The sequence below is a fragment of the Colias eurytheme genome, chromosome 8 (assembly GCF_061535395.1).
Source record: "Colias eurytheme isolate Ceu_HAF_F1 chromosome 8, ilColEury1 Martin Lab GWU primary, whole genome shotgun sequence".
In the NCBI taxonomy this organism is placed as follows: Eukaryota; Metazoa; Arthropoda; class Insecta; order Lepidoptera; family Pieridae; genus Colias; species Colias eurytheme.
The window spans coordinates 2,483,939-2,705,418 of NC_142987.1; the positions used below are offsets into that span (position 1 = coordinate 2,483,939).

The 221,480-nt window shown below is 34.3% G+C and overlaps 18 protein-coding genes, 1 long non-coding RNA gene and 1 pseudogene across 25 annotated transcripts; 9 read left to right on the forward strand and 11 right to left on the reverse strand.

The window, feature by feature from the left end:
- Positions 1-1,874: 1,874 nt before the first annotated feature.
- Positions 1,875-33,096, reverse strand: LOC149906327 (WASH complex subunit 1-like). 2 transcript variants are annotated; one of them, XM_090104359.1, is made up of 6 exons: positions 32,994-33,096; positions 28,224-28,624; positions 27,853-28,146; positions 25,880-26,244; positions 9,228-9,354; positions 1,875-2,168 (listed from the first exon to the last, which is right to left on the reverse strand). In XM_090104359.1, exons 2-6 carry the CDS (start codon positions 28,596-28,598, stop codon positions 1,980-1,982), a joined length of 1,350 nt encoding a protein of 449 aa, XP_089960485.1. In that variant the 5' UTR covers positions 28,599-28,624; positions 32,994-33,096; the 3' UTR covers positions 1,875-1,979. The 2 variants fall into 2 exon arrangements, with proteins under 2 accessions (XP_089960485.1, XP_089960486.1); XM_090104360.1 differs by lacking the exon at positions 32,994-33,096 and adding an exon at positions 28,728-28,867.
- LOC149906328 (cytokine receptor-like) lies at positions 28,908-32,969 on the reverse strand. Its single transcript, XM_090104358.1, has one exon. It carries the CDS (start codon positions 32,667-32,669, stop codon positions 28,908-28,910), a length of 3,762 nt encoding a protein of 1,253 aa, XP_089960484.1. The 5' UTR covers positions 32,670-32,969.
- A 429-nt stretch (positions 33,097-33,525) lies between the features above and the next one.
- Positions 33,526-53,211, forward strand: l(2)k05819 (transmembrane protein 94-like protein l(2)k05819). Of its 2 annotated transcripts, XM_090104361.1 has the most exons (27): positions 33,526-33,738; positions 34,182-34,438; positions 34,846-34,953; positions 35,406-35,554; positions 36,040-36,192; positions 36,584-36,792; positions 37,078-37,297; positions 37,525-37,728; positions 38,142-38,326; positions 39,163-39,286; positions 39,717-39,851; positions 40,080-40,225; positions 40,826-40,956; positions 41,549-41,625; positions 41,807-42,003; positions 43,135-43,236; positions 44,899-45,031; positions 45,333-45,494; positions 45,855-45,983; positions 46,192-46,271; positions 46,476-46,599; positions 49,623-49,745; positions 50,680-50,847; positions 51,873-52,149; positions 52,436-52,529; positions 52,728-52,898; positions 53,025-53,211. In XM_090104361.1, the coding sequence occupies exons 1-27, from the start codon at positions 33,626-33,628 to the stop codon at positions 53,095-53,097; spliced, it is 4,044 nt and encodes a 1,347-aa protein (XP_089960487.1). In that variant the 5' UTR covers positions 33,526-33,625; the 3' UTR covers positions 53,098-53,211. The 2 variants fall into 2 exon arrangements, with proteins under 2 accessions (XP_089960487.1, XP_089960488.1); XM_090104362.1 differs by lacking the exon at positions 43,135-43,236.
- Positions 53,212-53,304: 93 nt separating this feature from the next.
- lic (dual specificity mitogen-activated protein kinase kinase lic) lies at positions 53,305-56,042 on the reverse strand. The gene is made up of 3 exons (XM_090104363.1): positions 55,688-56,042; positions 55,351-55,516; positions 53,305-54,405 (listed from the first exon to the last, which is right to left on the reverse strand). The coding sequence occupies exons 1-3, from the start codon at positions 55,753-55,755 to the stop codon at positions 53,629-53,631; spliced, it is 1,011 nt and encodes a 336-aa protein (XP_089960489.1). The 5' UTR covers positions 55,756-56,042; the 3' UTR covers positions 53,305-53,628.
- Positions 56,043-56,611: 569 nt separating this feature from the next.
- On the reverse strand, positions 56,612-59,662 carry LOC149906331 (DNA excision repair protein ERCC-6-like). The gene has a single exon (XM_090104586.1). It carries the CDS (start codon positions 59,526-59,528, stop codon positions 56,739-56,741), a length of 2,790 nt encoding a protein of 929 aa, XP_089960712.1. The 5' UTR covers positions 59,529-59,662; the 3' UTR covers positions 56,612-56,738.
- Positions 59,663-60,184: 522 nt separating this feature from the next.
- On the forward strand, positions 60,185-66,894 carry peng (Pumilio and CPL domain-containing protein penguin). The gene is made up of 8 exons (XM_090104366.1): positions 60,185-60,929; positions 62,807-63,212; positions 63,466-63,593; positions 63,924-64,089; positions 64,436-64,612; positions 64,978-65,209; positions 65,545-65,744; positions 66,616-66,894. The coding sequence occupies exons 1-8, from the start codon at positions 60,391-60,393 to the stop codon at positions 66,790-66,792; spliced, it is 2,025 nt and encodes a 674-aa protein (XP_089960492.1). The 5' UTR covers positions 60,185-60,390; the 3' UTR covers positions 66,793-66,894.
- Positions 66,895-66,933: 39 nt separating this feature from the next.
- On the reverse strand, positions 66,934-69,951 carry LOC149906333 (thymidylate kinase). The gene is made up of 6 exons (XM_090104367.1): positions 69,787-69,951; positions 69,357-69,457; positions 68,823-68,970; positions 68,366-68,483; positions 68,000-68,086; positions 66,934-67,699 (listed from the first exon to the last, which is right to left on the reverse strand). Exons 1-6 carry the CDS (start codon positions 69,863-69,865, stop codon positions 67,603-67,605), a joined length of 630 nt encoding a protein of 209 aa, XP_089960493.1. The 5' UTR covers positions 69,866-69,951; the 3' UTR covers positions 66,934-67,602.
- Positions 69,952-70,416: 465 nt separating this feature from the next.
- Drep4 (DNA fragmentation factor-related protein 4) lies at positions 70,417-72,577 on the forward strand. Of its 2 annotated transcripts, XM_090104607.1 has the most exons (5): positions 70,417-70,622; positions 70,785-70,920; positions 71,380-71,568; positions 71,856-71,990; positions 72,073-72,240. In XM_090104607.1, the coding sequence occupies exons 1-5, from the start codon at positions 70,518-70,520 to the stop codon at positions 72,090-72,092; spliced, it is 585 nt and encodes a 194-aa protein (XP_089960733.1). In that variant the 5' UTR covers positions 70,417-70,517; the 3' UTR covers positions 72,093-72,240. The 2 variants fall into 2 exon arrangements, with proteins under 2 accessions (XP_089960733.1, XP_089960732.1); XM_090104606.1 differs by having other exon boundaries at positions 71,856-72,577.
- An 11,171-nt stretch (positions 72,578-83,748) lies between these two features.
- Positions 83,749-86,162, reverse strand: LOC149906335 (ribosome biogenesis regulatory protein homolog). Its single transcript, XM_090104351.1, has 5 exons — positions 85,951-86,162; positions 85,484-85,762; positions 84,968-85,187; positions 84,222-84,484; positions 83,749-83,944 (listed from the first exon to the last, which is right to left on the reverse strand). Exons 1-5 carry the CDS (start codon positions 86,097-86,099, stop codon positions 83,791-83,793), a joined length of 1,065 nt encoding a protein of 354 aa, XP_089960477.1. The 5' UTR covers positions 86,100-86,162; the 3' UTR covers positions 83,749-83,790.
- A 442-nt stretch (positions 86,163-86,604) lies between these two features.
- On the forward strand, positions 86,605-87,501 carry LOC149906336 (INO80 complex subunit C). Its single transcript, XM_090104782.1, has 2 exons — positions 86,605-86,932; positions 87,243-87,501. Exons 1-2 carry the CDS (start codon positions 86,785-86,787, stop codon positions 87,440-87,442), a joined length of 348 nt encoding a protein of 115 aa, XP_089960908.1. The 5' UTR covers positions 86,605-86,784; the 3' UTR covers positions 87,443-87,501.
- A 734-nt stretch (positions 87,502-88,235) lies between these two features.
- On the reverse strand, positions 88,236-89,697 carry U3-55K (U3 small nuclear riboprotein factor 55K). The gene has a single exon (XM_090104357.1). The coding sequence runs from the start codon at positions 89,609-89,611 to the stop codon at positions 88,256-88,258; it is 1,356 nt and encodes a 451-aa protein (XP_089960483.1). The 5' UTR covers positions 89,612-89,697; the 3' UTR covers positions 88,236-88,255.
- A 1,069-nt stretch (positions 89,698-90,766) lies between these two features.
- SC35 (SR family splicing factor SC35) lies at positions 90,767-93,640 on the reverse strand. 3 transcript variants are annotated; one of them, XR_016456985.1, is made up of 5 exons: positions 93,295-93,639; positions 93,060-93,200; positions 92,687-92,875; positions 92,142-92,202; positions 90,767-91,550 (listed from the first exon to the last, which is right to left on the reverse strand). XR_016456985.1 is itself a non-coding variant. In XM_090104401.1 (4 exons), exons 1-3 carry the CDS (start codon positions 93,474-93,476, stop codon positions 92,695-92,697), a joined length of 465 nt encoding a protein of 154 aa, XP_089960527.1. In that variant the 5' UTR covers positions 93,477-93,640; the 3' UTR covers positions 91,999-92,202; positions 92,687-92,694. The 3 variants fall into 3 exon arrangements, 2 of the variants coding, with proteins under 2 accessions (XP_089960527.1, XP_089960526.1); XM_090104401.1 differs by lacking the exon at positions 90,767-91,550 and having other exon boundaries at positions 91,999-92,202; positions 92,687-92,836; positions 93,295-93,640; XM_090104400.1 differs by lacking the exon at positions 90,767-91,550 and having other exon boundaries at positions 91,999-92,202; positions 93,295-93,638.
- Positions 93,641-93,900: 260 nt separating this feature from the next.
- LOC149906339 (protein CFAP276) lies at positions 93,901-95,391 on the forward strand. Its single transcript, XM_090104932.1, has 3 exons — positions 93,901-94,311; positions 94,642-94,810; positions 95,023-95,391. Exons 1-3 carry the CDS (start codon positions 94,118-94,120, stop codon positions 95,161-95,163), a joined length of 504 nt encoding a protein of 167 aa, XP_089961058.1. The 5' UTR covers positions 93,901-94,117; the 3' UTR covers positions 95,164-95,391.
- A 677-nt stretch (positions 95,392-96,068) lies between these two features.
- On the forward strand, positions 96,069-98,286 carry LOC149906340 (uncharacterized). The gene is made up of 5 exons (XM_090105002.1): positions 96,069-96,351; positions 96,445-97,182; positions 97,265-97,348; positions 97,721-97,863; positions 97,939-98,286. Exons 1-5 carry the CDS (start codon positions 96,330-96,332, stop codon positions 98,257-98,259), a joined length of 1,308 nt encoding a protein of 435 aa, XP_089961128.1. The 5' UTR covers positions 96,069-96,329; the 3' UTR covers positions 98,260-98,286.
- A 2,683-nt stretch (positions 98,287-100,969) lies between these two features.
- stc (nuclear transcription factor, X-box binding stc) lies at positions 100,970-111,626 on the reverse strand. The gene is made up of 17 exons (XM_090104372.1): positions 111,482-111,626; positions 110,014-111,378; positions 109,632-109,808; positions 109,135-109,354; positions 108,703-108,866; positions 108,008-108,209; positions 107,367-107,476; positions 107,122-107,249; positions 105,768-105,921; positions 105,253-105,449; positions 104,909-105,033; positions 104,151-104,336; positions 103,481-103,570; positions 102,904-103,102; positions 102,437-102,589; positions 101,798-101,943; positions 100,970-101,303 (listed from the first exon to the last, which is right to left on the reverse strand). The coding sequence occupies exons 2-17, from the start codon at positions 111,236-111,238 to the stop codon at positions 101,174-101,176; spliced, it is 3,606 nt and encodes a 1,201-aa protein (XP_089960498.1). The 5' UTR covers positions 111,239-111,378; positions 111,482-111,626; the 3' UTR covers positions 100,970-101,173.
- A 2,502-nt stretch (positions 111,627-114,128) lies between these two features.
- LOC149906342 (uncharacterized) lies at positions 114,129-120,287 on the forward strand. Its single transcript, XM_090104198.1, has 9 exons — positions 114,129-114,181; positions 114,719-114,865; positions 115,174-115,248; positions 115,329-115,409; positions 115,681-115,807; positions 116,014-116,200; positions 116,664-116,837; positions 117,086-117,158; positions 120,123-120,287. The coding sequence occupies exons 1-9, from the start codon at positions 114,134-114,136 to the stop codon at positions 120,285-120,287; spliced, it is 1,077 nt and encodes a 358-aa protein (XP_089960324.1). The 5' UTR covers positions 114,129-114,133.
- LOC149906343 (NADH-ubiquinone oxidoreductase 75 kDa subunit, mitochondrial pseudogene) lies at positions 117,535-119,664 on the forward strand (annotated as a pseudogene).
- Positions 120,288-121,562: 1,275 nt separating the features above from the next.
- LOC149906344 (thrombospondin type-1 domain-containing protein 7A-like) lies at positions 121,563-197,780 on the reverse strand. Its single transcript, XM_090104781.1, has 29 exons — positions 197,666-197,780; positions 159,707-159,804; positions 138,409-138,499; positions 137,792-137,899; positions 136,481-136,626; positions 136,013-136,141; positions 135,613-135,818; positions 135,281-135,386; positions 134,878-135,086; positions 134,324-134,519; positions 133,726-133,880; positions 133,385-133,497; positions 132,941-133,050; positions 132,297-132,482; positions 130,651-130,795; positions 129,047-129,145; positions 128,712-128,812; positions 128,268-128,448; positions 127,861-128,022; positions 127,219-127,369; positions 126,264-126,417; positions 125,901-125,989; positions 125,593-125,735; positions 125,119-125,242; positions 124,763-124,936; positions 123,947-124,101; positions 123,002-123,135; positions 122,305-122,395; positions 121,563-122,135 (listed from the first exon to the last, which is right to left on the reverse strand). Exons 2-29 carry the CDS (start codon positions 159,798-159,800, stop codon positions 122,093-122,095), a joined length of 3,795 nt encoding a protein of 1,264 aa, XP_089960907.1. The 5' UTR covers positions 159,801-159,804; positions 197,666-197,780; the 3' UTR covers positions 121,563-122,092.
- On the forward strand, positions 168,637-172,020 carry LOC149906345 (uncharacterized). Its single transcript, XM_090104418.1, has one exon. It carries the CDS (start codon positions 168,637-168,639, stop codon positions 172,018-172,020), a length of 3,384 nt encoding a protein of 1,127 aa, XP_089960544.1.
- A 19,354-nt stretch (positions 197,781-217,134) lies between the features above and the next one.
- Positions 217,135-218,444, reverse strand: LOC149906346 (uncharacterized). 2 transcript variants are annotated; one of them, XR_016456981.1, is made up of 5 exons: positions 218,320-218,444; positions 217,793-218,027; positions 217,594-217,665; positions 217,396-217,475; positions 217,135-217,291 (listed from the first exon to the last, which is right to left on the reverse strand). It is a non-coding gene; the product is annotated as an uncharacterized LOC149906346 (long non-coding RNA). The 2 variants fall into 2 exon arrangements; XR_016456982.1 differs by lacking the exon at positions 218,320-218,444 and adding an exon at positions 218,116-218,290.
- Between the last annotated feature and the right edge of the window lie 3,036 nt (positions 218,445-221,480).

The window sequence follows — 221,480 nt, forward strand, 5'->3', positions numbered from 1 at the left end:
GTTCCGCGCTATCTCGGCGAGATTACGCTTTTTATTCTCAATTCTGGAAATGCTAATCACCCGAACCAGTTGATAGTTTGCGTCGAAGGCTGTTTATGTTGCGGTGCACCTTCCACGAAACGAAAGCGAGACGCTAGTGGGAAACGCGATTATCGTAATAACCTCCAGGAACTTGGCCCTTTCCGATTCGAAGCGAAGAGATGTACAATGCGCGCCACTTTATTACTGATATCTAATTGTTGTTACGTTTGATATACTTTATGTGTAGGACGATAAGTATAATTTATTACATCCTGAGCCGGATTTAGTCTGAATTGAAAAAGTAATTTGTATAAGAGATTTTTATTAAGGTTTTCCGGGCTTATTTATAAAAATACATAATGGTAAAAACAATAACATAAGTGAGGAAAGTGGATACAAACGAGGGTTGCCAACCGTAATTTTTTTATTGAGTTTATCAAATCACTTCAAATAAATCGTAATCGCTATCCGCGAATTTGATTGACCTGTATTGCGTATTGCACAACAAAAACTGAATTCAACTATTGGCAACCCTATCTGTTTTAGAAGCCATACTTTACCATCACACTGCATAGTTATAACCGTTCGTATACACGCATATTCGTATCTGACATTTGACAGTCAAAGCCAGTCTATTCAAGCTAGTTACAATACAATCGATACAGAAACTCGACCCGCTTCCGAGAAGCCGCACCAAAAACCGCACAAAACCGAAACATTGTACAACATCCTAAGCCAAAGTTCCAAAGTTCTAAACATCGGGGTTTCCTCAAAAACATTTATGTTTTACGAAAATACGCATTATATTGTCCAGTGATAACGGTTCGGAGAATGCATTACGTAAGCCGCCGATAAAAAGAATAAAGTAATCCCTTTAGTAATCAAATTTCTTATTATGTATGTAAATAATTTGTAAGCGCGCTATTTTATGAAATTATTATCAAGTGTTCTTTCATATCTATATATAATTATATAGACTTCGTAGTATAGATTTTTAGAATTTGGTTCCGAAAATCTAAAATGACATATTTATATAAAATGAATATATTGATCAGATATTTCGAAACACAACCGCCGTTGCCGCTAACAAATATCCGATAAGAGTAACCGTTAAGAGAACTTAAAATTAAATTCTAATAACATGCTGTGACTACTGTTAAATAAACATGCGCTACCAGAACATGAAACCGTTCAATCAATCAATTTCAAAGGTTTCATGTTCAGATACATTCGTAAGCCTATGCTTGCGTCTCTCGAGGCTTTCGTCTAAATATGCTACGAAATTCCTCTTTCATCAAGGTACCTATTGCTGGTCTAATAATTCATGTACAGTTAGATTGAATGCAATACAAACTCAAAATTAACCCATGAAATTATACAATTTATAACGTAACGCAGTTGAAATAACTAGACACAGAACCCTAAAAATGTATCTAATATTAAGGTAAATAATAATAAATTTTCAGGTTAGGTATCTAGTTTATCAACTACGATCAATACAATTTCAAATAATTTACACAGAAAAACTTTAACGTTAAATTTAACCATCTCAAACAATACCTCACGAAAGTACAATTCATTATTTCATATTTTCGAGCAAAATTATTGTTCTCTTCACAAAGGAAATATTATATTTTCAACTACATTTTCTCAATAAACACGAAACATTTTTAATAAAAGATATTTAATAACATAGACTTCTCTATTCGTAGATTCTGTTTTACATATTGAGAACACTGATTGCACTATAAAGAACTAGACTTACAATCACCTTATCAAAAATATCCGAGTGGTGTTGTATAAATCAGTAATTGAAAGCATATAACGCTCATTAGAAAACTCTGCCTACACGCGAAAGCAGAGTTTTGATCGGACACTTTTTAGGCTTGATTGTAAGTCTAGTTCTTCATACATCAATTAAGACCAACACACATCAATACAACTTCCACCATACCGCATCACTCCCAATCCTCATCACTCGAGGACTGCTGCGGGGAGGACTGATCGCCTGGCTCTGGTATAACACTGGCCAGGGTGTGTAGGACGGTACCTCCGGCTCTCTCCGCGCCGGAGATTCCACGGCGACGCATGGACAGCTTCGCGTGAAGGTCTGCCATCAGATCACCCCCTATAGCTGGCTTGGTGTCCTGCTAAAGAAATATAACTTTGGAATCTTGGTAGTGTCATAGAGGTAAATGATAAATATTAAAAATATGTAAATGACGATTCAAAAGTGCTTCTAGAAGAAGTCTAATTGAATAAATAAAATATGTTTGTGTTTGAATTTGGGAGGATTAATTATATTTATGGGTATGCGATAAATCTTGACAAATTAATATGAAGAGAAAATTTTTTCTAGGGGTAATGGTTTCGATAAGTCGTGAATGATGACAGTGGTATCTATTATCTAATCTTATCTTATCTAGAGAAATAGTATAGATAATATGAATAATGAATATTATATTTCACTTTCTTTTTGGGATACCTTGCTCTAAAATAAAAACATGGATAGTCAGATTTTACATTTGTAAATCTTTCGATTGAATTTTGAAATATTCGGAGCCTAGATGGTAAAATTATTGCGTAAGAGATTCGATACTATGAAATATGAAAATATAATAAATAAAAAAGCGTTATGAGTATTGTGTACAATGTATTCTTATCGTTTAATTTTACATATATGTAGCATGATAATAAATAGTGGAAATAACTTAATTAATTATCAATATAAGTGTCCACTTATAAGAAATTTTCATGGCCAGGGTTAGTGCTGTTTTATTAATCGAGAGAAAATAAATCACTAAGTACTAAGAATTTATACAGGATCCATTTATCGTGGGATACAAGGTCAATGACATACTGATAAAACGTTATATGGAGATATCACAAAAATAACAATCAATTAGCGGAATAATAATAAACTAGTTATCTGTTATCCTGTGTTTGTTGCTTTTCTAATAATTCCACAATCAAACAATTAAAAAAGCGCTTCCAAGAATGACACTAAAAATATCAATGAGTTTTATTTAATGACGACTCGTGAGTAAGCGATGCATTTTTTTTGTTTCTCAATAACTACTGAGTAAAATTTGTTTGCGGTAAAACCCATAAGCGGCGATATTATAATGATGACGGTACACTTATCGATGCATCGAAAGATAAAGGTGCACAAAATGCATAACACTACAGTCATTGAGTTCACAGAAGGGTCAACAATGTCGTACAAAACGGACGGATACATATTCTGTTAGCTCAATCTTTCCACACTTAACAATAACGAGCGCTATCTCCTGGCAATTTGCCATAACAGGATAACGTTCAATTGAATAATTTTAGTACCTAATAAACATTTGGGCGTGGACCGCTTCGCCTCTTCCTTTTTAATACCAGGACATTTCACGAGCACCTACCGAGAAGCGACACAAAAAATACGAGAGTGAAGGCATTCTACGTAGTGCAAAATGTAAATTCTTAAGATGGTCATGATCATTACAAGGATTCATAAATGCGTACGCGTGCACTCGCGTTTCGGTAATGGTAATCGTAATTGCTGCCTTCCTGTAATACATACGAATTCGTCAAATAACACGGATGCTTGCGTATTGAACGCCGATATCGGAAAGCCGGTTCCACCGATCGCACCTTGCTGCGCCCTAGGTGTACAGTTTCAATACGGTTTTGTTTGACTAAACAATAATGGGAGTCAGTTTAATGCAATCTTTCGCCACGGAGGAGTTAAAAGCCAACGTTTTACCGCCATGACACGGTCATTTTTTATTTACCTGACTTCATAAAAGCCTGCACTAACCGAGCATGCGGTATTGTATGGAACAATGGCCATTTGACACGGCTCCGAGATGTCGCCCGCTAGAACGTACGCCGTACGGGCATTCTTTACAATTCCGAATAATCGATCCATTTTACGATTCTCTAGGACTCGTTTCATTTCCTTTGTGCTATGTTATTTGACGCTCATATGCTCCTATTTCCACGTACAAGGTAAAGAAATTAGTTTGTGAAATGATGACGTCAGTTTACTAGGTAAAGGTTAAACGTGGCTTGTTATTTGAGTTCCATATTGTAATGACACAATCTCCACTCGGGATTGTTTAAGGTCGCACAAATATTAAACACGAGTGAGGAAATGTTTCAAATTTATAGAAACCGCAATACAGCCTACGCGGCTTATATTTATTGTTGAATGTTAGTAAAAGCCTACGAGTTGAACTTCAATAAAGGATAGATGAGAATTCTATTAATTCATACAACCGACGTCCGTTGACGTATTCAGCGAAAAATCTATAAAAACAATGAAACGCACAACGTGTGTCCAAAAGAAGCACACATACACAGAGGATATCTTCATTTGCGATTGATGATTTGGAGTCGTAACACAAAGCGAGAGGGACTATAATTACTTACACGAATTCACCAGTATTCATACACGTATTCCCGGGAAGAGCACGACAAAAGCCGACTCATGAGAAATAATGCGTTCAGGCATTCATTGATTCTGTGTAAAAGTCCATTCGCTCGTAATTAGCGATGGTTTTAATAAATTCATTATGATCGTATGCGTGTTTTCGTTCATCATCTTATCTGATTCTAGGTAATATATCTCAATAAATGGCTAAGCAGTTCAATAAAATTCCTATGGTTCCGTTCGTCATAAGTCATAACAAGCAAAATTTGAAGCGCGTTATCGATGTCAAATCAACATCTTGATTCATGCGTAGCATTCGCGTGTGTTTTTATAAGCGGAGCTGGACAAGTTATGGAAGTGCGAGGACAAAATATAAATGCTTCAGCGAAGGAGGCTGCGGAATCCGCTGACATCGAACCGGTTAGCCGTGAATTGATACGGTCGAGACTTCATTACCTCGTCCGAAATATTCCATGTAAATCATAATCAAACTTTTCAACGAGTGTCAACTTATGTTTTTTGTGATGATCATATTATTTAAAAATAATTCAGGCTGCTGTTGTAGATAATGTAAAAAGTTTATTAAGGATTTGATTAAATTTCATGATAAACAAACAATGTAATATTAAAAAAAAATTATAAAGAAAAAAAAATATAATTTGACCTTTATTCCTTACACATATACATTCAACCTTTTTCTATAATTATAAATTTCTTTGTACATATATAATATTTTTTAACATTTCGTTTCTACAGCTAAAACCTACACGCTTTACATATTTTTCCTAAAATCGTTCATTAATTTTAAACAAAAGCGGCTATTGAGAAATATACTATAATAACAAAAACTAATAGTTCCACGGAGGGAAGTGTTATCTTACTGCGTGTTCCTGCTATTAGTTCCTGTGATAACATTCCTTTACTCGATTAAAAAAGTAGCTACGATGGAAACTTAATTGCATACAAACTACTATTTTAAGCAGCTGTATGTAAATATCCTATTAATATTATAAAGGCGAAAGTTTGTAAGGATGTATGGATGTATGGATGTTTGTTACTCTTTCACGTAAAAACTACTGAACCGATTACAATGAAATTTAGCACACATATAGAGGGTAACTTGGATTAACACATAGGATAGGTTTTATCCCGGAAATCCCACGGGAACGGGAACTATGCGGGTTTTCCTTTGGAAACGCGGGCGAAGCCGCGGGCGGAAATCTAGTATGAAATATTTATACAACAATTAGCTTGCATTATACTATCACATTTAATTTCATCATTCAAATGAGACCTACATCTCTAAACTTTATCACCCTATTTAGTATACTATTTAAGTTCCATTCGATCCCCTTTCCTGTGTACTTTTTATATTACACTAGGTTTCCGCCCGCGTTTTCAAAGAAAAACCCGTTCCCGTAGGATTTCCGGGATAAAACCTATCCTATGTCCTTTCTCGGGTATCAAAATATCTCCATACCAAATTTCATGCAAATTGGTTCAGTAGTTTAGGCGTGATTGAGTAACAGACAGACAGACAGAGTTACTTTCGCATTTATAATATTAGTAGGGATAATACCAACTACAACACTTAATACCAAAACAAAATATTATTGGCATGTCATCTGCCTCAAAAATATTTGCCGCATTAATCTTACAAACTTTGCCTCTGCATAATACGTATACTAGTGTGAATTTATAGGCCTTATTTCCCTTGCATGCATAAGCGGTTGTGCGTACACCGCCGGCGCCTGTTGCCTCACAATGAATATCTTTACGCAATTTGTTTATGCGTCTACACGTGGAATCACAAACAATGATATGATTATCATTATTACGTTATCGTCTTCACATGATACCGTTCCGAGAAGCGGAATAGCCTCTACAATTATCACTTCGCCGAAGCAGCCTCCGATCGTAATTATAATGTACGATCGTTTCGTTCTAACAGAAATAGATTAAACACTTTTTATTTCAATGAGTCACCGGCGCCGGATAGTGGGGACAAAAAATTGTAGCAACGCACTTCGTGTCTGTTATATTTAGAGGTTATTTCAGAGGAAAATATCGGTGGATGCATTCGGTGAAGATGAATAATTGTCAAACCATCCCAGACATAGTAAAATTAACGATCGTAACTACATGTTATTTAACCTGCTGCTAAGTAAATTTCTGCGGCCTTTAACTTGTCCTAAGATCGCAGTCTCTGACGTATTATACGCTATTGCGTTATACCGCAACGTCTAATGAAGTTTAAGATCTTTGCACTCAAAGTGCTTCAAGCAGCGTTGAAATTGAAATAAATTACACTCATTTCAAAGGACTGTTGAGTATAAAAGCATCAGTTAATGAATTGGTATCCGCGCAAGGCTCTATAGAGTGGCGCCAGGAGAATTCATTCCGAGAAGCGTAGGTTTCCATCACATTTCCACCACAAACAGGTCTCGGAAAATAAACACATTTAACTCAGTTTCTAGCTACCGTGTTGCGGATGGATGCTTTGGATGTCTCAATGGGATCGCGTCGTGAGCGGTCAATTAAACTTTAGATAGCTTTTTATCGATTTTGTTCACGTTTTTTTCCAGGCGCATCGCGTCAATTCGCGCGTTCAATGCATGAAAAAATATCTGATTATTTCAGAATAATTATTGATAACTGCTTTTCACTTTTAATTAGCTCCTAAAATAATTATTAAATTATAGATGGACAGATAATTTTCATAAACATGTATATTGGATAACCTATTTATTATCCAAATCCTTATTGCACGCCTCATAAGCGAAGCGTTGAGGTGGGTAGTTGGGTACTACTGTCACTTCGCGCAAAACATCTGATTTTTCAAACTTAAAATGTCTTTATGTATCATACATTGCACTTGTAAGATAAAACATACACACACATATTAAGAAAAAACACTATTTTTAACGTTCATGATATTTTTGATGTCATTTTTGTTATTTAAACTAGTTAAAAAACAGTTTAGAAAAGTTCTGTCTTGGACGTCCGTGTGTCTGTATGTGCGGATCCTTTTTCTTGTTAACACGATAGCGACCGAAATACTTTACTAATCGAGTCTTTTTTTTTCTCTTACGCTTGAGTATGCTCAGGAATAGAACCCTTTCATTTTTCAGGGTCTGATTCGATGTGGTTTAATTGTTATTAAATAAACAAAAATAATAATTAATAAATATTTATAAAAAAAAAATTATGAGGCGTGCACTTTTGGATTTTCCAAATTATTTAATGATATGCCAATAATAATAGGACATAGGCATAGTTATTTGTACAGAAATGAGGAAAACAACCAAACTTATATAATAGACGAATTGTTATTATTCTATTTGGTATACAATCAAATTAACCGTTGCCGTTAACAAGACAAGAATAATATACCGTAATATTAACGCAGTGAAGCTTTGAAAGAGAAATAGTTCATATTTGCATAAATCATTTAGCTTTGAAACAAATTTATGTACGTCAACATACCACTAAGCTAATTAACTATTTGTATTTGCAAGTTGTATTTGGTCTCTCACAGGATTCCTCTGCTTTGCTCTAATATAACTCGTGTTCCGACGTATTTGCAGACTATCGTACAAGCAAAGGGAATGTTTGAGTTTATTTGATTGAAACTACATCGGGAATTCTAGAGATGTGGATACCATATAGATACTTTATATGTAAATAGAATGAATCAAGGGAAAACTAATTTGACTAATGAACTACCTACATTCCGATTGAACCCAGACGAACTATTAAATTAAAATGAATTAAATTTAATATTGATGAATAAATCTGTCCCCTTGTATTTTCATTAATCGCCATAAATAATAATCCCGACCGTTCATTAGGATATGATAGAACCTTAATTTGGAACATACAAATAAGGATATTTGTATATTTTCCTTAAGATAATTTAACTGTTATTGTAGTAAATTGGTACCTGTTATTGGCAGCTGTCTGAATGTCGTATGAGTAACTATTATTTGTCTATGGTTTCAACTTACAAGTATTATTTCATTTGCAACAACACGAATATAAAGAATTTGAAATCCAGAACTAAATCCCCATAGTATATTATATAGAACATATACAAATTTCTGTTGGTATATTTTCTTGGTTACGATGTTTTTTAATAGATAGTGTATATCATAGTACATTTCGGGGCTCCTTTGAACCAATTGAGAACGATAAAACTGATGACATCTGAAAATGACTTGCATGAAATGACGGTCATTGCCTCTTATATGAATTAAGGTTAGTCTATTTGTTGTGCTACAAAGTAAATTGTGTACTAAATATATATTTCACAATAACCTGCTCAACTAGCATTCTAGAAGTATACAATTAAAGTTAAGGTTTCCTGTGGGTTTCCTACTTCATTTTTATCGGCATATTATTTTTATTAACCAGGTATTTATTAAATTAAACGTAAACAAAAAGGTACTTTTTTTCTTATCAGCGATTTCTTCCAAGCTACCTATAAGCTGTAGTCATTATGTCTCAAAGATTATTGTCACATAAACTTGTTCAACTGGACTACCAGCTTATCACCAATACCATCTAATTAATATTAAGCTTACTTCATTTTTAGCCCCATATTATTTTTATCAACTATTTATGTACCACAACATTTAATTACACGTAAAGTATAATTTTGACCTTATTTCCACAGCTGTTTCTTCCAAGCTACCAGAAGTGTAGTCGTTATATTATTTCAAAGATCCCTATCACAGGAACAGCTATGTAGTAGCAAACCAGTTCAACTAGAAGTGATAGTTACCTTATCAAGTGCAGTTTCGGCAGCTGGCTTCAGTTTAGCTCGACCCACGCCTCCCGCCTGGCGAATGGCTGCCATGAGGCTTGCGTGTGCGTCACCCCCCGATGTAGACTTGGCTACTGGTTCATCTCTATTGGACAAAAGGAGAATATATTTGTAGGGCTAAATGTTTCTGTTAATGAGTCTAAATGTGGATATAGTTTTAAAAATAAGTTAGTCTTTGAATTCTTGTATATCAATTTTACTAGGCAAAACTTTTGCTTCATATTGGTCTTACAGAAGTGTCACAATAAAACTAAGTTTTACGGTGTTCTATAGAGTCCAGAGATAGACACGGCAATTCGCCCTAGTGTTTAGTTGTTTAGACAATACATTTATATAAATTAACCATAACAATTTTCAGTTCAAATAAATAACTTATCACTATAAATACATTTGTTTTGATTGTACCTTATTATCAGTTGACTATTTCGTACAACTGTAGTACTTCCGCGAACATTTATGTTATGCATTATTTATTTTGTCTTATGTACGTCATGTATTGTTTCAATTTGTCCTTAACAAAAAACGATTATCATATTACTGATGTTCATGATCAACTAGCTATGCCCTGCGGTTTTACACGCATTACTCTGCTCCTATTAATCATAATAATAATAAATAACTTTATTGACATTAAAAATAGGTACAGCTTATTATATGAATCCATAGGCTCCTATTCCTATTGGTAATAGCATGATGATATATATGGACTTTCTAACAGTGAAATAGTTTTCCAAATCGGACCTTGTTCCTAAGATTAGTTCAAGCAAACAAACTTCAGCTTTATAATATTAGTGTAGATTAATTATTGTATAAGTATGGGTAGCGACAAACGTCAAGATAAGTAATGTGTGGTAGGTACATGCACACTTCGCGATCAATATTCAACGAAGGGAGTCAAGGCCGTACGGCACCATGCTAATATGTTCATTGTATGCTGGCTAAATAATTAGCTAATGACTATGCGGGCTCGATGCGATGCCGCGCTAAAAACAAATGCGATTTTGCTAGGGCTGACAACATCGAATCACAGACAAGACGAATTTAGATAATAAATGATTCAAACTTCCGAAGAAAAATGGCAATTACAATTATTAAACTTCGATTAGTACCTACCCTCGCGTCGGTTCATTCCTCCTTAGCCATCTGCATCGTAGACATTTATATGTATAGTAAGATTAATGGCTTAACAAGTTATTGACCGCGAAAATTACATTACTGAAAAGAATTGACGACCTCCGATACACTTTACCAATAGTACCTAACGTTAATGTACACAATTTTCAAGAATGTTAAACGAAACAAGTCTAAAGGTGAATGTACACGAATGAAAGCAAAGGTGCTAATTTCGATGTAAGCATTGTACGAACTACGAAAGGTGACATTGTAAATTGTAATGTAGTCGTGAGTATCATCCTTGCGATGTCGTTTACGAGTTAAAGGTTAACAGTGTAGTCTTGATGTATTTACACTGTTGCAGTTTAATTAACGTGTTCGTACATACAAAGATTAATACAGCTACATTGAAGAATTTTAATATCAGTGTTCATTATGTATATTTCTCCGCTTATGGACGCATAAGCACGCATAAGTAAAAGTTCAACTTTTTTAGAAATTGCGTTTTGATTTTCAAAGTGTCTTTATAAGATAGAGAAGACATAATTATCTCACTACTAAAGTAGTAATGAATGAATAAAGCTTAGTACACTATATTCAGTATTTATACTGCAGCAATAAAATCCTTTAACCTTTAACCTGCTTGCCCCAACACATTTCGTTCAATAAACAAATGAATAAGTTAATTAATACTGCATCGTTACTTTCAAATGCTCGCTGCCAATCGCAGGCACTTAAACAAACCAGCCCTACATTCTGGTGTATCGATTATGCCCCGGTATCAGCCAATTAGAAGCTCCCAGAGGCAATGTTTTATACAACACCGGTGACTTAGCCACGTAGGCGAATCAATTGAACCACCGTTACTTTCCTACTGACTTATTGCCAGGAACTGGTTGCGGGCCGATAGCTGGAAGTTATAACGTTTAAATAAACAGCTCTATTTTATTTAGAAAATTGCAAGATGCCTTTAACGCACAACAAATTGCTAAAGGCTTGCCTTCTTGATAAGACGAAACCTGTTTAGATATTCTCTAACGTTAAACCTAACTTGCCGTGAATACGCGCCGGGTGAAGCACAATCTTGTTATTGTATATTCTGAAAGAAAACAACGCTAGCATACGTTTGAGCGTAATGAGCTTTATGTTTTCTCCGTATACATAAATTACATTATCGTACGAAGAGACACATAATAAAAGACCTAATAAAGACGTCATCTCTATCAATTAAGATCAAACAAACTAATTCCGACAGCGAGAACCTAAACGCCACTACAAATCACTTGCGATCTAATATTGTCTCATATAAACCGTTGCACCAAACGTTAGCTCATAAACCATACTGATTACAATTCAGACATAACAGAGGACATGAATATTTTAATCAACATCGTCTGAAACGCGTCTAAGGATCTAAAATATCTCATGGCAAGCAGCCAATCGTGAGCATCGTTGAATAAATAGGCGCCTCAATTACTAGAAGCCGCCGTTTATTTGCCAAACTAAAACAATGCTATCTATTTTAATTGTGTTCTTCATTACTTAGAAAAGATTGTTGCATTTTTTCAATCAACATCAATCTATTAATTGTTTATTGCATTATTGCTTATTAATTACTAGGTTCGTTGAAAATTATAACAGATACATGAAAACGGTTGAAAAAAAACTAATTGTATATAGTGCCGTGATTATGATAATGGGAAATTCTGTTATAAAATATGTAACTATTTACGTGTAACTACGGACACATGATTATATTTTCTGAGAAGCTGATACGGAGGGATATGAGAAGAAAAACGGTGATTAAAACGTACCACTAGAAACTAGAGACAAATTAACAAAGATTAGGGTGTCCAAAAATACGCTACGCGCGCGTGTGTGTATGTGTAGAATTGAGATCAGGGAAAAAGGTGTTAAACTAGGGCTCCAAGAGACATTGACAGTGAAGTCGAAAATAGAAAATTTTCACGCGTACTACTCTCTCCGAGCGTTCCGGGAACGAGGCGGATCGTGACGGCATCGACACACACGAAACAGAAATAGAACTTCGTGGGAAAAACTACATGCTCTTACGTTTCCTTCCTTCATGTAAATTCATGATGGCGTTTATTAATCGCTGACTGCATGTATATTTGTTGTAATGCTTTAAGTAACAAGTTGAAATTTGAATTAAATAATCGTTCATCGTGTAATGAATATGTTTTATGAAATTTTAATCTTCTTATATATAAAAATGAATCGCAAAATGTGTTGGTAAGCGCATAACTCGAGAACGGCTGAACCGATTTCGATAATTCTTTTTTTATTATATTCCTTGAAGTACGAGGATGGTTTTTATGTAGAGAAAACGTAAATATGTACCACGGGCGAAGCCGGGGCGGACCGCTAGTGTATAATAATTATTATCTCATTTGTTAAATATATGTAATTGCTCAATTAAAGAAATGGTAATTGGACATGATACTTATTGACTTCATATATTTTTTTAAATTATCACCGACATTACCTACTCAGTAGGTACATAATTATATTAATCTCTAGTATTTTGTGTTTCGTCGTTAAAGCGAAATAGATGATAACCTTTGCTTTTTTATTTAAAACTAAACAATATCATTTCCTATTCGTTGAACTAGTTAGAACTATAATGGCAGCGAACTCATAATTCTTCGTGAAAATCGCAGTGCCATTTCAAAAAGTGGGCCGAGTGGATCCTTCACACGACCCTTTTGAAACGTAGAACTACTATCCTATTCACTTCAAACTTCAATTCACACATCCCTTACTAATTAACGTATTCCGAGTATCATTATCAATTTCATAATCACAGCAAACCAGATTAGGATTGTTCGTTTCACATCGCTCCCTTATTTAGATGCATTAGCTGTGCCGGCAAACGTTGTTCTGGCACTCTATCACTTAGGGGTATGAAAAAAAGATGTTGTTCGATTCTACCTACCCGATATGCACACAAAATTTCATGAGAATCGGCCAAGCCCCTTCGGAGGAGTTTTACTACCGCGTCACGAGATTTTTTATATTAGAAGATGTAAGATCGAAGTCATCAAAAGTTACAATACATTCTAATCATCTGAAATTCACAGATTACGGATCAGAATTCGATATTAAAACCCACGTACAGTATAAACCAAGTTATGGTGCGTTGTGACGTCACCGCGTATCACATCCTAGACACGTCACGGCTACGTATGCCCACTTCTTTGAAACGGTCCATTAATTATATCGCTGTAATTACACGCTCATTGTATGGTTTTATACACAACTTACGGCGCTAATATATTAAAAAGAGTGGGTATCTAAATTTTAATTGGCATACGGATTCACAGAAGCGAAAAATGAAATTTTGATTGTGGTTAATTGTAATTTCTGTCAATGTAACGTTATTAATTTATTATGAATGCAAAGTAACTATCTATATATGTCGGTCATATCAGGGGCTTAGTATATGGGATAGTCTGAATTTTTAAGAACCCAATAAAACACCTCCCTGACCACGTAGTAAATGGCGTGGGCGCAATTTACGATTATTGTTTTTATTTTTAAGACACTAATAATTTTGGATTTTTTTTATAACCTCTATCTTTGACAATTTAAAAATATGAGTATTTATTTAGCATTCCAAATCTACATCAAATTGACTTAGTAAATTAATTAGCATGAAAATGCACTTAAAACAATTATCTGAGTAAATCGATTACATACCTACATGAATCATATTCATGTGTCTAGATATTAGGTAACGAGGAACCACGCTTTATGTAAAGTGTCCAGAAAAACAAATTTTAATTCAATAGCACAACAATTAAATCCTATTCTAAATCCATAACAATGTTGTTTAAAGAATAATCTATTATATTGTCAATTATATTTAATGAGCTCACGAACGCAACAATAACACGAACTATACAAGAAGCAAGCTTTCCCTATCTTCTAACTACATTATATTTTATACAAGACTAGCGACCCGCCCCGGCTTCGCACGGGTGCAATGCTGATACTAAATACACTACAGAAAAATTGTGAACGTTGTATAGGTATAAAAATATAGCGGCCCGCTCCGGCCTCCGGCATCGCACGGGTATAAAATACATAGCCGGGCGGCCGCAAACGCTACGTCCTGCAATTTTTAAATCTGTAATATCTTCGAAAATATTCACTTAAATCATACGGTGTAAAGGGCCATATAGATCTATATTAAATGAACAATGTATCCATGGTATTTAATTGGTTAAGGATTAATGCTGTATTGGTTAAAATCGCTTCGAAAATTAGCCATTATTTGTCGTAAAAAGTAAATGACAAAAAAAAGTTATTGTGGGTTATCCATAAGAGATAGACATATACCATCGCGGACTTTTCTGTAGACCTTTTCAATGTGTATAATACTTAGTACATTATTTTGATAAAACTCGTAGGGTTCAGCCTGCGTTTGCAATGTAAGCGGAATAAATGTAATTTTTTACGACATCACATTAGAAACCTCAAAAATAACAGTACTTCTCCACTGCTTAATGGATCTTATTATACATATAAACCTTCCTCTTGAATCACTCTATCTATTAAAAAAAACCGCATCAAAATCCGTTGCGTAGTTTCAAAGATTTAAGCGTACAAAGGGACATAGGGACATAGGGACATAGGGACAGGGAAAGCGACTTTGTTTTATACTATGTAGTGATATCATTTTTAGTTCCGCCATTATTCTCGTTTAGCTGAATACATCTTTAATGTGCTTGCACTAACGAATGTCTTTCATAAAAGTCCTTTTAAACTTATTCTTGCTCTATATTTTCACTCGCTACATTTTTCATGAACCATGATTAGACGATGCAATTTTGTATATATACAGTTTTGTATTCACATTCCCAGTATCATGGCTTGTAGCGTCAGCTATTATACAAAAATGTTATTTTCGATAATCAAATTAGATCCTAAAAATAACCTTGCCTAGGTCGAAGTATTGTGTGCTATAAAAGAGAAGCAAACACACACATGCATACCAAATAGTAGACACTAATACAAATACCTTACCATGCATGTGTTAGTGGCACATCATACCAAAGTGACAACACACACACATGCACAGTCAACAGTGCAGTCGATGGTTCTGATTTATGTCTGTAGTATATCACATGCACCATAATACAGGAAACTAGCAGACGTGGGTGTATGCACATAAATAACGACATTTATCTAAATTATCGCGGTTACATAAATTGTTCCATTGTTCTGCGAATTATGCAAGTACAATTAAACATCGCTAGCGTTGGCACGATAATAGTATAAACTTCTTATAAATTCGTTTAAAAAATTCCCTAGGACATATTCCGTTGAATTATCTGTAACAGCTTTTGGTATAGAAATACCTCATACTGTTTACTTGAGAACAAATTGCCGAGGATTCCCTACTGCGAAACAATTTAACAAACAACAAGGCTTAATTTGAAATATCAAGTTGGATTACGACTATCGATTTCCTGGTAAACATATAAATTGGAAAGAAATCGTGCACATATCTAATCGCGTGGCATTTAGCAGTGTGAGATTGTTATTGAGAAATGCAACCATAATTTGTAAGTACCATTTATTATGTGTTAAACAAGGTTAATCCACAATTTCTCAAAACTCAAGTTATCCATATAAAGCTTTACGTATATAGTAAAATCGTAAAAACTTGGAGCATGATTTTCAATCGATATCCAAGCTAAAAAATATAGTTTTTAGAATTTTTGTTTTTACTTCAAGTTTTGCATGAATATTCCTAACAGGTCGAGTCAACATATAGATTATAGGTTACGTATAATATCATCAGTCATCACGCTAAAACAAATAGAAGCAGAGCAATGCGGGTAAAACTCCGGGGCACAGCTTGTAAGACATAAATATTTTAAATGGCACTATCCCGTCTTGTACGTATGAGAAAATAAAACAAACACATTTCTATGAAAGAGTCCCAATTACCACATAAAATGCGTGCGTCACAACTCCAAAGTGGATTTCTGAGTTTTCTTATCGTACATTTTTCTTTGCAGGATTATTACATAACGCGACAGACAGAAGTATTTTAATTTATTCCTATCTAATCTTGCCATAACCGTAATGAGTTCTGTGAAAACATCTTTCTCTATACAATTCTTGTACTGCCAATTTGTGAAGATACGTCATTTACCCTCTTGGTTTCCGAGTAAAGAATAACTCAGCATAATATTTTAGTTTGAGTCGTATCTTGGTTATATTAGAATTTCAAATACTCAGTTGAACTATATTTGCCATATTTTACGTATCGAGTGGCATATATTTTTTTTTCTTAATTGCCATCTTAAATCTTAGAATCAAAGTCGATTCGAGCAAAGGCGCGGCCATCTTCTGTTATTTTGGAACAATAACACCCACAAGATTATTGCCGTTTTTATTGATATTCGTATAATTTTACATACTCAATAAAAATATAAAATCATTCGCAATAAATATACCTTGAGCAAATTCTGAGAAACTTAAAGCCGTTCCTACATTTACATAAAATATTATCCAGTTTTGTCCAAATGTTCATTTGATTTTCGGAAACCATTTATTTGAAAAATGTTAAAGATTATAATGGTATTAATTTTTTGTAACATTTATAATATTTATCAAACAATCGATACCGGACGGAACCTGATATTAACGAGCCATTGCAGTAATTTTAACTTTACGTTTTGCTTATTAAGATCTAAATTAAGTTATAAAGATGTAAGGGAGCAATAAAGTGATTAAATTTCATGTTCGCAACATTTCGGAGAAAAATTTCATAGAAGCCAATTATAACTAGCTAACACGTTTTTTGCATCTTAATATTACTAGGAAATGTAATTTTAATTACATACTATATCCACTAGTATAAGGTTAGGGCTGTCACTTACTATGTTTGAAATTTTATATTATTTATTTTTGATAAAAATATAAAAATGAATCGCAAAATGTGTTGGTAAGCGCATAACTCAAGAACGGCTGAACCGATTTCGATAATTCTTTTTTTATTATATTCCTTGAAGTACGAGGATGGTTCTTACTTCTTATGTAGAGAAAACGTAAACATGTACCACGGGCGAAGCCGGGGCGGACCACTAGTTTTTGATAAAAATATGAATATTTAAATAAAAGTTAAGTAGAATTATGCTTAAGAAAATGTTTTAGAATTATATATATGAAACGTAAAATATAACGTGTGTATATGAATTTGAGAATACAAAGCTATTGTCTTTGAAGAAAAATAGAATATACCTACCACCGAAATTGATCGTATTTTCAATTTTGTAATACAAATAAAGTTAATGAGTCCACAGTGTGTAAGCAAATAAATTTACTGAAATCAATACTGCATCGTGTAAATACGTTCTCAATAGGAAATATATTATCTTTTAATGAGAACCGCATTTACATGCAACTTGAGTCTCGACCATTTAATTATTCATTGAAGCGATGAAAGCATAAACGCACAATAATGCGAATAAATAGTTTTCTATATTTCTTTGAAATACTAATTATAATCCTTCCGTTTATCTATTTTCCATCAAACAAAAAACCGACGTCACATACGTTGGGAGACATCACGTAATACATAACTAAGTACGTAGTCGAGTTCCGTAAAGATATTTACATATTACTAAAAAATATATTCATGTTTATACAAAGAATACATGTAGATTTTTTATATTATATTCGAAGTTATATAGTTATGCAGGGACATATCCAAAAAAAAGATTTTTTTATAAAAAGTACAGCTATGCCAACTCATTGATTCTAACCGCAAACTAAAACAATCCTCGTTTATTTTTTACATCGCAGCACTTTTATTACATAAAATTCCGCTCCATTCAAAAGCATGCAATTCCAAAATGAAAATAAGTTATAACAAAGGACAATTCCCGTTGCCTCGTCAAAGGGATTCGCCAAAAATGAAAATAATTTTCGTTTGTACACACAAAAATAACTCATATGCGCCGTTTTTATCACCGTGAACAAAAACGTGTGTTCCGCGAATTGATTAAAGGCCACCGGGATAAGCTTGAAAAGCTTTATATTTTCATTTATCGCTGCAAGTTTGTTTATTGAAACGAGCAAGTTCGCAGTACCACAACGGGTTCGGTTTCACTGTTTTCCCAACTCCTTTAAAATAACACCGTTCTCAATGGAAACTCCGACCGACTTCTGAGAAATATTGTTTGTTTTAATTTAAGAAATACTCGTTTCAAAAGTTTTAAATTCAAACGTTTTGTTTTGAAAACAATAAAAATATTGTGGTAGCCATTGACGGAAAATTCTCGACAAGTTTGCAACTGAAACACAATGTTAGTACCTACAGAGAAGCTATTAAAATAACACGGTAAAAGCAGAAATTTACATAAGGCTGCGAGGAATTTATATTCAGATTCCAGTTGAAACTGCTGTTATCATAATATTCGAAATACTCAAAATAAACAGTAGATATTTTCACGATTCAGACAATATTTGATTTGCCAAAATAAGGCTTGCCACAATCACATCAGCGAATTTAAGGTCCATATCCATACCTACGAGCGAACATTAATGGAATAATTAACGTCGATAATGCATAATGCTTTGTCACTCGAAGCCAATCATTAGCATCAAAGTCATGCCAAATTAAAATATCATGCATCCAAATACGAACTCTATTGAAGCTTAACCAGACATGTACATAAGCGGCCCCAAATCTGGCGCGCATTGTTAGAACAGCTTTGCTAATTATTTTCCTGTTATTTAAAACGTGTGTTTATTCCCATCAAGATATAGCCCATATTATTGGCAATATATCTCTATTAGCTAATATGTCCATTTAGTGTTGATAATGTGTGATAAGAGGCATTTTGAGAAACGATAAAATTTATTGCGCGTTTTCGGCATGTGACGTCAATGCTGATACGTTGTGCAGACCCCACACAGTGGGACAAGGGCGAGAAGATCAGAAATGATACTAAGTCATCGGTTATACAATATTTGTGTTGAAGTTTAAATTCTTATGGGCAATTGATTTAAATGTCTAGCACAGAATTTGCAATTTGTAAACCTTCTGGTAAAGTCTCTTTTCTAGAATCGGGCGAAAACAATTATAATAATTCCGACTTGCTTATTAATAAAGTACAAGTAATAAAGTAATAAAGTAATAAACAACTAATAAAGATACCTTTAACAAAAATTCCTTACACAGCTAAGAAATAAAACAAAACACCAAACGTTTCAAAATATTACATCAAGAAATCTAGCAATTATATAAAATTCTCTCCTTTTCACGAGCGCCCACTGGGTTCAGAAATAACTTATTATAGCAAATTAAGAGGCTTAAGCGCTATGAAGCATCTTAACAAGGTAAGCTTCTTACAATAAGCAAATATTGTTACACAGAGTATTACTAAAACCCACCCACTTTATAGCAGGAATCTTGTTGTACCTTTATTTGCAAGTCTTAAAATTTCAGGTTTACTTCGTCTTCAAAGGTTGAAATAGATATTAAAATTATAGAACATTTTACGAAACGTGTTCGCCTTAAAGTTAAATCATAAGAAAATAGTTTTGGAACTGCACATAATTTAAAGCTTTCATTCATAAGGTTTTACGTACTAATTGATATAAATTTAAATTTATAAAGAATAGAAAAAATTCGATTACGAGGCGGGACTCGAACCCGCTTCCTAACTAATTAATTCTATTTCGCATCAACAATATTTCAATTCACACATCCTTACATTTCGGGTATAAATTTCAAAGAATTCGCACTCAACATTACCGCAACCAGGCTCCACTAATTCGCATAATCAAGTACTGTCAAACAGGCAGTGTGAGGCGAATGTTCAATATCCAATCCAATCATGGCACCCCCGATAGCCGATTCAGTTAATACAATCTGTCGATCATCATCATTCGTCGATCCATCATATTTCGACGTCTAATCAATTTCTAATGACTCATGTTGTAATACTCGTAATCAATATCTCGGATATCTCGTGGGGGAAATGCACTTTTTTACTCGCGATATTGATGGCTGGGAAATATTTTTTGTTGGTATGTTTATGTTTCGCTTCCGAAGTAATAAAGAGGTATATTTAGACATTTCATTATAATTAATAATTTAATTCCTTTTAACAACAGGGTGTAACATTTATCTTATAATGAATACGATGAATAGCTCTTTACGGGCATTGTTCGTCACGTAAAACATCTTTGAAAATACTACTGTTGAAGAATTTTAAATACAGCTCTACAGCAGTTATCACGTTACACTATTATTTGAAAAAAAAAATTAGTAGAATCAAAAAAAACACATTACCATGTAACGGAAACTTTTGAAACGTACAATGTTCGTACATGAAAAATATCGAGCCTGATTTAAATACCGACAATACCTCGACCTTGGGCAGACATTAAAATGCATAATTACAATTGAATGAAACAATGTTATAAAAAATGGAACAATAGAATTGCTCAAAGGACACTTTCAATTGGTCTCAAATTGCTGACCGAGTCATAATTTTACTCAAAATCTATAAACTTGAATATGATTAATACATTGGATGTGTAATTTTACTTATATTGCAATCTATAGCTCCAATCAGCCCCGGAGCTGTATACAACCTTCGTATTTCTCTCGAATTTCAGATGAAAGCAAACACAGTCGAAATTAATACGTAGTGTATAGTTAACAACTCGTGTATCCCTTATTAATACACAAAACAACATTCCCAATCACAGGACTGCAGCAAAACAAATTGGAGCGTCATTGAAAATGACTAAATACCCGATAAGATAAAATTCGCTTCCGCTGTTCACCTCTGAAATGTTTAGAAATAGACATCCACAGGTGCGTATTAGGAATTCGCATTGTACTGTAGAGACAATAGGAAATAAAAAAAACAACGTGTAAGTCACGTCTATTTTATACTATTCCGAAGAATTTCGGGTGTAAACAACCATCACGTTCTGAGCTACATACAAATTAATGCTGAGTTGAAGCAACGTACGTTGGACTAAGCCTAGTGAGTGACCATTGTTCATTGTAAGATGAGCGTTGAGAATTACTTATGGAAAAGTTTTTATTAAACCACTTTTACTTTGCTTTCTAGAAGCAAAATAATATTTAAGAAGACGCAAATTATATTAGAACTCTTAATACTGGAAACTAAGACCTAATAATTAATAAACTTATCAATAACTGAGATATCTTCTTTAGTATTATCTTGATCTATCAGCGGATATAGAGCTTAAGAATTACGACATAGAGCAGTTAAAATATTTTACCTAGTATTCAATCTTATCTTTTTAATATCTCAATTCCTCTTTAATTTATCATCTTTATCTTGAATATATTTACCATGTTCTACGTATCTATTTCAGAAAATTCACATTCGAATGTTAATTTAAAACTTTCGTTTTATCCTGTACCTAATGTAAAATTTTCATTACTCATATTTTATATTGGTATATGACTAAAGTTGTGACAGTTGAGTTACAGAAATTTCTGGAATTTCCATAATATAGCTTCAAATCTGTAAACTGAATCGATTGCTTGTATAATAGTCCGGGATCCATCGCCCATTTTTGCAAGTGATTACTATCAAGCTAATTTTTCGTGAGTAGCTTTATTTTGATGAGATGCCCAATAATTTCATGTACGAAACTCTCGATTGTGGTAGCTTACAGAGGTAACAAGGATAAAAATTTTTGATTTGTCGGTTCTCAAATATTTATTACGCAATTTGTAGGACAATATGTCTGTTGAATTATATAAGTATTAAATAAGTGAAAATAAAAAAATCAGCTGGTTAGTAATCATTTATGATGACTTCGTTATCGATACACATTGGAAAGGGGGACTCTTTGATCAAACCATAGATTTTGTAGGACAAATATTTATTCGAATAATTTAGATAATTATCTTGAGATTGAACAAAAAAAAACATTCAGTTAGTAATTAATATTTAAGAACCATCAAATCAAAATATTTTATCCTTGTTTCCTCTGGTAGCTACCACAATCGAGAGTTTCGTACATGAAATTATTGGGCATCTCATCAAAATAAAGCTACTCACGAAAAATTAGCTTGATAGTAATCACTTGCAAAAATGGGCGATGGATCCCGGACTATAATTCACGTCTACCATCCCTTAAAAGGGAGTTTTAAGAAGCTATCTAAATATAGAATTCATACAGGACAGACAGGTAATCTATACAAATTTTATAAAGAGTTAAGATCCGAATGATTGTTTGTAGCGAACTTTCAAAACGTAATATTTTGCTTCATAGCATTAAATGTTTTTTGATATATTTTAAAAAGCGGAATAAATTAGATCACGAGGCGTGATTTGATCCCTCGTCTATTTGTCATACCGGGACAACATGGCGCTTTGGCCACCCATGAACGATTTCCCCACTTTCAAATTATTTTACCAGCTACTTGCTAATTATTTTACTTTATTCCTGCATTATATTTATGCACCCACAGCCGGGACAAGTATCTTCTATCTAGCATACAAAACATAACACAATATTCCGTTGATGACGTCACCAGCACACGCGCCGCGTATCTGCTCCTACAACTTGTCGTAAACACACGATAGCCCACGACGCGACGGGTCGGAGGTGAGAGGCGCTCGCGTTATCACTGATAACGGTTGGAGTTATTGAGCTTTGCATCGTAATTCAATTGAAACGATAAGACCGCACGCAATTAATCAATTTTCTTTAGGCTTAAAAACTATAGTTTATGTAAACAGATTAGGTTCTTGCTGTATCATTTTGCTGGTCATAAGTCAGACATTCCGCGTAGATAGTAAATTAAAAAAAAGACGGGTTGCACTCCGGGAGTGCCGGCAGAAGTGAAAACTTGATTATTAACGTTGAGCATGTTTGATATCCATCCGTCTTACGCTTTTTCGATCAGGTCACGTGTCCTGACGCGAGTTTAAGATTTTATACCCATTACAGAAAAAGTGCTCAACGCCGCTAAAGAAGTTTTCACTTCAAAAAATATTCAATTGTCTGTTAAGAAAAAAGATAATTATGAGAGAAAGCCATAAAATTGGTTCTACTCTCCGCGGGTCACTATCCCATTTCATACATTAGTTATTAGTAGAACCCACATTCCATGTAGACACGACTATAAACATAACAAATAGCATCTAGCATCAAAATAATTAATCAACGGCACCGGTTTGTCGTCGCACAAGCGGTGCCAAGTGAAGCCGCATTATTTATTACGGCTCTTAAGATTCACTTCTGCGAATCACACAAGGATAGCAGCCTTAGCCAACCCGATGGCTTATAATTTCCAACCGAACGACCTTTGCCAAAAAATATCGACCGTAGCTAATGAGCAGTTATCGCAGCTCGCTATGCGTCATCGAACGCAAACAAAATGGTTATTTGTACTTACGTTCTAAGTAAATCGCACTGTTTTCAAAACTACATCCACTCGAGTACTCGGAAACGATGTAGTTTGTAAATTTTCTGATATTCTTATTGATAGTGTTATTACGAGAACGGTAAGAATGTTAAATGGCAAGGACATGATGTCGACGCCTGATAAACAAACGATATATGTAGATTGACACGCGTTTGCCACGCGATTTACTTACGAATATCTACAGTATATCCAATGAATCTGATTATAACACACGTTTAAAAATAATTTCATCATTCACATTTCACACCCACACATGCTATCAAAAATAAACTATTACCATAATATACACACGTTAATTATTTTCATTCTCGCCCGTAAATAAACAGGTTGTATATAGTGGTGTTAAAAATAATCACAAACATATTCTAGTGAGTTGATAAAAAATTAATTATAATATTCCAAGAACTCCGACAAGCATAGAATATTGTCGATTATGTTTTATGTTCAACAGAAAGGATAATAGATCAAAATAATAGATGCACGATGTAATTGAATCGCTGGGTGGTAGATATACCGACACTGCAACTCATTGTTATTGGATTTTTTTAACGACTGACTTTGTTAAGAATTTCATTGTAAATCTGGTTATTTTCAATTACATACACATGATGCTTATTGCGCTTGTTAGTATGAAATCCGCGAAGGCAGTAAAACACGAGTAAAGGGAACTCAAAACTTCGGAAGCGGGCGCGGCGCACCGAGATCCATTACACCTGAATAAACGGTGCGACGTGCGTCGTTTTAAAACGCATTTGATGGCTTATTTATGCGACATTTACCCTATTTTATATTCCATCGACGGGCTAAGCAAGGGTCAAGTGACCCATAACTCTAATCCCGCTAGCGCTGTACATTCGATTTACATTTTTCTACGAAACGCCTTTCTAAAACGTCTCCTAACGATGCCACTTACGATTCACGCAATGCAACATCTGTAGAAGCCGGTTTACAAAATATATGAACGTTACGAGAATCCGAATATCTCGGAGAAGCTGAATCTAAATTCATCGCGAGTTCCCAGTTTACGGAAACAACGCTGCGCGCATTGAATTTACTGCTAGTTGGAAAAATGTCGTTACTGTTCGGTGTTCGCTTTACGCGTAAACCTCGTTCAATTACCGGTGTGCCTTTCTTGTATTCACTATTTTTATGTGGCCTCTTTCCCGTGGGGATAATATGACATTTTTAGTACATATACTAATTGACAGAACTGTTACACTTATAACTTTACAAAAAAACTTCAAAAGAAACTATAAACATTACTGTTTAAAGTATAACAAAAAATTATAATATTAGGCTAATTTAACAGCGACGAGATAAAACTGAGTGATGAATGATAATCGACTTTTTTGTAACGATCCATTTGGAACACATGGCAAGGGTTCCTGGGGCACAAAAAAACAGGTAACAAAGTGATTACAGACAGGAACTAAATGAAAAAATAATCAGTGCCGTTTACGTAGCATTTGGAAACCAAACTCCTATTTTAGCAGTATCTAGTGTCCAGTACACAACAAATATATGAATTATTAATGAAATTATAGGCCGCCTTTCTAATCCAGAAGTTGTAGTGATAAAGTAATGTTGTTTATAATTATACAGACATGGATTTTACTCCCGGTTGAACCAGAAGAACTGCCTTAGCCTGACCTTTTCGACTTTCCCCTACAGTGCCGCAGTAACAGGAATAAAATCGTATAAATACATAACTAATCTATACTTCTGATAAATAAGTACGATTAATTCCGATTCGTTCTGAATTTATCTGGTTTATATAAAAAGGGTCTAAAATTTTAAGACGTAAAATTTTGTTTTGGACAAAATAAAATCGGTACGTCGTAAAATAGTGATTTCGCAATTTATATTTTATATTGAGAATTGCCGATAACGTGAAACGAGTGTGATACACAGGGGGCGAAAAGCTAGTTTTACATTTATGTATTTGTTAAAAGATAAGTCCAAACACACATTTTGTAAGAATTTTGTTATTACAAACAGGAAGTGACATAGATATTTTGCGACTTACCTCGTCTTTACTGGTGTTACGATGTCCATCGGTGGAGGCGGCGGCGGCGGTGGCGGCGGGGCCGGCATCGAAGCGATCGGTATCGTTGCCACCGGTATCGCCGGTACCGGTGCCATCGGTGGCGGTACCGGCAACGAATCCGGTATATCCTCGACTGGGACTGTACCCACTGTGACTGCATTGTCATCTGGTTTCACATCAGGCAGTTGAGATATATCCGGCAATTCTGGTAACGTCACAGTGGGTACAACTGGTGACGTCACGGCTGATGGAGCTATCGTGCCGTCTTCTGTTATTGAGTATTGTATGTCACCAGCAATGCCCGGTAAGTGTGGCAGGTCGAGGGGCATGTCTAGTTCTGGTACCTGATGAGCAAAAACCTTTATGTTTACAGGAACTTAGAATTTACAGCTAAAGTATTATAAGTACTCTGAATTGACAAATAAAGGAACCATTCACTCTCATCAATGTCTAGCAGAATCAATTTATTACCTATAAACAATTTTGCCATATTAGGAATGCTATACATATACGCCTAACGAAATCATACTTCATTAAAATCAGAGTAAAGCGGAAATAAACAGTAATACGGGATGCAATTTAGCTTTCTATATCAAAAGGACATCAATTCAAGTTTCTCTGAAGCTAACAATCCGGCATTATACAAGCGATCCATCTCGTATAATGCAATTTAAATTGGTAAAGCGGTTGTCGTTTACAATCAAGTGACCCGCATACATAATAAAATTCGTACGCAAAACGTTGGCAGATGCATATCTTTCTGCCCACATAGGTAAGAACCCGAAACATTATGTCCAAATAAAGAAAATAACGGATTTACAATGCCGATAAAGCACAGGTTCCTACGAATTACAATATGACGTTTTTATTGCAAGGGATTAAGGTTCATTTATGTTTAACGAGTATTTAAACATATTTTCCCTTACACTTTATCGACCAACTAATAAGGAGCTATAGTGTTTCGTAGAAAGAAATCCCATTCGTACTATTATTCTCGACCAGTAAGAGGCTATAACTGGTAGCTTGATCTAAATACATAATCTAATAAATATTTTTTAAACATAAACTCCCTATATATCTATTTCTGGAATGGAACTGTTAACCTGGACCGCTCTTATAGTACCGTTAATCGAAGTAATAAGGCAAAACACGCGATTTTTAAAACGCTCTTTTTATATTCATCGCGAACAAAACAGTTTACGCCAAAATGACTATTATCTATGTAAACATGTATATTATACCTATCTATCTTCAGTTGCGGCAATTATGCGTTTATTTAATTATCATCGATTCGTGAAGAGGGAATACCCTCAAACGAAATTATAAGAAACATCGACTGATTATGAATTCATTTTATCCTTCTCCGGTGAAAGATATGGTAATAAGATATTAGAATTTTAATCAATGAATATCGTAGGCATCTACATCTAAACTGACTTGAATGAAATAATATATTCTTAACCATTTGTATACAACAAGACGACACAATAGGATTTATACATGTACATAATATAACCTTTCTATAGAATTGTACGTTATAGGAACAGATTTTTTTTTTTCTTTTTGTAAGATATAAATTATAAACTGATGTTAATTAAGTTTGAATATTCATTTACGAAATTTGTAAAAATTAATGTAATTTTTAAAACTATATCAATTAGATAATAATCACCACATTATCGTAAACATGCATTAGTGATGGTTATTTTATTTATGATTTTAATTATATAATTTAACCGTTAACGACCAACACATTAGATAAATATTAATATTTGCAATACTATTTCGCAAATTCAAAAACAATAACAATTTTGGCATAACTACGTACTACTATTTAAACTTGTTTATTTGAATTTAATCGTCATACCTAAATTCAGGCAGTTTTATAAACACATTCCAGACATCTCATTCATCCAAACAATATTATTGTCATGAAAACAAATAAAACTTACCACTCCCATGCCGGGTGCGTACATGTATTCATCGATTTCTCGCTTTAGCACATTTCTTTTCATGATAGAAGGCGGTGCTTCGTCCAACAGCGACTTCTGAACGTCAGTGTGTACCCTGGGCACGTAGGCTTGCTGCTTGCTGGGCAGCCCCACATACGGACTCTCCTCTGTATTGAAGATCAAAAGGTCTCCTACAGACGACACTTTGTCAATAACAGTTTTAATGTCGAAATCCTGTTTGGGTTTCGGACTTTTCGGTTCCGCAACTTTGACGTGGAAGAAGTGGAGCTTTTCCTAAAGAATAAGAATTGTTGTTACGAATTGAACGAAAAATAGAAATAATGAATCAAGCAACTTTCTAGAAATTTTACCTGTATTCCTTTTTCACTGGACGGCCTCTGCGATTTGCCGCTAAGAGTAACCTTTTTAGGCTCATAATGATAGGTGTTTGTGTCAAATATGGAATGATAATGGTCGTGTACAATAGACGAAGGATATTTAGCACTAGAGAACACCTTAATCGCCTTTTGCATTCCTGTTAATTTCTCGACTTTAGCTCTAGAAACGTCGATTTGCTCTCTGAGCTTTGTGGTCTTATCCATGTTTTGTTTGATCCTGCTCGATATACGTGAAAATACATCGTCGACTATTCCGTTGAGATTGTCTAACGTATCAGCGATTTGAAGAATTGTTTCCTCCACACTGAGATCGTTTGGTATCACATTAATTTTATAGATACCTTCCATTTCTATATTGAGTATGCAAATGATTTCTGAAACAATATATTTTCCAAATAAATATAATTGTTCAGTTTTACTTCAATGCCGTTCAACGAAAAGGCAAGCTTCTCTAATGTAGATAATGATAAATCTTACCTATAGATTCTATTTAATGACCTAAAATAAATTAATAAGGCACAAGAATTATCACTATACAACACATATATTTTCTTGTGTTAAATAATGTCCACTTTGTAAAGCTACATAAATGTATTTACAAATCACTACAAAATTTACATTTATCAGTACATTGTCACTTATGTCGACATAAATAATTTAATTCTTAGGGACGCTTCTCGAAGGTGAGTCCGCGAGTAACGAATGCAAGTTATCGTTCGCTGGATCCGTGCTCCATGAGAACCGGCAGTACGCGTCAGGGGACATCGTCGGATCGAGGATCGCAGACTCTTCAGATAGTTGTCCAGCAGACAGCATATTATTGAGATGCTTATTTATCACAACGTCGCCGGGGCTGACGTAACCATTGGAGGCAGGTGGTTTTAATGGCACAGTGTTTCGCACACTTGTTTTAAGACTAGGCAATGAATCCAATGATTGCAATTGTATATAGCTATTGTCTGCACTAGGTTTAACTGGCGGCGGCAAGGTAGGCAAGGTTGGCAAGCTTTCGGGACCCATAACTTTGGGTGCCGTCGGCGCTAGCTTCGGGAAGCCCATCATTGATTTGACTTGAGCTTCTTCGGGAAGAACATATCCCGACGATGGAGCAGGATTTAAGCCTTTTATTGGCGCTGCAGGCATCGTGAATAGCGGCGAAGGCAATCCGGCCATAACATAACTTGATGTAGTAGGTTGTGAATTTGGTATTTGAGGGGTGTTCTTATTAGCTGGGGCAGATTGTACATAGCCAGTAGCCGGATTTACTACTGGCTGTACATAGCCACTGGTAGGATTCTTTTTGAAATTCTTATCACTAAAGTATGGTGAGCTTTCACGAGAACTCTCTGTGTCCTCATTAGACGAGTCTTCTTCTTGCACTATTGTGCTGTCATCTCCTTTATCAGTTTCTGCTTCTAGATGAAGTGATGAGTTTGATCCATCATCTGATGTAGATACTTGTCTATCCACTGGACCGGCTGATGAATCTGACAGTGCTGTACTATCAGTATGATCACTTGCAGCACAGTTGTCATCTTTTTGTTTTATATCAGTTGATGATACAGTGCTTTTGCTGTTGGGTAATAACAACATTTCATCCGATGATGGCTTTTCATCTTTATTAGATGGATTCCAATCTGGATAGGTAAATTTAGTTCTATCTTTCTCTGGTTCTCCTAACCCATAAGGTAGAACTGGTTTAATGTCTTCCATCTTCCTGTATTTTCTATACAATTTTATGGCCCCATATACAAAACCTCCAACAGCAAATAAGCCCATTAATATCAATATCATAGCAAGACCATCCCTGCTTCTACAAGCTACCAGGCTAGGTTCGCTCCAGGGACCGGCATATATTTCAATATTACTGGAATTTCTCTCTGTTATATTAACATTTCCCATCACTCCATGATACAAATCTTCATCATAATTCAAAGCTCTTACTTGGTAAGTCTCTGATGAAAGAACTCCATCGCAGTGTGTAAGTGAATAAGACAAATTAGTTGTGTTTATGAATTCAGGTTCCTTATCATCTCGTATTCTCATTATTTGATACAAATCCACAGTACCACCTGGAATATCTGGCGGGTCCCATTTCAGTACATCTGGATTATTTGTAACGGTTGGAGCTCTTAGTCTACTTGGAGCACCAATTCTTGTTCTTACAAATATTCCATTCTTAGGACTTGGCTTGGAACATAACCCAATGGCAATATTGCATGCTTGGACTGACAAAGAATAGTTGTTAAAGCCTTGTAGCCCTAACAAAGTCACTTTTCTACTAGAAGTGTCAGTACCAGGGACACTATCAACATAGATTTCTTTATCATAATTGTAAATAACATATTTCCCTATATTACCATTCCGTTGCAATGGTGGATCCCATGAAATGACCAATGAATCATTCCTTACATTGGATATTACTACATTTGTAGGGCTAGTTGGTCTATCTTCTGAAGTAGTTAAAACTGCAGTAGCATTGCGAACAGTTTTCTGTCCATAAATTGTATCTATAGCAATTGTAAATTGATAAGTTCTGAACGGTAATAAATTTTCTATAGTAACATAAGTCTGTTTTGGATCTGGAATATACAAATCTTTGCTTGCAACAGATTTATCACACAAAGTACTAGTTTTAATAATAGGACAGTAACTTATATTAAATCCAGTAATGATCCCATCTTGCAGGATGCATTCCATTTGCCATCTTAAGGTAACAAAAGATTTTCCAGGTGCATCATAGTTTAGGTTGAGATTAAAGCGATACATAACAAAACCTTCCTTTGATATGTCACATTTTGCCCAAACCATTCCACTAGTTCTAGACCCATTGTTAGCAGATATAGCAAATTGATACCTATGTTCTCTTGGTAGGTCTATCACATGATGATTCTTGTGCGGCTCAAGCACAGCAAAGTCCATCTGACCAGCACAAATATTTGTACTGTTATGCTGACACCAGAATAAAGTGTAATTATCAATATTCTTTATCCCAATCCACGATAGTTCATATGTCCCATTTTCATAGGCTAGCTTTGTAAATGAAGTTAGACCGAGTGAGTGAATATCCCTTTCAGGTGGAATATACAAATGACTACTGTTCACTGAAGATCCATTTATATTGAAGGACCAAATATCCACATCCAATGAACTTAGAGAAGCGTTCAACATCACATAACTTAAACTTTTACTCTTATCTGGGAATAATGTCTGTGTTTTGTTATCTTGCGACACAAGAACTTTGTATGTGAAATTAGCACCTGCCTCTTCATAGTATTCTAGCTGTTTCCAGTATATATACAAAATCCTTCTGTCAACATAAAGGGATCTATCAAAGGCACCCGCTGCAGTATCAGGGGGCCTCTGTGGTCTTTCGCTAGCTGTATAGAATACAACATAACTAAAATCTGACCAGAAATCTGGTGAATCTGGAGCCATGACTGACTTGATGTATATTCTGACCTCATACTGCATATGTGCATATTCAAGATTTGTTAAATTAAACTTGTATGTTTTATTCTTTATAGGAAGCATTGAAGTATCGACTTCATGAAAAGAAGTTTTATTGTCTATTTTTGCAATCTGATACTGTATTTTATGCTGCACTCCACAAGGTACAAAATCATACATATTATTTGATATACTCCATTTGAGAACAACTTTATGGGTTCCTATTTTAATTGTTTTCAATTCTGATGGAGGCTGAGGCTTAACTATGGCATAGTGATTTATTGTAAAGTTTTGACTATTGCAGCCGAAAACATTGCATGCAGTTAAATTGAAGAATTGTACCTCTTCTTGTTGTCTATATCTAGGCTTACTTGTTGTATTCCATACACAGTACCTAGTCCTTGAGTTTTCTACCTTTTCTGCCACACATGGTTTCACAAAGTTACCATTTGCTGCAAATGTCAAATTATAAGTAGTGATACTTAAGGATTCTGGGCTTGTCCATGAGCAATTTAGAATCTCTAGATTTTTTGAAATACATTTAAAGTCTAAAATATCTTCAGGTGGTGAGTCAACAAGTACTCTGCTTACACATTTTTTGTTTGTCTTTGTATTTGCACAAAAGTATGGATAAACATTCTTTTCTAGTTTTTCTATATACAATCTCCGTGACGTGGAGTTGATTACTTCTGATTCCACTGGTTTTCCAGAAAGCGTAAACACGATATCACTCGAAGAGTAATTTTCAGCAACACAAATTAATTCTAATGGTTGTCCATAAGGTAGTGGAAAATCTCCTTCTGGGTATATTCGAACTGTTAAATCCACAGTCAAGCATTTTGAAAATATACACGGGAAGCTTATTAAACACTGCAATACTAAAATCCAAATCCATGTTCGTAACTGCGGAACTCTTCCAGTTCTTGAAATACACTTTGTTGTTATACGCGAATCTATACAGTCTGCCATAACTGATACAATCGTCCTAAATATCTTCCATTTGCCACATAACGAACTAGTACACTAGCCGTTGTTTTAACAAAATTACGAGAAACGATAAACACATTCCTTATTTTTTATCTCACGAGCTCAATGGCGCACTGCACTTGAAATGTAGACACAAGACCGACTGACTATGCTCAGTCACGAAACCGTACTTTTATTTATCTATCATCACTGTTCATTTCGCGAAATCAAAACTACAAAATCTACACATCGCAATAGCATGTTAAGACCCGGATCCCTGAAGAATACATGAAAAACTGAAAATTTCGTAGACTAACAATTACTTACATAAAATTAAAAGAAAAACTTTGAAATGTTTCCAAGTAAACGCCAACTTCACTGCGATGTCGACAAGTCGATATTGAAATGTTGCCTATATTCAAAATATTTTCTTAATAACAAAACAGTAATAACTCAATTAATAATTTTGAAGTAAAATTCGTGTGTGGTTTTTTATTAACTATACAATAATACTATAATAATTATAGTTAATATAATTCAATATAACTTTATACTGTGCTTCGCACCATCGCATTGGTAACACCAAAAAAACGTTCAACACTCGGCTATCAACACAGTTAATAGTTATCAATTATTTATTATCTGAACATTACCTGCATAAACGGCAAACTCTGATATTTTTTTAAACAAAATATACTGAAATTTATATCTACAGTTTATCTTATGATATATTATTAATTTTAAAAAATGTGATAAAAAAATAGAATATGGTCCAATTCTCTCTCATACATTTTTAAACTTAAAGGTATTTCAATCTTGAATCTACTGCTTTTGTCAATGTCCTGTGGTCAATGTCATTGTCATCATTCTCCTGTGTTTACTGTTTTTGAGGATTTACAATATTTTTGTATAAATAAATTTTAGAAATAGCAAATAATTATGTGATTTAATAGTTAAAAATGGGAGATCCTAATGAGCAGATACTTGGGTATTCTACAAAAAAAGCACTAACAAAATTGCGAGATGATATTCAAGCAGTAATAAAGGAACACAAACAAAAAAATCCAATCGGGTAAAATATTATATAATATAAAGTTTTTATTAAATGAAGTAGAAGTACGTTGTGAAGAACTTTTAGATCTTACGAATAATTTAGGCTGGAACATATACTATGGAATTAAAACATCTAAGTACCTACTGGTATTTACTATATCGAAAAATTTAAACAGGACCGCTCGTATAGGCCTTTCCGATCATATGCCAGCTCATTATCTCATATTTCCAACAGAACATTATAGATTTCGAGCATGTATATAATTGTAAAATATATTATAATATGATTAAAATGATAAATCTTAAAAACATACCTTTAAAAGTATCTTCTTGTATATATGTATTCTATTTATTCGATTGCAGACTGATAATTCTACAAGCACCATAATTATGCTATTATTTTTATTTTCATAATGCAGTGCTTTAAAATGGACATCAAATAACATTAATTAAATATTACAGGTTTGATATCATCCGTAACATCATATCATTTGCCTCAGAGAAAGTTTTATTGTCAGGAGTTGCATATACCGTCACAATAATTAATATAGTATGTTTAGTTCTAACTTATTTAATTGGAGGAACTATTTTGGCACAAGGAGACTTATTGTGGGAGGCATTGTTTTTGTTTTTTATACTTGTAATTAACTTTTTGGTGGCCTTGAATGAAGAATATTTACACAGGAACGAGATACCTCATAGAGTAGCTAAAGTACTTGGTAAGTTATTTTTTGAAGTGAAACTTCTTTATTTTCGTTATGTGTGACATTTTTCCGTTACATGCCATCTTTTTCTTATCCCTACCACGTATTTCTGTAAAGTTGCATATAGTAAATTATTTTTTGAAAAATAAGGTCATAAAGAAGTTTCACTTCTTATGTGTGTACACTAGTACACGCACACATTTTTTTAGTAATATAAATCACTATATCTCACAATCAATGTATCTCACTGATCAAAACTAAACATATGTATCTCTTAAAATATGTGTAGCTATAGTATTTATTGCTTATTTTCAAAAGAACTTATAAAAATACTTCTTATCCATTTAACATGTTATTTACATGGGTATTTAACAATATACTTGGTATTAAAGACTATGACAAGTATAATCATTCTATTCCAGATACATTAAATGAAGCAATAGAGTCATGTAAGTGGAAAGAAGAGTTTTACCCACATTTATGTGCACCTTTCTCACCTTGTGTCATTCTGCAGTGGACATACAGAGATGGTAAGCTTCTAACGTCTATTTGATTTTATACAAAAATAAAACTTGATCATAGAACTAGGATTTATACATATTTGTTATAAATTACATTTTTTACTGATTGAATTGTGAAGATATTTCACCAAAGGCAAATCTATACTAATACATATTATAAAGCTGAAGAGTTTGTTTGTTTGAACACGCTAATCTCGGGAACTACTGGTCCGATTTGAAAAATTCTTTCGGTGTTAGATAGCCCATTTATCGAGGAAGGTTATAGGCTATATATCATCACGCTACGACCAACAGGGGTGGAGCCACGGGGGTGAAACCGCGCGGAGCAGCTAGTCAAATATAAAAGACTATGTATGTAGCATTTAAAATATATGAAGATGACAAGTAGTGTATATATTTAATCATAAACTTTATTTATTGTACAAACAAGTACATATTCTCATCTTTATGACATATTCTAGGTACAATAGTGAATCTTCCATGGGCTTTACTAGTGGAAGGTGATATAATAGTTCTCCGACCAGGTCAAGAAGTGCCTGGTCACTGCCAGGGGCTGCAGGCTGATGATCCTGAGATGTTCTTTGGCCAAATATTTACGCCAGGGTCACAGGTGATTATAAATTATTAAATTACTATTGGCTTGCTGTGTTTTTTAACTTATCTATACTAATATTATAAAGAGGAAAAGTTTGTAATTATGTATGTATGTATTGTTTTCACGCATAAACTTCTTAACCGATTTTGATGAAATTTGGCACAGACAATCTTTAGACCCTGAGAAAGAACATAGGCTACCTTTTATTGCGAAATATGTACCACGGGCGAAGCCGGGGCGGACCGCTAGTAAATACTAATGCTTATGTAATTCCAGAATAATGAAGCTTCCTTGGTCTATAAACTACAAACATTAGTGTATCTATAAACAATATTTTTTAATATTAATTTAACATAATATGAATGCAGAAGCTGATTCTTAATTATATGACTTTTTGGCAGAAAAAAAAATAACAACATTAAATTTCTGTAAAAATCTAGTAATTTGATTTTTATCACATTAATTTCTTGTAAAATATAAACTTTCTCATATTCTTATAGGTAAAAGAAAACTCCAATGTGCCACGATCGCGAACGCCTCATCCAAACAGAGCGTACAAAATGTGTGAAACACCATACTTGAAGAATTTGAAACTTGTTCTAGAACATTCTACTACAAGACCTGTCACAGTGTTTGAGAAACAGAGGTACTTGGTGAGTTAGCTCATTGTTCAATATAATTAGTTAATGCAATATCTTTGTTGAATTAAAGCACAGAATATTGTTTACTTACCAATAAAATTAGTGAAATATTACGAGGTTATAGTTTATTTTTATTTGAGACTAAAAACTTATGATTAAAATAAAACAAATTTCTTGGCTATATTTACAGAAAATTGACAATATATGTACTTGCATATTTAAAAATCGAACACAATTACCTGGGATAGTAGATAAACACTGAGCACAAACTATAAATAACCTTACTGTGGTAACTTGTATTTTATTTGTTCAACTCAAATGTATCTTTCGTACATTAACTTTCTGTATAGTGTAAAGAATGCAATTCAATTAATTAATTGATATGTATGTATTATCATTTCAGTGCACAGTAAAAGTGATGGAAGGCATAGTATTACCGCTCGTGATTATCCTCATGGTAGTGGCAAGTTTCTTCCGCCATATATACCACTTGCCCGGCGTCGCTCATTGGACGGAGATATACTTCTTACAAACGATCGCTGCGTCTTTGCCCTTGTTACAAATTATATTTCCTATCGCATGGGTGTCGTTGAATTGCTATGGGCTTGCTAGGTAAGTTTATCTAGAACGGACATGAGTAAACTTGAATGGTGTGTCATGAAATCGAATTTATGACTACCTTTTTTACAAAAAATGCCTCCCAAAAAGATAAATTTTTCGTATAAAATTTCTACAAGAGCTTCTTTCTACAATTGATATTGTTGCTTTTTCAAATTAGACCTAGATTTCCTTATTCAAATATATTTTTTTTTCGTTTCGCTACCTTTTTTTTTCTTAAAATTGGCGTGTTTCTGGACAGATTGAACAATAAATCTAAATTCAAAATTCAAATTCTAGATTCAAATCATTGTCAGAAGTGCGCCAAAAGTACACCCGTCCGAAATCGTGCTCTATATCAGAAGACGCAAGCGATCCTCTCATTAAAGCGCTCAGTGAATCCAACCTTAAGCCACAGAGTATAAAAACGTTGAGTAAAACGTTCTTCAATATCCTGATTGGTAGAGAAGATATGGTCACTAGAACGGCGAATATTGTACATGTTCTGGGATCATTATCGGTAAGTTTAATAAAGAGACTCCAAATTGTTATAAAGCTAATAAGCTTGTTCTTGTATCTACAGAATAAATAAATATAACATAATGAAAAAAACTTTTTTTATTCGATTCTGATTTGATTGTTATTCTTTATGAAAAAGAAATACGAATAATAGGAAACACTTTAAATTTTATAGTTTCCCGAGTCACCTTAATTGTTGTTAGAAATTAAAAACTGCATAAATTTCAGGCATTATGTTGTGTGGACAAGAAAGGCATATTATCATGGCCGAATCCTACAGCAGAGAAAGTGTTCTTTCTTCGCAACTCAAGCCCAGCGTCGAATAACTCGAGCAAGACCAGTTTAGTTGGATCTATGGGCCACCAAAGCCAAACCACGCTCGATCAGGCGGCAGAGAGCAAGCCAAATACGGAGCCATCTACTATTGTTGAGGTATTACTTGCTTTTTATTATGTCGTTTTTATTTTAGGTCGAGTTGAAGGAAAATGGATTAAATTTGGAATTGAATAATTAATATATTTTAATAAACTAAAAAACATGCTTAAACTCAGGATATTATTGTATTGTCACCGATCCATAATAAGGGTCCAAAGTTTGAATTAAATCTGTCTGATTTTAATTCATCAGGCCCCGGAATCACAGACACAATAGAAAATCTATTGTGTCGCGGTCGGATCTGGCCGATCAGGGCTGAATGGGTTAAAGTGGGTCAAAATTATGTCTAAACGAGTCTGGAATCATACAAAACAAATTTACAGGTGAATCCTAAAAAAGCGTGTTTATGGTTGAAAATCCGTATAATTTTTTTTTTCAAAAATAGCTTTAAAAATCCCGTCTCATTGTAGGTGCTGGACCTAACGCACGACCAGAACGCGCCGTTCCGCGTGGAGTTCGACGAGCAGCGCTGGCGGCAGCACCTGGCGCGGCTCAAGCCGCTGGGGCTGGCCGCGCTGCTCAACACGTGCGCGCCCGCGCACACGCACACCTACGCGCACTTCTGCGCGCACCTCACGTGCGAGGCGCAGTACAGGTATGTGTGTACAGATATACTATACTAGCTTACCGCCCGCGGCTTCGCCCGCTTGGTCTAAAACCTAATAAATTATATACTAAAACCTTCCTCTTAAATCACTCTATCTATTTAAAAAAAAACCGCATCAAAATCCGTTGCGTAGTTTTAAAGATTTAAGCATACAAAGGGAAATAGGGACAGAGAAAGCGATTTTGTTTTATACTTATACTATATACTGTACATGCACACAAACGTACACAATCATACATACACAAGCCCATACGTACCCATTCCTGTGAGGAGCGGCATAGGTTCGCACACTTACGCAACTCGCACGCCAGGCGCAGTGCGTGTAGACACGCAACCTACAGACAGTTGTGTAAATACTTACACGCATATACAAATACTTTTGTTAAAATAATAAATTAATGAATGAAAATTGTTGTCCATAGAAACCAAATATTGTGAATATTATTGTAAGAGCTTTGTTAATAATATAAAAAAGCAGTACCATCTAATATTTAATTAAATAAATAAAAATATCATGTACACCGTCTCAAAAGCCAATTAAATTCCATCTTGGCTTGTGTATGTTTTATGAAACAAGTTCAATTTTCACATTTAAATGAAAAAAATTAGTTGTCTGTGAAGTCGGTTTACTGACGATAGTTGAACGTGACAACGTCCGATTATGCTTCTTTGTCGCTCTTTCCGCGCTCTCGCTTGCACTTCAAGTCTTACACGGAACGCCTCAGAGCGAGGTAACGCCGCATGAGTCATGTTTTTTCGTGCGTGCAGCCGGCTATATCGAATTATAAGACGTTGTCACGTCAAAAATATTATATTATTTTCAGTGAAGATTTGGTGCCCGTAACAAATCGCAGATGTCTCTGTGAGCTAGCGAAACAAATTGGCTTCACCGATGCTGTAGCAGACGCGTACCTTGTGCAAGAATGTTTAGCGGTTTTTAGGCACTTGGTAATTATACTTTTTAAGATTATCTAATGAACGTCATAATGTATTTTTTTAATATGTAATTTAATGTAATCATTTTACTCATTAGGTAAAGTACTTTCGATATCAGTTTATAGTTTTTACACGCTTTATATTAGCTTCACCTGTATGTTTGTTTGTAACCGACTTTTTGGGCGCGATTTTGACCCACTTTAAACGGCCAGATTTCGTTCAAACTTTGTAGATTTATTGAGGACCGATGACAATACACTAATTTGATAAAATTTTCTATTTTTTAGTTCGGTTTTCTATAAAAAGCGTGTTTTTTAGTTTTTTTAAACTATTATTATTATTTTGATATCTGTAATAGTTACGGAATAATCGCCTATGCAAACTTAACGATTAGATCCGATATATTCGATGCAGAAATTACATTTTTACTCCATTGTTATAGCAAGCAGACACGATAAGGCGCGAGACACGCTTCGTGCGTTCTTTGCACTTGAGCACGCGTGTGAAAGTGCCCTTACCGCACATGCTGGCTGTTATAGTGAAGGATCAGGCGAATCAGCTGCAAATGTTGACACAGGTTCGTGGGATTTTAATTTTTTTTTATAAAAAAATCTTTTTTTTTTGCAATTCAATTATTGAAATCACAAATAAAATGAGAATATTAAACCTTAATTTTCTAATTTTGAATACTTCTACCCTTTTTTCGTTAATCTTTTAGTGTTTTAGATGTTATTTTTGCTAGGGCAAAACCAATCTTATGGCGTTTTATTTACGACGCATTTTTTTTTGTATTTTTATTATACAGGGAACAGCAGATATAGTACTGGATTCGTGTGTAGACTACTGGAATGGGAAAGACCTAACCCCAATATCGCCATCGGATCGCAAGAAAATCATCGATTTCTACCAGAGAAATTCACTGACTGCTTATTGTACTGCATTTGCATACAAGTAAGTGAATAATTTTAAATATATTCGTTTGAAACATATTTTAAAATAAAGGAAATTTTGTTTTATTTATAACTCAAGAATGGCTGGACGAATTTTAATATTTAGTTTGATGTATCTGTTATATTGCCCCATTCCAAGCGGGAATAAGAGTAAACACACGCGAAATTTGAAAAATTTGCAAAAAAAAATGTCTACCAAACGAAATCCAGGCAAAAACTAGTGCTTGTTATGATCATGATGTAATAATGAAATTCCAAATTTCAATTTCGTAAATAATTATATTAAAACTAGCTTTCCGCCCGCGGCTTCACCCGCGTTTTCAAAGAAAAACCCGTTCCCGTAGGATTTCCGGGATAAAACCTATCCTATGTCCTTTGTCGGGTATCAAAATATCTCTATACCAAATTTCATGCAAATTGGTTCAGTAGTTAAGGCGTGATTGAGTAACAGACAGACAGACAGAGTTACTTTCGCATTTATAATATTAGTATGGATACATAATTGTTACATACATGCCGCTAATGGCGGTATAAAATCAACTACTATATCTATCGGTATCAAATAAAAAAAAAACATAATTTTGCTCCTTATTCCATACAGACCGCTAACCCGCGGTATAACATCAACACTAGCGCGCACATACCTCGAACTACCAGCTGACAGCCGCGCGCTATACGCTCCACGTGAACAGCGCTGGCATGATGCTCCCGCTCTACACTTTCACTCTACTGGTAATGTATACATACACACATAAAAATCACTTATAATGCACAAACACACACATATACGTAAATATGCACGCACATACCTCGAACTACCAGCTTATAGCCGCGCGCGAGAACAGCACTAGCATGATGCACCTTTACACTTCCATTCTACTGGTAATGTATGCACACACACACATGTATAAATACATACATAGACACACAGGCACATATACGTAAACGTGCACGCACAAATACGTAAAAAAAAGACGTATGGCACTCGGGGACTGCCGCGGTAAAGCTATTGCATAGCATGCCTTCAAGCCACACCTCCGTGCCCGTCGGAGTGGGGAGCGTGAGGTTTTTTCGTTACGGAATTTCTGGATTCGGTCCCCGCGCTCAAGGCCCGCGATAGAAGCTATGCAATAGCTTAACATGCACGCACCCACGGACACGTATACGCATACATGCGCATATGTACGTACCAAAAACAGAAATACAAAACACTCACTGTCATATGCACGTAGAATTCAAGCACACATAGTGCAATATGCAATAACAGAATATCATATATACCAATGTATTGAAATTTTCACGATATCGATCAATTCGTTTTCAGATTCTTTGCTCTTTAACGAGGTGACAGATGAAGATGTTAATGATGTTGATGGTTTTTTCGATCTACAATGTAATCAGGTATACAATAATTATTTTGTTATTAATTTCCATATGAAGCTTGAAAGCTGTCATTTATTTAGAAAAAATGCCTATATCTTTGAACCAAAAAATGTCTGGCTTTTATAAAGCCGCCCTTTTGTTTAACTGTTTTCTCTATCTTTCCTGCATATAATAAAATATAAGTAAATACAATTTCCAGGTGTTCATAGGAATGGTGACAATGCAGTACCAAGCGCAAAGTGACATGGTGGAACTTATAGAACGTTTGGAGCGTGCGTGTATCCGATTCGTTCACTTTAGCAAAGAAAATGAACTCAGATCGAGGGTTTTTAGTGAAAAAATGGGACTGGAGTCTGGCTGGAACTGCCATATATCGCTTATGAGCCAGCCGTTGAGGTAACCTAGTTGTATCCTGGAAAATTTGGAAGTCATTTATAGGGTTAGATTAATGTTTTGACTGAGTCGATTTTGGAAATTTAAAATTTTTAACTAAGACTTTGATATAACGCAAGTAAAATGTCTCGTAAAACGACGATGGACCTTAAAAACTTATCAATTTTTCTCTAGATTCTCCTCTATTCAATTTATGATTTGTACATATTTTGTGTGTAGCATTAACAAGTACTTTTCATCGGATCAAATGGGATTGAAAAAAAATAGGAATTCCTTCCTATTTTTTTCGACTAATGGTCGTAATAACACCACTGGAATCAAGCATGTTTTACTGACATGAAACGAAAAAATGTCAAAGATTTGTCATTGATTTTTAAGGGGAGCTCATAACATAATATAAAATGAAATAATTACATAATTTGTGGCAAGGATAAAACATCGTCCACGTTTGATACTAACAATTGGTTTGAATTCACGAACACAACACTTTACAAGTCTTCTGATTATATTTTTTTCTGAGCAACTGCGATTTTATTTAGGTCCTGAAAAATAGTTGATGTTGTGATCCTTTTACCAGTAAAACTACACTATTTTATTTCTAGTCATAGATAATGTTTTAGGAATCCATTTAATTTTAATACTGTTTTATTTTTTGTATTAGAAGATAGCTGGCTAATATGTCCCAGTTATGTTATTTGAATTTTGCATGTGTTTCGATGGTGTCTAATTTTTTTTTTAATTTGGTTTTTTGTAAAATCTTTAACAATGAGGACATGAATGCTTATACCCTTTAAATTTCAAGTTAAATCACTATAACAAACAGGATAATAAATTTGTACTCTGTGTATTTTGATAAATAATTAATACATTTTTAATAGTTAGAATATTTCAAAGATTCATTTTATTTTTTAGTATATAATGCTTTTCAGTTCCTTTTAATTTGTCTGAAATTTTCGTAAAATCCAAGAACTTACAGGATTTCTTCGATCAAAAATAATGCTTTGATAAACAGTTAAACTCAAAAGTTAAAGTCAATTTTATTACCGAATACTTAAATTTAAAAACAGAAAAATTATAACGCTATATATATCTAAGTGAATTCCCAATATAACCCAAGCGAGGTGTTGTTGACAGCAAGCCGAGCTCGCCGCTGTCGTCCCAAACGTTGTCCCGCGAGCGCCCTAACACCGCAACGCAACTCACTAGGCCCGATACGGGCGACGCCTTTGCGCATAGGTTCGTCTCGCTAGACAACTGCGATGTGTTACATCTCTATCGCGGACGAATTATTTAGAAATTTTATTTCGTTGACTCGTATTCGTAGTTAACATTTTTTTAGCACCAATGTAATTTTCACAAATCATCATCATCATCAGCCCAGTATGTTTCCAGTATGATCAGGCCGTAATCCACCACGCTGGCCAAGTGCAGGTTGGCGGGTTGCTCTAAAATGTTTTAAATCATGAATGCGAGACATGCGGCAAAAAATTGTCTCTTTTTTTCTTTATGTCTGTATTTAGTCTATATCTATCTGGCGCGTTTTTTTTTTTCAATAAATCATTTGCACGCGAAGACGAAGCTAAATTTTAATTTCTGTTTATGATGCCCTTTATTATTTACTTACTTTACTTTTTTATAAGACAAGCCTTGATGCTTTTACTCTTTAATTTAATTAGAGATGTGACATATCGCAGGTGCTTTTCTAATATTTTTCATTTATTTCACTCGTTTTGTAGATATCATCCGCTACATCGCTTTACGCCCACTGAGTTCTTTTTCTCTTTTTAATCTTATTTGCTACTTGCTTATGACTTATTTATAATACATCTTAATACTATTATAAAGGCGAAAGTTTGTAAGGATGTATGGATGTATGGATGTATGGATGTTTGTTACTCTTTCACGTAAAAACTGCTGAACCGATTACAATGAAATTTAGCACACATATAGAGGATAACTTGGATTGACACATAGGATAGGTTTTATCCCGGAAATCCCACGGGAACGGGAACTATGCGGGTTTTCCTTTGAAAACGCGGGCGAAGCCGCGGGCGGAAATCTAGTACTATTATAAAGGCGAAAGTTTGTAAGGATTTATGGATGTATGGATGTATGGATGTTTGTTACTCTTTCACGTAAAAACTACTGAACCGATTACAATGAAATTTAGCATACATATAGAGGGTAACTTGGATTAACACATAGGATAGGTTTTATCCCGGAAATCCCACGGGAACGGGAACTATGCGGGTTTTCCTTTGAAAACGCGGGCGAAGCCGCGGGCGGAAATCTAGTAATGTAATAAATTAATCATAAGCAATATAATTTCTAGCTGCTTGTTTTGTTAGCTTTCTCTAACACACAGCAAACACACACAAGATCACTTAAACACAAAACAATATAGCTAATCAAGTATCTATTTATCAATAGATACAAATGCATGGTTTTAAGCTTGTGTATTGGTACTTGGAACAATGTTGTCATAAATTAGGTCAGGTTATGGTTTGCTTCTACACGGGCTAATGCTAGTTATAATTCTTTGGACAAATAATGAAAAATAAATAGGTGATCCGTTCTACATGGTATAAACGGAAATTACTAACAATTTTTTCCCGGCAAACTTGATGACAAAGCTGAAGTTGGTGCTCATTTCTTTGTTCAATTGCTTTATTAAACTCCATCTCAAACCTAAGTAACGATATCACAGGCTTGAATTTCTGTATTTTTATTTTTTTTGAGTTAAGAAGGCTGTCGTAAGTTTGGCGGGAAATTACTTCAGCTCCCGGGTTTTGGAATCGCATGTCGCATGCACCATATTTTATCGCCTGAAGAAATATAACTTGAGTAGTTATGTATGAAAATCTAAAATATTTTTCTATAATATTATCTGTTGTGCAGCGGTAATATGGCGAATTCCAAAGTTTTGTCCATGTCGGCACCGGGAGCCATAAACTTGGAACAAGGCACGGTCAAATTTGACAATGAAATCAAGAAGAATAGAAATTCTATTACAGCACAAAACGCTTTTAAGGTAAGCATACAAAAATTGTTTAAAATTGAAAGATTTTTAATCCCCAAAGTAGCTTTGTAATAGACTATTCAAAAATTGTAAATATTTTACCATTGTATATACCCTATAGTAAAATATATTGACTGATTTAATTTATAACTTCACAGGCGTGTGTCTTATTTCTTGCACATAATTCCAACTTATAAAAAAATAAGTATATTAAAAAAAACATTTCTCCACAAAAATATCAATATACCCTCAAACATCGATGCCTACCCACACGGATCATAACCTAAACCGGTATGAACCCGGGTTGTTCTAGCACCTAGAACGCAACAGTATCCCCGGAGGGAGGATGTCTACGGACTCTGTACTAGACGGGGAAGAAGGCACCGAGTCGCCGGGAGACGCGTGCCGGTCACTATCCTGTCTTACCGACTCTACTGACCATTCTGCTCCACTGCATTTCGATATGAGCAACCGGGTGAGTGTTCCAGTAGGATTGTATTAGCTGTTCTTTAGGTTTGGGTCCGTTTCCTGATGGTCTGTGGTAAAATTCAATAGTATCCTGGGATGTTTTTAATGACATATAATAGCAAGTAATACAAGTTAGCAGAAATTAAAGTCGAGACTTTCTTTCTTTGAAAAACAAAAAAAATTTGAAAATGCTTTAAAACGACTTTGCTCTGGTCACAAAACCAGATAGTAAATGGTATTTTTTATTTTTTTCTAAGCTAGACAAAACATAATATTCCTTTTACAACTTCTCCGTTATTTCTGTAATATTATTATAAACACCAACATATTTCCTTTTGGTTACAATTATGTTTAATTCTACTTACAGGCCAAATTACCTCGCGGCATTGAGAACATTCGTCCTCACATAGAACAAGTTGACAATGTGCCTTTACTTGTCTCTCTGTTCACCGACTGCACTCCGCGATCTGTACAAACAATGATACAGATTATGCAGGTAAGTTATTAAGAAATAGAAAAAAGTATCCTAGTATTATTTTCAGTAGGTAATAATGTTTAAATATACTATATTGGACTGTATGTACTGGACGTTTTTAGGTGAATTTATGTCCAATAGATGTCCTGTGTTTTTTTTTTATTTTGAAGCAGTTAACTTTTAGTCACAAAATTACTCAATGTTACTTATACTTATGTAAAACTTCCAGGATTACGGTGAAGTGGTTTGCGTAATGGGATCAGCGGCCAATTGTCTGAATATGGAAATATTCATGCAGGCTGATGCAAGGTGAGATATTCTGTACGAAAATTTTACTTCTAGATCTAATTTCCGAATAAAAATATTGCTTCACTTATTCAATAAAGTTCGACGCAAATGTCTCCATCCATTTTTTAACTGTCAATCATATTAATAGTCTGATTAACGAACTATGAAACGTGGAATTATTCCTCGGGTATTTCTTTACTTAAAGCGTGAATATATTTCTTATAGCGTTGCAGTAGAGCCGCTATATCCAGTACTATGTCAAAAGTTGCCTCCATACAAAATACCGCAAGACTGCATCGGACCAATAGATTTGGCTCGAGCTTTGAATTCACTGCCGTGTTCTTTGTCGGTAAGGTTATCTTTATATTGACTTTAAGTAAGACAGTTTTGACGAATTAAGAGTATGAGATTTAGCTAATGTTTATATGGAGTCAAATTTCAAAAAGATAAAATGTTTGATAAACGTGTTAGACGGTAGACCCCAGTTACCAATTGAGGATTATGTGTCTTGAAAATCAATAATATAATATGCTTCTTCCTGTAGTTTATGGCACTTTTCAATTCCTAGGAGATATTGATATCGTTATATGTCACATTTATATTATGTATATCTGATTTAAAGAATAGGGAAATGAACCTAATCGTCTTTCTTTAAAATAACATTTTGGAGAAAGACGATTAAAAAAGTTGAATTATATTTAAATATTACTGTCTGATTTGACTCCTGGATGTCAATTGAGAAAGTAAATAAAAGTATCTTTAAAAAACATGTAATAATGGATTGGTTCACTGAAATATACTTGTAATAAATTGCTCTTGTCCTGCTTATTTCCAATGCCTAATGCTTTTTAATTTAACCTGATACTATAGCATTAGTATTGGCTATAATAACCATCACTACATAGTATAAAACAATACAATACAATACAAAGTCGCTTTCCCTGTCCCTATGTCCCTATGTCCCTTTGTACGCTTAAATCTTTGAAACTACGCAACGGATTTTGATGCGGTTTTTTTTTAATAGATAGAGTGATTCAAGAGGAAGGTTTATATGTATAATAACATCCATTAAATAGTGGACAAGTACTGTTATTTTTGAGGTTTCTAATGTGATGTCGTAAAAAATTACATTTTTTTGAAAACGCAGGCTGAACCCTACGAGTTTTATCAAAATAATGTACTAAGTATTATACACATTGAAAAGGTCTACAGAAAAGTCCGCGATGGTATATGTCTATCTCCTAAGGCTAACCCACAATAACTTTTTTTTGTCATTTACTTTTTACGACAAATAATGGCTAATTTTCGATGCGATTTTAACCAATACAGCATTAATCCTTAACCAATTAAATACCTTGAATACATTGTTCATTTAATATAGATCTATATGGCCCTTTACACCGTATGATTTAAGTGAATATTTTCGAAGATATTACAGATTTAAAAATTGCGGGACGTAGCGTTTGCGGCGGTACCGGCCGGCCACACCCGGCTATATCTATTTTATACCCGTGCGAAGCCGAAGCGGGCCGCTATGTTTTTATATACAACGTTTACAGTTTTTCTGTAGTGTATTTAGTATCAGCATTGCACCCGTGCAAAGCCGGGGCGGGTCGCTAGTATTCAATACTCCATATATGTATATGTAACTTTTGCTTACCAGTATACTTCGATTCGAAGAATATCTGCTCCATGTATGTTATCTATGCCTATCTTACCTTGTACATTTCCTCGCATGCCGCCTTTAAAGTTGAAAAATAAATGGCAACACAATTCTTTCACCAACTACTGCAGTTCTCAGGTATGGTATTTATTAAATCAACTGTAAATAGTATAGTTTTGGTATACTAAGGATATTTACATATAACCTATTGAAATATTTGTGTAAGGCATTATTTAAATTCATCTTCAATGCAATAACATATAGCTTATTTATTATAAATGAATTTCATTTTAAATGTGTCTCGACAATTATTTCGTCCTAAATTTTGTAAAACCTTAAATTATCTCTTATATATTGTACTTCCACATCTTTTTTCCAACCTTTTCCCCTAGCTAACAGATATTTAAACAACCATGTCATAACAATCTGTATATTTAAAATTGAGTTTCGACTATTCAGAGTTCAGACATATATTTGTTATTATAATAATAAAAAAAAGTTATTTTCAATCTGTTTTTTTTTCAAACTAAGCACTTAGTTCAAATAGCAAATGGCTGGTTCACACTTTGATTAGTGCGAGTGCAGGTGATTAGTGCGAGTGCAGGTGTGTAGTGCGAGTAGTGTCCAATTCAACTGCGAGTGCAGGTGATTAGTGCGAGTGCAGGACAATGGTGAAATTCGCGACGCTACACACTACGCTAAACACTAAACACTCCTGTCCAGACGTGTTTAGGCAGGCACACTGCGAGTGAGGGGGAAGGGAGGGCGCGCGGGACGTGGCTACTCGCAGTCCACTCGCAAAAAAATAGAACACGCTTCTATTCACTTTACTACACAGCCTACTAAACACTTGCACTAATGGCTGGTTCACACTTTGATTAGTGCGAGTGCAGGTGATGAGTAGTACTACGTGTGGACAGCGACTGTTTAGTGCGAGTGTTTAGTAGGCTGTGTAGTAAAGTGAATAGAAGCGTGTTCTATTTTTTTGCGAGTGGACTGCGAGTAGCCACGTCCCGCGCGCCCTCCCTTCCCCCTCACTCGCAGCGTGCCTGCACTCGCACTAATCACCTGCACTCGCAGTCAATTGGACACTACTCGCACTACACACCTGCACTCGCACTAATCACCTGCACTCGCAGTCAATTGGACACTACTCGCACTACACACCTGCACTCGCACTAATCACCTGCACTCACACTAATCAAAGTGTGAACCAGCCATTATGGCTGGTTCACACTTTGATTAGTGCGAGTGCAGGTGATGAGTAGTACTACGTGTGGACAGCGACTGTTTAGTGCGAGTGTTTAGTAGGCTGTGTAGTAAAGTGAATAGAAGCGTGTTCTATTTTTTTGCGAGTGGACTGCGAGTAGCCACGTCCCGCGCGCCCTCCCTTACCCCTCACTCGCAGCGTGCCTGCACTCGCACTAATCACCTGCACTCACAGTCAATTGGACACTACTCGCACTACACACCTGCACTCGCACTAATCACCTGCACTCGCAGTCAATTGGACACTACTCGCACTACACACCTGCACTCGCACTAATCACCTGCACTCACACTAATCAAAGTGTGAACCAGCCATAAACAGTCGCTGTCCACACGTAGTACTACTCATCACCTGCACTCGCACTAATCAAAGTGTGAACCAGCCAAAACTACCCTCGCATAGTATAGGAGAATATTCCATTCGATCATTCTCACACCAGATGGCGCGCGAGACGGACGTGTCTCTATTCGCGCTGATCACAATGTCGCGCCACTTCACCGCGTGCTTGTGGAATTGCACGCAGTTCTGGATCTGTAGCGCTTGTTTTATATCGCTGTTGCAGGTACGTGGATGAATATTTTTTAAGTTATTTTTTTAAGTTGAGTGATACGATAGTGATGAATACAAATTTTCTACAATATTTATTATTTTCAGACTTCTTATCTTGCTTGTTGGTTTTATAAATGTTCTTATACATAACTTGCAGTATTGAACATTTTTCCAGAAATTTCGTGGTATCCATTTTAATGAATTTCGTCTATTAATTATTATGTATTAAGATTTTATATTTCATGTCTCCAACTTCAATTCACCGGAATAATATCCAAATATTTATTTACTATTATAGACCGCATCATCGGTTTCCATCAGGTCGGACTGTAGTCAAATGTATCATTTCTATTTGACTACATCCCAACTTTTATAAAAAATTATAAAGATGAAGAGTTTGTTTGTTTGAACGCACTAATCTCAGGAACTACTGGTCCGATTTGAAAAATTCTTTTGTTGTTAGATTGCCCATTTATCGAGGAAGGTTATAGTCTATATATCATCTCATTAAGACCAATAGAAATGAAGCAATGCGGATAAAACCGCAGGGCGCAGCTAGTCTTGCATATAAAAAAATTGGTTGTTTGTAAAGTAGGTTTACGATCGAGATGTTTACGTGATAACGTCTTATTGGTGGCAGCGCTCGAGATGAGACGGGAGATCGGTCCGTCTCTCTCTCGTTAGGTATACCTGCGATCGCGCTCGTGAGGTTTTGGTGTGACACAAGTTTCTGAACATGTCACCCGACTAAAATAATAATAATAAAATCTTTATTAGCAAGCAGGCCAGGTACATTAAAAATTAACAATCTATGTACTTACAAACTAATTACTAAAACCTACTAGCTAAAAGGAATGCCGCTCAGCATTTTACAGAGAAAGCATAGACTTTCACTGCAGAGCTGACTAAACGATTTTAAAAACGTTATCACGTCAAAATGTGTTTAGGTGTCGTCGCTGTACGCGTTCCTGCCGCTCGCGCTGAGCACGGGCGGCGCGGTGTGGAGCAGCGCGGCGGGCGTGCCGCTGCTGGCCGCCGCGCTCGCGTTCGCGCCCGCGCACCGACACGTCATGCAGCGCGCCGCCACGCGCCCGCCGAGAGCCCTCAACGCCAAGGTGTTTGACAAGTGTTCATCTAAACGTGTTATCAAACAAGATCAACAAGAAACATCGAAGTAGCAGCAGATGACCTAGTTTTTTTTAAACCATTTATTGAACAGAAGAACAAAACATGAAAATATACAGTAAAGCATCACATAAATCAGTACGATTTGATCGTGATGCATATTCATTCAAACGTCAATTATATAATATGTATAAACACTGTTTCATTACTTTTATAATAATTAAATTAGTTACAAAACACATTAAGATGGCAAGTGAACTACATGACAGAAAATAAATATGACATACAAGAGGGTACTATCGGAAAAAATAATTTACTATCACCTACTGTAAAAGTAAGTTACAAGTGGCAGGCAGCTTTCAGCTCAGTGATCGGTAATGGAAATTGTAGCGACACCTCGCTCTGAATCGCGCAAGTGAAATGTTTTCGCTACAGAGCATATATACAACTTTCCGACATCATTCATCGGGGCCTTAACGGCCGGCAGTCGAGTTGACTTGTTGAGGAAGGCCAATGCCCTGAAAAGGCTGAAACGCCATCGAACCTACAATAATAATTATTACAGCTTAACTATTATCTTCATCGTCATCCTTATCAGCATCATCATTTAGGCTGAAACGACATCGAAAGAACTACTGTTACAGCATAATTCTTAGTAAAATCTTTGTCATCATCATCCTTATCAGCATCATCGAAATCAACAACGCTACCACCGATTTTGACACAATTATTATCTTTCTCATCAATAATAGTTTAAAAAAACTAAAAAACACGCTTTTTATAGAAAACCGAACTAAAAAATAAAAAAAAATTATCAAAGTGTATTGTCATCGGTCCTCAATACATCTACAAAGTTTGAACGAAATCTGGCCGTTTAAAGTGGGTCAAAATCGCGCCCAAAGAAGTCGGTTACAAACAAACATACAGGTGAAGCTAATATAAAGCATGTAAAATCGAACTTATTCCTTCCTTCAAAATTATTTAAAATAAAAAAATAACTCAAATCTCCCAACAGATGGCAGTATTCGTGTTCTGGTGTTACGCGTGCAAATTCCTACCGTCCGTGATCTCAATACTAGTGCTATACGGGTTCACGTTGCGCAGTTTCTGTCAGCAAATAGCGGAAGTGACGAATGCGACGGACTGTTGGCTTGTGTATCCGGTAAATGTCGGCAACTTCACGGCGGAACATGACTTGACGCTGCGAAGTTGGCACGGGTGGGGGGATATATTTTATGATGGGTTCTACCTGGCGCAGCATATCACGCTCGCGCTGGTTACTTTGCATTTAAGTAAGTGGTAATGTTTTTTTGTTATTCTTTTTGCAAGTGCACACAATTATAGATAGAAGTAGCTTTAAGCGAAATTAGGCATACTGGGTAAATGTATCATACATTATAAATTTATAGCGCTATTTTATTAGAAAATCAAATCTATCCATAGCATCCAGAATATTCCTTAATAACAATTATTGTGAGCACAAATCTACTTTGATTTTATAATTCAAGCATTTTAGGGAATTGTGATAATGCAATTTAAGAATTTAGATCTTTTTACTTACATATTAATTTATTTCAGTTATCATATCATTGTCGTTTATACACCGACATTCCTCTCTGTGGCAGAGAGGGTTCTGGTCAAACAGGGTTTGGTCCGTGGCTGTTATAGTTTTGTAAGTATTCGACTGTTTCAATTTTCTGTAGTTCTAAATCGATAAACTATTGATTATCTAATAGCTGGAAAGCCCTTCTGCACTATTTATATTTTGTGTTCGTCGTTAAACTATTAATTTAATTTAGTAATATTATGTAATTGTATAAATTTGATTTATATTATAACATGTTCACATCTTACATCCATTACTATACAGGGTGATACTCCAAACCGCGTTCAGTACCGCACTGCTGCGCAAGCGCTACGGTGCGTGCGATATATGGGCGTGTCCGCAATACTACGTGCCCGCACCACTATGGGCCGGTTATGCGATATCGCCTATACTCGTGCTGTTATTGAACGAACTTATCAAGTACCAGGAGATCAAGTGAGTATGGGGAAAGGTTGGAAGTTCTAGGAGGGAGGGTACTTTTAAAATTTTAAAATTTGGAAAATTGTTTTTTCAAAGCAGTGTCTGTCTTAACTTATTAATTAGAGAATGTTTGCATTTCAGAGTGGATGAACGCAATCAGCGTCGTGCTCGACTAGACTTCGGCACAAAATTAGGAATGAATTCGCCGTTCTAACGAGCGATTCTTCTTCTAGTCAATTACGCTTAAATTTTACTATTAAATATAATTTTAATGATAAAACGACGTAACTAATATTATTTAAGAAATAAACGAGACAGTAATTTTTTATTTTGTACTTAACTTATTCAAACAGTCCTATTAAGCTGCCAATTTTTTCAATAAAAGTGTGAAATGAACTGTTGTTTCAATAAAATACCTTAATTGTAAACAAATATTTTATTACGACTAATTTCCTTGTGATGTGTTAGAGTTAAATGCTATACGTATAGCAGTCGTCATCGTAACAATACGCAAGCCAATTTAAGAGGCCACAGTTTGAGGTTAGCGTTACATTTGTTTCAAGTATGTATATCTATTTTTACGTAATTATTATCGCCTGTTACGTCACTACACATCTACATGGCTAACCTTTTGCTTAACATAAATTAATGTGTTAATGACAAGAGTTATGTTCTCTCCATAATCTAAATTGTTAGTTGCTAAACACTTGTACTTATAGGTAGGTAAAATAAACAAATCGTAGTACTAGGAGTCGTCAGGTATATCAAGTATTTCTTGAACAAATGATGCTACGTCTGTCTCCTTCTGACTGTGTTCCAAACAGAATGGATGTGTCAGTAAAGCGTCATAGTTGGGTCGTTTCTTGTAATCTTTTTGCAGCGATTTCGTTATCAAGTCTTCGAATTCGGGAGAGAATTGTCCAGTCGGAAGTCTTGGGGGGTCATCTTTGACCACTTGCTTTAACTGTTCGAAAGGAGTTCCCCATGTGTTGTAGGGGAATTTCCCAGTGGCTAATTCAATCAAAGATATACCGAGAGACCAGACATCGCTGCGGATGTCATACTGTCCTGGATTTCCACTCGGATCAATTCGTTCTGGTGCCATATATGGTTTGCAGCCAGCATCAATAGTTTTTGCAACTGAGTCAACTAAATATCCAGATATACCAAAGTCGCACATTTTAACTTCACCCTTTCTATTTATAAGTATATTAGAGGGCTTCACATCTCTGTGTATTACTCTTAATTTGGAGTGTAAGTAATGCAAGGCACTGACAACGGAGAAGGCGATTTTTCCAAGAATATTCTCTGTTATTGTTTTGTTATTTTTGTAGACTTTTGTATAGAATTTGTCCAAGCTCATGTCCATGACCTCCATACAGATCCAAACATCACCCTCTCGGAACATAGCACCATAGAAGTGAACTGTGTAGGGGCAAGCACTGGCTCTCATTGACACGTCGAGATCCATAAGCAAGCGTTTTAATTCCAGTGATTGGCTGTTAAATGATGCGGAAATTCTCTGAAATAACAGTAAATTTTATAATGACTTTATGTAGAATTGTCATTGTAATGCAACTTTTATTAAATAAGGTCAATATTTTTGTTCAAACAAACTTATTTTAGGAATTAGTTGAATTAGAATAGGGTTGTATAACCTCTTGCTATGCACAAAGCATAAATGAAATAAGTCCTTTAGAGAACAAATCATTCTTTATGAAATTGCATAGGTCAGCAAGTAATATCATTGCTTTTCTTAAGGAGTATATAATTTATTGGGATAAAATTGAAAAACTGTTTACTTTACAAAGCATAAATATAAAATCAAAACTATTGCATCATTATACATTTTAAAGTGAAACTTTTATTACATCGTCTCAAACTTTTTGGTCTGTGTAGCGCATGTCGCGTGACGGTCGGCTGCCGAGTGGGTATACCTACTCGGCAGCCGACCGTCACGCGACATGCGCTACACAAAGCAGTGTTCGGAACCGTTCGAACAGTTTCACTTTTACCGTGGTTTCATAAAACCACACAACATTTTTTTTGAGTGCACACCTAAAGTACATTGATCATGGTTTAAACAAATTCATATTTATGTAAATGAACATGATTTAATATTTTGTGTATGTTTGTTATTTACATAGTGTTTTAATTAGTTAACAACATTTTTATAGTTTTTGGAAAACTGATGGCCCTGTTTGAAATTTGGTATTTAGATCAATAATAGACTGGATAGGTACATGCTTATCTAATTTCTATAGAGCTACCATTTCTGCAATCCAATTTGAAAAATAATGTATTGAAACTGATCAAGTTCTATTTTGTATAAAACTGTATACTATTTTGTTATTTTAGTGTTCAATTCCAGTTAAATTTGATAATAAAAATCAATAATAATAGATGAAATATGAGACAAAGTATTCAAGCCCTAAATTGTACATAACCTGAGTAAAAAAATATTTACCTTAACAGCCATTGTGGTGTTACTGGGTTTATGATGCATCTTCTCAACAATACCATAAGCCCCTCGACCAAGGTCACATATTTTTACCAGATCATCTGCATGTACAGTAAATGTCTTATCATCTACTGTGATAGTTGTCTGCTTATCCAGATTTCTTGGAGGCGTCCTAAAAGGAACAAAGGCTAGTTCAAACTTTAAAAAGCTCAGAATAATCAAATTGTTTTACTTTGACAACCCTAAAAGCAACAAGGAAAATCATAAACAGATTTGATAACTTGAATTTTAAATTTTCGTAATATACATGTATGAAATTTAAGATTAATATTGTTCAACTCACACATCCACTTGCTCCTCCTGAGGTTTGAAACTAAAACCAGGCGGCGGAGGTTTTCTTCTGCCTGACATATTCGGTGCTATTTACGAACAATATAACACCGATTATGTCTCAAGTATGTTTCCAATAGGACCCAAACCAAATCACTAACGCGATATGATTACATTCACAATTTTCCACGAATAAAGTCGACCATGTTAAATTATATTTTTAGAAAATTGACACAAATTATAAACGTCGTGCTTGTTTCTCACTGTAAACGATTTTCTTTAGGTTTTCAATGAAATCAAACCTCGATCTTGATTCTTGACTTTAGTCCTCACTCCTCTTCCTCTTGGAATGTGACGTTTATGAGATAATGTTGCCACGCATCCACGGCATATAGACGCATTATAAATTACCAGTACCATAAAAATCGTATAATTTCAAAATTTATGTTTAGCGATAAAAATCTATGTAGTCCATTGAGATCACTTGAGATATACATATGGAGACGACACCGCCTACATCACTTATGTTCCGCTCAACATACGCCATATGGCGTAACTGCACGCTCACTTTTTATTTGTTTTAAAGTGAAACGCATCAAATATGCCTTCGTGTGTTACGATATTGCACAAATAATACAAATAATAAGGAAAAGTGCAAAGGAATATAACTTTCATCGGTAAGTACCTAACTAGATAATAATTTTTAAAACTTAGTTAGAGCAAAAAAATGGCGCACAGATTTTGTTCGTGGTGTCTCCTCCATACGTAGTAATATTATCTCAATGATGTAGTCGCTTTATTAAGAAAACCTTGTGTGTTAATTATATAGGTACTCGCAGTTCAAAAACAAGCAAGTATTATGTAATTATGAAATTTTGTAGAAAATATTGTGTACCTATAAATACTTTTGGTTGATAATGATAACAAAGAAAACGGTTATAAATATTTATTTCGATGAAAATAAGTTTTGTATTTATTTCCCTGAATTAAAAAAATCACTTATATTTAAGTATCACAAAGTATTAAATAGTTTATGCTTAACATAATATTATTATATAAAAGGTTTATGACGAAAATTTCAACGCCTTTACTGCTTTTTTAGCTTTCAAAACAGCTTCTTCTTTCATTCTAAGCCGTTTTTCTTTTTCCGCCAATCCCACAACAACATCATGTTGTAATGCATTTTTAACCCCAGCCTTAGCAAATAATTTTGTTAAAACATAATCATCATCATTCATTTTCATTTCTGATTCTTTTTTGCTCTTTTTATGCTTTACTTTCTTAATAGCTATCAGATTTTCTATTTCTGTTTCGCCTTCGGAATGTTTTCTCTTTCTTGATGTATTGGCAGTGATAGTTCCATTATCTCCAACTTCAGGAGCAGTTTTGTCTTTATCTAATTCAGTGTCCATAGTCTCATTATTAGGTACTGATGCAGACTCAATCTTTTCACTGTTTAACACTTCATTAATTAAATTTTCTTCATAATCTCTTTTAACATGTTGGTTTACAATGTCTAATTCAGAAAGGACATTTTCAAAGGGAACATTAACTTCCTTATCATCTAGAGTATTTTTTGTTTCTGCTTCTTCAACTTCAGGTGGATTTAAAAGAATATCTCTTTTTTTCTTATAAGCTTCTCTAGGATCTTCTGGGGTAGTTACCTTAGTTTCACATGATTTTGATATTTTCTTACTAATTTCTTTTGCTAACTTTCTCATAGCTGCTAACTTATTTTTAGTGAATGAGTTCCCATTTTTTACTTTTGACTTCTTTTTTTCATTAATATTTACTTTTGTGTGTTTAAAAAGAGATGCTGTTTCTGTGTCTCCTTCACAATTGAGTTCTTCTAAAGTAAAAAGACCCTGTAAAGTACTGGTTGTAAGAACATTTTTTTGATTGGGATCCACAAGTATTCTATTGCTTAAAAAGTTTTTAAATATTTGTCTTTGATAAATTTTTTCCTCAATGGTACCAGCTGTTAACAGTCTGTACACAGTGACATCCCTTTGCTGTCCTATTCTCCATGCTCTCTCTTTGGCTTGATTATCAGTTGCTGGATTCCAATCTGGATCATATATTATAACTCTGTCAGCACCAGTCAAATTCACACCTAGACCACCAACCCTTGTTGTAGCAAGAAAAACTAAATATTCAGGATTTTCATTGAAAGTCTTAATTAAACTTTGTCTCTGCCCAACACTGACACTACCATCCATTCTTAAATATTTAAATTCAAAATTCTGTAAATGCTGTTCCAGAATGCACAACATAGCTCTTGATTGGGTAAAAATAAGTGTTCTGTGTCCTTGTTTTTGCCATATTTTAAGCAATGAATGAACAACAGACATCTTTCCAGACCTTTTCCAATGACCAAAAGATTGATGATCAATTTCTTCTGTCTCATCAAATGCTTCATACAAGTAAATATCTGGATGGTTACAAATTTTCCTCAAAGTAGATAGAGCAACCAAAATTCTTGCTCGCAGGGGTTCTCCAAACCTACTTTCTTTATCCAAAATACCACGGACTGTTGCACTCATAAGATAGCCCATGTACAAGTCTTTCTGCTCCTGACTAAGTGCACAAAACAGGACTTGTTCATTCTTCTCTGGCAAGTGAATGAAATCTTGAACTTCAGCTTTAGTTCTCCTCAGCATATATGGAGTTATTATTGCTTTAAGGGCCTTTGCAATTTCTAAAGCAGTGGCCTCCTGCATATCTGTAGCATTTGCATAACCACCTTGAGTGATTGGGACGGCAAAATGCTCCATGAAAGCAGTATGTGTTCCCAACAGACCAGGTCTCATAAAGTCAAATAAAGACCATAGTTCCTGCAAACTATTCTGCATAGGCGACCCTGTTATCAACAATTTATGTGGAGTATCAAATTTCCTGACAAGTTTACTGACTTGAGTGTCTGGATTTCTTATTTTATGTCCCTCATCCAAAATTATATAGTGCCACTTTCTAGTTTGAAGATCTTTAGCATATTTCACTACCCCTGCATATGTTATCATCAATATTCCATGTGATTCATGCAAGTCTCTAATGAGTTTATGATGAGTGCCGCCATGTGAGCCAGCTTGGTGTAGTACTGCAATCCTCAACGAAGGGTTCCAATAATGGAAATGGGATACCCACTGGAATATGACTGTAGCTGGTGCAACTATGATAGAAGGACCTAGTCCTCCCCAAGTCCCACTATCTGTATTTGCCAATCCAGACAAAAATGCAATTATTTGAACAGTTTTACCTAAGCCCATTTCATCGCCTAATAAACCACCACATTGAGTCTGATGTAGTTCCCATAACCATTTGACGCCAATTCTTTGATACTTATACAATTGCTTCCATATGTATACAGGTACACATAAACCATTTTGAAGTTCATGTTTTTCATCAGGGTTTTTGTTACCGTCTAATATATATTGAATGTCTGCTGACATATATGATGGGTTTGAATTTCCAGCTTCAATTTCACTTAAACTTTTTCTCCAATTTTCGACTCTCTCATTATAAAGTTTGATATCACCGTCATCTATTATTTTCTTTATATTTTGTTTAGAACGGGAAGATGTAGCTAAGTTTGGTAAGCGCACTTCAATTTCGTCGTCAGAAGACGGAGTATATTCCTCATCTTCTTCATGTTCTGTAGACTTCTGGCGTTGGTCTTTACATTTACTAGAACTTTGTGATATTTTTGAATGTTTATCTTGTTTCTTAGCTATACGACCAGCAGCAGATTTACTTTTATCGGAAACTTGTTCCTCATTGACAATTTTTGAAACTTGTTTTTGTTTAGCTAATTCTAATTGGGTTTCTAGATATTTATTTATTATAATATCAACCATTTTATTAAAATTATTCTTTCATCGGCAATAATAGGTAACAATTACTACAACAACAGTTTTCAATTCTAAAACTTTGTCTAACACTATTGTATTTTGTAAATTTAAAATAATATGCCAAAAGAAAACACTCGGTATTGTACAACCTGTGACATAGACTATAAAGATCACAGATTAGAATATACAAAACTGTACCATCTTTAGCTTTGGTACCATGTCACCAGCTAGTATGATCTAGTACTTTATTGTTATTTCGTATTTGATCAAATCTAGATGTGAAGTAGATGATAAGGTAGATGATGAGTATAAACACAAATCATGCTCAAGTCGATGACCTAATTAATAAGCATTACAACCAAATGCAAACATGTGGAAACTGGTGAGTTAGATATCACATGGGAAAGGTATTTAATATATTTATTTAGGTGAGGATAAAATTTCTAAAAACGCCAGGATTCGGAAAACCAGGTTGAGTTGATATATTTTTTGAATCAAAAAATCGTTGATGAGTGGATTACATACCATGGTCGTACCTGTGGTCGTACCACGCTGATTACAATTTTTCAAAGTTTTGGTTGGTATGCTTGACAGATAATTTTGACTTTTGAAGCTCTTTTGAAGTGACATGGATGAAATTGACAATTGACATTTCAGTAAAATCGATTTTGTTGCCTTTGCTCAACGCTCATGTGGGATTTTCGCACGTGGAAAAACTTAATGTAAAGTTATGAAATTAGAATAATTTATGAGAAAATCAATTACTATTACTCATTTATTATTTATTCTCTCTTTGCGCTTATAGTTCACCTTTGATATTAATTAATATCAAATCAAAATAAACCTGCAATAACCTCTTATAAAAATAATGCAGAAAGTTAAGAGAAAAGCTCCAGAAGATAGTGCATCGCCACCAAAGAAAAAGAAGGTACAATTCGATGAATCAAAACCTGACACAGTAACAGATTTTGACATCAAAAAGAATAACAAAGAAAAGTTTAATAAAAATGGAAAAAAGGACTTCACAAAAGGTAAAAAATTCAACAAACCGGCTTTTCAAAAGAATCAGAAAGATAAACCCAGTTTTGCAACGGGTAGACCTGCTTGGAAAAAAGATAATCAAGGTTATAAGGGCAAAAAAGCTCCAGGAGGAAAGGCAGGTGAACAAACAGACAAACCAAAATGGTCAGACACGAAGGGTAAACCTGGTTGGAAAAAAGACAACCAAGGTTTTAAAGGTAAGAAAGGTCCAGGTGCAAAAGAAGGTGAACAAACAGAAAAGCCAAAATGGTCAGAAATGAAAAAAGAAAAGAAGAATCTTAGACTGGAGAGGCGTAAAGCAAAGGCTACAGCGGAAATATTTGAAATATCACACAAAGCTAAACTACTATCAGCCCAAATACAAAGGTAAAAATCTAACTTCAATCTATAATATGCTTTATATTTATGATATTTCTATTATACAGGGTGTACCAAAAAGTAGTGATGAACGGAAGCTGAGAGGTAGAGGACCTAAAGGGCTATCCGAATCACCCCCATGTATGTTATGCGATTTTTCGTATTTTCGGAGTTATGACGTTTTTTTCAATTTTTCACCTATCGCCGAGTACGATGATATTTTCACTCATGCTGACGTCAATGATTGCGCAAGATGCTTGATTTTTTTTGTGTGCTAAGCTGAAAGATAGGCCAATTCAGTATGGTAACATTTACTATCGTTAGATCTTTGAATGGAATAAAAAAAAGAATTAAATGGCAAGAAAGATAAAATTACCCAGTATGTTCACCACTTCAAGGGCCCGTAAAAAAATAAAATCACATAAAAAAGTTTTCCGTTTGACTTTTAAAAACTTGCTCTATCTATCAGATAGCTACCCTGAAAATTTCATTTTATTATTCAGAAGGCTTCAATCGAAAAATTTAAATCTAAATGTGGTAAGTGCAAAAATTGAATTAACATTATGATCATTAAAACCAATAAATAGGTGTTTAATTACCAGAAATTTTTAAAATAACCCCGCTGTTGCTCAATGCAAGTGCGACATCACCGTAAAAAGTTGTCTTTTAAATGTCTGAATGCCCTTTTATCATTTTTAATGGTTTCTTCTGCTACTATGAATTTCCGGGTTATTTCGTCCAAATTGTGGCAGTCTCTCGCCTTGTAGTATACCCACGGAAAAAAATCAATAGGGTTTATGTCCGGAGACCGTGCAGGCCAGGCTAAAGGGCAAAGATACCCTGAAAGATGGATTGATCGTTGCAGCCTGCGCATGCGCCGGTGACGCCTGCCTTAAAGCCTGGCCTCTACGGTCCCTCGACCTAAACCCCATTGATTTGTTTCAATGGGAATACTAAAAAGACCTCGGCTACTTGAGAGAATGCCACAATTTGGACGAAATAACCCGGAAATTCATAGTAGCAGAAGAAACCATTAAAAATGATAAAAGGGCATTCAGACATTTAAAAGACAACTTTTTACGGTGATGTCGCACTTGCATTGAGCAACAGCGGGGTTATTTTAAAAATTTCTGGTAATTAAACACCTATTTATTGGTTTTAATGATCATAATGTTAATTCAATTTTTGCACTTACCACATTTAGATTTAAATTTTTCGATTGAAGCCTTCTGAATAATAAAATGAAATTTTCAGGGTAGCTATCTGATGGTCGCGGAAGAATTCCAACAAATACCCGCGGCCCCATCATTAAAGCGGCTCGACGGAACACAGTGGGGTTTTAGTCGGTAAGAATCCGACATAACCCACGGCTCCTTCCCCGGGGGCCGTGGGTATCTTTGGAAGATTTCCCCACTATAAAAAAAAAAAAAAAAAAAAAAGGGTAGCTATCTGATAGATAGAGCAAGTTTTTAAAAGTCAAACGGAAAACTTTTTTATGTGATTTTATTTTTTTACGGGCCCTTGAAGTGGTGAACATACTGGGTAATTTTATCTTTCTTGCCATTTAATTCTTTTTTTTATTCCATTCAAAGATCTAACGATAGTAAATGTTACCATACTGAATTGGCCTATCTTTCAGCTTAGCACACAAAAAAAAATCAAGCATCTTCCGCAATCATTGACGTCAGCATGAGTGAAAATATCATCGTACTCGGCGATAGGTGAAAAATTGAAAAAAACGTCATAACTCCGAAAATACGAAAAATCGCATAACATACATGGGGGTGATTCGGATAGCCCTCTAGGTCCTCTACCTCTCAGCTTCCGTTCATCACTACTTTTTGGTACACCCTGTATTTAATTTCAATGGTAATACATTTTTTTAGGAAAGTAGTGAAGCAAGATTTCCGTGAAAACTCATGTAAAGAACTGCATGGTCTTTTGAAAAACCAATACAAATCAATAGCACTTACTCACGATTTGAGTAGAGTTATACAGGTCTTGTTAAAATATGGTTCGGATGAAATCAAGAGTGATATTACCAAAGAGATCATGGATATCATGGTACCAATGATGCAGTCCAAATATGCTCATCATTCTGTTAAACGCATATTGAAGTATGGGTCAGATGCTATTCGTCATCAGGTTATAAGCAAGTTGTTTGGTCATGTAGTTGTTCTGGCAGCCCACACTATCAGTGCTCCAGTTTTAGATTATGCATATGGCGAGTTTGCGAATAAGAAAGAGAAGTTGTATATGCAGCAAGAGTTCTATGGAGATATGTATAAGAATGTAAGTTATAGATCATAATACTATTTGAGAATATTATAACCTGTATAGCACTTTCTTTAAATGTTTTTTTAAGAAGCTGAAGTGAGTGGATCCTATGTACATAGTTATTAGTAATTTATTGCTACATTTTTAAGTTGAAACCTCTATTGCTTTAATTTTAAAAGTGATAAATTTGCATATTTGTGTTGTTTGTTATTATCTTCTTTTATTCAATTATATATTATATCTTATATTAAATTTAACTGTTTTCTAGACAAAAGATGACAAAGTAAAAACTCTAAGTGACACATACAAGGACAGTCCCGAAATGAAGTCGGCTATATTGCAGTCTTGTAAGGCCAATGTGCAGAGGATTCTTGACAAAAACCTCCATGATAGTGAGTAAGTACAGGCAGTGAGATAATAAGACACAACTTATGTTTATTAATGTGTGAATTGTTTATTTATTCATGTTTTTCAATCTCCACAAAATTGAATTATGAATAGCTTAGTTCTGAATAGTATCCCTTTCCCATTTATAGTGTAAGCCAGTATATTAAAAGTTACTTCATTCATTGTTAAGACTGAAAATATTTCTCGAAAATATTAATTGTAACAAAGGAAAATTTTATACTTGAAATACCCACAAAAAATCTTGTAACAGCCATACTTTACTTTCATACATTTTTTATTTATGAAAAAAAAAATCTACAATTGTAAATGTTATTACAGGCTCTTACATTCAGTCCTGTATGACTACATAAGGGAATGTTCGGCAGAAGACAAGGCAGAAATGATATCCACACTCAGTCCTCTAATTGTACCACTCAGTAATTCACTACCAGGTGTTAACGCTGCTTGCATATGTGTGTGGCAAGGCACTAATAAGGATAAGAAGGTGAGAATTAGGATATGACTGTATTATATATTGGGGAAAAATAAATAATTTTTACATAAATTATGAGTAACTTGAATCATTAAACATTTTATTGAAAAAAAATTGTATGTTTGTTTTGTGGTAAATACATGAAAAAAAAGCAGCTAAAAGCTGCATTGTCTAAAACCTAATAAATTATGTACTAAAACCTTCCTCTTGAATCACTCTAATTAAAATATTAAATAAACCGCATCAAAATCTGTTGCATAGTTTTAAATATTTAAGCATACATAGGGCAAGGAAAGCGACTTTGTTTTATAATATGTAGTGAAGCATCCAATTATAGATAAATAAATTTATTTTTTAGACTATACTAAAAGTGGTAAAAGAGCATGTAGTACCCTTAAGTAAACACAAGACTGGATACAGGCTGTTAATTGCTATATTTGACTCAGTTGATGACACAGTACTTGTGAAGAAAACTATTGTATCAACAATAGCAAGCAATTTGAAGGATATCGCGAAAGATCATTGGGGCAACATGGTAAGATATTTTTATTTATTTCTTTTCGCCTGCGGCTTCGCTCGCGTAGTCAAAGAAAAACCAGCATAGTCCCCGTTCCCGTGCGATTTCCGGGAAAAAACCTATTGTATGTCCTTTCTCAAGTCTCAAGCTATATCTGTACCAAATTTGAAGTAAATCCATACAGTTCTTTTTGAGTTTAGCTCGGAAATACATATATAAAGAAACAGAAATACAGATAAACAAATAATAATTCTAAAACCTTTATTTTTGGCTTTGGAAACTATTGTAGATCACGCCCCAAGTATTCTTTAAAAAAAATATTCAATGTCTATTTTTTACTTTCCAACAAAAACAAGCATTTTATCTTTCAATTAAATTTGCAGACACTCCACTGGCTCATCAAACCGAAAGACTCTGCGGCATTCCACCCGACGTTCATCAAGTTCCTCGAGGAGGGTTTCAAAAGCGGCACATCCAAGAAGGACGCGGATATTCGTATCAACGAGTTGCGTGAGGCGATATTGCCTGCGCTGAAGGAGGATATGGGAAGTGACCCGCAGTTCTGGCTGAGCAGCAAAGCGGCCATGTTGCTAGCGATCGCCGTGTTGTCTATCGGTAAGTGCTAATTTTTTATGGAAGAATAGATACATTAATATCTTTTATGATAGAATTATATATTATAGAGTATAGAGTAAGTCTATCGTGATTTCTCATACATTAATTATTTATTTAAAATTAACAACAATCTTGTGAAAATATTGCACACAAAATTTATGATAAATTTACCAAAACTACAATGATTTATTATTCGTGACATAATGTTTGTTTAACATTTTATACATTCTCTCTTTAGAGACATATTATTTTGAATTATTAGTTCCCATATATGCTTGAAATGTTTCAATTCTAAAATGTAACTATTAATCTTTAACACAAAATATAACTTACAGAATCATCAAAAGAAATATTAGAAGCTCTAGCTGGCGTCATTTGTAAGGAGGATTGGAAAATAAGCGTAAATGAAAAGGAAGTACTCGCCGTAGAAGACGCCGGCATTCACATGTGTTTGAAGAAACTTGCGGCGTTGGATCAAACTGCAGCCGACTTTACACTGGGCAATGCTGTTTGCGAATGTTTGTCAGCAGAAACGGTAAATGAAAAAATATATTAGTATCTAGTATTCATGTTATATAAACCTTTTTAGTTCGATTTAAAAGCATTTTGACTTCTTTAGGCGTGTTGAGAGTAAAATTCATCGCGTCATGACAATACCGTCACGTCGTGAAGTATGGAGACGATTTTAGTATCTGAATCTTGCCAAAAGAGTTTCACTTCTGACACGTGTGCTTGGCACACTCGCTCCTTTTTGTTTTGGTCTGTCTAATTATTAAAAATATTGTTTTCAAAATTAATTAACATAAAGTATGATTTATGCTACACCTGCCCCATGTTGCGACCAAGCCTTGCCTCTCCGTGGCTCAATCAAACACTATTGTATGACATTGAGGTATTATTACTAGAGAGGGCACCACAAACGCCGCGCTTGTCGCAAAATCTATGCGACAAGCGCGGCGGCGCGGGACGGCTAGTGAGTCATACACTTTGTAGATATTCGGCCTCTTATTACTTATAAATTAAAACCAATCAATGTATTATGTAACAAATAAATATTGTTTATCTTATTGAAAAATATGAATAAACTTATCTTAAAACCAATCAATGTAACAAAAAAAAAATGATTTTGAGACGATTGACTCTAACTCGTGTTATAAATAGTGTAGTAGCGATGTCCTCACTAGTACGTAGTACATGTTACTCAATGTTGTATGAAGTGATTCATGCCTGAACGTGGCTCGAACGGGGCACCGCGTTGAAATGTGAATGAATATTGTTTCCGCCACCATGTAACATGAAATGCTTAAATGTTGAGGGGCCGTTCATAAAATACATCACACAAAATTCAGTAATCAACACTTTTTGATTTTACAATTTAAATTAAACAATTTTTTTTATATTTACAGCTGAATGCATGGCTCCCAACAAATAGAGGATGTTTCTTCCTACTGAAATTAATTGAGAACAATGCAGAGGCCATCTCCAAGAAGTTGAAGAAAAAGATATCTTCACACGCAAAAATATTAAAGCAGCAGTCGTCAGAAGGGGCAAAACTACTTCTTAAATCTATTGAAAATAAATAGACCACTTATTAAAATAAGAATTTTATTTATTTTTATCAACATTTATGATTATTACAATTAAACAGTAATTACAGTTGGAAAACGTAAAGAAATGTAAAATTAATCATAACATTGTCTTGTTATATTTAACTTATTAATTATTATGTTATTACATATCAATGAATATTTTGAGGTACAATTATTAGAAATGTTACTAGTAACACTGCATCATTTAATGTTTAAGAGTCATATAAAATAATAAATATACATAATTAAAATTTAAATATGTAGTCATTCCAAAAAGTCTAATTATTTCTTATGATTCAAAATATTTTCAATTTTGTATGCAGTAGTGATTTATCAAGTATTTAAGAACACGTATTTGTGTAATCATATTAGTACAATAGTAATTGTACATAATAATTACTTTGAATAAAAAAAAATCAAGCACAGACAATGGAAATTAAAATTTGAAACAATTGAACCACTGTACTACAAATAGTAAATAAGACGGATTCATTTATAACTTACAATAATGATAAATCAGTAGAAGCTTATACATAATGAATGTCAAATTTTCTATACAATTTAAAAAACAGTTTTTTAGTCACTAATGAATATTACACAATAAAATGGGCTATCGACACATTTATAAAGAAAATAGGAAAACAAATGCTAAAAGTTGGTATTCACATTTATTATCTAGATTTATTAGTCTTATAATAAACTTATTCAATATCTTCTGTATATTATTCTAAAAGTTTAATTTACTGACAACCTCAGCACAGCTATTTATTTCAAAATACTTATAAAAAAGTTGGTTTTCACGAATTATTTCTTAGTCCAAATCTTTCCAATTGGATTTTCGATTGTATTCAGAATGTTTAATGTCCTTTTTAGTAAGTCCTCTTGAATTTCTTCCGGCGTCCTGGAAGACGAAAAATTTACATAGGCGCAAAAATAAAAATTTTAAACCCATAACAGACATGGCTACACAATATATCATGTACATATATACTAAAACCTTTTGAATTACTATTAAAAAAACCGAATCAAAATCGGTTGCGTAGTTTTAAAGATTTAAACATAAATAGGAACAGAGAAAGCGACTTTGTTGTATGTCATGTAGTGAGTTTATATATTTAATGAATATGAGTGACCATAGATTTAATTAAATGTGTATATATTTTTAATTGTATATGTTTAAACAAGCAGGCTTACGGCTTACCTATCAGCGTCCAATACATCCCAATCGTCTTCTTTTAATTCCTGGTAAGTTTTGATAACTTTCTTCTGAAATTCTGGCACTTCATACCTAAAATTTGTAAAATAATGTATGTTAAAAGTACCAATAAAAGGTCATCAACACATTGAAATTAAAAAACATATATTCTGAGTGTGTTTGTATGAACTTCAGAAATAATGTATATTCTTCCTAAATAAAATTAGTTTAATATATTTCTTTAATGTAATAAGAAAACGAGTTGCCACAAATCAACTTCAAACAAAAACAAAACTTCTAAGGAACCGCATCAAATTTGATATATCTTTTTTGGGATAAAGCAAATAAATTAAAGATAAAATTAATTCTTACCTTTCATTTCCAAAACCTTTTCTTTTTTGCATCACTTCTAGTGGGATTGTTAGGTAAAATACTTTATCAGGTTTTGGTAGTCCAACATCTGATGACTTACACCAATTTAAATCCAGTCCTGTCAAATTTAAAATAAGTAATTATAATATGTAATACAAGAACACACAAAAATGTGCAGGTGTAATAAAAAAATCCTAACTTAATTCTCATAATTAAAAAAAAACATAAATAGTACAAAACTCTATCATCTTATATATAAAATTCCCCTGTCACAATGTTAGTTACTATACTCCTCCAAAACGGCTGGACCGATTCTCATGAAATTTTGTGTGCATATCAGGTAGGTCTGAGAATCGGCTAATATCTATTTTTACCCCTAAATGATGAAGAGTAAGGCAGAACAATGTTTGCCAGGACATTTAGTATAACTATGATAAAGTTTTGTACTAATATTTACCTTTTGCAGCTGAAAATGCCACTCCAGAATAACAGTACCTATCTACAATGATGGTGGTGCCTGCCTCCAATGTTTTAATAATATCTCGTAACCTTTCCCAGCGATTGGCTGAGAACAATAGGTGAATGGCTTCATCTGGAAGGTCATTCTATAACATGTCTTGATATTATTAAATTTAGGGATTGATAGTTAAATGATAATTGATGTATTTTATGGAAATCATAAATAAAATATAAATTTGTCAAGTTGCAAAACATTTCATTATATTTGAGTAATTATAAAAATGAAGAAATAAGTAGAAATTTACAATATTTTGATGAATGATATCTGATGTACTTTTACATTTACATCTTGTTATTATCTTAATCACCAGTTTGACTTTGGTACTCAAACTCAAAAATATGCAGAATTATTTGGTGAGATACAAAAAAAACACCTCACATAATTTATGGACGCCCCCTAATCCTTTGATGAAAAAACTTACTGGCCTAAATCAATTCAGGTATTGATTGCAAATATTAATCAGACATTTACCTTGGATGTTAAATAACTGTTGATCACTTTGCCTATTTCTGTATTGCGGTTTGGGAAATTTGTGTATTCAGCCAAAATGTTCCTTTTTCTTAAACTATCAACTGAAATACATATATTTATGTTGGAATCAATCAGATTTATTGAACTTACTATCTATGTTATTACAGAAGAGACTTGATCATCAAGCCATTTCAATTATAGATTCATCATATGATATTAATAACATCAGATTGGACCCACACATGTACAATAATTCATTTATCATGTTATGAAGAACTGTATCAAACATTTTTAAATTCATTACACAGATTACACTACTAAATACATAAATGATAAATAGTTAAATAAAAAAAGCATTAAATTCTATTTTTAATTGTATAAAATACAATTTGTTTGCATTGAAAGAATATTTAAAATATTAAAAAATTACCTAGTTGCTTCGCTTGTGTTGTTTTTCCGGTTCTGTCCACTCCTTCAATAACTATGAAGGCTCCTCGTTTCACTATCATTTTGTTAAATATTTACTTATAACAGCTGATTGAATTTACTACCACCGTCACTTTGTTGTTATGAAAAAGGAATTAATATTTAAACCTGAAACTGAACTGAACATATTATATCACAGGAACTTGCAATTTTACAAAAAAGAAAATGTAGTTATTCTGTGAAAATGTATCGATGAAGATTTTGTAGTTTACTTACTTTATTAAACTTTGTGAAACTTACAATATCTTGTGTGTACAATAGAAATAACTAGAGTTAAACTGAATACAATTATAGTTATTAATTTGATTATTGATAGCAGCCAGCTGATGTGAATCTTCAATTTTGGAGGGAAAAATGACAGATTACCTACAATTTACAAAATATGTCACTACTGTCAATAGGTTTCACGTACTTGCCAATAGCAAAAAAAAGTATTTTATAACGTTCAAAGCAGAAGCAATGACATATTGTGTTGTGACACATTACTGTGTTTGACTTTGACACTTGACATTATGACTCAGGTTTGAAATGTCCATGGAAATGTCCAATCCAATGTCCAGTTTAGAATGGAATTTCATAGTGATCGTTTGTTTGGTTAAAAATTTAGTCATAACATTTCGTTTATAATAATTTCTTTGTTTATAGTGATAATTTAGTAAATCGTTGTAATCGAAAATGAAGAAGGGATATAAGGTGACAGACGTTAAAAGAGAGAAAAAAATCGGCGTTGCCGCGGAAAACTTACAAGAGCTTATTGAGAAATCATGCAGAAAGTTAGGCGTAAGTAATATTATAATGTATATTTTGAGTTCAAAGTAAAGGCTTTGAATCAATGCCCTTTTACACCTTTATGTGCTTGGTACCTGTTGGTTAATCGGGTCAAGGGTAGCAGCCTTGACATATATTCGTAGCCCTGACCTAATTCAGTATGTCGGTTTTCAGTTCAATGTCAGCTGCGCGGAGTGCCGGCTTCACGTCGCGGAGGACGGCACTCTGGTGGATGACGACGAATACCTGAAGACCTTGCCGCCGCAGACGCTGTTTATTTTGTTGCAGAAAAAAGAAAAAATGGTAACTGGTATGTTTAGTTATGAGGCAATGTTCGTAAACCCTTCATTTGCTTGGAGGTCTTAGGAATCAATAATTATTATATAATTTTTATTAAAATATAATGTGATTTAAAAATTATTAAGTAAAATATCTGGACAGGATATGCAAAATTTCAAAATCAATTAAACATCAATAGAAAGCCTCACAGGGAATGTAGTTACAATTAAGAAATTAAGTGGTCATTGATTTCTCATCTTTAGTTCCCAATGAGACAAAAATTGTCTTCAACATTTATAGATAATATTATAACACATCAGTGTATTTACTCTTTGTTTATTTTAATTTACAAGTTCATATGAAATATTTATCACAGGTTTATCAGAAATAAATACATGAATAAAGTTTTGTTTGTCAATCAAGACTTGCCTATTGACTAAAAAAATAATTTTTAAATTATTATTATACTTATTCAAAATTATTATTTCAGACTTTGATTACTACTACAATTTGATTAGATCATCAAAGAAGGATTTCATTAATACTGGACGGGCTGCAAAAGAGTTCCTTGATACAAACTTGCGGGAAAAATTCAAGGTGTTCCAGAGATATATTACAGCAGCTGACGATGCTAAGACTATGGTTAGTGAGAGAAATCTACATCCAGAATGGTTTCAAGGTAAGAAAATTTCTTTAATTTCATTCATGATTTTAATTTCGTTCCATAAATTGGAAGTTTTTAATAATGATTTTTGTTATGAATCTTTAGTCTATAATATAAAAATGAATCCCAAAATGTGTTGGTAAGCGCATAACTTGAGAACGGCTGAACCGATTTCGATAATTCTTTTTTTATTATATTCCTTGTACGAGGATGGTTCTTATGTAGAGAAAACGTAAATATGTACCACGGGCGAAGCCGGGGCGGACCGCTAGTGTTAATATAAGCTAAAATTCGTTTTTCAGGTCTTGAGCCTTCAGAGAAAACAAAAGAGCAATCCATGTCAAAGCGAGTCAAAGAAAGAATGAGGGGTTATTATTACAAAACAAAAACAGCTTTACAATCTTCCGAACTGTATACACATTCCAAAAACGGGCACGGTAAGAAACTCATAGATCAGTTCCTTTTAGATCTACGTAAATTGTTGGAGAGTAGCAAATATAATGAAGGATATTTTAACAGAAAGTTTGAGAAAAAGATGAGACTGTGTGATGAAACTGGTCTTTTTGAATGCGGAGGGCTGTGGAATAACGAAAAGTGTGCTTACGAAAACGAACATATCATAAACCCGTACAGAAGTCGCGAAGAACGCATCATATTCCAAACATGGAATTTGGATCACAGAATCGAATTATCAAGAGCTATTATACCAAAGATAATCCAAGCCATAGACAAAATATGCAATGGTGTCGCCACCTGCGTAACTTGTAACAAAGATTCTCTATGTTATAATATTGAAACTGATAGATATTATCTACAAATATTTACGCGGGAAAATTTGAAACTCGTTCACATTGTTTGCCATTATAAAGGCAAACATGAAGCAGAGACTGGTGTTTACACGATCTGCAATATGTGTCTTGTGAAAAAAGCTTGTATCTAAAAACGGATTATTTATGAGAATAATTTATGTTTATGGTCAGGATAATTAATAGAAAATTTAAGTCATATTATAATAAGTTTTAAAGATTAGAAATTAAAACAAAATTTATTATTAAATAATATGATTTATGGTCTACATACTTATTAAAATTTTATGAATTACATTAATAATTACAATCATTAAGAGCATTTATTCTATCTATTTAAGTATATAAAAAGCTTAAAACTTTTCTTGTCTTATTACAGTACATAATAAAATGTTACAGTGATTGTTTATATGTATTGGGATTTAATCTGAATACATTTAGAAGATATAAAAAAAATCAATTAAATACACACTATGATTCTTATAGTATATTTTTTATAATGTATGTCTATATTTATTATTTTTGCATACACATATTGATTAATTTTTTATATTTGAACGAATAGTTCAGAATCGATTTAAATCAGAGTTTCGTGTCATGTATAACTAAGGTAATGGAACAATAATAAAATTATTGCCCAAATTAAGGGCAATATCCTTAATATATCAAGTAGCCTTTCTATGTAGTGATTATTTACATTATATTATTGTTGTAATTATTGTCATTACTTAGATAAGTTTTCTATTCCTTAATTGATCTCCTGTCCCTTGAGTTAGAATTAAGAATTTTGTTACTGGCTTTAGATAGTTTAATTTAATAAGATAAAAAAAAATTCGTAAATGTATACTTAAGTAACTACATTACGATAAGTATGTATCTTTTTTTTCTTTTGTATGGTAAGATAAAGCATCGTTTCGTGTTTGGATAAAATGAAGACAGCATTAGCATAATAATTTATAAGTCATATACTTTTGTCAATTCCATTAAAATATTTTCTCAATTGCACGCCTCATAAGCGAAGCGTTGAGGTGGGTACTACTGTCACTTTGCGCAAAACATCTGATTTTTCAAACTTAAAATGTCTTTATGTATCATACATTGCACTTGTAAGATAATACATACGCACACATATTAAGAAAAAACACTATTTTTAACGTTCATGATATTTTTGATGTCATTTTTGTTATTTAAATTAGTTAAAAAACAGTTTAAAAAAGTTCTGTCTTGGACGTCCGTGTGTCTGTATGTGCGGATTCTTTTTCTTGTTAACACGATAGCGACCGAAATACTTTACTAATCGAGTCTTTTTTTTTCTCTTACGCTTGAGTATGCTCAGGAATAGAACCCTTTCATTTTTCAGGGTCTGATTCGATGTGGTTTAATTGTTATTAAATAAACAAAAATAATAATTAATAAATATTTATTAAAAAAAAATTATGAGGCGTGCACTTTTGGATTTTCCAAATTATTTATATTTTCTTAGCGTTATGTTTTATAGCAGATTTTACTAACTATCTAAAGCCAGTGTCAAATAAAATATAGATATTATTTAAGTGTTAGAAATCACTTTTTAACATGTTAAACATGTATTCTGTAAACGATATGCAAACATGAAATTTAGTTTTTACACTATTTTATACCTAAGCGAATAATTTTATTATGACGTTTATGTAAATTTTTTACTAAACACAGGGTTGTAGATAGCAACAAAATTGGTTTGAAGTTGAGTTTTTAGGAGTTTAATTTTTTCTTGATCTCAATAAATGTAATATTTACATAAATAAACACGGATTTTATTCGAAAAATTAATTAAAAATAAGTATATTTGTATACATCTCAAGTACAATTTTAGACATCCAGAAGCTCTATTAGTATTTATATATAAAAAAATTAAGAAGATTGTCTTAAAATTATACCTCAACTCAGCTATTCCGTCATTAGATAGAAATTTCTCTGCCTCCAGATATAGAACAATAATAATATTTAGATGCAAAGTGATTTGAACTTTTTCAATTTATTCTTTTGAACCAGTTTATTTTTTCTTCATACTTGCGTTCTCTTAAACTTTTTAGTACTCATAGTAAGGAGTATTTATTTCTTAGTACACATGTATAATTGAGTAGCTTTATTTTTAAGCTATTGCATAGCTTCTATGGGACCGAATCCAGAAATTCCGTAACGAAAAAACCTCACGCTCCCCACTCCGACGGGCGCGGAGGTGTGGCTTGAAGGCATAGCATGCAATAGCTTTACCGCGGCAGTCCCACACGTCTTTTTTTATAATTGCCAAATATATAAATACATAATTCTAGAAATATAATATATTCTGTGCCAATTTTTCATATTTTCATTCATTATAAAGAAAGGGTTGTAATTTGTCGTGGAATAATAAGGAATTATTAAGAATATAATATTTAATTTTAATTAATAAATTTAAATATTTATTAGACTTTAGAGTATAATTATTAATGTTTATAGATGAAGAGATATTTTTATTACCATAAATGTTATTAGAGCAATATTATTGTGTAAGTATAGAAGATGTAGTGATGTTTAATGCAATCTCCCAATTGAGAAAATAAAAGTCTCGGCCATTTTATGGCGATAAACTATAAAAAGGAGTCGTAAACCCACAAACTACATGAATTGTTCATAAAATATTGCATAAACATCACGACATCTTTGGGCTTAATAAAATGTACACGTAGACGCTTCCAAAATAGCTTTATAGAATTATTAGCTGTAGAATCTGTATCGACGTGATAATAAATAATTATTTACGACGGTTTTACGGCTTATTAGACCAACTTCGTGTTCATTAAACTATCGATTGTTAACGTCGTAAAACCCTATTGAGAATAAAATTAAATAAGGTAAAAAACAAATATTTTAAAAGTATGTTCGTTAATCATAAATGTTGAGAAACTTGGCGCATAAAGGTGCTTTTCCACCAATAATATGCGAGGATGTGAAGCGAGGAATCTGGAATGTGTTTGTAATTATAATCAAAAGTACTAATACGCTTCAGAGTTCAAACTAAATGAAGCGATATGATTGGTTCTTTACAAACACATCCTTCGCTATGCATTTTCGCACGTCTGGTTGAAAAGCACCATAAGACGCATAAAGTATTGTTTTGGGAGGTAGTTAAATATATGTATCACATACACATGCATTATTATATGTGTAACTTAAATTATAATATAGTCGTAAATTATCACGTCGTAATAGTAATTGTTTTGTTGATGTAGATATTAGGCGTTTTAGAAATTTTCGGTATACAGTATTAATATTACCTTCTCCGATGTTATAGAGCTTATATTTTCGTGATGTTAGTAGGTAAATATTTAAAAACATGTTCATTGCAATTGGTGTAATTAGAATTTTAGTGTCATCCGACGTAGAGTAGAGTAATCTCAAAATAAATTTTCGATTAAGCATTATGTGATCTTATATTACTTAAGTAACTATGTTGGTTTTTATCTTTAATTTTTTTTAAACCAGCTAAGGATTAGAATGTACAGTGCACTGTGCAGCCAGTGCAGCTATAGGCTATCTTGGGGAGTTAAGTACATAATGGATGTATGAATATCTATGCCGTTACTAGAAGTGGTGGGTTTCAAATTTCAATAAAATATTATTGTATGGAGAGGAAGATGATTTGCTTATCAATAAAAACGTATATTATGTAATTATTGTAGTCAAATTAAGTCAATGGTCTTTTTACTAGAACTCTGCTTCTTACTTTTATAAACTGTGTTTTATTAAATGGGATATCAAGAGAACTTCACAGCGAATTTACATAATGATGGTATAGGGTCATTGCGCCTGTTCGCGTCCACATGCCTATTCGCGTCCATTTTGCGGATATCTTTTAGAAAATTCACGAAAATAAGTATAATTTAAGTAAAATTGTAATAAGAAAAATTTCCGATAATACCTCAATGTATAAGAGACATGCACACATATTCAAAATATGCCTGCACACCGCCTATCCTATTTAAAAAAAATATTGAATTTTGGCTATTAAACGAGAAAGCTAAAACGCGCGGGATTTTGAGAAAAAAATAGTGCGCAGCGTCGCGTTTGACGGTAAGTATCTTATTGTTAAATGTGGATTTTTGAATATGTAACTGTTTCTTTACTTTGCTAACAAAACATGGAATAGTATGGATTATAAATCAGCTAATTTATTTTACAATTAATAGCTAAAATAAGTTGGACGCGAATTACTACACCGAATTTGTACAACTTCCATTTTGCGTCCATGGTGGGCGCAAACTATACCTATAGTGCATAACAATAGAACATATTGCGTCCACATTGTTTTTCATTATGTAGCAATGAATTGTTTGTTAAAATATGTAATTTAAAATAGACTGTAAATTTTTGACTAAGACTACAAGTTGATAATTAAAATTTTCATTAAAATTAGCTAATTTTTATGCTATTTTTTCATTTTAAAATGGGTAAGGGTTCTAAGAATGAGACTAGTATCTTTGAGAAGGAGAGTCAATAAGTCTGTGGTTAAGAAAATAATATAAACAAAAAAGAAATTTAATTCATTACAAACTAAAAAATAGGGTAGGTAGGTAATCTTAATAGAACTGATTATTATTTATTTGCATAACGTAACTTTGTTTTTTGTTAATTTTTAGTTCTATTATTGATGAGAAGATAAATATAAAAATAAGTTTTTCCAGTTTCCTTACAGTGAATTATATTAATAATATGTTGATTTTAGGGTTCCGAACCTCAAAAGGAAAAACCGGAATCCTTGTAGATCACATATCATACATCACTACATCAGTATCACTTTGATATCCGTCCGTCTGTATGTCCGTCTGCCGGTATGTCTTTCTGTCAAGACCCTTTTTCTCAGTAACGCGTGGAGGTATAAAGCTGAAATTTATATTGAATACTCAAGTCTACGGTCCCTTGAAGCAGTGAAAAAATCAAACTTATAAGCCAAAGCAATCAAAAGATACAGCCGTTTATGCTGCAAATTTTCGCAAATTTCTACATTCGCAAGGGAATCAAAACCTACAGGGTACTTTACGTGAACACAAACACTTGAAGTTTGGTACGAAGCAACGTCTTATAGCACAAATAAGGGAAACATTGAAAAAATAATCATTTACAGTTAAAACATATGAAAAAAAACAGGTTAATACGGAACCCTCGGTGTGCGAGTCCCATTCGCATTTGGCCAGTTTTTATTAAATAACTATATTCGTAAATAAATAATTTATTAAAATCTAATTTTTATTTGCATTTATCTGATAAAATATCACGCAATACACTCTTAATTCCTTTTCTAAGCTGGTGGACGCGAACCGGTCCACGGGTGGACGCAAACTGGAATTTTTGGACGCGAACTGGGTAAAACGCCTAATTCTGCTATTTGTCTAGATAAATAAAAACCACATGATATTTCCAACACAATTGAAAGTAAATCTTAAAATAGACTATGTAATGGACACGTTACATAAATTTTGAGTTGAAATTTGTTCTGGAACATTTTTATTTTCTCCTTCAAACTTTCCAACTGCACTAAGTGGACGCGAACAGGCGCAATTACCCTATATGTATTACATTCTAATGTGTCAATCATTTCAACTGTTACAAATTGTAATGAATTATATTATATAAATATAACTTATGTATAAATTCTATGGATGTTATATTTTAAAACTACTATGTACCTAACATGTAACAATTACTGAATAAAATTATTTATCGAATATATGTGTGTTTTATTTCAAGTAGGTACCTACCTTTTAAAATAAACCATGAATAAACCACAAATATTACATCAATGCACATGCACATCGAACTGAGTACCTAATCGTTTAAACAATAATAGATATGATTTTTTGTCAATTTCATGTCAGTAAATTATTCTGACCTAACTTTTATGAGCTGCGGCTACAGCCATGGTAGGTAGGAGGTGAAAGCCGCGTGTTAATTGAATCCCGTGTAATATTATAAATTATATATATAAATTTCATCGCTATGTCCCATCGGCCATCAAAATAATATTTTAAGTACAAGTATGTAATCATAATCTTAATATATATAAATCTCGTGTCACAATGTTTGTCCTCAATGGACTCCTAAACCACTTAAACCGATTATAATAAAATTCGCACACCATGTGCAGTTCGATCCAACTTGAGAGATAGGATAGTTTAAACATGTAGGTACCACGGGTGAAGACGGGGCGGACCACTAGTAATATTATAATAGACAGTGTTTCATATAATTATTAGATTCTTTAGATGGCGTGGGTGTTCCTCAGAGTAAAATAAATTCAGGCAGGCGAAAGACGCGGATTCGATCCGCTAGGAGTATTCTGTGGGTTCGATCCAAGTAATTTTTTGTCCTACAACCCGAGATTTTTTTTAATAATTAATGAATAAAATGTTTGGGGTAAACACGTTTGTTTAAAATATCAGCCATAATTACACAGGCATTCGCTAGGGCTAGATCATAACAAAATACGAATTTCACTCAAAGCTGTCGGTCGTATTATGGACTTTGTAAACTAATATTCAGAACGCGTCAGGGCCTTTTATAAAAAATACCCTATGGTCAGGGCTTTTCTTCATTGCTACAACGTGTCGTGGTTGTTTACGGTTACGGCACGAATTTCGCTGTTTTTATTTCTCTATGACCACGATGCGTCGCGACGCATCGTGGTCAGAGTTAACTTTTCGCTCAACGAAATTGTCAACGAACGGTTTCGTTATAATATATTGTTACGATATATACCTATTTTTGTTTGTATATTCTTTAGTATTTTATGAGACACAACTCACACAGTAATTCATGTGGTTGTAATCTATACTGTTTGTTTATGTGAATGCGCTAATCTCGGGAACTACTGGTCCGATTTGAAAAATTCTTTCGGTGTTAGATAGCGCATTTATCGAGGAAGGCTATAGGCTATCATCTATACATCTACGCTAACGCTAAGACCAACAGAGCGGAGCCACGCGGGTAAAACCGCGAGGCACAGCTAGTTTAAAGATATTCCTCAATGGGATATAAATATTATTTGTTTCAAATGTTCTGTGTTCAATACATTTTTGTCTGGTTTCTTTGCGATAAAGGTGTTATGATAAGTAGAGAAATAATAATAATAATAATAAAGCCTTTATTTCCGAAAAAGTTGACATATATAAACATACAATTTAGAGATTACTTAATACTTAAAAACGAATTTCACTATAAAATATCCCTAATTTCGGTATGCCTTACGGCAAAGGCCTCCTCCAACTCTTTCCATTGTACCCTGTCTGCTGCCACCCTTGTCCAAAAGGGCCCTGCGGTCGTTTTTAATTCGTCCTCCCATCTCCTAGCTTTGCGACCCCGGCTCCTTACTCCATCCCTAGGGTACCAGACAGTAACCTGTTTGCTCCATTTTTCTTTTTTGCAGCGGAGCATATGTCCAGTCCATCTCCATTTTAGTTGGTCGATGTTTTTAAGGATGTCTGTTAATTTTGTTTTATGTCTGATGTCTGTACTCCTAACTTTGTCTTTTAGTTTCAGACCCAGCATGCTCCTTTCCATACCTCTTTGACAACTTGCTAGTTTATCCCTATGGCGTTTAGTTAGAGCCCAGGTTTCGCAGCCGTATGTTATACAGGGTAGGATGCAGGTATCAAACGTTTTCTTCTTGATCTTAATTCCCAGAGTCTTGCTTTTCATGATTTCTTTCATGGCCCAGTATTTCTTCCATCCTGTTGCAATTCTTTTATCTATTTCTTTGGACATTTGATCATAAGGTGATATAATCTGGCCGAGATACACATATTCCTCTACATATTCAAGTTTTTGTCCATTGATGGTTATGTCTATGGGTGATGAATTCGTCATTACTTTAGTTTTACTAGAGTTCATTTCTAGACCCACTTCCCTGCTTCTGTCTGCTAAAGTTTGTATCATGGATTCCAGTAGTAGCGGGTCTTCTTCTAATAACACCAAGTCATCAGCAAATCTGAGATTATTCAATCTTGATCCATTTATGTTAAGTCCCACATGCTCCCATTCTAGTTTCCTGAACATTTGTTCTAGCACTGCTGTAAACAGCTTTGGTGAGAGTGGATCACCCTGTCTGACACCCCTTTCAATTGGAAAAACATCTCCCATTGATTCCAGTCGGACACTAGCTTTACTTTCCTTATATATGTTTTTGATAATGTCTATGTATAAATTTGGAATTCCCTGCTCTTTTAAGCTTTGCCATACGAATTCGTGTTTGAGACTATCGAAAGCTTTAGAGTAATCTATAAATGCCAGATAAATAGTTTTATTGTACTCATTGTATTTTTGGATAAGCTGTTTAATTGTATGTATTTGATCAATCGTACTGAATCCTTTTCTGAAACCAGCCTGTTCTATCGGTTGGTTTTCGTCTAGTTGGTTTGATACTCTGTCCAGGATAACTTTTGCGAAAACTTTATATACGTTCGAAATGAGAGATATGGGCCTGTAATTCCCTATATCGTCCTTTGCACCTTTCTTGTACAAAAGTATTATGTGCGATTCTGCCCAATTGCTTGGAATACTGCTTGTATATAAAATCTCATTAAAGATCCTGGTAAGTATTGGGACTAGTTCTGTGATTGTCCCTTTCATCAGTTCATTTGTAATTTTGTCAGGACCAGGCGATTTTTCCATCTTTTGACTTTTAATAGCTTTCTCTACTTCCGATTGTAATATTTCTGGTATATCTTCATTAGCTTCCGTCGTGTATTGTTGTATTTGAACATGTCTTCTTTCAGTTGTCTGTGTGTTAGCCTGATTTGAATATAATGAACGATAATAGTTTGTCGCTATACTCTTGATTTTATTACGAGTTGTAACTTGCAGTTCTTTGTCTCTTAGCTTTGGTATCCATTCTTTTCCTTTTTCTCTAAGTTCTTTAAGTGCTTTCTTTGTGCCTCCCGTTTTGATAATATAATTTTCCAGGGTTTTGTGTCGTCTATTTATTCTATCTTTCCTCATATTTTCGCGGATCTGTTTGCTAAGATTGGAGATTTCTTTTTGGTTTTCTTTCTTATTAAGTATCAGTCTCTTTCTGTCTTGAATAAGTTTTAAAGTTGTTTCACTTAAATAGGGTTCTTTCTTCTTGGTTGTTGTTGTACTTGCCTGTTCTTGGAGCTTGTTTTCTACTTTTTTGTATTTCTCATCTAGTGACATATTTGAGTTAACAACTTTCATTAAGTCTTCTGTAGTTTCGAATTTCTCCCCCTTTTTGCGCGTTAAGTAAATATTTTGAACGGCTCTTGGTCTAGGCTTCTTTAAACCACTTGCTTTGAGACAGCTACGTACCATACGGTGGTTGGTATTAAAGTTTAGGTTTTTCACTATTCCCGTATCACTAAATAACTTCGCTTTGTTGGTTATTATGTAATCAATTTCATTTCTGACCTTTCCGTCTGGAGATATCCATGTCCATTTGTTGTTGAGCCTTTTGCGAAAAATGGAATTAAGAAGTGTTAAATTTTGCTCAAGCAAGAATTCTACTAACTTTTCTCCATTTCTACTTCTTTTACCTTTCCCATATTTCCCTATTATATGTTCTTCTCCAGTTATTTGGGTACCTACTTGTGCATTGAAATCCCCCATGAGTACTAGATTGTTTTGAGAGTATTTTTCTGAAAATTCCCTTAGTTTATCATAGAATGTATCTATTTCTGCTTTTGATGCTTGCTCTGTTGGCGAGTAGACTTGAATTAATGTCCAGTTTTTCTTATGTTTGGGTAAGTTAATGTGTATTGCCGCTATTCTATCTGATATTCCTTCAAACGCGGTGATGTAGTTCTTGAGTTTTAACTTCACCAAAAAACCTACTCCTCTATGTCCAGAGACTTCGCCTTTATAGTACATAATATAATTACTTCTCTCTTCTATTCCTTCTCCTAGTCTCCGCATTTCACTTATGCCCAAGATGTCCCACTTGATGGTTTCTATAGCTAACTCTAGTTCTTTCAAACTTTCTTCTGTTCTCAAGGTTCGCGTATTAAGTGTACATATATATAAATTACTTTGTTTTTGTATATCTTTTTTTGTGTTGAATTTAGTTGGCAGATTTGTTGGAGGGTGGTGGTCGTCTTCCCCCACGGTGACCAGCCGGCTTGGGGGGCATTTTCTTGATGTTTGTCTTATATCTATATTTGTTTTATTATTTCTTTGTTTGTTCCGGTCGGAGGGGGCCTTTACTTGTTTTTTGAAATCTCTGAAACAGAGGCGGATCGTTCGCGCGATACATATGTAAGGATGCTTGGCTTGATTACTCCTCTTTGGGTCTTAGCATTTTCATCATACTTTGTGTTCAGTTTTTTCTGAGATGAATCGGTTGGAGAACCTGATTGTTCTCTTTTCCTTTTTTCACGATGGCTGTTGTTGGGTTTCTTTACAATTAGCTTATCGTATTTTATATATGCTACATTCCCATTTTTTCTTTCTATTTCCACTTGTTGCTGTAATTTTTTACGTGTCTCTAGTACTTCTTTAGAGTAATCCTCTTTTACATATACGCCTGGAGGAAGGTTTCGCTTGTTTTTCAAAATTATATGTTTCTTCCATATAGTTGTTAGTGATATTATAACTGGACGGTTCTTATCTGATTGTTTTCCGATTCTTTTAATATTACTTATTTCTTGACTATCTAGATGTATTCCTGATTCCACAACAGTTTCTTTCACTAAATCCACTAGTTCTATTTCTGTCTTCCCCTTTTCTTCAATGCCGAAAAGAATTAAATTTTTTCCTCGTTTTTCCTTTTCTAAAAATGATATTTTTTGTTCCAAATTACTGACTTTAGTTTTAAGGTTGTTATTTTCTTCTATCAATAATTTCATCTTTTCGTCTAAGGCCTCCATTACATTTTTCGTTATTGCTGTTGTTAATGTATTTGTTTGTTCGTTAAATTTTTCGTTAATTTTTGAAAACAAAATTTCCATTTGTTTTTCCATATTATTTTTGGGTAATTCGGCTTTGAATGCTGGTAACACTATCACTACTATTTATGGTTGAAATGTCAAAGTCAATGTTTGTTGTCACTTGTCACTGACAGTTTGTTTGATATTTGACAGTTATTGTTCAGTGGAATGTTAACGTTTTTTTTAGGTTATACTAATCAAATAAAAACAGTGATTTGTTTTGGGAAGCACTGTATCAAACACTTTAACACTATTTTGGGATGTTTTTAAGCTCTAGGTAAGATTTAAGCCTAATATGAGTTTAAATTGTCACTTTTGCACTATTATTTCAATAATATTCACAGAGATCACTTTCGTACGTCTTTACACTTTCGTCACCGGAACCGGAACCAACCAACCGGAAGTAGAGAAATACAATGTTAGAAATAAAACCAAACTTTTAAAGTATAATTTTATTATGTTTTAGGCTTATAACTACTTCACCGCCTCTTTCTACCAGGGTTCTTTTTGTTAGGATTCCGTTGTCCCTTGCCACCTTTGGGTTTCTTTGCAGAGAAGTTTGTGGCATTCCCTTTACCCTTAGCTTTGCGTGGCCCTTTCATTGGTTTAGTGTTCTTTTTCTCTTCCGATCTCCTGGAAAATAGATAGAAACATAAGTTTAAAACAATCAAGTACATTGTAGTATAAAATACAGTTGTAGATTGAAAGGAAGTCAATATCTCTATTGCATGTAAATAAAAAAAGTTTTGATAACACCATATAGAGATGGAAATATTCTTTGCCGAAAACTATCTAGTTCTACCCTATACGGAAAATGCCCAAAGGATAAAACATGGACAGTAAGCAAAAACTTTAAGATATTATTAATTTTCTCAGATACGAAATGTACAAGTCTCAATATTTTACTCACTGCACTTGCTCCTGGTGTATATGTTTTGACACAGCCTTTTCCATATCAATTTTGGGCCGTTTCCTCAAGATCCTGTCAATCATGTTCAGATTGTTTTCTTTCTCTGCTTGAGGAGTAGGCACTGGCAGTCTCCGTTTCCTTTCCTTTCCTGGGATCAGCTCATGTACTCCCTTGCCTCTCGCTTCTTTCTCTTTGGGAAGTTTGTCTTGGAACTTCCCTAAGGATGCTGTTGAAGCTTTCGCTACTGTTGTTGCTGTGGCTAACTGTAAAAATATAAAAATATGTTAGAATGGCTTGTTTGTGTTTGTGATGGTGTAGCAAAGGATCATATAGGTCTACTAGATTTCCGCCCGCCGCTTCGCCCGCGTTTTCCGTGGGATTTCCGGGATAAAACCTATCCTATGTGTTAATCCAAGTTACCCTCTATATGTGTGCTAAATTTCATTGTAATCCGTTCAGTAGTTTTTACGTGAAAGAGTAACAAACATCCATACAAACTTTCACATTTATAATATTAGTAGGATTGCATGTGAACTGGCGGTTGAGGGATAATGATAGCTGTGACATATTATATACAACATAACAACTGTGGCTTTTTTTTAATTAAATTAAATTTTTGTCCAACAACTTGTTCATAATAATGATTAAGTTGTTTTTTTAGATTTTGTGTAAAAGTTGAACAACAAGCTTTTAAGTTATAGTATTAGTATGTAGTAGTAGTAGTAAGAAATTGGCATGCTTGTTACCTGAGAAGATGTGGCTTTATCTGAAGTGATTGGAATTCCCACTCTTGGTATTTTGACTTTCCTAGCTCTGGCAATATTCTTCAACCTCTGCAGCTCATTCTTGGCAACTTTCTCAGATTTCTCAGAGGCTTTCTTCTCATACATATCTGTCATAGGATCTAAGTTTTGTGGCACTTCTATTAACCAATTCTTCTCTTTTTCCGCAGCTGACTTTTTGAATCTGTAAGTTAATATAAATTTACAGATTTCGTAAATGGTACATTATTTGATATTGTTTTATGGCATTCACATGCTTATTAAAAATATTTTTTTTTTGTATTCTTAAAAATTTATAAATTGTACACTATTGAAATACCTATGATTATCTGATGATATAAAATACCAATTTTGTTCTAAAGCTACCGGTTTACTTATGCTTAAAAAAAGTTATGGAAGATAATCTTTGTTGAGCAAATAATTAGTATAAGGCATGCGTAATTTTCTGGCAATACACCATTCTATTATTACAGTCCTTACCCATATAAAGGCACCCATTTTTGCAACTGTTCATCCCACTCCAGCTTGGATTTCTTCTGCTTAGTGATACCCTTAGCTTTAGCAAACTCCTGCCACTTGGTCAGCGGCTTAGGTTTGGGAACAGGTTTAGCTCGCGGCAACACAGTTGTGGGCTGCGGAAGACGGACTACGATAGCTTCGTCTATCCTCTCCGTTGGAAGCTCCCATATTTTGTTTAGCAATAATTGTGTGTTATCGCGCGTTAACGCTTGCAAATATGCGTCTCTGTCCTTTTCTGATCTGCAAAATTTTAATTGTTAATGTGACTACACATATAATATGTATATTACTAAACTATTTAAATATTTAATAAATATTTTTTATTAATTATAAATACAAGACATGATTTAAGATTTTTATTATTATAAAATGGTCTCCAAAAATTCAAAATAATATATAATATACAGTAAAATGTAAAAGCTTCTTACTTTATTGGTTTGCTTTCTAAATCATTTGTGTCGCACGCTACAAGTGTGCCGATATCAAATTCCACATCCAAATGCTTTTCAACAGTGATAGGTTTATATTTCTCCGCCTTCTTCTGTTCCCGTTCTAAGATTTCATTGACTATATCCATTTTAGTTTATTTAAAATAACTATTTTAACCTATCATAATTTTCAACGTTTACAACAAGAACATGTGGTACACATGTGGTATTAACGAATGTCAAGTTGAAGTTTTCTCATTTCTGAAGTACGACTGACAGTTGAGATTCGTTCTGAAGAAATCTACATTTTTTTACAAACAAATATATTTTTTTTTAATATGCCCAGATTGTAATCACGAAAGAATCAGATGATGCATTATTATTTAATATTTAATTATCTATATATATAAAAATGAAACCCGTTTTCCGTGGTCACGGTTCCGTGGTCATCACGCGTGAACGGTTGGACCGATTTCGATAATTCTTTGTTTATTATATTCCTTGAAGTACGAGGATGGTTCTTATGTAGAAAAAAACGTAAATATGTACCACGGGCGAAGCCGGGGCGGAGCGCTAGTTATATCTCGTTCATGGACGATGAAAATTAAAAAATTTAATCACGTCATAACTCATAACTCATAATGACGTCTGACGTCTCTGACTACTGAAGACGTTGACTTATTTGTATTTTGTTGTTGTTGATCAAATTGATTTGCAAATGTGTTTTTTATTCAGGCTTCAATAGTTCCTAATTCCTTAACAATTCATAACAAAAATTATAAATAGACAAGAATAAAATAATATACTTCAAGTAATAATTGTACAGAAACAACCATGACCGGGGAAACCGAAAAATCCTACAGCTTCAAAACCGAAAACAAATTTATAGTGAAAAGTGGTTGCAAGAAACGAATGTGGAGGTCTTTAAAACAAATTTTAGCTGCTGACAGAACTTTACCTTGGCCTGATGATGCCGTTCTATGTTAGTTAACCTTTTTTGACCTAAATCTTAATCAAAATACAATCTTTAAATAAAATACAATAACACCATTGTGTTTTCAATTTGTAGTGATTTTTTATGAGATAAATAATTACTTGAATATTTTGATTTCATCCAGCACCAAACAAATGTGTATGCTCTCTCCATCCTGATTTGAACAACCATTGCATTGTGTTACTATTTCTCACTGGCCTGTTAGGGTTTCAAAATATAAGTCACAAATATTTCATTTTTTAAATTCGTAGATAAATTCATGTGAAAAGCAACAACAATAAGTCTTATTACATTTCAGATTATTCAATAAACGCACCACCAACATTCAAACCCACCAAGAAATATTCAGATATATCAGGCTTACCTGCGCCCTATGTGGATAGGCATTCAAAGCTCTACTACAGTAATGCTGAAGAATTTGCTACGGTGAGAAATCTGCCGATGGATATTACAGCTGGATACCTTCAATTAAGAGGAGCTAGTACTATAGTAGGATGATTGGGTAACAACTGCTGGAAGGCCTCTTAACATAAATATCAGTATGTAACTATCATGAAGTTACTTATAATGTTATTATTACTGGCCTGTATTAAGATGCTCCCTACCATTGGACTGTGTTATGTCAAGGTATTATTTAATAAATAGTTTTATATTCATTGTTTCTTTTTTATTGAACCCTTTATTAATAAAAACCAACTGAAAATAATTGAGATATATGTAAGCGAATTTAAGTAAATAGTCAATTTAGTTTGAGGTAAGAAATAACTCCTTAGCATAGCATTATCACAGAGTAAATAAAAGTAATAAATCAAATGCTAGTAAGGCGATCCTCATACTGCCCCGCATCACGCTGCATGTTGCATGTCGAAGCACCTACGCGCGTTCCTGCGGGAGTGCAGATCTGCATCATCGTGCGGGTTTTTTGCGCCCTCACGCGCGTGTGTGCGTTTGTAGATTCACGCACGGCGGCTGTCATTTATTCGCCGTTCTCTGTGGTGGTCATACAATACTGAGCATCACGACGCGCGGCACTGCGGGATTCGGTGTGCCATACCTTGCGTCTCGGCCCGCACCTACGCGCGGGGATGCATGTTTCTCCGCGTGTATGCGCGTGATCCGCATGTACGCGCGTGGTTGCATTTTCAGTGTGTTGGACTGTGCATGTTTTCTATACTAACGGAGATACTTACAAGTAACGTTAAACACGCAGTCACACAACATGCAGCGTGGTGCGTGGCAGTGTGATAATCGCCTAAGTGTTCTCAGTAAGAAGTAAAGAAAAAATAACAAAATGAAAAATAATATATTTTATTACGCTTGTAAATTAATATTAAAATTGATAACTAGAAAACCATTCTTGGCACTGTTTTCTTTGAACCATCTCCCTGACTTGTGTTCCTGCCCCACTGCTGCATACAACTGTTTACTATCACTGCTAAATTGCATACAGTTAACAAAACCATTTGCTTCTATACTAAACATTGGTTCAAACTTTCTGTATGAATCAAAAACTTTCCATAGCCTAATGTGATTGTCATACGATCCTGAAGCAAATAGATCTGAATTTAATAAAGTAGCAAGACTAGTTATCCATCTTGGTATACCATTATCAGAACCATGAGCTTCTAGTACTGTATAAAGAGGTTTCTTTTTAAGTACACTCCATAAACACAAAGTACCATTGTCACTTCCTGATATAAAGTGTTCTTCATCAAGCAGTTTAACTTCATCTAAGCTGCCTTGTGGACCATTGAATATGAGCTGTGACTCTTCTACTATTTTCCATATTCTTATTGTTGTATCTCTACCTCCAGCTGTGATTGCTCTCTCCCTTGTTAAAGCATCTATTGCAGTGATTGGTGACTGGTGACCAAACAGTGTTTCAACATATGCCATTTCATCCAATGACCAAATTTTCACTGATCTATCTTTAGATGCTGAATATAAATCATGTGTGTTTTTCCTAAATACTAGACCAATAACAATGTCCTTGTGTCCTTTAAATGTATGTAGGTGTTTTAATGTGTGTGGATCCCAAATTTGAATATCATTAGAGCTATCAGATGAGGCAAAGAATTTAGAATCAGTTGATATAGCTATAGACGTTATACCTCCTTTTAGGAACTTGGAATGTGTTTTATATGTTAGAGTGCCGAGCTTTTTCTTTTCTTTTATGCCCCATTTAATGATGGTTCCTGTTTTGCAGCCACTAAATATATATAATCCATCATTACTGACACAAATGCACGTTAGTGGAAGCCGGTGTTCCTTGGCGCGAATTAATCTGACGTCATCTTTTGCTGGCGCACTATAATTGCTCGCAACTTCAACACGTAATTTACCTTTTTGTTCCAAGTAGTCTCTTTGTAAACGTTTTTCAACTGCATCGTCTAGTTCCTTAAATTCAGCTCTCTTCGCCTCTTCCTTCTCTATTTCTTCTAAATATTTCTTAGCTAATCTTAACTTCTTTTGTTCGGCGGTTTCGTGGTCGCTTTCAGACTGTTCGCCATCGGAGAACTTTTTAATATCCAAATCACTGTCCGACGATTCGTGACCATTTTCGAGGTTAGGGGCATTTGCCTTTTTTGGCTTCTTTTTATTTATTTTCTCACCCTTTCTTTTATGAACTTGTCTTGATTTACCTTTTAGGAAAAATGAAGAAGACATTTCATAAGGCTTAATTTATAAGAATAATTATTTAACGATATTTTGAAGTGAACATTGAAGACAGGCACCACGTTTATTTGAAGTTGACTTGTACTATTTTGACAGTTGACAATTATTATGAATATGGCATTGACACTTTCAATTTTTTAATTAGAACAGGCGGACGCGAGGGCGGACGGCAATAGCACGCAATTAGTGTTTTGGTTCGACATCAATTTCCTTATTTATTGGTCAATAATAAACGAAAACGATTTGAGATTAAATGGCGCTAAATATTATTTACTAACCATGTTTTACTATTATGTACTAATTACTCTACATACTAGATGTTCGCCCGCCGCTCTTAAACCTAATAAATTATATACAGGTACTAAAAACTTCCTCTTGCATACAAGCTATAGATGATCGATATGAATGTAACTATTAAAAATATTATACATGCAGATGATGCAGACATTAAGACATGTGGGAAGCATTACATGCTCTGTGCGAGAAGCGACTTTGCTTCTAAGGCCGCGTTTCCATCTGCAAGAAATGTCCGACAATCTGTCTGACAGCAGCTTGCAAGTCTACTTGCAGGTGGAAACGCGGAATAATTAGACTTGCAAGCTGCTGTCAGACAGACTGTCGGACATTTCTTGCAGATGGAAACGCGGCCTACTGCTATGCAGTGATTCCATTAAAGCCTCTAGATGTAAATTTAGCTTTTTGATAATAAAATGACTTAAAATACTTTACTTTTATTTAACGACAGGTAAATTTTTCTTTGCTTAAGTCAAGTCTGTTTGTTCTTTTGATCTAAGAGCTAGCGCGCACGAGCAACTTTGTCTCCGCAACTATTTTGTCTCTCCACCCATGGGCTAGTATGAAAGTGCGCGCACGTAGCGACGCAACTCCCCATACAATTGATGGGAGAGACAAAATAGTTGCGGAGACAAAGTTGCTCGTGCGCGCTAGCTCTAAGTTCAGTTTTTCGCTCAGCTCATGCTCATTGAGCGGCCACTACGCGTTGCAAGCGTTCTCATCAGAGCTACAGCACGAATCCGCATTGTGCCTCTTTTAGTGTAATAACGACGCCTTGTTTTTTTTTTGCTCAATGAGCGTTTCCTGTCTTTGAGTGTTAAGGAGGCATAAAGGTGGAATAAAAAACACACATTCTAAGAATACTTTATTTAAGACAACTCGTAAACCTAGGTACAATATGTGTCACATAATATCCATGTCTGTAGACTCTTCATTCTTGATGATAATTTTAAAGAAAGGCCAGTGGCATAGACGAAAAATAAATCATAAAATTGTGCTTTACCCTTTCTTTAAAACCTAAAAAAATTGTTTCCCTAGACAATATGTACTATGTTAGTTTTAAAGCAGGGAGGGAGTATCCGTCATTTTACCGAGAAACCTAGACGCGATCTGCAAATCACAGGAAACAGCACAGCAAACTGCCACAGCATACAGGCCAGCGGCAGCACCGGCCTGCCAAACAAATCCATATGTTAGTTTCCACTAAACTGCTGAATTCCAAACTTTAATGAAACTGGCAAGATGATTATGTAAATACCACAGACAGAAATCGTAAAGCTATCACTAAATGTTGGGATTAGAACATCGAGCATTTAGAGGACAAACAATTGAATTGTTTACCCACAAATTTCTTCAAAATTCAAACCCCAAATTAAGTCATACCTTTACGAAATCGTGAAGTAATCGCGGTGGTATTAACAAAATACATCTTACACCTTTGTGAATTAATATTGAAAATGAAATGGATAAATGGCCCCACCATAGAGCCGATGCGTGTCTCGGTTTGTCAATAAATAGTAAAATATTACTCATAACTTATGCACTGCAACAACAGCAATTCAGCAGTTGTCAGCAATCAGCAAGAACCACCCCCCCTCCCCGCAAACCGCCTCGCTCCCCGCGATCTCCTCGCGTCCTGAGCATACCAACATGTTAATTAATTATTCTTTTAATTACATTAACAATACTAAGATACTTAACTAATGCAGACAATTAAAACAATCGAGTGATTACAATTTATTGGAAAAAAAACTTATTCAAGGTTTGTTCAAGATTAAAACATAAATAGCAGTAATAAAGAGGTTTTTATGTAGTTACCGAATGAAAAATTGTCGTTTTAAACATCCAATTAAGACAAGATGCCCAAAATTAAGGTTTCCCTGGAAGAATAATTGTCTCTAGGGTTGATATTAAATGCAAATTTATAATCTGATACTTATACTTATGCATACATTTATTTAATTTTGAAAACAGATGTTTTGTATTTAGTGAAAGAACATAAAATAAAAATATATTTTTATATCTGACATGAATTGACTTTGGATTACAATTTTACAGCCAAAGCATATTTTGAGTATGTATTGCTTGAAAAAAAAAAGAGTGTGTTTTACAATACAAGTTTGAAGTAACTTAAAACTAAAAGGATTTTTGTAACATAATATTTATGCCACTATGTTGATCATAGTTATGTCTGTGGTTCTTAAAATAAATTGAAGTTGGATAGTACCTTAGCCCAAGCTGCTTGAGTCAGGACAATGCAGCTTTTCAGCTATTAATCGGCACTCAACCTGTACACATACAATTATAATTAAAATAAACAATCACATAAATAGGTACTGAAGTTATTTACTTGTAGAAAAATCTTAATTGCAATGTTTTAATTATTTGGTCTAATTGATTCTATTTGCACATCATTTTAAACAATTTTGACTGTGTGAAAATATGTGAACATTTTAGCTTTGTTATGCATTTAAATCCAAGACAATGCAATTTATTGTTAGTTCCATTTAATCCCTCAGCCCCCGGAATCACAGACACAATAGAAAATATATTGTGTTGCAGTCTCATTGGGCCGCTCGGTGGTCAAGGGGTTAAACTAAAAGTAGTTTCTTAATTCTTTTGAATTATTATTAATATTCTTCCAAAAAGTACCTATTCTTAAAGTCTGAATGCTTTGTTCTAAAATATACACATTTTTAAGAAAACTGTTCATTTTAAATAACACAATGATGAAGCTATTATAAAAAGTAACAAACAAATGCTAATGCTTACCCAACACATCAATGCCTGGAGCGCGAACGGGATCTGGAGTGGCTGCGAGAGCGTCCCCTGGAGCTCTTGGAGTCCGAGCGGGACCGAGACCGGGAGCGCGAGCGCGAGCGGCTGCGGGAGTACGACCGGCGGCGCGAGCGGGATTTAGACCTGGATCGACGACGTGAACGAGACCGTGAACGGGAATTGCTAAAAAAATACCATCACACACAAATATAAACACGCGCAAAAACTACATTCGGGACCTTCGTAGCGCTGGAAATTTAATGCAATCAAAGCTCGTTAATTATATTTCAACGCTGTACTACAATGTGTAGCAGCACTTCAAGTTAACGCAATTAAAAGGCCATGTACATCAATAGCGCGTAAGTACCTGCGGCGGCGATCGTATCTGCTGCGGTAGGGTGACGATGGTCGACCGTAACGCGCCATTTGAACGCGGAGCTCCCTGCCATCCAACATCCGTCCATCCAAAGAATCTAGCGCCTCCTCAGCATCGCGCCGATCGTAAAATCTGCAATAATTAGTTAAATACAATCAACATAACTAACCTCTGAATCATATTACGTCATGGCTTGTTCTAACTGATAATATTCAAATCATTATACCTGACGAATGCAAATCCTCTGCTTTCTCTAGTATACCGGTCTCTGGGGATATATATGTCTCCAACATCACCGCATCTTTCGAAAACGCGGCGTAAATCATCAGGTGTCGTGCGATACGTTAAATTGTCCACTTTTAATGACACCATCCCGTCAATACGGGGTGGTGGTCGTCCGTAACTCATTTTTAATAACTTTTATTACCGTTTTAGTTAAAAACACAAACTATAAAGTTCACTTTCAAACTTTGATCCACACAAAACAAAATGGCGTCACAAGTAAGTAGGATTATTCCACGCGGTGAAAATAGCGTCTGTCTCTCGTTCTTTTTGCAATGAAAATGACAGGGCTTGAACGATTAACGAACGACAGCTCACAACTCGCAAGTCACTGTTCCGGCTGCACAGAGTATAAAGTAAAAGACTCATTCACTCTTTATGGTAGTATAATCCCGATTTATCTTTCAGTAACCCAAGCAGTATCACAATATATTTAGGTATTTATTAATGAATAAAACTGACTCATCTGCTGAATTTTGAATTTATATAAACTACAATGTGTACCTATACTAATATTAAGGTTAAATACATTATATTTTTATTAATACAAGATCAATATTGAAATTTGATGACTGCATTACGTTATATTACAGTCCTTAGATTACAAAATAAATACAGTCATTCAAACTTGTTTTATCACTTCATAATTTGTTTACAGAAGAAAACATCTTAGTTACCATGACAATATTGGTAAAATACATTGCTGACGACTTGTAGGTTAATAATTTTTTATCTAATTAATCAAAATTCCAAAAGTAAAACCATTCATGGCTGACAGAATGAAAGGAATAAAGCAAGTTAGGAATAAAAAACTTTTACCCGATTTACGAAAAGAGGGAGAACTGAGCAAGGACATTGTGTTGTCTACTAAAGAAAAGCATGGAGTTTCCGCAGGATCCCGTCTTTACTCTCATCATACTTTAGCCAGCGTCAGAAAACTAAGTTTCTTTCATCCGTTTTTGTAAGTTTTATATAGGTTTCATGTCAATTCAATTTCGTAACAATAATAAAGTTGATGGACATGAGTAGAGGTAGCATATACTTACCCGTATACTGTATAGGTATGGTAGGTGATGACTGATGACGCTGATGACCAAGGTTTTTCGAGATCTCTATTCTTTCTTTCCAATCCTTTATCCCAAATCGTCTACACTCCTATAAATCTGGCTTAGGAACTTAGTCACAAACAATATTTCTAGAAATATGTATAACATTATGATGGTTAAGTGTAGATACCCGTAAAAGTATATAATTATCTTAATACGTTAAAGCTTCCTTATGACTTTATCAGCTTGCCAGAAGACAGTCTCGATATAGTCCTTGCTGCTGTATACAATCACTCAACTGAACGCTTCGCTGACAAGGAGGATCTTTACTTACAACCCGAAACAATCGGCTGCGATACGTGGAGACGTTTAAGAAATACTTATGATAAGCTACCGCCAGTTGTTATTCCTCTGGTATTGTATTTCCTACTCAAATATTTAAATAGGTACATCCTATAGCAGTTCTATATTAGGGCATTTCATACCCAATCAAGAGCAATATATAGAGCCTTTATATCTATATGCCAGCTGTATTATATTTTTTGTAGTATCAGCAATATTGTTTGTTTTAAGTTTATTAATATTAATCCTCATCGTTTTAAGTAAATATTGTCCATGCTTTTCAGGGTCATCCTATGAAACGTGGAGGTATCACGGAAAAACGGTCACCCTTTAGCGTAAAGTTGATGAATTCTGGAGTGCATTCTTCACAGACCAATCCAGGATACAGTAGACAGCCAGCTGGAGGCGCTATATTCTTCTATTAAATTATTTGAAACATAATAAAATCAACCCTCAGAACTTTAGGGCAAAAAGTTGGTTTTTATAAAGTATAGGAAGAAAATTAATTTGCTCAATATTGTTGTAGTATACTCATTTTTTTATAAGTATTCGGAATTATAATTTTCATAAGTTGAATTGTTTTAGTTCATGTCTTTTTTTCAGCTAATCCGCCGTAACGTAATTTGCATTAGTAGGTAGGTAAGGTACAAGGTAGACACAGCTATATGTACTTACCAGGGAGTAAATCATAGTAAAGGACACGTACTATCAATGTACTTTGTTCAAAATAAAATATTAAATGTGAAAATTAACATCTTTGATTTTATCTTACACAATTTTAACTAGAAAGGATGTATGCACACTGCATAGGTACATGTATATGTTTGATGGTTTTTATCGATATTTCTTCGAAATTTTGATTTTTGATGTATTTAGGAATTAAGGTCAATATGGCTTCTAATTATATAATAAAAAACGATTTAATTATTTTACTTTCACTCTCACTCAACAATTCAACCAATTTGGAATGAAAATAGGTGATGACCCAGACCCAGACCCAGACTCATTCTAGAGAAGTCGTTCCGTAAGAAGTCCTACCGGGTAGTTAGTAGGAATTATAAGTGGTGACTATTTCTTTTTTAAAAGAAACAACCGCCAAAGGATTGAACCGTCAACTTTTTGTGAAACTGCGGGTAACTAAATATTTTGATTAGCAGCTCACAACGTATATCTTTTTATTACTTAGGCAAGTGTAACTCGAAAATGTAGTTACGCCTATTACGCGTAGACTTTATAAAACCACATGTAAATATATCAATCAATCTATATATAAATGGTATAGTTCATGTATAGTTGAACAGCACAGACTAATAATAATATTCTACGATCATATAAGCTTCTTGACTACGATACAATTAAAAGTTAAAACATTGAGAAAATACTTTTTGCAAACATTTCTAATTTTCTACTTACTTTGACAGGATATGATGGAAGAGAAAGATATATTTTGTCATTTATTTATTTTTTTTCACTTTTCTCCATTATCGGTGATTGCAAATAATTCATATTAGAGAAGAATTTTTTTCAAAATTTTTTTTTATCGTTATAAAATTATAATTAACTATCAATTAATGTAATTATATAACATTGGATGGAGTATTCAAAATCTTTAGGTATGTTAAGTTTTACAATAATTATTATTGTATCTAACAATTAAAATCAACCTGTTGTAATTATTCAATATTCATATTCAACAATCTCGATAGATAATTCACGGAAGAAGGCTCGAAGAGTGCGGTCATGGTATCTCTACGAACAATTTAAATCTCTTGAAAAGAGCCAATCAGATGCAGCTCAGAGACTGAAAGACAAATCATACCAAGAGAGGATTTTGCACCAAGAATTAAGTGAGAGAAGGGCACGAAGAAGATTGTGCGATCAATTTGGTCTTTGTCAAAGCGAATCGAGGATTGATAAAGGTGTTGATAGTATACCATCTACTACCTTATTTAGTTCAAGTACAGATGACCTGTATCAGAGTTTCTGTAAACTGCACGGGGATCATGAAAATATAGACAATACAAGCAGTTGCGATGACTCTCAGTCGAGCAAATTTTATAATGATTGCAAAACAGCCCGTTGCTCTGACGAAGCCAGCAAAGAGAACAGTGTCACAAGCGTCGTCCAGAATCTAAAATTCGAAGATAATCTCACAGATAACGTAAAAGAAGATTTACAAACTGTACAGAGGAATATAGCAGAAAATATAAATATTCAACTCGAAACTGTTAAAGAAAATATTGAGTGTCTTGAGAAGTATACAAAGTTATGTGAAGAAGGGAAAATATCCGAAGATGAGAGCTTTGATTCCGTCTTCGCCTGTGAATGTGAAAGGAAAAAAGAAGATGCATTGAAACTAAAGCATAAGAATACTGAATGCAATTTGTTTCTACTTTGGTCAAAATTGGTTACATTTTCGTACAATCTGATGCAAATGAGCTCAGGTTTGCCATATATTTAATGATTTATGTTTATTATTATTAAGGACATCTATTGTCTACGAAATAACCGGTTTTATTCTTCCAGGAAATTGTTACAATGATTACAGCACACAACTTCTTACTGCAGTTTTAGCGTGTGATATTCTTCGGCGAGCTTTGAACAAAATGTGTAAATAATAATTATAAGTATCTACTATGTTTGTTATCCAATTTTGTGCCTTGATAATTGGGGACCTTATTCACTGTTAATAATTCTTAACTACTCACGTAGCGTAAATTGTTAAACCCATAACAACCCGTAGTTTACTTGGCCGTTAATGCCGTTATATTTCGCATTTTCTTAATTTTTTGGCGCAGGTTTCTTGAGGGTTCTCTTTCACTAGATCCTTCTCCTGACGATAACGAACACATCTAAATAAGAATTAATGAAATCGGTCCAGCCGCACACGCGTGCTACCGTGGCCAATAGAAATAGGGATATAGATATATAGATAGATGTATATAATCTACCCATGCTTCAATTATCAAATTTTAATTTTAGGTTATATTTTGCAGCCTTACGTTTCTCCAATAAAATTTGCTCCTAGTGAACTAGATGTTTCAATAGATACAATATCATATAAAAATGCAAAAGCGACGTTTGAACACAGTAAAAAACAAAAAAATAAGCAACCGAAACTTGAGGTAGCTTTAATTTTAGTTAGTGTTTTCATAAAAGTAGGCATTTATGATTTAATAAAATTATTACTGTATTTTTAGATTCGATCCAGTCAAAATTCATATGAAAAAAGATATAATGCGTCTGAGAGAAAATGGCATTCACTTGAAAACAGAATAAATGAAAAGAAATGCCAAATGAATGAACCAAAGAGTGAATCAATGCGCAGTATTGCCAGGTTTCTTGACTCGTGGAAATCGACCGAAAAATCTGGGAGCACCATTTGGCCTGATGATTTAAAAACTTACAATCGCAAACCAAATTGTAGATGTTATAATATAAAAGGAGTTGTTAATTCAATGTTGCAATTGTCTAGATGTTTGGATAATGCATTGCGTGATATACAAAGCTCAGCTTTGTGATTCATTTTGATATATTTACGTTTATAGCGGGACGGTATTTGTTTTGATACTTTTTGTTTTGAATTTTAATAAAATAGCTTCAACAAGTAGAATTTGTGTTCTAATGTATCTTTTAATTTTTTAAATGCCTCATTGAATATATCGCAAGGGTTTATGACAAATGAAACGAAAACTACAAAACAAATAGGTAACACTTTAATACAATGTGTCGACTGTACAACAGCGAAATTTACATAACAGAGTTTTATATTATCAGTATGTATCGTAAAATCATAAGAATATTCCCCTGCACATTTGCAATTCGTATTATTGTTAGAATAATAATTCAGTGGTGACACAAATCACGGAGTTTCCTAAAAATGGTGCGTTAAAAATAACTTTGTATTAAGTAATGTAGCTTGAAACCGTATTTCCCATGAAACGAACTATACCCACTCGAATGTTAAATAAAACTGTTCATATCTTGCGAAATAGCCAATAGGTACACTTGAAAATCTTATTCTTCACTTTACCTATCTATAACCCTCATTAGACATCCCGTGTTTACACTGAAACTATTTGAGGAAAACAATTTTTATTAAAAAAAATTTTTATCTCTGAAGGCTGATTATAGCACTTCCATCAGTATAAGGTAATCGGAATATTTATTTTTCTGTAGGCTTATTTGGTATTATTTTAATTTCATTTCTTATATAGAATGGTGCATTATAATATGAATATAGAAAATATACTCGTTTTTAGTGTGTCATTATTAAGTCTATGATACACGTATGTAGCCCGTACAAAGCTAATTATAATATATTCGTTGCACTATATAATAAACAAACTGTTTAAGGCAAGTAACTACTTAAATATATTATTAGTAATAATATTCATTATTCAAATACGGTAATAAGTACGGTACAAAAGATTTAATAACAGGCACGTTTCTAATTTATAATTAGATCGATATGGGATGCGTGGGTGTATCACATCTTAGTATACCTAAAATCTACAGGCACGTGTATCATTGGCTTTTCGCTACAATAAAAACAGAGCACAGATTCAATAACTAGTAAACATAAACTCATAAATAAACTGCAAAAATATTATATACTTGATACTGGCAATGCCTTATAGAAAGAAAAAAAAGAAGCTAAAAATTAATTAAATTCCATTTTTGAAAAGGGCGCCGAATTAGTAAGAATGAAATTTTTATTTTCAATTTTCATACCATGCTGAGTCTATATTGTAAAATCATACAATATTTTTGACTATTAAAATAATCATTTTACAGTACCTACAGAGTATTGCTTGGTTGTCTAATATTTCTAAGTCTACAAGCAAAGTCTAACGGCCGCTATAGCCAATATAATATCATTGATGTGGTGATGTATAATTTTATATTTAAATGTATATGTTTATAAAATTGACGCTACATATTTTCAGCGATCTTAATATTATTATTATATTCAAAAAGATATAAGAAGTAGATAAAGAAATGAGAGAAAGATCTCAATTGGTGTTTATTTTTCCATTTAACAATGTCAAGTTAAATAATTATACAACGTGTTTTATTAGGTATATTTTATGAAGTTATTTACCTCTTACATTAAAAGACACAGACGAGTGCAATAATTAAATTCTAATATAAAATATTATGTAGGATACCGAGTATAATAATGTGTTGATTATATCCCTTAGTAAATTATGCATTGCGTTATTAAAATACAAAATTTACTGGGAATTATATAAAATTGAAAAACTTAACAGAAACGGAGTAAATTTTATAGGACCTATCTTATATGAAAACCCATTTTTGTTTATTTAGTGGTCTGGTGTATTTTATTGTCTTGCAATTGATGAACATAAATACATATAATTATGTTTTGAATAATAATTAACGATAAAACGAACATTTGAAATGTAATATGACAAGATTGAGCTACTAGCGGATATTATAATCGCTCGATGTAGGTGTTTGGCATCACCGAGTTATACAACAGGGTAGGGTGAAAAACAACTACTACGGGCTATCCGAAAAAACGTCAAAGCCAAGAAGTTAGTTGGGAAATATGAGACCAAATTGTATAGGTACATGTAACTATTTAAGATATCCTTGCATATTATGATAACACGAAAGTATATATGAGTATTATAAACGAAATTCATTTAGTATCAAAATAATATAAAAAAATATATAGTGTGCGTAGATCGTTCAAAAGGAGACGTGATCCCTTGCTGTAAAGTATTCTATTGATTTCTAATTTTTTTACGACTTAATATATTTTGTAAGGACTGTTCAAGGTGTCGAGTATAAATTGGTCAGTATTCAATGGGTTGTATCATGGACAAAATATACAATTTATATTTGTCTATGGTTGTATTGCTTTTAGCACCAGACCACGTAATAATATAGGTTTTTACTATAAAGTGCTATACCTATCTAAATATATTAGCTAATATAATAATAAACAACTACGTGTCAATATGAAATTGCAGTAAATGGCAGTGAACAATGTCTTAATTGGTATTTGTCCTTTGGACAGTTGCTTCATTTTTTTTTGTATTTTTTTCAGTGATTACAAAACCTAACAATATAATGGTTATTTAGTATAGTCTTTTAATTTTTCGTTTATTCAAAGTAAGTTCATTAAATAAAAATAATTTCAACTAATAAAAACAAAAAGTAATTATGAAAGTAAAGACAATAGAAATGAGGGTTTTAATAAATAAATAATAATTATAATTACCATAACCAAAGACAAATAAGCATACAATGTTTTACAAAAACAAAAACAGAACGCGCATAACGAACTTTTTTTAATTTTTATATTTTTCAATGTTTTTTATTGTTTTTCTTTAGCGATTTTTCATTTGTATTATCTTGCTACGTTTCTCCGAGCACTCGCCTGGTCTATATTGAACTAATAGCCTAGTTTTCTGGTGGATTGTCGAAATAATCGATTTTCGCTTCTTTTGGTTCAGGTTTAGTCGATGTTGAGGGTTGGCTGCGGCTCGCCCATGCGTTCGTTGATGTAAGAGTCGCCCATCCACTGAATGATCTGAAAAAAATATTATAAGCATGTGTGATCTCATTTTTCGTAATAAGCTTCTGTGATAATGATGACTAGTATATATACATGTTTTCATCATAAAATTTTAGCTTGGTTTTCGTGATAAAAAGACGTCTACATATCCAATTATCTATCTATAATTTGATCTATAGTTAATCTACATCTCCTGATATAAATGAATAGAATATATACCCATCACCCATCCAAACACATTTACCATATCAACCTCACTATACAAAATTTATTACAGGGACTAAAATTCGACATGATCACACAAAAAAATTGATTGTCTGTAAAGTCAGTTTACTGACGATCGTTGAACGTGACAACGATTGTGCTTCTTTGTTCCGTGCTCTCGCTTGCACTTCAAGCCTAACATGGAACGCCTCAGAGCGAGGTAACGCCGCATGAGTCATGTTTTTTCGTGCGTACAGCCGGCTCTATCGAATTATAAGACGTTGTCACGTCAAAAAAACACTAACTTGCTAGTAGATGGCGCAGTGTTAGTGGCCGTCGTGGTAGCACTAGTTGTGTGCGGCGGCGGCGCTCGCAGCACTGGGCCGGGGACGCGCCGCTTGCCAGCTTCTCGGGCTAGCACTTCGAGCACACTCATCGCTGGTAGCCATGACTAGGGATGAGAATAATAAATTATAGTGTAATCCCTCGATATACATACTATTAATTACTTTTAACCGAATTTCAATTCGGTATCTGTGTATTGTTTTATTCGAACTATGAATTTGTGATCAACAATGTATTTGTAATAGGTTATGTAATTTCATCAGTGTACACTTTTTTAAATAAATAACAAATTTCAGCATCAGCCGAGAGCGATTGACACGTGCATCCGTCTTAACAAATATGTGGTGTGGTGTGTGTACTCCGTTGTATAACTTTTATTTTTAATGTGTTTTTATTTTTTAAAGGAAATCTCATAAACATGTTATCTAATTAAGTGTTCTTGCCTGAATAGATATTTTCAACCAGGTACGATATAACCTACATCATGGTCTACTCAATATTATAGTTGATCTATGATTAAAATACCCCTGCATTACTAGATAATGAAAACAATACAATATTTAACGGTTAAAAGCGCTTTTTTATAGTTAAATAAATACCTTTTCCTTATCAGCCGTAGCGACGACGTTCCTATTAGGTTCAGCGTCATACGCCACGCTCTCGCAGCCAAAGTGCTCGCACATTTCGTGAATGAACTGACGCTTCTGGCGGTTCATCGATGGGAACGAATGAGCTCGGGTCTTTTGCTTTGACTGTAAAAAAATAATTGATAAGAGATATTAGAGGTAATAATGTATTTAACAACTTTATTTACTTGCAAATAAACGATTATATTTGATTTCAATATTTCATAAATCAATTAATTTGTCACTAATATTTCATGTTTATTTTACTTGAAATAACTTCATTTTAAGTTGGCCCGTCAAGAAGGTCGCGTGTTACGTGTAAAAGTGAGACGCACAGCGTGCGCATCGCACCAAACATGTGCCATATACGGAGCGCATCGCCATAGCGTGCCAAAACAAGCGAGTCGCACAGCATGTCAAAACTAACGAGTTGCACGCACCTTCTTGGCGAGTTGCACCAGGTCGGTGAGCCTGTCGTGCACGTGGTGCGCGAAGGCGGGCTCGCGCGCGGCCATGGCGCGCAGCGTGTCGCTGTAGCGCGGCGCCAGCTTGGCGGACACGTCGGGGTTGCGGATCTGCAGCGCCAGCGCCAGCTGCCGGCTGCGCGCCTCTTGCCGGCACGAGTCGTCGCACTCCAGCCTGCAAATGACGACGGTAATAATAAATAATTATTAAAAAATGGCCTTAAAGATAGAGAGATCATAAAATTAAAGAAAATATGAAATACTTACGAATAATTAAAAAAAAATTGGTTGTCTGTAAAGTCGGTTACTGTTACTGACGATAGTTGAACGTGACAACGTCCGATTGTGCTTCTTTGTCGCTCGTTCCGCGCTCTCGCTCGCACTTCAAGCCTTACATGGAACCCCCTCAGATGAGTCAGAGCGAGGTAACGCCGCATGAGTCATGTTTTTTCGTGCGTGCAGCCGGCTTTATCGAATTATAAGACGTTGTCACGTCAAAAATGGGCTTAAAGATATAGAGATCATAAAAATAAAGAAAATATCAGATACTTACGTTTTCAACATAGCGCTAGGACGTTGCGCATCCGATAGATCAACGGAACCACCCTCTTGAATTTTCGTCGCTGCGAGGGCGTTTAATATTCTGTTGACAAAATATGATAAAAATATTTATTTGTTCATGATTCAAAGCGTTTTTAGTTTAACACAATAAAAGCTACAACACGTTTAATAGATCGTGTGTATTACGAGTAAGTCAAAATTAAACGAACGTTATCTTACGTTTAATGTCACTCACTATGAGTGACATTAAACGTAAGCTGAGTGCGTGCATTTCAGAGAAGTTACTGAGGCATGTTGCACGCTACTCGCGCTTGCATAAACACATAACTTTAAATTAAAAAAAAAAGACGTGTGGCACTCGGGGACTGCCGCGGTAAAGCTATTGCATAGCATGCCTTCAAGTGTCCGTCGGAGTGGAGAGCGTGAGGTTTTTTCGTTACGGAATAGCATAAAAATGAAAAAATAAAAGACGGGTTGCACTCCGGGAGTGCCGGCAGATGTGAAAACTTGATTATTAACGTTGAGCATGTTTGATATCCATCCGTCTTACGCTTTTTCGATCAGGTCACGTGTCCTGACGCGAGTTTAAGATTTCATACCCATTACAGAAAAAGTGCTCAACGCCGCTTAAGAAGTTTTTACGTCAAAAACTGCGCACTCACTTGGCATAGTCCCTCGCGTTGTCGCAGCACGCGCGCTCTGCCCGGCGGCGGCCGCACGGGCACGTGGCGCACACGGGCCGCCTGCAGGGCCCGCCGCTGGGGCAGTGCCCGCCGTTGCTCGCGTGGCACGGCGCCGCGCACGGGTGCCCGCACGTGGCACGCTTCTCGTTGCACGGTTGGTTGCACCTGGAATAATACTCGTTGTACTAGCAGGCCGCGGCTGTACGATCCCTGAGCCAACAAAGGATTTTATGGCAAACTAGCATTCCACCCGCGGCTTCGCCCGCGTTTTCAAAGAAAAACCCGCATAGTTCCCGTTCCCGTGGGATTTCCGGGATAAAACCTATCCTATGTATCCTATTCAGATGTATAAGCTATATTGTGGTAAAGTTTCATTCAAATCCATTCAGTAGTTTTTACGTGAAAGAGTAACAAACATCCATACTTACAAACTTTCGCCTTTATAATTATAATAGTAGTAGGTAAAAATGTACGAAATTGAAATTAGGTCAGATGATAAATAATGCTTATACGCGAAGCGACTATGCACTATATCAAATCTTCTAGGGTATCTATCAAATATCAAATCTACAGCTCGCGCATAATTGTCGTCAGCTGAAGCTCCGAATAGTGTAGATAATTTCGGAATATAATATATCCGAATAGTGTATTATTAAATAAAATTTTCAATGTGAAATATTGCAAAAATAATTTAAAATTTAGATTAGTCAATCTCAAAAAAAAAGATCAATACTTACTTGTCAGTATCACAGGGTCCTTTATGACAGGTCTTGATGCATGTGTGTTTGCCGCAAGGTAAGGGCTTGCCGCACGGCAGACCGCATGAGAACTCTTCTTGCGAACACGGAATCGTTTTTCGCTCCTATTGGATAAATATAACAGTAAAGGAAAAACCTTAATAATAATATGCCAATGGAACATTCACACGTAGAAGCTTTTTTTTCATTATTTATATAATAAATGTTAATGATGAATCAAAATAAATATGAAAGTGACATAATTTTATAATGAAATAAGTTCATATTTCAAAATTATTGCTTGATTAAAACTTTATTTACTTTAATCTTTATCCAAAACCTACCTCATGTCTTCCATGACACATCTTGGTAGTAAGCACGACACAGGGGGGGCAGTCCCCCGAGTGGCACGTGTGGTGTGGGGCGTGTCCGCACGGCCGCTCGCGCCGGCACGGGGCGCTGCAGGGCGGGGGCTTCGCCCCGCACCGTACGGGCGGCAGGATCACCTCGAGCCCACACTCGCAGCGGAGTTCTTCGAAATCTGGTAGATAATTTTGTCTTTATATATTGTTTTCGATAGCGCGTGGTGATGTGACGATGTGTAACTATAGAGAATTGATATAATTTAAAATAAATTATAGGACATTTCATGTTTCAACTTACATAAAAATGATCAATGAAGTAATTCACCGATCATTTTTATGTTAGTTAGATTTATATACACAGGTTATTTATATTTATAAAATCATTATTATTTTAGAACCATTCATCACAGCATAATATTATAAGATGTTACCTATGGAAGGCGAATTTAAAACATCAATCAAGTAATAAAAATAATCTATAAACGTAAACCCACCGAGCCTGGGGCACGGCGCGCAGTGTCCCGTGTGACAGAAGTCCTCGCAGCGGTGCAGCTGGCACGACAGCGTGCGGCCGCACACCACGGCGCAACGGTGCGACTGCGCCGCGCAGCACGCCGTGCGGCAGCGGTGCCGCCCGCAGGACAGCTTCTGGGGTTTTCGAAAAATAATACGTGAATTTATCTTAATAATATATACAGGGTTACTTGTAAAACACCGGCAACCTCGCAGGACAAGATAGCTAACATCATAAGTAACAACATTTCGACTTTTGATAATTTGTTAGATTTTATTTTCATACAAAAATAAATATTCATTTAATTTTCCGTCTGAATATTATAAACTCTACGCCTCCCAAAAATTACGTAAACAAAAAGCGAACGAGAGGGGGAAGGGGGCGTCGCGTCGTCCATCTGATAATTAATAGAACATAGACTTACAAATGTAAGGAGAGTACAATAAAAGTTTAAAAAATCATTTAAAAATAATTTATTGCGTTATGCCAAAAGTCGTAGAACAAATGTTGTTACTTATGATGTTAGCTATCTTGTCCTGCGAGGTTGCTGGTGTTTTACAAGTAACCCTGTATAAATCTCGTGTCACAATATTTGTCCTCAATGGACTCCTAAACCACTTAACCAATTATAATAAAATTCGCACACCGCAGTGCAGTTCGATCCAACTTGACAGATAGGATAGTTTAAACATGTAGGTACCACGGGCGAAGCCGGGGCGGAAAGCTAGTATGTATAATTATATAATTGATCTCGTGGGATAGGTTATAAACTAACGGTCGGAGATGGTAACTTAAACATTAACATTAACATGGGTTGATAGATAGCTTCTGTAATCTGTAGTCATCGGATACATTAGCATCAATGACCTATTATACTAGTAGACGCGGCATACGCCAACATCATTGCACTAAAAAACAGCGTAATTAATACATACCTACTTACTAACGCATTATCACCAATACAGTTGTTCTCTCTTTCACTCTCACGCACGAGACATAATACATGTCTCACTCATGTACTTTGTAATAACAACTGCCGATTAAAATATAAAAAGAACGTCCAGCCACGACGCTGAACGGTGCGTGACTAAGTGAAACTCGGGCACTTAGCTGAGTTTTTTCTTGCCAAAATAGAGAGCGGGTAACGTATCTAGCTTTTTTATATATCATAGATTAGCATGGAATTTTTTTTTCTGCTATCTATTCACCAGAAGGATAAAGGTAACAAGTTTGCAAATAGCGTGGTATTTTATTTTATTATTATAAAAAATTTGCTACAAATTTCTATAACATGGGAGTTCAATTAAATCATTAAACATTAAAATACAACTTACTTTATTACATTTCCTTGTACACAACACATTATTATACATATCGGGAAGCTCAGAGCACGGCACATCGCGCGTGGAGTGACCGCAGCGGCATTGCAGGGTTGTTGTGTCTGGGCACACTCGGCATGCATCTAGTAAAAATATATATTTTATAAACTAAACATGTACTTACATGAGTAAAAATAAAAACATGTGCATTATCACATTGGATTAAACTTTAAAAAATGTTTTTGATCAATAAAAGTTACCTTCATGACACTTTTCTTTGCAGAAGTGTCCACAGGGCAAAGGTTTGTTACAAGTATTGCCACACAATGGGATTGGATCTGTGCATGTTTTACGCTGGCCATCTTTTAACCTAAAAAAAGAACAAAATTCTAATTATCACACATCACTGCTGAATTATTCATAAGTTACCCATCTATTATATTATATATTCGTTGTAAGAACAACATAGAAATGATTTTTTTTAATTATATTGTAATCAATTAATTTGTCTAAACTTTTCGGTACATCTGTAGCATGTCCACTTATATAGTCAGAATGGTTAGTATGGGTTATTTAAAGAGCCTGTGTCTGTGAGTCTGAGTAATATCGGAGCGAACAGTGCACACCGCCAGTGATATTCCTTGTAACATTATCTATTCCAACTCTACCTAGTGTTGCCGCAAGGGTACGTGGGCACTCAATCCGTTCACAGCGGGCCCGCGCGTATATCCCGCGTTGCAGAATCAGTACACATCACCAATGACATTCCTTGTAACATTATGTATAGCAACTATCACCTAGTGTTAGTAGTAGTAGTATGGCCACACGGGCACGTGGGCACACAAGCACATCCCGCGTCTTATCAGCAGTGCGCATCGCCTGTGATATTTAGCAACTCTACCTGGTGTTGCCACACGGGCACGTGGGCACGTTGTCCGGCCGCAGCGGGCACGCGGCGCACGGCGGCGGGTGGCACGCGCCGCGGCACACGTGCGCGCCGCACGCGAGCACGCGCGCGCACTCCGCGCCGCACGACCAGTGCTCGCCGCCCGTGTCCGCTGTGCACGGGACTGAGCGGGACTTCGCGGCGGGGCAGTAGCAGACTGGAAAGAAGTAGGGAAAGTTTTTAGAGCTAGCGCGCACGAGCAACTTTCTCTCTGTCTCTCCACCCATGGGCTAGTATGAAAGTGCGCGCACGTAGCGACGCAACTGCCCATACAATTGATGGGAGAGACAAAATAGTTGCGGAGACAAAGTTGCTCGTGCATGCTAGCTCTTAAAAACACTTTTTGTTGCTGTTTAATTGTCTCAAGAAATATTAAAATGATAAGCTGAAGAATAATAGAAATTTATCATTTATTACAGGGATAAAACTCATCATTTACAACATGACAAAACAAACTCTTAACATCTAGTATCCATAGCAAAACTTAAAAAAGGAATGCTGAGATTGGATTGTGGGTAGACTCATTCTTGTTGATGATTTTATCATAGGTTTTTTTGAGGGTACCAGGTACCCTCACCTACTATAATAAAAAGCATCAATTCATATTGTGATATTAAATGTATCAATGTGTTAATATATATATGACTTACTCTGTTCAACAATTTCCGCGCATGGTTCACAGGGTCCTTCATGACAATCCTTAGTGCATACATGGGTTTGACAGTTTAACAATCTGTTACACTGTCTTCCACATTCCTGCGCAAGCTTGCTGCTGCACAGCACTGATCGAGTTTCCGCTCCACAGCCACATTTTCTAAACATTAATTTAGACTATTAAGTACAAAAATGAAATGAAGTGTTTCTAAACAAGTATTTTTATATGTTGATAGCAGTATTTTGATAAGAGCTAAAAATTTTAAACATTTGATAATGTAAGTAGAATAAATTTACTGCATTTAAGAAAAATATAATATAAATCTATGATACATGTCACTTAAGTTAGTAATTCAATTACATACTTAATTTTTCGATTGGGTATAAAATTACAACTTGATTTTTATGATAAAATAAATGTCACTCACTTAGAAACAGTAGCTTGACAAGGTGGACAGGGACCAGGGTGACAAAGCAATGTGCAAGGGTGCGGACAGTTCCTGGGACGTTTGCACGCCTTGCCACAAGTGTGGGCACCGTTCGATCCCCTCTGGTACTCCGGATTACGAATCGCACCGCACATGCAGCGGTACTCGGTTGGTATATCCTGGCTCGTGTTTTGACACGCGGGGCAACGCCATTTACCCTCTGAAATAAGAAATTGGAATAATACAGTGTATGTGGTATAAAAAAATAAGATAGTTAGTTGATATTTTGCTGGTTTGTGCTCGTTATATAGGAATACAGGAATTCATATTTTAAATATGTTTGATGCAAATGTTAAGGTTGGTAGCTAAAAAACAGAGTTCATACATGGAGAATTTGTTAGAATATTAACTTGCGTCGAGAAGAAAATTAAACATAGGCACCTGGATCTAACGAACATGTATTTCACATATTTCATTAACATTTATTTCTAACTTACCAACCATACTGCTCACAGCCCACTTTCGAATACATCTCAAATGTAGCACATGGTAGCAATTGCTGCAATACCACACCGGGTCTATTTGCTTCACTCTCTCGCAGCAAACCAAGCACTCTAATGTTCCTTTATCAAGTTGCTCAACAAGCCGTTCACGCTGCGTCATTTCTTTATTACCTGTAAAAGATAAAATGGTTAGTTAAATAATTATTGTAGTTTTTAATTAATTCAATACACTATAATCATCTCATCTCTTGTCTCTTTTACCTGAAATATAGCAATTATATTTTACAGATCCTTTTTATCAAACTTAAACAATGTCAATTTGATAATAAAATGAGAAAGGTTTATGAATATTTATCGTAAATGTGCATTAGCTTACCTCCACTATTATTATTGTTATTACTTTGCACAGCTTTTTTATTTCGTGATGGGCTAGGCATGTGATTATCTCTCTGGACTCTAGACCTTTCCTCCCTGTAATGAAGGTATGAACTGGCATATTGTTCATCTTCAATACTATTGCGCTCTGCAGCTCTCAATCTTTGGGATCCTGCCCAATGTCTTTGCCTTCCGGAACCTTCTCCTCTACCATTTCTAACATCTTGACTATCCTTAGGTTGTTTACTATTATAAAATGTACGACTAGGGTCCAATTCCTTGTTTCTTCCTTTCGATGTAGATTTACCTTGGCCCCCTTCTCTATAATGATCATTGCGATTATGTGAATCACTATTACTATTCGTTTCATGTTTATTTCTCTTATATGTACTTGAATCACTGTTTCTAGAAGATTCTGGAAGATTGTTGATAGATTCAGATTTGTTATAATAAGAGTTTTGGCTACTATTACTTTCATATTTTCGGTTTTTATTTTCATAACGATTAGATGGCCCCCCATTGGCTTCATGGTGGCTAGAGGGTCTATTGTAAGTCTTTTGTTCTCCTCTATAACTGGTATCTGGATTATCATAACCATTAGCGGTATTATGAGATGAGGTACTTTGGCTATTGCTTTGGGGTCTTTCTCTCCAATTCTTAGATTCTGATGGTTTTGTTGGAATGCTGCTTGCCTCACTTACACCATTTCTGACTTCTTGTTGTTCTGTTGTTGGTTCATTCTTACTACTTATTGGCTTTTGAGAATTCTTGGGCACAAATTCTGTAGCTGTTGGTGTCAATTTGGATTTTGATACCATATCACTTGTATAACTTTGAGGCTCTAAAGCTGGGTTATACTGGGCTTGAGAAGAGGTCTGATAAGATTCTACATTATTAGGATAGTTTGAAGAATTAGCACCATATCCATAATTTACTTGGGCATTTTGATTAGCTGGTATATTTTGATAATTACCTACATTACTATATTGGCTAGGTGGATAATTCTGATATTGTACATTATTGTATTGGGCAGTGTTAACAGCAGGAACTCCAGACACTTGCATTTGTGAAATAAATTCGTTAAAACTAACATATTGGTTTCCACTGGGATCTAGTTGTCTGTTGTAATATGCTTGATTAACATACTGACCATTTGGATCAGAATTCCAATTGTTTGAGGCTTGATATTGGTTGTTATAAGTATAAGTATTATTCCACTGAGACATGGTGAAGTAGGAAATTACTGGGTTAAATTCGGGTGTTGTAAATGGTTTTAAGGAAGTGTTGAGATCTTTTTGTGAATGTTTTCCCTAATAGGTGGTCACAGGCCGAAGCCTGAGGCCCCGTTGTGTGTTGTCTAGGCTATCTGTAAAGCAAAATAGAATGTTTCATAATAAAATTGATACAATTGAAATACGTCTTACCGACATGTGGCACTTTTGGTTTTTTAGACTATTTCTTGCACTTACCACTGATAGGACTTTTTTAACACACGTATTAATGAAATATAAACCTACAAAAATAAAAATTAAACAAAAAATAATTTAGCAAATCAAAAAATATAACTTTAAAACGATGTGACAAGATGAATCGGTTTCTGACGAATGGGTTGGGGAGGGGAGTTCAACGTTGACAAATCTATTGAGTTTGACAGATTATCTTTTATAATCTTATCGTTCTAGATACACGGCTTTTTGTTTTTCTCGCAAATATATTTTTTTAGAATGAAAATCTCAACGAAAATTTTAATAAATCATTCAGAAATCAGAATGAATGTATAATGCAGCAGTTCTAAATTAATGACATTATAATTCAGAAGATATAATTTTATGTTTTACACATGAAATGGAAATTAGCTCTTAACAAATATTTACAAAATAAACAGTATTGTGATTCATTCTATTAATAGCATACATTTCAGTAAGGCTCTTGAATTGTTCGTGAAAATGATTTTATTCAGATCAAAAACTCAAACCAACAAAATTATATTTTTTTATTAGAATATTTTATGCTTCATTATTATCACAGATTATTAAGATATAAACATATCCATACTTAGGTAATATTATAAATGCGAAAGTAACTCTGTCTGTCTGTTACTCAATCACGCCTAAACTACTGAACCAATTTGCATGGAATTTGGTATGGAGATATTTTGATACCCGAGAAAGGACATAGGCTACCTTTTATTGCGAAATATGTACCACGGGCGAAGCCGGGGCGGACCTCTAGTAATATTATAAATGCGAAAGTGTGTTTATTCGTTTTAATGTGACATGGCCATGGGTAACTTTTGACAGCGGTGAAACGACTCATACTAATGCGAATTTAACATCAGGGGAATCCGCGGGCAAAGAAAAATATATGAATATTGTTTTCAATAAAAATGATGATGTTGTTCATGAAATTAATAATAATTCCATAATTCCAGGGCCCTGGTGAAAGCGCCCAACGACCGGGCGAGTTTATACGTTCGCTAGCTATGCAGATACTGAGCCATTCTGCGCACGCGCGGCCTGTGGATAGGGAGCATAGCGTACGGGATGTGGGTAAGAATAGGTGGGTGGTTGGTAGTCCTTTAATCAGTCGTCAAAATTTCCAATTTTAAGAAGGTTAGAAAAATGATTTTAACAATACACAATTTTAACAAGACAGAAAAATTTCTATCCGTCAGGAAAAATTATTGTATAAACAAGGAATTCCATAAGAAAGGAAAATTTCTATAAAGAAGGAAAATTTCTATTCGTGAAGAAAATGTCTATAAGCCAGGAAAATTTCTATCCGTCGGGAAAAATTGTATAAGCCACGAAAATTTCTATACGTCAGGAAAATTTCTATCCGTCGGTAAAATATATATAAGCCAGCAAAATTTCTATAAGTCCGGAAAATTTCTATACGTCAGTAAAATTTCTATACGCCAGGAAAAATTCTATAATTCCAGAAAATTTTTATACGTCAGGAAAATTTCTATACGCCAGGAAAAATTCTATTAGCCAGGAAAATTTCTATACGTGAGGAAAATTTCTATACGCCAGTAAAAATACATAAGTCGGGAAAATTACGATAAGTCGGGTAAATTTCTATAAGAAAGGAAAATTTCTATAAGTCAAGAACATTTGTATAAGTCAGGAAAAATTATATACGCCAGGAAAATTTCTTTACGTCAGGAAAAATTCTATAAGCCAGGAAAATTTCTATACGTGAGGAAAATTTCTCTTTGCCGCAAAAATTTAAATACTACTGAACCGATTACCATGAAATTTAGCACACATATAGAAGGTAACTTGGATTAACACATAGGGTAGGTTTTATCCCGGAAAACCGGGAACTATGCGGGTTTTCCTTTGAAAACGCGGGCGAAGCCGCGGGCGGAAATCTAGTTATTTATACATTTTTAAATAATACAAAAAGACTCGGGGTCGAATCTCGCCCCGTGCGTCGTTGTCGAGATTTTTTAATTTGTTGAAAATTTAACATTTATCTATCTATAGGTACATATTTTATGCACATGCATTGCAAAAAAGCGTAGGGGTTTCAAAAGTACATTATAATCATTTACAGTGAATATTTTTTTTAAAGAATACTTGGGGCGTGAATATCGAAGCCATTAGAATTTTTGTCTGTTTTGTCTGCATACACCAAGGCATACACAATATGACCAATAGACCGTAAAACCACGGGGCACAGCTGCATTAATAATACCTAAATTAGGAATTTAGAAATATTTCAGACGAACAATGTCACGAACTTGTGAAATAAAATGTTTATTCATATATTATGTACCTACCTACCTTCATATACGTACACCTTCCCACTTTAATTCAAAATGTGTTTGAACAGTAATCGGGCCAAGGTTCCGTGAAAAAAGTGTATTCAATACATGTAGGTATGCAAGTGTAAGTATAGCACGGATATCATTTATAAGAAAAAATAAAAAAATTACTCAGCCTTATCACCCGAACCCCGTGCCAGTCATTGCTTAGTGATTAGTTCTAGTTTTCTAACAAAAGCGAGCAGCTTGAATCATCGTACACAAGTCCTTGACACGAACTATTTAGTTAAAGAAACGAAAATATTGTCAGTTACTATTAAATATTGGCGTGGTACAGAGGTGGGATGGTATGGGCTCCGTTCCGAGTTCTCAAGTAAAGGATTCTTCAGTGGTTTATGTGAGCTTTTGCCTTTTAGCAATTCTTACAATTATTTAATCTGCTTCTAATTATTTAATGGCTGCATGAAGGCTGCATGCTAGCTGTTATAATTTCTTCTAAAAAATTCTCTTCTCTTCTTAAACATTATATAACACTAATTGAAATAAGATGTGTAAGTGTAGGTACCGTAATGTAATGTAATTACACCAAAACAGCTGGACTGATTGCGATTTGCGATATACATATTTTAGCGCGAAAATAAAAAGCTTAAAAAATAAAGAGGGTAAGTAGAGAATTCGGTGGAGTTGCTGTCGTTAGAGCAAAATAAGCATACCTACAGAGAAAAAATAAAGTAGGTAAAGGAATATTTTTGTGTATACCTAATGCTAAGACCTAATGATAAATGATGACGTATACATGTATAACCGCGAAATTTATTTTTGGTTGAAGTTGAAAATAATACTACATTTCTTCTTGTAAAGATCAGACCGTTGTCCTTTCCATACAGATTTAAGCTGCTGATATTAACAATATTTAAAACCAAACTTTATTCAGTCTAACAGCTCCTGGATGCAATCACACAGCAAAGAAACTGTACTTGCAGCGTTAAATAGACTTGAAGAAGAAATTGCCAATAGCGAGAAGCAATACCCAATGCAAAGGCATGCCGTGGTAATGGCTGAATTGAAGAGCATTGAAATAGTAAGTTTGGAATTCAAACATTAGTCCAGCCCCCCTAGTTAAGTGGCTTTCTGTTAGCGTAGCGTTCAATAGAATAGACTACGAATGTATGAGATTGACGTAAGCTGTAGATACGTTTATCTACAGCTGCCTACGTCAATCTCATACATTCGTAGTCTATTCTATTGAACGCTACGCTAACAGAAAGCCACTTGACTAGAGGGGCAGTACTTTTTTTCAGGGTAAAGTTAATCTTCTCCATTATTTTATAATCGATTATATGGTTACGTAGACTCACTTTGGAGTCAATAACTTTTTGTGAATTTCAGGAACTTAAGGAATACGATATAGATATGGCTGTTATAACACCCGATAAAGAATTCTACGCAAAAACTATGCACCAGGTAATGAATATGCAAATAATTTTTTGGTAAGTATCAAAAACTAAATAATTTGTGAGTCTATGTGAGTATATTCTTTTTAGGTGATCGTAGGTTTGGACTTGTATAGACGTCCCTTGTTAGCAGCTGAAAATGAAGATTTCATCGCCAATGTTAACAGAAAGGTAACAAATAGGCACCTAAATATTTCGTAGACTTGTAAAACATAGTTCATAGAAATAAGCCTATTTATCGTCTATGGAAAATGTGATTCGTGTTTCATATTTAAATCGTCCACTTTTAGAAGCAAATTACTTGGATAATTTTTGTTTTAATTCCTATTAAAATAAATATAAATAGCTAGAAATTGTTAGATACGCATAAAATTTAGTTATTAGTACAAATTGTATGCAGCCTACAGTGAAATATGACACGTTGTTCTTATTCTCACTTTAGGAGATGCGTCGTTTCGAATTAAAGTGGCTGAAAGTCAGACAGAAAGAGTTAGAACGGGAGAGTCAGCTGCTACAGACTCGGATGGAGCACTTGAAAACTTTACACACGAAATATCATCAGCTTTTAGGTAATTTTTATTTTAAACTGAATTGCATATATTTTTAGGTAAGTATTTCGATACGGTGTATTAATATTTGGTTATAATTACATTAGTTATAACTTATAAATGTGGTTATGAAAAATATATTTTCACATTTCAACAAATGCCTAAAACTACCTTCCACAATCTTCCACCAATCTTAAAACATATAATGTAAATCTATATTCTCGTAGATTCAATTTGGTTCAACAAAACTCGACCTGGCTCATCCCTAGAGAGAGCAGTAGCCCGATGTAAGGAATTACGCGACGCGCTCGCTTCAGTGAGCGTGAGATTACGCGCGGCCGCTGATTACGTACAAAACGCGCTACGGTTGTTGGATGACGCGCTACCAGCTTGGAAAATGGCGTCTATTGGAAAGTAAGTTGGAAATACTTATGAAAATTTGAGCGATTTTCCTAATGCACTTAAATATAAGCTAACTTCAAGGATAAGGTCACAAGGGTTTCAGGTATTAGATTAATACACGTTGTCATAAATATTATGCATTCAGTGTATTTAGTAAAAAAGCTTACAAATACATATTTCGACTTTACAAACAGACTCTTATATATTTCTTTGTATTATTACATGACTAAATGTTTTAATCCCGGTTACATAAGTGGTTGGGAGCGCACCTACTCATGCGCGGTTGCTTGCAGCGAGCTTGTAGCGCGTGGCTTACAACGGAGTCCTCAGGTTACACAGACATTCCAATTGACTTTTTATTACGCGTTAACTTATACATTTAACTTACAAATATACACATTTATAATGTTGGACATTACAATTTTGTAATAAAAACTAAGAATTCAAGAACTTATTCACATAATTTGGGGTATAGAAGTGGTTGGGAGCGCACCCAATCGTGCGCACACGCGTGTAGCGAGCTCGTACACGCGCGGTGTCTAGAGCGAAGTGCCCGTCGCGTGCTCGTCGCTCGAGCTGCGCCAAGGGCTGCAAGGACTTTCCGATTGGCTCTGGATTACGCGTTCACTGATACTTTTCATGACCATAGGTTAGTGGTTGTTGATGTGAGTTTTGTGTATGTTTTAAAGTAGTTGTTGTTTATTATTTTTCTTACTTTGTTAATTTAATTATATGTTAATGAGTTTGTGTACATAGCACAGTACATAGAGATTCGTATACTGAAAATAATTTTATACATATATTACCGGTAGATTGCCAAATTTAGAACTGATCAAATTTTTTATTTTAAATCTGTGAACTCTCTTAGTCTGATCACAAATACAATTTTTTTAACAGGTACCAAAGAGCAACTGAAACCTTCGTTCAATTCAAGAAAGCTTTAATTCAACTGGTTTCTTCAATTCACAAGGTACATTATATATTCCGGGTACATTATGTATGTACATATTCCGGGTTGTAGATGTATTGCAATCTGAATGTACTAAAGTTACCTTGAAGTTACTTTAGAAGTTTAGATGATCTATTTGTAATGTAAATAAAATGCAAATACAATTGTACCTACGGTCTACCCCATTAAATGAGTCATGTTCTCAGGAAATGTGGGAATTTACGTTTATTGTTGCAAAGCTTTGCAAAGTATTTTGGATTTCTTTTACTGCGTCTTTTAAAAGTTAATTTAAACCTTTTCAATGCAAACTCATTTTAGCGTTTAGGTCAACTCAGGTCATCCAATATTTCACCTGTCAAACTTATTTCGTTAAAATTAATATTTTAATATCATCAAAATGTTACGAATTTTAAACAAACTCTTGAATCGTAACGTTATGAATAAAATACAAAAAAGGACGAAATCTGATGACGTCCCAATATTTATAAATGGAAAAACTGTTTCAGTTCCAAAACATTTTACGATATTGCAAGCGCTCCGCAGAGAAGGAGTAGCTGTACCGACCTTTTGCTATCACGACAGGTTATCAATAGCAGGGAATTGTAGAATGTGTTTAGTAGAAGTGGAAGGTATGTTTAAACCACAAATAGCATGTGCTATGCCTATAATGAAAAATATGAAGGTGTGGACGAATACAGACATCACACAGAGAGCTCAAGAGAGCGTTTTGGAATTCCTTTTAATTAATCATCCACTTGATTGTCCGATATGCGATCAAGGAGGTGAATGTGATTTACAGGATTTGTCCATGAAGTTTGGCAATGATCGTAGTAGATTTACTGATATTCATTTCGAAGGTAAAAGAGCCGTTGAGGACAAATATTTAGGACCTCTCATACGTACTGAAATGACGCGCTGCATTCAATGCACAAGATGCATCAGATTTGCTTCTCAAGTATGCGGTATGGATGTCCTAGGCACAACTGGACGAGGCACTGATATGCTAGTTGGAACATATGTAGATAAAATGTTTCTTTCTGAAATGTCAGGAAATATTATAGATCTTTGTCCCGTTGGAGCTCTGACAGCTATCCCTTATATGTTTAAAGCAAGACCGTGGGAGGTAAAAAAAGCAAACTCGATAGATGTAACTGACGCAACAGGTACTAATATAGTATTGAATTATCGGTTTAATAGAGTTCTGAGAGTTTTACCTCGGGAACATGAAGAAATCAATCAAGAATGGGTTTCTGATAAGGGCAGGTGGTCTATCGATTCTTTGGAAATGCAAAGATTAGTATCACCCATGACACGTAGTGATAATTGTTTAATTCCTATTGAATGGAAATGCGCCCTCAAGTTAGTCGCTTCTGCGATAAAATCTGTAAGTCCTGGTAAAATAATGGCAATTGCAGGGCCATACTGTAACGCGGAAACTTTAGTAGTCGCAAAGGATTATTTGAATATACTTGGTTGTGAAAACACGTATATAGAAAGGGATTTAATGCATTTAAATGGAAATATTGATTTGAGAGCAAGTTATTCGTTAAATGTTAAAATGAATGATGTAGCAAAAGCTGATAAAATCCTATTAGTGGGGACAAATCCTCGATTCGAAGCCCCAATATTGAATACTTGGATAAGATTAGCCTACACACACAATGAGTGTGATATATACGTAATTGGACCACAATGTGAATATAATTATTATGTTAATTATATCGGCCAAGATGTAAATTCAATATCAAAAGCAAAGGATATTTTTAAAAGTGCTAAAATGCCTTTAATATTTGTTGGAGTAGATCAGTTGGAATCGCAGAATGCTGGTATGATTATGAGTAGTTTATATAACTTGGCGTCAGGTTTTAAAGGTGACAAAGAATGGGGAGTGTTGAATGTTGTAACAAGAGAAGCTAGTTTTGCTGCTGCGCTTGAATGTGGATGGAAACCAGGCGCATTGAAAGCAATGCAAACGATTTGCCCGAGTGTAATAATATCATTAGGAGCGGATGACATATTTTACAAATCGAAGCCACCAAAAGATTCAACAACTATATATATTGGCTTTCAAGGAGATGTGGGATCAGAGATTGCAAATATAATTTTGCCAGGCTGTGCCTTCACAGAATCAGGTGGTACGTTTTTGAATATGGAGTGTCGCAGTCAATTCGCGATGCCTGCTGTTACATCGCCTGGCAAAGCTCGTTACGATTGGAAAATAATTAGAGCTTTAGCAGAGTATAGCGGAATTTGTTTATTCTACAGTGACGCAATTACTCTATGTTGTAGAATGGCACAAATAAGTCCAAATTTTGTTAATTTTGGACCATATCAACATAAGTTATTCGCGGAATTGGTGCCGTCCATAATTGAGCAAGGCAAAGCAGCAGATGGCCCTGTAAATGTAGCAATGAAGGAGTTACAAGATTATTATTGTTCAAATATCTATACTTGTAACTCTCTCACGATGCTTAAGGCTATGAAAGCCGTTGCAGAATATAAGTGTTCAGATTATGCTGCCAATTAGTGATATCGTGTTTCATCATATTTATTATTATGTTAAATATATTTTTATATTTGTATAAATAGCGTTTTAACTATTGAAAAAAAAATCGCAGACTTTTATGAAGAAAATAGAAATTATAAATTATTTTTCTTCCACTTTCTTTCACACTTTCTGAAGATAATCACGATGACTGTCTTATTATAATATACCTACATTTTCTTATTCTTAAAAATTAATGTTGTGTATTATCTGGGCCGATCTTTATTTAATATGGCAGGTGTTATGTTAATTGTACTTTACCTAGGCATATCACGAAATTGTCAAGTTACAAAAATTTATATTTATTACCTACCCACAGTACCTACCCAATGAATGGAACACGACAAAACCATGAGCATGATAGTTTTTAATTTTTCTTTTGTCATTATCTTGCAGTCACAAACGCAATATGTGTAATTCCTTTTTATTCCATTCATTAGGTACTGTTAAATAACGTGGACAATTTGGTTGCTGCTGAAAAGGATCTGGTCGAGAAGAGGCGGGAACTTCGAGCGTTACGAGTGAACACTATCATACGACAGGGCTTGGCTGAAATGCAGTATATGAATGTAGACAATAAAACGCAGCTAAATAAATGTTTTTAAATTAGTTCAATATTTATTTATTAAAAATATTTGTTCATCTCATTGTTTTTGATCAGGTTATAGAGCTCCTACGAAGAATGGACTCGAAATAAGTATCATTTGGAAAATTTGTTTACCAACAACTAGCGTTAGTTAAGTTAGGTTAAGTTATTAAGTATTCTGTGCTACAACTGAGAAAATCTTTCTTTTATTTTCTCTGAGTCTTACTTACATCCCTAATTAATTAAAATTATTTTGTCGATTATAGTTGTCAATCGACTGGTGGATGGTCAAACATTTTATATTAATTTTGATCGTTAACAAAAAAGGAGTCAGTGCCGAAAATGAAAAACCGTGAATAGTCAAGCCCAATAAACAACGGCTACGGCAACGGCAGCTTATTCATCAGGATGTGTGTAAAGGATGTAATAAATAAAACACATTTTTACAAAAACACAATCAAATTTTATTAAATATCAAATATTGTATTGTCTAACACGATCCCTTAACTAACATGTTTCACATCAATATCTTATAATGTTATGGTTATATATAGATTGTAGGGCGAAATTCAGATGGAAGAGAAGTGTGAAAGGACAGACAAACTTGAAACTGTGATAACAATAAAGTAAATGTACTTATCATAATAGAAATATTCAATTAATTCTATATTGTCATGAAGGAACAAGAAGTAGGTGATAGTCATACCCGTACTCAAATAAACAAAGTGTTTTATCTTTAAGCATATGAAAATAAATAAGCAATAGAAAGGAAAGAAGAGAGACGCAAAGATTTAGAAAGAGTAGAAAAGTAGACAGTTAAAGTAATTAAGAACACATTCACGATATAAATACTCGTACACAATACATGGCCTTAAATGCAAAATCTACAAAAATTGTTATATGATGAGTATGATCTTCAATAGTACGATTAATAATAGGGCTTAAAACTATCAAGTACAATATTTTTGTGCGACAAAGCTCGGGTTGAAACTTTGTAAGCATCGGAAATCTCCGCAATGGACTAGAATACGTTGCAGATGAACTACAAGATTTAAGACGAATATTAAAATGTTGATATGTGGTATGATGTGTCACGTCTTACTTGGTCGCTACTTGCCCTATGTATATGGAATAAGAAATTATACGGTAGATACAACAATAAAATGCAACTCAGACTATGACTATATTGTCAATAATTATACATTTTCAAATCTATTTGAGATTAAATCATTTATACATGACTTATACGTGTCTTTTAAAATCATTTTCACAGAACAGAAAATCTGTGTTGAAAACGCTCTTTCTATATTGTTTTAAAATTTCAATATCGATTTCGACCAAATCTAAGCTACAATGGTAGCTACAGCTAGTAATATTGTCAATCCAAAAAGCCCGAACAATGCGGCGAATTTTGCTTGTTAGCAAAATTTGTCTAAAGCATTTTCAAATACATTTTAAAAACATGGAAGCACTCTCGCGGACAGACTGATTGCTGATGTTAAAATTGTAAATTTACGAATTATTTATTATAAGATAGTGCGTTGGCTACTTTGTAATTTAGTGATACACATTTTGATATGATTTGGTAATTGGGATGCCTCAAGGAACCGCTCTCGGACCACTTTCATTTAACAAACACAGTTATAGCAAATAAATAACAAACACTATACTAGACTTTAATAACTATCAAAAAACAATTTTTGGTGCGTACACAACAACAAAAGGGAAACTTTGGTATCATTGTTAACAGTAAAATTACTGTGAAATCAGCAATTGTGTCGTAGTTGTTTAACATAAAGCTGCCAACATAGCATTCCTGCCCGTTTACACTTTGGTGATGGTCTTCATCCGACGGCTTCGTAGACACCTGTTAATTCATCAATATTAATTTGATTCTTTCTTAACACTTTATTTCAAAATAAAGATAGCAAAACCATAATAAATAAAACTAGCAAGAATGGATCTTTGAAAAAAAATCATTTACAAATTAATAATAAAACAAAATATATAAAATAGGTTATTGTTGAAACTCTTACCTAAGAAGTCCGCGGTAAAGCATGAACGCCCCGTACAAGCTGAGTATAATAGTGGCAGTCCACACCACAGCCAGCAGCGATGTGCTTCCCTCTATGAAAAAAAAGGATAGTAAATATCACATAAAAATACTTATTGTAGAGTATATATCCGGCCAGTAACCTTAAAATTATTTATAGTAAGTAGGTAAATTAATCGATGATGAATGTAGTCCAAAGTGCAAAAGTCTATGGCCAAAAGTTTATGACCATGAAATGAAAAAAAATCATTCATTAAATCGTAGAACATCGACTATTTATTCCATTTTGAAGTGAAACTTCTTTAGGCGCATTGAGAGTAAAATTTCAAGATCACGTCATGGAGTAAGGCGATTTTGGTATCCTTGAATCTTACCAGAGAAGTTTCACTTCTTACACGTGCGCTCGGCACACGCTCTTATAAACATGTCACTTGCGCGATTTATAGTTGCTACACATATCATCTCATGTCATTTATACAACAATATACAGATACAACCAGTAGGGAAACTTTATACAACATTTTTGAAATGGCTCACATACACAAGAAAGCGTGCTTACGAAAATCGTAAAAGTATTATGACAATTGACAGATATAATTGTTTGTGTGCGTGAGCCATTACGAACGTTTTGTATGAAGTTTCCCTACTGTATGTATATTGAGTTTATACTGTGATCTTACCGATATATCCGTCATGGTACACTTCCCGCTCGTGCGCGGCGCGGCGCGGCTTGTCCTCGCGCGGCTCCACCGCGAGCAGGTCGGGGATCTCGTCCGCGTCGCCGCTGCAGTTGGCCCACTCGATCGTCACGTATCTATGCATTTACAAAATGTTAATTAATTTTCAAAACGAATAATATTAATAAGCTTTTCACAACGCCATCTAATTTCAAATCAAGGGATGTTCTACAGTAATAAAGTAAGCGAAAACTTTTTGATTTTCAAATTTCGATTGAGAATAAGAATAAGAATAAAATAATTTTTATTAGGCACACCAAATTACCACCACCAACACAAACAAAAAAAAAAGAAACAATATAAAAATACACTCTTAAATAAATCTAACATAAAAATTAAAACTAAGAATATGATTTGTGTGGCGACTGGCGACCTAAAGGGTAAAGGCCGCTCAGCTTATGCTATGCCGATATGGTCAGCATAGCGCTGGTTTTCAGGGCCCCACCAGACAACAAAATGCTTAAGTCTAAAGTGTCTCTCTCTGCTGTTAGATAATAAAACAATTAATTAAGAAATAAAATAATTATATATGTTTGCATGTATAGATAATAGAATATAATATATTGCGGTTATTTTACCCATATTGTGAAATACATATACTTATATACATACACTTATATATATATATATATATATATATATATATATATATATATATATTATATCTACATAAAAATAAATAACCACAGTTTATAAATACATATATAAGGAATTAAAAGAATACAACTATATTGCATACTATATAATACGTATATATTTGATTATGATTGCAAATCATACACGTAAAATACATAATGAGAAGACATTGAAATATGTTCGCATAAAAATATATTTTTCAATTTTTCTTTTCTTTTAAATTGTAAAGCCCTAAACATTCTTAATACATACCTGGAAGAAGTCCGGCAAGCACGTTGCGGCGGTACCAACAGTTGTCGTGTGCGTGATCGAGCCCCGCCACGGCACGGGCCCCACGAGCCCCACGGGCCCGGTTGTCCTAGCTCCGACTCGTTGCACCCACATTCCACTTCGCATAGTTCATCCTCCTGGAATATTTGTTAAAAATATTATATCGAAATGTATAATTTTTAGTAAATGGGCAGTTGCGGTTTGCTTTATTAGTGAACAGTTTTGTAGCTAGGTTGTGAGATGTTTTCATAAGCCTAAAACTTATACCTAGGTATAGATGAAATGAAATAATACTCGGATAAGTAATAAAAGGTAGGTAACGAAAAAATGGATTCCTACAGCTTACTGCAGTGTTGGTTACATGATTGAAATGTCAAGTCAGGTATATTATATACCAGCCATATATATACCGTATATATGGCGTAGGTAGTAAATGCGTAAAAATTGCTTGACTTTATTTTTTCTTATAGCTGCCCTTCAATAATAGGTATTTTTGCTATCTCGGTTATCATTAACAATGAGTTGATAAACCTAAATTGCCTGTGGTTAAATGCTTACGATTCTGGACGTAATCTTAATATATATAAATCTCGTGTCACAATGTTTGTCCTCAATGGACTCCTAAACCACTTAACCGATTATAATAAAATTCGCACACCATGTGCAGTTCGATCAAACTTGAGAGATAGGATAGTTTAAACATGTAGGTACCACGGGCGAAGCCGGGGCGGACCACTAGTATAAAATATAGAGATGATTTGTGCGAAATCCGCTCTGCCTTATGTTGCCAACAATCACCTGGTGTTGCAGCGGCGGTGCCACAATGCGTCCGGGCAGCGCGGTGGAGCAGCGCCACGGCTCCAGGAACGCGTCCGCGAGCGGCTCGTCCGACACGCTGGCGAGCTCGCAGCGCGCGTGAGATACTCGCACCCCCCAACCACAGGCTCCTTCCGCTTCTTCACCGGATGACGTCTGTACAAACATGAGAACAAAATTTAAATTAAATAATACTTATAATGCTATTCGAAATGCAATTTAGAACATGTTTTAAATAGGAATTTGTTCGAACAAAATTTAATAAAACCTGAACATTTTTGAAAGAACAGAAATAGACATTTAAGTTTTATTAAAGCTTCCATTAATTAATAATTTACCTGCACATGGCAACCCAGCATAGGTCTAGCGACAAGTCGCAAGCACGGCTCCCTGGGGCACGGCGCGCGCTGCTCAGTGGGCGGGCACGCGCGTCCCGGCCACACCGCTGAGCTTAGGTGTTGTCTGCGATTAAAACACGTACTCAAATATTTATTTATTCGACTAGATTTCGTTAAGAAGCATATGAAAAGTTTGACCAAGTATGTCCGAAAAGCGTTCATACCTTAAAAAAAATTGAAATTAACACCTTATTTCGCAGTAGTAATGTCTGTCGTATCGCTCATTAGAAAGTTCTACCTAGTACACGCGTAGGCAGTTTTGCTACATCTATTTGCGTGCTTGTGAGTCTTGTACGTCATAGAGTCTTGTATGTTTGAATCGTAAAGCACAGAAACATTATTTACCAAACAAAAGCCGGGAAGACACCTAATCCATTATGATTTTATCGTTCTGTAATCATTATGTGTAATTACCTGGTCCGACGCATGTGCCTCGCGGTGGAGGCGTCCCCGCAGGAGCAGGCGCTTGTGTCCCACGCGGCCCACTCGCCCACCTCGCAGTCCACGCCGCACGGCACGTAGCACCACGACTCGCGCGCCTCGCTCGCGGTCGCATTCTGATATATTATTTTTATTATTAAAAACAAAGACGCTGTAACTTTACAATGACTGTGGTTAAGTTGCAAGAAAAATTAGGGTTACAGAGTGACAAATACTACACGAGAAAAGCGGCGGGTGGAAAGTATATTTGTATATTTGTAGATCTATAAACAATGTCTTACAGGGCAGAAGGTATCATTCACAAAAACTCCATCACTGCGTAGACATCGCACGGCTCTTCTCTTGGTCCCTTCCCCACATGGAGATCCACCTGAAATTTAAGTTTAAGTAAATTATTACATAACTTCGTGACTTTTTTTGACACCTAAATTTATACGATAGCACGGTAGCAGCTAGCTTTCGATTCTGAAGCCGCTAGGCGAGATTTGCGCACTAGAATAATATAGTTTCTGCCACACACCATGCGATTGTCCATCACGCTAGTGAAGTTTTATTGAATTTCAATCATACAAAAATAAATGACTGATTAATTAAGAGTCGATCACCGATATATGTATTAGTTATTATTATAAATAGTAAGTCACCTAGCGGCTGGCAGTCGTCCCACGGCGCGGTGTGCCACGCGTACGCGAGCGGCTCGCACGGCTCCGCGGCGACGAGCGGCGAGCAACGCATGCCGCCAGCCTCCGCGGGACGCAGGACCACGCGCGTGCGGTCGCGACGCCCGCCCCATTTCGTCTGTGAATGAGTTGGGTTGTGATATGGAGGAAAATTAAATGTTTGTGGTGATGTGCGATTATGCAAAATGAGTAACGTGGGAAAATGATATCAAAAATAGATTGCATACCGGCATTATGATTGCATACCGGCATTGATAACCTCCTCCTTTTTTTTGAAGTTATTTAAAAATTGTAACTCAAATTGTAAAAAAACGCTTTAGAAACATGGACGTATAAAAAAAGACGGACGCCGTATTACGAACAAACAACGTGAAGCCACCTTAGTAAGCTAGCGATCGTGTAAAGACAATAAACACGCACACACTCTCACCATAGTAAGCTAGTCGGCCGCCATTACGTCATGAACTACCGACTGATTAACTGCGTCACTGTTTCACAAAAAATATTTAAAATGCCATCTTGCGTGGTTAAATGGTGTCGCAACAGTACAATTTTAAATAACAAAACACAAGGGATTACATTCCACAGGGAAGCAAGTTATTTCTTTTATGTTTTAATGACAAAATTATTACGGCAAAATTTATAGAAAAAAATACAGCCGCCATTGTCATCAGGACAGCTGTTGCCATGGCAACATGGCACACACACATGGATGTTTCGCCGCCATTACTAGGCTTCACTCAATGTTTAGGCGATATACCGTCCGTCTTTTTTTATACGTCCATGTTTAGAAAGATTGTTTTATCTGAAAAATGTAATTTAATAAAGTTAACATTTGCAATTGCAAATCTACTGCCTAATAACATTAAGATAATCCAATCAAAAGTGTCTTTAAGTTAATATAAAAAAAAACCATTACCATTTCACAAGGGCTCCACTCAGACCACGGACTAAGCACGCAGTCCGCAGGGCACGGCATGTGGCACGTGGACACGCGGTCCGGTGTCACGCCGGCACCAGACGCTTCGCACACAGAGTCGTCGAGTTTGGTGCCTTGTCCGTCCACGCACCTGTTTTGTTAGCATGTTAGTTGCTAAGCGGTTTTGTAGACTTGATTAATATTAGGAAGGAAGGACTTTATTAATAGTAAGTGATCTTTATGCAGGCAGAGGTCCATCATTAACTGCCGAATGTTAATAATGGCAAAATTTCATTAGGTAAGTGGAGATTGCAGGCTCTGCAGGCTAATTAAATTAACACATGCTATAGAAAAGTATTGTTTGGCAATTGGCATATTATGCATGATGCGTTATCGTTTAAGCGTACTTTTACAGTTTCACAAATAAAAGCACATGAAATGGGGGATTTTAATGAAGAAAATTTCAATCGATCATAATGATAGTGATTGCAATCCCGTAGACACATAAGATTTTCTCTGAATCGCACCGCATGTTCAGCTACAAATACTGTTACATTTACACTTGCGGCGCCGCAGTGTGCAGCCGATCCTTCCTCGATAATTTTTCTGTTAACCGTAACCATAGCAACCAGTATCACTCACGCCACGTCCCGCTTGATGTACGAGGGCCCGCAGAGCGTGCGGTCGGGCGCGCACACGTCCCAGCTGCCCACGCGCCAGCGCGGCTCCAGCTCGGTGCACGTGGCGCGCTGCAGTGTCGCACCACACTCGCGCCCACCAGCTGAACCTTCCTCTATCACTTCTCTGTATAAAATAGAACGTACAGGGGTTATCAATCATGTAAAAATAAATAAAAAATTCCGTGTGTGCCAAGCACACGTGTGAGAATTGAAACTTCTTTGGCGTGACGGTATTGTCATGATGCGCCCTGTGAATTTTACTCTCAACACAAAGAAATTTCACTTTTATAAAAATAACAATAACCATAATATTTTATTATTTACGATTCAAAACATTTTTACAAATATTCACAAGTTAAACATAAGTACCTAGTACGGAACCGGAATGCCGCTTTGGATCCCGGCTCTGACGCGCAGGGGCCCCACGAGGCCCAGGGCCCCGCGGTACAGTCGCGCGCGCACCGCACACTGCACGTGCCGCGGAGGAGCGAGCCGAATTCAGTGTCGTATGTGAAACCGTCGGTGGACGCTTCTCGGACACGGCGAGGCCCTAGTTAATTGAAAAATAATTATTTGCATCAAGTTTGGTGATTCAGCCGCAATAAAAACAATATTGGACGGAAAAAACCTTAAATAATAAGTCGTAATATTTAGTAAATATAGATACTTATAAATAAAAAATCAAAAATGATCGAGCTACATATTATTGATATATTAAATGATTGTAAAAATACAAAAAAAAAATGTTAACATTTATTATTATACAATTATACATGAATCGTATGAAATAGATACTTATTCCGAAATGTGTACCTGTAAGCGGATGGAACTTCTTGCAAACATCCATTGGCACATCTCTACCGGCGACCATACAGCGTGCAGCTCGAAGTGACCTTCCCTCTCCACATTCCATCCTATTACAATAATGATTTAATATATTTTTGACGAAAATAATCGTCATTATTTATAGAGCATAGTTGTAGAATCTACAATGTAGAGCAATGGTGTAAAAATACTGTGAGTTTTAAGAATATAATACTAAATTAAATTCGTAGGTTATGCGTATGTTGCGAATAATAAGAGAACAACATTATAAAATGTACAATTATAATTAGAATTATTATACAAATAAATAAAATATATCTTACCCAGATGGAAGAATGCAATCGGAATCAGCAGGTAACAGTTCCAAGCTAACGTTTTTGCAAACGCAAGCCGGAATGTCGGGGTCCGATGCATCTAAATACCTGTTATTAATATTACCTATTTAATATTGAATTAAATTACTCATATATTTAAATGGTGACATAATTTCATACTAAATTGGCAGTAAACTAATAATTAATTATAGCTAACATTTGCACGTAGAGTTTATAAAGGTTCAGTGATTTTTTTTTCGAAAATAAAAATTCACTGTAATTCACTGAAAATCTTACTCTAATGTATTTTTTGTTAATATGAAAGTATGGTGAAATTTTTATAAAGATTAAAATCGTGATTATCGAATACGTGAATGATATCCAACTTATTAATTTTGAAATTAATCTGGAAAGCTATTCATCACTTTACTATGCGTAGACATTGACCTCAATAATGGTGAAATTGTATACCGAATAATGAAGGTCAGTGACCCGTATTCATACCGTGTTACTGGTATGAGAAAGCAGCTTAACTTAAAACCTTAGATTTTTATTATTTTCCATAGGTCTATTCCGTAGAATAGCAGTGTATTATTAAAAAGGCCTTATTTGAATTTTGAAAGGGTTTTCAAATTAACTGATAACGACAAAATTATTCAGCTCTATGTTACTGTTGATAAGTAAAAAGCATACTTATTCTACCGTAAAGTATGAAGAATTTATTTTATAAATAACATTTACTTATTAATAAATCTCATTTTATAATAAAGGGACAATTTACTTATTAATAAATCTCATTGTATAATAAATCAATCGTCGACAATGGCTTTATATCATGACCCTATACAATAGAAACCGTTGTAGAGTTAAAATTGGGGTAGCAAAAATGTTGAAGAATAGTTAACTCATATTCCTAAAAGATGGCGCTAGTATGTTCCTACATCGCGCTAGAGATATTTTTTACAAAACCCATATATATAACTCCTTCAAGAAAATTTTATCTTATCGATCAGTGAAACAAAAAATAATTTTTCTTGACGAAACGTGTAGAGGTTAACTCCTACGCGCTTCGTCCATAATCCATATAAACAAAAAACATTTTAAGTGATCGTTACAAAGTCCGGAGGATTAGTTAGAACAAGTACATTACATATGAGGAAAACAGCTTTTCAGGAGAGTATGCTGAAAAGTTACCTGCTAGTCTAAACAAAATATGAAAAATTAAACAGAAGGCAAATTAAAGTACAGTTCATATTACAAGAATTGTTGTTGAGCTATAATTCATTATTGGATTTTTAACATTCCAATAATATTACAAATAGGCTTTCATTATAACATATTAATTTATAGGGGTCAAATAATTACCGTACATAATCTTAAATAAAAATATTATGACCCATGACTGCACGCGAGTTAAATAATTCTCAAGTATCTGTCTATTATCTGAATATTGGAAAATTCCTCCAACTTAAGAATCTTTCATTGAAATTTCTCAATGAAATATAATTCTATGTAGTGTCAGTCCAATGAAAATCGGTTCAGCAGTATTTACGTGGACGAGTTACAAACAAAGATATAAACTTTCGCATTTATAATATTAGTAGGATACGTACTTGAGCGGGTCCGCACACACGGTGGAGCAGTCGAGCGGCGCAGATGCGTCACAGCTGACGCGGCACGGCGCGACGCTGGCCGGCACGCTCTCGCCCGCGCACGAGCCAGCTTCCACGCGGTGCGACTCCGAGCCGCACCAGATGCCTGCGAAAGTTTAATATAATTCACGGAAATCATATAATTAATGTGTGTGCATTTTCAAGTTCTAGTTAAATAAAAGCTAGGTTCAAACATTTTATATAATTCACGTAAATTATAAAGCATATTTTTATGCTATGAATGGGAGAGCTGCTGGCCCGTTTGCTTTTCTTCATATTTCGCAGTCGATTTCCGTCATCAATACTTTTATTTTCTTTTTCGATTCAAAAAATACTTACGTCTATATACCTGATGCTTGGCAGCGCGGCGACTCTTGTAAGCAGTGGGGGCCCCCGTGCATGCGACATATACAGTGGTGGACGTTTAATTAGAAACAGGTAACACGATGAAGTAGTCATCAAGTTTATTTAACATTTGTGTATTAAAGTATTAGAGATTAAGCATTATTTCATATGTAATAGAACACCCGTTTATCTAGTTTTATAATAAATTGCTTAATTTTAATCAAACGTTAGCTTAAATTAATAAAATCAAACAACTTTAGGTGAAGTCTGATTTCCGCGTATTTTCAGTCTGGACAACAAATTAGAAACAGCATGTTTCGAGTGTTCTAAAGTCAAAACCTATTAAAATGCCGTCAATATTTTTTTCATCTATAAATATTTGCACCGTTTTTTAAACATTCTATCTAAAAGTTTCTGAAAATTAATTTACTTTGCAGCAAAAATGGGTAAAAGTAAGATTCGTGACCCATCAACAAGAAAAATAATTTTAAGTTTACATTTTGACAAAAACTGGAGTTACAGGAAAATTGCAAATCATTTAGAGTGTTCGATAAAAAGATATTCAATGCTATAGTTTATTTCAAAGAGCATGGTACTTCTGATTAAGTGCCTAGAAAAGCTTGACCATGAAAAACTACTGCTCGCGAGGATAGGCAAATGATTCTTTTGGCAAAAATGGATCCATTTAAAAGCTCAAATTCTATTATAAAATTAGTTATCTTTGAATATCTTTTTATCGAACACTCTAAATGATTTGCAATTTTCCTGTAACTCCAGCTTTTGTCAAATTGTAAACTTAAAATTATTTTTCTTGTTGATGGGTCACGAATCTTACTTTTACCCATTTTTGCTGCAAAGTAAATTAATTTTCAGAAACTTTTAGATAGAATGTTTAAAAAACGGTGCAAATATTTATAGATGAAAAAAATATTGACGGCATTTTAATAGGTTTTGACTTTAGAACACTCGAAACATGCTGTTTCTAATTTGTTGTCCAGACTGAAAATACGCGGAAATCAGACTTCACCTAAAGTTGTTTGATTTTATTAATTTAAGCTAACGTTTGATTAAAATTAAGTAATTTATTATAAAACTAGATAAACGGGTGTTCTATTACATATGAAATAATGCTTAATCTCTAATACTTTAATACACAAACGTTAAATAAACTTGATGACTACTTCATCGTGTTACCTGTTTCTAATTAATCGTCCACCACTGTATATGCACTTGTGTGACTGAAACTGGTAGAATATACTCACTTCTAACTCGATAACCGATGCCGCAGCGTTGTGCAGGCGGCAACCTACACGTGCTCCACTCGCCAGTGACCCAGCCGGGGCTTCGCGCACCGCAGGAACGCGGTACGGGGCAGTCGCGTGACTCTTGTAGCGGCCCGCAGTTGGGGCCCCCGTGCACACGGCGGATTCGCACTTGCTTGCCGGGATCTGTGGAATATGCATTATTAAAATGAATTTGCTACATTAAAATTGAAATTTATCATGATCTATATTACTTTAACTTCGTAAATATTATAAATGCGAAAGTAACTCTGTCTGTCTGTCTGTTACTCAATCATGCCTTAACTACTGAACCAATTTGCATGAAATTTGGTATAGAGATATTTTGATACCCGAGAAAGGACATAGGATAGGTTTTATCCCGGAAATCCTAAGGGAACGGGTTTTTCTTTGAAAACGCGGGCGAAGCCGCGGGCGGAAAGCTAGTTCAAAATAACGAACATAACAAGTTATGTTATGCATTTTTAGAAGCGGTGATACAAGATAGTTTGAATAGCTTATGGTTAGTTAGAAACGAATATTTTTTTAAGCTAAAAATTTAAAGTAACTATATGTTGTATTGCGTAAGTATAAAAAATGCATAAGGAAATATGAAATTAAATTACCACAAGTGTTAGGGCAAGTAGACCAAGGCATCCAGGCTTCGACGCGGCAACCTCGCTTACAGCGGATTGTGCACGCACGACGGGAGGCAGGCCGTTTCAGGGGTGCACATCTATTGAAAAGTTGTACTTAGTGTTTGCTCTATGATGCTATGGTAGAGATCTCTAGGGAGAGCGAATTTTAGATAGGTCGAGATTGACTCTAGTGGAGAGTAAGATAGCCGCTCTACACATATTATTAATACATAATATTTTTTTAGACTCTAGTGAGTCAAATGAGTCAAGAGAGAACAAAAACCAAATCTTGATTATTAAAAATATTGTTTCTTTATAGTCTACCAGTTATATGAGTGCAATTATCTATAAGAATTTTAATCTAAGTCAATAAGATTGCTAATACTGTGTAACTTATACTTAGAACAATATAATGGAGATTTTATCACTTACAGAGCTTCCCTTACAACATCAGCGTTGTTCTGCACGCACATCACATCTCTCGTCATTTCTCCCTCTTCGATACAAGGTTCCTCGTCGTCACTTTGGTTGAAAACATCAGTATCCTAAGAGCATTTTAAAATATTAATTATTAATGTATATGGGCTGTACGTTTAATCTTTAGTCTTAATTCAAATTCAAGTTGAGACTATTAATTTTCTTGCAAACTGTTTAATAAATGTATTTTTTTTATTTGCCACAAATTTCTAATAAATGAGAATGCCATTTTGCAAAATTATAATTTTCATTTCAGTACGTTTATTTTATGTCGATCACATGTAACATCAATTTACCAGTAAATCAGTGTAATTATTAGCAGGGACGTAATCTTGATTGCGTCGCTCACAGGGGCCCCACGGCGTTGCGAGCCACGAGTAAGTGCCACACGCGTGAGTGTTGCATGTTTCGTTTTGTATTAGCAGCTCTTGGGCGGGACATGGCCAGCCATCTAGCAAAATCAACGATGAATAAGAAGATTAGCGATATTATACACTGGCTTTGAATATCAGCAACAATAGGTATAACAGAATATTGTTAACCGTATAGTGTAATGATATTTGTTAAATGAGTTGTATATTTTAGATTTTTACCCATTAATAGTATACGGAACGAGAGTTCGATGAAACTAGATGTTCGATATAATTGAATTTAAAATTAGACGATGTTTAAATTAGGAATTACTATGCGAGAGGCGCATTGAATTTGAAATCAAATACAGAACTTTAATATCGTGTTGTTTAGAAAATTTCTCTACATATGAGATAAAAACAATTATAATATAAATTGTTGATAAGATGCTAGAACATGTAGAGTTGAAAGAAGTTAAACAAAGAACCGTCTTATCAGAGAGTATCGTAAAGTAAAATATTTAATGGATCACAAGTTACTCACTAGGCGACGCATGTGCCACAATGAATCTCTTCCTAGTGCGCGTAGGTCTCGCATGTCCGGGCGCGAGGCAGGCCGCAGAGCACGCCGACCAGGGGCCCCATGAAGTAACCACACAGTCGCCGGGACACGCGATGCGGCACCGTTCAGTACGAGCGGGAGCTCCGCTGCCGCTGCACCAAGCACGCTGTGCTTCTTTCTGTGTATAATGGTTATGTGAGTTGTTGCATGGACATTGATTGGATTTATGATATTATATAACAACATTAAAATTTTAGATTTGTGATTGTACAGTATACGTACGTTATTGTAATCGGAAAAATATAATATGTAAGTTTTAATTTAATAAGACAGCAAAAAGAAAAAGAAACGTAATTCCAAAACTATCGAATAGAGCTACTATCGACATAGAATATATTATAATATCTATTATAATCTCTTTATGTTTTTTTATTTAATAAAATATAGTCTTCATATTTACTCTACATTTGAACTGTCAGCATGCTATGCAATGGATCATAAAAACTTATACGACACCCATAGAAAAAAGGACTTACTCCATCATGTCCCACACATCTCAACTCGCGACTCCGCCGTCCCGGTCCACAAGTGTTATGTTGTTGGTTGAGCACGCAGGGGCCCCAAGGTAACGCTTTCCACGACGCGCATCGTGGTGTGCTACACGTTCGCTTTTCTTCTAGCGGAGGACACGGGGCCCCACCGCCGGATGCTGCTGCGATGATGCGACGACGACGTACGCTATAGCCTGTGGAAAAAATGTTTTTGAAGCTGTATTATTATTATTTTTTAATATAAAAGCTTGTTTTTTTTTTAATAGCGTCCTCTTAAATTGTAATTAAGCAGTTCGTTTTACGCGCTCTTTCATTTGAATACTTTTTGATTTGATTCGTCATTCTTTAAATAAATTGAGTTTGACTGCCTCATATAGAAATAAATTACCTGTAGTAGTGAGTTGCTGTACGGGGAACAGTGGACAGCCATCGGTTGGTTGACACGCTCCCCAATCACTCCATTCACCTACCTCACAGTCACGGGGACATGGTACCTGTTAATCATATTCAAATATTATAGAATACGATCTTTGCAATAAAAAATCAAATTGAATGATTCGTGATATATTTAAAAACCATGAATAATTTCGTCTACACCATAATATATATTATGCTTGCAAAACATAATATATTGCTCGCTCTTTTATATCGTTTTTAGCAGCTCTATCGCAAATCGCATAAGTGAACTTGCGGTGTCTATAGCGAAGTGTTGTCACTGACCTCGCACGGCTGCACCAGGGTTGGCATGGGTGCATGAGCACACTGTGCTGGGTGCAGCGCTCTCCCGTCCGCACGCACGCACGTGGCCTCGCGCCGCTGCACGCCGCCGCCGCAGCTCGAGTTACTGTCCTTGTCTGCTTCGTCCGATTCGTCGTCCTCGTCATAGATCGCGTCGTCGTCGTCTGCGTCGTCTTCTTCGTCATTGGCTAATGCATAAGTGGGTTAGGGAATTAATGAAACTGTAAAAATGGGTTCTATACAAAAATTTAAATTGCGAAAAATAGGAAAGAAAAATTTACATGAAGTGTTATTGTAATGCAACAAGTTTGATTATAAACAAAAGAGTAAATAAAAAAAGTTGTTCAATATTTGTGACATTGCCTTTAAAACTACGACTTACGTGGTGCGGGCGTGGCGGATTGTTCAACAGCGACCCTACAGGAGCCCCAAGGGCCCGGCGTCCAGTGAGCACTCGCTTCCATCGCAGCGGGCCTCACCTCCTCTACCACGTCGCATTCCTTTCCACCGCCTGACGGAAATGTAATTAAAAACGAAGTTAGAGATTAGAATAATAATGTAGAGAAATAAAATGGACTGAAAATTAATGTATTTACTTAGTACAATAGACAGTGCGTAGACCTGTGTCGAAGACATAACAGTAACATTAGAGAGAAAACAAATGAATATAGATTTTTAATCAAAACACGAAGTTTATCTTAATTTTAGTAGTAACCTTAAAAATATATATAATTGAGCTCACAAATATGTTCACAATGTTTATCCTAATTTATGAATTAGCAAAATTACTATAAACTATCTAAATTTTCCAGAACAAACAAAAATACATTTAAAATAAATAACATATCACCTTGCGGCAGCCGGCGCAGCCTCCTGGTGCGTACGAGCGAGCCGTCCGGCCGCGGTCTCCATGGCAACCATTCGCCTAACGAACAGTTTTCACGCATCACGCACACACGCGTCGCACCTATGTTTGATACTGCAGCACCGCAATACCTTTGAAAATCAAAGCTCATCGTTATACTTACATAAATAAAACACCACTACATAGTATAAAGCAAAGTCGCTTCTCGCGTCTATCATAATGTATGTATGCTAATAACTTTAAAACTACTCAACTGATTTTGATTTTTTAAATAGATAGAGTCGTTCTCGAGGAAAGTTTTAGCACAGAATACAATATTATATAATTTGTTAGGTTTTAGGCCCTGCGGGTGAAGCTGCGGACAGAAACCTAGTTTGATAGATATCTACTATCATTAAATTTTAAAAACTTTTCTTAGACCAACTTATGTACTTAAGTCTAAGATAAACTAAGTTAAAGCAGGTAAGCGATAAAATCAGTGCTTAGTTTGCTAAAGTAAAGTACTCTTTTTCACAACTTAGCTTAGCTTAGTTTCCGTTAAGTTCAAGTGTTACTTAAAAGTTAAAACGATTATTATAAGCGTTTAAAATTAATTTATTAAATGTACTGTTTAAGAAACCTAATGACATAAATTATAACTTTCATACTTTCGCGATAATTTTTGCGCATAATTCTCGTACACAATGACCCAATTCAAGGTTCTCCATCAGTAATAAAATACCGAATTCAGTTGACTCATTTGTCACCTTTAGGCTTTATATAATTCATCAATTCACAAGTCATGCTTTTGCGTTAGCATCAGCCATCAACAAAATGGCGCTCGATTGACGCGCTAACGATAATATGACCCAGTTGGATCTTGTCAATATTCTCGACGCGAATCCGGTTCATCTTCAACGCTCTTATTTTAAGGGAAATATATTTTTTCCGAACAAATACTGAAGTTTTGGGGCATGATAAATGCTAGGCTTAGGAATTATTCATGAAAGCTTCGAACGTGAGCTTAAAATTATATAAAAAATCTCGTTTAGAAGATGTTCTAAATTTCTAAATTTAAAGTAACCTTGGATCGTTATGCTAAAGTTACCTTGGACAAAAGAATGCAGAATTTCGTTTTCTGACAACGACTATGGCAATTTGTCCACAAACGAAAAATAAAGCAGTCGAAGGCGATAATTAGATACAATAGGTACATAGAGCATTACGTTTTGCAAACTTATCTCTGTTCTGAATAATTAAGAGCTGTGTTTTTTAAGGTTTTATATTATTCTTAAGGAAATTATTAATTTTACTCACATATTTTCGACAAATTGTCCATCCTTCCGCCGACATTGCACCTGCCTGCGCTGGAGACCAAGCCGTGGTGTGTGTACTAGCGAATCGGTCTCTATTCGTATGTTATACCTTAAAAAATAACATAAACCTTGATGAGATATTTTAAGGAATTCTTGTCTAAAAATATGTTGACCTTTGGAAAATTCATTTACAAGACGATATTGTGGCGTACGTAGCTTGCTACGCAGCGTAGAGGCAACATTATTCTTAGGTTTAGTTATATATTATTATATTATGTATGTTAGTCTGTAAGGTATTTATTCTATGGGTCTGTACAATTTATTATCTGTCACCTGAAATAAATGTAATAAATAAATAAATAATGTTATTTTAATGATGAGTTTTACTTCAATTACTAATTATTATATATTAATTTACACAGAAAATATTAGTTTTACTAACATTTATGACCAATTTTAATGATTTGTTCTATAAGTATGTATAAAGAAATTAAGTCAAGTATTATATTAAATGTTCTTTGGAAAATTCCTGTACAAAAAACTTAGAAGTAAAGTTTGTCACATATTATGTTAAATTATTAAACTATTATTATTGCTTTAAGATAAGATCACCTTTACCTTTCGATAGTTTTAATATTCTCTACGTCAGTTACGGAGCATTCTGTCCAGCGACCGACGTACACCGTAAATTCCTCAGGCGATGCCGTTTCTGAAATAAAAGAACATAAATAAGTCTTGTGCAAAATGTGTTTCAAATTGTATGTAATTATAAAACATATTCGTATCTTAGTATATGAAACGTTTGAAAGGAACTTCATCCTTTTATAATACGGAACGTTTTAAACTTTATCCCATTTTTTTATTAAGCTACACTTTGAAAAATATTCAAACAACTAATTATAATCAAAATGTTGTACACAAAATTGTTGTGAATAACATTGTTTTAAAAAGAATCTCGAACAATCTCGAAGTATAAAAGCGATATAAGAATCCAATTAGTGTCTGTTTTTGTTTTTGTTATGTTCACGTAGTAATAAATATGATTGGCATTTCCGAACAAAGATAATAATTCCATACAAATGGAAGTATCACTAATAATTGTAATATTCAATTGTATTCTATTAAAACAATCGTTAATAAACCAAATTAATAAAATACAGTTCGACATTTGTTATTAACACATATGTCAATAGTTTATGGCCCAAAGAAGAATTTTGATTTAAAAAGTTGATTAGGTTTTTTTTTAAATACTCTTTTATACACAATTTTTCTAGTTTACTGTAAAAAGACTTCACATAATCAAGTTTAGGAAGTCAAATGGTCATCTGAATTTTTTTATTATATTCATTGCTTTCGTATACAATTATATTTTATCAACTTACATCAAAATATACAATCAACGTAAACAAACGCAATTTTGCACATTAAATCTTAAAAGCAATAAGTGAAAGTGTGCAAACATAATTTTCCATCAAGGAAAACGCCGCCAAAGCCGTTAAAGCCAACGTAGCGCCTGGAGCGAATTAACGAGACGCCTCTACAGTTTTCTTTAGATATTTCATTTAATTACGGCGTTTGCGCCATCGATAAACTCGATTTAAGTACTAATATTTAAAAGCGAATATTTACGTATAATCGATTAAGCCAAGAGCCGTTTCAATTGAGGTTAACGACTTGTTAAAACAAACTTATAGTTAAATGTTAAAAATGGAGAGGCGTATTTTTCGTTTGATATTTTATTATGGTAATTTATAATAGATGTTCCCATTAATAAGATTCTTCATGAGTTTTTCACACAATTACTTTAATTGAAGTATTTGAAAGTTAAACACTTACAAACAAGAACATAACTTAAACTTGTAAAAATTTATTCTGGTTATTCTGTTAAACAGGATATTGGTGTGATACTTTTTTTATAACATTGCCTATATGAAAAACCTATATATTTATAAAATTTATATAAAATTATGCGAATATATAACATTATATAATTATATGAAGTAAATATTTCAATTTCGTAAAAGGAAGAAGGTAACACATTCTAAGTTTACAGTGAAAAGGCGCTGTGGAGTACTGCCGGGACGCAATTATGTCTCTCCTTGAATAGTTTCGCACGTCGTGAGCGTAAACAAACTCTCGCAGCACTTTAATTTAAATATTTAACAAAGCTTTTGTTATAAATTTCCAACATACATTGTGAAAATCTCGTTAATTTATCGTAATTATGAATCATAATAGATGTAGAGCCGAAATAACGAAAAATATTGAAATACAGCGAGAATACATTAATCTCAGAAAATGTCGTTATAATCCCGCAGATTATTACAGCCTCTCAGAAAGGGTTAAGCTGATAAACATGTAAATAGGCGTCTGCGCCACGATCACAAAATCTTTCTTACGCCCGCCTCCAGATTTATCTCGAAAACACTATTTGCATGTTATTAAGGAACATTCTACATTATGGTCTGAAAGCAACGTTTCACCAAATTAAAACTGTATTTTAAATAGGACTTAATATAAGGACAATCTTTAAAATATTTAAAAATATGTTACAATTGTGAGTCAAAAGATAAGAAGAATATAGAGCACATTATGTAGAATAATGGAGCACCGGGAGTAGAAGTCGCCAAATATTCTAGGATTAAAAGTACGTGCCTTCCAACATAAGTCGTGACATAAAAATACTTTACATTTTCCAGTGAAAAATTCGTTTCCAGCAGGCATTAGTTCGTGTTTTGTATCAAGAGCTTGTAACATGCAAGAGGCATGATAAAGAGCGACCTTCTTTGTTCTGACATAAAGAAATCTTTCCTACTTTACAGTATTATCTATTTCCATCAAGATAATATATCTCAATCCTTTACTCGGCGTTATGTGGAGTTTCTTTGTTCCTTCCTTTTTATTCATTAGCGGTTTTTTTTCTACAAATTTGCATTAATTATACCTATTTTTGCGTTTCGATCTAGGTTATCCATCAGTTTTGTTTATAAAAAGTATAATATATAAATAACTCATCCTACACAATAAACGTTTTAAGTAACTTAAATTTGAAGGATGGGGTAAATATCTTCTATTACAACAAAAGCATTAAATAGCGGATATGTTGCCAACCCCATTAGGAAATGGGATGTGCATGGGATTATTAAATAGGAAGAGATTTATTGAGCGGAAGGAAATACTGTTTTCCTGCCCCTACTCCACGGAGTAGGCGTGACCTATATCATGCTGAAACTAGATCGATTAATATTTGTAGTTTGTGTATTAATTTATAGATATTAACAGAAGTGTAAAATGATTATGATATTACCAGTGTTCCTTTGAAGCGTCTTATTGATTTTACTGGTTAGGTTATCTATCCAAATATACAGGCGATGAGAAGAAAGGTAAATATAATTGAAATCATTCCATAACAATCTTTTAGAATGTAGTTTTAAGTATCTCGACAACTTTATTCTTATTAAGATAAATCGTCTGTTAAAAATGGTATGTTAGAGAAAAATCTCATAGCAAACCACAACATTATAGGAAAATTACAGAAAAAGTTTCGGAACAGTTTTCTGCATTTGCAAACGGTTCAACAACTTTTACTATGTGGTTCCTTCTAAAGCAGGCAAAGTTTTCCACAGTTTCTGCTGTTAATGTAAATCCCATCACGTTGAACTTCTTAACTGAATACCTAATGTTATTCTTACTCAGTAAATGGGTGTGCGTAGATGTCTTTCTCTGTAGGCGTGTGAATGGGATCGATGGGAAACCTAATTTGTACGAAAAGAAAAGATTGTGAGTTCCTTTATATACTTTATACAATATTTTCTCTTTTGTTACGTTTAATTAAGTGTTATTAATGTTAATTAAATAAAACAACTGCCTTATGTTTATGCAGAAGGTTGACGCATTTTTGCAAACACGATATACATATCTCAAGCTAAGATCTCAAGTAAAATTTATATCCAAATATACTTACTGCTTACATACATGTCTCAGTATTAATAAATTTGTAAATTACAAGAATAAATAAAGAAATCATATATAATACAGTCGCCCATTACATAAAAAACAACTGACCGAATTTGATAAATTTGGCTTGGATAGGCAAACGGTCTCGGAGAATTGGAATGAAACGTGTTTAAATTTAATTTTATTCACAGCATAGATTAACACATATACATATAATGAAATATAACAGCACAAAAACTGTCTTACTTTGTAAATATTCACGTAAACATGAAGAAGTATAAATTCTACACTATATTAAATACTGTATACTATAAAGGGTCAATTCAACACTGACCCGATTTAAGTTCGTGGCATTCTTACAATGTAACATTCGATTGTTAACACGTTCGCTGCGGCACAGATATATCTGTACTTTCCATTACTGCGTTACGGGTCGTTTTAAACCTTGTCCTATACCAGAGATTGTGGCGGCACGAGGCATATTAAACCCCACCGCCCGTAGGAGACCAAAATCCTTTTTTTGGCGCCAAATAAGACAAAGTGTGCGGCTTTTGTCGTGATTATTATTAACAATGAGTTCATTAACCTAAATCTATCGCCGCCCGTGGTTAGATTAGTTAGTTTAGTTTCTATGGGTAAAATAAAATGTGGGGTCTGATGTACCCCATACCGCACTGAACAATAGCAGTTTTTCATATAATTTAGTGATGGGAAAAGAAATATCGATTTTATTTAATTGTATTTATTTATCAAACTTATGGATGTTTTTTTATTAAAACAGGCCAAACCAGAATATTGTTTGCAACCAGTGCATTCTGTGAGAATTTCCTTTACTTTTTTTGTCGGCCTCACGACTTGTTAAGAAGATGCGGAGTTTTTCGTAACATCCTACACATCTCCTCTTCTTTGATCCCTTTAAGAGATGATGTGCCTTGTTTGTTGGCTTGTTGACTTGGGCAAGAGTTAAATTTTGATTAGTTGATTCAATGAACAAACACACTAATAGTAATCATGATTATCAACCTATTTGAAGAAAGTTACTCAACATGTCACATTCACGTTTCTATTAACGATATTTATTATAACGAGTAGTTTGAAAATTAGGTACCTGTATCCACATTCAAGTCCTTCTTTGTAAAAGCTTCAATAAGTTGTTCCACAAATAGTCTCGAATGCGTTGCACAACACTAACCGCGTGAAGCTAGCTTAGGGTGCGGTACGAGGTGCGCGGTGGTACGAGGTGTTCGCAACCTCGTTCCGCACTATGTTAGAATTTTTATTTGTTCAGTGCGGCACGAGGTCTAAGAAACCCGGTATTAAGGTCGGTATACCATTGAACTAGGAATCAATAGCACATCTCAGATATATAGATATCACTTTCCTACACTGAACCAGATGGAAGTTATGCCTCCCGCACGGCAGAGAAGTTTAAGTTTTTTCCTACCGCTATAACGACGAGACACGGACAGGGTGTTTCAAGCCCTGTTTCGCAGCGAACGTGTTAAGGATGAAAATGTGAACATTTGAAGAAACTACCATACTCTAATGAATACATTGAATTATCACTATTTGCAGTATATTAAATATTTGTGTAAAGTATTCCGTTGCAGCTGCGGCGGACCGTAACTCAATTTGCGCGTGCAATAGACAGAATTGCATTGAATGCAGTTATTAGATTACCTTCAGTGACTTTCCACAAGCTTTCGATGTGGGTTTGTTATCCCCTAATATAATTTAAACGACGTGTTTTATTGTGGTATAACTTATATGGATTAAATTATGTTTTGTTCATTGTAGAATATTGTTTTTGTTTTCTTTTTTAGTGTATCGTACTTATTTATTTTTAAAATTTTGTTTCAATTAGTCGTAAGTCACTACAAAGTCTAAAATATAATATTATTATTGTATTTAATAGTTGTAGTCCAATTCGTGATAAATTATTCGCTATTTAGTTGTAAAAGCTGCTATTCTGGCCTAAACTAAAAAGTTTAGAATGCAATTTTAACCAAAATTCAAGCTGAAAGCTCTATTGAAAATTACAATTCGGTTGTGGTTGTGACGCGGTTGACCCGAGACCGCGATTCAATCAGCGCCTATACAAGGTATAATGCATTTCAAATTGATATTAGATTTGTATGGTTGGCTTCATCATTGAAAATTGTGACTGAATTCTGAGTGAGACTACATTATTTTCAAATAATGAAATACTTAAAAATTTTATGTGGAAATATGTTCATTCGTCAATTTGGTTTGTTTTATTTTCATTCTTACTTGTTGAAAAATTTGTTACCTTCAATTATAACTAAGAATACTTTATTTACGATAATAATGATTAATATTTAAGACAGAAGGATCAATATGCACCTAAAATAATAAAATTAAAACTTTACAGCGTTTGACTTTTGTTTTCTAACATAAGTGTACCTAATATTATCATTAATTTATATTCCTTGTTCAGATTCCAATATGCATGGAAAGCTTTTATTTAAATGTACTAAATACCAACGGAAAAGCTAATCTCTAATTGTGTAAACAAATGAAGCTTGTTATGCCAGTTGTTCATGTTTAGTGACAGCCCTTAAGTTCGTACCGCGAGTGTCAAATCAGGCCAAGGGTGGAATGATGAGCACGATTCGTGGTTGGAAGGTCGAGTGCTTGGAACTAGAGCGTAGCCCTTGGGTGCTGGGAAGATTTAGAAATAAAAGGTTTTACTAGGTTTTATTTGGTTGAATTGTTACTGTTGATTGCTCTACGTTTTTAACGTCGATCTTGTTACAAATAACTTGGGTAGCAGGAATAAAGTAAGAGTGACACGTAAATTCTTAAAATTATAATGATTCACGTTTTATATAATATAGAGCTGCGTAATAGCGATATGAATACATATTATGATTTTTTTATAAGATATGAATTTTATTTAAGTGAATTTAATTCAGTTGTAGGAAGTATTCACATTCATAATTTGTTATCGTGCGTGATTGAAATACTCTTTTTGTACCTATATAATAACATCACTCTAACCGTTTCATTAAGTTTAATGTTTATCGAATAAAGGAAATCCATAATATATTATCTCCTGACAAAAAAGACAATCTTTCAAAAGCCATTGTTATGTATCTTTTATAATTATATTTCCCGGAATGCTGTAACAAAAACATCTTTACTGGAATAGTGAATAAATGACGGAGAATAAGGTAGAAAGATATATTCCCGACATTATTGATAGCATACGTAAATAACTTTCAAAGAGCTGTCTTCTAAGAATTCTGACGCGAAACTTTTCCAATTCTCGCGAAGTTAATACCCGCGAACTTTCTAGGCTTCAACGATATTAGCTATATACATATCAAACTGGAATTATATTCCAGGGAACTTTTCACCGCATTTACCTTAAATATATACGGAAAAGAAATGCGATATTACACGTTTTTTGTAACCTCAATTTATTTAGATTAATGAGATATGAATGATTACATGATACGTCTTCTGATTGAAATATCTTCTAAATTATGTTCAAATATTGCGAAAGTCAAATATGTAACCTTGCTGATACATCATAATAATTGGGCATGATGTTTGTGTGAGAAGATGTGTTTTACAAACATTTGAATGGTCTAATTAATAAAATTTTATCAAACCTATAGAAACTTTCAATTAAATAATACATTAAGTAATACATAATAGCAAACGTGTAATATCTAGTAGAGACAAGTATGGTATACATATCTAAGAATACAAAAGGCTTCGATAATAATCTAGATTGAAGAGTGAATAAAAAAATATAAAGAGTCGTTTCAAACGATAGGAAACCCTTCAAAGATAGTATGAAATATTGATTGTAAGAACGGGAAACTTGAATAGTTTTTGTGAAAAACGAGATTTATCTTCCATTGTTAGTCTCACGTTTCGACCTTTACGACTCCTTCGAGATTTCTTGTATGGTTTTTCTTTTTCGGAATTTAAGTGTTCTTGGGGCTTAAAGTAATAATTACGAACCTTTCAACTGTTTAATAAAAACGTGTTTGTTGGTTTAGTATCTATGTTTAAATAGATATTTTTTATCACCTAAAGATTTTAGGATTGTTAACGGAAAGACGTGTTATTAGTGGAAAATAGTAACGTTTTTACGTAAGTATTTAATAAGCCTAATATTGGTTTGAAATTATAAAATAAAGGCTTATGTATATGAGTTGGTTTACATATATTTTAGCTAATTCCTTTAAAATGAAGGTAAACTTGTTTCTGTCTATAAATTTTGTTCCAGTTAAAGCTCTGAATGAAAGCCAAGATGGATGTTGGCAAATTTTGTGTTTATCCAGTAACGTATAAAAAGCAAACAAACCGTAGACAATGTCAGCAACTAAATATATATCAGAGAGCTAGAGCATATAAGAAAGCGCTTATAAAATGAGTTAAAATAAATCTCCCTTTTATAAAGACAAATGTTGTTTTTTCTCATCATCTAAAACGATTCAAATTGAAAATAATAGCATGTAAATTGTCACAGCGATTAAATTAACTTAACCTACATTCTCGTATTTTATTGTTGCTATTTTTCCGAGTGACCCGGAGAGGAGACGGAGGAAAAATGTCACTGAATGCATTAACTATTCAAAGAATAACGAATATAAATCTTTTTTTGCAGAAATACCGTAATCTGCTGCTACGAAAGATAAGAGACTAGTGTGTGTGAATAGCCAGTTATAGAACATATTTATATTCCGCCCGCGGCTTCGCCCGCTTTGTCTAAAACCTAATAAATTATATACTAAAACCTTCCTCTATAATCACTCTTTCTTGAAAAAAAAACACATCAAAATCCGTTGCGTAGTTTTAAGGATTTAAACATACATAGGGACATAGGGAAGAGAAAGCGACTATGATTTATACTTAGTGATGAAATCTTCATAATGTTCTATACTTATACTGTGATACCAAGTTCGTGCGTACATAAATGTAGATATATTTGTATTTATTTGCTTTAAGAACAATAGTATTTGCTTGGCAACAATTGTATGCACTTCTGGCATAGAAACAAAAGAATAGCTGATGTAATAACGGCTGCGAGGTTTCAATTGATAAATTATTCAAGCTTAGAGTTCTCTCTGCTTCAGTAATTAATGAAATTTTCCTAATGATTGTCCGCGGATGGACCATTATCTTTAATGAGCAATTACGTTTGCCCTCCGTAACACTGGATATTGAGGTCTGTTGCTGCTGTCTGCACCTTTTCATAATTTATTTCATTTTTCAGTTGAGTGCCGTTATTAGATATCGAATTCCAATTTTATAGAGGAGTTTCTAATTTTAAATTAAAATATGTACCACGTATAAGTGTTTTATTTTGTAGATTATGTTCATAAAGATTGTTTAAATAGAAACGAATACTAACATCATAAATAAAACAGTTTTCTTTTTGAATAAAATAAAACATGATGCTATTTCATAAAACTGTGAAGACTATAATATCTCAACCTCGACTCACGTCAACATTATGAATTCTCCCAAACTGGTGTTCGTAAAAGTTAAAGTGACTTCAGCAGTAACGTGTAATATTAAATATTGCCTTTTACACAGAAGTAACTAGGTAGAATCATTGTTCTACTTCACAAAGGGGCTTATGTTCATAAATCTCGAAAGACATGATAAAGTTCTACGCTCACACAATAGATGGTAAGCAATTGTGCTACGTGCTTCGTTTTATAAAGTAATCAGACCAGAGTAGGCTTATAGCAATATTCTTGTATGTGACTAGCCGCTTGCCCTGGATTTTCCGGGGATTGGAACTAAAAGTCTATGTATGTACCTACTTAATAGATACTTATTTATATTTTGTACTTTGTAATGTATGCATGAGCAGGCGAGGAAGTCACACAACATTTTTTAAATTAATGTTTATATTTTTCTTTTGTTTTGACCTCTCTTTGTCTGGACGTCTTATAAAAAACAGTAATGGAAACTTAAGCTCACTGTTTAGACTTTAAGATCTCTTATAGATTGTATCATTAAAAATCTAAAACACGTCTTTGTCGTCTGGTCTCCTCTCGAAACAAAGACGTTTAAATAACGATAATATTTTCAATACAAAGGTTTCACCGTCTAGACATACTACATTTAATGTTATTGGAATGGAAAAATACCTGATTGAATTTGAGTTAGAATTAAAAACTTTATCTATTAAGTATAAGAAATAAATATTATAAATGTGAAGCACTTCCAGGCTGCGGTTTTGTGCGTGTTATTTTCAATTATTTCTTACATTCTATTCATTACTCCTTATTATCAAAGTCCTAATAGGCAATGGCAGATTCCCCAAAAGAATTCATAGCGCAACTCTTGAAATCAAACCTGAATAATACATTTCCTTACTTTATTTTTACTACCATTGGAATATTAGACCTCATTATGCCTTGACTAAGTTCATGTCTCGCAAGTAAGAACTTCTGGGCAATTCCCGACGTGTTCCTGAAACTTTGCCTGTTGAAGTTCGAACGTTGTTAAAAATTCACAACGAGTGAACGCCATGACGCCGTATCATTTTTTACAAACGTGGAGGAAATGAGGGATTACGGACTTTCAAAGAGAAACTGTAGTTATAGCATACATGAAAAGCGTCTGGCAAACTAATGATTTGATGTAAAGAGAGACTTGTAATTTTGTTGTGGCTGGAGGAAAGCAAGAAACGTTGAATGCTATTTGGTTTTTAACATTTAGGTCTTTTACTTTCAAGTTTGGACACAAATGGGTTTCGTATGAATATTTTTAGTTGATAATATTAAGCTGAAAGGTAATTTTGTTAACGCTAATGTCATCCCAGTACAAGCAGGATAAACTAAACTATGTGTAGGAAAAAAATGTTATCATAAGAAAAATATTCCATTTGCAAAGGTACATAATGATGATGATAAAATATTTGAGCACATAAAAACCTCTGTATTACAAATCCAGATCAGACTAGGTCGAAAGAGACCGACATCGTAATAAGTCGTCTGTGGAGATATTTCTAGTAAAAAGCTTTTAGTATCCTTTGACACATTGATGCTTTTGTAGGCGACGAACATTTTCTGCTAGTTTATCTAAAAATATTTATCGTTTGAAAGAATTTTTCGCTCATTATTACATACAGCTTACTTTACCTATTACTGTAAAACGACTGGCTTGATATTATTTTATCTTTGATTTATTGAAATAGTTACTATAATAAGCCTGAATAGATATTACTTTCACACGAAGTTCGTCGAAACCGTTAAATAGACATTATGTAGCTTATTAATCTTTCATTTATAATAAGATTTATCAGTATAATGAAATGAACTATTATACAATAATTATATACATACATAGATTTTCATGAACCATAATTTGTAAAGGCGATTACTTATAAGGGCTTTCGAGATTTGCTTTGAAGTTCGCGCTTGTAAACTCTACTTCATTGAATACAAGTGGGGTTCAGAATCAACTAATTAAGGGCACACTGTAATAATATTATGTAATATATTATCAACACTCTTAGTCCATAATTAGCCTTGCCTTTAGGGAATTATTGTAAAAATAAATGGGATTTTTTACTATTGTGTTTGTTTATTTCTGTGATCTATATGCACAAATTTTTTGGTTGTAATATAAGAATAAAATATAAAGTAGAATATTGTGTAATTTATTTATAAATCCATAAAAGTTTCATGACAATATTTTTTTAACCTTATCTGTACATACGTCTATACAGTGTGAGGAAGAAAGAAAATTATTATTAAACAAGTTTACCCGTATAGGTACTTAAACTTGTTTTAGAACCACATCGAACCAACTTCACAGATTTTTTAAATATTGTACACAAGGAAATTGTACCTTTTATCTTCATATTCACGTTAAAATACGGTCGGTGTCACGGTCATGAGCTAGTATGTATTTGAAAACCGTTAGACCGAAGATGGAATGATTTGTTGCGTAAACTCCCTCGGGGCTATAAAAGCCGACGATCGATTATTATGCAAGGCGCTAGGGAGAAGCCTGCCTTGTACATCAGAATATGTTGTTGACTTTCAATCATAGGAAAACGCTTGGAAAACGTGTGTTTTAGAAAGGCAATAAACAGATGATTTGGTGAATGTGTAGGAGTCAAAGAAAACGCGAAAATGAGTATAATTTTCACATCTGGTGAAGGTGTGTGTACTTATATTTAGAAAATCTAAAATCAGTGAACATATGTAATATATGTTCACTGATATTTCACTATTTGTTATATATTATTCCAGAATCGGGTAATTGCCCAAATTTGACAAAAATGGGAGATAAAACTGCGAAGCTCTTTATTTCTTAGCTGAGGGCAATAGCAAAGCTAAAGGGTTCCATTGTCTGTAATATTGATTGATGTCCTGTTTAGTGGGCAGATTGGTGGAAAGTCTTCTCTAACCAGTCAGAGTCCATGTAAACTCCATCTTAATATTTAGCTAGCTACAATATTGATGAAGATCCTGGTTCCTGGTACAATTTTAATTTATTTACCTACTAGCTTTCCGCCCGCGGCTTCGCCCGCGTTTTCAAAGAAAAACCCGTTCCCGTGGGATTTCCGGGATAAAACCTATCCTATGTGTTAATCCAAGTTACCCTCTATATGTGTGCTAAAATTCATTGTAATCGGTTCAGTAGTTTTTGCGTGAAAGAGTAACAAACATCCATACAAACTTTCACATTTATAATATTAATAGGATATTCGTTTTTGATTCAAGCATATACTATGTTACAAAGATAAATTATCATAAGCTTCGGTTGTTATAGACCGGACTCTCAGTGGAGTTTCGTTTGCAAAAATAGCGGACCTAAATCTGACTTCTGATATATATTGTATAGATCCCAGACATCCTATAGACAGATGTTGCCAACCAGTTTTGTGGTCCCCCTCTCCCCACCCCGGTAATTAAATATGGCATACAACGAAAAAAATAAAAATTTCCAAAACATGCCGTTTGGGGTATCAAATGAAAGAACTTATTGAGTAGATCACGAATATATAGCATACTATAACATTTCTTACACTTTCTCTAAGATTTTTTAGAAAATTTACGAAAATGCTCCATTTTTGAGTTTACTTTAAACCACTATAGATTGAAAACTCATGAATATATTTTTTAAATTATTATTTTAAATAATTAACAATAGTCCATTGTTTACGATTCAATAGTTCGTACAGTGAAATAGTTGCATGGGGGAGTGGGGGGAGCATTCAAAGATGGCGAGTATATTTTCAAGTTTATGCCAGATATAAAGGCCTAATACAAAAATATCGGTGTCAGGGCTTAGAAAAATTATCTCTGCAATATGGCAGAACATTCTTGAATCAGCCTCTGTGTGATTAGATTTCAAATAAGTAACTTCAGTGAAAGTTGCGCCTTGCAATTTAAAACATTTTGTGGGGTCATCAAATCCACCACATACATATAGCTGACTTATTACGAACTATTGAATCGTAAACAATGGACTATTGTTAATTATTTAAAATAATAATTTAAAAAATATATTCATGAGTTTTCAATCTATAGTGGTTTAAAGTTAACTCAAAAATGGAGCATTTTCGTAAATTTTCTAAAAAATCTTAGAGAAAGTGTAAGAAATGTTATAGTATGCTATATATTCGTGATCTACTCAATAAGTTCTTTCATTTGATACCCCACACGGCATGTTTTGGAAATTTTTATTTTTTTCTTTGTATGCCATATTTAATTACCGGGGTGGGAGAAGAGGGACCACAAAACTGGTTGGCAACATCTGTCTATAGGATGTCTGGGATCTATACAATATATATCAGAAGTCAGATTTAGGTCCGCTATTTTTGCAAACGAACATCTCCTTGGAGCCTGCTCTATTAAACAACACTCGGAATTACGCGCAAAAACGTCAAAAACATCAAATAAAATTTTACTCACCACGTAAAAATAAAATAAAATGTTTTCAGCCTACACTCTTATTCAATGAATAATATTTTTCATGGGAAGCCGATTTATGTCTTGTAATACGCATTTACAAGAAATTTCCTTGAAATTTCATTGTTCATATAGATACGATCACCGTCCCAATCTCGAGCTTATTTTTTATCGTAATAAATGGGATCGGAGGGACGGGCGACTATTGCCAGTATAATAAAGTGATACTGATCCTTCGCCTCTATAGAGAACAAAAAAAAGTATCGCTAGTTTATTTTTAATCTGTATTTTCGATGGGCTGTTTTGAATTGGAGGGAAAATATTGATGTAAATAGAAAAACATTTATTAACTATGTACTATCAAAATGAATAATAAAATTATTCTTGCATCTGAACTCTACAGTCTACACTCTTGCTACATTAAAAGTTTTCATCATTTTTCACACATAATAAAACGCACCTGAAATTCATTTAAAAGCTCGATCATTCAAACGATTCGGTTTATTTAACAAAAGCATAAAGCGAATTTAACATCGCTACAATAATTCCTATATCGAATGAACGGATAACAGGAATTCTGTCGGGCAATCCATTTATGTATCTACATAAACCTTTTATATTGGCTGTCAGCGGCAGATCGTCTGCGATATGTTTGCAGTTTTGTAGTAAATACGTGTTTATTTCCTTGACTATTTATTCAGAATATGTTGGGTAAACAATTGTGTGTAATATTTTTGCATAATATATATACATACCTATATCTTAATATATATAAATCTCGTGTCACAATGTTTGTCCTCAATGGACTCCTAAACCACTTAACCGATTATAATAAAATTCGCACACCATGTGCAGTTCGATCCAACTTGACGTGCTGGCCACGGACAATTCGCTATAGCGAAAATTCGCGCGGCGCGACTGGCGGCGCGTCTTGCGAATGAATCAAATGTATGGAAATGTACTGGGCATGCCACGCGCAGCGGCGACCAGCGAGACGACCGGCGAATTTCCCCGAGCGAATCGCGCGGCACGACTAGCGATCGAAACAAATGTATGAGTTATTACGGTGCAGGCCACGGAGTCGAGCGGCAGACGCGGCGACTACTCCCGGAGCGAACTTAATTTAAAATAGTTTGTTTTTTTTTTCGCGAAAATGGAGACGGAAGCTTTTATTGCAGAAATTCTAGCTAGACCAGCTATTTGGAAGTCTAGCCACCCGCAACATAATTTTTCATCATGCCTATATTTTTCATATTTTTGGTGGAATTCTCCGTCTGTAACACGATTTCTATTTAATTCGTGTACTCCACTATATCTTCCAAACATTAAATCTTGAGCAAAAAAGCTGCTACTCTCCAAACAACGTCGAGCTAACTTTGACAAAGCTATCTCGTCTCCTCGTCTACACTGGTCGCGGCGGCGAACGCCACTGCCCGTGGCATGCTTACCGCGCCGCGCGACTTGCCGCGCCGCCGGTCGCGCCGTCGGTCGCGCCGCCGGTGTCCGTGGCCAAGGTGTGTGAGATAGGATAGTTTAAACATGTAGGTACCACGGGCGAAGCCGGGGCGGACCGCTAGTACTCTAATAAGGTATGATCAATATATGTACATTTGCATGCTATGTAGCATAGCGTTGCATTCCATCTCAGATTCTTTAGCACTTATCTATGAGTAAAAAGTTATCATACTAGTCGATCATACTAAAAGCTTTTGTTATAATAAAATTTAATTATTAAGTAGGTATCCATAATTAGAATAATAATAAAGGCAATCAACGTCCACCTAAACGATTTACGATTTCCTGACATCTTATGTTTACAACGCGAAAGTCTGAATAGGTAATTAAAGTAGGTTCTTCAAGAAGCTCCTTTGATATAAGATACCTTTCACAATCGTGCAAACATACACCAAGACGTGAACTAATTTATTTTAACGTTCACAGAGCTATAATGTATAAAACTAAACATGTACCTAACCACTTCCACTAAGTACTAAACAGCAAATGTGTCTCACAAACAGCCCTCCAAGCTAGCTCCAAACTCGTTACAGCGACAATTATCCTCATAATGTTTTAGCACTTATCACATCGTGATAGAAGCTAATTTCGCTAGCATCATTTTGCTCCCTGTTATGTATCTCTGTTGCCAGGCTGTTAGAAGCGCCCCTAATGCACACTAATGGAATCAATTTTCCGTGTTTTGTAAACGGGACCGGGATTTTCTATATATTCGGTAGCTAATTTGCTTTATCGGAAATCGTTTAGTCTCGAATAATGTTCGTTAACTGTTTAAAGGTTTTAGTAATAATGTACGGTTAACATAAACTCTAGGAAGGCTAATTAAGAGTATAGCAGAAAAATAAGGAGTATTTTTGTTGAGGCAAAAACATAAACCTAGCCAGAAATATTGATTTCCTTTTATCTACCTATTTTATCTTTACCACTATTGACGAGTTTGTTAAATGTTAATGTTACGACGAATGATGTGATATCACTCAAATAAATACATTCTTACTTCTTTAAATAAGCTTCGGTTGAACTAAATGACAGAATAACAAAAAAATGTAGAGAAAGGTTTTGAAAAAGCGGTATGTGAAGAATGATTCGACACAAAAGGCAAAATATTTCGAAGTTATGCATGTGTCTAACATAAACATACGCATGCATGGATTCCAGATTTTTTGGAGTGGAATGGAGTTGAAAAATATATCCAAATTTTTTGTACAGTTCAGTTCTCAATTATATGATGTTTTTACTCACAGATTTTTCTTATAGTGTTATTTTTTTCAACAAAACACGTGGATTTAAAATTGGAATACCTATATGATAGAGGCGATCATTTTGACAAATATTAATAAACTGTATTTATGGTCGTGTATCACATGTATTTTTAATACGAAATTTTGTCTTTGTAACCAAGAGCATTGTGATTATCCAACTTACATTTAAAGTCACAAACTATTCAAGAAAATGTGCTTACAATACTTGAAGTATTTTGCGAACAGCGGTTACCGTTTCATTACCTCGGCTCCTATAAAGCCTCAAGCGGACAGCGCTGTAACCTCAAAACTTGTTATAAAAATACAACCTATTTGGCACAGTTTCAAACCGAAATTTGTAAAGGTCGTCAAAAATGATGGTCCAATTCAAAAGTAGGTATGTAAAAGCATAGAATAGCATTGTTAGGTTTTGGAGTACAGTTAAAATTAGATTATTTCGCTTTTTAGTAATTGTAATCGTGAATTACTGTATTTAACTATTTAACTTTGAATAAATTGACAATACAGTGAATTCTAGAACAGATTTATTATTTTTTTATTATTAAAAATATGCACATAACTATGACTGCGAATTAAAATTACACAAAAATAAATAAGTGAATTGATTAATTAAACATCAATACCAATTCATATTATTTCATTGCTCTACATTTTAAATTTGATATAGAACCACATAAATATGGTGCGATATAACAGTTTTTGCACAGGATATTTTTGTACAATTTGCTACAAGTGGGTAGTGTTGTTTTCACAAATAAACTGATCCTTTTAACCTCATATAGGTACACTTCGACCGCGCTGTTCACATAATCCGATCCGTGTAAGCTGATTATTCCCTCCTCACCTTCGATGTTCTTGGACACCTTTCCATTAAAAATGTATGAAAATCTGCTGAAGTTGGAACCAAGAAGAAGTAGTAGGTTTGTACAATGTGCTTTTATTATGTTCTTTAAAGTCTAGACTCTAGACTCTAGCCTTTTGAATATTGAATAAATCTTAATACTTAATAATAAACTGAATTGTAAATCGAGATCTTGTATTGGATTGTGTATTTCATATTGTTGTATTTTAGTAGAAACAAAGAGAATACAACAGTTAATTGCGTGTGGTTTTGCGAACCTTATGTAATTGGCAGGATTGTACATTGCAGTGAATGAAGATTCCTGTGGCATATTACATAATACTATTGTGGGTATATTGTTGTACAGATTATACCAATATAGTTATGTGGATTATACAATGTATGTAATAGAAATAATATGGTGATTGTGTCAAAAAGTTAACGTTTCTAATACTGCAGAAACCGTAAGCGTTGCAAGCTTAGAGTTGCAAGTTACAAACCGAAAGACTGCAATTTCTATATTACCAATAAGATTTCACAATACTAAATATCCATTAAAAATGACAATAAATATAAATCCAATATAAAATAACCACGTATTTATATATTATTGTTATCGTCTCTAACATGCTAATGTATGACGAGATTTTCTTCGTAGCAAATAAAATATTAACTCCCTTCGTAGCGCTTATCGCAACACACAGGCGTGCATTTTGTACACAACGCGTACTTTATTACCCGACTGTATAAAAAGGGGCGTAGTGTTTTTTTTATGTTTATATGAGTTGCTTATTTTCAATTTTGTTTAGTTTTAGTTTAATATAAAAGATTTTGACAAAATGCAGAAGAGCTTAACCAATAAACGTAGCGTGCTTAGTGTGCCTACTGATTATTTAAAAATAATAAATAAGAATTAAAAATATTATGTTTTGTATTTTTTTTTTATTCAGAAGTCCATATCTGTTACCGTGTGTATCCATCATGATCGAAAATAAATAGGAAAAGTACCCAGGCTCGTTCGGGTATTGTTGGTGTCATAAATACTCATTCTATTTAAAAATTGTTACTATGTAGTAGTAGATAGGGTCATTTTTAAATGTTTCTGAATTAACATGATTTCAGTTCAAGATCATGAAAATAATACTTATTCATGGAATTTTAGGCAAAAGCGCGTGCACCTAGTGCAGGCGTTTACACGCTCACAGCGTGTCTAGCCATGTGTCTAGCACTATTATTAGTGTGTGTGTCACACATGTGTGTCAAATATCCACATATAAGATCTTCATGTACATGTATATGCAAACAGCCTGTGACATCGTATATGTTAAACATGGTAATATAACCGATACCGGTAATGTTATTTAAATTCCCGTATATAATCTGAACGGTAATATAATATCGCGATGACAAACACGAGACAGGGTGAAACTTGAGAGGAATTCATTAAAGGGGGTTGGTAACGCATCCACCCTCGTATCAAGGGTTTCTGACGTGAATCGTTTCAAATTCACGCTTCATAATTTGGATGTCATTTTGTGTGAACTGTATGTAATACCACTGATTCTATAATGCTGTCTGTCTGTCTAAATTACTGGCAAATGCGGGGGGGGGGGGGTTAACATGTTATGATTAAAGTAGAGGTACTTAAAATAAACTCATGCTACGGTTGTTTTGTTTGAATTAGTATTGGTATTTATGTAAACGAAATGTATGTACAATTCTATAAATTTAAATTTAAAAGGTGCATTAAAATTGCCAAGTTTTCTGGAAATATAACCGTTTGGGCTTTTATATTTATAAAATAACATTCGCATAATATCTTTCAAATTTCAACACTTTTTGTGCTTTTATCAGTTAACGAAGACAATTGCCCTAGATGCATACTGGAATTATAATTGCCTTTTTAGCAAAAACCTACAATAAATTAGGTCACTATTAATATGCAAAGGGTGGCAAGCTCATTTATTATTCCAACCACATATTTCTGTTACTTTCTTGACGTTTTAAGTGATATACGTAATTTTATACAGAGTGCTTTATTTTGATAAGAATTTTTCATGTCACGTAGAAATAAATTGTATTATGATTATACGTAAATATATGTCAGAAGTAATAATAGACCTTTTAAGAGCAAAAGATGGAAAAAATATTAGATAGTGATTTGAACCCGTGTCTCCGATAAATTGGAGTGACGCGCTTTGACCGATTTTGTCTCGCAATCTCTATAATACATTGAATTTCCTCAGTCCTTCCTTGTTTGCTATAGAAACATTTCTCCTATGACTCTTCACACTGCCTTTAATAGAGGTCGTATTTTTAGGTAAAATATCACAAATTTCACATTGTAATTATTTGTATTATACAATAATTATTTTCATTTAATTAATTATGTCCTACTTCAGTATTAAATAATTAAATATAATTTTGTAACGCTTTTTAATCAAAAACAATAATTAAGTAATTCACACAAATATGTCAATCACCATAATCTATTAGAGAATCAATTATTTCAATCATGTCAATTTACTACACTAGTTAGTAACGCTATTAGAATGGCTAGATCCTGGTTTTAGATCTAATCCCATTGAGTTTCGACCTAACAGAGCGAACATATAGCACAGATTACTAGATAGTTATTAACCTATAGGTGGAATATCTATACACTTTAAATGGTTGCTTCAAACAAACAAAGGTTTAAATACACAGAATATAACAATAACATTTAGACATTAGTCTGCCCGTGATCAAGCTCGCTGCAATGTGTGCGAAATGTCGGGATTATCTATACTAATATTATAAAGCTGAAGAGTTTGTTTGTTTGTTTGTTTGTTTGAACGCGCTAATCTCGGGAACTACTGGTCCGATTTGAAAAATTCTTTCGGTGGTAGATAGCCCATTTATCGAGGAAGGCTATAGGCTATATATAATCACGCTAAGACCAACAGGAGCGGAGCCACACGGGTGAAACCTCGCGGCACAGCTAGTAATATAATATAACGAAAACGAAACGTCGGCATATAATGAATAAATCGCGTTTAAAATCCGTTAAAATCTTTAATTTCGAAACGTAGAGTCAGAGTAAAGTATTTCTACTTACACTCATCTATGCATTTTAATAACTACACTGAAAATGTTTATACTATGATAAATATTTAATATAAAGTAAAAATCGTTAACCAACAAATAAGCCTTCAATAATTCATTCCTTATTACTTTTCCAGTAAACAATAACTGAAAATAGCTTCAGACTAATAAAGTGTAAGAAGCAATAAGCTCAGTGAGTAATTAAAATCTTAATTAAAGAACGAAGCGATGCAGCCAAGCTCGGATAGATATTTTATACTCAAAGAATTTTTCATCATTTTAATATCGAAGTCGTATCATACCTTCTATAATATAGAGGCACAGATAATATAATACTGTACTATAGACTATAGATATACTGTATACTTTACTATAAATGAAAAGAAGCATTTTATTCAAATATAAGTGCATATTAATTGGCATTAAGTTTAGATTTTTTTTTCAATATAAGTATAATAAATATTCACTAATGATATAAAGATCAATCGAATATACATATATAATTTTAATATTATTTTGACAATAGAGTAAATAAAATAGCATCCAAAGCATCTATTTCTTTACCAATTTTTTTGCCTTTTGAAGAGATTATTTCTGTAACAAGCTGACGAATTTTCCTGCTCTCAAAGTTTGTTTTGATTCCACACAGCTCAAGTTATTAGGTTTTATCGCTCCAAAATATGAAGATTACGTTTCTCGTCAAACGATTTTTAATTATCTCAAAAATGAAGCGGCTCAATAATAATTGAGAGCGGATAAATTCAAATCTCATTATTTTAACATAAATCCAGCTTATGATGGATGGACTTTTATTAAAATTTTTGTGTTAAATAAATTTACGTGTTTACGTACGCTTTTATTTGTTAGGTGGGTAGTTTTTTTAACTTTTTTAAATACTTAAATGTGTTTTTGTTGTTTGTTCAAAGTTTGGGAAGTGATATTTATAAAACTAGTGCAAATTATGGGAAAATTCCAACTCTACCATAGAGTTCATATGTTATTTCTTCTTCTTCTTCTCAGCCCGTTTTAACCCAAAGTTGGGTATAGGCCGTATAGGCCTCTTCATGTGCACGCCATTCCTTTCTGTATGTTATTTACTTCATGACTATTATTTTTACTTTTTACTCAAAGAAAAAAGCTAAGAATCTTTATTAAATAAAGCTTTAACATTATTCAGTTGAAAAAAAAAATTATAAACTGAGATAAAAATAAATGTTAGAACCTAGTTAACTCTTACATTTTAATCTCACTGGCCTTAACCAACAAATTTTAGTTCCCTAAAAGTTAATGGCTTTAAATTTATAGATAACACTTAGATGTTTGCGTAACCTACTTACCAGAAGCTGCTTCGAGTAGTCCTTGAGGATCGGAGGCTTCATCGGCAGCAACCGTTGCTATAACAACGAGGACCACCCACAGCCGACCCGCCATCCTGCTGTGAACAAATTTTTGGTCTTTGAATGTTTTCTTTGATTTTATGAGTCGTAAAGGAGTTTGTTTGTAGCTTTACAAAACGGAATTCTTACTATGGCTTTAAACCCAATCGTTCTCGTATTGTGCTCACAAATATGTATAACAATTATATTACCAACATAAGAAAAAAGACAGTTAAACTGAATGCGGTTTTTTTAAGTTACATGTACGAGTTATAAAAGTAAAAAGCATTTTAAAGATTATTTTGCATCCCAATTTGGAAGTCAGATATATATTGAAATGTACAATTACATATACCATCACCAGCTTTCAGGCAAAATGAAATTGGTTCTACGAAGCGTTTCCAATATAAGCGGCTTAAAAACTTTCCATAAACCCACTCAGTTCATTAATAATTTTATACACACTCACACACACATACATATTATGTACACACACTCCGGACAAAGCGTACCTATCGTTCTTTGCATTATTTTAGAATGGTAATACGGATAAATAAAAAAGCAGTCTTTTGTATCTAGGTCTTGTATGTAATATTAAAAATCCAATCTCAAGCTCAGTGCACGGAGAAGAATAGAAGGCAATTATTCTATTCTTTGTGGAGGCAGAGTGCATGCGACGTATTAAACATTTAACCGTCACAACGAGATTTACAGTGCCAGTTGCAGTTGTTACGTAACGTAATACTAACCGAATTGTATAGATATGTTTAAGTAGTTGATAATAATAATATAAAGCCACGTTTAGGTACATTAAACCTGTAAAGTTTTAATTCAACGCTAGCTCAAAAATCTATTCTGAATACTTATCTGAAAACTTAATTTTTGTGTCTTATTTTTTGTAAATATATGTGGTAACGCCAATATAATTAAAATAGTAAATGTAGAAATTAAACGTTTATTGTTTGTGGTGTGTTCCTTCATCCTTCCCTACATACGAGCACAACCAATCATCGCGTGGTCTCTAACCACGTGACACGTCCAATAAGACGTGAACGCGACGTTCGTGTCGCTGGAGTCAGTCGGGTTCGCTCCGTTCCTTCGCGAGGTTCGGGACTCGGCCACCGCCGGAGAGCTTCCACGAGGCTCTCTAGATCATCAGGCATTGTGCCCTTGTAACATCACCGGGGTATCCCGTGCCCCGGCCCTTGGTCGCGCTCACCGCCGCGTGTGTGTTTGTGTGGAGTGTGGGACTGGACGCCGTTCTTGCCCGCCGCGAGCTGGAGGACCCTGACCGCGTGGCGGCGCGTGTGTTCTGGACGCTACTCCCTCCGACGAGGTATGTGCCGTATGATCCTGTCTATCCCTCTTTGCTAACACCACGTAGATCAAAATACAGTCCACTTTCATATCGAGAATATATTTACGTATATTTTTATATTGGCGCGACCATTGAGTGGTACCTTCGACCCGGATAGTAACCATTACCTGATGATTCCACCGCCCTTGTTAGGATACTCATTGTGTAGGACCTAATAAGCGATTAGTAGTATCTTCAATGCGAAATACTATTTAATATACCGCATATAATAGAACGACAATGCGTCTTCTACTATTCATATAAAATATATTTTAAACCCGCCCTTATTAGGATACTCATTGTAGGCCCTAATAAGCGATTTAATAGTACATTCATTGTGAAATAACTATAATATACCGCATAGATCGACATTGCGTCATCTATTATTTTTTGCTTAAAATATATTTTATTCCGCCCGTAACATTAAGTTACGCGTATATTATTATTAAAATAGTTAATTAAAACTATATTCATATCGTTTATCCGCAGTTATAACGCTAAAATCATTATAAATCGAACATATTTCATCATATTTATTTACCCGCTACCCGCGCTCGAAATTTATAACGTTATCTAGGTCATTCCGCGATCCGCTGTTATAATCCGACCATATTGAAAATTCATACTCGGTTCATATTACGCTTGCGTCGCTGACCTACTTTATTTAGTCGTATTACTTGTTATTGTAACTTGTATTGTAACATTCTCTGTTTGAATATATACTTTTGTTATTAAAAATGCCGCCTAAGAAAATGACTAAGTTACCTGATAGTGACGCTTCGGATGTTAATGATTCGGAAGATATAAATGATTCGCAATTATCCATGTTATTAGCTAAACGCGAAATTATATTCGAAACTAGCTGTTGCCCGCGACTTCGTCCGCGATTCGGTCGTTTTTCGTCATTCGTCGTTTAAAAAAAATACGTGACACTTTATTTTTGAATGTTCTTAATTGTCTCTTATAAAATTTAACTACATTAAAATTGAATACTCTGATAAGAAAATCTTAAAATCATCGAAAATCATAGACATCGAATATCTGAGGAAAACATGAATGAATGTGATTTAAATTCTACATTTCTTAGTAATTAAAATAATAATCTAAATTAAATGTAGATTAACAGTTTGAGCGCACCATTATAGAATATGTACCTAAGTAATAAATTACGTTAGTTTACATAGTAACTTTACTAAAAACACGATGACTTTCTTTCGCGCTCGGTACCACAAACTAAACATGTTTGTGGTACGTGGCCCGCGTCACTTTACCCCCCACGAGTTCCCCTCCGTTGCTATGCGAAAATACATTCGTCGCCCTACTGTAGGGAAAATTGTAATACTGCGGCCTGGGCGTTATAACACGCTCAGGGAATTCCTGAGTGCTGATAGACTTCCGTCTATCGGCATTTATACCAATTTTATATTAATATCACCATCTTGAGGAAAAGCTTCTAATGTCGATTTAAAACGCATATATACGGATTAACCTGATGAATTAACATGTTCTAAAATTGTGAAATGAGTTCAGTTTTAAATTCGAGAAATATTGATTTCTTGTATTCGATTATTCGTCGTAGTCGAATACAAAATATATTTAAAGAAACTTAGGTTGGCCTTCAGGCAAAAGGGATCCTATCAAATGATAAACTTGACCTTGTATCTTAAAAGTAAGAATGAAAGGAGCATCTGATAATTGTTGAGCACCAAAGGATCATTTAAAACGCAATACTATAAGAGCTAATATTGTCTAAGAACTGTTTAGATTGCACATGTTCCTCTAAACCTTAAAAGTAGTGATTTCAAAGGTTCCGGCGTATCTTCAAACGAAAGCCGACTCCTTACTCCACTTTAAAGCATTACAAAAAGAACATACTACGTTAATATCGCCTATACAGAAGATGATCTGTAATCAATTGTGAGGTTATAAGCAAACCCACTTTTATATTATTTTGTCGGACCACACCACCGAATTTGTAGATTGATCTTCTATGTTTACCTCTAAGTCATTAAGACTATGTCGAAATCTGTCTGCAATAAGACGGGCCTCTCGCTATTCGTCCGTTTAAAGAGACCAATAGTTTCAATTCTTAATCTTTCATTAAACAAACTTATTAATCGTTCTTGTCTCAAATAATGGTAATATTCGCGTCCCTACTCTAGTCATTGCTTATGCTCATGTTCATCTTCGAGAGATCGAATAATATTATGGTGCACCCTATTATTTGTCAAACGGTCTTCATATTGAGTAAAAGTTTCAGAATTCTCGAGATAAAATATGACGATCGTGATCAGCTGTGAGACGTAATTCCCTCTCAGTGAGGGTTTCGGTCTCACGGGATAGTACAATATGCCATTTGCGATCAGCTGTGAGACGTTATATATACCCTCAGTGAAGGTTTCGGTCTCACAGGATAGTACATGCCGTTCGCGGTCAGCTGTGAGCCGCAATTCTCGTTGTGAAGCGGTTTCAGGTTCGGCATAACACATGTTGTTTTCGGTCAATAGTAAGCCTCTTATCTCTAACGATCCTTGAGAACTCTTATTTCTCATTTTCTTAACTTTGCTCGAATTTCGATATATAAAGATTTTTTAGGTGGCACTGATGCGGGTGAATAAAAATTAAAACGGACTAAGAGTGTTATAATCTCAATCATCATCATCAATACATATAATAAAATTGTGGAAAAGTGATGTCTGTACAATTAAAATATGTAGAAAAAAATTAGCAGGTGTTATATTATTATCGAGAAATCGAGAGAAACCATTTATTTCTCTTAAAAGCTCCCCCCCTCCCACTTCCCGAACTCCGATTGACCGTAATTTATTTTTCCTTACATTTTTATCATATCCTTTTCTAATGGGTTTCATCCTACTGCGATTTTTTTTTGTTTCAAAAATTATCTACCCTGGTGTATAGGTAAATTTTCCACATAAAATGTCCTTTAAATTATGTCGTATTATATTTTTAACCCCCGACGCAAAAAGACTGGTGTTATGTGTTTGACCGCTATGTATTTCTGTGTGTGTGTGTGTGTCTGTCTATGGCACCGTAGCTGGCTAACAGGTAAACCTAATTAGATGCGTTTTTTTTTGTTAGGCAGAATATTTTCCGACGCTGGTTCTTAGATAAAGTGTATCAAAATTGGTTCATCCACTTATTATACCTACATAGGGGTAAAAGTGGGAATGAAAAAAATGAAAGTTATAATTTATTTTTAAAGATCGTCAGGAAGTTTATGAAATTATTTATTCCTTTTTCTATACACTTTTCTTCGTCTAAACGGTTTAGTTACGTGCTCTCTCTCTCTTCAGCCTTTAGTTACGTGCGTGAGACAGGAAAGATCTAATTTGGATTTGTTTCTGGATTTGATAAAAACTGAGTATCGATTAAGCTGATCAGTGGCTACTGGCTACACCATAGATTATTAAAAACATCCGTTTAAGAATGGAAGGAAATAGAATTTGCTCCTCTCCCCCCCCCCCCCTGGTTCCTAAAAAATAATATGACATAATTTAAAAGAAATTTTACGTAGAATTAGTTAGGCATTTCTTTTTTGATTTTCGATATTATATACTAATCATAATTTTTAATTACAATATGTAGTAACTATTTGGTATAGGTTAGGCATTTCATTTCTTGATTTTCTTTAATAATTTGGTACGTAAGTTTTTTAGCTCAGTTTAGTAAGAAATTTTAATAACAATTCTTTTAATTATTTATGGTAGTACAACAGTACAGTATGGTTGTACGTATTTACTCAATAATTGTATGTTAAGTAGTAATTCAGCATGGGCGTAGCCACGGTGGGGCTGGGTGGGGCGCTTACCCTGGCTTTGATCTGGTAGGTACTAATTGTGAAGGGGAGTGGGCGTGGGCGTGGGATTGGGACTGAACGTGGCATATGGCGTGGGAGTGCGAGTGGGCGCGGGAGTGGGAGCATGAAAATAAAAATGATTTTTTATTGTTGCCCCACCCTGAGCCCATGGTCATAGGTCCCATAGTCACTATTCCACGCGAACGAAGTCGCGGGGACAGCTAGTAGACAAATATAATCAGAAAGCTTTGAACTCCTAAGCTCAACCATAAAAGATAGACATTTATGATGTCGGGAGATATTTTTTATATAATATGGAGAACATTTCTTTCATACTTGATTTCTGTGTAGCTTTAACCATTAAGATACACGCATTAAGAACGCACACGCGACGAAAGCTTAAAAATGGAGTTGCTGCTCTGCTCACGAATATGAAAAATAATTGTACGAAGTTTCGTTTAAATCCGTCGAGTAGTTTTTGTTTCTATAACGGTTATACAGACAGACAGACGGACAAACATTTTTGACGTCGATGTCGATCTCTAATCACCTCGTGATAGTTATTTAGGAAATATATTTCATGTGCAGAATTGACCTCTACAGATTTAATATAAGTAGGTATACATATATTTAGATTCCAATTTCCATGTAACGTTAAATTCGACTATATAATAACTAACAGACAACGCAGGTTACTCTCGTTTCCGTAAGTTGAGGCGGCTACATATTCGGTCCTAATAACATGACTTTTTGTGAACGAAACGACAGCGCGGTTTAATTCGATGGCAACACCATCAGAAAAAAGGAAATATTTTTAACTTTGAAAAAATATTATGATTTACACTATTAATACTATTTTAACATTAACACAAAATATAAGACTGTGAGTGTGTAAAAATAAATCCAGCTAGTTTCACATCACACTTATGTTTATAATTAGGTATACGACATGAAAATATATTAATTACCAAGCAATAATCATACAGATAAATACTGAACAAAAGTATTAACAGTCAAAGTATATTTTTACTAACAACATGTAAATGATGAAGGAATAATAATTATCAACGAACTAACCTTTTTGTATTAGAGTCCCGCCTCGTGATCGAATTATTAAAACACGAAGATTTTTAAAAATGTAACCAATGAACACAATCAATATTAGATTAACTGTAATGGTGTCTAGTTTGACTTAAAATAATATACATCTACCCTCACTTTTAAAAATGTAGTATATTCACACGAATTATATAAGCGCACCTTATAGGGAAGGGAAGATTTATTATGGGTTAAAGAGTTAAATAAATAAATAACATAATTATATTTAAATTATTAATTTTTAACATTGTGTTCAGTAGTGTTAACATGTAAATTGATTTGATTTTTACGAAATCTCATAGATGGCGCTGAATCAAATTTGTCTTTATAGTACTAAGATTCATTAAACAGTTTCTCTGCCCAAATTACGTAAATGACGTAGTTTTTATAGTGTAAAGCTAGATAATAGCATGGCTTACTCAAAAACAACATTTAAACATGAGTCTTTAGATTGTACGCTGTCGTAGTACACGGAATACGTAAGAAAAGTAAAGGTTCACAGCTCCTCCCCCGGAGGTGATAGCATGATAATATGTTTAAAAAAACCTCACACGACCTGTTAGTAATATTCATGCAAAATTTGAAGTCAATCTATGCAGTACTTTTCGAGATTAGCTCGGACAAACATACAGACAAACAGACAAACAGACAAACAGACAAACAGACAAACAGACAAAAATTCTAAAAACTATATTTTTGGCTTCTATATCGATTATAGATCATGGATTATGTATTCTTTTAAAAAAATATTCAATGTACAGTTTTGACTTTCCTACGATTTTATTATATGTATAGATGGTGCAACAAATGTATGATTTGTCTTTAAACGTTCATAACAACGCCTCGCTTATGGAAAGTTTCCTTGACGAGTCCGCGCAGATAGAATCATTACGTGAAAGATTTGAAAAATGTTTAGACGAATACAATACTCGCTTATTATTATTAACACCTACCGCGAAACCTGATTATAAAAGCCTCGTTGCATTCGAGTCTTTATATAGCAGAGTTATAAGAATTAAATCGCAATATTCGCAACCAAGTCCGTCACACGGAGATATTAATAATTTGCATGAAAATAGGCCTAAATTACCGCCTATCGAATTAGTACCATTTTCGGGTGATATTCGCTCATTTCCGCTGTTTCTTTCGAATTTTGAATCAATTGTTCATAACAATCCCGGCCTTACAGATGCCGAGCGTTTATATTATTTACTAGGTAAATTAACGGGGAAGGCCACAACTGTTATAGCTGGTATAACCCCCTCCGCTGAAAATTATAATTTAATTTTACAAACTTTAAAAGATAAATATGATGATAAACGTATGTTGGTTTCCGCGTATTTAAATCAAATGTTTGATTTTAAACCTTTGCTTTCTCCGTCCGCAACAAACTTTGATTTATTTACTGATAACTTTATTAGCGCAGTGCGCGCCTTACAGAATATAAAGTTAGATAATATTACAGATTTAATGATTGTTCATATCGCGTTGAAGAAGTTAGATTCAGATACTGTTCGCGCTTTCGAGACTAAGTTTGGTAGTGAAATGCCTACTTTTGATAACTTAGTTCAATTTATTCAAACTCGTGCGAAGGTATTAGAACGCATTCATCCTTCCACAAATTCGGGAATAAATAAACCGCCTCGAAAGTATAATAATTATGACCGCAGTTCAAATAATATTTCTTCCGCACCGCCTAAGACGTATCAGTCTTACGTAACAACCGCTGATTCCGCTTATAGTTGTCTTTGTAAAAATATTACGCATCAACATTTATTTAAATGTTCAAGTTTTCATAAAATGAGTCCGCAGGAACGTTTGAAATACGTAAAGGATAGAAACGCGTGTATAAATTGTCTCAGTATAAAACATCGAGTTTCTAGTTGTTCGTCTAATTTTAATTGCCGCATTTGTAAATTAAAACATCATACGATGTTACATTTGAAACGCGAATCGTCCATTCCCGCGCCTGCGTCTCACCCCCCGCCGCGCAGCACACCGCCGTTGCCTGCGCCGTCACCGCCGTCGGGCGAATGCCGCCCTGACGTAATTGCGCTATATACCGCTAGCTATACAGCTGATACTGATAACGCATTTCAATGCAACGCGCCCGCGAATAAACAACATACTATTTTATTATCAACCGCTGAAGTCGTAGCTTATAATTGTAAAGGCGAACGGCTTGTTATTCGCGCGCTTTTAGATTCCGCTTCGCAAAGTCACTTCATTACGAATGAATGTTGTGAACGTTTAGGTATTAAACCGCAGAAAACCGAACGTACTATTATTAAGGGGTTCGGTGGTTCAGAAAAAATTATAAATAGTAATTCAGTAAATATAAAATTTTATTCGCGTCTTGACAACAACATATCTTTTAATATTTCACCGCTAGTTGTTGATCATGTTACGGATTTATTACCTACCGCTGTTATAGACACTTCTGTCTTATCGCATATTTCGCATTTACCGCTCGCAGATGAGAGTTTTGGTACGCCAAATAAAATCGATTTATTAATCGGTGCTTCTCTGTTCCCTCATCTGCTTCTCCCCGACGTAGTTCATGCATCTCGTGACTCGTCGGCGCCCGCTGCATTGCGCACGGTGTTAGGCTATGTAATAATGGGTTCAGTACCCACCATACCTAACATACATAAACCGCCCTTGATGTGTTGTCACGTTCAAGAGACCGCCGCTATTGACTCATTAGTCAGGCGTTTCTGGGAGCTCGAGAAGCTTCCTACCGCACCGCCCGTTCAACATCCCGATGATGTTGAATGTGAAGAATATTATAAATTAACTACAACCCGCGATCCCGTGAGTGGTAGATATATTGTTTCGCTTCCATTTAAGGACGATTTCTACACTCTCGGTGACTCATTTAATATTGCCCGCAAGCGTTTCATGTGCCTCGAAAGAAAGCTACAGGCTTCACCTAAATTAAGGTTGGCATATGATGACGTCATAAAAGATTATCTAACGAAAAATTATATTTCACCCGCGCCTCCGTATGATCCGCGTGACCCTACACCTATTTATATTATACCGCATCACGCTGTTCTGCGCGAGGATAAATCGTCGACTAAGCTGCGCATGGTTTTAGATGCTAGCATGCCAACTTCTGGAAGCCAGCGTTCATTGAATGACCTTCTGCATGTTGGGCCGAATTTACAAGGCAATTTGTTTACAATAATTTTAGGTTTTCGTCTCCACGCGATTGCCATGACCGCCGATTGCCGCCAACAGTTTCTGCAGATATTCGTGCGTGAGTTTGATCGTCGTTTTCAATGTTTTTTATATCGTTTCAGCCCGCAGGATCCGCTACTTCTTTATCAATTTAATCGAGTTTGCTTCGGCATCAAGTCTAGTCCTTATCATGCACTGCGCACGGTAAGACAGCTCGTAGAAGATGACGGCGCGAAATATCCGCTAGCGAGTGGCATTGCGTCTTCCTCGTTGTATATGGATGATATAGCCTTCTCTATTCCCACGGAATGTGAAGCAGTTTCCGCGTCGCAGCAGCTCATCGATTTGTTTAAGGGAGCTCAGTGGGATCTTATTAAATGGAATAGTAATAGCAAAAATGTGTTAGATAATCTTCCTGCTTCGCACAAACTTTTACCCTCCACGGTGGAGTTTGATAAGACCGTGCAACATAAATTACTTGGTCTGCATTGGTCTACTGTTGATGATTGTTTTTATTTTAAAATAACCGCACCCGCCGATGTGATGTGCACTAAGCGCTCCATCTTGTCAACTATCGCCCGTCTGTGGGACATAATGGGCTTCGTTGCTCCCACAGTCGTGTATGCCAAACTGTTAATAAAACAACTTTGGCAACTTAATCTTGATTGGGATGATTCTCCGCCTCCACACATTATTAAAATGTGGAAACAGTTCTGTGATGAATTACCAGCTCTCAATGATATTCGCATACCACGTTATATAGGTTTTACTTGTGATTGTATTCTCACTCTTCTGGCCTTCTCTGACGCTAGTGAACTTGCCTACGGGGCAGTCGTGTACGCTCATGTCAGCACTGTCTCTGGTAACGTCATTCGTCTTATTTGTTCTAAATCTAAAGTCGCTCCATCTAAACCGCTAACAATCGCTCGCTTAGAACTTTGTGGTGCACTCCTAATGTCAAAGCTGCTTCGCACTGTCCTTGACAGTTATTCACAACACTACAAAATTAATGCATACGCATTTACCGACTCTAAAGTCGCGCTCTATTGGATCAAAGGTTCGCCGCACCAGTGGCAGACGTTTGTCGCAAACCGCGTTGTGAAAATCACAGATAACATCCCATCAGATAATTTCTACCATGTTTCTGGTATTGAAAATCCCGCTGATGTTCTTTCGCGTGGCATTATGCCACAAAATCTCGTCTCGCACCCTCTGTGGTTCCAAGGACCCCAGTGGGCTCGTTCGGACCCATCTGATTGGCCTCTTAGGAGTCTCGATGGTGAGTCTATTGCAGACATTCCCGAACGAAAATTATTAACGCACACTGTGTGCTCGCCTATAAAGCATTGCGCTTTATATGATACCGCCCTTCGCGTATCCTCATGGAGTAGGCTTTTACGCGTTGTTGTTTATATTTATAGGTTCCTTAAATTGTTACCCCGCCGCGGTGTTATGATGACCGCAGAGGACCTTAATTTCTCTGAGAATAAAATTCTCGCCGCCCTGCAAAATAAATATTTTGCAGAGGAGTATTCTAATATACTCAATAATAAATCTTGTTCGCAGGCTTTTAATCGCTTGAGGCCTTTTATTCGCAACGGACTTATCCTCGTTGGAGGACGTCTGAGTAATTCCGCCCTGGAATATGCACATAAGCATCCAGTGATATTACCGCGCAATGATCATATCGTTAACATGATCATTGATTATTATCATATTAAATATATGCACGCCGGACCGGAACTTTTAATGTCGTTGCTTCGCCAAAAGTATTGGATTCTTTCCGCACGCCGTATTGTTAGACAAAGAATTCACTCATGTAATACTTGCTTCCGCATGAAACCGCGTCCAACTTACCCGCTGATGGCTGATTTACCTGAATGTCGTACACGCCAAGCCGTTAAAGCATTCAGTGTAACAGCTTCGGATTACGCAGGGCCTATCGCTTACACTCCTGTGCGCCGCCGTGGTGTTCACAGCGAGAAAGCATACCTGTGTATTTTTACGTGCCTCACTACGCGTGCAGTGCATATCGAAGTTGCGACCGACCTCAGCACTCCTAGTTTTCTTGCCGCGCTCAAAAGGTTTCTCTCGCGTCGAGGACCCGTTGATACTATGTATACGGACAACGGTACTAATTACAAAGGAGCCGATTCCTATCTCCGCGATTTATATAAATTTCTTAATAACGAATATCGTTCGAACCTGGAGCATGAGTTCGCTGAGAGTCGTATAAATTGGAAGTTTATTTGTCCCAACTCTCCACATTTTGGAGGTGCTTGGGAAAGTATGGTGAAAGTAATTAAAACGCATTTGTTTCGAGTTATCGGTCAACAAATATTATCGTATGAAGAACTCTGTACTGTTCTCACTCAAATTGAGTGTTTACTTAACTCGCGACCGCTGACAGTACTGAGTTCTGACCCCGCAGAACCCTCGGCTTTAACACCGAGTCATTTTTTGAATACCGCGCCTTTATTATCATTACCCGCGCCGCAAGTCAAATCTGATCACGTCAGTTTGCTTGATAGGCATTCGCTACTGGACAAGTTAGTTCAGTCGTTTTGGAAACGTTGGAGAATGGAATACTTACACGGTTTGCAGGTTAGGCAGAAATGGAATACGCCTTCGACACCTATTACTCCTGGAACGGTCGTGGTTGTAATAAATGATAATGCACCGCCCCTAACCTGGCCTTTAGCCGTCGTAGAGAAAGTACATCCTTCAAAGGACGACGTCGCGCGCGTTTGTACAGTTAGAACCGCCAAGGGAACTTACCTTCGCCCGGTCGTTCGTTTATGTCCGCTTCCAAGACAATAGTTATATCGCATTAGTATATTACCGCAGTTAGTTAAGTTTAATTTTAAGTTTTGCACCGCTTTCGTTTATAATTTCTTAGTTGTAATACCGCCGTGACTTTAGGAATTTTTTGTACCCCGCTCGCATTACGCGATCCTAGAGTCATAGAATTAGTTAGTTATATTTCCGCCGTGACTTTTAGGAATTTTTATTAACCCGCGCGCATTATGCGATCCTAGAGTCATAGTTTTTCGCTGTATCTTATGATTGGTTTTAAATGGTGACCCATTTAGGGCGGGTGGATATGGTAACGCCAATATAATTAAAATAGTAAATGTAGAAATTAAACGTTTATTGTTTGTGGTGTGTTCCTTCATCCTTCCCTACATACGAGCACAACCAATCATCGCGTGGTCTCTAACCACGTGACACGTCCAATAAGACGTGAACGCGACGTTCGTGTCGCTGGAGTCAGTCGGGTTCGCTCCGTTCCTTCGCGAGGTTCGGGACTCGGCCACCGCCGGAGAGCTTCCACGAGGCTCTCTAGATCATCAGGCATTGTGCCCTTGTAACATCACCGGGGTATCCCGTGCCCCGGCCCTTGGTCGCGCTCACCGCCGCGTGTGTGTTTGTGTGGAGTGTGGGACTGGACGCCGTTCTTGCCCGCCGCGAGCTGGAGGACCCTGACCGCGTGGCGGCGCGTGTGTTCTGGACGCTACTCCCTCCGACGAGGTATGTGCCGTATGATCCTGTCTATCCCTCTTTGCTAACACCACGTAGATCAAAATACAGTCCACTTTCATATCGAGAATATATTTACGTATATTTTTATATTGGCGCGACCAATATGTATATTCATTCCTTTAAAATAATGGTTAAAAAGTTATAAATACAATTGTGATTTGGAAATCTATTTTCATTTTAATGCGAAGATCGTCTCGCCAATTAAATGTCTTTGAAGCAATTTGTGTTTTATTCGGAAACAAGCCTGATTTTCCGCATAATACGACTTAGCTGTATATTGGCTGTATATTAGCAAGCAATGTCTCAAGACGAATGTCTTGTAATATTCAATATTCTTCCGCATTTTACAAATGGGAAAATGTGTCACATGTGCGCGTTATTTCCTCGTTTCTAATGCTTGGATCCTTGCTTGGATCAAATTCTCATTGTAAAAACACTTGAAAACCTTAAAGTTAATAAAATCTGTAATGGATTTTTATCTTTAATGTATGGTTTATTTCGTGTAATATTTTTATTAGTACAGTGCAGACGAATTAAGGACGAGGTGGTAATGAAATAACGCTTAATTTCAGCAAAAATAACTTTTCAAGTCAAATGATTACATAGCATTATCTGAATAACGAGAAACTTTCCAACAAGATCGTCTTAACAATGAACGTTCAGAAAGTGCAAAATAACGGTTTTAAAACTACAATATTTAGACAGATAATGTAAGATAACCTACTATTTTCTTCACAGAAGTCACATTGTTAAGGCGTGTGTACAAAGGCTTAAGAAATACTGTGTGCAAAGGCGAAGTGGGTCATTCGAAACTTCTCTCGGGACTAAGTTCCCTTTACCAATAAAGTTCAAAGCTGTCGAGTACATACTATGGTTTTAAACATTCATATGCCTTTGAGCGGGAAATGATCAAAGGACTTTATAACTAAATTTAGGTGTGTTTATCAATGTTTAAAATAGAGGTCCTGACATTATATGGTAGATGCGTTACCTTTGAATCATATTCCAAAGCAAAGTTTTTTTTATTAGTACTCGATAGACTTTCATAGTATCAAATAGAGGAAGTAAGTAAGAAAGTCAAACAGAATCTGGGCGAAGTCCAGAATTGTAAGATCGAAAGAATGATGTGAATTCGCCAGTTTTACTAAATGTCATATTTTCTGCACCATCTGTTAATTTTGCACATAGTTGTACAATCTTATCTTAATATATTACATTAATCTCGTGTCACAATGTTTGTCCTCAATGGACTCCTAAACCACTTAACCGATTATAATAAAATTCGCACACCGTGTGCAGTTCGATCCAACTTGAGAGATAGGATAATTTTAATATATAGGTACCACGGGCGAAGCCTGGGCGGACCGCTAGTTTATTATATGTATTACATGACGTATTATACGATGTATTACATGTATTATACAATGTTGAGCAATTACATCTATTTAAAATTGTGTGTGCGTTACAAAATAAGTATCATCACAATATCACATCACATCACAAAATCACGCAACATATTATGTATTTTATGATTATATACTGCACGAGTATTCCCAAATTCTACAATACCAGCTGTGTGATGTTGGACGTGACTAGTAAGTCAAAGAACTTACATTTCGATGTACGCTGCCAAATAGATGAGACAGCTTGAGACAGTATTATCCTCACATAAATAACCAGCAACCTATTTCAATATGGCATAATCTTTGAGATTTTATATCTCTACAGGATTTATTCTATGTATAACCAGAGAATACCTAATAGTACTAGTTTAACCTTAAAATTAAGCTTAATATTCTCTTTAATTTATGAGGAAAACAAATTCACATTTCTGAATAAGCTCATCAAGGCGCTTTTGATACGAATTTAACACATGCATAACGTATGATGATACCTATTAATTCATTTGAGTCACGTTCACTTCTCAAATCCGCTGCTATTTACTGCGAGACTAAAATTACATTCTTAATAAGGTTTGAAAATTTAACATTTACTATCTTGTTTCAGATACATTCATGCTATGTGAGTTCTAAGAAAAAATACGAATTTCCATATTTTTTTTTTTTTTTTTAATCTTTTTTATTAAGGGATTTTAGTCCTAAAGGACGATGCCAATCCCATCGTACCTTATATACAAATATTTAACACTTCAGAAACTATCTTACCTATATTTTAAATTTAAATTTGAATAGCATTCTAGCTGCATCAGAGTGTGGTGCAGCTAGGATGCTATGATATGCACCGACATTCAAAACATTTATTTTAAAATTTGTCAATAAGTCTTTTCTTTTGACATCATTCCGGACACACTCCATGAGGAAGTGTTGGATATCGTCATATTTATGACAAAATTCGCAGTTGGGCGAGTCAGCTTTTTTCAGGAGATAAGCAAAACTTCCGCACGGTACGTGTCCGGAACGAAGTCGAAAAGCGGTTACAGTTTCGCATCTATTAAACTTATTGCTATAAAACCATGGTATGTGAAGAGGCTCACATTGTATGCTCTTGTACCAAATGCCCTTTAGTCTTGACCTTTCATTAAAATACTCTTTGAACCTATTTAAACACTTAAATTTGAATTTTGTTAGAACTTCCGAATAATTTGGTAAGTAATCGATTTCTTCTCCATCTAAAATAGCCGTTTTTGCTAGCCTGTCAACCTCTTCGTTACCACTCAGACCGATATGGGAAGGAATCCATTGCAGTGCCAAAGTAACATTGGAGTTATTAAAATTATTAATTTGTTCTATTATTTTGTATGCTATCGGGAAACCTCTCTTACCGGACACACAACGTTTAAGATGATGAAGGGCACTTTGACTGTCTGTGAGAATAACTATTCTTTGGGCATTTATATCAGCGGCATAGATTAAAGCCTTAGACACTGCAAGTAATTCCGCTGACATTATGGAAATGTAACTATTATTAATTTTATATTTATAGGAGTATTTTCTATTGGGGTCCCAAAAAGCAAAACCAAGGCCATTTACAGTTTTAGATCCATCAGAATAAATACAATTGTAACCGATGAATTTATTGTGGAGTTCATTCAAAATATCTAGTTTTATCTGTTGATCAAGATATTGAGACTTTGGACCATTTATACAATCTAAGTTAGTAAAAATGTTATTTTGTAAATTAATATTGGACACCCATGTGTCTAGAGTAAACGTATGGAGTAAATCAGATGTTGAGACTGGGTCTTCACGAGTATCCTTATAGCAGGTTGCAAGCAGTGGTTTCTTTTTATGATTCCAATAGCTTCTATCACATAGATTATACAGTTCACTTAATAGTGCATTATTAATATTGCTATTCCAAGAGTGTGTTTTTAAACAGAACTTATAAGCTAAATACAATCTTCTTACACTCATCGGTGGAATGCTCAGCTCGCATTCCATAACATGAATAGGAGTGGTCTTTAAAAAGCCACCAATAATTCTCAGTGCCTGGTTTTGCAGTCTATCAATCTTAGATAGGTGACAATTGGCTGCATTATCGTATATGTAGCTGCCATAATCTAAACGGCTTCTTATAATCGCAAAATAAATCCTACGTAGGTGAATGGGATGTAGACCCCAATTGGACCCAGCTAATACTTTGAAACAATTCAAAAACTTCAAAGCTTTTGCACAACACTCATTTATGTGTTTTCCCCACCTAAGAGATCTGTCTAACCAAAAACCTAAGTATTTAAAACAATCAACGGGGCTTAATAAAGAATTATTAATATAAATTTGGACCTGTTGCATTCTACGGGCTCTACTAAACACACAGTACCTAGACTTTGTACCAGATAATTCCAAACCCAGTTGTTCCACCAATCTAACAAAACTATTAAGTGCTTCTTGCATGTTTAAAACACTAACTTCAAGTTTCCTTTGCTTTTCAAAAATTACGAAATCATCAGCGTATTGACATATAAATACTTGATTGATATGCTGACAAACACTAGTAGTTACAATATTAAATAATAAAGGCGATAAAGGGTCACCTTGAGGGATACCTTTATTTGTCGACCGTATCAAAAATTTATCCTCATCATCACACTGGATTTGAAGGTGTCTTAACCGCAAAAACTCCCATAAATATGTGCATAACCTTATGCCCACCTTTAGTTCATCCAAAATACTAATTACTCTAGAAACCAGTACATTGTTATAAGCACCTTCAATGTCTAAGAAACATGCAAGTGTTGGAGTATTGTAGGTAAAGCCTATTTGAATGCTTGAGACAAGGCGGACTAGACAATCCAAGCTAGATTGACCTCTCCTAAATCCGACTGTATTACGAGATAATATGTTGTGATGTTCGACATACCATTCGAGTCGTCTACATAACATTAAATGAAAGGTCTTACACAAACATGACATAAGGGCAATCGGACGAAGTTTTGAATGTCCGTTGGAACTATTTTTTGGAATGGGCAATATATTTATATTTCTCCATTGAGCAGGAACACAGCCATAGGTATAAATTAAATTATAAAGATTTAGTAAGAAACGTTTACCGCTTTCTGGAAGATTATATATCATACTATAATAAATACCATCCAAACCAGGAGAAGTATCTTGCTTTTTTAAGCAGTTTACCATCTCATGCATAGCAAAATGGTCATCAAGTTTGGTGCTAGATGTACCAAAAGTAGGTGGAGGTTCAGATACGAAGTCAGGTGTTAAAGTGGACAATAATTCTTCTTTGGCTTTGTCGGAGGCATAAGATTTCGCTTGACTAAAACCTTTAATCCACCTCATTTTACGCCACATGTCTGAGAGACTTGTATTTTCGTCTATACTACTACAGAAACTACGAAAGCTTTGAGATTTAGCTTGCCTTATTAACCGTTGACCCTCTGCTATTTTTAAGTTAAGTTTTGACAGATTCTGTGGAGTGGGATTCCTTCTAAAGCATTTAAGCGCAAGACGTCGTTCAGCTATTACCTTAGAGAGTTCTTGATTCCAATATACTTTAGGTACGAATATACGGTTAGAATTGATACACTTTTTTTTGTAAGGAATACTTTTGTCTGCTATATCGTTAATTATATTTAAAAAATGGTCATACATATCTTGAACGTGGTTAAAATTTCTGCTAATTTGTGAGAATAACCTATCTGCCATGTTTGAGTATTCTGTCCAATCAGCCAGTTTTAAATTTCTTTTCGCTATAAATTTTAGGCTTTCCTGATATTTAGCACAAATCCTAACAATTAAGTGATCGCTTCCAAGGTTCTCATTGGTCACATTCCATTCGGCATTTACCGCAATATCAGTAGAACAGAAGGATATATCTGGTGAAGTTTCCTGGATACTACCATTAACAAGCTTCACTCTTGTAGGGTCACCATTGTTAAGTGAAATGAAGCCAAACTCAAGAGAGCTATCAAAAAGTTGGCTACCCCGAGGATCGATCCTATTTGACCAGTTACTATGGTGACCATTAAAATCTCCTAGTATCAAAGTTTTCCTAGAGAAAAGAGAAAAGACATCATCCCAATCTACTTGGGACGTTCGCACAGATGATGGACAGTATATGGAAATAACATGCTGCAAATACTTACAATTTAATATGTTGATACCTACAATCTCAATGCCAGCATTACGCAGTTGAATAGAAGATCTTGAAGCTTTCAGCGACTTGTGGCAAATGATTGCAACGCCTCCATAACCATCCGACCTATCTTCTCGGAAAATACTATAACCTGATAGATTTAAAACTGATTCCGAATTAAGCCACGTCTCACTAATAACTGCTATATGAGTTTTCTCTCTGTTAAGAAGCGCTTCAAAATTTAACAATTTTGGTTCCAGGCTCTGAGCATTCCACTGAAGAACGTTTAACTTAAAACTATAACTATTAGCCATTACTTATGTTGTTAAAAAATAATTGTAATAAATTCCCTTCCTTAAATACAGTGTAAACTCTATATAACGACACTCCATTTAACGTCAAACTCCATATAACGTCAAGATTTCTCGACTTTGGTTGGTTTATATTGTTGTCTATACAATAATACACTCCATATAGCATCACGCTCACTCTAATTAACGACCACAATAAGACATTACAACTAGGAACTAGGACTAGAAAGTACTGACTAAGTTGCCGAAATCAATGAAAATGTAGTTGTTTACATTCTTTTTTACTGACATACCGAAGATTCTCAGAAATGCAGTCGTAGAAAAATAAAGAAAAAATTCTGCATGCCGAAGAAGATGGACGATCTGCCAAAAAATTGAAGAAACCTCAATATGAAGACCTTGATCAAGCGATGATAACATGGTTTCATAGGCAATGTCAAAATAATATTCCTATCTCTGGACCAATCATGTAATTTTCCCTTTCTCTCCATTTAACGACCACTCTCTATAACGTCGAAAAATGCACGGTCCCTTAAGTGACGTTATATAGAGTTTACACTGTATATCACACAAGAAAGAAGTAAGCTCGTCGACAACCAACCGTATGCACAGATAAATTTTTTCATTAAAATCCTTTCTGGACAGTATTATTTGCTTTATCTTATTCAAAAATGCTGTGAATGTTCTCTCTTTTCTCTTTCCTTTACCTTCTGATACCGGTTCTCTTCCATCGTTACACTCGAGTACTTCGTCCCTTTCTATTATGTCTTCTGTAAATATTTTTCCTTTTGATTTGTTTCTTTTTTTCCGAAATGATGTCATGCCACTAATTTCTGAGGTCATTTCATTATCTATGTTGTTTTCTAAATCTTCATCTTCCATTACTTCACTTGTAGTCCTGTTCTTACCCTGGATGACTATGTCTCTATAAGAAGGGGTGCCAACCTTAGCATCATTATTTTCTCGTGAATCTATATAAGTTGATGAGTCGTTGTTGTTGTCGAGCCTAGATTGAATATTGCTTTCAAGGTAAAGAGATAAGCCCTTGCTGTAGGTGCAGTTATTTTCACTCATAATTCTTTTGATTCGCTTTTCCTTAATAAAAACTGGACAATTTTTGTCCAGAGCCATATGTTCCCCTTTGCAATTTATGCACCAAAACCTTTTAGTTTCACAATTTTCGTGCCTTTGGCCACATTTTGGACAAATGATCTTTCTACTTGGACAAAACTTTTTTGCATGACCAAATTTCCAACAACCTGCACATTGTGTGACAGGAAAGATGTAACGTTCAACCTTAAACGGACACCCGTAAACATGTACGTACGAGGGTAAGGACGAACTTTTAAAACCAAGACGGACCACGGTACTGTCTACCCACTGGCCGTCGCTTGTCAAGCGCTTTAACCTTCTCATTGAGACAATCTCATATTCACATGCGGACTCTTGAAGTATTTCCTTCTCTTCAATATCTAAATCTATATCTCTCACAATACCATAAGAAATATTCACTTCATCCATATTTTGACACCGATAATTATTCTCATTAAATCTCTTGCACTTCAACAGTTTGCTCGCATCTTCCTTGTTTTTGAATGTAATTATTACTTTATACGGACTTCTATACTTAATTGATATTATATTTCCAATATTTTCCACGCTTAAGAGCTTTGCCAAACCAAATTGTTTAGGTAACAATTCCATAGAGGATAAACGGACCCGAACACCTTCAATAGCTTCATCATCTCTTGTTTTCATATTTGTTGTTTCATCATTTTGATCGGACGAACTGCGCAATAATCTTTTGGGCTTTCTTTTAACGGCTATAAATCCCTCATCATCATTTATAATCTCTTCCTCGCTATCTGACCTGTGTCTTTTTTCTGGACCCATGGGCATGTCAATTATCACTTCCTTTTCTTTCTGTTTCTCTTCATTCATCCCTTCTGATTTTTCAGAGCCAACACTCATAGATCGATTGAAACTAGCCATAATCCAAAGTCAAAATAAAAATTGACATGAGGGTAGAATTAAAATAAAACGCCGCTAACGCTCACGAAATACGAAACTGGGCAACTGACGTGCGTCTTATGCCGTCGCTCGCGCGCAACTGAATTTCCATATGATAAAATTCCGGTGATTTACAGTTACGTAACAAGGTTACCAGATGCTTTTCAGCGCGTAAAGCATGAAATTAGTTTTCCGGGCTGGAGAGGTTATTATAAAAGTTAACTGCAGTTTGCAGTTTTTGAGCCTTGGTAACTGGTTTGTTACTTATGTTCTTAGGTGAAAGAATTTAATGAGGTGTTTCGCATCACTGGTTAACTTGCGAGAGTTTATATTTTAGTTTTATCTTGTTAATTCTGTTTAATCTGCTTTCGCTTTCCGCGTTTTGAAATAGTTTTTATTTATAGAAGATAACTTGTTATAAAATGATCATACTTTTTTTCAAACAATATTTTATTTTCTATATAGGCATACCGAGTTTAATTTACTTTTCAATTTAGAGTTGTGTAAAATTTGAAGAAATACTTTAAATCAGAAAGCTTTTATAATTCTATAAAGTACAAGATGTAAAAACCGGTAAATCCATACTAATATTATAAATGCGAAAGTAACTCTGTCTGTCTGTCTGTTACTCAATCACGCCTTAACTACTGAACCAATTTGCATGAAATTTGGTATAGAGATATTTTGATATCCGAGAAAGGACAAAGGATAGGTTTTATCCCGGAAATCCTACGGGAACGGGTTTTTCTTTGAAAACGCGGGCGAAGCCGCGGGCGGAAAGCTAGTCAAACATAAAGTCTGAAAAATTTCATATTTCCGTACTTACATACAATAAAAATTTCTCTCGCACGCTGGCATTTAAAAAACGTTTTATTTAACGAGTCATTACCTACATACAAAATGGGAGTTGCAGGTTACCTATTTGTTTGGAAAAATGATGCGGTGAGACATATGAAAATCCAGTGAGGATCGTTTGTCTTATTTTCATAACGAGTACGAGTCGGGGCCAACGACCTCATTATCCTGAGGGTCTGAGTCGCCAGTCGCCACGTGTGGAAATTGTTTCTAGACGGGATATTTAAGCCTCCCCATTTGTAAACATTTGTCTCGTTTCGGGTATTTGTCATAAGTGAGTTATAGGTTTGTATGGGTCAGCGTTTACAGGTTTATTGAAGTGAAACTTCTTTATCGGGGTTGAAAAAATTTTGTGTAACATTTTTTCGTTACGCGTGACATTTTTCCGTTACGCGCCATCTTTTTCTTATCCCTACCACACGTGATTCGACGTATTTCTGTAAAGTTGTATACCTATAGTAATTTTTTTTGTAAAATAAGGTCAGAAAGAAGTTTCACTTCTTACGTGTGTACACTAGTACACGCACACATTTTTTTATACAATATTCTGTTGTAATAGCCAGTTGGAAATATAAAAACGTATTACGCGCGTATTAGCGCTCTACATAAGGAAAAATTTATATCTTAAAAGGGCTTTATTGGTTTCCATTGATAAAATATTATACCTATTTTCAATAAGCACATAATATAATATATTAAAATCATCTAATGCTATAATTTCAATTTTATTTACTAATTAAAATTAATTTGAAATCTATGTTACACTAAATTTCTAACGACTTTTCTACTGAATCAATATTTTTTTTACTATACAAAAGCAGAAGGCTATAATGAAAAATTCATACATATATTGAATCAAGCATCCCCATGTCAAGTGAAAACTTATTTAATAACATTTCCTATTCTATAGAGTCCCTACATCACACAAGGTTCAGAGTTCAGACGTCGAGCCTTATCGACGTGTTATATCTTTTCGGAGACAGAATGAGGTCATTCCAACTTATGACCATTAGCGCTTGTTTATTTTGCCCACTAAAGCGTGTGATGTGAAATAATTAGTGAATATGTGTACTATACGTGTTTATTACAAGAAAAACGTATATGTTAGTAGATTGTAGTCTTTCAGAAGTAGATTAAATCAAAAAAATACTACTACGGTACAGTACTGTGGTAATAGTTTGCGAATACATGAAATCTCTTTTGTCAAATTAAAGAAAACATCTTAAAATATAATAGATAAATTTATCATCCTTAAAATATCATAAAATGCAACAAAAAAACTTTATATGGCCATAATTGAAGTAAAAAGTCGCAGATAAAAACGATACAAAATAAAAAAGTGAAGTCCTCGTTATCCCAATATACGTTGCAATCCGCGATACAGATTATGGTTAGGGAGCCAGGTGCAAATTTGGTTAACTATTTCCTCTCAAGAGATAATTCGTCAGACGCATGAGAGTATAGTATTATAAAGCCTCGTGAACGTCAGCTGGCGCTCGGTTGGGGGGGGGTGAGCGGTTGTAGCCTCCCACGCACATAGGAAAAAAAATACATTCATTCATTCATTTCCTCTCAGCTAAAAATTTGTCAAATTGTAGCTAACCCAATATCTCAACGAAAAAAAATAGTCAGCTGGTTACAACATGGTGTATTATACGTCAGCTGGTGTCTCGAACATGAAAGTTAAATTTAAAGAAAAATTTATTTTCCGTTATTTCCTCTCAAACAAAAATGTACCTGATGATAGCTTAAATATGTAACTGTGGATAAATATATATGTCAGCTGGCTGTATCTTGGTGGAAAAACCGTCAGCTGATACGGGAGGCTACAACCACTCTTCCCCCCAACCGAGCTCCAGCTGACGTTCACGAGGCTTCATAATACTATACTTTGATGCATTTTACTAATTACCGCTTGAGAGGAACTTGGTCATAAAATCTGCTGCTGGCTCCCGGACCATTACACACTCGATAGCGGTTAAAAATCCAAAAAAGAAAAAAAATTAACGCATGCACCACAGACAACGAAACTTGCAAACTGTGCACATAACTATTAATGGCGGCAGATAGCGTTGCACGTAAAAGTAAATTGCGCGGAACTAGTTCTTAAAACTATAAAAGTTTATGGACACATTTTGCGGAGATGTAGACAATGGTGTATAATGTCACAATTTTGCTTCCAGTAGCTGTGTATCAGCAATTTCGTACTTATTTACATATTTTGTCGACATTTATGATGGCGGTGTAAAATGTAATGTGTAATTTGAGAGCGTTGAGATTTTAATTGTCATTTTAAATGGGATATTAAGAATGTTTTGGATTTTTTACAGCTATTGTATAATATGAACAACAGAAATGAGAAAAGCTTCGCGATTTGTAGAAAATTTGCTATATACAGGGTGTCCCGCTATTGGTATACTAAGCGCGAAGGAACTTGTAGTTTTGCATACACTGATCACGTAAAAAATACTTTAAAAAAAAATTACGTCCAAAATTTTTTGCTAAATTTTTCCTGAAAATCCATGTTTTCTTCTCTAGCTTCGCGCAGCCGGCATATATACCGCTTCTCTAATATGAGCATTTTATCTATGAAAACATAATCTTAAACGATAGCTCACGTGCTGGTGGCAAAGTTGGGCGGCTCGCTTGTTATGGGTGTACACATAGAGTTTTAAGAATTCATCTATTTGAAAAAAAAATGCGTCTGGAATTTTTTAATTATTTTTTACGTACTCAGCGTATGCAAAACTATAACCTCCTTTGAGCTTAGTATACCAACAGTGGGACACCCTGTATATGTATATTTAGATTTTAGAAATATTTAGCATTAAATATTGTTAACTCTTAAAATTAATAGTCAACTGCTAATTATTAGCAACATGCTTTTTGATTTCTCTACCTTTCTAGCTCTACCATATTAAATTTAGTATTCTCTTTCTGTGTAATATTTCTAGCATTTTACAGTGTACATTTGGGTCGTCGGTTTTGGCTGGGGAATACTGCTGCTCTATGAGATCGGCAAAAAGCAATAACCTATTTTGTGGCTACTGTATTATTTTCTATTTCCCCTAGGACAAAGGCTACGTGTACTCTAAAAGTATCCACAAGACAACCGCCTGCAGAAGTCACTATTTTTCTCAATTATATAATTTTATCTTACGTACGGTTCTATCCCATCATAATTCCTAATCATTTATTCTTTTAGTATTTCTAATAAGTGAAAGCTTGTAAGAACCCGTTTCTTATAAGTTTTCACATATAATAGAAGTTTGTTTTGAAAGTGTTTCTGATGAAACAAACATGAAGGAGATGATAGTAAGGGGATTTATTTGACAATTAATGATAGTTAAACAGTGAAACCCATAAAAATGTAGTCAAAACTATTTGAAAAACTAGCGATTACCAATTACATAGTTTGGTTTCTAACAGCTGTTATCGCGTACTCATTTCACCCTTTTAAAAGTCCACTGTCCCCATCCAGTCTAGAAGCTATTTCCTTTCCACAATCGAAAATCGATCGCCGTTTTGCATGCAATAACCTAGAAATATTCCAGGAAAATCAATATTCTATACATTAGATTAAATGCTCGTTCAAATTTCAAGGTTTGCGTCGTTTGTACTAAAGTCCAACAGTTAGTGTCAGGTACAATCATTAGAAGTTCAAAAAGTTAAAATTGACAACATTAAACCTGGCACATGGAAGCTATTAGCGTCCGTAAATTACATGAAATCATTTGGCACGGTTTCAAACCGGAGCAAGTTTAATTAAACTACCATTAACCAAATCCCCACTAAGATTGGATAGTGTTCACGCATGAACTATCCCTAACTTATATTAGCATAGTTTGATTGTATAGGTGACGTCAACGTGACAATATACCGCATGTAATGTGAATCCATCATTAATAACTTTAGTTACACAATATGAGGTTATTGTATATTGCTGACGGGAGAAAATGATACACGAGAAATGTGCGAATGTGGCATGAAATACAGTCATCAACGTTATTCTAAAAAATAGTAGTATTTCTAAAAAAATATTAACATAGCACAGCTCTATGAAAAAATTTGTTGCTCTTAGTCAAAGCTTTTTAAGGAAAACCATTCAAATTCGTTTCAATAACATTAATAGTTACAATAAAGTATATAAAAATCTGTAGCTTTATTGCACAACAACGTTATACCAAAGTGAAAAGGCGTTCTAGCTATAACGCAGCGACATGGCTAGTTGGCTGAAAATTTCGCTCAGAGACGAGGCGGATATTGGAAATTTTGGAGGGGCATCCAATACTGTCACTTGACGAGTATTGCTACGCGATAGCTGCTCTATTTGAGTGCACAATAAAGGCAAAACAATACTCGTGTATTGAAAAAGCTCTTTTTAAGCTAACGTGCCTTACCTTCGTTTTATAGAGCAATGATTTTACTTGTTAGTTGTGAAAAGACGGCCATGTTTTTGTGATATACATATTTTGTGATATGTAATTCTTTAATTTGTGTATAAGTTCAATAGCAATAACATACACAAACAATAATTCTTATTTTAATTGAAAATTACGATGCTCTGTTTTTTAAACAGATTTAACAATACGCTTTTTGTTAGAACAGAGATTGCATCTAAACATCTTTTACATTCGTTTCCCCGGGGTAAATGGTTTTTATTCAAATTACAAACAAACTGTAATAAAAACAAGATTCTTCGTTGTTTCAAGACTTGCATTGTTTTAAGTTCAACGAAGCAAGCTAGGTTAAAAGGTGGAGTCACAAAGAATAAAAATTTGTATATGCTTAGTACAAACTCAGCGAGGACAGCGGTGACAGTGTTTGCTTTTAATTAAATTTCTCCCATCGGGAGGTGAGGGGGGAGGCTTAACAGCGTAATTAATAGACCTCTGTATTTCGCTAAATTGTCACGTGTGTGGTGTCCTGATTATGTTTGTTGTTATATGGAAATTCTGAGTTATGAGTTATGAACACGTAGACGTGGAAATATTACGTTTTTTTTGTTTATTGGATCATTTTATTACAGGCCTTGAATTAGCAAAAGGTGATAATGAATTCGTTGTTTAAACTGTGTACACGTAGAAATTATTTAAGGTAGAATAGAAACACAAATTCATGCATATTTCAATAAAACCAATTTATTATAAAATACTTCACATACGACAGTTCTAAATTTAAAAACAAATTGCATTTCCACATGAAACCAATCGGATACTCGTAAAGAAAATGTAATATAAAAATGCAGCGGATACGGCGTTATCGATGATATAGTAATATCGATGGAATCGGATACTCAAATGCGTTGTTTGAGGTAGGTCATTTCGAGTTATTGCATATCAAATGTACTGAATTAAGTGTTGCAATTTATTCGTGATTATATTGAAATATGAGATGAGTTTTGTATATTATTATTTTATTCAGTAGATACATTGTTTCAATTCAAAACTAGCTTATCTCATAAGAAAGGGTTACTTAGAAATGGCTCACATTAATCATGATTTAGAAAATGTTCAGTCAATACTTTTGTAAGACAATTTAAATTTTTTAACAATAATTATTATCTTATATTATAACTCTGTTAGTTCTATAATAGCATTTGTTTGTAATTTATGTTATATTTTTCTCATTAACAAAACTTCTGTCCCCTGTATTGACCTGCATCTAACGTAAATAATTACGGCACTTTCCTACAAGCTAAGTCGTCAAGGAATAATGAACACAGGGCTTGAATAGCACTCGATTCCTCTTACTGTTGGCGAAACATCCGCTCCATTGAAAGCTTCACGAGCTTGAAGGGCTTTTGCCTTTATGGGGTTTGAGAATCAATGGTGATTTGCGAACTTAATTTCGGAAGAAATTGTAGGGCGAAAATATTGACGAAGATAGTATTGAGTTTTGTGGTTGAGTATTAGATACATTTGGTATTACTAGTGAAGCTTAGAAAGCTCGTATATATATTTTTGCTTGCTGGGATAACAGATATCTTTTATAATATCACAGCTGAATTTTCCTGTCTTATAATATTGGTCTCTGATTTTTTGTTGTAGTTTTTATATTTATTCTATTTAATATACAAAATGGTTATACGGAAAAATTACCATAAGAACTATTATAAGTAGTGTAATTAAACCATATTTGTTAAATACGTAAACATTTTAGTAAATAAACCGCTTCGTTTTCCTTATTATGGTTAAAATTCCAAATTTGTACTTCTGTTTATACCTAAGTATCTACATATTATATACAAATCAAACAATAAAACAATAGCTATAGTTTCAAAATCACCTGAAATTGGATAAGGAAAAGCAATCACTGATTAAAACACAATATATTTTTATAGCAATACAACATGGAAAAAACAACGCGATAAAACAAATTTTATTTAAATGTTGCCACACGTTTTATTCGCTTTCGATAAAATAAAAACAATAGCGTTAATCTAAAGCAAAATTGTCGAAATTTGTTTCGAAGCTTCGAATATTGCAGGCTTATTGCCCAGTGGCATATTTGGCACGGCGTGGGTTCATTGAACGTTGATACATATTCATATGCCTTGTATGCTGGTAATCGATACTCGGCCAGGTTATGCTGATGTGTTGTATGTATACTAAATGGTCATACTAATTAGCTTTTTATGTATTTGCCAATAAATATGTGATGAGAATAGAAATGCTTACCTATTGTGTGTTCTTCATGATACCCCTTCATGATGAAATCCCAATTAATGACTTAAAAACTTATGAAATTATTGTGTACTATTTCTTTATGACGCACCAAATATTAAGGTTTTCTTTCTATATATTACGTATATTTTTTAAATGCACTAAAAATAATTTACTCAAAATAGTAGCTTAAAATCACAACAGACAATAATCCTTCATGTACATGTAATAGAGTAAAAAATACATACATATCTTTATACCTAATTCCATAGATACATTACGTATATATAGTATTGAAGTACATATATATAATTCCTTTGTATGTATTTCCGTTCTTATTGTGCTTAACAAACACATCACAATGATCCCATTCTATTGGAGTAACGCCAATCTCATTTGTATTATGCAGGATTTCAATAATCAATGTAATACTCCATTTACACGAAAATCGAATTTCAATATATAGTCTGTACTGTACATAAACATAATTTAACATTTAACATCATATTACCATCGACCTCGTCGAGTTTAACTTTAATAACTTTAACACCTTTCATTCAGATATCTCTTTGTTTATTTTAAACCATTTTGTGTTATTATTTCAGTTATTAAAATTGAATCTGCTTACGAAGTTTTTCATAAATATGAATAAGCTTTATTGTTTTAAGTTTGTTTAACCTATAATAATATATAAATTAAGCGATGAATGTTTAAAAGGATTAAATCATTATGTTAATTTAAAATATAATCTGTTTCATAGAGTTTGACTTACATAGTGTGCGTGACTCATATTTTATTGATGGCTGTGAGTGTGCGTGTCTAGTTCCCTAAGGAGTGGTCTCAAATGTATAGTAGGGAACTAAAAGTGCAGCAACGCCAAGTGTCTTGTTATCAGTTTAACGAGCCATTGTAAACGAGAATTATAAACATTCCCGTACAGCGGTTAAAAGAGCCATTGTCACAGAACTGTACTATGTATTCTCGAACGTGATATAAAAGTTTGAAAACGATGCATTGATAAACTAATAACCTAGATTAGCAGCACATTGTTCCACTTTCAATGTCTTTGCTACGCGATTTTTACGTAGCGGAAGCGCTACGCTTATAACTCTGCTACGACATTACATACTTCGTAGCGTTCGTAGCTATCTTGAGATGCTCCACCGTTTTGACACTTTCATAAAAATATATTTTGTAAAATAATACATATTATATAAAATAGTACATAATGTATGTTCTACTATATTCTATTTTATTACTCAGTAGTAATAGTAGTAGTAAGTCATGTGTAAATTCATCATTTCTAAATCAAAATTTTCAATCGAAAATAACTTCCTTCGATTACTTCTTTACTTTTTACTCGACTCACATAGATGTCGATTACGACTTACACTCATTCAAAAATCTGTCTCCAATGGTAGTGGTAAAGCTAACATGTTCGCCGTCCATGAGAAAGAAGGCAAACAGATTAAACCCTAACACGCCAACCAACTTGTCTCGCTGACTGATGGTGTTTACGACTGTACTTCTGTCTGCTTTTGAACTCGTCTGTACACTTATTTGCTGTACTAAATTGCTTACGGCGCTTGTACTTTTACGGTATTGACTCATAGAATAGTTATATAATTGCTTAGTGATGGGAATTTCGTTCGGAAATGTTTTCAAATAGTCATGAAAATCGGATGAGACCTGTCAGTTTCGCTTTACACAAGATTTTAATTTGTCATAGTTTTACTCGATAAAACATACATACATACCTATATATTGTAAATGGGTTCCAATATCTACATTTAAAATAGGATGAAATTTTATTTTACGATCACAGATTATCCTGAAATATGTTATAAATGTTATAAAATTCTCTTCTTGTAAAAATAACTAAATAGCTACCTTGCATGCTGTACCAAATTGTCTATTGTTTTACATAAATACCTCCAACGCTATTCCCATACAATTTACAACTGAAACTTTCAATTTATACATAATGTGCGCTTAACTTGCCGCACGAGAATAATTTTCCGTGGAAGTTTAGAATTCTGCGAAATAGATAAACTCCCAAACAATGGTCTAAATTAACAATACTAAAGTCATTCTAGAAATCCACAATTCCGAATATTAAACAAGAAATGTAATTATACTCATTTTGGTTTTCCCTCGAAAATGGCTTTTTTGAATGATGATAATGGATAATCAACTTTATTTCTTGGTACAACTTATTATTTCTGAAAATATGGTTAATTTAAAAGAACCTTTGTCTTTAAACAATTAAAATAAATATTTTAAATACATTATTAATAATTTTAACTCATTCAATTTAATTTGAATCTCGAAAAATAATATTAGATATGCATTATATATTATATACCTTTTCGAAATTGGTATGAGCATAAAATATTGAATGAATTTACCAAGAAAAATGTAAATCTACGGACAAAGACATCACATTTCTCTCTTTTCAATACGGACGTTTAAAATCCATTAAAATATGATTGTAGAGAGAAATTTTGTTTAAAATGTCGTCCATATTTTGCCAGTTTTATTCGGCGTTCAGCTAAAATGGCGGTCACAACGAGCACACTCGACTCATTGTTATGTTGAATTATATTGTGAATACCTGAACTGTGCATTATTCACTTCTTCCTTTCAGCAAAATTATTAGCATGAGTACGGTTTAGTTGCTTATTTATTATGCAGCTAGTTGGTTTGAGGATTAGGTTGCATCATGTGAATTTACTTGTTTAGGTGGTATGGACAAAAATGAATAATGTTCAGTCGACTTTAGGTAGGTATAGCAAGTTAATCATGATTAATATACTTCATCGAAACAATTTGTAAATGTTGTTTGTTCTATGAATCTTATAGGTACTTTCGTTGTGTGTGGAATAAATAAAAATTCCTAGATCTATCGTTGAGTTTTTAAAAACGAATGAAATAGTATAATTTTTATTTTTCAGTAAGTAATACCTTCAGGCTTCAAGTACCATTAAATTTATAGAACGAAATTAAAAGTTAGATTAAAATTATGCCTATCCCTCGTAACGTTTGTGATAAAAGTGTCCATAAAATTAAAAATTCAATTTCTTACTTCAAGAGAATTTTATTGCTTCCAGTAAAAACGTGGTAATAAAACTGTTCGAGAGAAATTTTCAAAGAATTTTTAACTACTGTCTGCTTTTCTTTTATAAGTGCTCTTCGGGTTAATGCGATGCAATATCAAAGACAGTTATTTTTCTTGCTGATGTAAATTGAATAAAGAGTTGTCATCTAAAAAAGCTAGATATTCCTTTGTTGGCTTCAACAGTGCAGAATGTTATTTCTTGAAATTCTAAATCAAAGCCTTGTTTATCCTAAATTGTACTTAAAAGACAAAATCGTAGTGGCTTCTGGTTAGTAAAACAAAATACCCAAAACTGTGGGAAAGGTTTAAAAGAAGTTTTTAATAGTCGCCCCATTTAGCACGGAAAACATAAAAGGACTAAAAAATTGCATGTCCGCCATAATTCAATTATGTGGACGGGCTAGCTTTTTCGCCGCTTCTTTTGTCGAAACGCTGAAAAATGTAAAGTTAAGTTTTGTTTTTTTCATCGAGTTCAACCATAATTTAACTTATGCGATCGTTAGCTTTTGAATTAAGATGTTTTTTGAAGTACAGAAGAATACAGATTAATTTTTATCGTGAATCGAGTAAAAAGTATTACAATTTTGACTATAAATGTTTTGCATGTTTATATACATCTATTACATTTCTGTCCTTGAACATCTAAAATTGTAGAAATAATTTTTCAAGAGCTTTTTTGATTTGTGCTTTAATTAGTAGTAATGAAGGTTCATTAAAGAAAATGCTTCAAGATTTTATTTTAATCAGTGATATTAGTAATTTATATAAAGAGATGCTTTTCCCGATTAACTGTTTCTGTCATTCGCTTTCAATTCCTTTCGAAGCGGGAAACTTGGAAAATTTGTGGGAAATCTTTTCATAAATGAATTTTCTTTGAATGTTGAGCATTATTAGTTGATGAACTCGCATCTGCGGAAAGCAGAAATAGAAAAGCAAAAATAAAAATAACAAAGAAGTATGTTTTTAAATTGAAGAAAGTAATAAATTAATTATCAATTGCCGTTGTTTAAAAATGTTAATAATGTTATATTTCTATACACACCAATATTAAATTGGTTGATAAATGCCTTAAAAAAAGTCCTCAATTACAGCACAAAGCAAAATTATTAAAATTACCGTAAAATAATTAAGCATTTCATTAAACAATCGAGCGTTTCCGGCAAAAACAATAGTAGGTTTCCAATTACAAAGGTTTTAGTTTTAATTTGGTGGTGACGTGGAGTAGGCGGGGAATGGCACCTCTTTACTGGAGGGCCCTCCCGCACTCGCATCAACGAGGGACACTCGTATATAATGATGTTTTGTTGATTTCCAGTTTTATACAAACGACCATCCTTTAAGCCTACTTACACCTACGTAAAATATAAAGAATAAGCGCAACTCACTGGTATGTTTTTTTAGCTTATCTGTCAGATTATATGGTAAATTATGTATGAAAGTAGTAGGCGGAAAAGTATTAAATAGGGTATCAGGGACACAATCAGTAAGTGAAAGAAGCCCTAAGTCCCTTATGTCTACTAGACCTTTAAGCATAAAGGTTTATTAGAAACAAAACCTAAAGAATAAACCTGTAAATCCTGTCTGCATTGAGGTTCTTTAAATAGAAGACGTGGGTTGATCACTATTGATCGACTCCTTTTGTAAGAAAGCTTGATACAATGTGCTTGAAAATATTCTTCAAGAAATAGGACGCTATAAAGAATAAAATCGAAGTAAAAACATAACTCAATTTTGCATAAAATGCTTAAAAATACATATTTATAATATGTTCATTGCTGATATAATATATATTATTTTCCATTTCGTAATATTTAAAGACATAAAACCTTGTAACCAGACTGTAGGTAACTGAAAAGTTCTTTCACTATTCTGATCAAGCCACTATTCTACATGTAACATTGTTTATTACACTGGCAACAATAATCCCGAAGAACAAAAGGTTTAATTCCAACAAGTAGGCCAAACGACGGTTATATTATAGCAACCCTATTCACAATGGCGGCTGGTCGCGCGTAATGAGCGGTTACTCCAGGTCGACCATTACACCGCTAGATGACGATTACCTGTGGTTTACTTATTTTCTGTTGTTTTTATTTGCTGCTATTTATATTTCGTATTAAGGTTACATACTGAATCCTCCTTTTATTTTAATAAACATTTATGGCATGAATGTAAAATTGTTTTAATTTCTGAATGAAAAACTGTACCAATATTTTCGCTTTTTTGTCCTGATGCTTTATGTCTATAGCGACGTCTATTTGTTTTATCGATTAAATTACTAAACAATTTTAATTTTCACTAAATTTTTAGGTAAAAACTGACCCCAATTAAGTATTAAAAGGAACTAGCTGTGCCCCGCGGTTTTACCCGCATTGCTCCTGTTGGTCCTAGCGTGATGATATATAGCTTAAAGCCTTCCTCGATAAATGGGCTATCTAACATCGAAAGAATCTTTCAAATTGGACCAGTAGTACCTGAGATTAGCGCGTTCAAACAAACAAACTCTTCAGCTTTATAATATTATTACCATTACTATAGATATGTAAATAAACGACGGATTGATAAATACAAAACAGTAAACTATGCTAAAGAGCATTTAAAACAGATCGAGCTTTATGTGTGGCCGAATAAAAACCACTGAATAAATTAAGAACTTTAAGGGCCGATTTTTCAATGCTTGAATAAAACTTATTCGTCGAATAATGTATAAAACTGCCATTTTAAAAACGTATTCTAATTGCCCGTATTTGACAGTTTACGTGACATTTAAATATTATCGTGTAATACTTTATTGGACGGATAAGTTTTATCCAAGCATTGAAAAATCTGCCCTTAACAACATTCACTGCAATTGTAAACTTGCATATATTTCATTCGTTTCAATCAGCAAAACTTAATTATTTTGATTGCATCTTAGTATATGAGGTCGTTTACAGAAGTATGTAAATGCTAAAGCCACAAGCGCTTGCATAGAAAATGCAGAAAATTTACACCTTAATCAAAACATGGACTGAGATTTTGATAGTTCCAAGACGACAACCTTATATGTATTTAATTTTTTCTATAAAATATTTCTTTACTTTTTCCATCAAATATTTCTAAAGTAAAATAAACAAATCGTATCGATTGAAAAACTTTCCTTTGAATGAACTGTATTGTAACTGTATTCTATTGATTCTTTGTTTCAGTGCAATGTCACAGACAGGCGGAAATGATTCTCACTACTACTTCGAAAAAGACTACAACACAATGTCTCCATACAAAAATCAGAAAACATTTGGAAAACTTTAGTTTTTTGCAAATACCACGTAAACATCAAACATCAATTTTATTTTTTAGCTCGCATATTTCGATAACAAAAAACGTTGAGTGAATTATTTTCTCCTTTTTTCGTTTTACGTTGTTCCCTTTTAAGGTAAATTGTTTATAAAATGTTATTAGTTTGTCAGCTTTTAACAACATGTAAGCTAATAGCCCCAATGGAGCGGTTCTACCATCACTAATTCAGTTTGACTAATAGGTTTGACACAGGGCTACGTAATGACTCCACGTGTTATGTGTCGCCTGAAAACTATGGCAATCATTTTCCAATTTAATGTTTATTTACCTGTAGTTAAGGCTTTCAAATAACTATGTAAATGGATTTATAATTGAAATGTTTATTTGTGATGTGAATTTAAGCATTTTATTTATACCATAATAATATTATGTTTAGCTATTTTTATGTAGAGTCACAAAACAATAATTATTAAAGTATTTGACTAGTTGTTTCAGTTTTGTATATACTATATATACTGGACGGATTTTTACATAACTGAGATATAGCTGATATCCGAATTAATAATTAACACAACTTTTCCTAAAATAGGTAGGTAGGAATTAAAATAAATAATAAATAATTAATGAAAGCTGAAGGAGGTTGTTTTAGTGAATATTCATTGAGTATTAGAATTTTACGCAATGGTAATAGGTTTTTGTTTTCTATTTTTCCATTTCAATACACTGTATCGCACTTTTATGAAAAATGTATTTCTACTAGAACATAATAAAGAAAAATAGCATTACAATTTACAAGAACTTTACTTCGTTGAAGCCGGTAAAGGAATACAAAAAGTCAGGAACCGTGGAAATAAAAGCAAAATCGTTCTAGAAACAGTATCTTATAAGTCGACCATGAATAGCGGGGAAACTTATATAAAAAGTAAAGGTTTGAAATCTGAATTTCCAGCTCCCACGACACAAGTTCTCTTAGTGTGGGAGCTATAGTTAATTATTATATATAAGCAACAGCAACTTCTTTTATGTATCGTTAAATTTGTTTTGTTACCTACTGTATTTTTGCTGAAATAAAAAAAATTTTCATTTTCATTTTTCATTTTTTTTTTCATGAATGGAATGGAAACTAAAACTTTATACAAATTATTTTAATGTCTCTCTTTTGTACAGTTAAAGCTTTTTACAATATCAGCTTATTCTTTAGCTGCGCACCGCGGTTTCACCCGTGTGGATCCGATTCTGTTGGTCTTAGCGTGATGATATTATATAGCCTGTAGCCTTCTTCGGTTGGGCTATCCAACACCGAAAGAATTTTTCAAATCGGACCAGTAGTTCTTGAGATTAATGCGTTCAAACAAACTCTCCAGCTTTATAATATCTATTAGTATAGATTAGGTTTCCCATTTCATAAGTAGACCCAGAGTAAAACATTTAGAGGAAGACTATAATATGAAACCACTGCCAAAAAAGCAATAATTTTAAATGATGTAAAGACATAAATCGCATGGTTCCCATAACACCCCAGATTTTACGGAATAGAACATAAAAACTGCATTATTTCCGACGGCCGATAAGAATTTTATGTTTTTAGTTATGAGCCTAGCGAAATGAAATAACATCCATGGCGTGTAGTCGAATTTACTGAGAAGTGATATTACGTCGTTGCTTTGAATACTACCAATCAAATCCGATTTATATTGAAAACCAGAAATGCAATGGATGTTTTATTTGGTAATCGCTAATAGAAAACATGAATGTTCCAAGTTACATTGAATTCTCATTATAATAAAGATTGTCCGTATGCCGTTATAATATGACAAAGAGATTTAAATTTTGGTAGAGTAGATAATAGCTACTCAAAAGTAATAATAATTTAAATACTCGAATCTCCGGTTTTAGGACGCAATTTTAGATGAATCATTCAAAAATCTATTAACGAAAGTGTAATCTACATCCAGATGCCTTAATCGAATAACTTGTACACTCGTTAAGAAGGAAAGCAAATAATTGGCAAAGCCTGAAGAGGCGTTATAATCGAATCGCGCTTAATGAACCAATGCTGAAACGTTTTTCATTCTCCAGAAAACGGACTGTTTAACACAAATCATTGCTGTTTAATGACTTGTGGTTAATTAAGAGTGTATATTTTAATGTGGAAGAAGTTTAATATATACATATTTAAGGAAGAGAAATAAGTGTTTGGATCATATTTTAAATTGCTCACGAAACCGTCGGCGCAGAAACTACATAATCCATGAAAAAGACATAAAAATCAGTTACAATTCGCGATAAAATTTCGATACTATATATTATCTACCTTTTAAATACGTTAGCAAGTCATTTTTAGGTTTCGGGTGATTAACTCTACCAATGGTAGAGTTATTACCCGATTACGACACGGTCAAAGAAATAAGATTATGGGGTTCAAAAATGTGAGGCCTGTTATAACGAAAAATAAGATTTTAGGAAGCTCAATGTCATATGTTTTTTTTTCATATAAGCACTAAAATTTAGGACGGTATATAATTATAAAATTATATACGATTAGTAAAGCCACAGGACTTAATTAAGTTGTAGAGGCAATATTGAAGCACATTGAAATTTATAATAAAATTTAAAAGTAAAATCTATTAATGTATAAATATTCCATTCACTGTACAAAAGGATGCAAGTATACCCCTCTGGGACACGCAGAATCGATCCGTATATAAATAGACTGCCTCTCGGTAAGGTTTGTTATCTTTCATCATTCAATGTTTCAAAGGAAACTCGATATTCGTATAATATTTTAACGAACGATACTGGAAAATACCTTGAGTGGCAAAATTAATGGATGTTTTTGTTTGACTCCGCAACACGACGGTAAAATATCTTATGGCAAGGCAACAAAAGGGTTGCAATAGGTACCTATACATGTGCTTTAATTGTATGATATATGTATAGAAAATTAAGCAATTAAATTCGAAGTACATTTATAAAAGGTACATCTTCACGCTACAGTAATTTTTCTACGTATATTCATATAAATTGACCATGAAACGATACAAACAAATCACGTTAGGCCGAATAAAATATTTATTTACAAACAATGGACGACACTTTACCGTGTGCAAAAAATAAATTTCTCTGTCACGTACCTGATATATTTGTGCTGAACGACCTAGCTTGTAGCGTACATAATTCGATTAACACAAACGCACAACTAAACAATATATTATATTATATTCGAGCAGTACGTGTGGGTGCTACCGCGACGCGCAGAGCACTGACCACTCAGTTCCCCGCGTCGCCCTTGCAAAGAATACAGCCTGAAACGAACAGGTGTGCTAAATCTGAACTTTGTACCTTGTATTATTGTATAATTTGTACGTAAATTAGTAATGTTTTGTGTATATTCAAGCGTTGTATACTGAGTACTCTTTGTTGTTGCTTGTCTTAGGCTCTACGGTTTTGTAGAGCACGCTTGCTACGAGCGACATTACGTATTTTTGGAAATTGTGCGGTATTGTTTTGTATGATATTTAGGGACTTTAAATGGTGTATTTTGAACATCGCAAATTATACAATTTATTTCTTCGTTTTTAATATATTTTTCCATTGACGTAAAACCGAAACATATATTTTTGCTTTGTTTGAAATGTTCTTCTGTAAAAAAACAGGTAAATAGTCAGAGAGATTTACGTGTACTTATCACTAAACTATCTATTATGTATTACATAGTACATTTATTTTATAACTATTTGCGCGTCTGCTGCTTGTTTATTCTTTGTCTCTAGGGGTGGGTTGGATTCGATACTGCGCGCTTCATCCGGAAACCGCTCGCCCTTTTCAGACCTCTGTTTTGCCTAACGTCGACGATTTTGATCATTTCACGATTAGGACCGATTCTCGGTTTCATTATGATGCTGTTCACAAGTTGAAACTCGCTGTCTAAAACTTAGATTAAAAATATTTCAGATTAATTTGTTGTATACCAAACTATAAAATTGTGCGAACATAAAGACAGTGTGGAATGTTAAACTTAAATACTGAAAGATGAAAATCACAAAGAGATTTGAAATTAATAATAATACAAATTAAATATTAAGGAGATGATTTTTATAAAAACTAGGCGTATTTTGTCTACATTTTCTTGTCTTCCGACTTTTTAATGTGAATATAGATAAGGTTCTTTAGAACTAACACTAAAATTATCGGTATTGTACAATGTACATGTCGTATTGACAAAATTAATATCAAATATTCATAAAGCCTACACGTAGTTTCTCTCAATATTTCATATATTTGGAGAGAGTAATTCCTAAGAAATTCATGCTAGACAAATAATGTAGAAAACTGATGTATTATTTTCAGTAAAATGTATGTACCGTTAATTCATTTAAAGTTTTAGTATCATTGTTAATAATTATCCTTAGATAGTATTACATTTCAAAATGGCGATAGTCAAGTTAATTCGTTTAATGATAAATTCCATCAATGACAGTGATAATTTACCGTAGGTAACAACTGGCTGCATATTACACCCGACATTAGCATTATGCAGGGCTCTGTAATCTGATGAAATAATTACTAATAAAGGGGTTCAGTTTTATTAATCCGAGTTGTAAAAAAGGTTAAAATATTATCAAAAATACATAGAGTGTACATAAAAGCATATTTCAAGTACTTATCTAATATAGTGAAATAATCGAAAAAAAAACAATATAACTAAATATTTATAACAATAATATAAAATACATAATGTTTTCATATAAACAAACGGTAGATTCAAACGAATCTATTTTTAAACCTAATCTCATTTAAAGGAACTTACACATATACTTATACATATACTTCTATTTATATATAGGTAGGAACACGATTTCCTGTTCATTGCAATCTCAGACATGTAGCCAGTGAAAGCCCTCGTGAATCTCGTATATTCCGCATTGTGTTGATCGAAACCTTACGACTGACCACGTAAGCGATAGCTCTGCTCGATCCGCCTTTGATTCCATTACTGCATCTAGAGGAAACGGCACGTAATTAATCTTTTATTTATATATACTTAGTTTTGTAAATTGTAAGGTGATATTGGATAAATGCTTGAAACGTCTAATAGAAATATTTTTATGCTTTGGTGCTACGCAGCTACGATATGTTGAATAGAAAACTACTTTTTAAATAGTCTTATGAGTGTGAATCTTATTGCTGTCTTAGGTTACCTGTTTCAAAATATATTAATAAAAACTACCTCTATAAAGACAAAAGATAATATTATGATTGAACCTTCAAAAGCAAATTGTAATAACGAGCTCTACCTGTACCTATCTAGTAGTAACTACATAGATTCAGTTACCTACACTCGACATAAACTCCGCTCTTACCGCAATATTATTATAGAAAAATGGTTCTAAAGTTGATAACGAAGGAAGAAATATTACAGGAAAGGCTATATTTCACAAACACATTAATCTAACTCCGCGGACGGGAAGCGGGTAATATTGTACAGGAACAATGCATGTCCGTTCAACTTCTTGGTATGTTTAAAAACATTTTTAACGTTTTTCAATTGTATCTCTTGCATTCATAATATGATCTCTGTAGTAATATGGGTTTTACCCATGTTTTACCAATATATGTAAGCAATGTGTCACCGAGGCCCGCAAATTAAGGCGTAGTGTTTAAGATTTCGGGAAATGAATTTTAAATGAATTTTGATGTTTTCAATTTCTTTACAGTTTGTATTGGTACTGGATTACATGTTGTAAATAGTAAAAAAAAGATTAGAAAGAACTGAGAAACAGAAAAGTTTACTAAACCAATGAATACTGAATTTTCTTTCAAGATTATACGCTAATCAAAATTGTACAAAACTGTATATAATGCAAACAGCAAAAGTTATACACAAGAGCAATAACCACACGCTACACTAAAAATACCAATAACACTGCTTTAAAATTGGAGCGGCCTTAAATGAATTCTTACTTCATTACACCCAAAATGTTTTCAACGATTTATCGAGGGTACTCATTTTCTCTCATAACAGTGGGAGCTGGGTAATATAAACGCTGGACCAATCACAACGACTTATTTTAAGACGTTACGTCAATCAATATTCCGGAAGGGGACTCAGGACTCACGGTCTTGCTTAAGCCTCATGGTAAAGATGAGATAATAATAAATATTAACCGGCAAAATTTACGAAGATTTCCGAGATTTGGGAACGAAATATTTAATATATTTTGGCTACATGTGGTTTAGATTATATAATTATTTATGCTTGAATCAAGATGATTTAATAAAATACTTACCTTAATAACCTACGGCTACGTTTGTAGATTGTAGGTCGATTAAATATACCAATTTTAATAAGAAGATTTAATATTCACATTTTAAACATAGAATATTGTAGTAAACAGATAATTATAGAAATTATAATAATTAGTCAACTTCGGTTTGTGAATATATACTCGAGAAGAAGAAGAATACTTCATTACGAGATCAGTACCTAGATAGTTATAGTCACTTGTTAACTTCAAACAATATCCAAAACTTCAATTACTTCCATTTTTTGGGCTTAATTGGTGGTTTATTATTTCAGTACGAAAGCTCTACGGCACACTTCCTTTTAACTCTTTATGTGATATAATCCAATTAAAAGTTTGTTCGAAAACCATATTATATTCAAAAATATACAAAGCATAAGTAACTTACTTGAAATAAGGATATCCGATACCAATTATGTTTTATTGCATCGAAAACGTTCGATTTACATAATTAGGTACATAATGTAAATCGAACGTTTATAGTGGGTAAATAAAATTCTCTCAAGAGTGATTTGTATAATTTTTGCAGTGAGAAGATTATAAAAATAATTTATACATTACTAATTTACTATTCGTTTTAGTTATTTGAAGTTAGAACTAATCTTGTTATAAGTACCTATGGTAAACTCACCTAATTATGTGACTCACTTAATTCGGAGATACAACGTTTGGACTCTTTTACAGCGTTATAGGAGTAAAATCCAATACATTAAAATTAACCCTATGGTATGGTAATAAAGCTTCTTTTCGTGTACAAATTTTTGTTAAAATCGTGCGGGTGAGATAGTAACAATCGCGGGATTTGTCACTGCGCCCGCCATGTTTGACGTTTCACCGGTAGCGTGCAACTGTGCTGCATTATTTAATTAATTTTAAATAGAAAAGGTGAGTGTAAGTTCATGATACTTTGACAATTAATTGTTAAAAACATATTCTTGTTGATACCGATAAAGGTTTTAGTAATTTTTCATTTGTTTTTGCATAATACCTTATTTCCTGGGTTCAAAAAGTTAACGATTTTCAAGATTGCAACTCAAAACAGTGTCACCGAATTAACCAAGCAAATTTTTATTATTTTCAATTCGTGTATAAATAATTGTTTTTAGTGCGTATACGTTAGTCGTTTAAGTCAGAAAATATTTATTTTTACTCAGGTTTAAAAGTAGGATCGCTTTCAAGCATTTTAAAAAAGTCCGTTATTTTTTTTATCACATAATTAAGTGAGTTATTTTTTTTATTTTAGACAGCATGGAGGAAGACAAAAATAAAAATAGAAAATATAATGAAACAACGCTGACATCCGCAATTCAAAATATTCTGCAGTCAAAAATGAGTCTGTACACTGTTCACACAAACAATTATAAAGTCCAATATTAATTTTTCATGGTTCCCCTCTTTTGATAATTTCTCATTGATAAATAAATACATTATTATTACTTTCAATATGTTTATATTTTTTATAAATTGTATTTTTTTTTACTTTTGTGTTAAAAAATAATTAATACTCACTTAATTCGGTTATAACAGAATTAGAGAAGTACTATCACCGAATTATGGTGATTGTCACAGAATTAGACAAGTCATCGCGGTTTGATTAAGCTCATTTTACGCTGAGTTAATTCATATGTGTTAAGATTACACTTGCTCCATTTGATAAATAGAAGATTGATTAATGTTCCTATTAAAAATAAAAATAAAATTTATAAAGTTTTACCTGTTTTTTTTTTCATATTCTGTTTTGTCACAGAATTAGATGAGTTGACCCTACTTGTAGACATTATATACTTACATTCAATCCTAGATGCAAAGGTTATATTTAGGATATTAATGCTTTCATTTCATACAATACTTATTTAACATCCAGCCCTAAACCCCTTTTCTTTCCTAGTGTAAAATTCACAAGAGTGCTCCAGTTTTAACGAGGCAAGTGTGAGAGCTGTGAAGCGTGCTCAAGCCACCTGTGTTACGTGATCGATATTCTGAAGCCGTAACAGTTTGACTTTGGCTTTATTAAACATGTAGGGATGTTGATGGAATATGTACATTTAGAACAGGTACTGCGGTGTTGAGATCAATGTATTTGGAATAGATTAACTGAAATGCATCTCTACATCTATAAATTATGAGGAGACGCTGCGACCGAGTCACCGACACACGCCCAACATTTCGGATTCTTCTGTATAGTAAGTTGTAAAATGTGGTAAAAGAAGATTGCGTTTATTGTTTTAGAACTAAATAGCCGCTTCATTGACTTTAGAATAATGAAATATACATTGCTGTAAAATAGAAGATAGGAACAAACATGTAACTGGTATTATCAATCACTGTAAGCCATCTGTAAGCCTTGTAAATAACAACCTGTCCCCTGGTAGGTTGCAGTGAAATAAATTTATGCTATTATTTATATAGTGTAGTATATTTATATATATATTACTTCTCTAAATTTACGCATTATACAAAAGTCTGATATTTGGTACTAAGTTTGGTACATGATAAGTTGATAAGAGTGAACCTAGTTTTTTCATAATAGACTTGTACAAATCCAAATCTTTAGCGTAGTTTAATTTCATCGGAAACAAAAGTCGATTTAGTTGGAGGGAACAAAAGATTCGCTGTTAATCAAATGGCGGAGCTATCGAGAAATTTCCCCATTCCATGAACATTGCGATTACTTTTTTGTCTAGTTTTTCATCCAAGATCCTTTCACAGTCAGCCAGTGAAATTGGATGCATACTGGAGCTATTGCATTTTGTTAGGTTACTATAAGTTCTCATCCATATGTCGACTCTGATATGAAAAATGAAAAAAAAAAAACACTGTACAGAAATTTTCTCGTAGCTGACAATATAGACCGGGAGATACTGACACAAAATTTCGAGTCATTTGTAACAGGATGGCGGTTCTACAGGGTTCTTAGTACGCAATGACAAAAAGAAAAATGATGGTGTGAACGCTGGTACCGGCGGCTTAGTCGCGTGGGCGTTAGTCGAACTCGTCGGAAAACAGCGAAAGTCAAACGATTTGTAACAGTATGGCACTTATTTTTCCTGGAAGTTTGAGGATCAAAGAATATAAATACAAAATTTCAAAGATCTAGGTGTTGGAAATCTTCACTTATATAAATTAATACTAAATTAATTTTTCAAGTATGACAGCACTTTTTCCCCCTACTAGAAGTATGGCAAATATAATAATGGTCACATTTTATCAAATACTCTCCAAAAATCCAAATGCAATACTGGTACAAAAAGTTTGGCGAAATAAATTTTTTTTGCAGATTTTCGGCGGTATGGCGACCATTTGGAATCGTCCGAAAAGTATGGCATGGCGATTTTCGTAAATGGCTGCACGACGATGGTTACCTGTGCAAAAGTTGGCCTGGTACAAATGGTTGAATAATTGTTTTATTTAAATCAACATATTCGCGTCGGTATGGCGGGCTGTAAGTCACACCGGAAAAGTATGGCATGACACTACCGCCTACTTCTTTTTTATGGGCTATCGGTAAATACTAAAATTTTTGTGTTACAAATCGTTTGACTTTCGCTATTTTTCCGACGAGTTCGGCTAACGCCCACGCGACTAAACCACCGATACCAGCGATCACACCATCATTTTTCTTTTTATCATTGCGTACTAAGACCCCTGTAGAACCGCCATCCTGATACAAATGACTCGAAATTTTGTGTCAGTATCTCCCGGTCTACATTAGGGATACCTCGAAAACTAAAATATATATTTAAATATAAGTTAAAGCTAGGTACTTTTTCAGTAACTTCAATGTTATCAAAAGTATGAAAACTACATATAATGTAAACTTTCAACACATGAGTCTTACACATAATTTAAATTACTAAATTCAACATAATTTATGCAGGATTTACGCAGAATTAGGTTGTATACCAATGAAACAAAAGATATTACAGTTGTTGAAAAAAAAACCACCATGTATTTATTTTAATCTTTGTTCTAACCCATACAGATGATTAATGATAATTGTTTTATTTAATGGTCACCTTTTTTTCAAACTGTATGTGAAATATAGATATATACAATTTAATTAATGTTGATATTTTAAGCAGACAAAATACGCATTCAGTTTTATTCTCTCTCCTTCTGTGTGTTATGGTATTTTCGTTAGAAAGTGTGTCTTCTCGTTCAAGGCGAAGAAAGTGAGAAATCGTAGTTGCGCCACGATTGTGATTGCCTTTAAAAAACATTTTACCGGGAATAGCTCTTTTGACGTAACTCCGGAGGGAATTTGTGGGCACTGACAGAATAAATAGCATGCAAAGCCATTGTACTTACTGTTTTAGATCTACCTGAAAATACCATGGTCTTGCTGGAAAATTTATTAAATGAGGAATATCTCATTGGAAAATCAATAAGAAAGTTCTAGAAAACAATACTCATTGTTTTATGTTTAGAAAACTCAAATATTCTTTATTAAATTTTTCTATAACATGTTTTATGGAACTAGAAATCACACTATATTATAGAGTGGAACATGCACTTATAAAATGCTATCCAATTCATGTTTCATATAAGAAGTAAGAGTAAGTAGCCTTGGATAATACATATCTACATCGTATAAGATAAAGGAATAGGCGTCAAAAACGCTTCAATTGTCTTTACTCGTAGTTTCACTCTAGTCTGGGTGTGAGAATATTTTCCGAGCTGTGTTATGTGCGCCTCCGGCTCTCAGAAAGTTTCTAAGTAAAATGACTTCGTTGAGACATTTGCTAACATACTTATAACACATTCTATAGTACATAACAGCTTCCAGATTACTTTGTTGGTATAATATGGTTCGTGGAACAATAATTGCGGGAGGTTCGAAATTCCAAAGAAAGAAACTGAAAATATACTCCATGTATAAAAGCAATCACTGTCAAGCAGATGTGATTTATTTGATTAGTCATCTGGATTTAGGGTGTGAGCAATGCGCATTAAAACTTTTGGATTCATAATATTTTTCTTGCAAAGTATGTTTTATTACTTTCTTAATAAATAGGAGTTTGCCTTAATACTAGAGTTATACGAGTAGAGTTACTACACCCCCACAGAAGTATCGATAGTCAGAAATATTTTTTTTAACTATTAGGTGCAAATATAGCTGAAATCGGACTTTAAATTTTAACTATGTTATAGCTGAAATGGATTATGCATATAAAATTGACTTCGGTTGGATCATCATAAATCCTACCCTATCCAACACAACATCACTACTTTGAAATCTGTGGTGCAATTGAAAAGGTGGTATGAAACATGTCTGCTGAAAGCAGGGCGTCACGACTCACGATGATATTACACATTAAAACAAGAGGGTCATACCTCCGAGGTATACAGGGCACTTAAATTGATACACTGAATTTGCGAGAAAATGTGAATGTGAATGAACATACAAACGTAAAAAGTATGAAAGTCTTTTTACAGGACAACATTATAAAGAACGTCTTGCCAGTTCAGTTAGGAACATAAATTTCACTTGCAACTTTTGGCATGATATCCAGACTCGGTTTCTATCGCTCTAACTTGGACAAAATGCAGTGTTTCGGAAACTATTGTTTTCGCTATCGGGACTGAAAATAATACACTGAAAGAATAGTTCTAGAAAGTAAAAGCGGTGATATTGTTTTTTATTTAATGCTGCTCTGCTTGGTGTGAAAAATTGCTTTTTTATTATATACTGCCTTAAAAATACGAATGTTAACAAACATTTCCCAAATACAGTTTTCTTCGAAAAGCGTAGCAAAATGAACATAAGTCACAATTTCATTACGAAGTATGAGCTCACGTAGAAATTATAGATAAGTCCCATACATTTCCGTATTTCCCCGAAATAATTGGAACAAGTTGATCATATTATTCAGTTAACATCGTGACTCAGTAGGTTAATATTCATGAACTTTATAAATTCGAATCAAAGGCATACTGCGATGAAATTTTATTATAATTTTGACATGTCAAACAGAGGCACGAATTCTGTGATTAGGTAATATTGTTTTGAATCTTAACAAGTTTACCTACCTCTGGTTAGTACCTATTACTAAAAATAATATATATCACTACAATACAATTTTCAGTAATTATAATATTTAACAACTTATATTAAAAAAATATATGATTTTACACATTTTTGTTTTAAATGTAGATAAATTAAGTGATAACTCTACGTATTTAACATTAATATTAAAAACTAGCGGTCCGCCCCGGCTTCGCCCGTGGTACATATTTACGTTTTCTCTACATAAAAACCATCCTCGTACTTCAAGGAATATAATAAAAAAAGAATTATCGAAATCGGTTCAGCCGTTCTCGAGTTATGCGCTTACCAACACATTTTGCGATTCATTTTTATATATAAGAAGAATAAGAATAACGATAATGGATTATGATGCTCAGTTACATTCCATAACAAACATGCCTATTATTAAGGAGGTAACATGTAGGTATAATAAAATTTAAGCTATATAGTTATGTAAATTTTTATAGCGAACTAGCTTTCCGCCCGCGGCTTCGCCCGCGTTTTCAAAGAAAAACCCGATCCCGTAGGATTTCCGGGATAAAACCTATCCCATGTCCTTTCTCGGGTATCAAAATATCTCTATACCAAATTTCATGCAAATTGGTTCAGTAGTTAAGGCGTGATTGAGTAACAGACAGACAGACAGAGTTACTTTCGCATTTATAATATTAGTATGGATAGTATGGATTGCGAGGACTGTACCTACTGTGACAAATTGAAAATGTGCAAATCTGTACTGTAGAGTTTGTAAAGCTTACAAATTCGAGGGATTGGAGAGTTTTCACCAAAATGGTTTTGCGAAAAGGAATAAACGTTTTACTGAAAAACGAGTCCGTTTTATAGAAAACCGATGTTCTGTTTTAAATATTCTATAATAGATGATAGTAGTATAGTAGATAGCGAATAAGGAACTTTTACTGTACAACTACGAATTTATAATGTCGACTAAAAAAAATGAAAAACGAGCAAAAAGTGACAAGCCATTGCCTAAACCTGAAGAAAACTAAAAAAATATGTTTGGTCAAAAACTTAAATTAAACTGGTTTCATTATGTATTTGCTTTTTTATTTCGTCACCTAAGAACGTATTCCCTATAACCCCATACAAATTACCATTTTCACGGATTCACGGTTTCTCTATTCGCGGCACATTTACGGAACCTATTACCCGCGAATAAGGAACTTTTACTGTATATAAACATGCTTTAAGATTTTAATATGAAGTAGTTCGACTGTGACCCAATTCATGCTTGCTGAAACTTACGCATTTATAATTTTAACTTGACCTGAAAAACGTTGAACCGCAATGCCAACTTTATTAAAAGTTCTCATTGGAAACACAAAACGTTAAAATGGATTTAATAATACATTATTTATGATTTTACATACTTTAAAGCTTAATAAAAAGCTTGGACCGGTGCTTCGTGTGAACAAGTTTACGGTTTATAGTTTGTTTTCTAAAAGAATAAAAAAGTATGCTGAAAATTGAAATCCATCCATGTAAAAACTTTTCGTACCAACAAAAAAATTGTACAAGTACTTTCGAACATGTTGTTGTTGTTTTTAGACAGGAAAATGATCAATCTTTTTTATACGTCTTATTGCAAGAGTCTTTTTTTATTATTGCTTATAGATCAAGAGCCCACGACGGCCAGACTTTCCTTTCTTTCGGAAAGTTGAAAGTTAAACTGTATATGTCTCCTATACAGATAAGAACGACCAGCGACTATCAAGTTTGGGTTGTGGTTACTTTGGCAGGAAACAGGTAGTGAAGGTGTATAAAATAGTACCTAACTTTCATTATAGTTTAAAAGCTAAATTTTATATATGTTACTTGGGGACCTATAAAAAGACATTACCTTAAGAGCCAGACAGTTTTCATGGTTCTTACATCTAGCCAGACACATTTAAAAAATAACTAACATATCATCAAATTCACATAACTACCTAAAAGCGTAACAAATATGAAATAACCCACTAAAACATTAGTTAACTATAATTATTAAAAAAATAAAAGTATAATATATAAGTAATAAAGTCATTACTTATCTTTTACGTGGGTTTATGTTGATGAAATTTCACGTATCTCGATGACACAATAAAAAAGTCATCGGGATACGTGAAATTCCATCAACATAAGTCTAAGTAAAAGATAAGTAATAACTTTATTACTTATATATTATACTTTTATTTTTTTAATAATTATAGTTAACTAATGTTTTAGTGGGTTATTTCATATTTGTTACGCTTTTAGGTAGTTATGTGAATTTGATGATATGTTAGTTATTTTTTAAATGTGTCTGGCTAGATGTAAGAACCATGAAAACTGTCTGGCTCTTAAGGTAATGTCTTTTTATAGGTCCCCAAGTAACATATATAAAATTTAGCTTTTAAACTATAATGAAAGTTAGGTACTATTTTATACACCTTCACTACCTGTTTCCTGCCAAAGTAACCACAACCCAAACTTGATAGTCGCTGGTCGTTCTTATCTGTATAGGAGACATATACAGTTTAACTTTCAACTTTCCGAAAGAAAGGAAAGTCTGGCCGTCGCGGGCTCTTATATTATTATTATTATTCCAGACCTTTTGATTACAGTTCTCATACGTAAGTGTATACCTTATACCTTTTTTATACCTACCTACTTCCAACCAACAGTAAATGGAAATGACTCAGAGGAATAATGTATTGATTATATTGATAATTTCACAACAACCCCACATCACAAGGACGCATTACTCAGAGTTCATGGCAATTTCTGTATGTTTTATACAAATCACAAACAATGAGTCAGTAGCTAGGTTAAGGTCGCGTAATTATGCGAAGGCTTACCGGCTTACATAATTAAATAGCTCACTGTAAAATGACTAATAAAATAATTCTAGTTTATTTTGTAGTCATAGAAATGCTTTTTCATTTTGTTATTTGCTTTTGCTTCGGAATGTGTAAGGTCATGATTATTAAAGTTGATTTGGTATGCATAATAGTATTGAACAATATTATATTTATACCATTAAATTTAACATCAACATATTGATGAGATTCTGTGAATTTATAGAGCCAGAAGGATATATAATACTTCATGTTATGTACAATCCATACTATAATAATATTATAAATGCGAAAGTAACTCTGTCTGTTACTCAATCACGCCTTAACTACTGAACCAATTTGCATGAAATTTGGTATAGAGATATTTTGATACCCGAGCAAGGACTTAGGCTACTTTTTATCCCTGGAAATAGGATAGGTTTCATCCCGGAAATCCCACGGGAACGGGAACTATACGGGTTTTTCTTTGACTGCGCGGGCGAAGCTGCGGGTGGAAAGCTAGTAATTTATAAAAGTCCATATCATATGGACTTGTATAACTACTGATATATTGATATTTATTTATAAAAGATGAAACCCAATTTCATGAAAAGAAATAGTCCATATAACAAACGAGTATGTTACAAAGCCTTCAGCAGCCGCTTGTGAACACAAGAATATCATTTGGAAAACGCCTCGAAATAACGAAAGAGATATCAAATGTAACCTTAAATCGTAAGCATCAAAGCAATTCATCACCGCGTTCCAAGAAACGATTTCATCTCAGAAAATCTCCAAAAAAGCTCATTTATACGCAAATATTTGATTTAATTATATATTTTCTGACGTCCCGAAGAAAGCATGGAATTTAATTTGGTCGGCTTCTGATCTTGGTGACGTTTTGAATAAATCCCGTTGTTCACGAATAAAATTATTATAAAGATATTCCGAAATGAATTCCTACAAGCCTAACCTATTTCTCGAAGGTAAAATACCTTCGAATGAATAAAAAATGTTGTATTATCGAGAGACGATTTTTTTGTTTGTTTAGATAAAGCATCGATTTATTATTATTTTTACACTGAAGTTTTAATTTTTATAATGGATGGTCTATGCACATAATATGTACCACCTACTTTAGACACGACAATAAATTTCGAGATGTTTTGGGAAAACGAATGGACACTAATTAATTATGCAGCATATCCCTTTTAAGGACATGGAAATAATACCGGTAGTAAGCGGATTATTCAGTCCTACTGGAGTTTCAGAGGTAAAACGCAAATTAGTTATGTTAATGATATAAGTAGGTACGTTCATGAAATTAAAATCCGGATAAATCACATTCAGAAAAATATTCATATCGACATTTAGAAAAAGATAAAAGATTTCAGATAGACTTGCGATAAAAGATTACTTACAATTTTCAAGACTTACTTATGTAACTGTAGCGATTTTCTAAACTACACGAATTATTTCCGCTAATTTTACAATTCTCTCAGACTACATCAGTAGAAAAACGAAACAATCTTATATAGATGATTATTTTTATTTTTTTACCACTAAGGTAGCGTTTAGCTACTATTATATATTCTGTGAGTAAGGTTCAACAATGGCTAACATTAATCTGAAGACAATACAAACAGCACCTGAAAACCTATAACACAATTCACAAACAATACGTGACTAAGAATTAACCAATATTTAAGGTACCTACCCAATTAAAATTAAATTCCCAAGTAATCTAGTATTTGCTTCACAAAGAGGATGATCAGATAAGGCGGGCAAACTAACCCACAGAGAATAATGTGATTTATAATGTGATCCTGAAAGTTCCCGCTTGTTTTAATTAAATTTCCTGAGATAAACAAAATTAAACTACACGAAGGATGTAACAGTGTTTCCTTTTACTGATTAATTTACTAAGTTCTATGTATTGTTACCCTTAACAGGTTATTTGGCGAAGTATTGAAGCCACGTCAATGACTAGATGTGTTCACTTAAGTTACAGCAAGAAGACAACTTAAAAACAGGAATTACCTACACAAAAATATTGGACATCAAATCTAGGTACATACATACATCGGCAATAAAAAATAGACACATTTCTACCTTTCTACACACGTATTATGCGTATTCTCGTTTAAAGTCCATACATACTTCGGATAACGGCAGGAAATGATTTGAAAAATGATCCTGCAGCAAAAATGCGTTATATTCTGAAACGTGACTAAAAACGCATTCCGTTTTTTGTGCAAACATTGTGCGATAAAACCTGATAAAACCGTTTGAAAATTGAAAACCAGTATGCTAGTAGAACAAACATCATATGCAAAATGAAGAGCAAAAATCGAAATCCCTGTGACCACAAATTCTTTATGGGATCTTTTATAAAACACGTACAAAAACCTTCTTTAAAAGTTAAAAGAATAACATTAGTTAAAAGCTTCTTGAGCATAACACAAACATCGGTAATTAAAATCAATATTAAAGCCAGACATGCTCGTACAATTTGTCAAACAATTTCATAAAGCTGTCTGCGAGTGGTAAAGTTACTTCTCAGAACACCGTTTATTAGGTTGGTGTTGTGCAGATGCAAGATGCGCTCGACAGCAATCGATGTAGCCATGGTAACGTCGCCGCCCGTGAAGCGCCCCTTTATATCTAACGATTACGAGAAACGACTGGGTTTTTCTTGAAATATTTCCCTTGATATTATGAAATTAGTAACTGGAAATGGGATCTTGATGTAGTCAGATTTTTTGTAATGCAGATTCATTTGTTAAAATTTGGTTCATGATAAAACTGAATTTTGTTTACTTGTTTGTAGGTACGCGCTATCTAGGGAACAACAGCTGATCCAATTTAAAAAAAAATATTTCTGCAATAGATAACTCATTCAGTTAGTTGTATCTTCTATCTGTATAAGCAATAGGAGCGGAGCATTTCGGCTTAAACCGTAAGGCTCAGCTAGTGTAAAATAAGTATTCCTGAAGAAAAATTTAAGTAATCAACTTGATATTTATATCTCTTTTTTAATAAATTGAAAGCAATTTATTTTAAGAGTAAATTCTTTATAAAACCTTTCCTACGGAAGTTGAGTTTTCCGTCTGACTATCAGCTATATCCTCTCTTACAAGCTGCGATTATTTAAGATTTTAATGCATATTTATATTTTTGTAACTACAAGAACATATAAATCTTTCTTTATTAAAATTATTCGAGGCATTTATTTCAATATCGAAGCTTCTAAAAATTAATATGTTAATAACAATAATCTAAAATTTTATTCAGGATAACAAAGGATTCTGTATCGAACAGTAATACGAAGATTCTCAACCCAGTAATCCTCTACTAACGAACAACGCACTCAAACTCTCACTCTATAAAACTCAAATAAAAATCGTGTCGTAGACGTCACGGGTGCTATAAGTCGGCTCGCAGAACACAATATACCCACAAACGCTCCACCGTCTTCTCTCGATTCCTAACAGGATAATGTAGTTTCGCGGTTATGCCTCGCTCGACACATACCGCTAACAATGTTGCCTATCTACTTATGGGTTATGTATAACAAATTACCCGGGTGCCGTTACAAATAATATGCCTTTATAAAGCCTATATATAACAGTAGTTTATAAATGAAATTTATCTGATAGATCAGAATGTAGGAACTACGAATATTAAAAACATCTAATTACGCACTAACTCAGTCTGTTTATGTATATGTTTTCCATATAACCACTTGGGCCCAATATTTATGAATTTTGGAAAAAATATATCATTGGAGAATTAGGTGGGTGTTCAACCTAAAATATCAGATTTCAATTTCTACATAGCCTACTAGGTCGGTCGGCAAAGCAATACATTTCATTAAGATATTTTACTTCATAAATTTTTGGGGAACAAAATACGCCACTCAAATTTCACATTGCAAGGAAAATCATTCATCACAAAGGGATACGAACGACATCCCATTTGTAGGTTAAGTAATCCGGGTGCGGTTAGCGAACAATCCTTTACAAGGATCCCATAAATATGTAAAAATAATCCTTTTTATTTCCGCTCATTGTTTATTCACTCGGTTTTTAGATACCTACTTACATTCTTTGAGTATGGTCATTGCCTTTCTACGGTTATGCCAAAATCTTAACGAAATTTAATTAAATGTTCATGAGATGACATAGATAAGATTCTTTGCGTTCTTCTCGCTATTATCGGACCATGATATTTGAATCCAAAAGTTCTTCTAACTTAAGTAGTCGTACTTCTAGTCATACTAGCCACTTGTTCCGGTTTCGTTCAGGTTGATACGGGATAAAGGATTTCAAAATCAGTCGAGCTGTTTTTGAGTTTTATCGTAACAGACAAAGAAACAGTTACTATTATTTCACTTCTTTACAAACATATATAGGTACCTATTTAAAAAAAATTAAGGTTTCAAATTATATCTGTAAGTTCCCCAAATTTCATCCAAATGGGTTCTGTGAAGGTTCTGTGTTGTTGTTGTTAGGCAGATACCTAAAGTTACTTTCGCATTAATTATTTTATAACTACATTTTAAGATGAAGTTAGGATTAGGTACTCACCACAGCTCACAACGGCGATGAAAAATTAATCATCTTGCCTACAAATAACTAAATTACTAAAACAAAATAATGTGAAGATAATAATCATTATGTGAGAAGTGAGAACTCAACATACAATATACTTACATATTTTGAAATTTAAAAATTATTCCAACTGCTTATCCAATTAGTTCCCATAGCTACACCAGTGCAAACTTAGCACCCCATCAATGGAATTTTGGGTCGAAAATGACCTTGATCGTTAGGTCCCCGTTAGGTCCTTTAAGGTCCCACAATTTTTTCGTTAGGTCCCCTTTAGTTTTTTTTTAAATAATTTTTTAAATTTTAGGTATAAAAAAAATGCACTTTAGCACCCCATCCATAGAATTTTGGGTCAAAAATGACCTCAATCGATAGGTCTCCGTTAGGTCCTATAAGGTCCCACAGTTTTTTCGTTAGGTCCCCTTTAGTTTTTTTTTAAATAATTTTTTTTTAATTTTAGGTATAAAAAAGTTACACTTTAGCACCCCATCCATAGCAAAATTGGCAAATTTTATCAAAATCGTATTCTTTACCGTTAGGTCCGTATGGGCTCATCATTGAAATTGTTGAATTATTTATTTTATTAAAATTATAAAATAATAAAAACCTGCGCATGCGCCTTAGAGCATTAAGGCATGCGCACATCATACATAAACAGCGCGAAATTTAAAATGGTATCGTTTCATTTATTAAATAAATCTATTGTTCTGAGAGTGCTTATTTATTAAAAACCTACTTTTCAACCTAGAATTAAAATAACCTGGTATTAGTGTCAATCTATGGTGTCAATATATTTTTTGTAGCGGCCACAGGGCCACACTACGGTCGAGGTATAGATTCGGAAAGAATAACATGCAACAAATCATTAATTTGATTCGGGATGACCTTCGCGTGGACACTCGAGGGGGCGGTATTCCAGTGGAACTGCAAGTGATGGCAGTTATTCGATATTGGGGCCGGCATGAGGTAGATGTGACTTGTGCTCTAGTTTTGGATATATACAATAGAAAAGCCTGTATAACGATCTATTACATTACAGATCCAAGAAGATTGTGCTGACATTCACAGAATGAGTCAACAGACACTTTCCCGTTTGTCCCGAAATGTTGCTATTGCGTTAGCTTCTAAAAGTTCGCGTTATATTAATATGCCGTCGAACTCAACCGAGGAAGCCAAAGCAATTAGGAAATTTGAGGCCATAATATGCGGGATGAAGCGTATCATTGGTGCAATAGATTGCACTCATATTAAGATACGCAAAGTGAGTGGAGAGGCTGGACAGTACTATGTTAATAGGAAGGGACATTACTCCATTAACACTCAAGTATGAACATTGTACAATAACATTTTAGTTTGATCATAGTGTATTTAAAGTAATAAATTTTCATTGTTATGTGTGCTATTATGTGTTTCTAATTTATAATAATATTGATGACAATAATTACAGGTAGTATGTGACTCTGACCTTAAAATCTGCGATATTGTGTGTCACTGGAGAGGAAGTACACATGATTCCCGCATATATAGAGAAAGCTCAATAAAGCGGAGGTTTGAGGAGAATGAATTTCATGGGAAGCTGATTGGAGATAGCGGGTATCCTTGTACTTCGCATCTTCTAACACCAATATTAAGACCAAGGACACAGGCAGAAGAAAGGTACAACCTGAGTCACATACGAACGAGGAATACTGTAGAGCGTTGCTCTGGGGTGTGGAAGCAAAGATTCCGCATACTCAACGAAACAATGCGAGGGTCTCTGCAAGTGATCAAGACCACTATTGTTGCTTGTGCAGTTTTGCACAATTTAGCAATACTCTTTAATGAGTCTATTTTAAATCAAGGTATTTGTGCAAACTAATATGTAAACAAAGTATATTTAATAATGCCAATACATAAAAAATAAGCATATTTTAATTCTTTATTTTGTATTTTTCTAGATCCTTCAGGCCTTGAAAATCAATTATTAATCGATCCAACTATCCCTGATAATATAGAAGATGAAGACGAAAATATAAACAGGGCCATTTATATTGAAACTTATTTTAATCAATAAAAACCATATTTTATTATTTTTCAAAATTTATTTTTTTTAAATATTCCTCCTCTAATGCAAGTATTTGGAGCTTCAAACTCAAACTCAAACTCAAACATTCATTTATTCAATTAGACTACTATTTAGTAGCACTTTCGAATCGTCATTACATAGTATTTTTAACATTTACCACCGATTCGGAAAGCAGTATCTATGGAGAAGAATCGGCAAGAAACTCCATAGTTGCTCTTTTAAATAATGTCAATAAATTTACATAATATGTAACTTATATCTACCTAACTACATAATATGCCAAAGAACTGTCCTGTGGTGTTTACGCGACAACCCTCCATGGGTCTTTATCGTCCATATATTCCTGAATACTGTAGTACGCTCTCTGAACTAGTACATTTTTTATGTAAGTTTTAAATTTAGAACAGCTACTAAACTCTTTAATATTGTGAGGAATTCTATTGTATAAGCGTATACCTTGACCCATAAATGAATTTTTAACTTTAGCTAATCGGAAAAATGGCATTTCAATTCTATTCTTGTTCCTTGTGCCATAATCGTGTCTATCTCCTACTCTTGTGTGTAAGTCAGAGCTTTTGTGTACATGCAAAATATTATTAAATATATACTGTGATGGTACAGTAAGGATACCAGTATTCTTAAAATGATCTCTTAGTGAGTCCCGAGCACGTAAATTATATATAGAGCGAATGGCTCTTTTCTGTAAGATAAATATAGTTTCTATATCTGCAGCCCTGCCCCACAGTAGAATTCCATAGGACATAATGCTATGAAAGCTTCTCGTGAAGCTCCCTCTCTTGTTCTATTCTTAATAGGTGAAGCTCCCTCTCTTGCTCTATTCTTAATAGATGCAACTCTTGTTGTTGCTTCATTAATTCCTCCCTGCTTTTTTTTGCAAGGAGGAATAATTGATGCTCGTAATTGGAATTTGATTTCCCACTGTAAAAATAACATAAACATTAAACATTATTTCACATAAATCACAGCTGAACAATAAGCACAGGAAATTTCATGAAATTCTATTTTCAACATTACATACTTACGTTTTTTTTGGTTTAGCTTTGAAAATATGATGTGTAGGATTTATACGTGGCAATTCAGTGGAGAAATTTGGCAATTCAGGCTAAAAATAAAAAAATAATAATTATTTTAAAATAATATAAATTTTATTTATAATACTGATATTTTTGTATAACATAACTGATAAAAATATTATACAAATTATTATATAATATGATTACCTATGCATGTGCAGTGCTTTCATCATTTTCATTCAATTTCAATGTATCATCAGCAGACTCCTTAGTAACTTCCTATAAATATATAAAATATAATTACTCAATCTCACAATAAAAAACTATATATGCATAGCGCTATTATCCCTTAATGGATATTCCAAATTAAGGAATAATAGCAGTAGAAAATGTAAAAAATATAAACCTGTTGGCCATGTGTTGCATCGCTATCGAAAGGATTGTTATCAACCACAAACTCATTAGGAAGAGCTGCTATAAGCTCTTGATCTTCAGGCGGAGGACTTGGTGGCGGAGGTCCCCCGCCTGTCATGTTTCTTGCCGTTCTAAATTTGTGTTCCGAAGCCTTAGCTTTCTTCAAATTCCTCCACTGATTTTGTATTTGGCTTAAGTCCCTTTTATGGAGTGAAATGATATTATAACTGAAATATAAATACAATAATAATGTTATTACACTGTAACAATTTATTAAATACAAGAAACTGTTAGAATAAGTAAAACTAAAATAACCAAGACAAAACATCTTCCCATGCAAGTTTTTTTGCTGTATTTGTATTAGTCGACGTATCCTTATTCTCTAATATAATATGTGCTCGCTCGAGCACTAATTATTTTCGAAGCACTTTCTAAAGAGCAATATATATTTATTAATAAGCATTAAAACATGTAAGGAAATAAGTACATTCTATTAGATTTCTTGTGTACATTACGTACCTTATCCTCCTCACTCCAATTCGTCGAACGAGAACGTTTATTGATCATTGAACTCATTTTAAATTAAAACTGAATTTGAATTTATCAAAAATCTCAAATCTATACAAATGTTTGAAATTTGAAAGTTATCAATATCCTGTCAGTTAAACGTCATACAAAATAAAGTCTACCATTCATATTTGTCAAAAAGTACATTTTTAGTCAAGTTTTACGTGAATAGCGGGTTTTATTTCGATAATGTTACTAGAAAAAAATACATATATTGACGTAACTTAGTTGAGAGACTGCTGAGAGGTTTATAAGTAGGTACCTAAGATTATTTTAATCATTGTTTAAGGAGTTGAGAGTTATTTAACTGAGAGGTGTTTATGCAACAGATCAGTCAGTTTTTATAAGTAAGGCTGGTAATTTTTTACGACATCACATTAGAAACCTCAAAAATAGCAGTACTTCTCCACTATTTAATGGATGTTATTATACATATAAACCTTCCTCTTGAATCACTCTATCTATTAAAAGAAACTGCATCAAAATCCGTTGCGTAGTTTCAAAGATTTAAGCGTACAAAGGGACATAGGGACAGAGAAAGCGACTTTGTTTTATACTATGTATAATATAATAATGATAGTGATAGCACAGTATTACAATATTATTTCCTACAGTAAGGAAACGCCTTTGATGTCGCGCGATGCCGCCGCCAGCGTAGGTACTTACGCTGCCACACGAAAATACGCTAGGGTTGCAACAAATGGGAAATAAAACAATTGTGATTATTAATATTATGATGAAATCATTTATTCATATGTACATTCAAAATAATTGCGATTATTAAATCTGATGTAATCATTTGTTCATAAATATATAATTACAGATATTGCACTGCTAAATATTATTTACGTGGACACTTTATTTTTGGATGTTCTTAATTGTATATTATACCATTTAAGAAGTAATGCATTCGCATTGGGATGTACAATCTGATTAGAAAATAATGAGGACAACATATACATAGCTTTGATTTTAATTCAACAGATACAATTATTAATACAATCTTTCTGAAATATTGTTTCCTTCTGGGATTTCAATGTAGATTTACATCCGTAAACGGAACAGTTTTTGCGCGCCATAATAGAATATGTAAGTACCTATGTATAATAAAATTATTACACAAAAAATACGACTGCGTCGTCCTTTCGCGATAGTTAATGCAAACTCAGCGTGATTGCATTAAGCGGCCCGCGTCGCCCGACCCCCCGCCAGTTCCCCTCCGTTTCTCTGCACAAGTACATTCGTCGCCATACTGTAGGAAATATGGTGATACTGTGGTGATAGTCCGGCTAACGAAAGATAAGACTGGAAAAGGCGGCAAATTCAAAAAATCATCATATTAAGGTAACCTAATGGTAACTTAGGTTATAGTTGGAAATAAAGTTTTGATACTTTAATTTATTATTACGAGCTTTGTTTTTTTGAGAGATTAACAACCTCTACAAACTCTTCATCTATATAATATTATATATATGTAATCTGGTACAGTTATCTGATACAGATAAAAAAAAGAACAGCTAGTGAAAGTAATAAAAAACATAATAAAATACAATTAAATTTTGTTTAATCAATATAATCATATTAAATCTAAAAGCCGCGTTCAGCCGCGAATAAAGAATAAGAATCACTATCATTATCTCTGACATCATTAACTCTTCCATTTCTGCAGTTATTCCATCTTGTTTTTTTTGTACTGCTCTTCAACATGAATAACATGGTTCGGTCATAGAAGAAATCTCGTTGAGATACTGATTTTGTGTCTTTAAACATTTTGAACGGACAGATCGTTCAATTTTATATTGTTGCTTTAATAGTTTATAACTGGATTACTGGTATCATCCATGCAAAATAATAATAATAATATTAAACAAATCATAGGGCGTATTCAGAAAGAAAGCTTGAAACTTATAAGCGCTTATCGGCGCTTGTCATGTTCATATATTTTCCTGTCAGTGCTGTCAACCCGCGCAGGAAAATATATGAACATGACAAGCGCCGATAAGCGCTTATAAGTTTCAAGCTTTCTTTCTGAATACGCCCATATAATGTGCAATGCAATCAAGATGAAAAGTATCAAAATATCAAGTCACACTGTGTGTTTTTCCTTGAAAACTACATCTCTTTCAAATTGTTTCTTTTTAAATTTATTAATCATAGTTTAAAGTTTTCGTCATGTTTTCAACTCAGTTTTCAATTATTAGAAATCACTAAAATCCTAAGCTAAAATCGCAGAAAATAAAATCACTTTGACAAGCTTTGACACATCAACAACTCAGGTTTTAATGACAGTTAACTGTTAAGTGTTGCCAAATAAATTTTCGAAATAAAAAGCCAGTCTCATCTTTCGAACCAGACGTGACTAGTATAGATTTATTTATTGATTTAATAAATGAAACGATACCAATTTAAATTTCGCGCTGTTTATGTATGATGTGCGCATGTCTTAATGCTCTAAGGCGCATGCGCAGGTTTCAATTATTTTATAACTAGTGCCCCGGCTTCGCCCGTGGTACATATTTAGTATCCTATATCCTTCTCCTGGCTCTAAACTACCTCCCTGCCAATTTTCAGCTAAATCGGTTCAGCCGTTCTTGAGTTATAAGTGGAGTAACTAACACGACTTTCTTATAAATATATAGATTTTAATAAAATAAATAATTTAACAATTTCAATGATGGACCTATACGGACCTAACGGTAAAGAATACGATTTTGATAAAATTCGCCAATTTTGATATGGATGAGGTGCTAAAGTGTAATTTTTTTATACCCAAAATTAAAAAAAAAATATTTAAAAAAAAACTAAAGGGGACCTAACGAAAAAATTGTGGGACCTTATAGGACCTAACGAAGACCTATAGATTAAGGTCATTTTTGACCCAAAATTCTATGGATGGGGTGCTAAAGTGTAATTTTTTTATACCTAAAATTTAAAAAATTATTTAAAAAAAAACTAAAGGGGACCTAACGAAAAAATTGGTGGACCTTAAAGGACCTAACGGGGACCTAACGATCAAGGTCATTTTCGACCCAAAATTCCATAGATGGGGTGCTAAGTTTGCACTGGTCATAGCTACCGTGTGCAGCGCTACCGGCGAAAAACCTACTCTTTCA

Bases quoted from the DNA above. Each gene is read 5' to 3' on its own strand.
- U3-55K (XM_090104357.1), bottom strand. From the start codon at position 89,611: ATGTCTTCTTCATTTTTCCTAAAAGGTAAATCAAGACAAGTTCATAAA.
- LOC149906333 (XM_090104367.1), bottom strand. From the start codon at position 69,865: ATGATAGTGAAACGAGGAGCCTTCATAGTTATTGAAGGAGTGGACAGA. The intron at 68,484-68,822 runs GTAAATATTAGT...TAAATTTGACAG, and splicing joins GGCATTTTCAGCTGCAAAAG to GACTGGATTTAAATTGGTGT. The intron at 67,700-67,999 runs GTAAGCCGTAAG...TTCGTCTTCCAG, and splicing joins GATGTATTGGACGCTGATAG to GACGCCGGAAGAAATTCAAG.
- LOC149906340 (XM_090105002.1), top strand. From the start codon at position 96,330: ATGGAGTATTCAAAATCTTTAG. The intron at 96,352-96,444 runs GTATGTTAAGTT...CAATCTCGATAG, and splicing joins GGAGTATTCAAAATCTTTAG to ATAATTCACGGAAGAAGGCT. The intron at 97,864-97,938 runs GTAGCTTTAATT...CTGTATTTTTAG, and splicing joins ATAAGCAACCGAAACTTGAG to ATTCGATCCAGTCAAAATTC.
- LOC149906335 (XM_090104351.1), bottom strand. From the start codon at position 86,099: ATGGATATAGTCAATGAAATCTTAGAACGGGAACAGAAGAAGGCGGAG. The intron at 85,188-85,483 runs GTAAGGACTGTA...ATTAACTTACAG, and splicing joins AAATGGGTGCCTTTATATGG to ATTCAAAAAGTCAGCTGCGG. The intron at 83,945-84,221 runs GTGAGTAAAATA...TCTATTTTCCAG, and splicing joins ATACACCAGGAGCAAGTGCA to GAGATCGGAAGAGAAAAAGA.
- SC35 (XM_090104400.1), bottom strand. From the start codon at position 93,476: ATGAGTTACGGACGACCACCACCCCGTATTGACGGGATGGTGTCATTA. The intron at 93,201-93,294 runs GTATAATGATTT...TAATTATTGCAG, and splicing joins AGAGGATTTGCATTCGTCAG to ATTTTACGATCGGCGCGATG. The intron at 92,876-93,059 runs GTACTTACGCGC...GTATTTTTTTAG, and splicing joins AGATACGATCGCCGCCGCAG to CAATTCCCGTTCACGGTCTC.
- peng (XM_090104366.1), top strand. From the start codon at position 60,391: ATGCAGAAAGTTAAGAGAAAAGCTCCAGAAGATAGTGCATCGCCACCA. The intron at 60,930-62,806 runs GTAAAAATCTAA...ACATTTTTTTAG, and splicing joins CTATCAGCCCAAATACAAAG to GAAAGTAGTGAAGCAAGATT. The intron at 65,210-65,544 runs GTAAGTGCTAAT...TATAACTTACAG, and splicing joins GATCGCCGTGTTGTCTATCG to AATCATCAAAAGAAATATTA.
- lic (XM_090104363.1), bottom strand. From the start codon at position 55,755: ATGTCAGGCAGAAGAAAACCTCCGCCGCCTGGTTTTAGTTTCAAACCT. The intron at 55,517-55,687 runs GTGAGTTGAACA...TGTTCCTTTTAG, and splicing joins CAGGAGGAGCAAGTGGATGT to GACGCCTCCAAGAAATCTGG. The intron at 54,406-55,350 runs GTAAATATTTTT...CTGTTATTTCAG, and splicing joins ACACCACAATGGCTGTTAAG to AGAATTTCCGCATCATTTAA.
- LOC149906336 (XM_090104782.1), top strand. From the start codon at position 86,785: ATGACCGGGGAAACCGAAAAATCCTACAGCTTCAAAACCGAAAACAAA. The intron at 86,933-87,242 runs GTTAGTTAACCT...ATTACATTTCAG, and splicing joins GCCTGATGATGCCGTTCTAT to ATTATTCAATAAACGCACCA.
- LOC149906342 (XM_090104198.1), top strand. From the start codon at position 114,134: ATGGGCTCCGTTCCGAGTTCTCAAGTAAAGGATTCTTCAGTGGTTTAT. The intron at 114,182-114,718 runs GTGAGCTTTTGC...AACTTTATTCAG, and splicing joins AGGATTCTTCAGTGGTTTAT to TCTAACAGCTCCTGGATGCA. The intron at 116,201-116,663 runs GTAAGTTGGAAA...TTTGGGGTATAG, and splicing joins AAAATGGCGTCTATTGGAAA to AAGTGGTTGGGAGCGCACCC.
- LOC149906331 (XM_090104586.1), bottom strand. From the start codon at position 59,528: ATGGTTGATATTATAATAAATAAATATCTAGAAACCCAATTAGAATTA.
- LOC149906327 (XM_090104359.1), bottom strand. From the start codon at position 28,598: ATGGAAGGTATCTATAAAATTAATGTGATACCAAACGATCTCAGTGTG. The intron at 26,245-27,852 runs GTAAGTTTTATT...TTTGCTCATCAG, and splicing joins ACGCACCCGGCATGGGAGTG to GTACCAGAACTAGACATGCC. The intron at 2,169-9,227 runs GTAACTATCACT...TTTCTTTAGCAG, and splicing joins CCGAAACTGCACTTGATAAG to GACACCAAGCCAGCTATAGG.
- LOC149906345 (XM_090104418.1), top strand. From the start codon at position 168,637: ATGGGTTCAGTACCCACCATACCTAACATACATAAACCGCCCTTGATG.
- Drep4 (XM_090104606.1), top strand. From the start codon at position 70,518: ATGAAGAAGGGATATAAGGTGACAGACGTTAAAAGAGAGAAAAAAATC. The intron at 70,623-70,784 runs GTAAGTAATATT...GTCGGTTTTCAG, and splicing joins AATCATGCAGAAAGTTAGGC to TTCAATGTCAGCTGCGCGGA. The intron at 71,569-71,855 runs GTAAGAAAATTT...TTCGTTTTTCAG, and splicing joins ACATCCAGAATGGTTTCAAG to GTCTTGAGCCTTCAGAGAAA.
- LOC149906328 (XM_090104358.1), bottom strand. From the start codon at position 32,669: ATGGCAGACTGTATAGATTCGCGTATAACAACAAAGTGTATTTCAAGA.
- LOC149906339 (XM_090104932.1), top strand. From the start codon at position 94,118: ATGGCTGACAGAATGAAAGGAATAAAGCAAGTTAGGAATAAAAAACTT. The intron at 94,312-94,641 runs GTAAGTTTTATA...TGACTTTATCAG, and splicing joins AGTTTCTTTCATCCGTTTTT to CTTGCCAGAAGACAGTCTCG. The intron at 94,811-95,022 runs GTATTGTATTTC...CATGCTTTTCAG, and splicing joins CGCCAGTTGTTATTCCTCTG to GGTCATCCTATGAAACGTGG.
- stc (XM_090104372.1), bottom strand. From the start codon at position 111,238: ATGTCTCAGTGGAATAATACTTATACTTATAACAACCAATATCAAGCC. The intron at 107,250-107,366 runs GTAACTTTTATT...TATTTTTACTAG, and splicing joins CAAAGAAAAGTGTCATGAAG to ATGCATGCCGAGTGTGCCCA. The intron at 101,304-101,797 runs GTTAGTGTTTTT...TATTTTTTTCAG, and splicing joins ACTGCGCCATCTACTAGCAA to ATCATTCAGTGGATGGGCGA.
- LOC149906344 (XM_090104781.1), bottom strand. From the start codon at position 159,800: ATGGCGGGTCGGCTGTGGGTGGTCCTCGTTGTTATAGCAACGGTTGCT. The intron at 133,051-133,384 runs GTAAGTGATAAA...ACTTTTCAATAG, and splicing joins GATGTTGTAAGGGAAGCTCT to ATGTGCACCCCTGAAACGGC. The intron at 125,243-125,592 runs GTAATTACACAT...TTTTAATCGCAG, and splicing joins AGGCACATGCGTCGGACCAG to ACAACACCTAAGCTCAGCGG.